The sequence below is a fragment of the Phyllostomus discolor genome, chromosome 2 (genome assembly GCF_004126475.2).
Source record: "Phyllostomus discolor isolate MPI-MPIP mPhyDis1 chromosome 2, mPhyDis1.pri.v3, whole genome shotgun sequence".
Lineage (NCBI taxonomy): Eukaryota > Metazoa > Chordata > Mammalia > Chiroptera > Phyllostomidae > Phyllostomus > Phyllostomus discolor.
In genome coordinates, this window is record NC_040904.2 from 164,584,151 (window position 1) to 164,846,533 (window position 262,383).

The window sequence follows — 262,383 nt, forward strand, 5'->3', positions numbered from 1 at the left end:
TGAAATAGATAATACACTGGAAGGAATAAACAGTAGATTATAGATGAAGCAAAGGATCAAATCAGTGATTTGGAAGACAAGGTAGAAAAAACACCCAAGCAGAGCAGGAAAAAAAATTTTTAAATGAGGAGAGCTTAAGAAACATTTTGGACAATATGAAGTGTAACAGCATCTGCATCATGGGAATACCAGAGAAGACAACAGGCAAGGAATTGAGAACCTATTTGAAGAAACAGTGACTGAAAACTTCCCTAATCTAGTGAAGGAAAAAGACATACAAGTCCAGGGAGCTCAGAGAGTCCTAAACAAGTTGGACATAGAGAGGTTGACAACAAGACACATAATTAAAATGACTAGGCTTAAAGACAAGGAAAGAATCCTAAAAGCCACAAAAGAAAGACAGGTAGTTACCTACAAGGGAGCACCAATTAGATTGTTATCTGATTTCTCAACAGAAACTTCTCAGGTCAAAAGGGAAGGACATGAAATATTCAAGGTGTTGAAAAAAGCAAGGATCCACAACCAAGACTACTTTACCCAGCAAGGCTATCATTTAAAATTGAAGGAGAAAGAAGGAGCTTCACAGACAAGATAAAGCTAAAGGAGTTTGTTAACACCAAACAAGTACTGCAACAAATGTTAAAGGGCTTGCTTTAAGACACAGAAGGAAAAGAGAAAGAAAAGAACAGAAGAAAATAGTCTAACAATAAATGGCACTAAATACGTATCTATCAATAATCACCTTAAATGTAAATGATGCCCTGGCTGGTTTGGCACAGTGGATTGAGCGCTGACATACAAACCAAAAGGTCACTGGTTCAATTCCCAGTCAGGACACATGCTTGGATTATGGGCTGGGTCTGCAGTTGGGGGAGTACAAGAGGTAACCAATCAATGTATCTCTCGCACATCAGTGATTCTCTCCCTCTCTTTTTCCTTCCTTGCTCCCCTCCCTAAAAATAAATAAATAAAATTTAAATATGTAAATGGCTCAAATGCGCCAACCAAAAGACATAAGGTAGCTGAATGGATAAGAAAACGAGACCCATATATATGCTACCTCCAAGAGATCCATCTCAGATAGAAAGATACACACAGGCTAAAAGTAAAGGGATGGAAACAGATAGTTCATACGAATGGAAAGGAAAAAAGCTGGAGTAGCAGTACTTATATCCAACAAAATAGACTTTAAAACAAAGACTATAACAAGAGACAAAGAAAAACACTATATAATGATAAAGGGAACAATCTAAAAAGAGGATATAACTCTAGTAAACATTTATGCACCCAACATAGGAGCACCTAAATATGTGAAGAAAATATTGATGGACATAAAGGAAGAGATCGACAGAAATACAGTCATAGTCAGTGACTTTAATACCCATTGACTTCAATGGATAGACCTCCAGACAGAAAATCGACAAGGAGACAGCAGCCCTGAATGATACAGTAGATCAAATGGATTTAATTGATATCTTCCGAGCATTTCATCCCAAAGCACAAGAATATACATACTTTTCAAGTGTGCATGGAACATTTTCTAGGATAGACTATGTTAGGACACAAAATAAGTGTCAACAAATTTAAGAAGATGGGAATCATATTAAGCATCTTCTCTGACCACAATGCTATGAAACTAGAAATCAATCACAAGAACACTGAAAACAACGCATATATGGAAGCTAAGTAGCATGTTATTAAACATTGAATGGGTCAACAAGATCAAGGAAGAAATAAAGATACCTTGTAACAAATGAAAATGAGGACACAACAATCCAAAATCTGTGGGACACTGGGAAAGCAATCCTAAGAGGAAAATGCATTGTGTTACAGGCCTATTGAAAAAAAAAGGAAAAAGAAAAAAAAGACAACCAACAGAATGGGAGAACACATTTGCCAATACATTTGATAAGGGGTTAATATCCCAAATTTATAAAGAACTTACAAAACTCAACACCAAAAAAACAAACAACCCAATTTAAAAAATGGGCAAAGGACCTGAAAAGACACTTTTCCAAAGAGGACATACAAATAGCCAATACACATGATAAGATGCTCAACATCACTAATTATCAGAGAAATGCAAATTAAAATGACAAAGAGATGTCATCTTACACCTGTCAGAATGGCTATCATCAATAAATCAACAAACAAGTGCTAGCAAAGATGTGGAGAAAGGGGAATACTTTTGCACTGTTGGTGGGAATGCAGGTTGGTGCAGCCACTGTGGAAAGTGGTATGAAGATACCTCAAAAAATTAAAAATGGATCTGCCTTTTGACCCAGTGATCCCAGTTCTGGGAATATATCTGAAGGAGCCCAAAACACTAATTCAAAAGAACATAAGCACCCCTATGTTCATGCAGCATTATTTACAATTGCCAAGGTATGGAAGCAGCCCAAGTGTCCACAAGTAGATGAGTGGATAAAACAACTATTTACACAATGGAATACTACTCAGATATAAAAAAAAAGAAAATTTTCAACAGTATCAATGAACCTGTACAACATTATGCTAAGTGAAATAAGCCAGTCAGAGAAAGACAAATGCCATATGATTTTACACATGGGTGGAATCTAATGAACAAACTGAACTAACAAAGTGAGGACAGACTCACAGATGGAGAGCAGGATGACAGCTAGTGGGGGGTGGTAAGGGGGCGGAGGGATTGAACAAAAAGTTAAAAGGACTCATGGACATGGACAATAGTGTGGTGATTGCTGCAGGGAGGAGGGTATAAGGGTACTAAATGGTAATGGAAAAAATACAATAAAGATTAAATCCAAAAATATAAAATAAATTAAAGAAAATAAATAAAAAAGAATACATCCACATGTCACTCCTTCCAGTAGCCATTCTTGGCCTGGGGAAGGCAGGAAACAAGGAGTGAGTTTCTTACACAACAGGAAATGAGAAGTGGACAGCAGGGAAGATGGCTCAGGGTGGGATCCACCAATTGTAGCTGCCACCAGGCTGCACACAGTTGGGTTGTGCACAAGGGCCAGCTGGGGTTCTCAGGGAGGGGGAAAGGCTGGGGACTCAGGTGTTTCCTCAAGCCCTGCCAACTTAACACTTCTTACAGCTGCTGCTACAGGCTCCCATCCCACCGTATCTGGTGTCACAGGTACAGGTGGCAGAGAGGTCCCCACAAACAACACCACCCTGGGAGCTGCTCATACTGGCACAGGGACAATAATGATAATTCAGAACCTTTGGTGGGAGTGGGGAGCTGGTCCCAAGCCACCCCCAGACCTGGAAGATTAGCTTCACATGGGAAGTTGAGGGGAGGCTGGGGATGGTTACCAGGGCAGGTACCTGGGGTGACCAATGGGCAATAGAAGGGAAATAATAGTAACAACAATAATAGCAGCAGCTAGAATTTGTTGACAACTTACTTTTCACCAGGAATTCTACTAATGCTTTACATACACACCTCACTTTATCCTCACCACCCCCTGAGCAAGTTTTGTGCTTTATTCTAGATACAAAGGAATTTGAGGTTCACAGAGGTTGTGGGATTTTTACACCCAGATTGTAAGCGGTAGAGTCCAGGCTTGAACCTAATTGTGTCTGATTCCAGAAACACCCTTGACCACTACACCATTAAGAAGGAAGAATGATTTCCAAAACGGTCACTGTGATGTTCAAGATGTCTCATAATTATGCCTTGGATTACCAAAACTAGATGTACACATACACACTTTCACACACATCCACTCCATATACTATCTCCATGTCTCATTGGCTCACACACCTCTGGTCGTGGGTCTCTCCAGGTCAAGCACCTCCAGTGCTCAGCCTGACATTCCAAGCCTGCCCTGTTCATCCACCATATCAACCATCTAGCCCCAGCCTGCCTCCTTTCCCCCTGCCCTCATTCATCCCCTATTATTCAGCTAAAGTGGACTGTCAGCTGTCCCTTTCACATCTGTAGCCTCTGTTGCTTTGTGTCTTTGCTTATATCATTCCCCCTCCCTCTCTCATCTCAGTATATCCAATTCTTCACCATTCTTCAGGCCCAATCAAACTGTCTTATTCTCAAGGACCCTGCCCTGACCTCTGGACCCAAGCCCCCTGGCATGATGTTCCTCCATTAGAGCCAGACACTCTGCAGCTTTGTATTAAGGCCCTCTGTGCCTGCCTGCCCTGCCTAGGGAATGCAATCTCCTCCTTCATGCTCTCAGCCAGGCTCCTACTGAGTGCTCAGCAGGTGTTTGCTCCCTGCCTTGAATTGACTCCTGGGGCCCCGTAGGAGGGAGTGGGGGTTAAGAGGAAACCTGACACCCAAGACAGAGCATTTGCTTTTCATCAATAGACTGGTGGACTGGAGTTAAAAGGGGTAAGGGAATTATTTCTAGAAGAGCTGGCCAAGAATGGAGCAGCCCTCCCCTCCCTCAAGGAAGTGTAACTACCAACCCTCTCTGTGGGGAAATCTCTTCTTGATTGTGTCTGATCTCTCATACTTCAGCCAATCTCTCTCGCTTGGGTTCCAAGAATAATAAAGAGGACACCAGGGAGTATGTTTCCCTGAGGCTAGGTCAGAGACTAGTACTAACACTTTGGGGGACACTGTATTCTAGCTGTCAAACCTTTCAATTTCCTCCCCTCTGGAGGATTATCACAAATCAACCTGCAGCCCTCTGGTCTCTCTGGATTTTAATGCATTTAATTATCTATGTGGACAAAAGCTGATTAGTAACCTCCTCATCGATGGTGATAGCACAGAAAGTCTGATCCATCTACCCACCAAAACCCAGAAAGAGGTCCAAGCAAGCATCATGTAAGTGCCTCCATAAGACTAATTGAAGTCCTCCATGCTTCAGGGTAGGTTCATTTCCTCTCATGAGGGGGGCACCAAAGAGGGACGTCTCCATCACTACTAGCATTCCCTGGAGTAACTTGGAGTAGGAATACATAATCCTAAAGCCACAGGTCACACAGCTGGCAACTCCAGTTGCAGCTGGAAGTAGAAGCATAAGACACTCTGGAGCTGGGCTCCATCATCTACAGAGGACAGAACTAAGGTTGGGCTGAAACTCCCACAAAACCAAGTCTGGATCAAAGGGATCTGGGCTCTCAGGAGTGTTGGAAAGACAGCAAAGGGGGCAGTGGGGCACTCCCTGGAAATGGTATGCCAGGCAGCCCAAAGCCAGGCACGGCTGGCCATCACCACCTCTGGGATTCCAGGATTTAATCACCCTTTGCACAATAATAACTCATATTTTAAAACAAAGGAAGCTAAGGATGGTTTACATGCTTCTTTTTAATACTGACTGCTGAGTTCACACTTTGGTTACCTCTGTCTACAACTAGACACATAATTAACTTTCATTATGACAGGCTCAGCCTTCAAGACTTGGTGGCCATGACCAAGCACCAGTTGAAGGGAAGGCTTTAGATCCCACTGATTTCTCTAAGGGCCCAAAGTGCAGCAGTCTGGGCTCCTGCCCCCTAGAGGAACCCAACCCTCCTCAGCCCCCAAAGACTTAGACCCTGAGAGGGGCCGGTGTGGGGGAGGGCTGGGAGCCACCTGTCAGATTCTGACTCTGCCTCCCTATGGAGCCTTCTATGTGTGACCTTAAACAGGTCACTGGACCACTCTGAGTTCACCTTCATAACCAAGTAAACCTCAGAAGGATGTCTGGAGGTTAGATGAAATAATGCATTTTAAAGCCCTCACACACTGTAGGCACTCCATAAATGCAACTCCCTCCCCTCCACCTAGCAGAGTGGAGAGGGGTACAGGACAGGGTGCAATGTTACACGGAGAGGAGCTATAAGCTGAGTTCTGATAAAGAGAATAGAGAGTTTTTCTCAAAGAGAGGCAGGATGAATGTCAAATTATAATGGTAGAATGAACAGAACAAACAAATAAGCAAACAATTGTGGAGCTCTTATTAAGTGTTAGGTAGGGCCCTAAATGCTGTCCCGTCCATTACCTCATTAGGTCTCCCTAACAGCGCTCAGGTGAGTACTGTTATCCCTATTCTGCACTTGAGGAAATAGTCACCTTGCACGATCATGACAACAAAATGCAGGACTGACTTCAGAGACCCCTGCCCTCCAACACACACAAACACGCACGTCCCCGCACCATGTGGAGAAGCACAAATAACTAAGAGGAAGGCTTTGCAACCTAAAGGGTGGTTTGGCGGGCCTGGGTGCCAAGGAGGGGCCGGGTATGGCCAGCTGCCCAGTTGCCCAGCTCGGGCGTGGAGCCACAGACCCAGCACTACGCGCGGGCCTAGCCCGGCGGAGGGGTGTAGGGGGCCGGTCCTGGGCGCACCCGGCAGGGCCGCAGAGCTGACCAGACACTTCCCGGCCCCATAAAGCGCGGGGAGGGGCGGGGGGCGGGTAGCAAACGCGGTTTTATGGAGGCGGCCGGGCAGATGGCCGGCTCGCTTTGATTCCGGGCGGGAAGGGGAGCAAGGGCCGACTTCCAAGCTAGTAAACACGTTGGCTGCTCGCTCCCTCCCAGGCCGGCAGGCAGTGATATAAGGCACCACGCGGACTTCGAGGCCCAGCGCCCGCCACTGCCACCCCGCCGCGCCATGTCCTTCCTGTCCTCCCGCCTCGGAGCCCCGAGTGGGGTCGGCGCCTTCAGCTGCGCCTCTGCCTGCGGGCCCCGGCCCGGCCGCTGCTGCATCACAGCCGCCCCCTACCGCGGCGTCTCCTGCTACCGCGGCCTCAGCGGGGGCTTTGGCAGCCAGAGCCTCTGCGGGGGCTTCCGCTCTGGCTCCTGTGGCCGCAGCTTCGGATACCGCTCTGGCGGCGTGTGCGGGCCCAGCCCGCCCTGCATCACCACCGTGTCAGTCAACGAGAGTCTCCTCACGCCCCTCAACCTGGAGATTGACCCCAATGCGCAGTGCGTGAAGCATGAGGAGAAGGAGCAGATCAAGTGTCTCAACAGCAGGTTCGCTGCCTTCATTGACAAGGTGGGTGTCCTTGATCAGCCCTTTCCTAAATCTTCAGTTGCTGGGCGGGGCACTGAAGAGGAGTCAGGCGCAGGAGGGACATGGTCCGGGTGGGTTCCCAGTAGGTGGAGGAGATGACACAAATCCAGAGTACAGGCAGACACTGAGACATGTGTATTGGGCCAGGCTCTTGACTTGATAGCACTGTTATACACAACCTCTGTGGCAGGCAGGGTCGCCACAGACAAGGTGGGTGTTCTTGAGCCCACCCTTCCAGGGCCTGGAAGTCCCGGGAGGACCTGGGAATTCCCAGGCAGGCAGCCGCTCTAGAAATAGGAACAAGAAGTGCTGGTATTTTGTGTGGTAGTTTTAAGTGATACATTCTCTTCTCACGAATGTTTCAATCCTTTAGGGTAATGGAGAAAATCCCATCGGGTGCTAATATGTCTTTAACATCCCTCTAACACGTTCTGCTCTCCCACTCTTAATAAAGAGAGCAAGCCTCGGGTTCAGAGCTGTCTGGGGCAAGAGTTTCAAGAACAATTGGTTTTATGGTTTCCTTTTACAAGTGCATAGTGAAAATGGTTTTACAGCTCCGATGGAAATATAAAGTTACTCCTCCAACCCCATTTAAGTGTGAATGTTCAGCAAATCCACTTATAGATAAGTCATGAATAAAATAATACAAGGGGATGGCAAAATTTTGAAGTCAGCCTGTGAAGGGTTCATATTTGAGAATGGCTGCCACCCCCAGTCCAGCCCTAGGGTGTAAACAGAACAGAAAGGGGACGGGGCAAGGGGCCTGCCCAAGGGCCCACCGAGAGTGGGTGGCAGAGCAGGACTCCAAGCCTGGGCTCTCTCCAGCTCCCCAGGCCCCAGGAGCTGAAAGTACCAAAACTTAGGGTCAAGTGCCCCCCTCCCCTCCATCGGGAGCTGCTCCACCTCAGCAGACACTGCACCCGGAGAGTGCTGGCACTCACACCTGGGAGAGGTAGCCAGGAATGGAGTTTGGAAAAGCTCCTGGCCTAGGAGCAGGAGGCCTGGGCTCCATGCCCAGATTCTCCGCTGATTTGCTGTGTGATGCTGGGTAGCGGTGTCCCCTCTTGGCCCCAGTGTTCTCCACACCAGAGCTGTGTGTGGTGCAGTGTGGGAGCTGACCATGACTTTGAAAGGGAAGATGAGAGACCAAGCAGCCATGAGACTCCCCACCATGCTGGAGCCCCATCAGCTAAGACCACCTAAAATGATCCCTTATAATAGCAGCAGTCCTGGTTCCCTATCTCTGGAGGTTTGTTCCAACCAGGGAATTCCCAGCTGCACTCTATCGAGTTGGACGAAAGGATGCCAGGACAAAAGGCAAGGTAACGTCTCAACTCCAGCAAAATATGTGAGAGACAGGAAACTGGAGGCCAGGGGCCTGGTCGTGTTTGCAGATGTCCTTTCTGGCCAGCACAGTGTACGCAGGGTTGCCATCACAACTCTCCGGGCTGAATGACTTCCAGTAATGGCCTGCATGCTTCATTTCCCCATAGTTCTCGCCCTCAAATCTTCCCCATTCACATTATCTGCCCAGCTTCCAGAGCCGTCTGAGTGTCCAACATGAAGTTTTGGCCAATTAAGACCAGAAGCCACCCTCCCCTGTTCCCCCCCAGGCCTCAGCCACTCTGCTTGGTGACAGCCTTCCCTTCTGACCTCCGCAGCTAGAAAGCCCTTCCCACCTTGACCATCCATTCAAACTACTGCTCACCCTGCCCCAGCCCGGCCACTGAGGACAGAGATGAAGGAGCCATAGGCCCTGCCCTGGGAAAGTTCAGAGTAAAAAGCTTTCATCCTAGTTTATCCTCCCACCCCTGCTCTAAATTCCCTTCCATCAGGAAGTCTTTCCTAACTAGGACTACCTTCCACCCCCACCTGCCACCTCAGCCCAACTGTACCCCAGCACAGCATGTATGCCCCTCAGTTTCTCACTCATCCCATCCAGGCCCACCAGAGCAGACCCTCACCAGGCCTGAACAAGCAGCCGTGAGAAAAGGGCTCTGACGGTGTGTCCTCAGGCCAGGGGAGCCCAGCAGGGTCCCTGTACTGTCCACCCCTGGCCTCTGCACAACTTGCTTCCTGTTCTATCTAGACTCTGCCTGCTCTCTGAGGAGGGCTGGGGATGTTGACTCCTCCCACCAACTGTTCTCCCACCTCCACACCAGGTGCGCTTCCTGGAGCAGCAGAACAAGCTGCTGGAGACCAAGTGGCAGTTCTACCAGAACCGCAAGTGCTGTGAGAGCAACCTGGAGCCGCTGTTTGAGGGCTACGTCGAGACGCTGAGAAGGGAGGCCGAGTGTGTGGAGGCCGACAGCGGGAGGCTGGCCTCAGAGCTCAACCATGTGCAGGAGGTGATGGAGGGCTACAAGAAGAAGTGAGTGCATCGGGAAGGAGGTTTTGGAGAAGAGAAATGGGGTTAATTCAGAGCAGGGTAGATTTGGATTGGACCACAAGAGGAACTTTCTAAGAGGAAGAAAACAGTGGCAGGAAGTTTGTGGGGAAAATTTTTTTCTGGAATGGGCATTTAAACATTCGAGAGTCTAAGCTGCCCCAGTTACCTCGTTATTATGTGTTTATTTCATTAATCCATCAAACATTTGTTGAACATCTACTCTACGCTTCAGGTGTTGTGTTAGGCCCTGCGGCAGGGGAAGGGTAAGAAAGTAATGAGGAGGGGTCGGGGGGATACCAGAACTAGGGCATCGTTCCTGCCCCGCCTTGGAGTTGCAGTCCAGAAGCAGAGAGAAAGCCTGGGAAACATGCAAGGTGCCCCCCCAGCCCACATCATGTGTAAGAATTTCTGAATCAGGAAGAGCATTGGGTGATGTGGGTTGTTTTGAGTGCCAAGAAGAAAGAGATGAACAAGGTTCATCCTAATCCAATACTCTTTGATTCTATAACCACCTCCAAATGATCCACTTCCTAGAGTGTGTTTGTCTGGGCCTTAATTCTCTTTTATGCTCTCCAAATCCCAGTCTATTGAACTGTTAGCCACAGAACCTGTGCTCTTTGTCCCCAGGTATGAAGAGGAGGTGGCACTAAGGGCCACTGCTGAGAATGAGTTTGTAGCCCTAAAGAAGGTGAGTGACCCCAGAATACTTATACTGCAACTCAGAACCCCGGGCAGAGGCAGGAGGGAGCTCTCTGCAATTCAGAGAGGCTGAGCGCCTCCCCCAGAATCCCATACCCCAACCTTGCCTCTGTTCTTTGTCCCAAATGCCCCAGTGGTCCCGGTGGCCCCGGACACCAGAGCACACTGCCTGCTTCAAGCAGGCTGGCTTCTCGTCTATCCGAGGCAACTCCCATCTGGCTGATGGCTTCCCACCTCCTGCTGCCTGTGCCTGGCAGAGAGTAGGCACTCAAAAAATACTTATGCATAAACAGGGCCGTTGTGCCTCGCCTTTTAGACCCAACTTGGTCCACGTGCTGTCACGTGGACTCTCACCAGGTCACGTGGACTCCAACCGCCTCCAGGTGAGGAAATAGGCTCAGAGGCCAGGGCTCTTGCCCTGTGGCACTGTGGCTTGAACAGAGCAGAACTGATCCCTGAGACCTCTTCTCTGAACACCGATCTAGATTTCTTTCTGCAAGATTCCAGAGCAGAGAGGGGTGGGGCATCATTAGAATTCACACACCTTACACTGGACCTTGAGCTTCAGTGATGGTACAAGATGTGGATTCTAGAGGCATCACCCCAACGAGTACCAGAGGATGTGCCTGGATGCCTCGGCGTCTCCCTCCCTGACCCAGACCTGCTCCTGACCCCTCTCACTGCAGCAAGGACTTTACCAACGCCACGATACCAGGCACTGGGGCGACCAGCGGAGGAGGGTCTCCAGGGAGTTTGCCTCCCTGGTGGGAGGAGCTCTGTGCTGTCCCCGCAGCGAGACTCCTGTGCCACTCTCTGTCCTCTAGGACGTGGACTGCGCCTACCTGCGCAAGTCGGACCTGCAGGCCAATGCGGAGGCCCTGACCCAGGAGATTGACTTCCTGCGGCGACTGTACGAGGAGGTGAGAGGGGCCACAGAGCAGTGGAGCAGCAAGGAGGATATGAATTAGACAGTGGGAAGCACTTGCTGCCACTTGGCTTTTGAATCCCCTGGGTTGGGGGAGTGCAGAGCAGAGTTGAGATACCTGAGGCAGGTTAAATGTCACAAGATGAAGAAGTCTAGCTTGATGTCTTATCTGCCATGGCCCAGACAAGCTAGTGTCCCTGGTTTGTGTGGTGACAATGACCACAAACTGGTAAATTCTGGTGGTGCACCCCAAGGATCCAGACAGGGGGGCCCTGGCAGAAGCCAGGCACAGGCCTCAGACATGGGCTCCTCTCAGCCTGGGACTCTGGGTCTGAGGTACACGGAGAGACCCCCGGGTGGAGTGGCAGACCTCACCTTGGAGGCTGGGGCTTCAGACAGTGAGTCTGGGGAAGAAGCAGAGGAAGGGATCAGGGAGGGAGTGGGCTGCTGAGAGCAGGGTTCTGGTCAAAGAATCTCTTACACTCCCTTGCCCCCACAGGAGATCCGTGTCCTGCACGCCCACATCTCAGACACCTCGGTCGTCGTCAAGATGGACAACAGCAGGGACCTAAACATGGACTGTGTCATTGCCGAGATCAAGGCTCAGTATGACGACATTGCCAGCCGCAGCCGGGCCGAGGCCGAGTCCTGGTACCGCAGCAAGGTGAGTGCCCAGCATCCCAGCAGGAGGGATGCTAAAAGGGCCAGAGAAGGGCATACAGTTGTCAGGATGGGGTGGCAGATGAACAAACTGCAGGGCTCAGTGGAATGACATGTCCATGTCCCATGAGCATCTCTTCTTCCCCCCAGTGTGAGGAGATGAAGGCCACAGTGATCCGTCACGGGGAGACCTTGCGCCGCACCAAGGAGGAGATCAATGAGCTGAACCGCATGATCCAGAGGCTGACAGCTGAGGTCGAGAACGCCAAGTGCCAGGTACAGGTCCTCTGTGCCCTAGATCACCAGAGAGGCTGGGGGCCTAGCCAGGGTCCCACAGGCAATGTGGACCTCACCATTCATTCTCTGGACCATTTACGTGACTAGGGTTGAGAGTTGTGGTCACTCAGGGAGACCTAGGCGATGAAGGTGAGAGGCCTGTTCCTGATATAATCCCAATAGGGTTCAAGAGACTGGGCACACCCAGGAAATAGGTTGAGAGACCTGGGGACCATAACCCTCCTTGTTCTCTTCTGGGTCCCAGAACACCAAGCTGGAGACTGCAGTGACCCAGGCGGAGCAGCAGGGCGAGACGGCCGTCAGCGATGCCCGCTGCAAGCTGGCTGAGCTGGAGGCTGCCCTGCAGAAGGCCAAGCAGGACATGGCCTGCCTGCTGAAGGAGTACCAGGAGGTGATGAACTCCAAGCTGGGCCTGGACATCGAGATCGCCACCTACAGGCGCCTGCTGGAGGGCGAGGAGCAGAGGTGGGGACCACACCTATGGGAACGGTGTCTCCTCAATCTTTCCAAACTGTGCTTAGAGCCAGGAATGTGTGTGCATGTTATTTTCATCTAACTCACATCAGGATAACTTGGAGGAGAGAATTTGCAAGCTTTGCACTACCCCAATTAATTTTTATCTCTTTTCTGTCCCCACAAGATTATGTGAAGGCATCGGTGCTGTAAATGTCTGTAAGTAATCTCTACTATGGGTTCCAAAGTAAGGGCAAACTTTTTCTCAAAGAGCTAGATGGTAAATATTTTAGACTGTGGATCATGCAGTCTGTCAAGTAAATTCTGTCATTGTAAGGTTAAAGTAGCCACAGCCATAAGCAATACGTAACAAATAGATCTGGCTGGGTTCCAGTAAAACTTTATTTACAAATATACAACCACAGTTTGAAGATGCTGGAACGAAGGAGTGGAATGTGGCAGTGAATGATTATAACTTTAATAGCTATTTCTGCCTATAGGGAAGGCCTGGGCTAACAGTTTATCAAGGATGATCTTTGAGGTTAGACTGTGGGAAGGACTGCTCAGGTAGGAGGGGGAGCCAGGAATAAAAATTAAGGGGAGGAGCTCTGAACAAGAGAAGTGGGCTCTGGTCAGCAGGCAGGAGCCGCTGCCCCCACTTCTGCCCGCATGGGGACTAAGCCCTGCCCTCCCTACCCCTCCCCACAGGTGTCAGCAGCTCCCGGGGCGGGGTCGTTTGCGGGGACCTCTGCGTGTCAGGCTCCCGGCCTGTGACCGGCAGCGCCTGCAGTGCCCCCTGCAGCGGGAACCTGGCGGTGAGCACTGGCCTGTGCTCGCCCTGCGGACAGAGTTGCCCCAGCAGCCGCATGGTGCGGTTCGCGTAGTGCCTCCGACCCTGTGCAGACACAGTTCAGAGCTCTGCAAGGGAAAGGGCCGCAACTCCAGCAGCCAGCTGGCCAGCCAGCCCGAGGCTGCGAAGGTGTCTGGGCTTCAGACAGACGAGCCTTGGGAACCAGTCCACCTGACCTACCCACACTGCTGCCTTAATTTCTGGCTGCTCATCCGCCACTCCCTCTTCCTGTCTCTTCATTTCTTCCAAGGAGGTGGGGCTCTCTGTGCTGGCACATCTTGGCAGCTCTTCCCCACCCCCAAGAGTCTGAACAACTGACTTTCTTGAAACCTTGGGCTATAGTCCAGTCCTGACTGGGCTGCTCTGGACTTGGACTTGGGCTCCTGTGGCTTCTAAGGGCTGGCCCCAGGGCCCTACTGGTGTGTGAGTGCTTTTAGGGCTGTGCCTCTTCTGCCCTCTAAAAACCCACGCACAGCCCTGACCAGTGTGGTTCAGTTGTCCTGTAACCAAAGAGTTGCGGGTTTGATTCCAGGTCAGGATATATACCTGGATGCAGGTTCGCCCCCCATCCAGGTGCATAGGATCCCCAGTCCAGGTACATGCAGGAGGTAACCAATCCATGTTCCTCCCTCACATCAATGTTTCTGTTTCTCTCTCTCTCTCTCTCACATCACCGCCCCCCACCAGCCCTTCCTCTTTCCCTTCCTCTCTCTCTAAAAGCAATGGGGTGGGGGGGATGTCCTCCGGTGAGGAATAAATGAATAAATAAATAAACCCACACTCAATAACAGGTTGTGTCCCCCAGGGGACAACTTTCTTCAGCTGCCTGGGCTTCCTCTCCCTTTCCCGGCACTTGGTCTCCATGTTTCCAGTGAAGCTCAGGGGTCATATATAAGGCCCCAGAGATGCTCCCTGTGCGCACGAGTGCTTACTCCTGTGATTCCGGCCCTGTTTTCACCCCCTACTGGAGGCCACAGAGGAGCTGTTCTCGGCCAGAGACAGAGAGGGCTGTCTCTGAGGCACCCTCCCCATGGTGCCTCACTTCCACATCCTGAAGGGTGCAGGGGCACGACTGGCAGCCCCAAAACCCAGGAACACGGAAGGAGCTGGAAGGGCAACAGGGAGGAGCCTTAGCCAAAAGGGGGGAGGCCTGGCTCTCCTGACACCTTGTGTGGGGACCCCATCACTTGGGCTGCTGGGACACCAAGTGGGCTACTTCCTTCCCTCCCCCACACCACCCCCACTTCAACGTGTGAGAATTCCTGACCATGGATCAAACATACAGACTCCTCCCACCCTTAGAAACCAACACTCCCTGGACAAACCCCACCCCCCACACACATACCACCACCACTCCCTGAGGGGCTCGGACACAGGGACCTCCCCCCGCCTCCCCAGCACCCACCACGGGCTGCTGTCCATCCTGGGTGGACATCACCAAGCACAGACCACAGAAACACCGCACAGTTACACAGACCCCAGGTCAGAGACCTGACACATGGGTGCCCCATTCAGCCCAGACTTAACACAGACATACCCTCAGGAGCCCAGATATACAGACCGTCCCTCAGCCCGGGGACCTAGGGCAGAGCCACTACCAGGGACCCAGACTCCATCCCGCTCCCAAACACACTTGGACCTCCCCTCACTGCCACCACCCCCACGGAATCCCAGACCCAGAAAGCCCCCTCCAGGGCCTCAAAACCCACACTGTCCAGGGCCCCACGGCCTGGCAGACGAAGCACCAGGGAGGGCTGAGAGTGGCTCCTCTGCACTGACTGGTCCACCCAGAAACCGGGGCCTGAGGAATGTACTCTGATAGCCCCGCCCCCGCAGCAGGGGAGGACTCCATTGCCCACTTCCTGGCAGAGCCAGAACTTCCCTGGGGTGTCGCTGGGCTTCTTCAAAAGACTTGGAACTGCCCCAGCCCTGGGAGTGCACCAGGGCTTCACACCCAAAAGGGGCCAAGTTCCTTACAGCAGCACCCCCAGTCTTCTGCACAAGAGACTTCCAGGTATAGGGAACAGACCCGCCCTCTCCAGGGCTCCTCCCTCCCCACCCCTTCTCTGCCCAGCCACATGAAGCCAGGGTGCCAGGTGCTGGCCATGGGCTCACCCAGGACTCAGAAACAGACTGTTTATTGAAGCTATTCTGACATCATTTTTCAGACTGTCTCACAGCCTTGGGACCATGGATGGGACCAGGATGGGAGGGAATCTTCTTGGACTCTGGGGGAAGGGATGTCGGTCTCCGCATATGTGGGGCTCAGTTGAGGACGCTCCTGTGAGTGGCAGATGTGGTCTTCATGGAGTAGGCCTTGTTGGCTCCACTGGAGAATCTCAGGGCATTGCTGCCCATGGTTCCCCCAAAGGCCAGCCCACTGCCACCACCGGTCCCCCCGTAGGTCAGTCTGCTGCCACCACCACCAGTGGTGTTCACCACAGCTGAGAAAGAAGAAAGGACGACTGTCAGCATGGGCCCACCACCGAGGCCCCATCCCTGCCCTCCACCCCACCATCCTGCTGTGGTTGCCCTGCCCTCTGCCCCCACCATCACCTCTCTCTCCCACCACCCGCCATGGGCCAGCCCGGAAGGAGCCTCTGATGGTGGGGGCAGGGCATTCCCCTGCCTGACCCTGCCTTCTTTCAAGACTTCCCTGGGCCCTTGAGTCTGGCTGACTGGGAGCTACCGGGCACCTGCTGGAAGCTATTGAAGAAAAAGAAGCTCCAGGTCCCCAGGAGACTGGACCGGTATGCCATCCTATAAACCCCACCCAGTCTGGTGACCACAAGGGGTGGGCCAAAGCCAAGGACTTACAGATGTTCAGGGTTCCCACTCCGTCTCCGATCAGCCTGGGGTAGAGGACAGACATGTGAGAGCAGCTCTCTCCTCAGCACTGGAGGAGGCACTCCCAGGCACCCCTCCAGCCAGGCCCCAAGCAGGACTGGTGTTCCTTCCAGTGCCCCCACACTACCAGCCTTCCTTCAGCCTTGCTGCAAAATGAGCAAGGAGGAATGGCAGCCAGGGTTCACTTAGGCCCTCCCACCTGCTGGCTACATGACCTTGGGAACCTCTTAGTGCCTCCATTTCCTCACCTATAAATAGGGCCAAACTCAGTACCAGCCTCACAGGGTCATTTGTGAGGATTAAATGACATAATTCACCTAAAGCTCTGGGCACACAGGATTCAGTAAATGGTAGCTGCTCTTACTATTACATCGACAGCTGCCTCCCCCAACCAGGTCCTAAGATCCTCAAAGTGAGCTGTAGCTTACCGATTACTATATCTCCAGTCCCTGCATGAGGTCTGGCATGTAGTGATTAATGTGTGTTAAAATAATTAGTGTATTGTTGACTGAGTGAATGCAGTTCCATCAGGGACTGAGGAGGGAATGGGGAGGTAGGTGGACTGGCTTTAAGCAGCCTATGGGGCTGAAACACGTCTTGCACTGGAAATTAAAAATTTACCCAAGACAGCTGGGTGTGTTTGCTTTGTGACACACAGCCCCATTGTCACCAAGCCCTTGGCCTTGAGGATGAGTGTAGGGGAGAGGACACCTCACATTTGTGGAGGTAGTGAGGGAGCCACCTGGTCTCAGCAGCCCCAAGTCCAGGGGGCCGAGCAAAGGCCAAGGGCAAGAGATGGGTATACTAGGAGGCTTCCAGGCCTCTTGTTCAAATGCCCCTGCAAGTGCTGGGAGTTGCTGGCAGCTGGGGGCAACGATTCCATTCAAGGATTCAATCCCTAAAGACCTCGAAAGGAGGGAACCTGAATGTCTCAGGCTCCAGTGATTTGTGTGATTTTTCTTTTCTGATCCTAAATAAATATTCATTTTTGTGCCTAACTTTATATTTGTAACTTTGTATTCCTAACAAAGGCCCCCAAATTGGATGAGTTTCTAAATCCTAGACCTGCCCCTGGGAAGGGCAGAGGGACTGAGGAATGAATAAGGTGACTATCTCCATGTCCCCTAAGCAGCAGAGACAGGACAGCCTCGTCTAAGGGAACCAGGACCTAAGCCCCAATGACAGCAACATGGTCTGAGGTTAGGCTTCAGGAGGAATGTCTCTGCTTGCTTCAGCCCCCTCATTTACCAACAGGAGAAAGTGAATCAGGCCCCACTCTAAGGGTCCTCCAGCTCTGATTCTAGGAGGAAAAGAGGCCCAGGGTATGCATTCCCAAGAAAATGAGGCTCCCACACCCACAGTGGAGAAAGGTGCAGAGAGAAGCACCTTGGCTGGGACAGTTGGGCTCATGCACTCCCCTATGCCCCAGATCAGCTGCTCTCTCTTCCCAGAAGCCTTTGGTGTTCGATTCCTCTTCCACAAAGACTAGGAAGCCGACCTTCCTCTTCCTGTCCACCGCTCCTTCCAGACTGACCTCAGCATTCATGCACCCTGCCCCCTTGCTCTCTTGTTCTCCGACTCCTTCCTCTCCACTCCATTCATCACCCATCTCTGTCCCCAGCCTTTCGGGATAATGCTCAGAAAAGAAAAAGCACTTTGTAACCTCAGCACTTTATATGTCCAAGCTACTGGTCTCTGAGTGCTTCCTTTGCAGATGTTTCGTCTCCTCTACCCCTCTGCAAGCTTCCTGAGGGCAGAAACATGTCTTACATATTACCTACTTCTGTTGGGTTCCAACAAGCCAAGCCATGATGAGACCTACTTCCAGGCTTCTGCCCATGCTGTTCCCTCTCACCCTCACCAAATCCTAACCTTCCCCCAAGGCCCACTCTAAAGCCATCTATTGGCTGATTTAATCAACCAACCCATCAAAGTGAGAATGAAAGCACAATTTCATCAACATGGCTTCTCTGTCTTTCATGAAGAATTCCCTGAGACTAACCCATCCCAGCCTCCTCTCAGGCTGCACAAATATCTCTGGGGACAGGGAGAAATTAACCTCCTCCACATTCAGTCAATACCATGTGACTTAGCACTTTGTACAGTGAGAAGAAGCCTGGAGTAAAGGAAGATGCTTGAACCAGAAATCAGAAGAGCTTGACGGCGCACCAGCCTTGTCCCTTCAATTAATAAAACTGAACCACAGTTTCCTCTCTGTATTAACACCACCTGACCTGTTTACCTGAATGTGTTCTAAGGATCAAAGATGATCCTGCTAATGGCCACACAAATGAAATTACTACTTCAACTTTACGCTGAGCTTTACACCACGTGGTCTTTCCTTCTAGGTCATCTTATCAAGGGCAAAGAAGTAAACATCAGCGTACCCTCCCCAAACTTCCCACCTCCAGGGCCCTGCAGAAGAGGGCACACAGGAAATGCTTGTTGATGGATGAATGTCAAGCCCCAGGCCCCACTGAGCCTTAAAAGGATCCCTTTCTCAGTTTCTCACCGGCTCTCCTCGCCCTCCAGCAGCTTGCGGTAGGTGGCAATCTCCACGTCCAGGGCCAGCTTGACATTCAGGAGCTCTTGGTACTCACGCAGCTGCCGAGCCATGTCCTGCCTGGCTCGCTGCAGGGCAGCCTCCAGCTCCTCCTGTTTGGCACGTGCATCCTTGAGGGCTAGCTCCCCCTGGTCTTCAGCCTCAGCAATGGCGGCCTCCAGCTTGGCACGCTGTGGGCAATAGAGCAGCTGTGAGGCAGGGGCCAGTCTCACCAGTCACCGTCTTCCTGCCTCCCCATCCTGCGGTGAGCACTTGGGCAACATGCTTACAAGGCTTCTTTGGCACCAGCCTACTTCCCCAAGCACGAAAGGATCCCAAGGGTTAAAAACATGGGTTCTGAACCTATGCACCCCAATGTTCATAGCAGCACAATTTATAATAGCCAAGTGCTGGAAACAGCCTAAGTGCCCATCAGTAAATGAGTGGATCAAAAAACTGTGGTACATTTACACAGTGGAATACTACACAGCAGAAAGAAAGAAGGAGCTCCTACCCTTCACCACAGCATGGATAGAACTGGAGAGCATTCTGCTAAGTGAAGTAAGCCAGGTGGTGAAAGACAAATACCATATGATCTCACCTCTCAGTGGAACTTAATCAACAAAACAAACAAACAAATGAGCAAAATAGTTCCAGAGACATTGAAATGAAGAACAAACTGACCAGAGAGAAGTGAGGAGGGAGATAATGAGGGAAAGAAGGGGAAGGATCATCAAGGAACATGTATACAGAACCCATGGACAAGGACAAATGGGAGGGTAGGACTGAATGTGGGAGGTGGGGGTGGGTAGGGTGGGGAGAGTAGTGGGACAAAATGGGGACAACTGTAATTGAACAACAATTAAAAAAACGGTTCTGATACCCAATGCCTAGGTTCCAGTTCTGTCTCTGACACTTACCAACTATGTGATCTTAGATAAATCAACCCTTCTAAGCCAAAGTATCCTCTTTTTATTTTTTCCCCTCACCTGAGGGCATTTTTTATTGCTTTTAGAGAGAGAGGAAGAGAGAAAGTAAGGAAGAAAGAAAAACATCGATTGGTTGCTTTCAGCATGTGCCCAGACCGGGGGTGAAACACTCCCAGACCAAGGATCAAACCCACAACCTAGGTATGTGCCCTGTCGGGGAATCAAACCCACAGCCCCTCGGTTCCAGGACAACGCTCCAACCAACCATGCCATTCCAGCCAGAGCCAAAGTCTCCTCTTCTCTATAAAAGCAATAATCATAGTGTCTACCTCACACAGATATTGCGAGAATTAAATGAGGTAATACACAATTCCTTGGCACAGTGTCCAGCACGCAGTAAGCACTTAATAATAAATGCTATTATGATGTGCAAATGCCCAGCTCCCCAGCCCCCATGAGAGCACCTCCAAAGTCACTGGATCCTAGTTAAGTTCCCAAATTTCAGGCAGTTGATAAGAATCAAAACCACCTTCAAAACAGGTACCAGTTTGGCCAGACTTGGAGCAGAGACACTACTTGGAACCCCCAGGCCCAAAATGCATGATCAGCAGCCCCCAGGGTTTGGAAGGAGTAATCAGATTCACGATGGACCTGAACAATGACTGCCACTTCCTGCCCGGCCTCTGCCTTCCCTCTGTGTGTAGCCCCACCCCCACCCCACCCCCACACCACCAGGAGCTTATCTAGTGCTGGGCCTCCTCTTGTCAACTCAGAGGACGACCATCCCCACATCCTACCCCAGTCTCCTCCTTCCTTCTCACCCACAGTTCCTTGCCCTCAGATCCTCCCCCCGCAGCTTATGCACTCAGCCTCTCTGTCCATCCCCCCAACCCTCCTCAGGTGGCCCTCTGGTGCTCTCTGCCCCTCAAGCACCTAGCAGTGCCCTCCCTGTTCTACTGGTGCCCCTTGGCCAAGCCCATCCCACTGTCTCTGGGCCCCTCAATGGTGGCAGACACCCCAAGTCTGGGGCCTGGTTCTGTCCTGTTGTGTGAGAGGATACCCGGATGTGACAGAAACTGCAGGGTTTTGGGCACCTGCCATTCATTATGCTGAGTCTCTCCACTGGCCTGGAGGCTGGCTTGCTTCCCTGGTGACTCATGGCCCCACGTCTGTGCCAGGAGGCAGCCTTTGCCCTCACATCAACAGGCCTTCAGGGGTTCAAGGGGAGGACATTTCTGGGCAAACCACTCCCACATCCCATCCTCCCAGCTCACCTGGAAGTTAGGTCTCTGGAGCTGCCACACTGGTCACCTTCCCTCCCTCCCCATTGCAGACACCTGCTTAGGTTTAGCTGCCCCTCCCCGCCCGGGCCCCCACCCGTGCCTCCACCAGAGCTTAGGAGACCCTTCCCTCATCAACACCCCCCCCATCCGCTACGCAGCATGTGCTCCCATCAGTCTGTTGTCGGAGACCTGTGCCCTCACCATGTGCCAGGTGCAGGGAAGGGAGGAGCAGTGAACCAGACAAATGGGGCCCCTCCTCTAAGGCATTTTTTATATTCCAGTGTGGGGCACAGTCAAAATACTTAATAAGACAGAACATTTCAGACAGTGATAGGTGCTTTAGGGAACTTCAGACAGACTGCTGATAGATTCGCTCAGTGGTTGAAAAAGCTATCTCTTAGATCTTTTGTCCTAAACCCCGGGGGATAGGAAAGGGGCAGCCACATACAGAGCTGGGAGAACCACATTCCAGGTAGAGGGAACACCAAGTGCAAAGGCCCTGAAGCATGCAGATGCCTGGCAAATGCAAGGTACAGGAAGTGGGCTGGTGTGGCCAGAGCACAGCGTGTGAGGGAATGGTGGAAAGTGAGGTCAGGACTGGCACAGGCACTTGTGAGCCGTAGTAAGAGTTTCTGTTGGCCACCATACCCCTGTTCCCTACAAGTGTGAGCTCCCAGGTATACCACATTGCACCCAAAGCTAAGTGCAAGGAGAGAGCTCAGTACCAATTTGGTAACAAGGTGTTTTTTTTCTGGTCAGCCAGCCTGAGGCTTCTTCCATAGGCTGTATGCTCAGCTAGGACTCCTCTCCTCCCTTTGGCCTGAGCCAAAACCTGGCCAAGAACATTCTGTCCTGAAGCTCTCACAAGTGGGTCTGAGCTGCACCAGCCTGTGCCTGGTGGAGCAGGGGTGAGGGGGGGTGAGGGGAGGGGCTTGGGAGAGGGCAGGGCTGACACCCACGCCCCCAGCCTCCTGCTCCTGATTGTCAGCTGGCTACCCTGCCCATGCTCTAAGAAACAGGGAGAGGCAAGGAGGAGGGCTTGTGCTCACCTGGTTCTTGATGTTGTCGATCTCAGCCTGCAGCCTCTGGATGGCCCGGTTCATCTCCGCAATCTCATTCCGGGTGTTCCGGAGATCATCCCCATGCTTCCCAGCCTGGGCCTGGAGGATCTCAAACTGGAACAGCCACACAGAGAGGTATGGCAGCCATGATCACAGGGGACTTGTCCCTCTCTCCACCCAAGGAAGGCCCAAGGTTCTGGCTGACCAGCCCGCTCAGTTTGTCTTCCCAGGGAGAGACAGTCTGACTCCCAGCAACCTTCACCCCATGGTCAGAGGCCAGACATGGGACAATGGGGTGGCTCAGGGGCTCAGTTTCCTCCCAGCTGGGACAGAGAGGACAAGGATGGCTCCCGGAGCCCCTCACCATTGATCCCAGGGCTCTTCCCATTCCTACCACACCCTAGTGCTAGAGAACCCCTGGAAGTCTGAGACCCTCACCTATCAAGCACACCCTCCTCAGCATCACCCACTGCACAGGTGAGGAGAGCGAGTCCCAGGGAATGACAGCACTGCCCAAGGACCACACAGCAAATCTGAGCCCAGGTCTCCTGTTGGCATACCTGTGTTCTCACCTGTGCACCACGGATGACTCCCTGTAAGCTGCTTTAAACCCTGCCTCAGGCTCCCTCCCCCAGCAGCCCCACCCACTCCCTTAGCACCTGCAGTCATCTGTGCCGCCTCCACACAGTGCCTGGTCTGCGGCCCTCGGACCCTGCTTTCCCATCTACTAGCTGTGTGGAGTTAGGCAAATCACTGAACCTCTCTGACCCTCAGTCTTCTCAACTACATATAAAATGGGGGTAATACAGTGCCTACCTAGTAGGGCTGTTATGTGGGTTAAATGAGTCAGTAAAAGTAAAACATATGAAACACTGCCTAGCACTATGAGTACTTGCCATTACTTTAAGCACTATGAGTACTTTAGCCATTATAATTATTAAACCATATCCACTTCCTCTGCCCTGCACCCCCACGAGGGAAGGGCCCTGTCCTTTGCTTCCTCTTTTTCCCCAGGACACCAGAGAATACCACAAACTTAAACACCAGTGCCTGCCAGACCAGTGGGACCAGACCCTAAAGGCTTGAGACAGGGTTAGGAGTAAGGAAAACTGCCACCAAGGACCCTGCAGGAGGAGGGAATGTGGCACACCTTGGTCTGGTACCAGGACTCGGCCTCGGCCCGGCTGCGGTTGGCGATGTCCTCGTACTGGGCCTTGACCTCGGCGATGATGCTGTCCAGGTCCAGGGAGCGGCTGTTGTCCATGGAGAGGACCACAGATGTGTCGGAGATCTGGGACTGCAGCTCTGACAACTCCTATAGGGACCAGACAGAACCTGAGGACTTGGGGCAGGACCCACCCTTGTTCCCAGGCCCATCCTGGGATTCCCCACACACCAGGGAAAGAAAAAGGGAGAAGAGGCCAGAGTGGGTGTGAGTCACCAGGCAGGGAGGGGCCACAGACCAGCACCTGCTAAACGGTCCATCCCACCGGGGCTCCCCAAAGAGCCCAGGAGCAGCTTCTCAAATAAGAGTCTGGTGGGACTGCAGCAGGTAGAAAAGTGAGAGGGCGTGGGAGCTGCGGTGGCCCCACTGTGAGGTGTTGCCCAGGGGCATGAGCTCTACTGTGAAGGGGGCCGCTGGGGGTGAGTAAAGTAAGTCCTATTCTACCCAATAATGAAACACTCTGCAGGCTTTAAATCAGATGATATGGCTGTATTTGTGGTCAGGGAAGTATACCCATGACATTCCATTACATGGAAAGAGTATGGTTCTATTTTCACTAAAATATATGTTTCTTTATCTCTGTATATATACACACAGAAAAAAATCTGAAAAGGTAGATGATAAGAGAGGATGTAGGTGACTTATTTTTAATTTTACGCTTTACTTAATTTTCTGGATTTTTTGCAATGAGTATACATTTTATCATGAGAAAAAACATATACACATATGCACACAGACACACAAATATATATGGCATGCGACAGACATGTGAAGACCTGCACTGAGATTAGAAATGCCCAGAGAAGGCCTCGAGGATCCAGCCCCTTGGAAATTCACTCTGAGAGGTTACTGGAGGCGGAATATTCAGACACGGACAGGACTGAACTGAGAAATGAGAACTGTACATAGTGCCACGTGTAATTATGTCCCAGACCAGTCCCGCCAGATGACTGGCCACCCTGTCTTCTTCCTAAGGCTAGAGCCTCACACTGATGGGAGTGAAAAGGACATTAAGTCCTGTGAGGGAAAGAGCTGGAAGCCCAGGGCAGGGCAAGGGTGAGCGGCAGAGAATGAGATGGGGGGGTGGACAGACAGAGTAGCCCCCTGGTGAGCAGCCTCCCGCCCAGTCCCTCTGGGTGGAAACTCTCAGGCTCTCCGGTCTTACCTGCCCCAGGCTACCTAGCCTGCCCCACCCAGCCCACCACGGAACTCCGGCACAGCCTGGGACCCCTTGACATTCTCCTGGCTCCTTCAGTGCCTCCCTATCACACTTCCAGACAAGTGGTCATTCCACATCTATAAAAGGCCAATCCTGACAGACCCCGCCACCTTGCTCTAACAAGGCCAGCTCTCCTGCACTGCCCGCCATCAAGGGCTCCTGAGTCCAGAAAGGATAAAGAGCAGGATGAAGGCAACCCCCACACAGTGAGCACACACCCAGACTAGCTCAGAGGCAGGGGGTGGACCAGAAGGCTCCCTGGTTAGGACACTTGGGACAGGACGAGCCTCCCAGCCCTGAGGTCCTCACCATCTCATAGAAGCTCCTGAGGAAGTTGATCTCCTCATTCAGGCCATTCGCCTTGGCCTCCAGCTCCACCTTGTTCATGTAGGTGGCATCCACATCCTGGAGGGGCGGGGTGGGGGGTGAGGAGTACACAGACCATTTAGCAGGGATGGGAGTAAGCCAGCACCGTCCAACCTCAGGGCCAAACGCCACTGCCCTACCAAGAAACACACAATTTCTCCAGGCTGCCTGATGTGCCCATGGCAGGAAGTTTCCTCTACTCAACCCTCCCAGGCTGCAACACAGGCGTCATCTCCAGGAAGCCCCAGGACCAGAGGCACCCTCTCCGTGCCTGTAGCCCAGAGCACCCCAAAGCCCCAACCCCAGCACTTCACCAGTTCTTAAAGGCTTTGATGGTCTGGACACACCCCTGGCTCTGCCACCTGCTACTAGCTATATAACCTTGAACAAATCACTTTGATTCTGTGAGCTTCAACTTCTGATCAGGCAAATAAGAGGGCATAAAACCATTCAGACTCCAGGGCACCACTCTCAGATGAGTATTTCACTTGCAGCATGGCTGATTCTGGCATAGGCGGGCCACAGATAACACTGCAGGTCCAGACGATGTCTGGATACTTTCCAGCCACACTTTCCTTTGGTTGAGTCCTATGGATAGTGCCCACTTGCACCCATCCCTGAATCTCCAAGGGCCAGCACTTCAGGGGCAGGCTGCATTTATGTGGATGGTCCTGGAAAATGCAGCTGCTCGGTGAATGTGCACTGAATCAGAATTTTAAATCAAGCTCCTAATTTCAAGACCTTCCAACTTCAGCTTTTACATCTCCCGGGACGGGACTTACTCTGCCTCCAGGGAACCTATTCCATTCATTCAGCAAATATTTCAGGCCTGCCGAGTGCTACCTTGTCTGTAATGAAATGTTTGGACTATGACTGAACATGTCCTTATTTGGAGTTGGAATCTCCCTTTCTAACCTTTATCCTTTGGTATTAATTCTAACCCCTCCAAGCCCAGAAACAAGTCTAGCAACTAACCAGGCACAAACAAATGCACACAAACACACAAGTGCGCACACACAAGACAGGCTCCACTATAAGGGCCTGACTGCCAGATCTCGCCTCCTGCAAACCCATCACTCCCTTCTCGTAGTCCCCCAGGCCAGACCTTGGCCACAGGACCCTGTGGGCTGCTCAGGTCAGAGGGCCATGTGATGCCCTGTGCATTCAGACAACATCCCCGACTCTCCTATCTGTCCCTCTCACCTTTTTCAGCAACACAAACTCGTTCTCAGCAGCCATGCGCCGGTTAATTTCCTCTTCATACCTGCAGCGGAGGAGGCGGGCACGGCGTCAGTGCAGCTTTGTCTCCGTCCCCGCTCGGATGCAGGTGTGAAAATCCACGCTGCATCACCCTCACCTTCTCCTTAATGACACGTCTGGAAAAATGGGTGTCAGCTACGAAACCCAACATCCCTGACTTTTTGATTGCTATGGCTTTGAGTCTTGCCGTGGGATGGGGGTGGGAGAGCAGAGGGCATGTGAATTCAAGGACAAAGGCTGCATGCTCTGGGAGAAAGCGAAGAATAAAAGCCATGCCTACAGACCACTTCATGTGGGGCCTGCCCTGTTCTGAGCTTCCTGCACATTAGCTCATTCAATCCTCACAACAATCTTACGACAGTGGTGCGGTGACTAGCAGGCCAGCAGACAGAGGCACAGAGAGGCAGAGTAATCTGTCCAGTCACTAAGCTGCTGCGTGGCAAAGCCCAGACCTGAGACCTGGAAGTCTGGCTCTAAACCCACTCCTTAACCACTATCTAATCCTACCCCCTGAGGGGGAAGAAGGGGCCTGAAGGGGAGGAACCCTGTGGAATCAAGGAGGGGTGCATACATTCCTGGAATACCCAGGCCCCAACTGCTGGTCTGGTCCCATCGCCCCTCCCGTTCCTCTTTCTCCCGAGGAGCCAGCCCCAACCACAGGAGGACACCAGTGAAGCAGGGCACAGAGCAAGAGAGCAGGTGGGCTTAACCCAGGATTTATTTGGAAACTTAAATGAAAAGGTGTCAGAAACAGAAACTCAGCAGTGCCCAAGAGCTGCTGGGGAGTAACTGTGGCAGGAAGAGGACAACTGGGCAGACAGAGGCCCTCCAGGATTCCAAACTCTCAAGGTCCCTCTCCCTGGAGTCCTGTAGAATAGTTATAGAAATATCCTCAAGGCTGTCTGTCCACCGCTGCCTCAGTGATGTGCCACAGGGCCCAGAGAGTGTGCAGATGGGAGTTTCCGGGCAGCTGCACGCAGGGCCCTCCCTGTGCCTCCTTCAGCCCAGCCCAGTGCTCAGCCTGGCTCCACAGGGAAGCTCTGCAGGCTTCGGGGTGGGGAGAGCATGAGTGCCCACATCTGTGAAGGCACAGAAGGGGCTCGCTGGCTACGCAGGCCTTCCCTGCCCAGCACCTGTCCCATTCCACCTGCCGTGAGATTTATCCTGTTGGCTGTTGCCCCAGGGCAGTAGGGGGTGGCCACTCTCCACGGAGGCCTTTGTTTGTTCTGCCTCCAGTCAGTGCCAGTGTCCCTGCTCTGGCTTAGTCACGCACCTGCAGGCAGAGCGCAGAACTCACTCACTACCCCCCTGCCGAGGGTGCAGGCATGCCAGGGTGGGGACCAGCCCTAGCCTAAAGCTTTGGTTTCTATTTAGTGACAAAAGAAAACTCATTGTGTATCTCAAAGGCCTGTCCTCAAAACCCCAGCTTTCCTGGGCCCTGTACCCCCGGCCCCTTCTCACAGCCTCCTCCTCGTTCCTGCCCCCAGCACACGCCCCATCAGCCTCTGCACCCCCTTCTCCTGGCTCACAATGGTCATTTCCTCTCCTTGCTTCTCTCCAGCCCAAGTTGGTTCCATGTCTCCTCCTGGAAACCAGGGGCCCAAATCTCAAGTCCCAGCTCTTCCAGTGATCTGCTATGTGAGCTGAGCCAGTCCCTGAACCTCTCTTGTCTCTAATTCCTCACCTGAACAAAATGAAGTTGTTCTAGAATAGTTTATGGGAGTCTCACAACTTCTGAAGTACATCTATGATACCTTCTGCCCTACCCTCTTTCGGGGTCTGGGTCAGGCACCCAAAAGGAACGGGTCAGGTCAGGGCTGGGCAGAGATATGTTACTGGGAGTAACTCAGGAGAAAAGAGCAGAAAGACTTGGAAGTACCCCCAGGGACAAGGGCACTAGGGCTGGCAGGGAATGTGTTAGTCAAGACCCTTCATGGGTTGGTGTACTAAGCAGCTTCATCCCCTAACCCAGTGGGGACTTGCAGAGGGCCAGCTGATTGGCCCAATACAAGGGACAGATTGAACCCCTCCCATTCCCGCTCCCCACAGGTCACAGCGGGAGGCAGTACTTATTCTTGAAGTCTTCCACCACGTCCTGTGTGTTCTGAAGCTCCATCTCCAAGCGGCTGCCATCCATCTGCAAGGCCTCAAGCTGTCTGCGCAGGTCAGCAATACGGGCTTCAAAGATGCCTGGGAGGCGGCTGCTCTTGACTGACTTCTGCTCCTGCAGCAGAGCCCACTTGGTCTCCAGCAGCTTGTTCTGCTGCTCCAGAAACCGCACCTGCAAGGGAAATGGAGGAGGAAACTCCTGAGCGGCAGACCCTGCTGCCCACAGTGAGGGTGGGAGGGTCTCCAGCCACCCAGCAGAACCCATGCTCCCACTGGCCATTCCTCCAACCTTGGCCCCCAGCTCTTGGCCCTCTCCTCCAGGAAAATAACCCTGGATAAGCCTCTTCTCCAGGACTCTCTGTCTCAAGTGTCTTAGAGGGTGACCCAGGGGTCAGGTGTACCTGGTTCAACAGTGTGCCCTGGCGCTGTGCTCTAAGGTCTCCTCCCTCCTACACTCCCCCGGCGTTACCAGGGATCTCCACCTCCCTCCCTGAAGGGGTTCCCTTTCCTCCTGTGTCCTGGGCCTGACCAGCCTCCTGCCTTCAGGCTGGGACCCCTCTGTCCTCCCTCAGTATCCTTTCTCCCCTTCTTTCCTCCAGTGAGGCGTCAGGACAGGGCGCTACAATCCAGTCAGTGTAAAATGAGCACCTATTTTGTGCTCAGTCCTGGAGCCCAAAAAGTCCCTAAGAAGCACCCTGTGTGACTGTGGGTGGGAAGCAAGCCTCCTCAGAACCAGCAACTCAGGGAGGCGGGCCCTGGGGGTTGCAGACAGTGAGACAGAGGAAAAGAACTCAGGTCTGAGAGGCATCAGCAGAACCGGAAGGACATGTATGGTCAGCATGGTGAAAAAGAAGAGGACATTGGAGGCCGGGGAAGTGGGGGGAGGTGGATACACTAAGGCAGGAGAGAGAAGGTCTGGTCTACACCTGAGGGAGGAGGCCCTGCAGCGGGACCCAGTGGGGCTAGCCTTTCTTTCCGGGGTCCAGCCCCACTTTGCCCCCCAGTCCAGCCTGCCTCCTCCCTCCCAACACCCACTCTCATTCCCCACTCTCACCCCTCTGGAACCCAAACAGCCAGGAAAAACACCTCCCAAATGTCCCTTCCCCTCACTGCCCCCAGATGGGCTGTCTCCAAAGGCAGTTATAACCTCGCTCAGTTCCAAACACCAAGTGGAAGCAGCGGGACCAGGTAGGGTGGGGCGGGTGTGACCGCGAGCCTCCCTGCTTCCCTCCAGCCCTTTATTTTTAGCATCTGCCTGGAGGTAGAGAGTGAGGGTGAGGAGGGCCTCCTCAGCCGGGAAGGGGGTTTCACCCCTACCTCACCTCTGAATCCACAAAGACCCCTCACAGAGAAAGGGGCCCAGAAAGAGAGGAACTCCTGGCCCTGGCCTCTGGAGCTCCCCATGTTGGTGAATAGAAAGACTGATTGTCCCAGCCCCTAGCTCAGTAGCCGCTTGACCTGGAGCGTGGCGTGGCTCCAGGCAGGTTGCAGCCGGCTCACCTTGTCGATGAAGGAGGCGAACTTGTCGTTGAGGGTCTTGATCTGCTCACGCTCCTCCTGGCGCGCCTGCTGGATGGAGGGGTCGATATGCATCTGCAGCGGGGTCAGCAGGCTCTGATTGATGGTGACCTGTTGGATGCCGGGGCCCACCGGATCCCCGTAGGCGGAGTGCACGGCCACGCGCGGCCGCAAGGTGCCCAGGCCATAGAGGCTGCCGCCGCGGGAGACGCCGGGGCGCACGGAGCTCAGGCGCACCTGGGCACCGCGTCCCGGGAACGTGGCGGAGCGCGAGCTGAAGACCTGGGAGCTGAAGCGGGTGGACATGCTGGCTGCACCGGGGCGGACCTAGCAGTGGGCGAGAGGGAGCCGAATTCGCTGACCTTCGGAGCACCTGGCCGCTTTTATCTGCTAGGCTCCGGCCGATCGCCTTACACAGGTAGGGGCGGGGCTGGCCGCCTGCCACCTTTCTCTTGCCGCGCGCCCCCCCCACCGCCGCCCCTCCCAGGGCTGTGCTTCCGCCCTCCGCGCCGCCCACCCGGCCAAGCCCAAGCTTTCCGTCCAAACCCAAACAGTCCAGAGTGGCAAGGAGGGCTGGGGGTCCCCCAGAGCGGTAGGAAAGAACGGCCTGAGCCCGACTCAGTCGGGGAAGCTTCCTACAGGGGGCTTGGGGAGTGGGCGAGGATGTCTGGATTCCTGAGGCCGGAGCGGAGGGATCAAGCGGTGAAAAACTGGCGGAAGAGGTGAACAAAAAAGCCCGAGTCCAAGAGTCCACTCCCACCCACACCCCCCACCCCGCCAGACTACTGAAAGCCAGAAAAGCGCTACCCGACAGCCTCCCTCCAAGTGCAGCTCCCCCTTGAGACATCAGCCCAGTTCTTGCGTTGTCTGACCCCGGGGTGTGCCCGGCCTAGCTGGTTCCCCCGCCGCCTGCCCCTGCGCCTCGGTTATGTAGAGAGCGTAGGCCGAGCGGGGTGTGAGCCCCCTTCCCACCGCTCTCCTCCTCACTCTCACTCCGGTAGGCGTGTGAAGCCCAGACGCAGGTGGGAATGGTCACCCTGCCCACCGTGTGCCTCCGTAGAGGAAGGGCACACGGCGTGTACTCGGGACACTTTGAGGATGTCTGTTCACTTCTGCGGGATTTCTCTGCACGCACAGCCTGCACGTGTGCCGTTGTGCCCCTCTGCTAACTCCTCACACAAGTGGGCGTATGCTTTTGGCGGAGGAGTGTCTGCGGACGCCCCGCTGCACCGTTGGTGCCCCAGTCTGAGTGTGTGCTTCATCTGCCCTCAAATGCTCCTCCCCACCCCCTACCCCTGCCATTTTTCTGTTTAACAGTTCCCAGCCGTTTCAAACCCAGCCCCAGGTGGGCATAAACGCTGGGCTAGAGCAGAGAGCACTGGACACAGACACGGCTGAGCTCGAGCCTCCAGCCACGCCTGCCAGGCCCGCCTCACCGCCCCATAGCCGTTTTCTCCAGACCCAGCTCAGAACTGAGGGAGGAATAGCCCTGAGGAGGCCTTGGAAAAGACAGCTGACAAGCCTGTGGTCACCTTTAGCCTCCTGCTAGCCCCAGCCAATGAGCTGGCCAGGTTGTTACCTCAGAACAAGCCTTTTTCAGGCCTTGAGCAACATTTCCCCATTCCAGGGCCTGCCCAGCCCCTCCCTGCAGCATTCCTGGTGGCTCCAGTCCTTGACCTTCTCTTTCCTTCTCTGCATTCACAGGCCAGCACCGTGAGCCCACTCTGCACGCCTTAAGTGCCCTCTGAAGGGCTTTACAAGAAGCTGTTAACACAGAGAGACCGAGGATCGGAATTCCTCTTGTGCAAGAACACACAGTCCAATGGTTCATCCAACTCGGGCTCCCACCCTGGCCCACGCCTCTGCTGACCTCGCTGAGCCCACCTTAGGAGAATCTTGGCAAAATCCAGAGCAGAGTTAATCCCACACAGCCTTTGGCCTCCCTAAAAGATCCCCTCCCCTCTCTGTAATGTTCTGCACACACACACACACACACACCCCTCCACTAAGCACACCCTCACTTGGACGCCTGGCTTTCCCCCTGGCTCTGGACCCAGCTATGAAGCACCAAGCAGCCCAGATCCTCAGCCCTGCCTGGCTTTGCTATACCCACTAAACCTGCCTGGACACCAGGTCGCACAGTCCCCACAGGTGGGACTGGCTACAGCTCTCTGCAGAGGAGGGGAAACACTGTTTTGGGGTCCCTCCTGCATCTCAGAGCCATTACTCATTGTCTATCCCCTAATATACAGCCTCTGATTCTTAAAAGGAAAAAAAAAGACATGATTTGTTTGTATTATCTTGGAATTCAAATGCTTGTTATGATTGCAAAATCATAACAAAAACCTGAGGAAAAGAAGGGAGAAATAAAATGGAGCCATTACACTCAAGCGGCTAGATTATTAAAATCAAGTAGGTTGAGGCATGAGGAAATTATTCGGTTCTTCTTTAACCAGCTCAAGAACCTAATCTTTTGAACTTTCAATTGTGTGCCAGTGCCTGGATATACCTAAATTCCATAGATAAACCTCTGAAAAACCTGAAGAATGTTCATGTGCTGGAGATGTATATCTCTCTGATAGATAGCCATTTGTCACGCTAAAGAAAAAACTCATCCAGATGCCCTGGCATCGATCACTCAGGCCAGGGGTCATCTGGAAGCTTACCGCCCAATGCCAATCCGCTGGCTAACAACACAGGACAGACTTTTCCAACCATGGGCTTTTTACTATAAAAGCTCCCCAACTTTCCTTTCTCTCCTGGAATACATTGGGTATTGCCTAGTTTACAATTTGCAACCTTAAGACCCATGAATAAACTTTTGTCATTTATTTCTAGCCAAAGCCTGTGACTCTTTTGAGCTTGTTCTACAAGGCATTTAACATTTCTGCAAGAAATGTAACACTTAAAAAGTCAGTGATGAAAGACAAAGAGGCAACATACGACAGCCAACAAGCTACTCTCCTAAGCAGATGGATCCACAAGAAAAAGACGAACAACTGCAACAGAAAAGAGGTCAACAGGTGTGAAGAACAGGAGCTATTACCAGAGAAGGAAGCAACTCAGCGCCCGTCGGTAGATGAGTGGATGAAAAAGCTGTAGCTCATGTGCACAATGGAATATTACTCAGCCACAGAAAGAATGAACCTTACCATTTGCAACAGCATGGGTAGACCTGGATGCTAAGTGAAATAAGTCAGTCAGAGAAAGACAAATATCATATGATTCTACTTACATGCATAACCTAAAGAACAAAATAAATGAACCAACTGACTAGAACAGACTCCTAGATACAGAGAATAGGCTGATAGTTGCCAGAGGAGAGGGAGCTTGGGAGACTGGGTAAAAAGGGGAAAGGATTAAGAAGTACAAGTTGGTAGCTGTGGATGTAAAGTACAGCATAAGGAACACAGTCACTAATATGGTGATAACTGTGTGTGGTGCCCAGTGGGTACCTGAAATACCAGGGAGGCCACTTTGTAAACTACGTGATTATCTAACCACTGTGCTGTACACCTAACACTAATACAAAATGATATTGAGTGTCAACCATAATTAAAAAATAGTATTTAAACTTTAAAAAAGGAATATGAGATGTTGGTTACATAGTATGTACTTTACATGTGCCTGACAGCATTTTAAGCACTTAGTATCTATTTGCCCATTTAATTCCCACACTAACCCTGTGGTGTAGTGTGTCATTATCCTCACTTTAAGAGGGGAGACCAAGTCACAACAAATTAAAGTAGATGGCCCAAGTTCACAAAGTTAGCATGTACAAGAGCCAGGATTTTAACCTTGGCTGCTTGAGCCTCTCAAGTAGTTACAGAAAAAGGAAAAGAAAGGGAAAAAACCAATAGCAAATTTGGAAAAGATGTCCAACCCCACTGAAAGAAATACAACAAGAACAGCAATGAAAATCAGCGTCCACCGGGCAAATTGTCAGAGACTGAAAAGTCTGGTGACGGTGCTGACGCGTGTGTGGGCAGCAGGCAGGGTGTCCTTCGGTCATGGGGTCATCGATTGGCACCTCCTCTTAAGTGGAAAGGTCGCAGTAACTATCAACATTGGAGACATTTGTCCTTATCTAAACAAAATGAATACTCTTGTCCTTAACCAAGTTTAGGAACTTATCCTATAGATGTTCTCATCAAAGCGCACACCACGTGTGGTCTCCGCTGCCATCATTTTACATCAGTGAAAAACAGGAAACAGCGTGAATGCCCATCTACCAGAAACAATTAAGTCAACTGAGCTACAGGCATTCATGTAACGGCGGGGAACTGTAACCCACCCCACCATTTTTCTCACATTGTTTCTGCAAGTACTGACTCTGACTAATATAGCTTATCGATAAGCAGCATGTTTGTATCAGAATCCTAGTAACTAACTTCAAAACATACAGACTCAGACCTTCAGGCATCCCAGCTCCGGGGAATTTGAGACCTTCAACCAGGGACCCAGGACAACGTGAAGCCTCGATGACTAAACCAGGATGACGCACACCAGACCATCACCTGCCTTATCGGAATGGACTGTGCTCGCCTGCACGTAGGGAACTTTTCAACCACCTTCCTCAATCTCCTTGTTCTATTTCCCTTTCCCTCCTTACAAAACCTCTTCCTCCACTGAGAGGGGGAGGTAGGCTTTGAGAAATGAGACTCCCATCTTCCCAGATGGTCTTTGAGATGTGAGTCCCCATCTTCCTTCCAGGTGGCCAGCACCTGGAAATAAACCACTTTTCTTTATATCAGCACAAATATTGGCTGCCTCTCAAATATTGGCTTTTGCAGCGACAGGCAGCTGGAGCTGCATTAGGTTAAATTCAGAGAAATGCTTTTCATTGAAAAGAATAAAATCCCTTACATACTGATTGAGTTTTTACCTTTACATATTGATTGCATAAATCACTGTAATTTTTTAAAGTCCTACAAGGTTCATGCTATCCAATTACACCATGTCTACCCCCCTCCTCTGTAGCTGGTGCCTGTGACCCCCACGGTCACTCCCTGACCTCCTGGCCACTCTGTCACCCTCACCAGGAGCACTGGCACCTGGCTCTCGGTGCTCCTCTCCACCCTGGCACCCTCATTCTCCATGGAGATGACTTGCCCAGCATCTTAACCTGATCGCTCCTTAGCTCCTCAATCCCAGTGACTTTCGCTTCCATCCTTCTTCTTCAGTCTCTGTCCATGGCCACGCTCTACACCCTAAACTGCTTTATCTCTGGAGTCTTACACTCTGATCTCACACTACAGGATTGTTTGTAACTCTCTCACTCTCAGCAAATGTGTTCTTCAGCCACACCAGCAGCCTTGGTCCTCACCCTGACTACTCCATTTTCTCCCCGCCCATCACCTTCCTTCAGGCTTTCCTTCCAGCTCAGACCCCTCCCTTTCCGACCCCTTACCCTTCAGTCTCCCCTATCCAGAAACCACCCCCCCAGCTCTATTCAGCCCAAACAGTGCACTTCTCTGCTCCAGCTCCAAACTAGAGCATCAGTGAGGAAAACCGCTCCTGTAGATCAGGAGTTGCCACCAAATCAGATCCCTAGGCTCAGCAGCATCCTCTGTCCTGGTTGTCCCCACAAAGCTTCTCCACTCTCTTCCTATCCCCACCCTACTCTCTACACCTGCACTCTCAACAAGGTATCAGAGCTTGCTTCCTCACTGAGGAAGTCAAGGCCATCTGGCAAAAACTCCCTTACCTTCCTTCCCCCACCCAAACGTAACCTGCCCACCAGCCCCTTCCCCCTCCCTCCAGGCTCTGAGGATAGTCTCTCAGCACCTGTGCCCTGGACACCAGCCTCTCCCACCCCCTCAGCTGCAGTATTCCATTCTGCTCAGTAGTCACCACTTCCTAGTACTGTCACCCTCTCCTGCTCCCCCCTCCCCCACCCTCTGACAGCTGTCTCACTGGTCGGCATGAACTTTCATTGGAGCCGGTGGGGTAGAAGCCAGATGTCAGCAGGCTGAGGTTTGGATAATACACAGAGTACCAACTACAATTTCTCATCAAATTTGGCTGTAAAGGAAAGTGTGAAGCGAAGTTAGTCTAAATGGAAAGCAAGGAAAGGGTCATGGTAGGATAAAGAGATTTGAGCATGAGGTTGGGCAGCAGAAAAGGAGATAGACCAGAAGGAGAGATGTTAAATATGGGAGGGGGGGCAGGGCATAGCTAATTAATGGAGCAGGGAGGAGGGATCAGAGGTCGGGTCTAAGATCCAGGTGAGAGCAGCCCTGCTGCAGGGGAGAAGCACCTCTACCTTGATGGCAAGAAGGAGCGAAGGAAGGACAAGGATATTCAGAGGTGGGCCAGAAGTCTAGTTAGTCAGAGAGGGTCCTACAGGCTGTTAGAATAGCTATTTCTCATGGACAAAAACATTCTGTGGGGCTGTTCTGACCAAACTCTCCGCACCCTGTGCATCCCGTGGCCTCGGTCCGCACGCAGGCAGTGACCCCCTACCAGGGCCCAGCAGCGCCCGGACACCGCGCCGCCGCGGAGGATGAGGCGAGGGCTCTGCTTCGACTCAAGATTGACGCTTCCCAGCTGCACAGCCTTGCAGCGACTCGGATTCGTCTTCTGAAAAATGCGAAATTAATAGTCTGTCCCCTGGGATTTTTTAAGTATTGAAGAAGATAATGTTACAAAATACACTTAAAGACTCAGGAGATGGGAGTTGTTTCTGTGGTGGAAGTTGCTTTTGTGGCAGATGACCAGGAGAATGAATGAATGCAGTGCTCCTGCGATTCCTGTCTTCTCCTTGCTGGTAAGAGCCCGAGGAGACTGGTATCTGAGACGTCACCTCCCTCAACCTGTTCCTCATTTGATGACTTTGTGCTCCTGGGAGGTTTACAGCATCATATGCTACCCATGGTGGTTTCGCCACCCTCACCCCTCCCCTATTCCCCCATCCCCGAGGTTCTGGGCTCTCCTTCCTGCACACTGGCAGTCCTCTCTTTCTGGCATCTGCGTCCTGGTGCTTCCCCTGTACTTGCTGAGCTTTCTGGGCCTGTGGAGCTGGATCTGCAAAAAATGCTTCCTCTACTTCTTGGTGAGGTCCAGTGAGATGTACAACAAACACATAGCCAGCAAGAAGCACAAGCTCTTCAGCAACCTGCGGGACTTCGCTGGCCCCTCCGGGAAGCTCTCTCTGCTGGAGTTGGACTGTGGCACGGGGGCCAACTTCAAGTTCTATCCGCCTGGATGCATGGTGACCTGTGTTTACCCCAATCCCAACTTTGAGAAGTTCTTGATCAAGAGCATTGCTGAGAATCGACACTTGCAGTTCAAGCGCTTCGTGGTGGCCGCCGGGGAGAACATGCACCAGGTGACCAACAGCTCCATGGACACAGTGGTCTGCACCCTGGTCCCGTGCTCCGTGGAGAGCCAGGAGCAGATCCTCCAGGAGGGGTGCAGAGTGCGGAGGGGTGAGGTGGGGGGCAGGCTGAAGGGAGGTGGAAGGAACCCATCTTCACTGAATGGATACTTGTGGGTGTCATGCCCAGCTCCCACTTCACTCATTCCTTTATTTATTTATTATTCATAAAACAAACATTTAGGGGATGTTGACTAAGAGCAGCCACACAGTATTTCTGCTGTGAGAAGTCGGCTTCAGAGAGGTTAGGTGACCTGCACAAAGGCATGTTGCTCATGCAAAGGGCGGAGACAAAACTAAAATTCAGGTGCCTTAACTCCTAGGTCAAGAAGACCCAGGCCATTCCTCTGCTCTGGTGGCTTCCAACCTGGGGTCCAATTTCCTGAAGATGGGAACAGTGCGTCCCCCATAGGGCATGCCCGAGCATCTCTCTTCTCTACAAACAAAAGCTGGTAAGAACGCAGATAGCCATCTTTACTTCTGGCGTAATTCTTTAGTGTTTACTTTGGGGCCTCAGGAGTTAGCCACATACCACCACTGAGCCCTTTTGCCCAGTAACAGTCATCACTCCTTGTCTGTGGGGGGAGGGAGGAAAGAAAGGGAGAATTGGGGAAGAGTTTCCCCAGAGACAGTGCAGATGGCATCACCTTTGCATTTTTGAACACTGTTGTCTTTTTAGTGTTTCTTACTTCATTTTCTAGAATTATAAAGACAATTAATGCATCCTAACTGTTAAAAAAAGAGTTCAGACATTAAAGAAGAACAAAGAAGGAAAAAAAATGAAAATTCTCCCTTTACTTCCCTAAATCCCACCCCCCAGTGGGTGGGTCCATCCTTCCAGTATTTTTCTATTTTAAATTCATGTTTCCCTTCCTGGTATTTGGCAGTTTTTCCATCCATCTCAAATTTACTAATAATTACATTCATATTTCAAGTTATAGTTGAACCCATACTTCACTATCAACATATCAAAATTGTATAGTTACATGACCCCCCTCAACTCAGCACAGTCCTGTAGCACTTGCAGTCCCCATCCTTGTCCCCTCTGTCCTCCCAGCCACTCGGTCTCTCTCTCCATCCCACATCCTGGTTTGGTTGAAAGAACCTGTCATTTTAGTTTCAACCTATTACTAAGGATTTCACCCCTTGCCTTCTATCTCAAAAATCCTTCGCCATGTACAACCTAGTTTAAAAGTCAGTCTATCATCATCCATTTATTTACTATGCATTTCACCAGATCAATTGCTCTCCACTGTATTATATGCTGTTTGTCTTCCCCTATCTCGAGATACTTTTGGTTTTGTTTTTAAAATCTAATTTTCATTTGTCTAAACCTTGTTCTTGAATGGTTTCCTGAAAAATGGTACGTGGATCCCTGCAGATCTGAACATATCTGTCTTCTACCTCACACTTAACAACATTTTGGCCAAGTTTCTTGGATCCGAGTTCTTTCCTCCAGAAGCTGTGGACATCATTTCGTGCTCCGGGGGCTTTCCAAGATGCAGATGACACCTCCAGTGCCAGGCCGACTCCCTTTCCCTTGCAGGTAACCCGCTTTTGTTGTTGAGTGTTTTATGTCTAGAAGCTTTTAAGATTTTTATTTTTCTTCTTTGAAGTTCTAAAATTTCACCAAGAGACAACTAGGTATGTGTCTTGTCTTTATTATTAATCTTGCTAAGCATCTGAAGAATGCTTTTTATGTTAATGCTCAGGTCTTTCTTTAGCTCAGAGTTTTCTTCAATTGTTTCTTTTTTTGTTGGTTCTCCTCTGTTTGGTCTTTCCTTCTGTCTTCTCCTAGAACAACTATTATTCAGAAATAAGATCTCCTAGCTTTATCATCCTTGCTCTTAACTTTTTACTCACAATTTCAATTTCTTTATACTTTTATTTCATATTACAAGATAGTTCCTCCATTTGGACTTCTAAATGACTTCCTCTAACATCCAGCATTATTTATTCTTTTTTATCATTTTTTTCTTGTTGACAACAGTTGTCTCCATTTGAAAACAGTTGTCCCCATTTTCCCACCACCACTTTGCCTCCCCTCAGTATGAGGGGTGCCACCTCCCCCCACCCAATATTCTACTTTTAATTTCCTTTATTGAATTTTAAAATTGGGGATTTTTTTAATTGCCAAAACTTCTCTCTTATTCTTAGATCATTCCTTAGCAATATATTGTTGAATCACTATAGAAGTATTTTCTGTTGTTGTACATTATTTTTAGGTTCTATCTTATTTGTTGCATTAAATTTTCCTCAGTAAGAGGTACTTGTTCTCTTAGCACAAGAGGATGGTTCAGGCTGGTGTCTTCCCTTCAGGCTGGCAGCAAATGGGCTGGTAGACAGGTCTCTCTTGTCTGAAGAATGCGGAGAGCCTCTAGGTTCCTTGCCTACTCCAGGTATGAACAGATAAGGACAATTTTGTCCCAGCTCAGGACAACAGGGTGGATTCCCTGCAGGGCAGCCACTGTCAGGAGATATAGGGGACTTCTCTACAGACCTTTTGCAGAGGTCCGAGGCTGGGAACCTTTCCTTGGCCTGGATCCTGAGGGAGTGGATCTACCAGCTCACAGGGGCCCCAGGGAGCCTTGGCTCTACTAGACAAACAAGCTTCCCCCAGGCCTTCGATTTCAGTACTCGAAGCTTCTGATGCACCTGCTCTGGGCTCCAGCAAAGGCACCAAACTTCACCACCCACTCTGATTAGCTGATTAGCTTTTTCATCCTATTAGTTGAATATATCAGCAGAAAAAGGGGAAAAGAGTCACCCTGCTCCAGTTCAGCCACCATTTTCCCAATAGTCCACAGATATAGATAAGATGGATGAATGGATAGATAGATAGATTTTTATAAGTTATACATATTCATGTTTAAAGAAACAAACCACACGCTTATGGTGAAAAATAACAACTCTCAGGCACACAAAATTTCTACTCCCCAAAGGCAATTGCATTTAAGTTTTAAACTTTTATTTTTTTAAATTTATATATATATATATATATATATATATATATATATATATAATAGCATGTTTATACTGCTATTTCTTGTCTTTCAGGTTTAGGTGGTAATATTATGTTCCCACTCTGGAAAGTGAAAATTTACCTGTTTCACGACTACCCCATGGATACCACATTTCTCTCCTCCTTCCTCCTGATAGAATTACTTCTTTAATTGATATTCACAACTGAGCCATGTAGTATGGTTCACTTATTTTTGAACCATGCAATATACCTCTTTACTTCTGGTTTTCCCAGGGTAATAATGACTTATATACCTATATATAGACATGTAGATATAGATATAAATTCATAAGTCATCCCACACTATACTTCACTTTTCTAAATCACTCAGTATGGTCAAACATGTCAAATATTCTATCAAGTTCATTATCTGGAGCCATTTTTCCAAGGTCTCTCCCAGGCTCCCTTCTGGACTGGGTGCTCTCTAGACTGGCTACGTTGCTTTCATCTTGGAATCTCCTTTCACCACCTTCCAAGGAACTCCTTTCTTTTCTCTTTTATCCTGGACTCCCTGCTTCCTGCATTCTATCTCTTCTTCTTTCTTTGTTTACTCCTAGTTTTGGTAGAGCATATCCTGTGGTACCTTTCTGAGAAAGGTGATGCAAATATGTTGAGAAAATGCATGTCCAAGTATTCTTTATTCTCAAAGCAACTCATAATTTGCACAGTTATAGAATTCTGAGAAGGTATCTTCCCTGGCTGGTGTGGCTTAGTGGATTGAGCCTGTGAGCAAAAGGGTTACCAGTTCGATTCCAGTCAAGGTACGGGCCTGGGTTGTGGGCTGGGTCCCCAGTGGGGGGTGAGTGAGAGGCGACCACACATTGATGTTTCTCTCCCTCTCTTTCTCCCTCCCCTTCTATCTAAAATTAAATAAATAAAATCTTAAAAAAACATTTTTGAAGGTATCCACTGCCTTCTATCTGCCAAAGTCACTGCTGAGAAGCCTGAATCCATTCTGACTTTAGATTCTTCATGTGAATTTTTTTCCTCCTCTATATAAGTTTGTAAAATCTTCTCTGCCCCCCGTGACATGAATCAGTGATAACTGTTGAACATTTAGTGGGCCTACAAACTTTAATTACAGAAATTTTCTGGGATTATTTCTTTGAAAATATTAATAAGAGGGAGATTTTTTCTTTTAATATTTTCATCTCTCTACTTAGTCTCTGCTTCCCCCAGATTTTTTTTTCCTGTTTGTTGCCTGAGCTCCAGTTTTCACATTGGAGGCCCTTCTCAGATGACTATTGATCCACAGCTACTTTCTCACATTTCCAGGGCAGGGGGCGGGGGGACACTAAAAACTGCTTGGGGGCTCATGAGCGTGGGTAAGACACATCAATGCTGGACCCGCTGTGGCAAGCGACAGACAAGCTGTTGGCGTGGAAAAATGCCTTTGTCAGCATCTTGGGACGTTCCTTGCAGCTGGTCAGAAAAATCTTCCAAGTCTCTCCCTGAGATCTACAAGCTCGCCTTCTAACATTCTGGAAATAAATGAGAGAAGAAGGCCGGGGTCTCGGCATTAAGATTGTAAACCTTCTCTAACTTCCCATCTTTTCAGTAAGGTAACATGCCCTACTGCGCCTTGTTATAAAGGCCCTCTGTTTAACCATTTCCAGAGAATAAACCTCGAGTCCTCTGCTGAGGTGAGGCAGGACAGTATCTGTCTCTCTGAGTGGAAGAGGGAATTCCAAGGTTCAGTGTATGAGTAAATAGACTGCGACCAATCTTCCAGGGGGTTTTTTAATCATCTTTATTGAGGTACAAATTTCATACGATCAAATGCATCCACTTTAAGTATACAGTTGGATCTGTTTTGATAAATGTACACATTCCTGTAGCCACCACTGAAATAAAGATATAGAACATAGCCATTACCCCCAGAGTCCCTATGCCTCTTCATAATCAATCCCCCCAACCCTAGGCCCCAAGGAAGCACTCATCTAATTTCTGTCACTGTAGAATAGATTCATCTTTTCTAGAATTTCATGTAAATAAAAGTATACAGTAAGTACTCTTCAGTGTTTGGCTTATTTTATTTTTTATTCAACAGAATTTTTTTTTAGATTCATCCATGTTGTTGGTTGCATGTATCAACTTTCATGTCTTTTTACAAGTCAGTAGCATTTCATTATGTGAATATAGCACAATTTTTGCCTTGTATGGACATTTGAGTTGTTTCCAATTTTTGGCTATTATGAGTAATGAATATAGATGATACAAACACTCTTATACATGCATTTTTATGGACATATATTTTCATTTCTCAAATAAATACCTAGAAGTAGAGTTGCTGGGCCATAAGGAACTGCAAAATGGTCTTCCAAAGTAGTTAAGCGGCTTTACTTTTCTTCCAGCCATACGTGCACATTCTAGTTGCTCCATGTACTCACTAGCACTTGATGTTATCAATAATTTTTTAATTTTTTCGTTTATGATATTTGTTTATGATATATTTAGTTTGTGTGAATATTGTATTTCTTTTTTCTAATTTATTTTAATCATTGTTCAAATACAGTTTTCTCCTTTTTACTCCCAATCCAGCCCCCCTCCCACCCCTCCCCACTTCCCTCCCATTACCACCCTCCCCTTAGTTTTTGTCCATGTGTCCTTTAAGTTTGTTTCCGTGAACCCTTCCCACTGTCCCCTGAAATTCCCTCTACTCCCTTCTGTGGGCACTGTCAGCCTGACCTCTATTTCAGTGTCTTTGGTTATATTTTGCTTGTTTCCTTGTTTTGTTATTTAGGTTCCTGTTAAAGGTGAGATCATATGGTATTTGTCTTTCACTGCCTGGCTTGTTTTGCTTAGCATAATGTTTTCCAGCTCCATCCACACTGTTGCAAAGGGTAGGAGCTCCTTCTTTCTTTCTGCTGCATAGAATTCCATTGTGTAAATGTACCATAGTTTTTTGATCCATTCATTTACTGATGGGCGTCTTGGTTGCTTCCAGCATCTAGCTATTGTAAATTGTGCTGCTATGAACATTGGGATGCATAGGTTCTTTTGAATTGGTGTTTTAGTATTCTTAGGATAGAGTCCCAGCAGTGGAATCGCAGGGTCAAAAGGCAGATCCATTTTTAGTTTTCTGAGGAAGCCATACTGCTTTCCATAGTGATTGTACCAGTCTGCAGTCCCACCAGCAGTGCACTAGGGATCCCTTTTCTCCACAACCTCTCCAACACTTGTTGTTTGTTGCTTTGTTTATGATGGCCATTCTGTCTGGTGTGAAGTGGTATCTCATTGTGGTTTTAATTTACATCTCTCTGATAGCTAGAGATATTAAACATCATTTCATGTGTCTTTGGATTTTCTGTATGTCCTCCTTGGAGAAGTGTCTGTTCAAGTCCTTTGCCCAATGTTTAATTGGATTCCTTGTCTTCTTAGAGTGCAGTCTTGTAAGTTCTTTACATATTTTGGAGATTAAACCCTTGTCTGAGGTATCATTGGCAAATATGTTTTCCCATACAGTTGGTTCTCTTTTAATTTTGATACTGTTTTCTTTAGTTGTGCAGAAGCTTTTGATTTTGATGAGGTCCCATTTGTTTATTCTTTCCTTTATGTCCCTTGCTCTAGGGGACAAGTCAATAAAAAAGTTTCTGCGTGAAATATCTGAGATTTTCCTACCTACGTTCTCCTCTAGGACTTTAATGGTGTCACGTTTTATATTTAAGTCTTTTATCCACCTTGAATTTATTTTTGTATATGGTGTAAGTTGGTGCTCAAGTTTCATTTTTTTGCACATGGCTGTCCAGTTCTCCCAACACCATTTGTTGAAGAGGCTATTTTTACTCCATTTTATGTCGCTGCCTCCTTTGTCAAATATTAATTGACCATAGATACTTGGGCTTATTTCTGGGCTCTCTGTTCTGTTCCATTGGTCTATGTGCCTATTTTTATGCCAATACCAGGCTGTTTTGATTACAGTGGCCTTGTAGTATAGTTTAGTGCCGGGTATTGTGATCCCTCCTACTTTACTCTTCTTTCTCAAAATAGCAGCAGCTATTTGGGGTCATTTATAATTCCATATAAATTTTTGAAGTGTTTGTTCTATGTCTGTGAAATATGCCATTGGTACTTTAATAGGAATTGCATTGAATGTGTAAATTGCTTTGGATAGTATGGACATTTTGATGATATTAATTCTTCCAATCCATGAACACGGTATATGTTTCCATTTGTTTGTGTCTTCCTTGATTTCTTTCTTCAGTGTTGTGTAGTTTTCTGAATACAGGTCTTTTACCTCTTTGGTTAGGTTTATTCCTAGATATTTTATTTTTCTTTTTGCTATTTCAAATGGGATTTTTTCCTTGATCTCTGTTTCTGCTGTTTCATTGTTGGTGTACAGAAATGCCTTTGATTTCTGGATATTGACTTTGTATCCCGCTGTTTTGCCAAATTCATTTATTAGGTCAAGCAGTTTTTTGGTAGAGTCTATAGGATTTTCTATGTATACTATCATGTCATCTGCAAACAGTGACAGTTTTGTTTCCTCCTTTCCGATTTGGATGCCTTTTATTTCTTTTTCTTGTCTGATTGCTGTGGCTAAAACTTCCAGTACTATATTGAATAGAAGTGGTGAAAGTGGACAGCCTTCTCTCATTCCTGATCTTGGTGGAAAAGATTTTAATTTTTGGCCATTGAGTATGATGTTGGCTGTAGGTCTCTCATATATGGCCTTTATTATGTTGAGAAATGCTCCCTCTATTCCCACTTTGCCGAGTGTTTTTATCATGAATGGGTGCTGTACCTTATCAAATGCTTTTTCTGCATCAATTGATATGATCATGTGGTTTTTGTCTTTGCTTTTGTTTATGTGATGTATTACATTTACTGACTTGCGACTATTGAACCATCCTTGCATCCCTGGAATGAATCCCACTTGGTCATGGTGTATGATCTTTTTAATGTATTGTTGGATGCGGTTTGCCAGTATTTTGTTGAGGATTTTAGCGCCAATGTTCATCAGTGATATTGGCCTGAAGTTTTCTTTCTTTGTTGTGTCTTTATCTGGTTTTGGAATTAGGATGATGTTGGCCTCATAAAAAGAGTTTGGGAGACTCCCATCTTTTTGGATTTTTTGGAATAGTCTGTGAAGGATAGGGGTTAGCTCTTCCTTAAATGCTTTATAGAATTCTCCTGTGAAACCATCTGGTCCAGGGCTTTTGTGTGTTGGGAGTTTTTTGATTACTGCTTCAATTTCTTTTGTTGTTATTGGTCTGTTCAGGCTTTCTGCTTCTTTTTCATTGAGTTTTGGAAGATTATATTTTTCTAGAAATTTGTCCATTTCGTCTAGGTTTTCAAATATTTTGGCATACAGTTCTTTGTAGTAATTTCTTATAATCCTTTGTATTTCTGTGGTATCTGTTGTAATCTCTCCTCTTTCATTTCTGATTGTTTATTTGGGTCTTCTCTCTTTTTTTCTTGATGAGTCTGCTTAAAGGCTTGTCAATTTTGTTTATCTTTTCAAAGAACCAGCTCTTGGATTCATTGATCCTTAGAATTGTGCTTTTAGTCTTTATGTCATTTAATTCTGCTCTGATCTTGGTTATTTCCTTCCTTCTGCTTGCTCTGGGCTGCCTTTGTTGTTGTTCCTTGAGTTCTTGTAGACGTAGGGTTAGGTTGTTTGTTAAGATTTTATCAATAATTTTAATGGGGGTTTGGTGGATCTTATGGTGGTTTTAATTTTATTTCTCCAATAATTAATAACATTATACATATTTCCATGTACTTATTGGCCATTCATATATCTGATTCTGTGATGTGCACATCAAATACTTTACCCCTTTTTAAAGTGGGCTATTTGTCTTATTGAGTTGCAAGTGTTCTTTACATAGTATATTCTGCCTTCAAGTCCATTGTCAAACATATGACTGTTTTCTCCCAGTATAGCTGGTCTTTACATTTTCTAATGATGTCTTTGAAAAACAAAAGGCTTTATTTTGATTAAATCCAAGTTACCCAATTTTTTTCTTTTATGTTTCATGATTTTTGTGCCTTATCAAATGAACTTTAGCCCAAGACTGTAAAGATTGTCTCTTATGTTTTCTTCTAGAAGTTATACAGTGTTAACTCTTATGTTAAGGTCTATGATGCATTTCCAGTTAATTTTTGTGAAAAGCATTAAGTTCTTTCTCTTATGGATATCTCATTCTTCCAGGACCATTTGTTGAAAAGACTATTCTTTCTCCATGGAGCTGCCTTTTCACCTTTGTCAAAGATCAATTGACTGTAGATGTGCGGGCCTATCTCTAGACTTTATCATTCCATTGATCTATATGTCTATCCTTTGCCAATACTATATATTCTTGATTACTGTAGCTCTATATTTAGTCTTGGGATTAGGTGGCATAGTCCTCCAATATTAAACTCTGCTAGGGTGAGTCTAGAGTAGTCTTTACTTTGGACTAACTTAGCCCATTCACTAGGGCATGACCCTTCTGGGGCCTCTGCTGAATGCCCCAGTATTCACTAAGGACTCTCCTCTCTGACTAATTGTAATTTAAATGAGCTCTAAAAATTGTTCAGTTTACAACTCCCAGTCATTCTTTGTCTATCCTCAGTGTCTACACATTCGAGACTCATTATTCAACAATGGACTTCAGGAGAACCCATGAAAATCTCTGAAGCTCTCTCTGCATAGCTCCTTTCTTTCTCATAGCTGGCTTAACAACCAACTTTCTTAGGTCTAAGTTAGTGTATTAAAAAATCCACAGTTCCCCTTTGTGTCTCCTTTGCTACTCACACAGAACACTTCATTTCTGACACTTCTAGTCACAAATATGTAAGGGTTTTCTCCACCAGGTAATTCTGTGACACCAGCTGGTGTCACAGAATTAACTCAACTTAACTCAATTCTGACACTGTCCTACAGCTTAACTCAATTCTGACACTGTCTGCCTGGGGATACCATCAGATCCCACATGACGCAGACACCAGCCTGCAGTGTCCATGGCATCATGGGTGAGACATGAGACATTCACACAGACTACCAAGTCCTATGTGGAGGAAAAGGGCCAGCACGGCTACCCTCTCAAGTGGAGGATGCCTCAGAGTGGCCTGGCCACTCTCTCAAAGGAGAGCACCCCAATCCTCCCTTCACAGGATTTTTATTGGCTTTTAATTTGCCCAGGAATACAGGTAAAGTTTATTAATCATTGTCATGCAGTAAGGATCAAACAATAGATAACATACAAAGAACTCTGAGGGCCTATTCTGAGTCAGGGTCTGTTCACTAACAGGCCACAAAACTCTGGGAAGCAAATTCATTTCCTGCTCGGACCTTTATCATGTAATTAAGAGCATTCTTAGCGAAGCAGGTTTCACTGGAGTTTATGTATTCTTTCTCAGGCCTGATCACCCGGGGGAACCCGCCCTTTTCAGCACAGGGCTGCACCGCCCTCTGTCATTGTTTCAAGATTTAGTCAGGCAGAGGGAGCAAGACAGCCAAGAGATTAGAAGACTTCTCACAAGCAGAATGAGGACTCAGGCTTTGTCAAAGCCAAGGGGTGAGGGTTCATCCTCCCCTTTTGCTGTAGCCCCTAAGTCCTTTCTTGGAGGCCTCCCACGTGATCATGCCTGTCTTAGATCGTTCCCTCCTTGGGGAATCTTACCCATCATTGGCTAACTGATCAAACATTGGGGGCCAGTTATAGATGAAGTAAAGGAGCAGAAGCAGCACTTCTGCCAGGGAGGTAAGCTTTGTCTTCTTAGAGGCTTATGGCCTGAAGTTTGCTCACTCAGCCTTGGCCATGGGGGTGGGGGTTACAGCTCCTGAAACCAGGTAGGGTGGCTCCCAACACCCACAGGTTAAGGGCTCAATCCCACAAGACTGCCCCCACCCCACTACAGATGCCAATTGGAAGTCCAGATTGTCACCTGCATTTTTGACCAGTCGGTCATAAATCTGAGATTCCCACAACCCCCTTCTTAGGTTCTACTAATTTGCTAGAGGGACTCACAAAATTCAGGGAAACACTTATATTTGTCAGTTTATTAATGGATATGATAAAGGAGACAAATGAACAACCAGATGAAGAGATACTTAGAATGAGATTCCCAAGTGCAGGAGCTTTTGTCCCTGTGGAGTTGGGGTGCATCACCCTCCCACTGTGGATGTGTTCGCCAACCTGGAAGCTCTCTGAATCCCATGCTAATGGGAATTTGTGGAAGCTTCCTCACAAAGCTTATGATCAATTATTAACTCCATTACCAGCCCCTCTTCTCTTTGGAGGATGGAGGGCAGGGCTAAAAATTTCAAGTTTCTAATTATGACTTGGTCTTGCTGGTAACCAGACCCCATCCCAGAGCCTACCTAGAGTTGCCTCAATAGAACAAAAGATGGTCCTGGTGCTCTTATCATGAAGGAATTTACAAGGGTTTTAGGAGCCTTGTGCCAGGGACAGAGGCAAAGAAAAGTATTAGAAAAAGAGATGCTCTTAGTGCTTTTAGCATTAGGAATTTACAAGGGTTTTAAGAGTCCTGTGCCAGAAATGAGGGGTAGAGACCAATATATGTATTTTCTATTACTTTGCAGTTAGTTACAATTTGTTCTACTTTCTAACTTCCTGAAGCATTCTGTAATCATCTCCTTTGCTGTTTTCTTTGTCTTAGGTATAGTCAGTTCTTCTATAGCATATGCATTCCTGAAAATTACCATACTATGCAAAACCATGCAACAGAACCACAAGGCTTATGAGGAATGGGGTTGGGGACACAATACCCAAAACTTCATCAGTGAAGTGGTTCAGTTAGTAATTCAGTTGGTTGGGCATCCTCCCACAAAGCAAAAGGTCACTGGTTCAATTCCTAGTCATCGCACATGACTGAGTTGCATGTTCGGTCCCCAGTCAACTAATCAATGTTTCTCTCTCGTCAATGTTTCTCTCCCTCCCTTTCCCTTTCTCCAAAAATATAAATAAATAATTTTTTTAAAAAATTCATCAGTGACACAATAAAAAAAGATAGGACTCGAGTAAAAATAGTAGCACAGTTTTACACACATAACATTGCTAAGAAATACATAATAAGAAATGTCTAATCACTGTTGTACACATGAAACTAATATAATATTGTATGTCAACTATAATTTTTTTTAAAAAATACTAAGGCTTGGCTGGTGTGGCTCAGTAGACTGAGTGCTGGCTTGCAAACCAAAGGGTCACTGGTTTGATTCCCAATCAGGGCACATGCCTGGGTTGCTGACCAGGTCCCCAGTAGGGGGTGCACAAGAGGCAACCACACATGGATGTTTCTCTCCCTCTCTTTCTCCCTCCCTTCCTCTCTCTCTAAAAATAAATAAACAAAATAGTTTTAAAGATTATTAAAGAAGAAAAGAAATACATAACAACTATAGTAAATAAGGCATTTTACCTGGAAAAAAGACTTGAACTTTGTGGATGTGGGCATTGGAAGGGTTGCAACTTATGAGTTACTGTGATCTGGCGGGAAGCGGGGGTTACCAAAATCCCACAAGGGGTTTAACAGCAGATGTGGATGGGTGTGGGTAATGTTCAAGTTGCATGCATTTTGCATATTCCTACGTGCCTCGGTTAGAATTTCTGCGTGCCTTTATGTTCTGACCCGCATTAGGTGCTCACGAAATAATGTTTGTTAAATAGAGTTGAAATGAAAGTTGCTCTGTGGCCATCAAATGCATGGAACAGACAAAATATTTGTGCAGGTTTATGAGGACAGACTATTTTAAACAGATTCCAGTCTGCAGGAGATGTTCTTGACTTCCTGGAACGCACAGCTGCCAAATGCTCTGGCTGGCATTGCTCCAGTCAACAGTTCTTCAGCCCAGCTAGACACTTCCTCTTCGGGACCTGACAAGAGAGCCAGAATGTTCTGGGAAAGGCCGCTTCCTCTCAGACAACTTTGCGGCGACCACAGGCCGGCTGGCCAGGTTCCAGTGAGGAGACAATAGTCACAGCAGTTATTTGAACAGAGAATTCAAGGTAAAGACTCGTTAACCGGGTATAGAGTTGTTACCTGGGAAAGCAAAAGGGTAAAAAGAGAACCGTGAAATATCATGGAGCTGGTGGAATTAGCGGCTGTAACTAGGGCTGGGGGGACGACGTGAAGAGGTTAGAGCTGTCAGCACTTGGAAAGACGAGGAGGGGATGTGAAACGCAGGCCTCTGAGGAGGAGGCGCAGCGGGGCGGGCGGGCAGGTGGTGTCTCAGGGCCCCGCGGGGGCTGGGCCCCAGACCTCTGCGGGGGCGGTGCCGGCTGGCTGGCACACGGGAGGACCTCTGATTCCCCGAGTGCCGGGAAAACTGCCAAACGGATTCAGCGGCTGATACAGGAAGGCACTGCTGCTCTCCCGGAGAAGCCCCATTGCCGGGAGAAGCTCCCCAGAAGAGCGAGCCGGAAGGAAGCCCGCAGACTGCAAGCGCCTTGCGGGCCGCCCCCTCTGGCGCCCCCTGTCGGCAGATCCCAGCGAAGCCCGCTGGCAAAGCCGGCCCCGCACCGAAGAGGGGAACGCTGTGCGCGCTTGGAGCAGAGGAGCCTCAACAACTTAACCCTCACCCTAACAACTGGGAATCCCATCTGCCCCACGTCGCGTTTCTCCTGAGCTGACTGCACCAACCCACTGCCCGGGCGTTTGCCCCACATCGCCCCTCAGCCTTTCAGTGAAGGCCTCACCCCCACCGCCCCTAACCCAGTCGTGGGTTGAGTTCATTGACATGCCTTGGTGTTGGCTTTCTGACTGAATTTACACGATAAAAACAACTTCGTGCCTTCCATTCCTGCCATCATTCCTGGTATACAGCAGGCACCCCTTAGCCGTTTCTTGAATAAAACAGAACTAATTCAAATACATGTCAATTAAATCAAAGTAATTTTTTGACTATTAAAGTATGGGGGTGGGGGTAAATTTCTTTTTTATCCTCACCCTAGGACATTTCTTTCATTGCTTTTTTTAGAGAGAGAGGAAGGAAGAAACATTGATGTGAGAGAGAAGCATGGATGGGTTGCCTTCCATATGTGCCCGGACCAGGGCTCACAGCACAGGACGGGATCCTCTCATCCTAGGCACATGCCCTGACCTTTACGGGACAATGCTCCAGCCAACTGAGCTACACCACCGGGCTAAAGTGTCAGTTATTTTTTAAATAATACTACGCCAATGGTGTTTGAGTGTGGCGTTCAAATTAGGTCAACCCTTTGGAAAACAGTCCATGGGAAAACATCCATGAAGATGTTCATCGTGGCATTGTTTATAAGCAGAGAAGAGATATCTAGAGAGACACACCCATAGGTTCAGATATATAAAGAGAGGGAGCAGCCCACATATCCTACTACCACAGAGGAGTAGTTGAAGCAGTCCCAGTACGGTATGAAACATTCTGCTCCTGGCTTAAGAGTCAGAAAATCACTGACATGTCAAAAGCTAGGAGGATATCTACTGCCGAGATCTTGGTTTCCAAATACCATTCTCCATGAAAAGAAACTAAGTTTCCTTGGAGAAATGACTGATTCCAGGGCTGGGACAGAGAACTCAAACCATGAGCCAGGACCATCTTGTTCCAAAAGCCAGGCAGTGCTTCAAAAATGGAGGGGGTATATCAAACACAGAAGCCAATCTGAAAGGATGCCCCCTGGCCAATATGCCTGCATTTATAGTGAGTTATGGAAACAGTGTTGTATTAAGGGGAAAATACTTATCTTCAGGGAGAGTAGATAGCGAACCCGACTTTGGAGCCAGAGATACCTGGGCTCCCGTCCTAACTCTACCACTTACAAGAACTGCAACACTGAACAGCCTCCCTGTGATTCAGTTTCTTTCTCTCTAAAATCAGGAAAATGCCCACTTTACAATATTACATTAAGGACTAAATAAGAAAGAGAAAACAACCTATACAGAGCTGACATACTAGGTATTTCATAAGTAGTAGATGTTTTTATTTTGCCTCAAGTAAATGGGCAGGTTAAAAAGGTATAGCAACATTACAGCTATAATTTTATTTAAAAGAAAACAGGTTTACTTGAGGGGGAAACTGAAAGCAAATACGCTAAAGTACTAAACAAGGCTTGTATTCAAGTGGTAAGATTATAGATGACTTTTCTCTTTCTCTATCTTTCAAATATTAATCACATAGTTTTGTACTTTAGTAATGACAATGCATATGTCATTTTTAAGGACAAGTTTTGAGTGACAGCTCCCCCAAATCAGGAAATGATGTATTATTGGTCATTAAAAATGTCCGAAATGTTGCCTGCTTATCTGCCTGCCTTTCTTCCTGAATAACTCAGTCCCAAATCTATTCTATTGGGCCAAGGAAAGTGGGCATCCAGGCCAGGGCGCAGTGCAGGGTGGAGGGTGGCTTGTCCCAACACAGGAGAGGGCATTCGAACTGGGGCAGTGACTGCTGGGGAGACTGGTTCCACATCCAGGAATGGGGGAAGGGGAAACTAGAATGCACCATGTGGTGTGGGGACTGATTTTGAAAGTGTAAGGGTGGACTCATGGTCTTCAACATAGGCAGACAGATAGACAAAATACACAGATTTAAATTATGTGTGTTTACATTACACATTTATATATATTCCCTCTCTCCACTGATGTCTTAGATTCTATAAGATACCATATTTACTCAATAAATATACTATATATGTCCATTAAAATCTCACTTTTTCCATGTTGTTCACCATCTGAACAGGTTTTAGGATCACTGGTCTAGAATGCTAAAGCTTGAAGGCAACATTCTGTTTCTGGCTTAAGAATCATAAAATCACTGATATGTCAAAAGCTATGAGCATACTTAGTGTTGAAATCTTGGTTTCTAAATACCACTCTCTACTAAAAGAAATAAGTTTCCTTGGCAAAATGGCTAATTCCAGGGCTGGGACAGAGAAATCCCAAGATGAGTGAGGCCCATCTTCCTAATTCAGAAAATTAGGAAGTGCTTAAGGAATGGAGGGGTTGTGTCCAACACTGGAGCCAGCTTGGAGGGACTCCCCCTGGCCGAAGCTGGGGCAGTCTGTGCATCAGAATAAAACAGGAATCCCTGAGTCTATATAATATAAATGAATGAATGAATGAATGAATGAGAAGAAGATAAATGGAGGTTTCCCATACAGAAGATGCCAAGTAGTAAATATAGAAGTAATAATGGATTTGGCAACCACAGCAATAATTAAACCAAAAAACATCAGTGCGGATAGAACTAGTGGAGAAAGTTTTATGGGAATCCTATGATTTACGTGGTCTCAAAGTATTTTTCCACAAAGTGCATTTCCATTGCAAAGAGGAAAAATGTATTTCACGGCGGAGAAACCTGGCAGGCACCATCTCAAGTCAGCAGAATCAACACCCCCAGTGATGGGACAAATGGAAATGGTGCACTGCCTGCCAGGATACAGCAGGAAGATCACAGCATCCCCTCTGTGGTCTTCCTGCTAAAAACATACAACCTGAATCTAATCATGAGGAAACATCAGACTAACTCAAATTAAGGGACATACTACAAAACAACCAGTTTATCATCCCCAAAAGTGTCAAGGTCACGAAAATCAAGACTAAGGAATGGTTCCAGACTAAAGAAGACTAAGAAGACACCACAGCCAAATGAAATGGCACCGGATTCTGAACTGGATGCTTTGGCTAGAAAGGACACTATTGAGACAACTGGTAAAACCTGAATGGGGTCTGAGGATTAGATGGCAGTCATGGGTCAATATTCATCTCCCGATTCTGATGGCTATAATGTGGTTGAAAGAGAGAATGTCCTTGTTTGTAGGAAATACACATTAAAGTATTTGGGGACAAAAGGACATTAACTGGTTCTGAAAAAAGTTCTTTGTACTAGTATTGCCACTTTTCCATAAGTTAGGAAAGATTCAAAAGAAAATAAAGTCCAACAAGTTTGTTTCAGCTGTGGCCAAAAGCTCTGACTCTTTCTTGATCCCACTAAAAACAAAGGTGGCTGCCAATTTGGTCGGCCAAACCTGTTCATCCCGACAGTCAGGGACAGACTGCCAGGTGTGGGCCGGGCAAAGAGCTCTCTGTCCAGGGCAATCAGAGGCTGGGCCGGAGAGGGCTGGAATGGAGGCTTAGGGCCACGGCTTACATGGCTTACACCAGGAACCTCAGCACAGAGCACTTAGGAGGAGGCCAGAAGCTTATGGCCTCAGGGCCTTGGGGTAGGAAAAAAAGCAAACAAGGACTCTTTCCATGCCCCACTAGCACTAGGCTTCTGCCATCAGGCCCCAAGGCTCAGGGAGGAGAAGGGGGGAGAGGCAGGGGAGAGAGAAGAGCCTTTGATTTCTGGATTGTCATGTTGTCGATACATACATATGTATTTAACCCACAAAAAGGTCACCAAACTCTGTTGACCTTGGACTGCTTTGCCACTTCCCTGGCGTCATGTTCCAGCAGCAATGGGCAAGGCCCTTCTGGTGGAACCTGGACGGACTGCCCTGGAAGTTGGGTTTGGTTTTTCTCCACCTAGCCAAGCTGCTATTTCATTTTTTGCCTATTTTAACATATTTCATGCTTTCCCTGAGATAGTTCTGCAAATTCCAAGAATGGAAAAGAAATAAATGCTTGTTGACACATATCTTTCTATGCCACTATGAGCGGCTGCAAGGCAAAACCCTGCAGTCAACCTCATGTCACACTTCTCTACCCACTCCCTCCAGGCTCCTAGTAAGGTGCTCGGCAAGTGGTGTGTGTGTGTGTGTGTGTGTGTGTGTGTTTTGTTGACTTTTTCTGTGTGCTTGGTGGCAGAGATAAGCCCCGTCACCACATCACTTACCTCCACTTCTCTACCTGCAAAGGCCCTCTGAAGCATCTCATCCTAAATCACGTCACGTGTGTAAATGTCTAGAAAACTGTGTGTTTAGTTATCTGTCCTAAGAAATCAGTGAGTTCCTGGTTCCAGGGAAGCAATGAAGTGAGAAGCCAGGCTGTGGGAATATGTGTACTGTGGCTAAAACATTGACTATTGCAAAGCACAGAGACCCTCATCCCCCACCTTGGCCGACCCCAGGCATGGGCACTGTCTGTTGTGCTGAATGGTCACAATTTACAGCAATGGGGAAGGGCAGACTCCCTGCCCAGAGTCAGGGGTGTGGGGTAGTTCAGAGTAGGGATTTCCATATCTCCGATGTTTACCAAAGCCTGGGAAAAGCTCATCTGAGTCCTGATTGGAGATCACTGAGATTTAGATAAATAAAGAGAGGTTCTCAGGAACCAAGACGTGGCTCCGGGCCTGGCAAGCTGGATTCGGGAGCTCTGATGAAGATCAGGCTGGGCCCAGCCCCAGGGCTGGAGGTGCTGCCCTTGCAGCAGCTATGAAAGCAAGGCCTTGCAGGGCATCCCCTGGCCCTTTCCAGGGCACGCTCTCTGAAAAGCACCTAGATATCACAGAGCCTGTGTTAACAGCACCTTGAGCCCACAGACCTGGGGGCACTCCATTCAACCTCAGAGCCTTGTCTTCCCACCTCCTGAGATCTGGTTAGTGGAACAGGGTATCATGATAAGGTGGCAACCAGGCATATGTCTGCTCTTACCTGGGTCTACCATGTGACCCCATTGTGACCTCCCTCCTCCCTGACCTGGGTCTGACTCATGCTTCTAGAATAGAGCTTGATGATTCCTGCTTCCCAGAAGTAGCTAACTGATAGCCAGTCTAGGGGTAGCTCTGGAATGGGCTCAGAGCAGCCGTCAGACCTCAAGAAAGACTTACCTGTCGTTTCCTGAGCAACTACCATGTCAGGGACCAGGCACACCACCATATTTCATTGGTATAATGACCCTGTGGGGGATTTCTGCTCTTTTCTAGAAAGAAGGAAAGTGTTCAGAGAGAATCATGCAGAGGTAAATTCAAAGGCCAATCTCCTGGCATAAGTCCAGCCGCCTACTTACCCTCAGGGAACCCCCCAAGGCCAGACAGCACCACTTCTGGGAACCACCATTTGTTCATTTATGTCTCCAGAGTATGTATAGAGGGCCTCCTGCCCTCTGCTTTGTGGCTGCTCAGTCCTGGAGGGCAGCCTGCAGGAGGCCCACTCAGCTCTCCTGGAAGAGCCAGGCTTAGCTGGGAGAGGGAGCACCCAGATCCACCAAGGCAGAGACAGGCGTTCCCTGCCTGCTGGCATGTTGCTTCAATGTCTGGGGAGGGTTCTCTGGTTGGGACCAGGGCATCCGTTGCGCAGTGTGCCTCTGCACCCAGCTTCAGGGCAAGAGATGTGCGTGCTCGCCACCAGCTCTGGCCTCCAGTGGGTGGGCGGGCAGGTGAGGGAGGAAGCCTCTTCTCATGCCTGTGGTTTCAGGTGTCTGGCTGATGTCAGACCTGAGCAATGCATAGGCCTCACTGTGTCTGGGGCCTGACCGGGGGCAGAAGCATTTCTTTAAAAGCTTATAAATCACTAACTACTTCCACTTTCAGCCCAGCCCCACCCCTGGCCTAGAAAGACTCATTTCTACACGCACACAAAGCCAACTTCTCCCAGGCCCTCGGTGCTACTCACATGTGACTGTGGAGTTATAGACCCAAACGGTCACCCTCCTGGGGGTCTCCTACCTCCCGCCACTACAGTGAAAATACAAGTGCACACATGAGCCTGTCACAGGCAGTGAGAGCAGCCCCTCACCCCCTCACACACACAGTCACTGTTTTCGTGCTATTCCCAGGCTCACTGGTGTCCCCAGGTACAGATGAGCTCCTGCTTAGCAGAGCCCTCAAGCTCCTCCAGGTACCCACAGAGACACGTGCTTTCCACTATCACATGTGCTCTTGTGTGTGCACACTCACAGGTATACAAGGACTTAACACAGACGAAAGTCTGCAGAGCCCATATGCCATTCACACACTCACATGTGCACTCTACACTCACACAGATATACACTGGGGCACCTGGCAGAATGTACACACTCAAATCACACACCCACATCAGACATACATGCGCATGCATGACATACTATGCTCAAGTGTCTACACACCATTCACACACTCATTCACACCCCTCAACAAATAAGTGTGGCCTGCAGGGTACCTGGGGTGAGACTGTAAGCAGGGAGGCAGGGAGTTGACGGGAAGCTGTGATCCCCAGACTCACCTCTAGGGGCCGCTGTCCAGTCCGCAGTCCCTCCCCAGGCTCTGAAGAGTAGAGTCCTTCCACCACCTAAGGCAGTAGGTGGCACCGTGGGGCCTCCAGCTGGGGCCTGCCAGTCTTCAGGAGGAGACTGGCACAACCTGGGGGGGAGGTGTCGAGAAGACAGCCTGGACTCCCTGCCGTGAGTGGAATGACCTCCTGCTCCAAGGGGGGAGAACGAGTAGCTGGAACTCAGGGATGAGTCTGCGTGGGGGCCTAGTAAGAGAAAGGGAACTGGAGGGGAGATGTGGAGGGCGGGGACAGTGGGGGAAACAGAGAAGAGGGGGAAGGAATAGGGGAGAGGAGAAGAGAAAAATGGAGGGAGATGGAAAATATAGTGCCAACAATGAAAGGGAAACTGTAGAGGGGAGGAGGAAGGGAGCAGGGTGAGAGAGAGGATGCAGGGGGACAACGTGATGAGCCTGAGAGCACCTTTTCCAGTAACAGGAACCCATGGGCGAGGAGCATAGGGGTGGAAACCCTTTCCCCGTCCTGGGCTGGCTGGACCACCCTCCACCATGCCCCCAGTGACAGCAATCCCCTCAGCACCTTGGCCAGCCCCAACCTGCCACCTGCCAGACACCCACATGAGGACAACTTCCAACAAGACCCAGGTGGCAGTTACGCTGGGAGCAAGAAGCCACTGGGGTATGAGCATCTCTCTACCTCACTCTCTCAGCTCATGGGCCTGTTTCCTCCTTTTCAGGATTCTGTAGGATCTGAAGAGGAGCTGTAACATGCAAAGGTGTAGAGACTCACAGAGCTGGTTGAGTCCAGGGTTCTTACCCTTTCATGCCTAAGCTGTCACCCACCTTCCCTGTCCTCCCAGCCCTGGGGGCCTGGTCCCACTCTCACAGGAGTATGTGGTAAGCCTGGTGAGCTGGAAGGTTCTGAGGGAGCAGCCCAGATTACAGAGGAGATGAGGGGCCTTGGACCCAGGACCTTGTCCAGCAGCTCTTCACCCTGGATACACTCTGAAAACTCCATCCCTTCAGCCCCTCCCAGAGCACTCCCAGAGCTTGGCCATCAGGCCCACAGCCCCTCTGGGGCCATTTTGTAGCCAGCGGGATCCTGTTGGGCCACAGGCTCTGCCTCTCCTGGTTTCCGTGTTCCAGAACTCAGGCCCAGATGGAGGAGCAGTGATTGTCCCTTAATTGGACATGCCAAGCGGCAGGGAGAAAGGCATTGCACTCTCCAGGTTTCAGATGGGATCACTGAGGGCCTGTCTTGTCTGGGGACCCGGGGAGCAGACCAGACTTTGAGGCCTAAAGGGAGGAGGCATCAGAGTGAAGACCAGGGTAGGGCCCCTGGCCTGCTCCTCCTTCAGCACCACCCTGTGCCTCAGCCTGCCCCCTCCAGCAGAGCCCTGACTCAGGCCCACCCTGCACCCCACCTGCACGCTCACCTGGGCTCCAAACCCCCTCCCAGGGGAGTCTCAGCCCTTTCACTTTGCAGACCCACTTCAAATTTCAGCTGCAGAATCACACAGCCACTCCATAATCATCCCACTCCCTCTCCACCCCCCGAAGCATGTTATCCCCCCATCATCCCCTCCTCCCAAAACCTGCAGTCAGACCACCCGTCCTTCTGCATTCCTGCAGCGCGGCAGCCCCTGCATCTGACCTCGCTTCTCCCTGCTCAAAAACCCTTCAGTGGTCCCCACTTCCCCTCGAGACATAGTGCACACTCTTCACTATGGCATTGAAGACCCCTGCGTCCTTTTCTGGCATCATCTCCACCCACTCCCCTCTCACACAACATGCCCAGTGTCTGCTCTCCAACCAACTGCTTTCAGGGCCTGCAGGTCCCCATACAGTGGGCTGGGGTGCGGCCCTCAGAGCTCTTGTAACCCCCTGTGCTTGCCCCTCCAAGTGCCTGTCTGAATCCCCTCCCTCTGTGCAGGCAGAATCCAGTCCATCTTTGCCAAATGATTACCCTCAGCACCTGACATACTGCCCAGCACCTAGTAGGTGTTTTATAAATATCGTGTAATAATTATTAGAATCTAACTCCTCGATTGATGGTGTCTGTCTCCCCTCTCCACCAGTTCAAGCCAAGGAGACACGAGTCGGGGGGACGGTGGCTGGAGCTCAGTTTCCCCTAAGCCCTCCCTCCCTCCCTCCCTCCCTCACTTCCTCCCTGAGCTCTGTACCTGCCCCTCTTCATGGGGTTCACGAGCAGCAACAGGGCCACTGCAGTGCCTGAGGCCCAAAGGCTATCCCTGAAACAGTTAGCTAGAAGGTTGGGGACACACCTTGTCAGCACAGAGCTCCCTGCATGCCTTAGTCCCCTCAGACAATGCGGGGCCAAAATAAAGTCAAGAGGACTTGGACCCTCCTCCTGCAGCTCTCTGGGGCTTCTGCAGAGCCACCCAGAGACCCCAAAGCATGACGTTCCTCTCTTCTCAACAGCTTCTTCCCTTCCTGGAACAGCTAGAGCAGGGAGACAAGGCCTGCAAGGGCCCTGCCCTTGAAGAATCTCCAAGCTGGAACATGAGGAATGAACCTGTCACTCAGGGCCCAGACAGGCCCAGGGACAAAGCCAGAGAGGAGGCAGGCAGAGGGATAATGTGGGATGACAAGAGCAACCCAGTAATAATGACTACCCTCATTAAGCACTACTGAGTACAAGACTCCAAGCTAAGCAATTTAGAGACACTTTCTCAGTTCATCCTTCCCATAAGTCTATGGGGTAGATAAGATCTTTATTTTATAGGCTGAAAAGCGAAGCTCAGAGAGATCTAGCAATCTGTGCAGCATCACACTGCCAGCCAGTGGTAGAGTGAAATGCAAAGCCAGACCTGCCAGCTCCAAAGCCCAGGCCCGTTCCATCCTCGTTCTTGGCTACCCCAAACTCTAGGCCTCGGCAGGGGGAGGTATTCCTTCTCTTCCAAAAATGCCTCGAGGGCTCCCCATTGCCAATAGCATAACCTCTCCCGAAGGAGGCCCCCCACCACCTGGCCCCTGCCTGCCTTTCCATCATCACCCTCACTCACACCCACCACGCCTCAGATTTCAATCTTGCCATTTCCCAAGTCAAGCCCTCTGAGCTTTGGCTTCTGCTGCTCACTCAGTCTCTAACGCCTGTGCCATGTTACAGATGAGAAACACAAAGGATGAAGAATGTTAAGTAAGTAGCCCAAGGTCATGCAGCAATTGAACCCAGTTAGAACCCAGGTCATTAGAGCATCAAGTAATAAAGCATTAATTTGTGTTGGACAATTAGGGAATGGGAATTAGCAGTGCATGCTGTTAGGTGGAGCAGAAGAAGGTAGAGGAGAGGAACCAAGTAGGTTCTGGAGCAGAGGAGGGCCAGGCTAGGCTTCAAGGAGTGGCAGGGTCTGCAGAGGTGAACTTGAGAGGGGGAAGCATGAGAAAAGGACAGAGACCAGGGAAAGAAGTGAGGGGGAGAGAGGCTTGTCGACGTGACGGTGGGAGGCGATGTGCTGAGACGGAAGGAGCTGTGGAACTGGGGTCAGGAGGCACACAGTATCCCCAGAGCACTGTGCGATCTTGGGCAGAGACCTCTCCTCTCTGGGAGTGACTTGTCTGTCGACGAAGGGCATGAGCCTCTGGTCTCTGGGGTTTTCCTGCAGCCCTGACATCTTCGAATTCTGTGTGTGTTGCCACCTTGTCTTCAAACACAGGATCTGACCCCAGCCCCACTGACATGAGGCACAGGCTTGCCCACCAAGAGCAGTCAACATGGCACCTGACAGGGCTCACCTGAGGGCTGGCCCCAGTTACACACCAGGAGTCATCCACGCATCCTCGTCTCCATGCATCTCCCTCTAAGCATGTGGGACCCACTGCAGTGGGTCCAGTCCCGTGGGGGCAGGAGCGCAGCAGTGAAGGGGTCAAGGTGCAACTGTGGGCGCCCAGGGAAGGAGCTGAATACGCCCGCCCCTATCGAAAATCCTAGACCCAGCTCACCCCCAGGAAAGGGGAAGGGAATGGGGGTCCTTGAATATGGGGTAGAGGAAAAACATCCTGGGAGTAAAAGTGGGGATATGAAGACTAGAATGAGTGGTCTGCTGAATTGGAGGACTTTTGGGGAACAAGGAGGGTCCCCAGTCAAGACAGCACTGCACCCAAATAGAGACCATCAGCAGGAGAACCTGTGGGCACCTGTGGCTCAACAACACAGATGCTGCTGGAGGGCTCAGAGCCAGCTGGGGGCAGGAAGTGCATCACTAGAGACTGTGGACACACGTGTGTGTACCCACGTGTGCGCGTGCATGAAGACCCCCACATCAGGCTGTCCATCTCCCCACCTCCAGACAGAGCCCTTCAACCTGCCCTCCCTCTCCAGAGAACATCCCCTTCATGTGACCATGGCACGCAGCCCGGGAGGTCAGAAGGCCTTGCTGTCTCACTTTTCTCTCTTTTTGCTGCATTTCTGTCATGGTTGCTTCTTTTCTGACTCAAGATGTGCCAAACAGAAACAAACCCACCCTCCTCTGTATGACTGACTTCCACCCTCAGGAACATGAACTCACCTCTTAGCGTTTCTACCTGTCTAACCTCCAGCCCTTGCCCTCAAACCCCCGTCTTGTTCACCCTTGAATGCTAAGTGAAGAAGAGAGAAAGCCCTTAGGAGCTCACATGGCCTGCTGGTGGGCCACCTCCCTGGACCTCGAGATTTATGCCAGAGCTGGAGACTAGGGTGCTAGTACCAGCTTCCCCGCTTACTGGCTGCGAAACCTCAGCCTGAGTTTCCACGCTCTACAAGGTCATGGTGAAGATTACAAGGGAACTGCCTACAAAGAACTTAGCACAGAGCAGGACACAGAATAAGCCCTCAACGAGGAGTGCTACTCTTACTATTAGCATGTGTCCTTAATTTTAACTCCCCCTTCTCTTATCCCACCATCCCATCTCTTGGGTAGAAAGTCCTTCTTGAAGTCTAATCTCAAGCCTTTGTTCCATGACACTAGCCAGTGTTCCATCTTTGTTGGAGTCTGGGGACTGAGCTGGATGAGACCACACCGGCTGCTTGGAGAAGCCGCCTCCCTGGAAGGGGCCAGGAGGGAGATTAAAGAGGCGCCGGGCCCTGGGCTCTGCCATGCACCTGCCACGGCTCCAGCAGAGATCGGGGACCAGCCAACTTACCCCACCCCATGATCTCATGGCTGTGTTTGCCAGGTGCTGGCTCAGGGAGCAGGTGCTGACAGCAAGGTTTGGGCACGAAGCCCAAGAACAAGATTCGAGGGCCCACAGTGGAGCCTTCCCCACGGGGCTCGGACTCGACTTCCCTCTGGCTTCTACATATGGCCTTTGGCTAGTGGCCCACCAGCTAGGCAGGCTCTTGCTCCAAGGCCCCTTCTTGCTGCCCAACAGCCCTCCTCCCACTGTCCCTTCCTACCCAAAAGGACAATGAATGAGGGGAGGAGAGGCTTGCTTTTCTTCTCCAAGGGTCAGCCTCTGCCTTCTCTTTCCATGTCTCTCTGCTCCAAACGACTGGTCCTGAATGATGCCGTTGTTATAGGGCACAGAGAGTTCGTTGGGCGGGAAATGAATGGCCAAATACCGTCATTCCCAAGGCTGCTACAGGCACGCATCTAAATGCCACTTATAAAATGACTATGAATCCCCAAATAGATGACTCTGTCCAGTTTCGGGGCGTCCCTACAGACGAGGACAGACCAGGAGTCAATCCCAGTCCCAGTGTTTTCCTGTGTGTTGATCCTTAACCCCTCCTTCCCAAGGCCACCCCAGGATGCCCTCCCCAGGTGCTCCCCCTGAAAAAAAATCCACAGCTGGGGAAAAGGGAGCCCACACTCTATCCCACAGCTGGTTGGACAGGCTGCAGCTCCTGGAACTCAGCACAAGAGACCTGGTGGGAACTCCGGAGGTTCAGGCTTCGTGCTCCCAGGAATGAAGAGTCTTCTGTACCCAGGGGCTCAGTCAGAAGCTCTGCTGGACCCCAGGGGCTCTGTCTGCCTCCCGACTCAAAGGGGAAGCCCTCATCGTGGGCCTAGAGCTCCATCCCTCTCGTCCTGTCACATAAACTCTGTCCTCCAGCCCTCCAGGTCCTTCTCTGAAGGAAGCAGGGAGACTGAGGGCCCTTCCTGCTCAGGACCTCTGAGCATCCGAGGTTCTTTCCACCACCCAAGACCCAGGCCCAGCCTTGAAGCAGCCAAGCACAGGACAGGCCAACTCGGGGCCTGCCGTCCAGCCTGTCAGTACCCCAACCCTCTTCAAGGAGGGCTAGGGCCTTATTAACATTCCCTTCCATTTCCCCAAACCTCCAACTGCTCCCTCATCCCCACCCCCACACCCCTCCCTCATCCTTTTCCCCAGACACCCCATGGAGAAGACACCTGGATGGACCATAGGCCAAACTGGGCCAACCTCCCTGGAGAGGAGGACCTGACTCAAGGCCACATTTCCATGTCATTATCAAGTGACACCAAGAGGGCTAGGCAGGCGTGTGGCTGGACCATCCCCACCCAGGAGGCAGGGCAAATTCCCAGGGTACCAGGTCACAGAGCCAGGGCTCTGGGCCACGGCTCAGGAATGCTGCCGCTGGGACGCTAGGTGCCTGCTGCTTCCCTGCATGCACCACCCCCCCCCCAAGGAAACCTGTCCCTTCCCAATCCAGTCCACACCCCCTGCTCTGGAAAGCCTTCCCAGGGCAACCCCACCCAGCTCTTAACACCACTTACCCCAAGCCCCCTCAGCGCCTAGATCCAGAGTTTCCCTACATTCCTATGCCCTTGTTTACACGTTGTTTCGCAAATGTTCTCATAAAGCCACATCTTCCACGGTCATCACTCATTGTGAGAGTCCCCAGTGTTAATTAAACCCATTTTGCTGGAGAATTAGTCCCTGCCCTTAAGGAGTGACAAGGAAGACTCTGGAATCTAAGTCATATCTCTCTTCCTGCAATTTTTTCCCCTTGGTAATCAAGCAACTGAAGAAACTCCCAACAATGAGCAAGCTTCTCCTCAGGTTCTAGTTCTTGCCTTGGCTGCCAGGGAGGCCCCAGATGAGGATGTATCAGGGCAGGAGTCTTGGGGTGGGGGCAGGAGTCTCTGGGGAGTGCCCGGAAGAGGTGAGCTTCTCTTCGAGGTAAGCCTCTCCCTTTGGAGCACTGCAAGCCCTTTCTGAGACCAGGTTCCCTCTTCCCAGCCTCCAGAACCAGACTGAGTGCCAGTGCTGTGTCCCCACCAGCACCCTCGGCCTTGCTCTCAGACGCTACAGCAGGTGCTACGGCAGGATGCAGGGAGAGATGGACCTGGGGTGGAACCTCAGCTCTCACACTTCCTAATTGTGGACGTTGTTAGCTCTCTGGACCTTGATTCCCCCATCTGCGGAATGGGCACAATAAGAAAACCACTCAAAGAGGGTGGTAAAGACTGGAGTTGGTGTGTATAAATCAGCCTGCAGCAAGCACTGTTGCACCCCCACTTTGCAGAGTAGAACACTGCCAGTCACTTCAAGGTCACACAGCTAGTTCAGGGCTGTGTTCCTTAACCGGAAACCTTCAGTGAGTCCCTGCTGAACTAGGTGGAGTACTAGGCTTATCTGCTTATCTAGATAAACTTCTGGCAGGAGGAGGCAGGCCTGTTAGTGGGAAACACCGGTAGGATGGAGTAGGTTCAAAGCTATGAGAGACTAAACAAATTGCTGTGGACACATAGAAATGGGGGGCAGGCCCTCCCCAGTTCCTCCTTCTGGGGTAAAGAGGCAATTTTAACTTCATTTCAATAATAAAAGACATGCTCATGGGGTCATCCAATGAGGTTTCAGTGGTGGGACTCTGACAGGGTGGCTTGTCCTGAACTCTAAACTCCTGGGCTGCCCCAGCTGCCTTCACCCCGAGACGTGGCCCCAGACAGGAGCAGCCCAGGCAGCAGCCGCCCAGCCACGCCAGAGACAGGGGCAGGGCCCAGGCCCGGGCTCCCGCCCAGGAATGCCACCAGCCAGCTGACATTCCCAGCCCACACTGGAGGGCTGCAGGGGAGGGTGGGATTTAGGCTTCTCCCCACCCCCACGGACACCCCATCGGGAAATGTGTTGAGCTCGTCAACATCTCTCTAGGCACAGGCCCCAAGTGCGCTTGTGGCTCTAAATGATGGGGCAGAAGGCAGGTCATTAGGCAGGGGAGACTGTCATTAGTGCAGGTGATGCCACCGCCTTCCAGACAATGGCAAACAGTCATTAGTGGCCGTGTCACAGGGGTGAGGCAATGCTGGCGGGGTGCAGGGAGCCGCCACTCACCCGCCTTGGGCTGGCAGAAGATAACTTGCACTCACATGTTAACATACACACTCTCCCAAACTCACATGTTTACATGCTCAAATAGAAGTGTGAGTGGACACACACTTACATACAAGTGCATTCACACATGGGACATGAGTGGGCATGATCGTGCACTTATATGCTCACTTGTTCACACGTGGGGTGCAAATCAACATGCTCACACTCTCGCTTGTTTGCACTCACATGCAAGAGCATGAGGGGACATCTTTTCACACTTACACACTCCCACACAGAGGTGTGAGTAGGCCCTCACACATGTGTTAGCACACTCACACTGATGTGAGTAGGCACACGTCACCCAGGGGCACAAGAGACACATGGTCACATACTTACACAGCCACGCATTTATTCACACACAGGATGTGAGCAGACATACATACAGACGCACACCAGGGGCATGAGTAGTTACACATTCACACACTCACACACACACATACACATAGAGGTCTGAACAGACACACAACCCAAAGACACCCCACACGCCCCAGGGGAGCAGTGCCCCTGGGCCCTTCCACAGCCAGGTACCCAGACACTCGAGTCTCTCCCTGCCCTAAAGGGGACACACTCACTGTCGAGGGCCTCAGAGCAGAAACTCACTCTCAGCCGGCGCCTCCCAGCCACTCTCATCCTACGTCAGATCCAGCTCCCAGGAAAGAGAAACCGCTGAGCGCAGAAGCAGACAGCCTGTGCCTGCCCTAAGGGCAGGGACAGTGTTAGTTCAACACTGTAGCCCCCTCCACACCCCCAATCCTAATGGCTGACACTTGCCCTGCCTCCCTCAACACCCCCTCCTCAAGAAATGGGCTTCTGTAGGCATGTCTTAAGAAATCTTGAGCCCCCTAGTAGGGGAGAGACCAGGAAGGGGAAGCTGAGATTGGAGGAGGAGAGTACCTGAAATCTAGCCTTTGATCCAGTTTTGAATCCTCCCTCCCACCCTCCACTTTCAGTTCAGAAAATGTGGGCAGGGGACAGGAAGAGAGGCTGCCCAGACTGGTGGGTGGAGCACAGTCATCAGACAGATAAGGAAACGTATCAGACGCTGAGTCCTGGATTCAGATCCTACTTCCGCCTCTAGCTGGCCGTGTTCAGTTTCCTGTGACTGCTATAACAAATCATCATGATCTCAGCAGTGTAAGACAACACAGTTTCGTTATCTTACGGTTTGGACGTCAGAAGTCCAAAATGTTTATTCTCAATGGGCTAAAATCAAGGAGCCGGCAGGGGTGTGCTCCTTCCGAAGGTGCTAAAGGAAGATCATTCCCCCCTACCCCACCCCACAACAACACTTTTCCAGCTTCCAGAAGCCACCCATCTTCCTCGGCTCCCCTTCCATCTTCAAAGCCAGTCACAGTCAGTTGAGACTTTCTCACTTCGCCTCCTCTTCGCCTCCTCTTCCACATTTGAAGGACCCTCGTGATTACTTTGGACCCGCCCAGATAGTTCAGGATAATCTCTCCATCTCCAGGTCTTTAACTTAATCCCATGGGCCAAGTCCCTTTTGCCACATAAAGTAGCACATTCACAGGTTCTGGGGATTAGGACATGGACATTTTGGGAGTCCATTGTTCTGCCTAACACACTGCATGAACTTGGACAAGTCATTTAAGCTCCCAGGGTCTCAGCATGTTTAACTGCAACCTAGAAATAACTCCTACCACATCAGATTTTAAAAGCCACCTGAGCCTTGACCAGTTGGCTCAGTTGGTTGGAGCATCATCCCATACACCAAAGGTTGTGGTTCAATCCCTATTTGGGGTGTGTGCAGGAGGCAACAGGTTATTTCTCTCTCACATCAGTGTTTCTCTCTCCCTGCCTTCTTCTCTAAATCAATAAACATATCCTGGGGTGAAGATTAAAAAAATAAAAACTAGAAAGCCACCTGAACCTGGAGAACTGTGCCTCATACCGGGCGGGCAGGGGTGGGGGTCCTGGATCAAGAGTACTGCCTTCTCCATTTTTGGCTTTCCGAGGATAAAGGAGCCCCAAGTGGCAGGAGAAGCATGGCTGGGGACTGCATGGGCTTGGGCAGGGGCTGGCAGTTGAGGTCAGTGAGGATTGGGAGGGGGTGTCAGTGTCTGTGAGGGTCCCTGGATCAGGGCAGCAGAGAGCCACAGGCATGGCCATGGGCACACACTCCTGCAGTGACCTGGGATAAGGAAGCAGGGTGGGGCCAAGGGCTTGCTGCTCCTGCTTCTTCCTGCCTTCCTCTCCCTCATCTGCTGCCATCTGTTTGCAGCCCCTGGGGCCAGCGGGCGGGTGGAGCCCCAGACCCGGCTGCTATTACCCTGCTAAGTGCACACTGCACACCGATGACCCGGGAAGATAAACCCCACATAGAGGAATCGTTCTCTGGAAAACACTCATTAGTCCCCAGTCTCACCCAGCACTGCTTGCGTACTCAGGAGGCAACAATGGCGCCTCAGAGAGAGGAGCTGAGGTCATCAGATTCCTGCTGGGCGGTCCTGCTCCATCCAGTGCCCAGGCCAGGGGCCCAGCCCTGAGCCAGCTGCCCCTGCTCCTCACCCCACCCACCATCGCTACCCTCCCTGGCCCATCCCCACTCCCACTCTTCTCTCCTCTCCCAGCCCCTAGCTTCTCCCAACTTTCCCCCAAAACTCAGAGCTTAACTGTGGGCTCAGTCTCTAATCGATATGAGGAAGCCTGGACTGGCGGCTGCATTTGGAGATAGGAGGTCTGCATGGGAATCCCACGGCTCTTGAAAAATGGAGGTGCAGGGCGCCGGGCCTATAGAGCAGCACTGGGGGATAAAGCCGGGTCACGTGTGTGAGCACTTTTGTAAGCCTGGGTACTAATTTGGGTAATGGGGACACAAGGAAGGACTTCCTTCTCCTTTTCTCCCTAAGACACAGTGAGCAGGGCTGGCCCCAGATTAACCTTTCATGGGCTCCTTACAGACTCCCCTCATCTCGCTGCGAAAGGAAGAATGAGATAAAAGGACGGGGAGGGAGAGGACACAGCTACCTGCACATGGGCTGAGAGCATGAGGTTCCACCACTGAGCTCCTACTGTATGCCAGGCACCATGCTCAGTACCAGGGACACAAAAATGAATGAACCGTAAGCCACCATAGCTCAGGTTTTAGTTCCCAAGATCCATCCTGAGAGCCATGTGTGTGCCCTGTACCATCACAGAGGACCTTGGATGAGTGGGACCTGCCTGCGGTGGGGTGGTCTGTGGGCTGGGGGCCACCCACCTGGCTGTGGCTCCCCAGAGCTGGCTGGCCTATGTCAGCTGGCACAATGCCTAGCACCACCCTGGGCTGCTGCCATCCTGGCAGGCTCACAGAGGCTGGGTGCTGATCATCCAGCAGGGAGCAGAACATGGTTTCGGTCTATTATCAGGGCAGATAAAGGCAGTGGATGGAGCTTGGGGAGTGGTTTGGGCAGACAAATAAGAATCTCCGGATGCCCTACCACTCCCCTGTCCTGCCTTTGTCAGCCACCCCAGCCTTCCAGCCCCTCCTTGTTCCTCTCTGAAAGCAGCCCCAGAGAGGGGGCAGCTCCAAAGAGCTGTGTGCAGTGCCAGGAATGGGAGGCTGAGGAGACTGGAACCAGGGGCAGCTGGCCTGCAGGCGGAGGCTGGACAGAAAGAGACCCCGGAGTTCAGACAGCCCTGGACGGGGAGGCATGTGGGGAGCGCACCCAGTCACCACCTTTCCTCTTTCATCCTTGTGTTTGCCCCACAGCTCAGCACCCAGGAGAGATGCAGAAAGCATTTCCTGAGTGAAGGTACAAATGGCAGGGTAGGCAAGACTGGCCGGTTTCTCCAGGATTCCAGGCCTGGGGGCACTCAGAGGAAAGGAAATAGGGTCCCTAGTAGGGGAGGGTGGTAGAGGGAAGAGACCTTGACTGAAGGAGCCACGGGAACAAGTGCTTAATAATAAAGGGCACGCTATGCATTAACTCAACAAGTTTCTTGTGCACCTACTATGTGCCAGTGGAGACAGAGCAGTGAACAAAACAAAGTCCCTGCCACCACAGAGGCTGATTTTAAGAGCTCTCCTGCCCAAAGGACAGGTGAGGGGGCCACTTGGGAAAACCTCCTTCAGGGAAGGAGCAGGCGGAGTCCACTCAAAGGCTCAGAGGCTGAGCCTCAGAAGGCTCAGAGGCTGACGGGTGGGCGGCACATGTGGGTGGAGGGAGAAACACTGAGTGTCTGTCTCAGGGCTGAGAAACGAAGGTTGTTGGAGGGAACCTTCCTTACGGGTTGAGCAGCCAGGCACAGGGGGTGGAATGGGAAGTGGTCGGAAGCCACTGAGACCCCTGTTGCTGGGACCTGGTAGACGGAAGCAGATGAGAAGGTGCAGTGTGCCCAGGGGAGCCAAGGGGCCTGTGCGGCCCCCTGGTCCTGCCTGGGAGGCGCCGAGCCCCGGGAGAAGCAGGGCCCTCCTGTCAGTTTCCCTTTGTGCAATTCTTCTTCCTGCTCCTCTCCACCCAGAAGCAGGCCTGGCAAGCAGGCCGAAATGCCACTGGCATGAACCCAGCACCCACATAGCCAGGCACGGGCTGGGGTTCCCCCAGTAGGCTGGGCCTACTCTGCACCTGGATCAGGGAAACCAACCCCCATGTGCTTCGCCCACAGGTCCCGCAGCAAAGGAGAAGTCCTGGGGCCCTACGGCTCGGCGCCTGCCCAGCCCCAAATGCATGCCTGACCAGACCCTGGCCTGGTGGGGCTTCTGCGGCTTAAGGAGGCTTCCTTCTGCCTCTCTCTCTTTCAGGAGGGGCCATCAACCTTCTCCCCCGCCTAAAGCAGGGCCATGGCAGAAGACTGTCAGAATTCCCACCCTATGCTGAGCAGGAACTGAAGGAGAAATGCCAGGCCTCTGGGAGTCAACCAGCGGTGGTACTTGTGACACCCCAGGCTGAGGACCTAAGACCAACCGCAAGCCCATCCCAGTCAGCCCAGCTCAGCCTGGCACGTAAGCAGCCCAGTCCTGTGGGGCGGGCTCCAGCCCCGGCCCCAGGGGCGGGGGTGACTCGCCACCCCGACTTTCCTGCAACCCACCTGGGGTCTGTCCACCTATCCATCTGAAACTCCTGATGTTGTGCCCTGCGTTGCAACACAGTGGAACAAGTGCCCTGTGCAGAAAGGTGGCCTTTTAGTCATTTCAGGAAGAAACGGTCATCAATCATCTACTATGTGTCAGGCACTGTGTCAGGCACTGTGCCAGGCACTGAGACACGGAAGCAGCAAAAGCACCACCAGTCCCTGCACTCACATGAGAGGCAGAACGAGTAAACAACCCACAACAAATCATTACAAATTGGGCTAAGTGCTATGAAGGCCGGAAAGAGTAATTAGCCTGCGCTTACCTCTCCCTGGCTCCAGAGGCCTGCCCTCATTATAGAATATCCACGCCTGCCCAACCTCCCCAGCATGCAGCTGGCTGAGGAGCTTGGCTCACCTGGCACAGCAAGGGGGTTGGCAAAAGTTGGAGAAACCTTTGATGAGCTAAACTTGAAAACAGAAATTAAAAAAAAAAAAAGCATCAATCATCCAGGTGGCCGGTACAATCTAATACTACAAACCGCTGTGGCCCAGAGAAGCCAAGCGTTTGGCCCCAAACCACACAGCTGAGGAGTGGCAGAGCCCAGACCAGAAACCAGGTTTCCTGTCTCCAGGGCCAGAGCTCTACCATGGCCCTCTGCTGCCCTCCTGGTCAGTCTTGAAGCACTCCACAGCCTCCAGGAGTCTGCAGCCTCCTGGCCCCTCTCAGACACCTCCTTTGCAGATCGGCACTGTCCAACAGAACCACGTGCAGTGATGGAAGTGCCCCGAGCCTGCGCTGTCCAACACGGACACTTGGCATCACTCGGCAGCTTCAGGGGAATGGGGCCAGTTTGGGGGGTGGAAATTGGCAGCGGATGTGGAGAGAAGGCAGGTGTGGAGGAGCTGAGACACAGAGAGGAAGAAAGGCAACAGGTGCAAAAGGATCTTGTTTGATGTTCCAAGGAATCTTCTAGACTTTATCCCATAGTCTGAGGGGAGCTACTGAAGGACTTTATGCAAATTAATGAAATGACCGTGTTCTTCCCGGGCCCCCAAATCAGTCACTGCTCCTCTGAGCTCCGTAGCACCTCTGACGCAGCAGTGACACTGGCTGTCGTCACCGTCACCATCCACGCACACTCTCTCTCACCCCCACGGCTCTTACTGCTCCCGCAGCCTGAAGCACACTTCTCCCCCGTCCTGGGCAACTCTCCCTCTGCCTGCAAGCCTTTGCTCCCTGGCCCCACTGGGAAGACCTCGAAGACCCTTCCCCAGGCTCAGTGCCTCTCCCGGCCTCCATGCAGAGGAGGCTTCACGCTCACTGTTTTCATTTCTCTATTTTTGCTGTTAGTTTTCCCTTTCTTGGCCCTTGCCCATCCCAAATGTACTTTCAGCTCCCCTATCCCCAGCTCTGGGGCCCTCAGAAATGTTTTTCACACAGCAACATGTTGCCCAAAGACCCTCAGCCCTGGTCCTAGGCCATCCCATTCCCAGAACCTGGCCACTGGGCAGGGCCTCCCTCCTGCGGCCTCAGGACAGGCCTGCTCAACGGGACGGTCCAAAGAAAGGAGGCCCGAGTTCCCAGCCTCATCAGGGAGAGGGCTCCGACCCAGTGGGCATAGAGGTAGAGGTGCGTTTAGGAGAGAGGAGGGGAGATGGACGGGAACGTGAGCAGGCTCATCTGGGAAGGCTTCCTGGAGGAGTGGAGTGACCTTGTGATCATTCCCTGGAGTGAAGCTAAGATTCCTCCCTGCCCAGAGAGTTCCTGCCTATCTCTCCAAGAGTCACATCTTACCCCAGAGCCCCAGCCAGGCTGGGATGTGCTCACTGACACATTCACCCCACAACTATGCGTCGCTGTGCTGCGTTATTCCAGGCCTGCCGGCTCCACGGGCCAGGCTTCCAGCCAAAGGGAACCAGGCACAGAGGAGGTGCTGAAACTGTGACACAGGGATGCCATTCCCATAAGGCCATCGAGCCAGGCTCCCCGGGGCTGAGAGAGGAGCCCTGGGCCAGGACTCTGAGTGGGCAGGACACTCTGACAGGGACAGGAAGACAGGGAGGCCAGAGAGAAGAGGCGGATGAGGATGAGAGGGAGACAGGGCAGAGGTTGGGCAGGAGTGACATGAAGAGAGAAATGGAAGGCGGGAGGAAGCAGAGAAAATGAGGAAACGCCCCCCTACTTCGTTGAGGACCAATTTCAGGAGGCTTCTGGGCAGCGCAGCCCGAGCCCCTCCCTTCCTTATCTCTGGCCAGCCCTCACCCCTCTTCTGCCTTTTCTGTATCCTGAAAGATCCGCATTGTGTACTGTCACCAGTCACAGGGAAACCGAGGCACAGTGGGAGGACTCGAGGTGGAGGGAGGCGGACGGGGGTTTCTGTCCCTGACTATGTGAGGACCAACCAGGACAGGCCTCCAGAGTCCCAGAGGGCCACAAGGTGCAGGTCTGCAGCTGGAGTCACCCAAGCTCACACCCCACCCAAAGGCCCACACAGACTTGTTTGTGAGCACACTCGGGCAGAGTTTGGAGACTGCCCAGGCCCCTCAACATCCCCAAAGAGACTAACGATCTCACCCACCTCCATCTTCCCTCTCCCATCCCCGCCAGGCTTCCTGCTCCCCGAGCTGCTGCGCCATCTGGGCTCCATACCAAGGCCAGAAGAGGGTCAGGTCAGGTCCTCCCTGAGGGTGGAAAGGCAGGGACCTGGACAGTTGACCCCCAAGGATGCCAGTGCAGGAGTGAGGGGAGGTGTGGGTGGAGCTAGGGGAGGGGTGGGGAAGAGGTGCTTCGGTGGAGCTGTGTTTGTCTGGGGCCTTTCGGCTGCTCTTCCTGCTGGGCAGCCACACCATGGCAGCCAAAGACGTCCCTCTGGAAGCTCCCAAGAGAAACTGCAGGGCCAGCGAGGAAGCAGCGGGTGGGGCCCACATCCCACCCCTGGGCCAGAGCCCCTGGGAGTGTGACTTCCATGCTTCCAAGAGGCCAGGACCCCCCCCCACCCCCGCCCCCCACCGAGGAAGGCTGCCCAGGGTCCAGGCCCCTGCCTTCCACGATGGCCCTGCACTGCCAGCCTGGAAGCCGAGGACCAGCAATGCACTGTGACCTATCTACATTCAGAGGCTGACCAGAGGTCAGGGGGAGTCAGCAGACTGAAGTTGTGCAGAGGCACTTCGAGGAATTGGCCATCCAGCTTAGAAAAGTTAGGAAGTAGAACTGAGCCCCAGACAGTAAGAAGAGAGCTGCCTTCTCTACCCAGTGTCCTTTCCAGCGGCCACCGGGCCCAGAGGAAGACAAGGGGAAAGCTCATGGCTCCAGGTGTCTGGGCTTAAACCCGGCACTGACAGACTACATGACCTCAGACAGGCAATGAACCTTCTGAGGTTCCATGTCCTCCGCTGTAAATCAGGCTGGTGAGAATTAAAGCTTCCACCTCAAGTGGGGTGGCCAGGAGGATTAAGGAAGCTAATCCATGTAAAGCATTTGGGACATACCTGACCTGCCAGCTGTCACCACCAGTGAGGCCCGAATGCCATTGCCTGCCCTCCCGTTCACCCACAGAGTACGCGGCAGCTGGGGTGGGGGAGGGCAGGGTGCTGAGTTTGACCGAATGCCATTCAGATACCAGGTCAGGGACACCGGGGTGGGCCATGGAAGCGGGTGCCAAATGAGGCAGCAAGGGTCAGAAGTGGGAACCGACACCACTGCAGTGACCCAGTCACCCAGAAGGGCCTCGCCAGCCCGCCCCCAGCCTCAGAGCCAGGGATCCAGCCTCAGGATGGACTCATGGCCTAGGTGCAGGTTCCTGTGCCTCAGTGAGTCAAAACGGCACACTGTGTGAGAAAGTGGTCTGACCTGGGAGGCAGGAGGCCTGGAATGGGCAATGTGACCCAGCAGCGGCTCCATCTCCAGGCCCGGAGGGGGGCTGCCATCTCTTCTATCCCTGCCTGCCTGGCTCTGTCTTAGACACACTCTTCCTCTGCTGTGACCCCGCCACCTGGGGTGGTGTGCCAGGTCCGGGGAGGGCACACAGAGCCCGCCAGCCAGGGCGAGAGCGTCCAGGGACACCAGGCCAGGGAGGAAGGAAGAGGCAGGCCCAGGAGAGCTGGTACTGCATGGGAGTGGAAGCTGAGGCCTCTGGGACTCCAGGAAGGAGGGAGGGGGCGCTTTGGGTGGGCTGAGCCTTCTCCTGCCCCATCCTGGCTCTGTGGGAGCAAAGTGCTGTCTTTCTATTTTTACTTCATATTTAAAATGAAACAGCAGGGGGAGATGGAGAAGAGAGAAAGGAGGCATGGGAGGGGTGACAAGGGCACATTCTCATAGCCCTTGAGGCAGGGCTGCATTTGGTCATGGCTGTCTTCCCGGCCAGACTCAGCCCCCAGAAGGTGGGCACTGGTCTTAGCCACCATTCACTGAGGACTTGGTGGTAGCCCCTGCTATGCTCTCTGCCCATGCCACCTCCTATGAGGTTGATGGTTTCATCCCCACGTTACACATGAGGACAGAAATGAAGTAACCTGCTGGAGGTCAGGCCAGTCTTAAACCCACGTCTCACTTGTCCAAAGCCAAGGGCTCTTGGCCATGACCATCTATTTCTTCTCCAGTCTCTGAGACAGTAGGATGCACATAGTAGGTGCTTAATAAATGGTTGATCAAAGGAAGGAGGGGGGGAAGGAGAAAGGGAAGAAGAAGAGAAGATAAGCCAGGGAGACTCTTGGGCAACTGGAAAATATATAATAAAGGTGTTGTTTTCCAATGCTAGGCTGGAACGGTGCCTGGGACGGCAACCCTACACTCAGGAAGATTTGCCCTACACTTCGGAGCCCAGGGCATGCGCTTGCCTCATCTTTTCCAGAAGTATGTGGGCCCAGGTACGTCAGCCTTCAGGTATGCAGTGAGGTCTGCGGTGAGAGGCAAGAGGCGCGCGCCCTCTCGCTCTCTCCTCTCCTTCCTTGTTGAATCACCCCTTCCTCTCTCAGCCTTCCCACCCCCACCCAGCCAGCCCAAACTTGCCCCCTCCCTGGAGCCAGACCCTGCTGGGTTGGGGGCCTGTGAACAGCCCCTCGGCAAGGCAGATCCCCCCCCCCCGCCCGGAGGAGTGGTGCCGGGGGCGGGGCCAGAGCATCACGTCATCTAACAGGTTGGTCGGGCTGGGAGGCGTCCCGCCCTCCTGCAGCTAATGAGCACTGTACGACAGGTGTTTGCCCCTCAGTCCCCAGCCTGCCCTGCCTGCGACTGGAGCCAGCTGCCGACGCCACCCGCAAAAGTTTCCTCGCTCATCTCCGCACCCTCCGCGCCCCAGGCCCGGGGGCCGCGATGGCCTGCCGCTCCTGCGTCGTTGGCTTCAGCAGCCTTAGCAGCTGTGAGGTGACTCCAGCGGGCGGCCCCCGGCCTGGGACCTCGGAATGGGGCAGCTGCGGAGCCCCCGGGCCGGGCTTCAGCTCGCGCAGCCTCACGGGCTGCTGGTCGGCCGGCACCATCCCCAAGGTGACCGTGAACCCCAGCCTGCTGGTGCCCCTGGACCTGAAGGTGGACCCAGCCATTCAGCAGCAGAAGATCCAGGAAAAGGAGGAGATGAAGGTCCTCAACGATAAGTTTGCCTCCTTGATTGGCAAGGTAAGCAAAAGTGGGAAAGGGGGGCTCTGAAACCAAGGACCGGCGGGAGGCTCTTCTGCACTTCCGGAGCATCATGCCCCACCCCTGGGCCCAGCCAATCGGGAGCCGGCGTGGCTAGCTCTGCAAGCTAGCTCGGAGCAGAGATGTGGAGGGAGGTCCCTGAGCCGTGCTGGCAGAGGGGGAGAAAGAGACCCCAGGACGGCCTCTGAGGGATGTCTGGATAATATCGCGCTGTGTGGCCTCGGGTCACCCTCTCCTGGCATGGGCTGGAGAGGAGCTCCGGGTTTGGCCAAGAGGATGTCCGTCCTAGAAATGGCTGATGAAGGCATGGTCTGCAGTCCTGCTCCGAAGCAGATGGACAGTGGAGATGACCTCCCAAGGGTCCACTGTCCCGTCCAGGCCTCTGGCCCTGTTCAGCCTTCCCGGAGTAAGGAGCACCAGCCGAGCGAGACAAGGAGGCGTGTGTGCAGGAGGGGGCAGGCAGGGGCTTCCGGAAGGAAGTAGGCTGCTGAGTGGGGTGCAGCTGTGGAGTCGAGAGATAGGAATGCGGGAGATGGATGCTGCGAGTCAGAAACAGCTGGCTAGCCGCCCAGCCGGCCAGGCACCCACCTGAGTGGAGGGAGTGGGTCCCCAGAATTCTGACTTCCTAGACCCGGATGCCGGCGTGCTGGTCTGGGCACTCGCGTCTGCCTCCACCCCAGGGCAAGGGCTTCCAGAGCTTTGAGGAAGTCCTGTCCACTTCCCAAACCTGCTCCTCACTTAACTCCTTCAAGAAACCTCTCCTGACCAGCCCTCAGCTCTGCTCCCTCCTGCCCTGCCCAAGAAAAATAGTCACAGTACTAAGAGCGGCTGTTACTTAATTGCTTATTATGTGCCAGGCACTGTGCTGGGTGCTTCCCTATTTACCTCTCTTTCCTTCAACAATCTTAGGAAAGAAGTCACTTTATGCCCATTTTACTGATGTGGAAAACTCAACCTTCTTTCCCTCCACCCCCAGTAAACCAGAGCCCCAGCCCTCTGCCCTGACTCAGTTCTTGCCTGCACTTTGCCCTCCCTGCTTCTGGGTTCCTCTGCATGTTTCTTGTGTCCCCAGGAGGGGGGTGCTCCCAGAGAGGGGCAGAGGGAAGAAAGCAACACGTTTGGAGCATGCAATCATGCCTGGCTCTCTGTGGGAACTTTGCAGACCTGTGTCATTTAGCCTACACAGCAACGCCCCCAGGGGCTAGTTCCCCCACCAAGCACGTGAAGAGATTGCCCCCCAGAGAGATTAAGTGCCTTGCCCAAGGTCATCTAACCAGCAAGTCTACAGGCTGCATTTTTATGCAGGTCTGTGAGACACAAAGCCAGCAGTCTCTGAGATCAGAACCATTTCTTTCTCCCATTCATGTGCCCAGGCCAGCATTCCTGTGTGGCACCCATGCCTGGAGTGCCTGGGTGAGGGCTGTGAAGTCTCCCCTCCCCCAGCTCTGGCTGGCAGCAGAGCCCTGCACTGCTGGGCCGTTGGCTTTAGGAGAAGAGCCCACTGCCCTGAGGAGGCAGGTCCCTGCAGAACCACCTCCTCTCCAAAACCAGGTTAATCCCTTAAAAGGAATGCTTCATGAGCTATGTAATTTGGCTCAGATAGGTGGCTTTTTCCCTGAACACCAGGGCCGATATTACCCAGTGCCTCTGCCATGGGGACAGGAGGGTAAGTAGGCACAGGGAGGGGGCCTAAGCAGTTGGGGTCCTGTGCCCAGGGGCCAGGGCGATGCCCTCTAAGGTCTTTAGCAGAACTGGAGCCTCCCAACCCTCATGCGTGGGCCTTGAGACAGGTGCTCTTCGGGGCAGAGGAAGGGAGCCTTGGTGCCAGCCCTCTGGGGGACCTGACTGCTGGGCCTCTTCCCCAGGAGTCTCAGCTGACTCGTCAGCTCTTTGGAGAAGATTTGTTAGCTCGAGTCCCTCTCTCTCCCCTTGTAAAGGCCACGAGGACCCGAGTGGAAGCAGGTAGCAGTTAAGAGGGTGTAATCCAGAGCCAAATTACTGGGTTTGAATCCTGTCTCTACCTCTGACCAGCTGTGTAATCTCAGGCAAATCATTTAAACTCTGTGCCTCAGTGCACGTCAGTTTAATGGACTTGTCATAATCAAATGGGATAAAATCACTTACGGAAAATCACTTATAAAGGATTTATCATGTACCAGGTGTGTTCTGTTTGTTAAATTAAAAATACCATAAATGAGCCCAGCCCAGGGTGCTCTGGAGCCCAGTTAGCCTCTTCCTGGCGGGAGCCTGAGAAAAGGGAGGGAGGGGCCCTGCTGGAGGGAGGGGTGGAGGAGCTCTGTGGATAGGGGTGTAGCACAGGGCTTAAAATGGGTGTATGGGCCTGGGGTGAGGTGCCCTAACCAGTGCAGGGGTGGGGGATCTAGGCAAAGAGAAGGGACAGTCAAGAGCCCTCAGCTCCACAGCCCCTCCGTCCCTCTGAGGCCTGGGAGAAGTCAGAGCGCCGAGGAGGAGGAGGGTTGGTGGGAAGACGACCAGGAGCTGGCAAGAGGCCCTGGAGCAGTGCTGGCTCTGCCACTCGCAGGCTGTGTGTCCCTCTCTGCAGTCTACGTAACCCCCTGCTCCGAGGGTGGCCCTGAGCTCACGCCAGTGTAAAGACTGGTACAGTGGCAGCCATGAGAGGAGGGGGATGAGCAGAAGCTGCAGCAGGAGAGGAGGTAGAGGGAAGCTGGGAGAGAGGAACTCAACATCCAGCAGAGAGGCTGCTGGCTGGGAGGGGGTGCAGATGAGACAAGAGGAAGGACTGCCCGAAGTCAGCCCAAGTGGGCTCTCCAGAAGGAACTGAAGACAGGCTGGCGAAATGCCTGGAGTCAGAGAAATGGGCTCAATATCTTCCCCCAGGCCTGCGTGGCCTCTGGAAGTCACTGGAGCCGTCCCCCTGCCTGTCAGCAGGAAGTCGCAAACCAGCCCTTCCTGACAGAGACCTTGAGGCTCCCCACTCGAAGCCAACCTCTGGCTGAAGGCAGGGAATCTGACAAACTCCCCCCCCTGAGGACTAGGACCTGCCTGCCCCAGGAACACACCCCGTGCACCCCCCTGCCTAGAGTGTGGGCCCACAGGCTGGGGACCTGGGCTGTTCAGTTCCCTACAAAAAACACACCTGTCCCCAACATGGTCTGGGCCACCCAGTACTGTGGAGTTGAGTCACAGTGAGTTCTGTGCTTCTGGGCCAGTAGACCAGGGGTCTGCTCTCTGAGGCCCCTCTTAGAATTGCCAATGTGTGACCTAAGAGCAGGGGGGCTCAGCCAGAATGGGGAGGAAGGGGAATAATAGGTGAGTGCTCAGCAGCCTTGGGAGGATGGTGACAATTAACTTGGCACCTCCCTAGGTCTTTGTCCAAGAGGGAGGAGGCTTTCTGCAGGGAAAGTCTCGGGTGGGGGTTCAGTTTCATTCCCAAACACTGAGACAATAGGCAGCTCCCCCCAGGACAGTGGGGGAGGGGACTGCCTCATATCCCCCACAGCCAAAATGCCATCTGGCTGGAATGGCTGGCCAAATGCACTCCATCTCCCAGCAGGCTAGCGCTATAGCATAGGGGATTCAGGTTAGACTGTAGGGAAGACTTCCCGGTGTACAGGGGTTTTTCTGCTGCTTATGGGTGGAGGGAGGAGCCTCACATCTCTCTTCTCACCCCACCCTCAGTGTAAACACTGGCTCCTGCTTGTCAAAACGGAGTGAAGGTGGGGCGAGCAGATACCTCCCCCCCAAAAAACTCACACACACAAGTAAGACAGAAACCCTCTTGACTTCCATTCCTACTGAACCTGTTTGGCTGCAACTATCGCAGACTGCAGGCTTAGGTCAGCTTCCAGCTGAACTTACCCGTGCAAATGGGAGGTGAGCAGGGGCATGACAGCCCACAGTGGCCGTCATCCATCATTCCTTCTGGCGTCGTCACTGGGAATGTCAAGGAGGACTTCCCAAGGGCGTCAGAGTGTCTCAGGGAAAACTGGGGATATGGGCAGGGCAGAGAGAGAGAGAGAGAGGAGGGCCCACCTGGCCCCCTCACTCAGGAGGAACAGGGAATCCACGAAGGTCCAGAGTAGGCAGCCGCCATCAAATGGGTCTGTCTGGGAAGCTTGGCCACCAAGTGGCCATGTGACACTGGACAAGTCCCTTGACTGCCCTGGGCCTCCATCTCCTCCTCTGTAAGTGAAGGGCACAGATCGCCTGCTCCAAAAGGCTCCTCGCTGTGATTCTGGTCTTTCAAACTGCGATTCCGGGAGCTGGCGCCAGCGGCGGGCCAGAAGAGGCCCACCTACTCACCTGTGGTCATAGGGAGCATCCCTGGGCCGGTTATCACAGCACCCTCGTGACAGCGACAGCCCTCGCTGTCCAGAAGCCGGGTGCCAGCCATCCCTCAAGAGGAAGCCTAATCGCCTGCTGGTGGCTGGGATGGGAGCAAAGGATGGTGGGAGCCCCTGCCGCCGCCTGAGCAGGAGAGTGTGAAGGAGGCAGAGCTTGAGAGGAGCAACTGAGCCCAGAGGCCCCCAGTCTTCGCCCTCAAGGAAAAACTGGCCTAACTAGAGGCAGAAACCAGCAAACAAGGGCCGGCAATCCCAGGGCGCACAGCCACCCCGCAGGAGACAGCAGATGTTGCAGTGGGTGAAAGGTTCTAAACCCAAACTTGCTGGAGTCCGCACCTGCCAGTGTTGTGACCTTGGGCAACTTATTTAACCTCTATTGTGCCTTGGTTCCTCATCTGTAGAGTGCAGCTCATAACAATATCGTTGGGGGAGTTAACGAGTTATAAACACTTTAGGCTTCAGAACAGGCTTGACACCCAGAAGGAGCCACACAATCATCGGCTTTTGTTTCTATTCCAAAGCACATCCCAGGTTCTTCTCCCAACAGCCCTCGGAGGTGGGCAGGTGATGTCATCCCCAGCTTCTAGTTGGGGAAACTGAGTCTACTGGTCCACAGTTGCTGGGAAGATTAGCATTAAGTACTAACCAGGCCCTACCCTGCTGAGTTTCCAAAGCAAGATGAGACGGGGCTTGCCGAGGAGGGTGGCAGATGGGCCTGTGACACCTCACACTCCCTGGGGTCTCCCACCCAAGCCCCAGGAGGGCCCCAAGAGCCTGTCACCTTCACACCCTAGTTCCTCCTCCCCTTACCTAGTTGGCCCTGCTCCTCCCCTGGGAAACCTTTGCTAATTGGCTCCACCCCTCTTCGATGCCCTCCTTATCTCACTATCTTTGGTTTGAACAATCAGTAGTTGGAGAAGACATTTGAATGTGCTGAGTGACGGCCCTGGCAGCGTGCGCAGAGCAGATGAGCTGCCACGTCCCAGGGAAGCCCCCGTGGGGGCCCAACGGCTGCCCTGGGGCCTCCGGGCCTGAGCCTGGCCCTCTCACCGAAGCCTTCCTGCTCCCCCAGGTGCAGGCCCTGGAGCAGCGCAACCGGCTGCTGGAGACCCGCTGGAGCTTCCTGCAGGGCCAGGGCTCCATTGCCTTTGACCTTGGGCACCTCTACGAGAAGTATGAGGGCCGGCTGCAAGAGGAACTGCGCCAAGTGAGCCAAGAGCGGGGACAGCTAGAAGCCAACCTGCTGCAGATGCTGGAGAAAGTCGAGGAGTTTCGAGTCAGGTAGAGTGCACCCTACAGGGCCGTGGGCAGGGACTGTGGGTGGGGACCAGCCTGCGCTCAGGTGCAAGGTCCTGGCACAGTCAAGCCAGAAAAAAGAGGAAACTTCTTTAAGGAACATTTCTTTACTTCAGACATACTTTTTGGAGACCTATTATGTGTCAGGCAACATTCTAAATTTTGAGGAGATATAGCAGTGAATCCACACTTCCCTGACCCTGAAATAGTGACCCTTACAAGGAAGTTAGTCTTGTGGTTTCTGGCAGCTTGCTGGCCCCTGGGCACCACTGAAGCCACTGTCCCCTATCCCTCATCTTGTGTCCATAAACGCTCTTGTTCTTGCCTGCACATCCCACTAGCAATGCTAGAGCAACAGATGGGCCCCTGCTTTGGATACAGTTTGGGATTTCCCTCTTGACTGGGCTGGAAGGGAAGGCAGCAAGTGCAGGCGGAAGCCAGAGCAGTGGGTTTGTGTAGAATAAAGAAGCAATCCTCCGTGTGTGGTGCGCGCTGACCTCAGGGGGGTCCAGAGAGATGAGGGAGACAGCCGCAACCTGCAGGCTGCTTTCACAACTCCGAGGGGCAGGCTGGCAGGCAGAACCGCCCAGGGGTTCAAGACTCAGTCTTGGGTGTAGACTGAAAGGGATTTACTCCCACCCCATCCCACCCTAGCTTCGTGACCACGGTCAAGCGCCCTACCTGGGAAACCTCCGTTTCCCCCTGTGTGCAGAGGGAAGGATGCTGGCTGATACCAGCTGGGGCTGGGAGGAGGAGGAGGTCGAGAATTCAGCACAGCTGTAAATGGCCACTCTCGTCGCCCCCAGAAGTCCGATGTTCTCCGTGCACTGTGCCATCCTTGATGTATGCTTGCTGACTGAACTGGCCAGTCCAGAAAGGCAGACCGTACACTAAGGTGGCTCAGAGGAGACCAGACAGTGGACAGGGCATCACGGACAAGGAGGCTGGGCAGAGCACAGAGGCTGTGCCCCCACACCCCTCCTCAGGGCTGGTCTCCAGCCAAGGGGAGGGGAGGGCAGGTTGTGGCTGAACCCTCGCCCCCTCCTCCAGCCTTTGGGTCCTGCTCCGAACCCTGATGAACTGAGGTGAGCCCTGCTGTCTCCAGAGCAGCCAGCCAGGCAGGGCTGGAGGCTGGGGACCACCTGTCCAAGGGCCTGGGCTGGGACTTAGTCTGCCCACCGCCTCTCTGCACGACCCCCTCTGTTCAGGCCACATGCAGAGGGCATGGTCACATAGGACACTCTCCCCACTCTGGGTCCTCAGATTCTTCTTCTGTGGATCTGCCTGGAACTTTCCAGCCAACAGGCATGATCTGCAGCCCTGGCCCAGGCTGTTTCTCATGGCTGTTTCTCATGGCTGGGCCCCTCTCTGACCTGAGGCCACTCTACCCCAGCCCTGTCCTCCCAGGTCCTAGGGAAACACATAGGGCATCTGATTGCCCATCTGACCACAGTGAGGGAAATGGTGTTAGTGCACCAGAATCTGCTGCAACATCATTGCACTGATATCTAGCAGGTCTTTGGCCCTCTGAGGATCAGAGAATGACAGAGCGAGGGGAGGCCCTGCATCATCCTTCGGTGGGGAAGGAAACACAGTCCCAGAGAGGGCAGGGGCTTGTCCTCCGTCACACAGGCAAGCGTGCTGAAACCCATCCCTAATCTTTGTCATCCAGGGTGAGAGGCTGCTCCCATGAGCCCAGCCAGATCATATCCATGGAGATACTTTGTAACTGGAAGTTCTGTACAAACACTACTTGTTCTAATCTGGTTCAGCCCCCTCATTTGGCCTGCTGCCTGGTTCCATCTGCCACCTGATTTTACTATTTAGGCTCAGAGCTTCCCTTCCTCTCTCTGGTAGGGAACCCACCTGAGTTGGAGGAAGCACCCGGCCGGAGGGCTTCTGGGTCTGCAGGCCAGAGCCTGAAAAGCAGCAGCCTGGCTGTGCAAAGCCTGGGGGCCCAGGGAAGCCAGGAGGCGCCAGGCCAAGCCCTGAGGGGGAGGGGTGTGCCCTGCCTCTCCAAGGCCGATGAGATCAGCTTCACTCTTAGAAATAAACAAGTCAGGGAGACGGGGTGCTGTGGGTGTGATGAGCTGCAAAGGGCTGAGAACGGGTTTGGGAGCTGCCGGCTCTCAGATTGGGAGTGAAATGGGGGATGTGGCATCACCTAGGCATCTGTAAGGATGGAGACTCTCCAAAGCTTTGATGTAGCCAGGACCCCAAGCAGCAGCTAGCCAACCCTTCAGCTTACTGAGAATGAGGCAGAAGCCCAGCTGGGGGAACGGCTTGCCCAAGGCCACAGCAGTGACTCAGGTACACTGCACACAGTTGTGCAAGCTGTTCACTGCACAGAAGGATGAGAAAGGCAGTAAGGGGTGAGGAGGAGTCTCACACCTCAGAGGGACCCCGACTGGACAGCTCTGCCCAGGGTCCTGCCCCCAGACAGGCCGAACCCCGCCACTCAGAGGGGTGGCAGAAAGGGAGAGGTTTGACCACCAGGCTTGTGTGGGGAGGGCCAGTCAGTAAGGAGCTTCTTAGACTGGGGCTCCTCAGACCCCATACCCAGGGCAGGGCATTCCTCAGAGGACCCCACAACCCAGAGGGAAGCCAGTTCAAAGCAGCCTAGCCCAGAGGTTCATGGGGGATGTGCAGAAAACCACCCTCGCCTCCTGTCTCTGCAGTGAGGCCTCCCACGGCTCCGCTCTGACAATGCTGGGGGCCGAGGCGGAGGGGCTGGGGGCCGGGCCTGGTGCTGCAGAGAATGGAGCTTAGGTGGTAACAGTGGCAGTGGGTTGAGGGGGTGCCGAGCACCATTGTGAGCACTTCGTGTGTTTACATATTTCATCCTCACGACATCACTGTTACCATGACTGAGGTGCACATAATGGCTTATCCAACGTCACACGGCTGGTTAGCAAGGAAGCAGGACTGGAGCCCAGCTAGCCTGGATCTGTGGCCCATGCTTAACCAGCACACACACAAGCCTCAAGCCCTTCACTGGGTGTCCATTTCCTCATCTGTGAAATGGGACCAACAGGGCCTGCCTGGATGGGGCCTCTGAAGGTCATGGGAGAGGGTGCAGGCAAAGCCTCCTGGATGTTTCGTTCGCTCTGGCAAGTTCTAGACTGCGGAACAGTCTCCCTAGCCCAGCCCTCCACCCCGCCACCCTCGCCTGCACCCTCAGAGCCCCTGACAGGCTTTTGGAAGCCAAGGCAGTGACGAGAGAGAGTGCACACCCGGCACACTGAGTTTCAGAGACCCGAGCGCCCTGCGGGCTGTCGCCCCGGGATCTGCTCCCCTCGGGAAGGCAGGCGGCAGAAAAGGCCTGAGGGGTGGCGGGTCCAGCCAGGGGATGTGGGCGAAGGTGACGCTGCCCTGCTGTGAGGTCAGGGACTGGGGCAGGCAGGCGGCTGTAATTAGAGCCGCCAGTGATTCAGGTGTTCCCCGGAGAGGAGGGAAGGAGACAGGAAGCCACAGAATCCCTGCACCGCCGAGGCAGGCAAGGCTGAGAGGGGCAGTCAGTGGCCGGTGGACACCCACCTGCAGGGACAAGACATACATCTTGACTAGAGGAAGAGGGTGAGGTCAGGGGCCCGGGGGGCCCATCTCCCCACACAACTGTGCCCTTATTGCAACATGAGATGGACCTGAGGAAGGAGAAAGCACATCTGAGAAGAGGGGGAACTCACCTCAGTTGAGTACTGACTGCCCACGTCTGTCATTGCATCAGGAGTGGACACACACATGCACACAGGCACATACCTGGTAGCCCAGGGATTCACGGAAGGAGGCGTGGAGTTACCTGCCCAACCAAAACCACACTGGGCGTCTGTCGGACTGTGAAGTCCACACTCTTCCTGTCCTCCCTCCAGAGGGAACTTGAGGGGATGGTGTCCTACTGTCTGATAGAGGGAAGGAGGGTGGGGCTGCAGGGAGGGGAGAGGTGGGAGAGGCTGAAGGGTAGGCAGGATGCTGGGTGCAGACCTGACCAAAGGCACCATTTGTTAGAAACCGAGACACCCTGGGGGAGGAGACAAAAAACAGATGAGGGAACCAAGTAGCAGGGTGAAAAGGCTACACAATCAGGAGGGGCTTCCTGGAGGAGGTAGATGTGGAGCAGAGGAGGCAAGGGGACAGATGCCGCCGGGAGAGGACGGGGCCACTGGTCAGGAAGGAGAACAGGTTTGCCTGCTTCCCCAGAGCCAACACCAGGACATCTTGGGGGAGGGGGGCGTGTCATAGAAGAAGAGGGGCTCCATCCACCTGAAGGAAGAATCACTTTTTTCTAATTATCACAAGGCACCAAAAGGGACAGCAGAAGCCCTAAGTCCCATCCAAGGGGGTTAACCAAACCCCAAGCTCCCACCACATCCAGCTGAGCAGCCTTTCTCTCTCTGTTTCTCTCTGTCTCTCCCACCCACCTCGCCTCCCAGGTATGAAGATGAGATCTCCAAGCGCACAGACATGGAGTTTACCTTTGTCCAGCTGAAGAAGGTAGCCTGCCCCGCCTGCCCCAGGGGCCCCTTCCTCATGGACCCTTTGCCTGCCTTCCCTCAGGATCCCCAGGCAAAGCCCTTGGAGGCTTGGGTCCCAGGACCACAGAGAGATACCTGTCCCCGCCCTGCTCCCCTCCCAGGCTCTGAGCCAGGCCTCCTCTGGGAATCGCCCCTATCTCACCCAGGAAGCAAAGGCCCCCCACTTCGCTCCTGTCCTGGGACCCCTCGACTCCCCCTCCCCTCACTCACCACTGCTCCCACCCCCAGGACCTGGATGTTGAGTGTCTTCGACGGACCAAACTGGAGACCAAGTTGAAAAGCCTGCAGAGCTTCGTGGAGCTGATGAAAACCATCTACGAGCAGGTGAGGAGACAGGGCCCGTGTCCTGCTGGGCCAAGAACTGACCGACCCCTGGCCAATGGGTGCAGGGTGGGCAAGAGGTCCAGCGGGGTGTGGAACCTTCACAGGCACTGTTTCTGGTCTCGGTTGTGACAATTTCCTAAACCACATCTTGCAGTGCGTTGCTGCCAATAATCCAACATGTCCCCTCGTCACTTATTGCATGGAGCATGGGCAGGCAGGTTCCCAAAAGGCCTCTCTCTCAGGGGGAACCAATGCCTTCGTTGTGCTGAAGTGCAGAGGGCACGTAGGGGACCAGGAGCATCTGGACAAGGGTCAGGAGGTGGCCTCAGAGCAGGGGACCAGGGTGCCTGAACAACCATTCTTGTTGAACTAAAAACGGTGCCTGCAGCCTAAATTGCAGGCACCCACAGTGCCAGCTCTGACAGTCAGGCACTTCACCCCTTCCCTGTTTGGGGCCAAGGCAGGGAAGACCTGCAGTCGGATTCTCTGAATCCCAGATGATACTAGCTTCTGCCAAACAAAAATGACCCCAGTAAATGCAGACAGAGGAGTGTCCAGACACATTCTCGTTTGTCCCTAAGTCCTTGGCGTCTCTCAGAGGGACTGCGGCCCAGCGGGGCCAGCGCACCGCCAGTGCGGTCAGCAGATGGGCCCTGCTGCCGGCTGCTGCACGCCACCCCTCCACTCCACCCTGCCTCTTGGGCATCCTCTGGGACATGTGTTCTCCTCTTTGCCCCTCCTGTTTCAAGGGTGAGGAGGTGATGCTTCAATGCAGCTATGAGTAGGCAGCACCATTGTTGGGGATGACTGACTCAGCAGCTTCTATACTGCAGACTGTGCGGGCCGGTGTGGCTCAGTCGGTTGGAGCATCGTCCCATAGACTGAAGGGTTGTGGGTTAGATTCCCGTCAGGGCAAGTAAGAGAAGGCAATCAAGTCAGTGTCTGTCTGTCTTTCTGTCTGTCTGTCTCTCTCCCCATTCCCCTCTCTCTCAAAGCAGTAAAAAATGTCCTTGGGTAAGGATTAAAAAAAAATTACATACTACTGTAGGCCCTGGCCAGGTAGCTCAGTTAGCTAGAGCCTTGTCCCAATCCACACACCAAGGCTACGGATTCGATCCCCAGTCATGGCACACACAAGATTCAACCAGTGAGTGACTCAACAAGTGGAACAACAAATCAGTGTTCCTCTCTCTCCCGTCCTCTCTCTCTCTAAAAATCAATTTTAGGATTTCAATGTAAGTGAGAAAATTATAAATATCAGGGGGAATGCTGCAAACCACTGGTGCCCAGCTACGGCAGTACAGCCGAGGTCAGCGCAGAGATGGGAGTCACCACCGCAATTGAAAAGCTCTGCTAAAATGGCTCTAGCGGCTGCTGACCACATCCCCGTGGCCTCATTCTGCGCAGAGGGTGCTTGGGCGTCACAGCTGCAGCAGGCCGCACTTCCTTCCAGCAGGCTCCGTCCCCAGTGGGGCTTCCGTGAGCCCCAGACCTGTTTCGGCCGCAGGAGGCTGCAGAGCAGAGAGAGCATCACAGCCCTTGGGGACGGCAGGCAGGCAGCCCTCTCAGGCCGACCGCCCTCCTCAGCCACACCCAGCAGCTGCTCGTCCCCAGCAGAGCCCCCACAGCCAGGCCAGGCCCTGTGTGGCACCAATGATTGGCTTAAGAAGTGGGTTAAGGGTCCCTCTGCCCAAATTCACTGTGGGTGCAGCCCGGGCAAACACCAGCAGGACCAGTGTTGCTGAAGCTGCCCTCCACTCTGCTCTGCCATGTCTCAGCGAGCCCAGAGCCTGAACTCTGAGCCAGGAGAGAGGCCCTGCAAGTAAGGAGACAGAGCTAGAGGAAGGCCGGCATCACCAGCCACATGCCTGAGCCCTGCCTTAGTCATGGCCACAGAACTCCTCAGCTCCTGCTCCATTTAGAGTTTGTGACCCTTAGACCCCAGTCCTGACTCTACCTCTTTTACCATTTCTGTGACTCTGGGCAAGTTATTTCTCCACTCTGCGCCTCAGCTTCCTCACCAAATAGTAGCAGGCTCCTAGGGTCACGATGAGGACTAAACCTACTCATCCATGTAACAAACATTTACTACGTGCCTGCTAGTGCCGGACGCTGCTCTCACAGCAAGTGAGCAAGACAGCCATAGCCCCTGCTCTTGAGGGGTACAGCTTAGCTAAGGTGACAGGTCATAAGCAACTAAGGAAACATCTGAGCAAGATTATTTCGGAGGGTGAAAAGTGCAGGGCTGCAAAGAAACCGGGTGATGCAGTGGTGCTGGAGGGAAAGGCAAGCTTTACACCCTGAGGTCAGGGGCCGTCTCAGAGGAGGTGCAAGTGAGAGAAGGCCCAGGCTGAGAAGACCCAGCCCAGTGGGGATCTGAGGGGCTTCAGGCAGGAGGAAGAGCTGTGTGAAGCCCCTGAGGCAGAAGTGAGTTCATTGATGAAAAGGAAAAGAAGCAGCCATGGCTAGGGCAGGGCTGGCCGGGGCCGTGTAAGGCCTTGGACCCTACGCTAAGTGTGATGGGCAGCCCTGGTGGATGCGGGGAGGGGTGCTCAGAGGCAGTGGAGGGTTTGGCTTGTGCTCCTATGAGATGGCTGTGGAGAAGGGCCTGCCTGCTCAGGACCTGCGCAGGGCCTTAGAGCAGTTACTGCTGTTACGTGCAAGGTGCAAGGTGGTGTTGGGACTCGAGGGCTGCATTTCTCTCCACGCGCCACCGCAGACTGAGAAGGCAGTGCTGACTCTGCTAAAAAGATTCCCCACACCAGCAAGTCGCTAAGGCAGCACTGGTAGAAATATAATGTGAGCCACATACATCGTATATTTTAAGTAATTTTCTACATTCTTATATAATTTAGTAATACTTAATTTTTTTCTAGTGGCCATACTTTTTAGTGAAAGAAACAGGGAACATTCATTCTAATAACCATTTTTATTTAACCCAATAGATCTAAAATATGAGTATATATTCATACAAGTATATGAGCATATGTGATCAATATTTAAAAATTAAGGGGCTCTTTTATATTCTTTTTTCTCCTACTAAGTCCTCAAAACCCTGTGCATATTTTACACTCGCAGCCCACCTCAGTCCTGACCAGCCCCCCTTCAGGTTCTCGCGATTGCTTGTGGCTAGTGGCTGCCACGTCAGACAGGGCAGGCTAAGTGAAGGAGGGGCCAGCCACGCCACCGCAGGTGGGAGGGAAGCGTGACGGACGTGAGTAGCGCCAGGAGGGCTGGACACTCTGGGTTCAACTCTGGAGCAGACACCAGATCAGCAAAGCATGGACTACTCATGTGTAAGCCCACCTCCGCATCCCAGGAAACAGCTCTTTCCTCTCCCCAAACACACACACACACACACACACACACACACGGGCACACAGGCAGGGATAAGGCCTGAAAGCCTTTCCCAGGAGCCAAAGGCCATGGGCTGCTTGGAGCCTCATCTACATGCTGCAGCCTCCTGGGCAATTCCCCAGCCCCTCACTCACCTCCAGGAATACGGGCTGGGGACAGAAGCCTAGGCTGGCCGAGGTTCGCATTCTCCTTCAGCTTCCAAGATGCATTCCAGCTCCTGAATGCACTTGGGGCCCGGCTGCAGCCAGCCAGAACGCGGCCTGCCCCACCCACAAACTCTGGTTCCAGAGAGATTAGCTGCAAAATCCGAGGACAACCCCCTGCAGCCAGGCACACCTCCTGGGACACTGAGTGCTGCAGAGAGAACCCGCTGTGGCCGTGCGGACACTGCTTTGGTGCCTGCTCTCATGTCACCTTGGGGAGTCTCCTCCAGGGGTAGGCTGCGCTGCCCCTGGACACCTCCCCCCCCGGCTCCATCACCTTCGCAATTTACCACAGTAACCCTAGCTACTGTTTACTGAGGGCCTATGATATCCCCAGCACCCTGCTAATAAGTGCTTTCCAGGCATAATCTCATTTAATCCGAACAACGCTGTGAAGCAGGGATAATGATTAAGAGGACTTGGTCATTAGAGCAGCTTGGATTTGAACCCTGGCTCAGTAATTACGTGAACTCGAGCAGGTTCTTTTCTCTCTCCATGCCTCAGTTTCCCCCTCTATAGCAAAGGGAGAATAATAACACTTAGCTCACTGGTCTGTTGTGAGGATTTACTGTGTTGCTCTAACCCAAAGTCCTTAGAACTGTGTCTGGCACATGGTAGTATTTGTAAACCTTAGCTGTTTTCGGTTCTATAATTATGCCCATTTTACAGATGAAAAAACAAGGCCTGGCAAGGTTTAAAAACTTGGCCAGGGCTATCCAGCTTATAAAACAGGGTAGTACTCAGAGCCCAGGGCCATTACTACATTTTACCGAGCAGCACTAAGTGACCCCTCGGAGTCACCATCTATGCTGACCTGGGGGCCACAAGGAGGGGAAGGGTGGCACCCATGTGGCAGCCTCCCTGGTGACCTCCCCTGAGGCTCTGTTCCCCCAGAGAAGCTCTAAATTGTACTTCAGCTTAATTCTTGCCAACTCGGAGGTGCACAGCCTCCCAGGGGCCCATCGCATGGGGGCACCTCCACGCCACCCAGGGCAGCGCTGTTATGCCCCAGGGGCTGGCGTGTCTGAGCAGGTCTGCAGATGTTCTAAACCCTCCGTTCCCTGCTTCTGTTTACCAAGCTCCTGCTACCCTGCCTCCTTCCAGAAAGGGCCTTTGGCTGCTCTGTCAGCCGTCTTGCTGATCCTTACACGCTGGTGGGAAGCCCTCCTCCAGAGTGTTCTGACAGTGTCTCGGGCTTTTCCTGAGCTGTAAGGAATGCCACCCCCTAGGCCTGGGCTAGCAGTGCCAATGGAGGGCTTTATCTAGAATTCTGCATGCCCAGCATGCTGCCAGAGGAAACCCCAGAGCTCCATCTCTGAGACTGTCCACAGCCGAGCAGCTCTGGCCAGGAGATCAGTTCCGTGTGGGAAATGTCAACCTCCATCGGTGACCAGGGGCCACACAGGTGGGGCGTGGGCCAGCAGGCACCGTTAACCTTATTCAGACACGGGTCCAGCCCTCCCTTGCTTTTGCTCAGTGATTTCTGTTCATTTGAAGATCCACCAAAACCCCTTGTCAGGAGACCCCCAAGGGTCAGTTGGCCCCTGGACTCAGGGTCCTGCCAGCCTCAGGGCAGAGACAGGGTGCTCCCGGAGGGGCTGCAGGACACCTGCCACTGTCCGAGCTTCCCCTTCCAGGAGCCGGTCCTCATCAGCACCGACGTGAGTGGGCGGGGTTAGGCAGCGAGCAGGCAGGGGAGGGGTGGCTTTCCTCAACTGGCCTCCGCAGCTGCCCGCAAGGCTCTAGCTGACCCAGCTGGGCCCTGCAGTCTACGGCTACGGGGCTGCAAGCTGGAGGTGAGGAGTATCCCCTTCGGCAAGTACAGACTCCCCAGGCTCAGCTACAGTCTCTCTGAGCACAGAGGGTGTGTGAGTGGGGTGGCGAGCTGCCTCTCTAGAGCCCGGGCGGAAGGCGTGGCCAGCGGCTTTCACGCTTTGATCGTCTCTCCGAAAGACAGAGGAGCTCACTCTCCACTCACCCTGGGAATGAAAGGACTATGGGGGGCGGCCCCACCCCCACCAGCCCTGAGCCCTCCACGTCTGTGCCCGGCCAGGAGCTGAAGGACCTGGCAGCCCAAGTGAAGGACGTGTCGGTGACCGTGGGCATGGACAGGCGCTGCCACATCGACCTGAGCGGCATCGTGGAGGAGGTGAAGGCGCAGTACGACGCCATCGCGGCTCGCAGCCTGGAGGAGGCGGAGGAGTACTCGAGGAGGCAGGTTCGTGGCTGAGCACGCAGGGTGGGGCGCGGCAGTCAGGAGGGGCCGCACTAGTGATGGCTGGCGTCCCCTTCAAGTGTGTGCTGAGATACTGGAAAGGGGAATGGGGAAGTCCGGGGGCGGGAGATCACAGTAGTCAGTTCACGGGCAGACATGGAGAACTGGAGAGCTCAGCGTGATTCTGGGTACCGAGGGATGATGTGGGCTGGGAAAGCCCCTGGTCTGTATCCTCCAGGAACTCAGGACGGTGCTGCCACCCAGCAATGCTAGGCCAGGTGTGAGCACAGCTTGTGGGGCTCAGTCTGGGGCCGCCAGTAGGAGGATGGGGTGGGGTCAGCAGGGGGGGTCAGAGGGGGAGGCTGGCCTGCAGTGGTGGCTGCAGAGGAAGGGGGCTGGGCATGGGGGGAAAAAGAGCAGTGAGGGGCCAGAAACAAGGTGCCCAGAGGGACACAGTGAGCATTCCTGACCACTCTCCTCCACGCCCTCCAGCTGGAGGAGCGGGCCGCCTGCTCAGCCCAGTTTGGGAACAGCCTCCAGAGCAGCCGCAGTGAGATTGCTGACCTCAATGTGCGCATCCAGAAGCTCCGGTCCCAGATCCTCTCTGTCAAGAGTCACGTGAGTTCTGGAGGACCCACCTCCGGGGGGGGGAGCAGGGAAGAACAGAGGCACACAATTGTCTGTCTGTCCATCTCCCTCCCTCTCTCTCTCTCTCTCTCTCTCACACACACACACATGCTGAGTACATGCAAGAGGAAGTGACCTGACTAAGTGACCTAGACAGGTCACTTAGCACCTCTGTGCCTCAGTTTCCTCACCTGTCCTCCTGAGATGGCTGTGAGAATCACATGAGCTTGCTCTGTAAACTGGCCAGGGCTGTTGGAACAGTAGAGAGCCCTCACCACACACACCCAGAGCCCACCACCCCCTGCCAGCTCTGCAGAGAGAAGGGAGTGGAGGCCTAAGCTCCAGTTTCCAGCCAGGGTGAGCCTTCAGAGCAAGTGCTACCCAGTAAGGACAGCTGGGACAGGCTCCTCTGGTGACTTGGGGTACTTTCCTCTTTGGTGGCCTTTGGAAAGTGTCTCCTTAGATCTTTCTGAACTCCCTCTTGCTTCAGTGCAACCCATCAGCACACCCAGGAATGGCTTTCTTAACCCTCTATCCCCCCCACACACCCCCACCCAGAACAGAAGTGGGCTCCTGGCCCTGGCCCTCTCCCTTCATCCCACCCGTGCTCGCTGACCCATTCCCTCCGTCCTCCTGGCTGCAGTGCCTGAAACTGGAGGAGAACATCAAGGAGGTCGAGGAACAGGGTGAGCTGGCCTTCCAGGATGCCAAGGCCAAGCTGGCCCAACTGGAGGAGGCCCTGCAGCAGGCCAAGAAGGACATGGCAAAGCAGCTCCGAGAGTACCAGGAGCTCATGAACACTAAGCTGGCCCTGGACATTGAGATTGCCACCTACCGCAAGCTGGTGGAGGGCGAGGAGATCAGGTGAGGGGTGGAGACAGCGGGGTGGAGCTGGGGGAGAGGGAGAACTGGAGAACCAGCCCCACACAAAGCCGGCACCACCCCCAGCAAGACACTGTGAGCCTGGCAGGCCTGGGCTCCTGTCCTGGCTCAGTCACTTACAAACTGGGGCCTTGACCCACCTCCTTAATTTCTCAGTTTTTCTATCTGGAAAATAGGCTGATCATAAACATGTCCCACCTGGGGTGGGGAGGGTTAATATGATTCCACGTGCAAATGCCTGTCTCAAATAAGTGCTCAATAAATGTTAGCCATTTACACAGGGGAGAGGAGACAGAGGACAAGAGGACAAGCTGGCTAGCCAGCAAAGCAGCCCGGGGATGGAAATGATAACCAAGAATTGCCCTCTACCTGCCAGTCCCCAGGCCCCCAATCCTAGGGGAACATAAGCCTTCACACCCCACCATTTGCCTCCTTTCCCAGGATGGACATGCCTTCAGCCACCATGGTCAGCACTGTGCAGTCCAGATCCAGAGCCGGTGAGTCTCCTTGCCCACGGTGGGGAGGGAAACAAGGTATGGGGACCATGGCCCTAAAGGCATCATTTTAAGTGGCTCCCAAACCTCCAGCCCCTTCCCTCCCCGACCCCTTATGTTCCCTGTAGCTTCCTCCAAGTCCCGCCTTGCAAGAGCTCCCTCCCAGAAGAAGAAGAGCAGCAGAGGCCCCGTGATCAAAATCACCGAAATGTCAGAGAAGTTCCTCTTGCAAGAGTCAGAGGCCTCGGAGTAAGGCAGCTGGGCCCCAGGAGCCCCAGACCACGCTGCACTCCACTGCAGCAAGAGAGTCTTAAGCTAGACTCGAGAAGGCAGTTTGGAGCCTCCAGGTTGGGAGAGGAGGCAAACCTGATTCTGAACTGAGAAGGGCTCACAGCAGTGAGTGTTTTCTTGTGGGTGCCAGGAGTGGGACAGAACTGTCACCAGCTACTCAAGGTCACTCCACTCCATATCAGTATCTCACAGCTCTACCCTTCCAACCTTCTAGCCGGCTGTTTCCTGGCTGGATTAACTGGAAATGGGGTCAGTTTTATCTCCACCTTCTTGCTCCTCTGAGACTCCTCCCCAACAGAGGGCTCTGACCAAGGTCCCTTTGACCCTTTTGCCCAACCCTTGCCCTAAACTCACATCTCAAGCCTGGCCTTGCCTTGCCTCAGCCTCTGTACCGAGCTGGTGCCCTCACCCAGCCCCGGCCAGGGACCAGGCACTGGTGAGGACTGCTTCCCCCCACCTCCATGTCTGGAGGTCCTGGTGGGGGGCTGGGGGCTGGGTGCCCCTGGTTTTCCTGCACCAGCTGGGCTCCCCAGAGACCTGACAGTATTAGGGAGTAAGAGAAAGAGGCACCCTGGGCATTTGGGACCTGAGCTTGAACCTCTGAGGTCAGCCCAAACACACCTGTGCCCCTTCCCTCCTCCCGCGGGGTCCTCCAAGTAGGTCACAGTCAGAAATGGACAGGCTGCCCAAGCAGCTCCCAGCACTTTCTCCAGAAGCTATTCTTGCCGTGATGAGCTCCCTGGGAGAAGGCTGGACGGCAGCCTGAGACCAAGCAGGAGAACCAGATCCTCCCTCCCCCTCCCTGCCATCCTGGGGCTCACTACCCTGCCTGGGATCACAGCTCTCTGCACCCCCCTGCCCCGCCCAGGCGTTTCTCAGCCTGAAACCTGACTTTGCTGTACCAGGTCCCTAACCCCACCCCTGCCATGAAACCCTAGGCTCATTTCCCATGAATCCCTTCCCCCCATCAGGCCAAAAGCCTGGCCCTGCCCTCTCCTGCATTCATCAAGGAGCCCGAGCACACCCTATACCTGTGGGGTTACAGCTCTTCTTTCTCTGCCCCCTCCGCCCATCTCCTTCCCTGCCCATTGCCCTGCCTCCAGCGGCGCCACGATGAAGGCACAGTCCAGGAAGGTCTGGGAGACTCTGAGCCGGGAGGTCAGGCTGGGGAGCCCCAGTAACAGCCAAAGAGAGTCTGCATCCAACAAGATTTGGGGCTGGGAGGAGTCCCCCTCTTTTTTCCTCTCGGCTCTCACCTTTGGAGATTGGGGGGGGGGGGGATCTTGGCAGTTCTAGCCTCCCACTCCACAAGCCACCTCCTCTCTTTCCCTCTCTTCTTACTTCCTCTCCTCTTCTAGCCTGTCTTTTGATTCATTCATCTCCTTTTCCCAGAGACCTTGGCTCCTCCCAGGGTTCAAGGTCCTCCAGGCCTCTGGGGGGCGCTGAAGGGCTACTAACACTCTCAGGCTGGAGGGAACTCAGACATATACTCATCCCTGAAGTCCCTAAAGGGTGCTGATTGCTGCTTTTTCTCTGCCTATTTATTGGTTTCCAAGGGAGCAAATCCACAGTGGGGATACAGGATATATAAAATATATTTTTTCATAACTTATGTGGCTTTTAACTTATTGCTTCCCTTCCTGTCTCTGCATAATCAGTGCTATATACTATTTGAATAGATAACACATATCCCAGCCACCCCCCCCAACTGGCTGACTACCTTGGGGCGAAGCCCCTTTCTCCCTGCCAAGGGATGAATAAAATACTGAGATTTGTTCATGGATAAAGCTATGTGTCTATTTTTATCTCCCCTCTTGGGATTGATCAGTCACTGGTCAAACAGGTCGACTGCAGGACTCTGGGAATTCTCCAATTATGGGGAAGGGGACCAGAGACCTAGTTACACCTTCAGAACAATGCAACTTGGACACGAAAGGTCACCTGCCCCACCATCCTATGAAAGTGTTGACCTACGTTCCCAGTGTCTCCCGACATGTCCAGGTACCACGTGGCCACCTTAGCAAGCATATCGACAAGGGATTCCTCCTGGCAGTGGCAGGTTCTTTCTCCAGCACAACTTCGGGGGTTGGCACAGCCCAGAATATACTTTGATGGGTACAGGCCTAATCCTGCCAAATCAAATGCTAGATCAACAAAGAAGGATTGAGGACCTTCTCCTAGCCCAGCCCTGCTCTAGCATACCTGCAATTGTTCCCCACTCCTCTACCTCAGGAAGCTGGCAGTCAGCTCGAGAGAGAAGCTAACTACTTAAGATAGCCATTCTGGACTTCCTAGACAGGTGAAGAAGGTCAGAGAAGAGAGGGACTTACGCAGGGAAGCTGAGAATCAGAGCAGGCTTCCTGGAGGAAGTGGGGCTTTAAGTGAGTGCGAAGATAGATAGGGTGAAGGAAGAGCAGGTGTCCCAAAGACAGGAATCTTAGGGACAGAGAAGGGACTTTGAAGCATTGAGACAGACAGATAAGCCTCAGTTTCCTCATCTGTAAAAACTGAGGATCTGAAAATAGTTATGTTCACTCCTATCAGGAATGACACATCTCTTGCTTCCAGCACTCTGAACTGTAACAGCTGAGCAAATGTAAAGGATTATTGGTGATGTTATTGTTATTGCTCAGATATCATGGATTAAAGACAACCCACTGGTTGGAAGACCAAATACAGGCAAATGGGCCCTGGGTTGGCGCTCTCAAGACTCAGGAGAGGCAGGTGGCTAAACCCATCCCATCCGAGAGGGGCCTACAGCCAAGATCAACTCTCTACTCATTTTACCTTGGTTTTATATCCTATTTTCTAGTCTGGTTTCTGAATACTAATTTGAATTTCTGAATTTGAATCTGACTTTCATTGTCAAGCATATATAACACTTTGTTCTTTCCTTCTTTCTTTAAGTTTATTATTTTTATGGTTCACCTTCTTGAGTTGAATCTCTCATTTTCCAGCTTTCTTCTTTTTCAATATAGATTCTCTGAAGGCCGTAAATTTCCGTCTAAGTACTCTTTTTACTGCTTCCTATTGTTTTCATATGTAGCATTTTTATTAGCATTTAGTTACAGTGATTTTATTCCTTGACTCATAAGTTGCTTAGAACTAAGTTCTTAAAATGAACATGGGTCATCCGTGTCACAGACGTTTGCTGAGCGCCTGCCTGGTCTGTGCCTGGCCTGCCCTGGATGTGCTTAGGGACACGTTAAATTTGTCCCCCACTTATCTCTGTATCTTGGACTCCCTAACCCTCTACTTTAGTCCTACCTCAGTTGAGATAGCCCATCCCCAGAAGACTCTAAACTCCTTGGGGGCAGGATTGCATCCCATTATGTCTCCAGGGCCTTGAACAGTGCCTGGCCCTTGGAGGTTTTCAATAAATGTAAAAGGAAGAAAAGAATGAATGAAACATGTACCCCCCAACCCAGGTCTCCTAGTCTAAACGTCCCAATGAGGGCCTATCTCCTTGACCTTTGTATCCCCAGTATTAATGCAATGCCTGACACATTGAAGAAGCAGTTAGTGCATGCGAAGTAGAAGAGAGGGAGGGGGAGAGGAAGGGAGGGAGGGAGAGAAGGAAGGAAGGAAGGAAGGAAGGAAGGAAGGAAGGAAGGAAGGAAGGAAGGAAGGAAGGAAGGAAGGGAAACCACAATTTTCCTACCTAAACGAGGAAACTCTCCTGCCCTCTCCCGCTGGCAGTTCTCCGGAAGGAAGGCAGGCGTCTCAGTCCCCTCCTTGTGCAAGCTCCCTCCTCCCCCCTCCCTCCCACTCCCTCCCACTGGAGAGATCCAGTGAACACCTGGCCAAGGGCTCTACCCCTGCTCTGAGCACAATAGCAAAAATAAGCCCCTGCCTGGGTTTGGGGTTTTTCTCCTTGATCTCTGGTCCTGCTAACCACCTGTGAGACGGGCAGAACAGGTATCATTAGCTGAGGCCCAGAGAGGCCAAGCACTGTAACTTGGGTCACCCAGCAAGTAAGTGGACACATTTGGGTTCCACAGAACCATTTTTCCCCTGCAAACTGCCCGCAATAGGGACAGTAAAAATAACCACACCCAGGAGTCAGTGAGGTGGAGATTGAAGGCCTCACCTTCAAACACAAAGGGCAGTGGGGTTGAGCAGGCACCCAATAGCTGGTGCCCAGCCTACACCTCCCCCAAGCTCAGCGCGGAAGATCCAGGCTCAGAGATCTCGGGCAGGACTGGCAAGTCAGCGTCCTGGTAGCTCCAGAGCAACCTTCCTCTGAGGTGGTCCAGGGCCAGAGCCCAAGGCAGGCCCTGTGTGCTGGGGGTTGACTATACAATGTCCCCTCCTGTCCCTTCTCCTGGTCTATTTAGGCCTGAGGAAATACAGGGAGAAGGGAAGTGGTCCTTGTGTTTGGGAAGCTCTAAAGGCTAAGGGAGCCAAGCAGAGCCAAAGGCACCTAGGCAGAGCTTCAACACCTCAGCACTGGGGCCTGCAGATCAGCTGGGGGACTCAGGTCAAAAAGGGCTTGCTGGAGGAGGGGAGGGTGGTGGCTTGGAAAGAGAGGGTGTCAGGGCTGGCACAGAAGGGAGTGGAAATGGCCTGGGAAGGAGCAGGGAGCAGATGTGCTCCACCCCAGCCCAGGCAGAGGGCAGGCTGCAGTCACCAGACCGCAGCTGTGGAAGCCTGAGTTGAGAATGAGGAAACTTCAGGAACGTGTGTGGTACTGCGGGATAACCTCTAACCCCAACCAGGAGATAAGCCAACCCCGGTGTGCAGGGACCACATCTTATTCAACTGTGCACCCCAGCATCTAGCAGGGTGCCAAGTATGCAGTTGGTGCTTACTGAATGTTGGGTAAATGAAGACAGGCCTGAACGGTGGGGGCTGCAGCTACTGAGGGGTGAAAGTTGCACGTTTTGGGCACCTGCTCAGTGCTGCACCCTGTGCCAGACACCGTGGGAGAGGTAGGAGGAAATAAAGGGTACAATGGGGTCCTTGCCCTCGAGGGTTTGGGGCATCTGGCTCCTGGCCAGGATCCCACTCACAGTCCTCTGTTGAGCCAAAGTCCCCTCTGTTGTGGTGAGAAGCCACATGCTCTCTGTGGGACCTTGAGCAAGGTGTGTCCCCTCTCTGCAGCTGTTCCTTCAGCTGTAAAATAAAGGGGTTAGATGGGTGCTCTGACAGCTGCTGTCCCCACCCTGCACACCTCAGTTCCCTAGGCAACGCACCTGCCGGCTTGTAGCTGTGCGGTTTTAGGCAACCTCCAGGAGCTAGAGTACCTGCCTCAAAGATCTGTTGTGAAGCTTTAAAGAAACGATGCACAATTAAAAAAAAAAAATTACTGTGCTTGGCACAGGCTAAATGCTTAAAAATAACAATAGCAGCCAATATGCCCATTGTGAGAGCCTTTCCCCTATCCCAGTGAAGTGGTCACTCAAAGTGGTCATCTGCCCAAGCTCACCTGCATCCTGCCCCAATCCAACCCTCCAGGAGGGGCCAGAGCTCAGACTCCTTTTGGGGCAGCTGGGGATTAGAGAAGGGTAGGCAAGTGGCCGCAGGAGCTGACTACCCACATTCCCTCAGGGAAAGGTCAGTGCCAGCCAGGCCGGCCTGCACCGCCCCAACCCCTGCCCCCTGCCCCCTGCCCCCTGCCGGTGTCAGCGAGACCAGCACTTCTCAGGAGCCTGAGCCCACAGAGCTTTGCCTCCTCCACGGAGGACCCAGGATGCATTTTCAAATGCAAAACCCAGAACTCAGGTCCCCTCACTCTTAGCTTGGATATCAGTACTAAGCGCTCAGAGGCTCCCACGGATGAGACTTCAGGGCTGAACCCCCAGAGCTGGGACCACCCCTAAGCCCCAACTTCACCCCCTTCCACAGGGTCAGGCTTAGCACCTTCCACTGAGGGAGATGCCACAGCCCACAGGCCTCAGAGACCCTGACCCCACCTGGAGTACTCACCCTCCCACCAGCTCTGGCTCCTCATTTGCCAGGTCAGATGTCACCTTCTTAGAGACATGCCCATCTCAAAGTGCCCCCTACTACCTCCACGCTACCTTTTATTTCCTGCTTTATCATGACCTTGTCTTGCATTCATCACAGCATTCAGCACAGCCTGCTTTACCTTGCTGATGTTTCCGTCCCTAGTGTATCGGTTGGGATCCAGTTGGAAAAGAAAAACCAGTCTGTTTCAGACAGAGGGGATTCGATGCAAAGAACTGATGGTGTGGGTATTGAAAGCTGACAGACCCAGGCAGGCCTAGGAGGAATGGAAAATCACTGGGCTACAAAATGGGCACTGTAGGAAGCTGTCTGAAGACCCTGCCCAGGAAAAACAGGTGAAGATGAGGGTCTGGGGTCGGCCTATTCCGCCTAACGGGATGCAGCTTTAACTCAAGCTGGCACCCAGCAACCAGCTCTAGCCAACTAAACTCTGATACCCTTCGCTTAAAAACCCTGACCTAAGAACAACCAGATGAGGCCCAGCCTCCCTTGGCTGGCTCCCCAACCTCCCTGGGTTGGCTCCACTTTCCCACTAACAAACCCTGTTCTCCTCAGCTTGCTGCGTCTGTCCGGTTTCCTGAGCAACTTGGACCTAACGAAAGCATAAAGAACAAAGAGGGGATGCTGAGGTGTTCTAGAGACTAGCAAACACAGAAGCCAACCACTGGAGAGCTGAGAGAGGGGTCTTACCAAACCCCGGCGCCCAGGCAAGGGCCCCAGCAGGACAGTCCTTGGTCATGTGGGCAGGGGATTGGATGGAGTGAAATGTTTTCCCTCTAATAGGAAGAGTGAGGACTTAAAGGCTGGGAGGTTGTTCTGAGGAGGTGGCCAGGGATCTCGTGGGCTTCTAGTGGGCAGACTACACTTCCCTGTCATCAGCCCCCGTCTCCAAGACACACGCGACCTCAGGAGCAGCGCTCAGCATTCACTCCACAAATATTTACTGACATCACGATTCGCTAGGCGTGCTTCCAGCTCTGGGAATGTGGCGTGAACAAATCTGCCCACATCCCTGCTTCCACGGAGTCTAGTCTTGTGGGAAGACAGACGAGAAAGAAATGCATTGTACAAGATAAAGTCAGCCAGGTGGCAATAATACGAGATATTATGGAGAAAAATAAAGGAGGCGCAGGCGTAAGGGGTGTTGGGGGGTGTCAGGGAAAGCCTCGAAGAGAAGAGGACGTTTCAAGAAAACCCAGGAGGAGGTAATGAGAAGGCCGCACAGGTGCCTCGGGACAAGCCCTCAGGCTGAGGGGAACAGCAAAGGCAAAAGCTCTGCAAGGAGGCCAGTGCAGCTACCGTGGAGGGGGGAGGGGACAGTGGGAGGAGGAGCCTGGTCAGAGGTGGGGCCCAGACTGTGCCGGGCAAGGAGGGTCATTGTTGGACTCCAGCTTTGACTAAGATGGAGGGTATGGGGAGGCCAGTTACCGGATCTGACTCTAGGGGGAGCAGCAGAGGGCCAGGGCAAAACAGCGAGATCTGGAATTTTCCCAGCCCCACCTTTGACAAGAAATAAAAGATAGAAAGAGCCTTCTCTTCCAGTTTCTTTTACCCCGTAACTTCCATCTCAAAGAATCAAAGGGTGGGGAGTAGTTTTCATTTCAACAGGCCCTAGGACCCCCACCCACCTGTTAGAATGTTAGTTCCTTAAGACAGGCGTCACCCCAGACACCTGGAGACAGGCTTGCTCCTTACAGTGTCCCCAGTGCCTCACTAAGGGCTGGCACTTAGCAAGTGTTCATTAAATATACAGGTGGGCAAAAGTAGATTTTGGTTGTGAGTACTCAAAACACAGAGTTAATAAAGCTATTGTAACAATCATAACCAGCATGTCTTTCTCCACACAAACAACTGTGAACCTACGCTTGCCCACCCCTGTATTTGTTAAAGAAACTGCAGGTTTGCCAGTGAGGGAGGCTCTGGCAGCTCACAGTGACCTCCACGGCCACGTTTGTCATTGCGCCCGTTGGGCCCCTAGCAGACTTCGCCTAAATTTCAGGGGTGGCTGAGTGACTTGCCTAGGGTCACCCCAAGGCAGGCTGGACTCTGATTCCAGAACCCGGGCCCCTTCTCACGGTCACAAAGGTCCCGCACACCCGGTCAGGCCAGTGCGGCCCCTGCCACCTCCTTACAGCTCACCCAAAGCCCTCCAACAGCAGCCCAGCAGCTCCGGAGGAGGGAGCTGTTCTTTTGCGCCTGTCCCTCTGAGGGTCTGTGAGTCCATAAGCAGGGGTTGGGAATCTGTTTCTCTGTGTATCTGACTCTCTCGGTGCACAATATGTGCCCCCACCCCCAACCCCACCCACCAGTAGATCTATCTGTACCGGTGTTTCAACCCCACCCTCCAGCTCCCTATGGCGCCTGCCTGCCACGCTTCTCCCAGCCATCCGCGGACCCTGAGCGCCCCCTGCTGACTGCTGCTCCACCTGCACCTCCATGCCCAGCAGGAGCAGTAGAGCACCGTTGTAAAGGGGTGGTGCAATGGACAGCTCCTGGGGCTAGAATTTGGCCTCAGTCCTTCTCCCCCACACCCGTGAACCACAGAAGGCTCCCATCCTGAGCTGCTGTCCCCCATCTCTTCCCTCTGGGGTTGCAGAGGTACTGCCTGACACACATAGATGTGGGGGAAGAGCACAGACATGTCCTCCAGATCCTGGGACTTGCCTACAGGCCCCCTTTAGAAGTTCCCCACGTGGTGGGGACTGAGCCTTGAGAGAGGTGGGTAGAAGAGGTGGGAGCAGGACCAGGGCTCTCTGGACCAGTGCACAGTGGGTCCTCTTCCCCCCCCGGGGGCTGAAGAAAAAACCCAGGCCAGTACCTGACCCAGCCTTAATCCCTGTCATCCCATCTGCCTTTCTTTTGTTCAACTCCCATCCCTGCCAATCCCATCCCTCTCCAAAATGCCCTTCCTTCAAATCCTCAGAAGTTCCAGTGCCAGCTATAAGGCCATCACACATCCTGCCATGGCACTGATTCATGGGCTGAGCCAGGAGCCCGGGAAGGGGACAGAAATGGGGGAGCTGGAGAGCCAGCCCAGCCTTTGGAGGGGACCATGTACAGGCACATGGCTGTGTGCAGACATTCATGCACGCACACACACCACATGTGCACACAAACTCCTGTGCTTTGCAGGTGTGTACATGTGACACACATACACAAACATGCACACAATGTCTCACATGCTCACACATGAGCATTGATGCACACCCCCATTGGTGCACAGGTATCTCCACACCCACAAGCAGGCATCCCTAGACATGCAAACCAACGCAGGTCTGCCATGAAAGCTCACACCTACACATATATCCATCAGTTGATGCTCACACACACACACACCCACACACGCCTGGGGGCAACGCCACACTCTGAAGTCAGAGAGACCCCAGTTGGAACCCTCGCTTGGCTTTACCACTCACTTGCTCTGTGACCTTGGGTATGTGCAACTTTTCAGAGCCTCAGTTTATCTATAAACGTAGGTCATCAGAGTGCCTGTCGGCTGTCAGAATCAAAGGCACTAACGAGTGGGCCAGGCTTTGTGATGCACAGGGAGCGTTCAGCAAGTGTCAGCAAGCAGAAGCCCCACCGTCAGGCCTGCATGTGACTGTCCCCTGAGCCTGGAGGCCTAGCGGATGTGCGCACACGCAGGGGCTGCTCCGTGTGTTCCTGCTGTTTGCACAGGCTGCTTAGCTACAGCTGAACTGACGAGCTCGTGGGCCCGCCCACCCCAGCCTGTCGGCACAGGACCTGGCCAGGATTCCCGCATTCCTGCTGCCTTCCCTCTCCCTCTTAGCCACAGGCCTTGGGACACAAAATGGAGGATTTAGGGACACACTCACCCTCCAAGCCATCATAGGTTTGCCCTGCCTAGGTGGTGCTTTAGGGGCCCTCCTTGAATCTGGGGGAACCCAGGGGTCCTCCTAGGGGCTCTTCAGTGTCCCTGACAACCTCCTCCCCCACCCCATCTCCTCACAAGCCCAAGGCTGCTGAGACTATGTTCTTGGGGGGGGGGGGGGGAGCAGGCACAGCAGGCCCACTCTGCCCCGTCCCACACACATGCTCCCCTAGGGCCTCCTGGAGGAAGGAAGCTGGCCAGTATGCCTGGGGCCTCCTCACCCTAGGACCCTAAGTCCCCCAACAAAACCCTGCCACCCCAAGCCATCCCCACTGTGAACACCCTAGTTCCTAGGCCTGGAGGGAGAGGAGCTCCCTGTCCTGGTCCAGGGCAGAGCTGAACCTGGGCTGGTAAGGTAACTCTGAAGAGCTTCCCAGGGATCAGAGACAGCCATGTAGCAGATTGCCTCTTAGCCGTGTGTCTTTTGGTCACCAAGCTCCCAATCTGTCAGGCCCCAAAAAGAATGATCTTGGACTCTTCTCCTGCCCTTCCTCACCCCCCAGCATGCACCTGGAAGGAACTGCTGCCATACTTAGCAATGAGAGCCGCTTCTTTTTGTCCCCTGGAAACTAAACGGGCCCAAAGGCAGCTGGCACCATCACTTAGACCCTTCCCCCTCTAGGTCGCTCCAAAATAGGTCAGGGTCACCTCATACCCTGAGTATGGTGCTGGAGAGGATAGCACAGGAATCCCAGGGTGACATACCAACACATGAATGGAGCCTACGACCTCATTTTACAGATGGGGAAACTGAGGCTCAGGGCAAGGTCCACATGGTAGAGATGGGCTTTAGGCTGGGAGCTGGGCCTCCTGACCCCTCCCACCCTCTTTGGAGACTGCAGGGCTCTAGCCAATCTCTCGCTCTTATCTCTGCTCTATGTCCTGGGACTGCCCCCTAGCAGGATGGAAAGGGAAAATGAGGACAGACACACCAAAATCAGCCGATTTTCTGTTGGGAGGAGGGGCAAGCTGCAAGGCTTCTCCCTAGGGCCCCGCCTTGGGGTTGACAGGATTAGCATGGCCCAGACAAGGCCCCTTCTGGAATTTCTGGGGCCTGGACCATGACCAGAATGAGAGGGTCACTGATGTGGCCAACACGCTTGGGTTTGCCAATGGGGACCCTGAACATATTCTGAGACCCACACCCACCACTATGGCTTTGTAATTTTAAGCCAGCCCCAAATATGTGGGTGAAGAAATGGAGAAAGAGCACTGGATTGGGAGTCAGCGGTACTAGTTCTGCTTCTGCTTCTGCCGCTAACTCACTGGGGGGAAACTGAGGCTCAGTTTACCCATCTGTCAGGTGGAAATGGGGTTTGTGATCTCCCGGCCTCCCGCCATCCCATGTTGCCAGAAACTGCCCCTCCCAGTCTGAGTCTCCCCCTCCAAGCCAGGAGTGTGCCTCCGCACTCGGCTGTCTTAACTCTGCTGACCAAGGGCAGGGCCAGCAACGGGGAGGGGCCAAACCCTCTCCAGCCCTCTCCAGGCTCCTTCTCTTCCCCTCAGAGACAGCAGACAGGAGAGGCCAGGCCTGGCCTGTTGTTACCAGCACAGGCCAGCGCGTTTCCCTTCTCAGCCACCCTGCCTGCCCACCACCCCCCCCCAAACACACACACACACACACACATTCACTCCCAGTCTGAGGGCCACCACCAGCTGTGGGTGGGTGGGTAAGACAATGAGAACCCCCTTGTGAGCAGTTGCCCTGGCGGAGCTGCCAGTCTGACATGGGAGGTGGGCAGGGGACATCATTTAGCACTGCCCTGAGCCGCTGTCCATGAGCCTCTCCTATGGGCCAAAGCACAGCAAGAGGGGGTCGTCGCCCCCCGTTAGCAGATGAGAAAGCTGAGGTCCAGAGCCAGGACTCCAGTACAGTTCCTACTGCCTCCAGCGGGACCTGTGGGAGGCCACTGAAGCGGGGGCTAGGGACTTGTCACCCCCACCCTAAGCCACCCAACGACAGGGTAGGTGTGCGTCACGTTGCTGCCTGCGGAGGGTTCCCCTGACCAAAACTCTGAAATTCCGTGTCCATCCCAACAGCGCCCAACCAGGAGAGGCGCCAGGTGTGGCGCCAGGTCTCCGGGGCGGGGCTCGCAAGCCTCGGTTCCAGCAGCCCAGACACCTGGTGCCCGCCCTCCCGCAGGCCGGCGTGCCCCGGCAGGGAGGCTGCTCTGGGCCGCCCAAACCGGACGAGACGGGACGAGACGGGACGCGGGCGGCGCCGCCACATCTAAGCCCCACAACATTCCGGGGCGCCCCTCCCGGGGTAGGGGCGGAGGAGCCCCCCAAAGCCTGTCGGGCGCCGCCCCCTGCTGGCTGCTGCGGGCTGCTGCAGGTCCCAGAGAAGGCCACAGTCACAGTCCTCAGGCGTCTCCCAAGGTCCCACCACCCCCATCAGTCACTCCTCAAACACCTCCTGCCTGTGACTAGGGTGGGGGTGCTGCAGAAGGACAAGCCAGAGCCTTGTACAGGCCCTCCACCCTCTTTGACCTGCCAAAGCTCTGAGCCACACCCTCAAGACCCCCTAGACCACCCCAGCCAGGCCCTGTGCACAGCCTGAAGCCAGGCTGCAGAAGTAGCCCCCGTTTCTGGACTCCCCTTGCCTAAGGAGTGGGCAGAGCTGGAGCCTCCTCCTCTCCCTGGCTCTGAGTGGCTCGCACGCTCTCCAAGCCCGCCTGTCTTGCTACACTCGATGCCCACCTGCCTCCCGCCTACACCCCAGCCTGGCACATCCACCCAATTCTTGCCTGCCCACTCTAAGACCCCCAAAGTATCAACAGCAAAATGCTAATGCAACAGCAGACTACACTGCTCTTCCTGCTTTATGAACATTCACACACTTAACACCCCTGCCCAGAACAATCCCTGCCCAGCCCCTGCCACTCACACTCACACTCACACACGCCCCTTGTGCCTGTCAGTAACTCCACACTGCTGGGTCTGGGCTTCTATGGTTTCCCGTCTGGGCCCCCACCCCTGGCAACTGTGCTCCAGAACATCAGGCCCACTGCCTGTCCTTCCCACAGCCAGAGCCACCCACCCACCCATCACCCCCGCACCGGGCTGCGCCCAGCACATGGGCAGCTCTGTGGGCAGCAGGTGCTGGGGAAGGAGCAGGGACTCTAGTCCCAGCCACCACACACTGCTCTGTGGCCCAGGGTAGCACATGTCCCTCTCTAAGCCCCAGGTCTCTGAGTTAATTGGACGAGACTATTTTTAAGGCCATGTTTGACCTGTCTGTCTGGGGTGCAGAGAGGGCCTGGCTTGTTCATTCACAGTGTGCTCTCCTCTCTCTGGGGCACAGTTATCTTGTGTACAGTAAGTGCCCACTAAATACACGAATTAACCAGTGGCTCTTCACAGACCGTGACCCTGCTCTCAGCCCCGCTCTGAGCCTGGGACCCAGGAGGAAGCTCAGCCATTCTCTCTCTCAGGCCCTGCCTCCACACCCCCGGCTTCTAGAACTCCCTGATGGATCCTGGTCCAGGCCCAGAAAAGTCAGTGGCCTGGAGGAGGGGATGGTCTATGAACAGGCCCTCAGCCTTCTCCCCCTCTGACCCTCTCCAGGGCCCGGCACCAGCCTATAGGCCAGGAGCGGCAGACGGTCCAAGCTCACCGGTGTTCTGATGTCCCTATCAGAGCACTGTGGACCAAAAGTCCCTGTAGCTTGGACCTGCAGGGTCCATCCTGGAGCTTCCCATTTGCAAAGTCAGGAGGAGTCAACTGACCATGGTTTTCAGCATGTACCTGAAGGCCTGTCCTCAGCAAGCCCATAGCAGGCACATACTGAGCACCAAAATGTGCCAGGCACCACCCAAGGCACTGGGAACACAAGCTAGTGTGGGACACAGAGAAAATGCTGGAAAGCAGCTCAGACACAGAGTCAGGATAGACTCTGGGGCAGCAGACAGCACTTCCTGGAGACGGGAATATGTGCAAAGTGTGGGGGACAGGGAGGCTGGGGGGCCGGCAGGACAGAGCCAGCAGGTTGGGGAAGAGGCAAGAAGAAGGGTGTCTCCAGTGGGAATTCAGAACAAGGCCCCAGGTTCCCTCACACCCTAAGGGTGGAGGAGAGCATGAGGGAGCTTGCAGTCCTGACCTCCAGCTCACGGTGGCTGAGCGCTGAGCTGTCTGTGTCCTCCAGCGGACAGGACAGGAAGAGGGGGTCCAACACACAGTAAGAGAGACCAGAGTCAGGCACCAGACAGAACTTCATGCTGAAACTCCCTGAATTCCAGCTTGGCAAGAGCCCGAGGGGTCCTTGGGGCTTTCAGGAAGGGATGCCACCACAGGGGCTTCAAGCAAGGTCCTTTCTGCACTCAAGCAGGGGGGTGAGGGAAGGCTGCTCCACGCAGGGGAGGCTGGGAATGAAAGAGGACGACTCAGCCATTCTCTGTGTTTGGTCTTGTTTTCACACAGCAGAAGTTGCTTTGTCAGCTCCCTGGAAAATCTCTGTGAAAATCACTGTGCTGGGAGCAGGTAGGCCAGGGCTCCTGCACCAGAACAGAAGGCGGAGGGAGAGAGGCCCAGGGCTGGGCCCCTCCATCAGGCCAGGCTCAGTACCTGGCCCCCACCCTGTCCTCTCCCAGCTGGGTGGTCTGGGTGCGATCACCAGGTAGAGCCCAGCACCCCTCAGGCCCAGCCCCAGACAGATGGGCAGGGAGGGGGAGACACTCAGCCTGCCCCTAGGAAGCGGGGCAGACTGGGGTCAGGAGTCCTGGGCCCAGCTCGGGGCCTTAGTTCCCGAGCTCCACTGTAAATGGTCTAGGCTGGACTAGATGCCATGCAAAGACACTTCTGACTCCTATATCTCTAGGACTGACAGGGAAAAATGCCCCCTTCCTTCCCTGGGCCGCAAGGCAGAGCACAGCTGTCTCCAGGCCCACCTCTGCCCTACCAAGCTGTCAAACCTCTCTGTCAGACTCACTTGCTGATGTGTCCTGGTAGAAGGGCTATTGCAAGGGTCAAATTAAGTAATGTTTGAAAATGCTTTGGAAATGTACAGTCAGTGCTTTGATCTCCAGTTTGAAATTCCAATGGGGTGCATCTGGCACCCTCAGGATGACCACATAGGACAATGCAAAACACATGTGCCCGAGGGCCAAGGAGACAAAGCCAGGGTGCAGTGGGTGCTCCCGGGAAGGCCAGCTCCTCCAGGTGGGCAGCAGGCGGGAAAGGGATGTGGAGGTGTTCTCGGCAAGGAGACCAGTCTAAGGGGGGACATCCCATCTCTCAGAAGTAAGCAGGCCAAGCCAGGTGGCCCCACCTGGAGAACTGACCAGTAGAACTGTCCTGGGTCCCAGCTCCCTTGAAAGAGAGAGGGTGGGCAGGAATGGTGGGGCCCTTGCCTAGGCAGCCCAGTGGGGCGGGCAGGGAGGCTCCCAGGCTTGGGCCTGGGAAGGGTCTGCATTGCTGGGCTGCTCCATGGGGCTCGGATCCCCAGAAGAAATAACCATCCCCAGCCTACCCACCCCCTCATTGTACAGAAGAGGAAACCAAGGCTCGAAAGGTGCTCATTAGCCAAGATCACACAGCCACCAAGCTGCCTCTTGTGGCTGCCTCTTCTGCCACCCAGGTGGGGAGGGCCAGGCTTCCCCCATGCCAGATGCCCCCACCTGGGTCTGGGGTGGGCAGCAGGGACTCCATGAGATGATGGTGACTGGGGTGGGGGTGCTGGGCTCAGGGCCAGGGCTGGGATAGCACGGAAGCCACTGTTCTGCCTGGGCAGGGCGGGGAGGCCTGAAGGCAGGGAGGTAGCCTCGCCTCCCCACCTGGCAGACCGGCATTTGTTACCTTATAAGGTGCTTTCTCCTCTCCCTCAAACAGCTTCAGACAAAGAACCGGGTGGAGCTGTGGGTGGAGGCGCTGGGGCCACCTCTGGGAGCCGCACCCTACTCACCCACCCAGCTGCACCAGAGTAGCCCTACTCTGGGGACAAGAGGGTCAGAAGCAGCCCCTGGTCTGGCGGGGTACAGCCTACAGGTGGTCTTCGAAGACTCAAGCCTGGCCTGGGAACCAGGGCCCCTGGCTCCCCATCCTTGCCCTGTGGGAGGGATTACCCACTCCCCTCACTGAGCCCATGGGAGGTCCCTGGCAGGACACGGCCATCTCCAGGCCTGCCTCTGCCCTGCCATGCTATTAACCCTCGCTGTTAAGCTCACTGGCTGGCGTGTCCAGGTGGAGACCCACATGCCCTGAACCTGCACTGCTTTCATCAGACCCAGCTTACAGCCACTCTGGCTCTCCTGTCCCTTCACACTTACACATGACGTACATGTGTGCGCACACGTGTACATGCACACTTATACACTACATACCTTCGGATACTTATACAGGACATATTCACATACACACTCATACTTATACATACTCATACACATACATACATACTCATACATGCAACACGTGCGCTCATATATGGCACACAGTTGCACGCACACTTACACACAACATGCACATAGCTGCCTAGGTGGAAGGTCGGGTAGTCACATGGAAACCCACTTCCTGCCCTCCCCTGAGGGACAGTGAGGCCAGGTGGGCCAAGTCCGTCCCATCCTCACCGTGGCCGAGGGCCTAGCACCCAGGCCCGGGGACCGGGAGGGGCAACAGGGTTGCTCATTTGCCCCAACCTTGCAGGGCTCCTGCCTGACCCTGAGTGAGGGACGGCGTCCGTGGGTCCCCATGACGAGCTGGGCTGGGCTGAAGCAGAGGGCAGCAGGGGCCCGGCCGCCGTCCCTGGCGTTCCTGTGCCTGGCCCGGGCAGGCCCCAGTGAGTGCCCGAGATGAGACGGAGGGTCAAGGCCGGCTGGCCACTCATCAGCTGGGCGACTTAAGGCAACTCTTCCACCCCGAGTCCAGGCCCCTCGAGTGTAAAGTGGGGGCGATAGTCCCTCCTCTCAGAGCTGCTTCAGGGGTCCGCTGGGTTGGCGGTTTGGAGGGCAGCACACGGGGGCCCGCAAGTGTCCTGTGTGGGGCGGCTGGGAAGGGCCACTGGGCCCCTCGGGGTCTTGGCTGTGTCTGCAGGTGCCCCACCCCGTGCAGCGCCTCCAGACCCTAACAGGAGGGAGCTCTGGAGACACAGGGTCTTTGGTCACCAGGAACACTCGACAAGGACTCACAGACCCCCCCAAAAAAGGCACTGAGGACAGTGCCAGCACCCAACAGGCTCCTCAGCCCCCGGGTCGCCACGCCACGTCCTGACCCCAGTGCGTGGCTGTCTGTGCATGTGGTTGGAGGTGTCGGGGCGCCGCCAGGCTGGCTGGGCCACACCCCGGTGACTCAGGGCTGCGGCACGCACCCTCCATGGCCAGTGGGAGAACAAAGCCACCAGCTCAGGGCCTTGGCATCCAGCTTGAGTCACATGTGGACACACCTAACCAGGTGCCCCTATGCCTCCAAGCTGGGCCGACCCTAAGGGACCATGAGGGCACCCCCAGCCCCCTCCTGTAGTGGAGGAGTAGAGGCAGTGCCTCTCACTGAAAACCAGCAGAGTGCCTGGGGGCGGGTGGCTAAGAAACAGCAGCTGGACCCAGGGAAGCCAGGAGGTCTCGGGCCGAGCCCAGCACCACCAGCCCACCGCTGGGCTCCAGTCTCCAGCTCAGCCCAAGCAGCAGAGCACCAGCTCCTGCAGAACCACAGCCTGGGGACCACAGGGCTGGCTTCTGGGAGAAGCTAGACTCAGAGGGAGGGACACGGGGTCAGGGGAGAGGCCTGCCATGAGGGCAATGGACCTTGGTCAGTCTGGGTCAGGGACATGTTGTGTAAACAGCCCTGACCCTGAGCCCCCAAGTCTGGGTCTGAAATGTGTGGGAATCATGAGCATCAGGCCTTCCGGTTACCACTCTAGGGAGGAGCAGGCCCAGTTCCCGCCTGGGAGTGAGGTTCGTCAGGACAGAGGCTGGGGCTCACCCTGCTCAGAGCCCCCACCAGCAGTGGCTCCAAGAAGGAGCCGAGGTTCTGCGACAAGGGCCCAGAGTGAGAGAGGAAGCCCAGGGAGGAAGGCAGGTAGCGAGGGGGATGGGGGGACTGGACTGAGTTCACCGGCAAGGAGGGGCCCCACGCCCCAGGCTCTGTCCCATGTGTGGTGGGGCTCCTGCTTCATCTGACACCCAGGCTCTAGAAAGTCTGGGGCTCAGCTGCAGAATGCAGCCTCCTCAGGGGGCCCAGCCTGGGCTCAGAGGGTGGAGTAGGCCTCACCACCCCCTGGGACCCCAGGACCCAGTCTCTCCAACCAAGGCTGAGGGCATCCCACCAAGACAAGAGAAGACAGACCCAGCAGAGACGCCACAAGGCAGACAATCAGGTCCCCCAAACCCTCAGCCATTCCTGCCACTAACAGAGAGCCTGGTCCAACCTCACCCACCCCTGACCTGTGCCCAGGGTGCCCTGCCTGCCCCTCCACCCTGGAGCCCACCCCAGACCTGACACTGCACTAACCCCCACCCTGACCCGAATCTGAACCCCACCCAGCTCTACCCTAACTCAACCTTACTGTGCATCTGGGTGCTTCCCCGGGCCCCAGCCCTACCCCGCCCCACCGCCAGCTCTGACCTGCACGCACCCTCAGAGCAGACTCTGGCCCCAAGCTGCAGTGTCAGCCCTACTCCTGCCCCAAACCCACGACACCCCTCCAACCCCAGCCTTCCCGGGCCCTGCCTAATCCCTATCCCTAGTCCGTGTTCCAGGGGCACCCCACACCCTGCCTCTACCCTCACCACCAAACCCACCCTATGCGTCCCAGGCTCCCCACAAACCCACTTCTACCCCAAGTGCCCATGTTGTGCCCACCAGGTTTCCACCATCTGCCAGTCAGGGACCCCTGCTGGACCAGGCTGTGCCTGGGAGCTCGGGCTGGGCATGGGCTCAGCACAGGGGGCAGATCTCACATCCCCAGGCCGGGACTGAAGGTGGAAGGGCAGGGCCTTGGGTCAGGATGGGCCCCCTGGTGAGAGAGCAGCAGGTACTCTGCCAGCACCAGCAGCCCCTGCAGCCGAGGCTCCCGGGACCCTGTGCCAGGACTCACAGGGGAAGTCATTCAGACCCTGGGCCTGCCCCAGCCTGCCTGCCCTCCCAGCAGGTGGGGTGGGGTGCAGCTCAGAGCAGTCCAGATGCCCCCTGTGCCTACCCAGGTCAGGACCCCACTCCTCCACCCCAGACCCTGGGGTGCTTGCACCTCAGGGCGGGAGGGAATCAAACCCAGGCCCCTAGAACGTATGCCAGCATTCCCAGGGGGAGCCAGCATCCCTTCCCAGCACCCCCAGCCCCCTTCCCTGGTCTACAGGCCAGGCAGGAAGAGGAGGACCAGGGCTGGCTGGCTGGTGCTGGCCCTCCCCCGCCCTCCTTCCCCCAGTCCCAGCTGCATTCCCAACAAGCCTCGACCTGCCGCCCGGATAAACAAGCTCAGCACCCTCCTCCACCCTCCTCCCAGCTCCGGGGTGGCTGCAGCAGCTAGGTGGGACGATCCCTCCCCCGCCTCTAGCCTGAAGCCTTCATGCCACAGCTTCTGTCACAAGACTCCCTAGAACCCCTCTCAGGCAGGCCCAAGCACCCCAAACTCCTCAGGCCTGAGCAGCCTTCTCTCACCCCACCACCCTCCCACCTGAGGCCCAACACCTGCAGTGACAGGACAATCTTAAAGGGTTCCTTTCTTTAGCCAGCTGCCACTTTCTTGTGAGGGGCCGGGGACCATGGAGTGCGGCAGCCAGGAACTGCGGCCCCACCCCCTCTAACACAGTGGGCAAGGGCAGCTGGGAGAGTCTCACAGTCACATACCACCCATAGTGCTGGGCAGACTCCTCTGTCCCACCCTAGGCCTTAGCCAGGCCGGGGCTCACCCCAGAAGTCTGGGTAAGGACATGGGGCATCCAGAGGCCGTGGAAGCTAGGGAGAGGCAGGGGACTCAAGGACAGGTAAGGCAGGGCCAGGGCTTCCCCAGGGCTTCCCCAGACCTGGGCCCGGGAAGTCCTTCCAGTCATCTACCCCTGTTCCTTACAATGCAGTCCAAGGAGATAAGTAGGTTTTCCTCCTCTCCATCCCTCCACGCACCAGCCAGGTCCAGGCCCAAGACCCTATGGCCTGGGACCACTGCACCCCAGCCCACCCCCACCCCCTGCACTGGCATCCCTGGCTCTGGCCCTGCCCCTCCACTCCAGCCCCCATGCTGAGCAGGGGAACCCAGCCCTGCTGCTCCAGTGGCCCAGGCTTCCTGAAGCTCAGCTCCATCCAGGCACCACTGTCTCACCGCCTCAGACTCTTCTCCCAGTTGCCTCTGCCTGCAGATCCACTGCAGGCCTGGTCGCTAGCAGTCAAGGACCCACACAATTTGCCAACCCACTGGGCACCTGACCCGCACTGCCCCCTACCCATCCCCTGCCCTGGCCCCAGGGGCCCCTGATGCTCTCCAGAGAGGTTCCATACTTCCAGCCTCCGGGCTGAGCTGGGCTGCCTGTGGCCTCGAGAGCCTTCCCCTCCACTTCCAGGCAGGGAGGAATTCCCACCTACTCTTCAAGCACCAGCCCACATGGGGCCCCCACCTCCTCAGGAGATCTCTGCTAGCCCCCTCCCCCATCAGAGGGGAGGTCTCCTCCTCTGAAGCCCAGACCACTGTGCTCTGTCTCTGACGGCCTTTCCACCTCCCCCGTCCTACAGTCTGTGGCAGGTCCTCGCCCACCCCGCCCTGCCCCCTGCCCCGACCTCCAGGCTCCGAGGGCACAGACTATCTGGGCACAACTCTCGCCACCTGGCACAGTAGGCAGATGGGGCTATGGTTTCACCGTGGTCTTGCCTGACCCTTCCCTCCCTCCCCACCTGGCTGCAGGCCGCTTCCCACGTATAGCTCTAGCTCTCATGACAGCCTTGTGACATTGGTGTTACTGTCCCCATTTTACTGACAAGGACACTGAGGCTACAACAAGTGATTGCTCAAGTGGTGAAAAGGGAATTGCACCTCAAAGCCCACCCTCCAAAAAACTGGTGACTTGCCCTAAGTGGGTGTGGAGGTGGGGTTCCCTGGGGTAGGGCCAAGGCCAGACTCTCACCTAAGTCTTTGTAACCCTACTGCAGGGTCCCCAAGCCTGGGGTTAGGAGGGGAGTTCGTCCAGGACCCCAGGGCACCTTCACCACAACCCAAAAGGCAGGGGGACCGACGCCCACCCAGCCCCACACCCCTCGCCACACACACACACACACACACACACACACACACTCTCCAAGCCGCATGCGCATGGGCAAACCCAGCACTCACAACCTGACACAGCAGCCTGCACCGCTGTTGCACCCTCAGCCCCGCCTCCACGGGGCCTCTCAGTCCACACCCAGACCCGCCAGACCGGCTCGGGTCGGGTGGCGCAGGCCCAGAGAGGCTCCAGGGGTTCCCCGCCCCCACTCGGAGCAGGATGCAGGATTCTGTGGGGCAGGAGCGCCCCCAGCTGACCAGTGTGGGACAGGCAGGGCGCAGGGACCCAACCCAGGCCAGAAAGAAGCCCTGAGACCTCCGCCCATCTTGCCATTTCTTGATCTGCTTGAGCTCCCGGGTCCGAGGTGGAGAGGTGACCGAGGCGCAGAGGAGAGAGAAAGGCAGGCCTGGGACCACAGGAGCACGGACGCAGACGGGGAGGGGGAGCAGCAAAGCCAGGGACAGATGGTCTCGTCCTTTCAACTGGTGACAAACTAGGCCAGGCCTAGAGAAGAAGGGGTGAAACAGGCCCCTATCGGGCGGGCCCCTAGCGTCTGGCCGCGGGCGGACAGTGAGGCCGAGGCCAGAGCCATAGGTGAGCCAGGCCTGGGAAGGTGGCTAAGGACTTGTCATGGACACATTGGCCTTGAGGGGCGTGAACAGCATTGGGTGGGAGACCAGCAGGAGGAGGACGCTCACCCCCAAACATCTGGAGAGTCTGCGGACACTGCAGGGAAGCGAGAACATTCGTTACAAAGCTGTTCCCCTCTCTGGCTTCTGACCCCACCCTTAGACAAGTCTCTTCCCAAAATGGGCGTGATGTGGGTCCGAGGCGCCCCAGGTCTCTGCCTGCCGTGCACTTGTCACTACCCCGCCCCCATTCCCCGCCCCCCATCGGCCTCAGTCCCCCGAAGAACAAAACGAACGCTGAGGACACGGACCATGTGGGCTCCCACTTACTGAGCACAAGCTAAGCAGGAGGTACTGTGCCGAGGTGGCCTCACCAGCCTGCGGATGACCACTCTGACATCAGTGCCCAAATCAGAGAGGCTTCTGGCCCCCACCTGTGTGCAGCAGAGCCTGCCGCTGGCCCGGAAGCTGCCCCCAGTTCCTCCCGGGCGCCCTCGGGGGTGCTGCCCTGCACGTGGGCAGGAGTGCTGTTTTCATGGGCTGCCTGTCCTCCACCGGCTCCCCCCACCCACCTTTCCAGATCTGCCTGCGGGTCCCTCCTCAGGGAAGCTCTTCCCTACAGGCCCCAGCTGGGTGAGGAGCTCCTTCTCGGTGCTGACCCTTACTCGGCCCTTTAATGAATCCTTACAAGCACCTACTGCGTTCTGGACACTGTGGACACCACTGTGGGCAAGCCCCAGCACCCTGCTGTCACGGCAGTTGTACTCCAGTCCCGGGGAAGCACAGCAAACAAACACCTGTGACATGGTCAGGGCCACTTTGTGGGTGTGAAGGCCACACAGTCACCCAGGGCCCTGCACTCAGAGGGTCTCCACGCTCAGTTCAATGTTCTGTTGTCACTGTCTTAGAATTTTTAACAATGTTTTAGCAAGGTGCCTACATGTTCATTTTATATTGAGCCTACAAATTAGTCAGTCCTAAAAAATGGACTTAGGCTCTGATCGATGTGGCTCACTTGGTTAGGCATCCTCCAGCAAAGCAAAAGGTCACCGGTTCAATCCCTGGTCAAGGCACATGTCTGGGTTGTGGCTTTGGTCCCCAGTCAGGGTGGCAGGAGGGGCAAAGGATTGATGTTTCTCTCTCACACTGATGTTTCTCTCCCTCTCCTTCTCCCTCCCTTCCCCTCTCTCTAAAAATAAATAAATAAAATCTTTATTTTTAAAAAGTTTGTTAGATGGTAGTTCCTGTAGAGAAAAAAATCAAATAGGAAAGGGGGGTGGGAAGGATGAGAAGGAGGGATTATAAATTGAAATAGGAAGGCCAGGGAAGGCTCCCTTAGAAGGTGATGTTTCGTGAAGACCCAGCCAAAGACCATCAGGCCGAGGAGAGGCAAGAGCACAGGCCCTGACGGGGGTTGGGGGTGGGGGTGGGGGGGCACAGCTGGCGTGTGGCAGCAACGGCCAGCCAGAGGCCAGTGTGGCCAGAGGGGAGCAACGGAACGAGGGCTGGGGGCAGGGGAGGCAAACGGCAGAGGGGCTGGTCACGCGGGCCCTGCAGGCCAGGCCAGGGCTTGGCTTCATGAGAAAGAGACAAGACTCTGGACACACGTGACCGGGGAGCTGCTGTGACCTGACTTAAGGACTTACCTGGAACCTCCCTGCTGCTGAGTGGATAAGAGCCTGCAAGGGTGGGGGTGGAAGCAGCGGCCAGTTCCCACACTTCGCTGGACCCCTGTTACATTTCTGTCTCTGCAGGAGACAGGGTGGGCTGGGGTGGGAGGGAGAGGAGAGGCATCAGGGATGAGGCCCAGGGGTCTAGGCTGGGTAACCAGGTCGGCGGAGCAGCCATTCCACAGGCCAAGACAGGGACCACCGGAAGAGGGCAGTGCGGACAGGGTAGGTGGGGGGTGAGGGGTCCACGGGCTGCAACTTTTCACCCCAGAAGCTGGCGCCAGCCTGGTTCTGCCCCTGCCTCCCGAGCACAGCCCCGTAACCTCTGCCCCGGCTGCGGGAGGCTCAGGTCGACCCCAGCTCGAGTGCAATTCTGTTTTCTTCCCGACAAAGGGCCTTGGCCTCCGCGTTATCAGTGCGGACAGCCTGCTTCTCTCTACAAAGAACGTGGGGGGCAACGTGCACGGAAGATTTAACGTGAGACCGACGCAGAAAGAACGCACATGCTAGCCGCCCCCCCCAGAGCAGAGGTTGTGAAAGGCTGCTGAGCAGCAGCAGACGCTGTGATTCATAAGCCCCGAGGCAGCCAAGGTGGAACAGGAAATCTGATCTGTTACAATCTGCAGGAAGCAGATTATTTTCTCTGCGGGGACAAAGGTTTCCCTTTATAATAAACTCCGGTGAAAATCGCTCACATGGGTCTTGACATAGGAGCAAAATAAAAGTGCATTTCAGGTGGCTGCTGACTGCCGATGCCGAGGGCACTGCACTGAGCCACACTTGGGGGAGCAGGTCTTCAGGGAGAGAGGCGCCATGGTCCAAGGACGGACTGCCCCAGGGCCAAGCTAGGAGACCCAGCCGGGACCGCTCAACCCCCAACACCATGGCCTAAACACACTGCACTGGCCTTGGTCTGAGAGGAGCTGGGGGCTCCCTGAGGTCAGGGTCCAGTCCTTTCGGGTCTGTAACCTGGCTCCTAGCTCAGGGCCCTCAACAGCTGAGCTTCTTGGAAAGCTGGGTGGGTGGATGGCTGAAGTTTGTCCCCAAGTCCCCTTGCCTAGTATGGCAAGCACTGCCTCTGTCCCCTCATCTCTGCCCTCCCTGCCCGGAGAGGTAAGATAGCCCCGAAATTGTCCCCGGGCACAGGATGTGACTGGAGGTCATGGGTTCAGACTCCATGCCGCAGCACCCCTCTCCCGGCCTGGTCCCCTCCTGCTTGCCGGAACCCAGAGGTGGCCGTGGCAGGTCAGTTTAGACCACACTCACCTATGAACCTGCGGAGCAACAAGTCAGAAAAAGCCCGAGACTCAATTCTGTGGAGCTGCTATTCCAGCCCCAGAATGCTCCTGCCAGGATGCATGTGAGAGAAAACCGAGATTCCATCATTAAGCCACTGTTACTCTGCATCTCCAAGGCAGCAGGTGACTCGTTAGCCCAGCTCCTATCTCAGTGAACCCACGAACTACACGAAACACTGTTGCCTGTCCTCCCGGGCCCTGGGTTCTACCACCCGTCTCCCCCTGAGGCTATTCCATGATCAACAGCTCCAAGTAGGAGGTTGTCTGTTTCACAGGGGCCCGTCGATGCCCCTGAGGCTTTTCGCACGTGACCTCACCCTCACACAGGCCTGTGTTATAGGTGGGAAACTGAGGTGCAGAGGCATGCCAGAACACTCAGAGGGGGTATTAGTGGGGCCAGTCTCAAACTTCAGGTCTGCCTGCTCAGAGTCACTGCTCCTCTGATGGAAATGAGGATGGTTATTGACTCACTCAAGCAAATTCAGACCAATTATTCTGGTAGCACGGAAGGCCCACGTTTGGGGAACACGCCTTGGAAAGCCTGCCCAGGGTTTAAGCCCAGACCTCCCAGGTCTGGGTCATGGGTTGTGACCGTCACACGGCCACTCTTGCAAAGGTGCACCTGGGCTTTGCAACTCTGACGATGCCTTGTTCCCGCAACAGCCAACTGGGGGTGGGACTTGGCAGGGGCCCACTGAAGGGCCTCTGCATGGGCGGTGGCCCCAGGGTGCCGTTGGCCACCGCATCACTGCAAACCACCTGCAGCTTAGGGCACAGGCAGGACCCGGTGTGTTCTGTGCACAGAGCCTGCGGGTCAAGGGCTCGGGGCAGGACGTGGTAGGAATGGAGCCTGGACCCCAGCTGGGAGGGCTCCAACAGCCGGGGCTGACTCGGACATCTGGGGCTAGGATCGTCCCTCCAGCTCCTGCGCTCACAGATCCGGACCAGGTGATTCAAAAGCTGGCCTTGAGTGTGGGACCTCCGAGGGCCTCTTCATGTGGCTTCTCGCAGCGTGGAGGCTGGGTCCCGACAGGAAATGCCCAGAGAGAAACATTAGAAAAGCAGGATTCCCAGAGACCAAAGCCAATGGAAAGCTCTTTGTGACCTCACCTTAGAAGGCACATGGCTTTGTGTCCACCATATTCTATCGGGGGAGCAGTGACAGCCCACCCCTGAATTTCAAGAGGACAGGACGTAGGTCCCCTTTCAATGGAAAAAAGTATCAAAGACTTTGGGACCACACTTAAAATTGCCATATCCCGTGACACCCCCTGAGGATTATCTCCTCAGCCAGCTCACCTATATGATCTCAGGGTGTTCCAATGACAAAAAACAACTCCTCTCCTTCCACAGCAAATGCCTGAAATTCCCAGGGAGAGCTTTGGTATTTGATCCAGAAGGGACTTTTATTCTAAAACAGATCCTCCAACCTCAACCACCCTTGGGACTGTGCTATAGGCCTCGATGGGCTCACCAGGTCTTTCCAGGGGGCAGCTGTGGCTAAGAGAGGAGGAGGGAGCACCTGGGCAACTGTGTTTCACCAAAGGTCCATCCTGACTGGATGCCTGGGAAGGGGGAGGAAGGGGGAGAAGGGGGGCCTAAGGTCCTAGGGTAAAGGGCCAGTGTTGCCATCAAGTCAGAGGCTGGTCCTACAATCCTTGTTTCACCCAGTCTGCACTCTCCCTGCCCCATCCCACTGGCTCCTGAAAGCAGGACGCCCATCCAGCCCTGTACCTCTGAGGGTTCCTCCCCACCTCCCATCGTCACTGTGGGGTGGCCCTCTCTTTTAGAGTCAAGGGCCCCAAAGATCTGTTTAAGGAACAGATGTGACATTCTGTCTTCATTCATTCAAACCAGCCTTCTTTGCATGCCTACTGCACCAGCAGTGCAGAAAACAAACCATTCTAGCTTTAAAAGAGGGATTCGATACAAGGAATCAGGTGCCTACAAAACCATGGTTGGAGGCAGCAGGTGGCAGCTTGAGAGGCAGGAGGCAGGAGGTTTCCAACAGAACTGTTGGAGTCAAGGGCACACCACCACACCACCACATTGCCATCCCTGGATCAAGACTCTGTTGTTGAATTTGCCATCACCACGACTACTGTCTGTCACCCAGGGTGATCATGACCAGACACTGGGAGACAGAAGCCAGATACCACAACCACCTTCTCCAACCCTGCTGGTCAGCAGGAACAGCAACAGGAAGACAACCCCTACCATACCTCCATCTCCGGGGGCACCTAGCTGCAAGGGAGCCTGAGCAGTGTGGTATCAGGCATTCCGGCCTCTGGAAGACAAGAGGCACAACCAAGGAGGAGGGAATAGATGCTGAGAGCCAGCGCGCAGCGCCAGCATGGATGGCAAGGCAGGAGATTGCTGTCCCCTTCTCTGGGGCGGGGAGCAGAACTTCCTATTCTTTGGGTAAATCAGAAAATTGGGTCTCTTATCTCCCCATTATGTCCTCTGGTTTATTTTTCCTGCCATTGTTCTGCCACCTCTAGAGCCATCCATCACCCCCATGCACCTCATGACCTCAGTAAGCTGACATCCTCTCTGCTGGAAAGTGGGAGATAGGGTGACACTGTTTCCCTTTAAAACCATGTCCCTTAAATCTCCCACAAAGACAATTTTACTACATATGCAAATTTATTTGCTGAAGTGTTTGCATAAAAGGGAATTACCTCTTCTGAGAGGAAACCATTAAAGCCCCAATTTATTTGGACTTTCCATTTCGTTTCACTAAGGAATGCACCTAAACGTTTGGGTCTTTCCAGGGAAGGGACTCTCCCACAGAGAGCTCCCCGCTTCTGGCTGATCTCCAGCCTTCAGGCCGCCATCATACCCCCCACCTCCATCTCCTCCCCCTCCCTTGGGCATCTGCTCCTTTCTCAGGAAAGTCTCCCCTTCCTTCACAGCAGCCCTAAACACCACCCCAGGTCCCAGTGGGATGGAGCGGGAGGAGGCAATGCCTTGCTGCCCACCCTTACAAGTGCCAAGGGTGGGGCTGGGAGAAGGTGGGGTGCAGTCTCACAATGACCAGAATCCTCCCATTCAATTCCTTTTCAGGATTCCCCCAAAGAGAGCTTGAGACCCACCCATTTTTTCTTGGATGACTCCAGCCTAGATGAACACCTGTAGCATCTCCCAGGACAAGAATTTCAGACAAGTGAGATTTTGGGAAGATCATTTCTGCATTTGCAAGGTGCCTGTCCTGCTCTGGAAGCCATTCCTTCATCGTTGCCTGGTTCCCCAGGGCCTTGTGCAAGCAGGAGAGAAGGACTCTGGACTGGCTTATATTCTTTGACTCAGAGTGTCCCTGTGAAGAAATGAGGGGTCCTCCAACTCCCCTAGCACACTTTCACGGTGCCCTGGGAGCTTGTCTGAAGAAATGTAAGCTGAGACAGATGGCCCTCCTTCACTCCCACCCATTGCATAACTAAGAGTGTGCAGGTGGGGGTGCCATGACTGGTGTAGCTCAGTGGGTTGGGCATTGTCCTGCAAATCGAAAGGCCGAAGGTTCGTCTCCCAGTCAAAACACATGCCTGGGTTTCAGGCCAGGTCCCTAGGTCGGGGGCATGCAAGAGGCAACCAATCAATGTTTCTCTCTCACAGCAATGTTTTTCTCCCTCTCTTTCTCCCTCCCTCCCACTCTCTCTAAAAAATAAAAAGAATATGCAGGTGGGGAGTCAGCATACATGGGAGGGTGGGGGCTCTGACCAGCTCCCCTGGCACGGCCTTCCCAGACTCCTGTTCTAAGTAGCTGTGGACAGAGGCTGCCCCTCCCTGGGGCTGGGGAGAGAAAGAATGGGGTGCCTCTCCCATTTTTACCCACTCCTGATTGGGAGGGTGCTGCCGCCCTCTGGCTAACCACCAAGGGGACAGCTGCTGTGCCCAGGGGTCTCTCAGGTGCCTCCCCAGCAACCATGCCCCCTGTTCTTAGTAACATCCCTAGTTTTATTTTATAACTGCACATCTCCCCAAGCAACCCAAACTGGCTCCTCCCTGGGTCCCAGGGCAGGCATACGAGACCAGGCCCTTGCCCTGCCAGTTACACATTCAAGCTGGGAACATGACCCATCTGGGCCAAGGAGAGTTTTGCTGTGGGCTCCCTGGGAAGTTGCTTCCTCAGCCTCCTAGAAGAGCTTCCCAAAACCACCCTCCCTGCCCTCCCCCCCCCCCCCCCCCCCCCGCCGCCCGACCCGCCCCCCCACTGAGCTGGGAAGCTATAGCCCTAGATCAAGGTGCTGTACCCTTTCGTGCCACACGAGGGCGCCAGTCTCAGGCGGATGCTGCATCTCGCCTGCGTGGAGAGACACCAGGCTCCTCAGGCCTTTACCAACTGAGTCCAAGTCAAACCAGCCCTGATGTCCATCCTTCCTCTGCATTGGCCAGTCGATCAAGTTGATAAACCCCCTTTACAGCTAATTCAGTGAGCGAGGAGTATCCTTGCAAAAGAAAGCCTCCTGGTGCTTCTCAAGATTGTATTCCCTCCTTGGCCAATGTGGCTCAGGTGGCTAGAGCTTTGTCCCATAAACCAAAAGGTCTCAGGTTCTATTCCAGTCAGGGCACATGCCTATGTTGAGGTTTTGGTCCCTGGTCTGGGCAAGTGACCCTAGCCAGGTAGCTCAGCTGGTTAGAGTATCATCCCAATACACCAAGGTTGCAGGTTCAATTCCTGATCAGGGCACATACAAGAATCAACCAATGAATAAATCAAGAAGTGGCCTTGGCTGATGTGGCTCAGTGGATTGAGTGCCAGCCTGCAAACCAGTCACCAGTTGGATTCCCACTCAGGACACATGCCTGGGTTGCAGGCCAGGTCCCCAGTTGGGGGTGTGTGAGAGGCAACCACACATTGAGATTTCTCTCCCTCTTTCTCCCTCCCTTCCCCTCTTTCTACAAATAAATAAAATATAAGTCTTTAAAAGGTAGAACAACAAATCTCGACCCCTCCACTCTAATATCAATAAATTAAAAAAATAAAAGATTGTGTTTTTTAGCTACCCCCATCCTTACCTCTGGAGCAACCTCCTGGGCTCGACGGGGGCAATGCAGATGGGCGGGAAGCACAGCTAGACCTCGAAGGGAGGGAGACTGGCAAATAAATGATGGACACCGTGTTGAGTACTACAGTAAAGCAGTGCCAACAGTAACGTACACGGGACGCAGCCAGTGTGTGGGCCTGGGATGGGGCTCTACAAAACCCCACATGAGAGCAGTGCTCGAACTGAGCCTGGGGTTGTGCAGGTGCACAAGGGGCTCCAGGCTGCAGGGCCAGGGGTGGCCAGGAGAGAATCAACACACAAAGGGGACTGGGACGGCGGGGATGGAGGGTGCAAGTGGGGACAAGATGGGAGGTGCAGCTGCACACGTGAGGCCAGGTGGGGCAGAGGTGTGAAATAGGTCAAGAGGGACAGGGAAGAGCCAGAGGGACAGGGACAGCCAGGGAGGTTTCAGACATGAACACAGTCAACACAGAGCAACTCCGTGCAGCAGATTCTCCGCAGCGACACAAACATCCCAAATCTGCATCATCCGCTGTGAGAGCCAATGGCCATGGGAGTGCTTAGTGCTTGAAGTGTGGCTACTAATACCGAAGAGCTGAATTTTTAAGTTTTATTTAACTTTAATTAATGTAAGTAGCCACATGTGGTCGGTGGCTACCATGTTGGACGGCACAGCTCTAGTGGAAGGACCGGAAGGGAGAAGACCTGCGGGCAGGGACGCCCGTGCAGAGGCCCTGGAAGTCGTCCAGGTGAGAGGAGATAAGGGCCCGGAGACTGGGGCGAGGACAGGGAGGGGAGGGCAGGGGTGCTGGAGATTGTCAATAACTGGAACTGAGCCACCGGTCGTGGCAATGATCTGAATGTGCAGAGGAAAGGGAGGAGGGCACAGCAGGCTCCCAGGCTGGCCCGGTGGCTGGATGCTCACTGTGTCCTCACTGGGAACAGGGGCCAGGATGCACAGGCATGAGGAAACGGCAAGTTCAATTTCGGACATGTGGATTTGAGACGTGCCGGGACTCAGCATCCAGGTGGAGGCAGCCGGTGAGCAGTTCCAGTTCTGCATGTGGCTCTGGTGCTCGGGGGAGAACGAAAGCTGGAGACAGAGATGTTTCAGTCACCGGTAGTCACAAACCGGCAGCCATCGGTTAATTCTTCCAAAAGGGTTATTTACTTTTTTTTAAGAGACGGGAAGGGAGGGAGAGGGAGAGAAATATCAGGTGGCTACCTTCCACACACAATCCCACCAGGGACCAAACCCACAACCCAGGCATGTGCCCTGACCAGGAATTGAACTGGTGACTTTTTGGTTTGTGGGACAATGCCCAACCAACTGAGCCACACCGGCCAGGGCTTTTTTTTTTTAATCCTCACCTGAGAACATGCTTATTGATTTCAGAGGGGGAGGGGGAGAGAGAGGGAGAGAAACATCTATGTGAGAGAGAAGCATTGATCAGTTGTCTCTTGCAGGTGCCCCGACTGGGAACGGAACCCACAACCTTGGCATGTGCCCTGACCAGGAATCAGAACCCACAACCTTCTGGTTTATGGGACGATGCTCCAACCCACTGAGCCACACTGGCCAGGATGATCACTTACCTTTTAATAAGAAAACAGTTTCATAAAAAATCTGTTCATTTCCATTCTTCCAGTCCCGCCACAGAGCTCACCACAAAGCTCAGGACAGTCTCCAGCCACAACCACGACGGTCAGAGTCACAGCTCAGAAACTGAAGTTCAGAACGTATAGCATGATAAGGCATATACCAAAGCAAACTCAGGTTAGTCTAGTAAACATTACCAGTCTCCTGGCCAGCCCAGCCAGCTTCCCTGCAGAGCCGGCGTGTCGGGCCCTCCGGCTCCCTGTGCTGGGCCCCCAGTGTCCGTCCCCAGCCAGCAGCTCAGGCCACTGGCCCCAGGTCATCTTGGGCAACAAGGGCACCAGGCAGTCGCACAGATGGGTCAGACCGAAGCAAACAAGGCAGGTCTCTGAGGAACAGGCTTTCTGCGTGACGCTGCGTGACAGGGAGCCTGGCCCAGGCCTACCGGGTCACGAGGACCACCGACCACCATGAGCCCCAGGGAGACGGCTACGGCAAAACTGAAATCCTGGGGTCCCGCTTGCATCCTGTGCAAAATTCATGAACATATTTGGCCATGGCTCCTTGTAGAGGTTTGTTTCACATAAGTAGTTCCGAAATGTGTTTTTTAAAACACTCTTTGTGGGGGGTAGGGTGTGAATTTAAATTTAGTAATGTGACATTACAGTCCTGGGAAATAAAGTTAATTTTATACTGTTTTGACAAAGCAAGGAAAATGCACTATCTGAAGTGGTATAATCTAATTTTTCCCCAAATTTTTCTTCCCTTCCAAAGGAAGGATTTTAAACGACATTTCCCAAAGTATATTTATTAGAATCTTGGCCCCATGAGATGATCCTTTTTTAATTATTTTTTAAAAGGCGGGGTGAGGAGGAGGAGGAGGGGAAAAATAATTCTTTGATCAAATATGCGTAAAAACCCTCCATGCCTCCCTTACAGTCATTATAACATTGGCCTAGCAGTGCCTCTTCAAAGAGCTGGGGTGAAGAAGCCTGTCCAGCTCTGCCCACCACAACTTCCCCAAGTCTGTTGGGCCACAGAGTCGTTTTCACTGAAGTTCCTGGAGGCCGAAGGAGCATGAGCCCCTTTAAGAAACCCGGCCTCTGCCGCTGCGGAGCGGAGGTGGGACGTCACTGCTTCCTGCCAAGTGGTTTTGAAATATTCATCATTTCTCTCAAATGGCAAGGGACAAAATATTATTTCTACTTTTAATGCATTTCGCCTACAAGTCCTGGAACATTTGGTATCTGATAAAGACATTTTAAATAAAAAATATACATCCAACATCGGGAACCGACCTGCAACACACTGTTCCATTCACCGGCCCGGCCACCTGCACGCTGGAAGTGGCTGGTTGTGGACCCCCTGTCACCGCAGCCTCCGGAACGCCTTCCCAGGTGCAGAGCGTGCTCTTCAACCCGCCACCCAACGACCCAGGTCTGTCCCTCTCCATCCAGCTCCCACACTGGGAAGAAAATGTGCTGGTTTGGTTTTTTTTCTTTTTTTTTCTTTTTTTTTTTTTGCAAACCCATGAAGAGTGGTGTCTAAGGAACTGACAGTCTGAAAAGCATTTTGTGGTTCTTTGATTTCCTTGCAAATCTTCACTGGTGCCAACTCCAAAAGATGTACATGACACTCTCTGGAAACCCACCAACTTTCCCCTTAAATGTTGCTGCCATTTCTCTGAAGCCTCCATTTACACCAGCGGCAGAGCATATGATCCACTTCATGGGCCTCGGCTAGTTTCTAGCACATTTCGGGGAATTAACACATTTTTGCTTGAGAAAACAAAGGGGCTGTAATGCATTTACAGTTTTCCCTCCTCCCTACCCTGCAATCAGAAAAGTTTAAGAGATGATGTTATTCATTCAAAAATGTATTTCCTGACAGCCCCCCATGTGCAGTGAACAAAACCACAAAAATCCCTATCTTAATGGAGCTATCTGCCATTTGAGCAGATGGCTCAGGCAGAGAAGCTGCCAGCTAATATGGTGGCTCTTATCATGAAAACCAGCCCAAGAAGGAGGCAAGTCTACTTCAGCCGAACTGTTATTCTGCAAGGAAGGGGCACAAAGTCACGAAGGGAGAAGTGTTCACACGGACTGTCAAGTGCGAAGGAAGAGCGGCTGTCACGGGGTGAAGGCATCTAGACGGAGAGGGGAGGATGGGGGCCCAGGAGACGGAACAGAGCTCCAAGAGGTAGCAGGGACCATATTTGGTGATGGACTGGCTGTGGAAGGGAAGGAGAAAGGGGAATCCAGGACGGCTGCAAGGGCAGGGGAGGCACCACGCACCGAGAGCCAGAAGGTGGCAAGAGCGAAGATCATGCGCTGGGAACGAGGCCACCCTCAACACGCGCCTCCGTGCCCTGGCCCGGCCACCCTCCCTGCTGGTCATGAAGCTCCTGCCACACTAGCCTCCTGCCCTTCCCTCAGAGGTGCCGATCTCACATCCAGGGCCGGACCTTTTCACCCCCTGTCCCTCTGGCAGGAACACTGTGCCCCAGCCCTTCGCCTGGCTGGATCCTCCTCGGGGGTTGGGTATAGACTCAAATGCCACCTCCTGGGAGAGCTTCCCTGACCACCTCCACCTAACATTGCCCACAGGTCTCTGCCTCATTGCACTGTTTTATTTTCTTCCCAGCACCATCACTGTGTGCAATTACCCCATGTGGTTAGTCATCCACACGTGCATCAAATGTCCCTTCCCATCAGAGCATGGGCTCTGTGGGCAGGGAACCCTGTCTCTGTTGCCATGTACTCTCCAGCGCCCAGAACAGTGGCCGCCCAGAGTAGCTGCTTAGTAAACCCCTGCAGGAGAGACAGCAGGACTGATGGGCGCTCAGGGCCCAGGTGAGGCTGAGGCTGCTGGTTTTTCATTTCAGAGCTGCGGCACACAGGTGGTGATTTCAGTACCTGGAGAAGGGGGAGGACCCGGAGCAAGAAGGACAGGTAAGAGAGAGGCCTAGGACAGAGTCCTGAGGCCCTCTGCATGCTGGGAGAAGAAAGAAGGTGCTGGCCCAGGACCCTCAGAGAGGGGTGAGGTGGGGACAGGCAAAGCAAGATGTCCCAAGGGAGCGCAGCTGGGAGAAGGGCCTGGATTCAGCCAGGGAGGAGTCCAGAGCCCAGGCTCCCACACGCCGAGGTCCACATCACCTGAGGGTGGGGGCAGGGATGGGGGTTCCCAAAGTGGGTATTATCCTTTCCCCATTTTACTATTGAGGGGAGGATTTCCGTTCCCCAGTAAGTGGTGACTGCAGGGTGTGGTGGGCCCAGTGCTGTTCCAGAACCCAAAGGCTCAGCCTCTCCCTCCTCTCCAGTCTCCAAGCTTCGTGCCTTCTCAGGAGTGACACAGAAGGCACGGGGCTGGGGGCGGGGGGGGGGGGGGGGGGGGCTCGGCAGCGGTGTGAGTGTCTGGCTGTGAGTGTCCGGGAGGCAGCTGAGATACGTGCTGAAAAGAGGCTTCAGAGCAACCACCCAGGGGCTGATGACCTTGACCCGCCGATGCAGAGAGAAGCTGCTGGAGAGGACTGAGGAGTAAGCAGAAGCCGAGGACACGGGGTGGCAAGCGTGGGTAACTCTTCAGAGAAGTTTGGCTGCAAAGGCAGACACAGGGCAGTAAGCGGAGAAGTGCTGGGTGAGAAGAAGGCTATTTTAAGGTGGGAGAAACCTGAGTGTGTTTCGAAGCTGAAGCCAGCAGCCATTAAGAAAGAAGCCTGAAGGAAACCAGGAGGAAGAAGGCCGATGGGCACACAGAAGGGGGTGGGGTGGCGAGGGGGGACACGCATCCTCCCTGAGGGAAGAGGCTCCAGAGGACGTGTGTGCTTGCAGGTCTGGGACAGAAGTGGGGGGAGTCTTGTGTTCTGGGGCCTCTGGGGCCATGAGGAGCAGGAGGCGAGGGTATGTGAGCGGAGTACAGGGGAGAAAGGAGGGCAGGGATTGAGAGCCGGGGTGATGAGCAGTAACTCAGCATCGGCAGAAGGCTGGCCTGGCAAGGGGCCAGCAGGGCCTGGTGACCATTTTTGGCACCATCAGTCTGCCCTGGGGCTGGGGCTGGGACGTTCTTTGGGGGCACTCAGCAGCCCAAGTGCAAGCTCAAAGAACAGGGAGTTACAGCCCTCCAGGGCCAAGGCTCTACCTGGCGGGCTCCGTGGGAGCCGAGTCAGGAAATGGGCAGGAAAGGGACTGAGAAAGGCACCAGAGCCTAACCTGAAGGGCAAGGAAGCAGGGGCAGGAGGGGCTGAGGAACAGGGAAGAAGGAGACGGGGACGAGGCCAGGGGACCACCAGGGGACCACCAGGAAGACGTCTGAACGTGCAGCTGAGAAAATAGAGGGTCTGCCCGTAAAGCACAGCGCGTGAAGTCGGGGCTCAGAGACAGAGGAGACGAGGTCGAGGGTGCCAGTAGGGCTGCAGGATCAGCCCCTCCGCAGCATGCGACACTCACAGAAGTCGCCCGCTTCTTGGAAGGGAGGAACAGTGGCCTCGCAGTGGGATGAGGCTCCTTTGGGCGTGTGTGTGTTGTCTTCCTATTGTTTTACTTTGCCTAGGTGAGACGTGTGCATGGTAAAGCATTCACACAGTCCAAAGGCTTGTGCTATTTAAAAAAAATAACCCTCTTCTCGCTACAATGAGTCCATTGGCCCAGCAGGAACCATGCTCCCACTTTCTTCTGTATGGGGCTCCTGTATCCCCAGGCTGGGGGTAGCAGCACAGGCAGCTCAGGTGCTCTGTGGGGTCCTAAGGAGGCTGTCCCCACCTGGTCCTGTCTCCTAGGTCTTGGGCCACATGTCCCTTCCTAGCACCCCAAAACTACTGAGGGCACTGACACTCCTGGCAACACCCTCAGTTCCAAAATCTCTCCTTGCCTGCCTCCCACACCCCTCCCACCTCCTTGGTGCACCTCCTCCACCCCCTTGCCAGCTCCCCCTCTGCTCTGCCTGTAAGCGGTGGCCCCTGCATGCTCAGTCTCCTCCCTCGTGCTCCAACGACCCCATCCCATCCCAACGCGTTCCCACAGCTCCATTTTCCATCTGTAGCAGCACCACAGACCAGAACTCTCTCTGCTGAGTCCCAGCCCACACCTAACTGTCCACCTAGCAGCTGCCTTTGGATGTCCCTGACTGCCTCGAACTCAACTCACCAGAACTGGACTCATCAGCGCCCCCTGTGGCCTCCCATTTGCAGCAGCCAAGCAGGTTTGCTGCTACCCAGTGTCTATGCCCCCCAGGACTGAAACAGGCCTAGATCTGGTGAGAAGATACCCCCGCTCCTTTGGGCCCTGTGGTTTGGAGTCCTACCCCACCCCACCACCAGTCTGAGTACAGCAGTGACCTAGGCCGAGAACATTCCACACAGCTCGGTACTTCCGGGTTAGCACAGAGCCAAACGGGCCCAGGAGCGGGGGGTTTGATCCAGGGGTTTGGTCTGAATGAATTGGTCAGAGATGACCCCCCTTCCCTGATCGATTCGAGACCCCATAAAGTGAACATCCTGCCTTATGTGGGACTGATCACACGCACACTCTGTGTATATGGATCGCATTTCGTCCTAACAGAACCTGCCCCAGCCAGGCCCGGCTTCTCCCCCTCTGAAGGGGGGGGACAGAGCCCCAGAGGGCCAAGCACCTCGCTGTGGCCACGCAGCTAGTGAATTCGGGCCCAGCAGCAGGGCTCCACTGCCTCGCTCCGGCCACAAGACGGTCCACACGAGGCCGGGGCAGACGACCGACCAACCAGGCCACGGCAGGGAGGAGGCCCCGCCCTCATCCTCGGAGGCCCCACCCATGGCAGCCTGAGGACTGCCCCCTTGGCTTTTAAGCCACATGAGCCAATAAGTTCCCTTCTGCTCAAGCCATTTATCATGTGGGTTTCCTGTAAAATCAGACCAAAATACTGACTGATAACACACCACCGCAGAGGGTGGCAGGCACTGACCCCTCCGTGATCCAGACCAAGAGCCAGGGTGGTGTCCTCACGCCTCCCCTGCCCCGACCCCCACATCCACTAGTGACCGAAGCCTGAATCCCAAAGATTGCTCTGATCGGTCCCCTTCCTTCCCAGCCTGGTCCAGGCCACCACCATTTCTGCTAGTTTCTGACCACAGCCTCCTTGTTCTCTCTACCTCCAGCCTGCAAACTGAGCATAATTCCCTAAGATCCAGATCTACCATGGTCCCCCCTTGGGCAAATCCCCCAGGGTCAATTCCACCCCTCTCCAGGCTGCTACCTCTCTGGTCTCACCTCCCTTCACACTTGGCCCTAGCGACCCTGCTTCTAGGGTACCCGGCCCACACCCCCTGCACCTCTGCCCACACAGTCCTCCCTCCTCCTCCCCCTCCCCCACCCACGAACACCCATTCAGTGCCGGCCTCCTCAACGAGCGGGTCGTGCTGTGCTCTGGGGCCTGTGGACACCGACACCGGCACTTCTTATCATCTGTGCTAGCTGTAGTTTTGTGGGCGACAATCCTCACTGGACGGAGAGCCCTCGAGCGCCACAGCTCCGTCCCTCTCAGCCCCTCGTCCCCAGCCCCCAGCACGCGCCTGGCACAAAGCCGCCCTTCCATAAACACTCATGGAGCAGACGAAGAAATGAAGTGGTCCCAAAAGCAGGGTGGGAGACTCCCCTCGTCTTCTCTGGGAGCGGCCAGGTTGGGGGACAGTAATAACTTGACAGGATCGCTGTGGTGCAGAAAGCCTTTTATCTTACAGACAAGCGCATTGGGAGCTTCATCCTCAGGACACTGTTGCCTTCATTTTATTAGGAGACCGAGGTTCGGGAGGGTTACAGTCTAGGACTCACTGAGCACGGTTACAAAATCCACTCCGATTTTGAGGCACCAGCCGGGGCTGCCCTCTTCAGACCCCAGTGCACCTGGTAGAGGGAAACAGGGCTTCTGCCCACACTGGCCACAGGGGGGCAGCAGAGTGTTGGGTGAGAGTCGCTGTCTGCCTCACCTCCCACACCCTTAGAAAGAGCTAGACCTGAGGCTGGAAAAGCCCGCACGGGGAGAGACTTGGGGAGAGGGGCCCTGGCTGGGGCTGCTGTTTCAGTACCTGCCACAAACAGTTCAAACTGGAAGGGGGTGCGGGAGCACCACAGATGCCAGGAGCTGGAAACACAGTCTGTGTTCCACAAACTTGCATTACCAGCATGTTTGATAACAAGCCACAGAAACTGATGGGTCATCGCTGGGGCACCCAAGACTTCCAAATGGCTGACACTGACCCACAGCTCTCAGCAAGGACAGGTCACTGGTCTGTCAGATCACGGCCACCTTATACCAGAGACAGGACGTGTGCATGTCCTCAGAGGCCGGGCAGGCAGGGGTCACAGCCAGCCTGTGCTGCCCAGTGTCCAGGGTATGTGGCCGCTCCAGTGCCCAGGACACACAGTGGTGGCCCGAGGGCTTTCATTCCTGGCCTTGCAGCTTCACACCCATGAGGATGGCAGGCGGCCTAGCAGAGCGCTGAGAGTCAGCAGCTGAATGCAAGGGTCTTCAGGGGAGGTCTCACCACATCCGGGTTTCCCCCAGTCAGCTGTGCAGCATGCGAGGGTCCGGCGCGGTGGAGTCCAGCAGGCTGAGGGCGAACTCCCTGGAGAACAGACCACGCACGACTCAGGAATCTGTAAGAGGCAGCCGGCCTCATGTTTGCTGGAAAGGGAGCTGGGCTATGTGGAAGCCAAGGAATGAGCTGGACAAACCCCAACAGCCTTTTCCAGGTCAGGGCAAAACTCCGGGGCTGGAGGAAAGTTAGGGAAGGTCTCCACCCATCCCCTGGCCAGCCTTTCCCTGATGATGGTACAGACTGACAGAGCTTGCCGAGGGTCCGGATGCCCAGCCTTGCTCCATGGCACTCAGGTCTGCGCCTGTTCCCCCTCTTCTCGCTCCCAGCCATAGCCTGGGAGGTGGGGCGACAGCAGCACCCACTTCCCAATTTTCCAGATTCTTTTCCTCCCACTCAGTCTGACAGCCTTGACCAGGGTCAGGGCTTCAGCGCAAACAGCTCAGTATCTTTCCCCAAGAACACTGAGGTCCCCGCTCCTGACTCTACACCCCGACTCTCCAAGCCCTGAGCTAAAGGGACAGCAAAGGCAGAAAGTTGGGTGAAGAAAGCCTTTGCCTACCCGCTCCTTCTCCCCTCAGCCCTGCCTGGGTGCCACACATGCTGATGCTGGGACATAGCCCTGCCCTCCACTGAGTCTCTCTGGGCCGCTAAAACCACCCAGACTTGAACCCAAAGGCCAATCCAAAGTCATCACCCTTACTTCTGACCCTCTGCTCTGGCTACTGGGATTTTTCTCATGCACGCATAGTCCAGGTGACCCTGAGCCCATCCCCAACCTCAGGTTCGGACTAGGAAGCTGAGCCCAGCCAGCTGGGGAGCCACTGCAGCATCTAGAAGGCCGCCCCGGCAGCAAGAAGGTAACTGACGAGGCTGCCAGGAAGTAAGGACAGGAGGGAGGCAGTAACAGGAGAGGTTGGGGTTCTGGTTTCTTTGGGGGTTGCGGGGAGAAGCCATATTCTGCATCAGAGTCTCAAAAAGTAGTAGGAAATGGGGAGGCGGGGACAGAAAGAGGGGTGAGCTAAGGGGGGACTTTGCACTCAGGTGCCACCCCCCAACCCTGAGCTCAGAGTCAGGAGCCCGGGGCCCAGTTCCAGTTCTGTCCTTCACTTGGGCACATCGCTTTCTTCTCTCCGTGCTTCCCCACGTGTAAAATGAAGGGTTCACAGTGCCCATGGAGACTCCGCCACCCAGTGGGGGAAGTGGAGGGGCGCACAGGGCAAAAGGATGGAAAAGCAGCAGAAGGTACCAGGCTTCATCCAGGGTGGATGAACCTAGAGACAACAGAGAAGTCCCCACCGCTCCCCAGGACACAGCGGAGGGAGGTGGGGTGTGTCCCCAGGGGCCAGCCGGCTTCCTGGTGCCAGGGGCAGACACACACCCCCCTCACTGCCCCGGCCAGCCCTCTCTCTGGAGGGGTGAGGGTGGCGTCCTGAGGTGAGATGTCCACAGCTCAGCAAGGCCACAGTGGGATTAGCACCACACCCTGGGCCGCCTGGGTAGGGATCACACGTCATCAGCCCCACAGTTGCTTAGCAGCACCCTGCCTACACTGTCCCCTTGCCCCTCACTCACCAGCCCCTCCTCACATGCACGAACTCCTTTCTCAGAAGGAAGCCGGGACACCGCCTCTGCAAGCAGGAAGCAGGGGAGGGGGTGTTAGGAGGGGGAGGACAGAGGCACCCCCCCCACCCCGTGGGTAGCCACACCCACAGACCTGCCAGGACCCCGAAGATACAATGTTGAATGGTGGGGAGGGACAGTGAAGGCTCCTCTGCCCAAACCCTGTGGCTCTGCCCAAGGCGGCCTTGGCCTGGACTTACCCAGTCTTCAGGCCACCCAGGCCTTTCCCTCCAGATGGTTCCTGTCCTTGGAGGGACAGAGGCAGGAGAGCCCGATGGATGGCGACCCCACAGCTGGGAACCGTCAGCCCCAGCCTCCTGGAGAAAGTGCTACTGAGGCCCCCCAGCTGTTAGCGACCTCCACCCTCCACCACCCCCAAACACGCCACAAAGCTCCTAAGCTCCGCACTCTGGGACACCTCTGTCCACCCCCAGCCTGAGCAGGGGCTGGGGAGTCCCTCTTCCCCCTGCACACTTCCCCACCCCCCAGGGCCATCCAGACCCCTGGCTCGGCCCTCCCACCCCTGCTCAAGGTGAGGAATCTTAATCCTTCTCAAACCCTCTCCAGAGACAAGCTTGGGGTAGGGGGGGCAGGGAGGGAAGGAAGACGAAGCAGCCAAGGCCCAGATTGTCTGAGTTCCTGCCACCGTCTCTCCTCCACCTTCCAGGGGAACAGACAGTGACGGGCCTGGAGTCAGGGCAGGGGCGAAGTGGGTGCGGAGAAGACAGACTCCAGAGTGCACCTGGGCCCCTCCAGACGCCCTCTTCCGTGAGCCCTACCTCCCCCTCCCAGGCTGTGACCACCTGCTCTAGAAAAAACTCTTGCGTAGGGGCACCACTGCAGGAGAGATGATGGGGAAGGGGCAGCCCCTTCCCTCAGATCCCGGCACACGGGGTGGGGGGTGGGCGCAGCTGCGGGCCCCACCCCGGACTTCCAGAGGCAGGAACCAGAAGTGCCGAAGAGCTGACGTGACTGCACCCCCTCTGCCCCTTCTCACCTATGCAGCCCGTGGGCCTCAAGGGAAGGAAGCTGAGCCTTGGCTCCTCCGAGGGGCCCTTGGAGAGATCCTGGAGACGCCAGCACCCGCAGCAGCTTCCTCGCAGTCCCCCGCAGAGTTTGAGGGCGGCCGGACAGTCAGAGCCCTGGAGGCGCAGCCGGGTGCCTAGGAGTCCTCGCTGCCGGGCTCAGCCTCCGGGGATGCACGCAGCTCACGGGCCAGCAGAGCAGTCAGGCCCTGGGCCCGGAGGAGGAGGTCGCCTCCCAGGAACAGGACCCCGCAGAGCACGAGCAGCGCCAGCACGCCCAGCACCACTGCCTGCACCGGGAGCGGCCCTTCTGGGACCTCCGGCTGCACCCCCGACTGGTTGCAGCAGCTCAGCCAGGCGGCTCCGGCCGTGTGGCCCTGCGAGGCATTCATGCTTCAGCGCCAGCTGCCCAGATGTGCCCTGATGTGCGCGGGGGCCGTAAAGACAGTCAGATGTGTGGGGGCTGGGGCTGGCTGTGGGACCACAGACCACAGGGCGGACCACAAATATCGGGGAGGGGCCTAAGGGGCGGGCCCCAGGCACCCTAAGCCCCCACCCCTTGTGCAGACAGGCCCTTCCTAGACAAAGGGCTCCTCCAGTGGGATCACGGCCCAGACTTCTGGGCAGCCGCACATCTTCTAGTCCCAGAGGCCCACACACCTGTGCAAGCGAACCTGGCCCACCAGCGCCCACCAGCCAAACCCAGGAATCCTGTCCCCAAGGATCTTCCTCCCCCTTGGCAAAAGAAGTCGAGAGATGGCACCTTACTCAGAACCCCGAGAAGCTCTTCCAGATCCCATCCTAGGTGCTGGCTGGGGTTCTGCCAGCTTAGCAGGACACAGGACCAGCGAGCACCACTGCCTTTTCTGGGCTTTCTGCCCCTGGGCCAAAGCTCAGTGCTGCTAGATGGCCCAGGTGGCCACCGGGACAGGACATGAATGAGCAGCCCCTAAACCCTTCCTATCCTTTGGGAGCCTCCCGGGGCTGGACAAGCAGGCTACTGCCTCCTTGGCCCCACACAGGGAGAGATGACGGGAGGACCAGAGACTTCAAGGCATTCCTTTCCTTTCCTTCCCCCATTCCTTTGCTCAGACCCCAGAGGTCAAGGAGAGTTACAAACCAATGGGAAAGCTTTGAGTCACCAGAGCTTGGGTTCTGCCCTTGAGTGAAGTAGCTCCCTACCTCCAGGAAATCTCAATGCCAAAAGGACGGAGATGCTACTGTCCTGCCCACCACAAGGAGCTTGCTGGCAGCTGGTTATCCAACAGCCAGGCCAGCGTCGGAGAGTGGAGCAGCGTCTGGCCGCAGAAAAAGAGAAAGCTGGGATGGGGGAAGACCCTCCCGTCCAGGTCTCTTGAAAACTCCTACAGCGACCTTGAGCTCTTTAAAACCAAGGCACTGCCAGTGAACACCTGCATCATCCAAGCCCTCAGAAGAGATTAGCTGACAGCCAGCGGGGAGGAAAAGGCCCCCCAGACTACCGCAGGCTGAGCAGGGATCACACACCATTAAGGACTTGTGAGAAGGGGCCTTCTTCATCTCCAAACCCCCGAGAACCTCCCAAGTTCACTATTCTCCAGAAATCAAGGGCAGAACATCACGAAACCTGTCATGAAGTAGCACATGGCCAAAACCCACTTGGAGAAAAATGTGCAAACGCTTCCTGGCGATCCCGACTACCTCTCCTGCTGCAGGCCCATGGGCATGGTCCCTCCCCCACCCCAACCGTTTCTCCCTTGGCGCCCTCCCTGTGCACAGTGTACTTAGTCTGTTAATACTGGCCCAGATGCAAACAAAACCATTTTAGGACAGAAATCAATCAACACAAAGCACACACTGGAGTTCACTGGTTTGAGTATGCCGGTGTTGAAACGAGCGTGTTACCAGAGCACCGTCCTAACCACCAGCAGCGGCCAACGCCACCTGGAGGAAGCGGCACCAGACCCTCTCCAGCTGGCCCTCCCTCCTCAGTCCAGAAAGGAACCCCAGGTCAGGTGAGCGTTCTGGGGCGAGCTGGACTTGTGTGTGCTCTAAGGAGACGGGAGACGGCCTTCGGAGCCACCGTGCAGTAAGACCACAGAATGTACAGGGCAGAGATGTCACTGTCTCCTCAGGAAAGGAGGACAACACAGCCACGTCTGAAGGTGATGGGTCCTGACCTGTGTCCTCACTCGAGGGCCTGACCATGGTCACTCCTGGGAGGGTGACGTGATGTGAGCATCCAACGAAGTACAAAATCGGTCCGATTTCATCTTTCTGTAATCCTGTCCCCCCATTCCCCTCGTCGTGGAACAAGGCCCCAACACGCACCTGCCTCCTCACAAGTCTGCTGGGAAGTGTTAAGGTTTCAGGGAAGAACAAACGGGAGGCGAGGGAGAGATGGCTCGACCCAAGCTCACATTCTCAATTTTATTCACCATCCTAACGACGGAGCTTCTGTACAGCAGAGAAGGAAGGGGGACCCACCAGAGGGGGGGGGGGGGGGCAAGACAGTGTTGGCCTGACTTAACCGTCAGTGAAGGTCACGAGGCTGACCAGAGACTAGCAACCCCAAACCCAAGAAACCAGGGGACAGCCCTTCCAAGCATCATCGAGGACCTGGGTCAGGCTCCAGAGCCCACGGGCCTCACAGCACGATCCCCAGGAACCAAGGTCTGCGCGCCGTCCAGGAGCACCCAGGCCCCAGCGCGACCTAGAGGGCCAGGGTGTCTTTGATGAGCCTGCGCACGGTGGTGGTGACCGAGGTGCCCAGGGCGTCGGTGATCTGGAAGGAGATCTTGTAGAGGTAGGGCTGCACGTCCCGCAGGCCCGTGTCGAACACGTTGTCCACCTCCGACTGCGTGGGCATCTTGGGCAGGTACTCGTGCCGATTCATCACCTCCACGATGTTGATGATCTTCTCACAGAGCTTCTCCCCCACCTTCTCCCGGCAAATCTGCCGCTCCTGCTCTGTGGCCAGGGCGACCACATGCACCTTGACCGTCCACACTTCCCAGGGGATGCACTCGTCTGAGAAAGGCCAGCGAGACTTCTTCTTCTGGTAGAACTCCAAGGACATCTGCCCCAGCCCATCGCCACCTGAGTTGCGCAATGCATCCTGGGGAAGAAGGGGCAAGTACCAGATGAGCGGGCCAAGACAGGAGTTCTCACCCTGTGCGCACCTGCTGCCTACACCCCAGGGAACTGTGCTGCCCTAGCTCTGTCAGTCCCTCAGCGGGGGCAGGGCAGGGGAGGAGGAGGTAAGGATTCAGGCAAAGTGACACAGCAAACTGCCCACCTGACACTGAGTGGTTCGAGCAGAACAACAAAACCTGCCTCATTGCCCAACTCTTCCAGCTTTGTTCAGAGCTCCTGCTTAAGCACTCACTTGGGGCCAGGCACTCCCATACTCGCCCCTCCCGCTTCCACTCGCCCCCTCCACAACTCCGGGAGGCGGGAGTACTGAGGCCAGTGAGGTCAGGGTCAAGCGACCTTGCCGGAAGTCACAGGCCAGTGGGCGGCTGCGCCAGGGTCTGAGTCCACATTGTCTACTTTCAAAATCCTTGCTTTCCACCATTACATGCAGGGCCTTCCTTCTCCTTCCACAGCTCCACCCCTTTGGCCCCCATCCTTCCGAATGTACTCGAACGTCTCCTACTCCCCAGGTAAACCCTATTTGCCTTCTCCACCACCAGTGAAGCACAAGGCTTCCACTTCATTCGCTCAACGATGGCCTCAGCCCATGGCCTCTAAAGAAAGGGGGCGGGGGGGACCATAAAGCCCAGTGATCCTTGATTACAAAGAAAAAAGCCGAGGAACAGAAGAGGGAAGGGAGAGAAAAAGGACACACCAGACCTGGCTGCTTCTCCCTCTTCTCTCCTGAGAAGCAAATGGGACCACCGGGCCCAATAATTCTGTTCGTGCTCCCCCCGCACCCCAGGCAGCCAGAATCCTTTCCGTCTGAGTCATGGAGAGCCAACCAGAGGGTAAGGGTGCTTCCCTCAAGTCCCGACGGGACCACGCCACACCTTACCTTGAACTCCCCGACAACCTTGCGCAGGGCACGGTCCAGCTCCTCCGAGGAGACTCGCACGTAGGTGAAGTCGATGAAGTCGCAGTCGACATCCTGGGTGCCCACCGTGCCAATGGAGTAGGTGCCCTCCTTCTTGTAGTGGAACTTGCCCGTGCTGCGGTGCAGGAGCACCGTGTGCAGCACGGCCAGCATGGCCTCCTCCACCTGCCGCCCCTCCACCGACACCTCCAGCACCTCCGAGCGGCAGTTCATCCTGCGGCCTGCGGCCCTCCACGGGGTGGGGGACAGGAGTAGAGACCAGGAAGCTTCACCCTGGTCCCAGGGGCTGCCCTGCAAGAGGAGCCAGGTCACAATGTTGCCACCTTCGGGATGATCTGCCTGTCACTTCCTCACTCCCCTCAGGCCCAGCGCAGCATGTGCCTCCACAGCCTCTCCCTGCATTTCAGCAGCACCCACTATCACAGATCTTAAGACTATCGGGAGCGGAGCCGGGCAGAGTTTCAAAGTGACCAAGCGTAACCACCTGCCAAGGCTTGAATTCACTGCGGCATTCACACAGCTCGCAGCACCGCTCGCTGTGCCACACCTGTCAGGCACCAGCCTCGAACCTCGAACGTGGCTCTGCGCTTGAGAGGCTGCCAAGATGGAGGAGCAACGGGTAGGTCAATGTCACCATAGCGGCGAGACCACACGGTGGGAGGGGGAAAAGGATGTCTGATTTCCTGGGACCTTGAATGACCAGGTTAAGGATCTGGACTCCACCCTAAGGGCTGTGCCAATATCAAAACCGGACGGACATTGGCAAGTTAACTCTGGAACAACCGAGGAGGAAAAAACAGTGTGACCACAGACACTGAAGTAACGCAGACATGAGCCAAGAAAGGCCGTCTCCTCCCCTAGTCCCTAGAGGGAACGCAGCCCTGCCAGCACCTTGCCTGGGACCCAGTGAAACTGACATGGAAGTTCCGCCCTCACACACCGGGCACCCAAACCCACAGCCATCGGCCCACGTGCTGGGAGCAGAGCTGCTGTGCCCACCGTTGCTCCGGGGCAGCCAGGCCTTGCAACTGCCAGTGCCCTAAAGGGTATTTCACAGCAAAGCCTTCAGACAGTAAAGACAGTAACTCAGGTCCTCTCACGGCAGATCATCCCCTTCAGACAGCTCTCCTGAAGGAAGCTGTTTCTTAGTGCTCCAAACCACTAGTCATAGTTTTGACATCGAGCCACACAGAATAAATCTCATCCCTTTTCCACAAACAGGCCTTTCAGATATCTGGAGGCAAGTCTCTTCGTCACCCCCTCACCTCTTCTACAGATTAAAGATCTTCATTCCCCATAAACCTGCCTGCTCAACATCCCACCCTCTCTCCTCCAGGCCCTGACAGCCCTTTCTCGGTTTATTTCAGTCTGCTCTATCCCCGGTAAACAGTGGTGCTCACTACTGAACACACAGGGCAGCAGTCAGAAATCAACCTGGCGCCGCCTCTCACGTGGCAATCAGCCCAGGGCCACCTGTACTGGCAGTCATCTGTCACAGGTGTTGCCCTGTCTTGTCTCTCCCACTGGGCGGACAGCTCCTGATGGGCAGGGCCTGCATCCTATTCATCACTGGGAACTCGGTACCCCGAACCCAGCACAAAGTCACCGCTCAATTCACCCTGACCCTGGAATTCCAGGTCCTTCCAAGGGCTGCTGGAGTGATTTTCCCTACACTCTGAGATCAAGGGTAAGCAGGGCTCTCCTGTTCTTTTCTGCCCTCTAGTTTAACTCCACCCAGCAGTTCCCCATCTAGAGAATCCCAGCTCTGGTCCAGCTCCCCTCTCTTCCACAACTTCCCCCTCTGGTGCCCCCACAAACCTTCAAACAGGCCATATACATCGCTTCGCTTCAGTCCCAAGCCCGAGCTCTTCCCTCAATCTCAGCACTATTTTAAGCTCCGCTTCTCCAGGAAATCAGTACTCCAGCCTCCTTCCCACAGCACCCACCTTGGGTCTCCGATGAGCTTGTCTGTCCTCTCGCCCTCACCCCTGCCTCCGGTGAGCAGCGAGTTCTCCAAATCAGGACCCGGAAAGAACAGTAACTCTGGACCCCCCAGACCCAGGTCTGTGGAGCACAAGGGCAGAGACTGACAGATGTCCTTTCAGAGCGAGACTGGGGCCCAGAGCACCCCCATACTCACCTCACGTGTACAGGCTGAAGCGGGATCACTCAGAGTCTGATCATCCCCTCTTCCTCTTCCTCCTCCTCACGCTCAGCTGCAATCCCCGCAGGTCTGCCCCAACCTCCGCACGGACGATCGAGCGCAAGAGGACTAAAAGCAAAAACAGAAAGCGTTCGGCTAGGCATCAAGAGACTTAGGCAGGATTTGGGAAAGACTTCTGGTCCGGGTCCCGTTTTCCCCACCGCCACTCCCCCAGAACCTCCATGATTCGGATACCAGGAGTGGAGCTGAATCCGCAGAGGGTCTGCCTCGGGTGCGGCGCTCGGCGACCCACCTGGCCCGGTTCGGGAGTTCGAGGCGCGCCCTCACTCCGGCCGGCTCGGGGAGCGCCCGCGCTTGCCCAGGAGAAGGGGGCAGCTGGTTAGAACGGTGCCCTTCCACCCCGAGCCCGCGCCCCGGACTCGCGGGGCACGCAACCGCGACCCCGGCGGCGCCCGACCACCTCTGAAGGAGGTGAAGCCGGCCCCGGAAATCCGTGCCCCGCCCCTGCTCGGCGGACGGTTCCACTTGCCCCAGCGACCACCGGCGGGGGGAGCACGGCTGACCGAGCCTTGACACGAGTGCAGCTTCCCGGACCGTTTTACATTCACACGAGCGGGCAAGATAGTCATATACTTCTCTGTAACTCGCATGCTATCTTGTTCTTGATTACCTCTCGAATTTTAAGATTTGATGGTGAGAAGTAACCCCCTCATTTGGACGACTCCACTCACTTCCACCACCGAGAACGTTGTTGTGTTTTGGCCGGAACTTCCGCCATAGAGATGAGAGGGGAGGAGAGGCCGATGAGCTCTGTGCTGCCTCCCGAGGATGAGAGGAGTCCTCCGCGGCGAGCCAGCCCCTGAGGCGGAGACATGGTCCCTAACTGTGACCTCAGAGACCTCCCCCAAAAGGGCACCGATCGCCCAAGATGAGGGGCATGCTACGTGGAGAGGTACCCTGGGGGTGAGCTCAGGCCAGTGTGCTGCATGACGCTGAGTGGATAGCAAAACTTGAGCTTTTCCAGTGCATAATAGCCAGGATCCCCGGTCCCCCAAAGAGGCTGGAGAAAGGGACTTCTCCTCACTGTGTTATCATCATACAATCCTTGCTGTACCTTGACCAGTCTGGGACAGTTCTTGTAAGGCTGGTAATTCTGCCATTGCCTTTGCAAGCGCCTCTGGATGTCACTCACCCTTTCCAATTTCCTCCTCTAACCCGGGAACTGTTGTAAGGGTTTCAAGAGATAATTCACATGGAAAACCTTTGTAGACTGTAAAGTGTTCTATGAACATGAGCGCATTTTTAGTGCAGTGTAACTTCGTGGGAGCATGTGCAGCTCTCCAAGTAGATTGTACGCCCAGGGAAGACATGGGTTTTTCAGTTCCTCTGTTACTGCCACTGGACCTGGTGTGTCCTGACCCCAGCAAGAGACGTTCCTAAGTTGTTTACTTGGGGATTGAGATGCTCATTTTTCTAACACACACTTTCTCTCCAAAAATAATAATACATATCATTTATTGAATGAAATGGAAAGGGCGTGATTCTAAGTATTTTGTATATGTTAATTAATTTAATCCTACGGAGATGAAGAAATAGATGCTGGGAGACGTTGTTACTTGGCTGAGGTCACTGGGTAAATGGCAGAGCCTGGAGTTCAAATGCAGGACTCCTTACCTCTGCAGTTCTCTTTCTGGTCTCTCCACTCTCCCCCTCTGGCACACCACCACACTCCAGTACATCGCCCCCAACACCTGCTCTCCAGTGGAGAAATGCCTTGATTAGTAGTAGAATTTGCCAGTTTTTCACTACAGCCAATTTTAAGCTATAAGCTATCACTGAATGCAGAGTCCAGAATGAATGAAGATTACATTCTGACCATCAGAGTTACAATTGGCTGTCGATTGTACCAGTCCTGGCTGGTACCAGGACCAGCTGGCTCCAGCATACCATTGTCACCTGCCTGCCCTTTAGGCTTCCTCCTCCCACCCAGTTTTTCCAAACCCCCCTACTCAACCCCCTCTTCTGGCTGACCTCCCCACTCCATCTATTCCCTCTCCCCTTCCCCCCCCCCATAGTTCTGTTGTCCCATGCAGCCTTGGGCCCTGGCTTGTCTCTGTCCCAGCTGTGGTTATCTCCCCCCAGGCAGCCTCAGAGTACCTGCAGAGCCTCAGAAAGCTGCCTGCCTTACAGACCAAGCAACCTTTTCCAGAGCCTGGCCTTACTTAACAAGGAGAGAATCAAGATAAAATATTAAGAGGGGAGGGTCTGTGAGGAGCTGAAGGATGGGGACCCTGGGAGGTTAGAACTCTGGGGTAGGGGGGACCAGAGCCTGATTCCCAGGGACTATAGTGAGTGAGGGGAGTGACTGACCTCTTTCTACCTCCAACACAGTCTGTGTGTCTCAGGGCCCTTTGCTGCCACCATCTCGACATCATCATCATCCATGACATCATCATCATCTATACCACCATTCACTGAGACTTCCCAGGCACCAGGCCAGCACCTCACATGCACCCTTGCATTGATTTCTGCAACCACCTTTGAAGGGAACTATTATGTCCCCCCAACTTACACAGAATGTGACTGAGGCTTGGGGATATGTAGTGACAGGCTTTAATGGCCGGTTTTATGTGCCGGCTTGCCTATACCACAGAACGCCCAGACATCTGGTCAGCTATTATTCTGAGTATGTCCGTAGGGTGTTTCTGGATGAGATGAACACTTGAATCCCTAGACTGAGTAAAGCAGATTGCTGCCCCTAGTGAGGGTGGGCCTCATGCAATCACCCCAAACAGAATAAAAGGCCTGACCCTGGCATGGGCACCTGGGCATCTCCTGCCTGACAGCTTCGAAGGTGGGGCATTGGTTTTTCCTGCCTTCAGACTTGAACTGAAATGTCTGCTCTTCTTGGTCTTGAGGCTCCCAGCGTTTGGAACTACACCTTCCGCTCCCCCGGGTCTCCAGCCTGCTGACCGCAGGTCTCAGGACTTGTCAGTCTCCATACTGGATACTGGCATACTGGCATGAGCCAATTCCACGTATCTCCTGTTTGGTTCTGTTTTCCCGGGGAACCCCAACTAATATACTGGCCGAGGCCACACAGCTACTCTTTCCTCATTCCGCCAGTCCTTTTACCCATTCTCGTCCCTACTCCAAAACGCACCCTGTCCACGGAGCCTTTCCTGCCTGAGGGTGAGGCCAAATCCTCTCACCTCTCTTATCTCAAGCTCAGATGTTGGCCAAGACTTGCCTCCTCTTACCTCCCCAAATCCTTATCGGGTAGTTCTCCTGGTGCCTCTGTCCTTGGGTCCTATACGCATGAGGGTGGTCCTGCCAGGGAAGGCAGGCCTTGGTCAAAATAAAGAGACTATGTGGAATGAATTCTCCCATCTTATGCCACTACCCCGATGGTCAAGATGTAATCATTCATTCATTCATTCGTTCATGCTGCACATATATAACTGTCCACATGCTAGTAGGCCTATGTCGTTCCAAGGTAGACAAGTCATGATGCTGGCCCTCTGGGAGTTCGGAGCCTTGCAGAGGAAACGGACCAGGAGACATCCCCAGGCAAGAGAACACAACAAGTGACGTGAAAGAAATGACAGCAGGTTATGCAGGGCCAGAGGGGGCCAGCATGGAGGCCGCTGCTGTCACTCCAGAGAGATGTCTGAGGCCTCGGTGGAAAATGAAGTGTTTGGAGTGAAGAGGAGCCGTGCTCTCAGCAAGCTGGGAGGGGACGGGGCACCAGAGGAAAGCCAGCACAGCTGCAGAGAACACAGGACGACAGCCTGTGGAGATGGGCAGGAAGGGGGTTCTGGAAGGTGATTCCAGAAGGAAGTAGGGCTACAGTGAATTATTCTGGGGAGTCTTCCCGGGGAAGAGAAAAGAAAAGAGTTGGGGGAAGAGGCCTCACTGAGGACCGAGGGTGGAAACTGAGGGTTCCGAGGCAGGAAAGGGGAGGGCTTCTCGGCCAGAGCCGAGCCACAGCCAGCAGGCAGATGGGCAATTGGCTGAGGCCCTCTGAGCCAGCCCTGCAGCAAAGGTCAGTGCAGGGACCTTGGAGGCCCTTTGGAGGGACCTTGAGACCTTGGGAGTAGGCAGCTGGCTGTGCATGATGAGTGTGACCTCGGATGTCCCCACCCATCCTAGTGCACGCCCCAAGGGAGAGCCGATCCCTGAAGCTGGCCCTGCAGGCCACCCCCAGCCATTCCAGAGCTGACCCCTGTGGCGTCACACGGATGACTCAGGCCCCAGCAACAACAATAAGTGGGACTGACGTCAGGCTGCGGGCTCCTGACGGTGACCAGCCTGGCTGGGTGGCCAGCACCCTGCCTGCTGACACTCTCACCAGGCTGGGTCTCAGGGGTGAGGAGGACCAGCTGTCCCCTTCAGACATCTGCCTCCTGGAACCCTGGGCAGGGGCCCCTCGTTCTCCCACCCTTCCTGGGATGTCACTCCCAGCCCTCCTCCTCCGAGGCAGAGGAAATGGCTGGGCGGGCGAGAGAGTGACAGAGAGCGTGAGAAAGAGACACCTCCCAGCCCAGCATCACCAGGCAGCCTCTAGACCTGGACTGGCACGTCCGCTGCCAGTTCCCCTGGGGGGCCGGGGGGGTCTGCCCTCCCACGTGGGGGAATGGAGGTGCACCTCTTCTTCTGGGAAGGTCTGTTTGTCCTTCTGGCCAAGTTGGGGTGGGGATGAGCCTTTATTTCTGTGTTAGTCCCACAGGGGTAAGAAGTCCTCTCTCCATCCTGCAAAGCCTGTGTGTCTGTTCCTTTGGGAGGCATGTGTGTGTCTGTTGTTCTTTGGGGCACAGGATTCTGTGTAACCGTTCTTGCAAAAGCAAAGGCCCATTCACCTACCCTTGTCCGAGAGTCTGTCTCCCTCTAGGGGCTGATTCTCTCCCTGGTATCTTGTGGAGCGGCGGACATCTCTGTCGATCCTCATGATATCCCAGTTACATGGGATGGGGTCCAGGTCCCCTGCTTGGGCTCCCCGGGTGGGGGCCCCTTCTCTCTGATGTGCCAGACTAGGCGGGTACCCCGCCCGCCTGGCTTGCAGCCGGACACTGCTCCCTGCTGACACAGAGTGCAGCAGGGCAGCTACCCCACCCCCAGCGCTCTGCCCCCTGGCCCAGCCGCCAGCCCCAGTCCCTTTGGCCACGCCTGAGTAGGGGCTGGACAGTGCCAGCTCCTGAATCAGACCTTGAGGAGATCTCAAGTGGCAGGAGCAGGGTTCACAGCAGGTAGAGCCAGGGTTGTGGGGAGGATGACTGGAGCATGAGCCCAAAGGCGAGGAGCGAGGGCACGTGGCAGAAGCCAAGGCCAGAGTCTCCAGGGCCCCATAGCCTCCAGGGCAGCTCTGAGTCCTGCTGGCATGTGCCCCCCCACCCCAGAGTGTCCCTGGCTGTGTGGGGAAGGAGATATTGGGGGTGGGGGAGGGGGCTTTTACTCAGCTCTGCACTAACTACTTCCTGTCCTCACCCCAGGGAGCTGGAGGTTTCAAAGTTCCATCAGCCAGATGCACCCCCTGCTGGAGCCAAGGCAGAGCCTGGGAGAAGCCTGAGCCTGGAGCTGGGGTGGAGGCAGAGGTTCCAGGCAGGGCCTGGCCGATCCAGAGAGGACAGAGCAGCTGCTGGCTGAGCGGTGGGGCTGTAAGGCCAGGCCTGGCCTGGGCTACAGGGCCGATGGACAGAGTCTCACCCCTTCAGCCTCGTCTTCTGAGAAAGCCCAGTGGCCCAGGGTCTCTGCGGCAGTCAAGGGCTTGGTGGTCTCTGCGGCAGTCAAGGGCTTGGTGGGCACTGCGGCTTGTCCAGGTCTAAGCTAAAACTTTCTGGGACTCACCAGGCCCAGCTCCACACGACGGGAACCTAGCACTGCCCCCAACGCACAGCTGCCTCTTGGCCACAAAAGAACATCACTAGCAACCTGCTGACTGTCCCCTCACAACAACCTTCAGCCCCTGACAGGTTCTCTCACGGGTTTCCTTCTGTAGCCACAAAGCTGTCTGCCACACAGCCCAACACACTGGACATCAGACCCGACCATGTGGCACCGTACAGCTCAAGTCCAGTGTGGAAGTCAGGTTGCCCATGACCTTCAGAAGCTTCTCAGCCTCCTCAAGGCCGACCCTCACCACCTCCCTCTATAACCAAGTCCTAGTGGCTGGAGCCCAGGTGTGGGGCCGCTTCCTCCATCCCAGGCCCCAGGGAAAGGCCATTAGGCACAGACGCCTGGGGTGCACAGCACCCACTCAGACCCTAGACCTCAAAGCCACCACCACCCCCTGCCTGCCTGTCACAGTGGCACCTTAGGGCTAAGGAGGGGGCCAGGGCCCCTAGGCACCGGGCCCAGCGTGGGTGGGATGGGGGGACACAGGAGGCAGGCTTCCTGGGTCTCCATGTGAAGACAAACAGCAGGCTTTGAGGCCTTGGAAAATCCCGCCTGGGATTCCAGGCCTTGCTAGCGTCACTGCCTTTTGACTATTGTCCCCGTCGGAAATGGGCCCAGCCCCCGGCCAGCCGGGACAGAGCGACCATTGTGAGGCCCCACCAGGCTCAATGCCCCCTTGTTTGCCCTCCCAGCCCCTAGCAAGGCTTGGAGGCCAGTTCTTCCAGTTACTCAGTAGAAAGAAAGGGCCTGTCTACAGGCTCCGGCCCTTGGGCGGGGTGGGGCGGGGCAGGGCGGGGCTGCAGAAATCAGCCCCCTGCCTTGTACCCCAGTAGCTGGAGTTCTGAAAAGGAGCCACCATTCCTGGAGTTTCCTTTATACCTGAGGCCCTGGGCAGGGAGACCTAGTGGCTAGATACACCTAACTCAGACACTTACAAGCCAAATGACCTTGGGAAAGTCATTTCCTTTCTCGGACATGAATTCTCCTCTTCTGTAAAAACAATAGCTATTATTATTGGGTGTTTGCTATGTGCTGGGCACTGTTTGAAACGCTGCATGCATTCATTCATGTAATCATTTTAGCAAGTTTATGGAATAGGCACAATTATTTTTCGCCATTTACAGATGAAGACACTGAGGCACAGAAAGGAGAAGCCACTTGCCCCAAATTCCACAGCTGTAGCCAAGATTTAAACCCAGGCAGTCTGGTTCCAGAGTCCTTTACCATCTGCCATGAGGTGAGGATAACCACACTTTCCTCACGGGACGATAGCGAGGGCTTGAAATAACCGATACATGAAAAGAACCCAGTGGGCAGTGGAACATAATGTGTGGTAGCCATCATCAGCACTGCGGGGCTGAGAGATCTCGAGGGGCCAAGATGCTCCACTGCCCACCCCATTCCCCAAGCCTGGCTCCTCCTCCGGCACCTGAGTGGTTCCTTCCCTTCCCCAGGAGCTGCCCTGTGCTCCACGTCTGTCTGTGCAGGGAAAAGGCAGGTCATGGAGGGGAACCCACAAAGGCAGCAGGACTCAGTCCAGGCACAGCTGGTGCGAGATTTCCCAGCAACCTCTGCTCCTAACCATGGAATCGCCACCAGACTTACCTCCCCCACAATCCCCCAAGCTGAGGAAAAACGACTTCTAGGAGAGCAGCCTGGAGTTGAAGGCAGGGCTGAGAACGGAGGCAGATCTCCTGACAACCCCACCCCCTGCCCAGCCAGGTGCTGCAACAGCAGCTCGCTCAGAAGCTCTGGGGAGGGGGCGGGGCGCAGCAGGGACTCGTGCTTGGAGGCCCACACACGGCAGTCAATGCGCACAGACCCCAGGGCTCTCCGCCTCCCCCCGACGTGGACCATTCAGGAGGCTTGGTGTTGGACTGTCTTCCCAGAACCCGAGCTAGGGCACGTGGCTGGGCCTCGTTGAGGACCCACAGGCTGGCTGGAGCCGTGGGGAAGGCCCTTGACTCTGTCCGACTCATGCGCAGAGCCCTCTCTTGCTTGACTTCCATCCTACTGGGGCGGCCCTCACCCAGTCGGAGGCCCAGGGGAGGCGGAGACTCACCCAGGAAGTGGCTCCTAAGCCAAGGACCCTATGGGTCGTAAGGAGCACACGTGAGGGGCACCGCCTTGGGGGCCTCAGGAAGGAAATTGTGCAGCTAGACAGGCACGGACAGCAGTGAGGGGCGGGATGCTGCACGGTTGCTCCCTCCGGCCCCAGGTGGGGGTCCATCAAGATTCACGTTTCTCAGAAGAGTGGCGCCCCCAACCACCTGCAGCCCTAGCACCCGGGTTCTTGGTAAAAGTTCAGATTCACGGACCCACCCCTCACCAAATTCAGGTCTTTGGTGGAGTCTGGAAATCTGCATTCTAAGCCAGCTTGACTAAGCAACTGATGAGCTCTGAGGTTGGAAACCTACCTGGGGGCAGGTAGAGACCTCAGAACAATCCTCTTGCCGAGAAGTCAAGGCCTGCCAGCAACCTGGGACCTGCTGCCAGGGTGCAGGGCACTCGGGGAGGAAGGCTGAAGATGAGGGTGCCCAGCGCAGGCTGAGCACCACACCCACACGCCCGGAATTCCAGCAGCACCCGAGGCAGGCTGTGCCTCTCCCTGATTTACAAATGTGGAAGCCAGATCAGACATCCTTGCCCCAGGTTAGGGCTGCGCTGCTCTCATCCCAGCCAGCCTCCACCGCAGGCCCGTCCACAGACAGGAGAGCGGCGGCTTTCTAGGGTCCGAATCCAGTCTGAGTGCTTCTGCCCAACAGGCTCGTGAAGCTGACGCCACTGTCATTCACCGGTCACAGACGGGTGAGCGGAGGCCTGTCCGCTCAGACTGGTAACACACGAGGCTTATCTGGGCGCCGCTGTCTCTCGCGTTGCCATGGAGTTGGGGGAGTGGCTTGTCGGAGATACGATCCCAGTTTTAGCTACATGTCTATTTTTTATTCAATATATTAAATATATTAATCAGAAAAGTCACATACTATAAATCCAGGAAAATACACAAATATAAATGTCAGAATCTGTCACGTGTCTTCCTCCTAGAGCGAGGTTATGTACATGTGGAAGGAGGCGGCAGAGAGAGCCAGTGTGGAAGAGGCTGGGAAAGGCTGGTGGGGGCCCATCCCTCCCTCTCGACTGCCCCCCCTCAACCTCTTCCTTCCTGTATTTACAGCAACATTTGGCTTATTTACAGCATGGCAGTGTGTGTTAAAAATGGTTTATCTTACAAAAACACGAAGGCCAGGGCTGGGATGGGGGGTTAAGACAAATAGTAGGGGTCTCCCCCAAGAATGCATCCCCCTCCCACAGGGGATGACCTCCCAAAGCAAGTGAGGAGGCGGGTCAGTCTGCAGCTGCAGCCCAGGCAGGGGGTAGTGCTCCGGGAGTCTGAGGACCGTGGGCTCAAGGCACATGGGGTGGCGTGGGAGTGCGCGTACACAGGCCGCGTGTTCCTGGGCTGGGTCAGAAGGGCAGCGTCTCCATAAAGATCTTGTCGACAATGGGCGGAGGGGGCACCAAGTCCTCCAGCTTGAGGTAGAAGATGCGCTGCAGGCCCTGCGTGCACAGGGTCCGCAGCTCGGGCAGCTTGCCCAGCAGGCGGGACAGGCGGCTGGCCGGCTGGCACTCGCCTGCCACGGCTGAAACGTGCTCCTTCAGGCAGCTGGCGATGCGGTTCTGCAGCTCCTCCACCCGCCGAGGCTCCTGCAGCCCGTGCCGGTCTGTGAGGAAGGCAGAGGATCGACCACCCATCCGAGGACCAGACCTCCCCGAGACCTGGCCTCGCCCGCCTCCGGAACTCCTCCGGCACTTTGCAAAAGCACTCTCGCACACAGGAGCCCATCAGAAGTCTAGGAAGGCATTATCCTCATCTTCCCAGGGAGAAACTGAGGCCCAGAGAGGTTAAATGACTTGCCCAAGGTTAAAAAAAAGAGCAAAAATCCTAGCCGAGTTTTCTGACGAGGCCAGTGGTTGGTTTGTTTTCCCCCCAAACTGTCCCGAGGAGCCCTGGAGCTGAGCGGTGGTGTCCTGGAGGCCACCTTCAGGGAGAGCTGGCCTCAAACCCACCACTCCCTCCTCTGCCCAGAGAGCCTCAGGGTCTGTCCTATATAGCTGGGTCCCCTGTGAAATTTAAGTAAAAATGGGAAAGGGGAAAATTCAGGTGCTTTACAAAATAAAACAGAGAGTTCTTAAAACCTCCACATTTAACGCCCAGAGCCCACCCTGCATAATTATATTTACATAAAGCGCCCAGCAGGCAGGCACAGTTACCCATGCTGTTGGAAGTCAGGACACCCCTGGGGGAGCCGGTGACTGGGAGGGACACGAGGAGGGCTTCTGGGGCACCGGTCATGCCTGCGTCTGACCCAGGTGCTGGTTACGTGAGGGTGCTTAGCTTGTGCAAATTTATCCTTTGAGCAATTACACAACATAATTCAGTAAGACTTTAAAAAGAAACCACAACCTAGGCCACACATGACACCTACACAGTCTGGACCTTGGGTCAACTGGGATCATTCACAAACTGGCCTGGGCCTTGCGGTCCGATGCAGCTGGGCCCGAACCCCAGTTCTGCCCGGCAGGGTTGGTTTCAGCAAATGCTTGCCCCTTTCTGCATCTAGTCACCCTAACTTCACAATGTGGGGGCCGAGGAGTGTCAGACTCCAGTCTGCCCAGGGCCCTCGAGTCCTTCCCAACCCCCGGGACTGGCCCCTCACCTGTGATGAGGACAAGCGCGGACAGGCAGGCGAAGGCAGGCACGTCGACGGCCAGGCCGTGCAGGGACCGAGAGAAGGCCAGAATGCTGTCGATCCAGTCGCCGAAGCCTCGTGTGCACTGCAGCCGGTGCAGCACCAGGCCAGAGCAGAAGATGAGCTTTCCCTCGGCTGGCTTCGACCTGGTGGGGGAGCAGACAGATGGCGGTCAGGGGGGCTCCCGAGCAGGGCAGCGGGGGAGGGGCTGGGCGGAGGGTGGGCAGCTCACCGGTAGGCCAGGCGGAGGATGAAGAGCTCCAGGAAGGCCGACTCCAGCAGCAGGTCCCGGTCGCTTGCGCACAGCTCAGCGAAGCCGGGGATCTTCTCGGCCCACTTGCGGATGACCTCCAGGGACCCCGAGAGCAGGTCGTAGAACTGCCGCACGTCCCCAGCATCCTCCTTCCCAAAGTGGGGCAGTGCCAGCTCCTGGAACTGGGGGGCAGCCCGGGGGGTGGGGTCAGGGCATAGGGCCCTGGACAAGGCCCACCATGCACAGCCACATCACGCTCAGAGGCCAGACCCCGGGGGTGAGAGAGGACCTGAGATGCTGTCCACCTCGTGCCTGCGGTTCCAAATACCCACAGTGGGGGCTGCTGGAAGGAGCTCATTTTCCTGACTGGGCACCCACCCCAGGGGGTGCATCTTCCCATCTGGTCAGCCCACGGGGGCTCCTCTTTTCTCAGCCTGTCCAGCTGGGGAGGGGCCTTTCCTAAGGTGCACAGGCCCTGGGTGTGGGCTGGCAGGGCTCACCTTGGAGTAATCCAGTTTGGCTGTGCTGGGCCCCGAGTCCAGGTGTGCCCGGACCAGGGAGGTGAGGAGATTGGCTGGGGAGACGTCTGGGGGCTGCCTGGGCTTTGAAGGGAGCCGCCCCCGACGTCCCTTTAGGCTGTCTGTCCGGACAACTGCGAAGAGATGGCAGGGGTGAGGAAGGGAGGAAGGGACGGAGGGACCCCAGAAAGGGCCTCTCAACCCAGCTGTGTGCAACACAGCAGGAAAGCTCCAACAACGTAGAGCCCCTGAGACCCAGGGGTACCCCACAGGGACCACTGCCCACACAGAAGGCAGGTGGACGGGGGGAGGGGTAGAAATATGGTCCAGGCATGCCCCCCACTGCGGCCCACCAGGACGGATGCCACCACCGCCCCATCAGGCCTGCCTCTGTCCCAGCCACCCACCTTCCTTCACCATGCCCACAGCCAGGCACTTCTGGAAGCGGCAGAACTGGCAGCGGTTTCGCCGCCTCTTATCCACAGGGCAGTCCTTGTTAGCCAGGCAGATGTACTTGGCATTTTTCTGCACTGTGCGCTGGAGGGGGGACAACACGGAACAGGCTGTCAGAGCGTGGGGAGGGGGGAGCCCAGGGGAGGGGACCATCCAGATCCTGCTGCCATCACAGACAAAAGCGCTCTCTGTTCACAGCTATTTTTCTAACATTTGGGTGGCAGGGGAGGGAGCGGTGGAAGGGTGGGGGAAGAAAACGTCTTGGGGACATTGGGGGAGGTTCTGCATCAGGAGGAAGACCCCTGGGACACCAGATTAGGGGCCATGGGCTCCCTGGCAGCCCAGGCACCTATACTTCTTATGTGCCTGCATCCACCTGTCCCTCCCTTGGGGCAGACGAGACAGGGCCCAGGAGGGGTGGGGGCGGGAGCGCGGACGGGAAGCTAAGCAAGCACCCAGAGTGGGGACAAATCCAGAGCCTGTTCCCAAGTCCACCCCCAGCCCTCAAGCACCAAGCCCTCTTCCCAGCTCCTTTCATCTCATGCCAGGAACACGAGCGCCTGGGCCCCTTCCCACCAGGACCTCGAGTGGGGGAAGGACGGCCAGAGGAAACCCCGAGACTGGCCACTGGGACAGACCCCCTGGTACCCCTGCAGCCCACACCCTCTGCCCATCGCTCACACCTCCCTCCACTGCACTGTGGTCACACAGCCGTGAGTGCCCTAGTACATACACTAAAGGTCCCAGCCCCATGCCACCTCCTGGGGCTCCGCACAGCAGGGCTGCACCTCCCTGGAAGGCAGGACTAGTTTCGAGAACCCAGGGGAGGCTACCACAGACCCCGCTGGAGGGGGAGACCAGCCCATCCCCACTCCTCATGAAAAGCCACACCCAGGGCAGCCCAATACCTTGAAGAAGCCCTTGCAACCCTCACAGGTGCGGACGCCGTAATGCTGGCACGAAGCATTGTCACCACACACGGCACAGCGGCCCTCACTTCCGCCTGGAGCCCCACTCCGGGACTTAGCTGAGGTCACAGGCATGTTCAGCATCCCTGGGCCATCAAGGCGTGGAGAGGTGGGCACCAGGCCTGGGAAGGCCGTGGGCATGGAATAGCTATCTCCCTCCACCAGCTGGTGGGTGGCCTGAGAGGGGAACAGCTTCAGAGGGCTCTGAGCCAGGCTGGGGCTGGGGTTGGGGCCGGTGGTGGGGCTGAAGGAAAAGAAGGCTGGCGGCTGAGGCGGGGCAGGAGCCTTGGGCAGCTGCTCTGTCCATGCCCGCAGGCTTTCGTAAGTCTGGCTGGGTGAGAAGGGGCCAAAGGAGCCGTCCCAGGGAGAGAGCTGGGGCGGCTGAAGGCCGGGTGTGGGTGGAGACGGGGCCGAGCAGGGGCTGCCGTAGTAATCAGAGCCGCTGGAGGACAGGGTCTCATCTAGGGGGCCGCTCAGGGTTCCGGGGTAGCAGCCGTACACCTGGAAGTCCTCGAACTTGAAGGAAGCAGAGGCAGGGGAGGTGGCTGAGGATGATGATGTGGAGGAGGCTGAGGAGGAGGCTGAGGAGGATGGCTGGGCTGTTCCCGGCAGCTGGTACAGGAAGGTGTCAAACTCCCCTGTGTAGCCGTCCATGAAGGTGCTGAAGCTGGGCAGGGCAGTGGGGGCAGTGGGAGCCGCTTCGGGGCTGGCCAGGTCCATGGCGGGCTTGCTGAGTTCGGAGGTCAGGGGGTCACTTGCCAGGTGGTCATGGGGTCCCGGGCTTGGTGCTGGTGTCCCATATTGGGCTTGGATACAGGGCATCTCTGGAGAGGGAAGACAGCAAGGGGTTGGCAGGGGTCAGGGAATCAGTGAGGAAGGCCTGGAGCCTGACCTCTAAGTCCAGACCCCCGAGTAGCCAGGTGGCAAGGATGCCAACCAGACCTGGGATCCCGAGGTTTCAGGGTCACAGTCCACCACAGAGCCCAGGAATCCTAACCCCCAGCCACAGTACCATCTCAACCTCTTGTCACAAAACACCGCTGGGCAAAGGCCCAGTGAGAGTGGGCTCAGTTAGAAGGCCGGCCACACCCAGTCAGTCTGGGAACCCTAGGACCTAGGAAGGCACCCAGCCAGCATTTCTCTGCTGGAAGGGGGTGGGAGAAGCTGTGTTCCTCCAGCCCCTGTCCAGTGCCCCTGTCCTCCCTCACCGGGCAAGGCACGGGTGAGGGCTGGGAGAAGGGTGGGTGGGAGAAGCAGCCAGGCTCAGCCCTAGCCCAGTCCCCAGGAACAGATATGCCATCTCTCCAACCTGACACTCATGGGAACATTACCAGGCACCACCTAGTCTCTGCAAAGCCCCCCTCTCTCCCTCCACGGCACTGAGGAAGAAGGACATCCTGCAATGGAAGACGAGCTGGGAGTGAAGGCCTCACTGTCTAAGAAACTGGCCTAAGCAGCGATGAACCTGCCTCTTCTCCCTAGCCCCACCCTGCATACTGAGCAAAGCCTGAAGATCCCACAAACACCCTGGTCCTGCCATCTGGGGGACAGTATCCATTCTGTCCTTGCATGGGACGCTCCCAGGGGCAAAGAGGAAGAGGGCCCAGGCCTCCTCACCCCGTCCCCAGCTCCCCAGTGGACTGGGCAGCCTGGCTCCAGACCTCAAAAGGCCAGATGCTGAGAAGAGCCTGAGGGGAGGCCGGAGGGAGGAGAGTACAGCCCTTTGGACGTCCAGGAGAATGGACAGTCCCCAGGAGGAATTTCTCTGTGGCCCCCAAAGCATTTTTCTCTGTAATATTTATAGGAGAACTCTTGGAGTACACCAGAGGACTTGCAGTGGCTCTGCAGGGAGAAGGAGCCTGCTGGTGGGAGGGCGGCGACATCCTGCCACTGCCTGGGTCCCTCCACTAAAGTGTGCTCGGAAAAATTCAGGAGCTCCAACAAAGGGGGCTACACTCCCCACCCAAGGAGCCTGAAGGAGCAGAACTAGCATCATCTGGGAATGAGGGAACCCTTAAGTTCCCAGACTGGTCACAAACTAACAGAGAAGAAGCTCCAGAACAACATCCCCTCCCATCTCCGTGCCTGGGGTCTGCACGGCCCTAGCCTCACCAGTCAGGGAGGGGTGGTGGGTAAGAAAGCAAGCTGGAACAGAGCACCACAATCAATGCGGACAGTGGGAAGGGGCAAGGGCTGCCACCACCTCCTGGCCAAGAGTCCAAGGAGTCCTCTGGTTCTAGCCTTTCTCCCACCTCCATGGGCCCCTAGCTGGGTTAGCACCACCCCTGACGTAACACTCCCCCAACCAGCCCAGAAAACAGAGCCCCTGGAAGCTCTGGCCCCACCCACCCAGTGGCACCTATCCCCAGGCACACAGCACCGGTGAGAGAGAAGGGTGGCCACCTCTGCCTGCACTAGGAGAGCCTGGACAGGGATGGGTTTGAGGTGGAGGAAAGGCAGCTGCCACGGAGGGCTGGGCGTTCCAGCTTTATTCAAATCCTGTTTCTCCACTTGGACATCCCACATCCGGATCAACCCCCACCAACCTTCCCTCCACCCCCATGCAGGTACTTAATGGCACAAGATACGGACCCACATGGGGGTGGGGACGACTGCGCAGTCCCACAGGGAGGAGGAAGAGGCGGGGTTGAAGGAGGGAGGGGGAGAATCCGGCTTCAGGCAGGTCCTGGCAACAATGTGGCTTGCACCTGTTATGCTGAAGCCGCCTCAGGCTTCACCCTACTTGTATGATCCAACAAGCACTATGGGGGGAGACCGGTGACTATATGGGGGTCAAGGAGTGGGGGGTGCCCTCCAGGTAGTACCACAACAGAGACTCCAACGTTAGCAACTGTCATCCAGGATCCCCAAGGACCAGGGTTTCCACCTCTCTCTTCTCTCTCTCACACACACAGAGGATCCAAACTACAGCTACAACGATCTTCCTTGTGCTTCCAGAGATCCTGCTCCTGCCCCAAGAAGACTCTCTTATTCCAGCATGCAGCAGCGATTCCCCCACGGTTCAGCCACCAATGCTGGCTATTTCCACGGGGAACCAAGAGGTCTCCTAACACACAGTCCAGGCAGAAACTTCAGGCTGGATCCCTGCAAACTAAGCTACAGCCTCTAAAGTGTAAAGAAAACTACTAGCGGCATGAGGAAGGGGCTGACAAGCTGGCAGGGAGGAGACCCTTTTGGAAATCCAATCCTGGAAGGAGTCAGATGGATCCCAGCAGCTGAACGTCTATGTACCTTTCCCCCCAGCGTACTGAGAATCCCATCAGCACCCAAGTCCAGGGTGCCGTGTGCCCAGCTGGGCACCCTGAGAGACTGAACTACAGCCAGCTTTCTACAGAACAAGTCTCGATTCCTGGCGCCAACCCTAACCCCCTGAGGCTTCCACCTTGCACAGACACTCCCCCCTACCCTGTTACCCCGCGATGAGTAGATTCTAATCCAATCTGGGTCCTCATCCCGTTCCAACCGCTCCCCACTCCAACGCCAGAGCTGCATCCTACAGCCGCTCTCCTGCATGAAGACCCTACAACATCCTTTCTATCCGCGCGTACACCCATCTCCTTCATGCAAAAACCCCTAAAAAACCAGAACAGCTCTGATGAGCTGCACGATCCCCGCGGGGATACCTACCCGGCCGGCTCCTGCTCCCCCTGCCCTGGACCAGCACCCCGAGTTGCAGCCTGATCCCGAGTGCGCTTCAGAAGTCCTTCACACTCCCTCAACTTTCGCAGCCTCCGCCACTGGGGCTCCCCGGCTGAGCCGACCCTCTTCTTAAGCGCTCCGTGACGCACGGAGAGGGGCGGGGGCGCTTCTGACGCACGGCCGGCGAGCCCTGGCCATACAAGGGCGAGGGGGGCGGTGCGGTTCCGGCAGGAGGCGGCGCGGGCCGGGGAGCCCGAGGGGGCGGAGCCAGAAGCGGGCCTGGAATGTCTCCGCGGGTGACGCACGCGGGGTTCCATTGACGCAAGGAGCCCGGACTGTTTGATCTATAAATAGTCCCCTCGCGCCCACTGCGCAGGCTAAAAATAGCAGCTCGTGGACTCCCGAGGCTCCCCTAGCCCGACTCAGGACCCGGCCCGGGGTCCCCAGGTCCGAAATAACCCGCCAGGGAGGGCCACAGCCCGAGGAGAGGGCGCTCTAGAGCCGCGGCCGCAGGGCTTCCCCGACGAGGATCGCCTCATCCTCCAGCTGCTCCCCGGAGCCACGACCGTCCACACCCGCTCCCTCTGGCTCCCTTGACCTGCTCGGCCTTGCACCCTCCCAAGCCCTTCCTGAATGCCTGGGACTGGGGCGGGCTCAGGGACGCACCTGAGGCACCTGCACCCCCACCTCAGCCCCATGCACTTGATCAGTCTTTCCCACCAGGGTCTCCCCAGCAAGTTCTCAGGGTGCCCCAAGGCTCAGTCTGAGCCTTATTCTCTCCCCCCACTTTCCTATGCAAAGTACCTTCCAGAGGGCAGGGGTTTGCCAGGCCGAAGACGGGCGGGCCAGTGGGCTCTACTCCACCCGCGGAACTTCATTTTTCACCAGTCCCCTCCACAGTCCCTTCCAGGTTGAGTGAACTCTGGTGGGAAATTACCGAATTTCAGAACCGGGTGGAGCCTGAGAAGTCTTTCAGCATTTGTGAAGACTCTTCCCCATTTTATAAATAAACAGGTTCAGAAATAATGGCACTTGCTCAAGGTCACACAGGAAAGTGGTGGCCCACGGTGGGGGGGGGGGGGCAGTGATGAAACCCAGGGCCACTGCCTGTATCGCTGGGAGGTCTTTTCCCGCTTTCCCCTGTCCCCAGTAAGGGAGCACCCACACTCCCACCTCACCTCCAACACCTGTGTAAAAAGTAGTTCTGACCTGCCCTGTAGGAGCAGGACGGGCCTTCCAAGGCTATATCAGGACACAGACCAGGCTGCAGCCACCTGGAACCTTCCTGGGTCTGGCTGTCACCCCTCCACCCCCATTCTGCCCCTAGCCTGGGGAGGACCCACTCCCCACACCCCCACCCCTTCGCTAGGTAAGAAAGGAAGGGAGGGTAATGTTCCTAAGAAGAGAACCATCCCCCTACACGTGGGCGCAAGTGCAGGCACACACACACAGGGGACCCACGCAGCCCCCTTCTCCCCTGCAAGTCAACATGACCAGCGTCTGCTTCCCCTGAGCCCAAACTCACCCACCTCAGTCTCACCTCATCTGGTCATCCTACAGCAATCCCCTCTACCCTTGTGGCGTTTCCTGCACCTCACATCCACCCTCATCTCCCATCACAGACTCCACCTGCCCTTATCTTCAGTGCCCCCCACCCTCGTTCTGCCCATTCAAGGATCCTGCCAGCACCTCCAACTCCATCTGTTCCAGACAGCACCTGTCATCTCTGCACTTCCTCCTGTTACCCAGTGTCTGCTCCCAATGCCCCACATGTAACTTTTCATTTTTTTTCCTGAAATTCTATTTTAGAACATCTTTTGGATCCCCCATTCCTACTGCCAGCCACAGCCCATGCCTCCCTGGTACCTGAAGGCAACGGCAGCAGACCCACGGAGTGAGGCCGGTGACCTCCCCTTTTCCATGCCCTCACCCACTAAGAAAACTGCCCCTTAACCAGCTTGTCTCCACTTTCCAAACCCCACTGTCCACCGAGGATGGAGCAGTCTTCAGGTAATGCCGATCTCACTCAGAGATCTGGTCAGGACCCGCCAGAACTCCCCCACTGCACTCTCCACGTGGACCAGTCTTCAGAGATCTCTGGCTTTTCCCAAGCCATCTTCCGGAGATCCTTGAGGGCCACCTGGGTAAAGGGGAAGCATGGGCAAGATAATGCCAAGGCGACCCATCCAGGATCCCCATCCAGGATCCCCACCCCAAACTTAAGTGGAAGTTTGTTTTTATTTTTCGTCTTGGGTTTTTGCAAAGATTTTGCTTAGGGGAAAAAAGGATCCAGTGTAAAAAAAAAAAAAAAGCTTGAACCACCAATATACTTCCTGTTCTCCCATTTTGCAGATTAGGACACAAGGGCTCCCAGAGGAGCTGCACCCTGCTCAGGCCCACAGAGCAAGTCTGGGCTGATGAAACTAGGCTTGCCACCCAGCCCCCCATCCCACCCAGGGATGCACCCCTCCACCCAACAGGGCCTTCCTCAAAAGATAAAAATAATTTTAACATGTCAGCAAAAGATGATTCGCCAGATCAGCATTCTTCTCTCCATCCCCCACCACACAAACAGGTGCGTTAGCTGTGGCGTGACCTGTGTGCGCTCAAGCCCGGCCTTACCAGTTCTCTGAGAGCTGAGCCAGCCTGGAGCCCTAGCACCTGCCTTTCCTCCCCAACTTTCCATCTGTAAAAAGCAGCACAGGCCATCCCTCCTTGCCCTGGGGAGGCCCACCCAGGATCCCCAGGGAACTCAAATGTGCTGAGGAGCTGTCCAGAGCCCTGGCCTAAATCTCCGCATCTCAGCACTAGCCTCCAAATCTGTGTCTGCAGCCCAGGCCCCCCCTTCCCTGGCTGTTGCCAGGTTGGAGGCTGCGGCGGTCTTGCTGTTGCAAAGGCACAGGGGAGGGGAGGCAAGCGCACCTGCCACTTGGCCATGCTTGTGGAGGTGGAGGATGCTGGAAGGACTGAATACACTACACTCTGAAAACAGGAAAAAAAGGCAGAGTCCCTCTGTGGGAGCACACCCAGGGCCACCCATTAGGCACCTATGTGGACAGTCTATCCTAAGACAGTGGAGAGAGAGGTGAGAGGGGTCTGGGGGCCCTGGGCCTTATCCCTGCTGGCCAATGCCCTCCAGGGAGGGTGGGCTGGAGCTCTGACCAGGGATGGCATCCAGCAAAGCAGGACTGCGGGGAAAGGCATACTTGATGCAGACCTCGGGAGGCCTAGAGTGTCTGCTGGTTCCAGACAGGACCCTTCCCCCTTTAAGAAGTCTAGTCTTCAAGAGCAAAATAGCTCCCGGGAGTGGGGGCTGGGTGGGGGACAGGTAATGATGAAGCAGGTAATGATGGGAGAGGTATCTAAAACTAGAGGGGAGAACTAGAAGGTAAGGAAGGGCCGTGATAACACAGGAAGCGCAGGGATGGAAGAGGTCAAGTTGAAGACCAGACAGCCACCCATGTTGAGCTCCCATGGCAAGCCTGGCCCACCCACCTACCCTCGTAACCCTCCCCCCTCCCTCCCCCCATCTACAGGCCTTGGGCTAACCCTTCCCAGCACCCTCTGGGCATATCTCTCCTCTTCCTTCTAACCCGGCTGATCCCCCAAGACCTCAGCTCACATGCCAACCTCCGGGACGAGCCTAACTTCATAATAAGCACATCCTCACCGGGAGTTGGGGGCATGGGGAATACCAGTCAAGGGTCAGCCCAGGGCACTTCACATGGATTCTTCCACTTAACCCACTCCCCAGCCTTCCGGGATTGAATTCTGGACCCCACTTTACAAATGAAGAGATGGAGGCTTGGGAGCAGGACTCAAGGTCAGCTCCCCCAACTCTCAGCTCTGTGCCAGACCCAGGGCCCCCGTCGTTCTTCCAAGGGCACTGCAGAACCAGGTGCACAGCACGGCCTGTAAGTGGGAAACAGCAGCGGCCGTGAGGGGTCTTTGGAAGGACTGGCAGCGCTCCGGTCCACGCTCTGCAGACGGCCACCCGTGTGTGCTCACTCTGGAAAAGTCGCCCAACTACCCTCTAAAATATCACACCAACCATTCACACACTTTTCCGTATATCTGTTATACTTTCAAAATATACATTTAATTAAAAAATAGCCACACCTCAATGACAGCGATATATATATGTGCAAATGGTGCAGATGCCGCTGGAATTTACTGAGTACAAACTCATTCAAACGTGTGTTCCTGAAATCACAGAGAAACAGTGGCTGTTTCTCATTATTTACTTGCTCCCTCCATACATACTCAGTACACAACTCTGAGTGAGGAGAGGCCATACTATCTGACATTAGAAAAGGGTCTTCACACGCTATGTTTTCTGTCAACGTACTGTGTTTTCTGAACAACTCAGTCAGCCCTTGCCCCTCCTAGTCACATCTTACGGGTCCTTCCCATGTGTCCGACCACATCCCGCCCCCACCAATGTGTGAAGGTGAGGGCAAAACCCTGTCTCTCTCACCACCTTAGCAGGGGGACCCCTCATGCATCCTCAACAGTAAGTAGCCCAGGGCCACCCCAACTGTTCCCCAGCCAAGAGGGAGGGTGTGGACCTGGGTGAATAGGGCATGGAGGAAGTGGAACTGCACAGCCCCTTTCCCACAACGTCCCCGGGCCTCGGGCCGGCCCCCTCCACTGCTGGGCAGAGAGGGCAGGAACTTGCCCTACTTTCACCAAGACCATCCCCACCCACAGGCCTCCACACCCTTCCCTGGGGTGGGCAGAGGGAGTGAGCTTTGCATCCTCTCTCTGAGAAGTGGCCAGGGAGCTTCCCCTTCTCAGCCCCAGGACCTACCACCTGCGCTGACCTGGCCACTTCCTTTTCCTGCCCTGGCAGTGGGCACAGGGATCTGTGCTGGGGGTGGGGACATGCTGCCTACTGCCCCAAGGGGCTTCCCAGGGACAGCTCTGAGAACTGAGGGTACAGGGCGAGGTCCAGGCCACTGGCTCTGACCTCCGGGCCCTGGCCCAGGCCCTGCCACGACCACGCCTCTCTCCCCAGCCCCAGGCAGGGGCACTAGACAGAGGAGCTCTCAGAAGCATCTGTGACCAGGAGCCAGCAAACCTGGTGTGCAACCTAGGGCCAGTCCCTTGCCTTCTCCAAGGCTGTTTCCTCATCTGTCCAATGCAGACAATGTCACAGGTCCCAGTGCTGTGAGAATTCGATCTGCTGCCCTGACTGATATGGCTTGGTGGGCTGGGCATTGTCCTGCAAACAAGGGGTCACAGGTTGATTCCCAATCAGGGCACATGCCTGGCTTACGGGCCAGGTTCCTGGCTGAGGGCGTGTAGGAGACAGCTGGCTGATCCATGTTTCTCTCGTACTTCGATGTACTCTCCCTCTCTTTCTCCTTCCCTTCCCCTCTCTCTAAAAGTAAATAAATAAAATCGCCCCCCCCCAAAAAAAAAGAATTCAATCTGCTAACAGAAGCGGGAGGCTCCACAGTGAAATGGAGCACTGGTGGGGGGCGGGGACCCTGGGGACCCACAGCAGGATCCTAGGACGTGCAGGGAAAGCAGGCACCAGCTAAGGAGCCAGTGGCCGCCTTCTTCAAGAACCAGAGGAAAAGAGCAACCCCATCTCCATCTCCCCCTCTCCAGGGCTTCAGGGAAAGGAAGTGAGAGTGTGCCCACAGATGTGGCTCCACCCAGCACCAGAAAATTCCAGACTCCGTGTGCAGCAAGTGTTCAATTAACACCCTGAAGGAAGCCAGTTAATTAAGGAGGGCAGGCCTCTCTCCACAGAAGTCACTTCAGTTCAGTGATTTCTCGACCCCCACTCCCTTCTCAGGCCAGAAGAATTAACTAACACACAGCACAAAGGAATAAGGCTAGACTTCAGGAAGAACGGCCAGAGCTGGGAACCCAGACGAGACCACGGAGTTCCTCTGGGAAAGGTCTGCCCACACCTCGTTTGCTCCCTCCTCCAACCCCCTTCTCTGCCCAACCATCTGCTCAGCTCCCCGCCAGCTCCTCTCCCCTCCACCCCCCCTCCCCGCCCCCAGGGTCTCCCACTGCTGCCACCCTGCAGGACATCAACGCCCACCAAATTCCCCTGCCCCTGCCCAGGGTCTCCACCCAGCCACCTTGGGCAAAATTTCAAATTCCAAAATAAAAACCCTGTGATAATGAGCCCCAGCCGGAAAGACTGATGCATTTTCCTATTGTTAAAGTATTTTTAGTCACAGGCTCTGGATTCGTTTAGAGACTCACGTTCAGAAAGGGAAAAAGTTTTTTTTTTCAAGAACTGAAAAGGAGTGCACAGGAGCCTCCCACGTAAGGAGCTGCCGCTTATTCCAGGCCAGGCCCAAGCCCCTGGCCCGGGGCCTGGGGAGCATGTTTGTGGCGGGCTGGCTGGCAGACCTGCCAGGCCTCACTCCAGCTCTGCTTCTCAGGCACCAGAACCAGCTGGGAAGCCGGGCAAGAAGAGCAGGACCCGGCTGGAGGGCTCAGGGAAGCCGAGCCCAGGGGTCTGCCTCCTAGTCCCAACCAGCTGGGGGACCCGGGGACCCTCCTCCAGAACCTATGCTGAAGTGCCCTGATGGACACCCGGCTCACTCCAGTGTCCCTCCCCAGCCTGGGCACACCAGTGCCTCACCCATGCCCGGCCAACAGAAGAGGAGGCTCGAGACCCTTTTGGAAATCCCCGAGGGAGCAGAGAGAGGGCATCACACCTCTGGTTCTCGATCACGAAGTGCTCCCAGATCCCACTCCCATCATGCAACTGTCGTCAAGCCCCTACCTCTGGTTCCTCAGGATGTTGGCCACCCTTCTCCCTCCTCCTCCCCCACTCCTCTCAAGGTTAGAGAAACCACAAAGAAGACAGTCACAATGGAAAAAGGTCCCAATAGTCCAGCTCTTACGCCTCAGTTTCCCCATTCTTAAGACTCACCAGCTTCCTCCTCACAATCTGCTTTGGCTCATAGACCCCGGACAGCTGCACCAAGGGAGAATCCCAGGACTGGATGCAGGCTCTTCCCGGCAGCCTTGGGGAGCTCCGAGGGAAGAGACGTGACTGCCCAGTCAGCCTGTCCTGCCCAGCCGAGGCCGCACACCAGCTGAACAGGCTCAGGACAGGCAGCTCTCCCCAAGCCAGCATGTCCTGCTCTGTTTATATAGCAGAAATCAGAGCCGGCCTCTGGGGACAGGGGGAGCTGCCTCAGGGCCCTCTTGGCTAAAGCCTGACTTTGGCCCAGGTCAGCAAGAGCCCAAAATAGTCAACTGACGGGAGCCCTGGATGTGCGTGATGCTGGACCCATGCCCAGGCCTGGCAGACAGGTGCCACGTCACAAGACCAGCAGCCCTTGCACTCACGGGGCCCCAGCTGGCAGCCCCTCGGGGTGGCCTTGGCAGTGTATCTGGCATGAGTTCCATCCAATCACCCAGACAACAAGGTGAACACAAAAAATTCTGCCAGAGGGGCTGCTGTGGACCCAGAAGGAAGGCTGGGAGCTCAGGACTCGGGTTCGAGCTGCGGGCAGAGGTGGGGGCGACGGAGAGAAGGCGCCTGGCCCACTGCTGCCCTCTTCACTCACGTGCTCCCCGAGTCATGATCTCCGGCTGACCGGGGACACCTGCCTCTCCCACTTACAGTGATTCCTCTTCCTGGCCCCAGCCCAAGGCTGGTGGCACAGAGCCCGCCGCCAGCGTGAGGCCAGGTGCACACCCAGGACAGCCCCTGGGAGAGGAGGCCCTGCTTCCCGGGCTTTCTCTCTTCCCATCCAGGCTTGGGCTGGACATCCACCCTCCCCCTCCCAGCCCCTTCTCTGGGGCGCTCTGCACCCTGAACGCCAGCTCCCCAGGGGCAACAGTGTTGGGGGGGCTAGGGGAGATACTGAGCAGCTGTGGCTCCACCAAAGATCTCTCAAGGCCAGAGGAGGGAGGGCAACTGCTCAGAAACAGCCCTCTGTTCTGGGGACGGCACAGGGTCCCTGTCTGGGGTGCCAGCTGGACTCCAGCCCCTCAGGTAAACATGGTAACCAGGACGATGGCGTCCTGGGCCCCTCCCAGCATCTCAGGTCCCCAGAGGAAGGGCTGGTGGAAACCCCATCCCTACCTCTCACTCGCAGATCAGCCGTGCCTTCTCGGGACAGGACGCAGGCTCAGACAAGAAGGTGTGTCCTCCCCAGCAGATCAGGCCGCTGTGCTTGCCTGGAATCCAGGAGACCTGGTCTAAACTTGGCTCTGCACGTCCTCACTGTAGGGCATTGAAAAGTCACTTCTACCCTCTGTAACTCAGTTTCTTCGCCCATAAGGAGGGGAGGTGAGCTAGACGGCCAAGGAAACCTCTGGCCATGTCCAGAAGACTGGTATTTTCCCTCGCAGGAATGCCCCATGAATAGTGGAGGGTCTCTCCCGGCCCTTGGTTAGCAAGACCCTCCTCATCACAAAGGCACCTCTGCACACCAGACCTCACAGGACCTTCAGGGCTGCCATAGTGGGGAGGGGGCGTCAGCACCCTTTCCGGGAGGAATGGGGTAATCCCCACCTTCCCTGCATGCACTCCCCTGGTGCAGTGTCTGTACCCTAGAAACAAGCCAGGTTCCCATCCCCTGCTATGCTCCCAGCCTGGCCTTGAACTACCCAACCCTGCCCCATTAGCCTCCTGAAACTAGGCACATGTTGCCTTGGGAGCAGCTTTCACCCCCACCCCCCACCATCACCCTTGTCACCAACCCAGGGAGCCCCTCCTCCACCTGTCCTGCTAAGCAAATGAGGCTTCCCCCTTCCCCACCCCCACCTGACCCCCACCACCATGCTGAGCAGCGCACCTCGCTTGCCGCCTCTGTAGGGATTCCCCTTCACCCCCCAAACCACATCCACTGCAGGCAGCTCCACACCCACCTCTGCCCCCCACCCCAGCTGCGAGGGGCCCCAGGGTGTACAAAGGACGACGGCAGAGCACTTACCACCCTAGATGAATGGCCAGACCTTGGAAAACACTCAAGCCATCCTCTGGGCCTTCGGGGCCTGGCAAAAGAAGCCGGGACACCAGGGAGGGGCCAGGACTGGCTTCTGTCCATCGTGGAGGCCTGCAGAAGGGGAGTCAGTGTGACTGAGGAGAAACCAGCCAGCAGGGACATTCCCTGGAGACAGCACAAGCCGTAAACACAGCTGTGGGAACAGAGGCAGGACCCAGGCTACCGGGGGAGACAAGCTAGCCCAAGGCGGGGCATCACAGCCTGGGTCCCATGGCCCCGACAAACACTCTTGGGGATGTGGGTTGTGGCCAGGAGACACTGACAGCATCTGGGGCATCTCAGGGCCATGGAGACACATGGACACACCCAGCCCCCCGGCCTTGTACCCTACTCTGGGGTGAGGGCGCCTCAGTCCAGCTTTCAGCCCCTGATGTGCACAAAGGAACATCTTGTACGCAGAGAAAAGAGAACTACTGTGAAGAGAGAGCGGAACACCCTTCTTTCCTGACCCCCAAGGTGGCCCCCAAAGCCTCAGAGGCCCCACAGGGCAGGGGCTCCCGTACCCCTTCTCCTGGCAGCCCAGCCTTCTAACCAGAGCATTGGGGACTCTCGAGAACATTCTGTGAAGGGACTCCAGTCCCAAAACGGGACGGCCCAGCTCAGAGTAGAGAACTTAAAAGCAGGATGTGCTAGATCCCAGAGTGCCTAGGTTCAAGTCCTGGCCTCGTCACCTGTAACCCTGGGCAATTTACAGAACCTCTTTCCTCTACCTCACTTCCCTGATCTGTGAAAATGACAGCCTATAACTGACATCTCTAAAATTTACAACCACAGGGTTTCCATCAGGCTTGAAACGAGTTATGCATACCGGGCTTAGAACAGTGCTGGACACACAGATGTGACGTCAGTGTGAAGAGAAATTAAATGTGGACACATCAAACCTAACTCCAGGCCCTGGTTCCAAGCCGCTCTGGGCACCTGGCCTCTCCTTCTGGAGCCAACCGTGTGCGCACCCCTCCAGCCTCTTCAAGCCCTCCCCACTGACCCCACTGGCACAAAGCCCCCTTCAGCCAGGGCACCTCAGTCCCACATGTCTCCTCCCCCTTTCCCACCCTTATTCAGCCCTCTCCTCTCTTGACTGGGCCCCAGAGGGCAGGACCGGCCAAGGCCTGGCCTGCTCCAGTTATCAGGCTGCCTTCAGGCCATGGTGAGGCCTGGGAAAAGAGAAGTAGATGTGGCCATGATAGGAGGCAGAGGGAGTAAGGAGGAGGGCCCCAGAGGGTGGGTGATGGGGTTCCTCCGCCCTCCTGACTTCTGCCCCAGCGTCCTCAGCAAAGGGAGCTCCTCGGGCCCAGAGCGCACAGGCTCTCCTCCTACAGAGCCGAAGCTCCCCCATTCCTGAGAGTGTAATGGGAGGGGAGAGGGGAGGCCGAGGGAAAAGAGGAAGGGAGGGCATCCTGGAGCGTCTGGAGGCTTTCCAACCCCAACAGAAGGCAAAGTCAGACTGCAACCCTGCCCCAGCCCACAGGCTACACCTGCTTCCAGGAGTGGCATCATCATCTCCCGCACCTCAGAAACAGGGCTGCAGTCAGGCCCTGGGCCCCCTTCCCTTCTCTCACTGCCGCCCCACAGCTGAGGAGGAAGGGTGCGGAGGGACAAACTCTTCCTACCGGTCAGGCCCCACCTGAGTGCCCAGGTCATCCCCACCTTTGTATGAGAACAGGGGCCAGAGTCGGGGACCCAGTGGTGCCCAGGAAGTGGCTCCTAACATCTTAGGGCGGGTAGCTGACCCCTGCTCCTATCACAGATCAAAGTCCTCTCTTCCACAGTCATTCCATAAATATTTACTGGGAGCCTAACGTGAGCCTAGCAGTGAGCCATGAATAGTAGGAGACCCAACAAGGAGCAAGCCAAGTCCCTGGGCCCCACAAGGCTACAGTGGGGAATGAATCAAGGTCAATTACAATCAGCACTGTGCAGAGGGCAAACCAATGGCTCGAGTGAGCTTGGAGGAGGAAAGAGTGATACCCCCCAAATGGGGTGGGAGCATCAGGCCAGACACCAGTACCCAGCTCCTGCTCCCCATCCTCACTGTATCCAGCTACGTGGGCTTTCTGTCCCCACGTGGGGTCTGTGCGCTGGCTGTCCCTCTGTCAGGAAGTCATTGCCCTGGATGTCTGCATAACTAACTCCTGTCATCAGTCAGGTTTCCATTCTCATTTCCTTGGAGAGCCTCCACCCTCACCCTACCACACTGACCTATTTTTATTACCTCCACAGGACCGATGCTGTTCACTTGTCCACTTGTTTCTCTCAATTACTGCAGTGTGCGGTCTCTGAAACAGAGTTCAGCACCAGCAGGTGCTTAGTAAGTATTCGTGGAATGGGGGGACGGGGACTCATACATATCTGCACTGGAACCGGTCTGGGAGGAGGATCAGCAAGCCGCTTGGAAGCAGGTGGGAAGGACATTGTAGCTAAGGAGCTGTCCCTTCCATTTGGGGGCAGATTAAAAATCTGCAGATTCTTTCCTATGCTGAGTCACAAACCTGACTCTAAGAGCCTGCAGCTCTGGGTCCCAGCTGCTTCTCCTTCCTAAAGTATTTGGGTCTTTTCTTAGCTAAACTCCCCCTTGCAACAGGACATGACTGCAGACCCTCTGGAGCCCTGCTGGCCTCCTAGGCAAAAGTTCTGCATTGGCCAACGTCCTGACCCAGAAGTGGGCATATTACTATAACACACTATAACAACAGCAACAGATATGTATGTTGAAGACCATTTGCTAGATTCATTACTAAGCACTTTACATGCATTTTTTCATTTCAGCTTCAAAACACCATGAAAAAGGGATGATTATTATGAACATTTTACCAATAAGGAAACTAAGGCACAGAAATGTTAAGCCCCTTGCCCAAGGCCACATAGGTAGGAAGTAGCAAAGCTGGAATTAGAACCCAGGGAGCGCAACCAGGAGGCCCAGGGCCAGGCATTCTGCTTCCCCCTTGGATCTGTTCAGTGGGCAAGGGTCTCTGCAGAGAGCAGTTTGACAGCCAACCCCAGAGAGCAAGTGGGAAGCTCCAGGTCCCGGGCTGCTGGGCGTCTCAGCCAGGCTCTAGTCCTGAATTCCTGACCTAATTTTCTTAACTTCAGCACAGGCCTGAACATTTACTATCAGTCACATTCATCTTGCTAGTCTTGGTTCATCCTTCTGCCCGGTTGCCATCATCTGGAATCTTGATTTTATCTTACTGTACAGTTGTCATTCCTCTCCACTCTACATCATTACCAGGAACCAGCTGGCCTTCAAGTCTTCCTCCAAGTCACTGATCTAACCATTCATTTGGAGTGGGTCTAGGACAAGCAAAGCCCTGTGCTCACCACTGAGACCCCTGTCCCGGCTGTTGTCAGCCCCGGAATCTATAAGCACCCTTTAGGGTGGAGCTGCTGTGAACCCACCTACCTCTGCCTAGCCGTTATTTTCCCAGTATTCCCCTAAAATTAGCCCCAAACCCAAATTAATACATAACTGTAAAGCATTGTAAATGACACCTCTGCAGCATGTCTAATCCCAGGTCTGCTCCTGACTCGAGACCCTTTCTGGCCTTTGGTTTCTCCACGCGGTCCCACGAAGGAGTTGCAACGGGCAATCCTAGTCTGTCCCAGCGACGTCCTGGCAACCGAGCTCCCGAACTCCTGGAACCCGTTCCCCGAAGCCAGAGGGGAAAAGGAAGGAATTTCTCCGGCCTGGCCACCTCCAGCACCCCTCGCGGGCCAAACCCCACCCTTGGCGATCCAGGGAGAGAAAGCGTTGGCTGCCGCAGCTGGGAGCTGAGTCGGAGCTAGCAGGTTCCGCTGGCAATCCAGTCCCTACCCTCACGCTCCCCGGCTTCCAAGCAGGACTCCCGGCGTAGCCCCAGCCCACCCCAGCGCATCCTCAAGACTCTCTTCCCAGGCCTCTCGAGGACCAAATGACCTCCTCTCCACCGGGCCCCCTCACCTGGCCTGGCGAGCTCGGCTCGCATCTCCACCCCACGCCTTCCGGGCTCGCACACCAGCCGGCTGGGTGGCAGCTCCGAACCGCAGGGGTGCACATGCCCAAGGGTCGCGGACGCCACGCGAGGCCCCAAGCAGTTCCGCCGCCGCCTGGAGCTTCAGCCGCCGCGCCCCACCCCGCGCCCCCAGGAAGCCCCCCACCCTAAAGTTCCGGCCTCAGAGGCGTCCTCACCCCACTCCACCCCGCCCCGCGCCCCCGCGGCCGCCGGCGCCTCTGTCCCAGCCCGGGGTGCGCCTCCCCCGGCAGGCGGGCAGGGACCGTGACGCGCGCTCATTGACGTCTCCGGAATCCCGGCTGCGGCGGCCGACGCAGCCTCATCAATGGGGCTAAAAATAGAGGCGCCCGGAATAGTCGCGAACGCCCCGCCTCGCGTCCCCCCATCCCCAACACGCGCGCTGAACACCCGGTTACATAATCCGCCCCGCCGCATGCTGGGCTCGGGGGTGCTGTTTTTCAGGCGAGGGTTCTGTGCTCTTGCTAACACCATCTGAGGCAGCAAACTTGTAGCTAACGTATAAATTTACCCGGGGCTTCCCCCGAGGAAGAGGTGGAAAAAGTGAGGCCCAGAGAGGCTTAGCAGCAGCATAAAATCACACAGCAATTAAGCTGGCTTGAGAGGACAGGGAAACGACTCTCTGAGGCCTGGGCACCCTCATAACATTGCTTGGCCTGCATGCCACCCCAAGGGCAATGAACCTAGCTAGCAGGGTGCCCAGGGAGGTGGGTAAGCCCTAGGACCCAGGGCAATCAGCCAGAAGGCAATTTCTTACATAAAGAAATGGACTTCTTGAGAGGGTAAAATTTCTTCTGAAGAGAAGAATTCCCAGAGAATAGAGTGTGCAGGCAGGGTTAAGATCCCCAGGGGATTGGGATTCACTGATCTGGCTGCTCCCTTAATGCTGCATGACCTAGGGCAAGTCTCTTCCCACTCTGAGACTAGTTTCCTTAGCTCAAAATGGGGATGATAATATTCTGGTTTGGGGGAGAATTGAACAGCTATAGAGGTGCCTTGTACACAGTAGGCACTCATAATCCCCACCTATCTCCTCTGACTTCCTCAATGGGCAGGAGTACTTAGTGCAAGAAATACCCAGAGGCTCACCCTGGTGGGTGGGAAGCCCCGAGCAGCCCACCCTCATCTGACCATGGTCTCCCAGCACAGGCCTCACCAGTAAGGACCTTCTAACAGTGGGAGTGCTTAGAAGGTTTCTCTCTCTCGCCTGACTGGAACACTCTGGAAATGGGAGAACCATTTTGCTCGGAGCAAATCTTTGTCCAGCAACCTCCCACTTAGCAGTGGCTGGTTCAGGAAGGCCAGGTCAAAGCTGGAGCAGGGGGCTGGGGTCTGGCTGAGTGGGGTTGAGGTTACCATGTCTGCTCCTGTACTGCTAGGCAGACAGGGCCTTGGGAAACACCCATTCAGCAGGACCCAGTCCTGTGCTCTGCTTCACCAGCCACCAGCGCCTGCTCATTTGGGGAACCATCTTAAATTATGAGCATGCCATCCAATCCCCAGCACCCAGCAAGTCCCACGCAGCAAAGAATCTCTTCTGCATTCAAAACTCTCCAAAAGAGGTCCCACATCTCCACTCAGCCCTCATTCCAGGGGCCACATTCCTCTCCCCTCCCCCTGCCAACTCCCAGAAATCCTTTTTCTAGACCTGTCCTAACCTCCTGCTACAAATCTGAAGCCTCTTTCCCTCATTCTCCATAACAATCCCAAGAATCTCTGGTTTGTCTCCAAATCATCTCTCAGGACCTTTTACATTTTTCTTCCATATCCAAGGATTAGGTCAAAATAGAGATAAAGAAACAGAGGCTTGAAAAATGGCAAGGGCGCCCTGGCCCAGCAGTTCAGTTGGTTGGAGCGTCATCCCATACACCAAAAGGTCATGGGTTTGAGTCCCAGTCAGGGAACATACCTAGGCTGCAGGTTCAATCCAGGCCGAGGTGCCGCGTCATCCCATACACCAAAAGGTCATGGGTTTGAGTCCCAGTCAGGGAACACACCTAGGCTGCAGGTTCAATCCAGGCCGAGGTGCCGCGTCATCCCATACACCAAAAGGTCATGGGTTTGAGTCCCAGTCAGGGAACACACCTAGGCTGCAGGTTCAATCCAGGCCGAGGTGCCTACGGGAGGCAACCAATAGATGTTTCTCTCTCACACTGATGTTGCTCTCTCCCAATATCTGTCTGTCTCTGTTTCTCTTTCACAATAAAAATTTAAAAAAAAACAACCACAAACCAAACTCCCTCCCCCCATAGCCTCATGTGAGGATTAAAAAGCAAAAATGACAAGAGGAGGGGAGCCATAAGACTGGCTTTTTCCTCCCATCACCCTCCTCTCCTTTCTACCCCGGGAGTTCCTACCCCCACCTCTTCTTTTTCTTTTTCCAGAAATCTAACTTTTGAAATCAATTTTTAAAATATTTGCCTGTGTAGGAGAAATACATTTATTTGGACAGGAAGGGTTTTTAAAAAAGGCTTAGTTACTAGTTTTTCCATGAAGGTTTCCAGCCCACAGAGGTCTCTCCCTTCTATAAATACTTTAGCACAACTTGGCTTTATTATATACTCTCCGGTTTTATAATCAAGTAAAATATTTATGAAAATATGTGACACTAAAACACACCTGTGTGGCTCACGACGGCAGTGTGAGGTGGTGGGAGTGGCGGGCCCAAGAAGCCTGGGACCGACACTGGTTCCACTATTAGCGCCTATGTGAGTGACTTCAGGGAAGTTACCTTCTCTGAGCTTCAGCTTCTTCATTTGAAACACAAGGATGGTAACACAACCATCTCACAGGGCTGTCGTGAAGAAGGCATCTGTGCTGGCAGAGATAAAGAATGGCGGCAAGGAATCTGGCACATGGTAGCAGACCTGCCATTTGCATACAGGCCTTGAGGGGAGGGCAGGCTGGGGGACTCATCTGAAAGCTGCACCTGAAAAGCACTCACTGGGGCTTTATTCAGCTGGTATTTGGGGGCTCGAGGAGCTGCACAGGTGATGGAGGCAATGTCACCTTTTAGTGTCACTACACATGTCCAGTACATTTCAGTCCCCTTGTTGTCTCCTTGCCTCAAATTGCTCAGCTAGTCAGTGGTCAAACCAGAACCACAGTCCAGGTTTTCTGACTTCCAGATGAGTGCTCTAGTTTCTATCTGCCATCTTATTCCTTCATACCATAGCCCCTTCTCTTTCTACACAAATTCCAGTAACTACCACATAGCCCCTATTGCCCATAGGAAAACTGAGGAAGGAAAAGGTCAACTATTTGCATGGCTCAGGAGCTAGGACTAGAGGGCAAAACAGATGTCCTGGCCAGGGAAGTCCCACATTCTGGAAAATTCCTTCCTAAGGGAGGGCAAGATCATGTCACAGAAAGCTGGTTCCTACACTGATGGGGAGGCAGGACACAGAGCAAGTTATAACATATTGCCAACAGATCCAAGAAGAAGCCTCCCAGAGGCCTTGAGCTGGCATTGGGGTGGAACCTGGAGGGGTGATCCAGGAGGCCTCCCTGGAAGAAGAGAACATGGGGCACAGTGTGAAGGGAGATATTAGATCAGGCAAGTCAGAGAGAAGGGACAGCATCACTCAAAGGAAAAAGGTTGACCTTAAAGTTCATAGGACTAGGGTGGGGGCAAGGTTTAGATCCTGAGGGTGGTTAAGCTCCCAGACCCAGGTCAATCAGCCAGACCCTTAGTGGTCTTTCCCATATGCCCCTCCATCTCATAGAAATAGAAGCACTCCACCTAACTTCACCCAGTCAGGGAGATACCATTCCACCTCACCTCCCCCTGGCCCACTGTGGGCAGGGTGAAAGCATGTGAAAGGGGTTTTCCAGCCCAACTGGGCCCAGAAAGGGCTCCCCTGCCCAGGCTCTGGCCCTGAGTGAGGAGAGCCACAGTGGACGGGATTCCCTTAGAGGTTCCGTTTCTTGTCTTGAGGATGGAGAAGTATCTATCTGGCTGGGGTACCTCCACCCCTCCCCAGGTTTAGGAGCAATTAAAGGGGAAAAACTGGGGGCACAAAGACAAGGCTTTCCTGGGGCTGTCCCAGGGATGGAGAGCCTTCGAGGGACACCATGGGGATGGAGTTACCTGCTCTGAATTATATATAGGATGAGGAGGCCCAATTGGGGGCTTTTTTTGAATTGCCTCCACGTTTGCTCTTTCCTGGTTGCCATGGAAGGCCGGCAGGGCCAGCGTGAAAAAGTGGCCAGGGTCACCAGGCTGGAATTAAAGCCAATATATCCTCTAATCCAAGCCAGGCTCTTTAATAATAACAAACAGAAATCTTCTGTAACTATTTTTTTTATTACAAAATCAAACACGTTCGTTGTAAACAAATGCAAACCGTTAGAGAACTACGTGATTTACGAAGTGAGAGGCCGGTAATCCATTCCCAGCGGAGTGGAGTTTGGTAATCTGGTGTCGGCTTCCACTTCTGTCCACGCCTCCAGATATCGGATCTGGCGCCGCGGGCCCTCCTCGAGGAGCCGGGACCGGAACGCCAGGCCGGAAGTAAAAGGGCCAGGGCCCGCCGCTGCGCCGAGGCCGTGGTCGGGCCTCACGTCGCACTCCCGGGGGCGGCCGCTCTGCCCCGCGCCAGGCCCCGCTGGGCCGGCTGGAGCCGGGGGAAGCCGCTACGTCACAGGGCTGACCGGAGGAAGCCCACGCTGGGTCCAGCCAGGATTCCATTACATCACCCCAAGACACCAGGGCAAACACTGCGGCAAACCATTGGCCGCCCTTCCAACCAGTAGCACGAGAGTATGCAAATCAGCCATGGAGCGTTCTCTCCCTTTGGGCCTGATGTACGCAAATAGAAGTCTCAGTGAACCTGGGCGCTTTGGATGCAGACGGAAAGGGGCCCGAAATCCGTAGGCGGCTGGTTTGGGATTTGCCATCCCAAATCTGGTCCAGCCAGCCCTGAAAGGAATGGAGTGTAATAAAGGGTCAGCGCCCTTAATTCTCCAGTTGTCTTTCCAGTTAGACGCTGCTTTTTGGAGATTCAGGTTAACCTAACAAATGGTGCAAAAAATATTTTGGTCAATTTAGAAAGGAAAAGGAAGACATAAGAAATAAAGAGATACAGAAAGCTGGAACGTACTTTGGAGAACACCTAGGCCAGCCCTCTCGCGGGGGACACAGCAAAGAACACATCAGGCACAGCCCCTCGCCCAAGTGTACAGCCCATTAGGGGAGACTAATGTTAAATCATCTTGCAAATAAGTAATAGTACCTTAAAGAGAAAACGAAATGCAGCATGCCAATGAGATATTTAACGTGGAGCTGTCATTCAAAGGGTGGGTGGTGAATAAGGGAAGCTTCTCCCAGGAAGTAATTTTTCAACTGAGGAATATTTGTCAGGTGGAGAATGGGGGAAAATGGCATGAGTTCCAGGGAGAGGAGACAATATAAGGGGAAGCCCAGAGTGGGACAGAGCTTGGTTCATTCAACAGCAGAACAGGTGAATGAGTGGCCGCAGTGAAGACAGAGAGGAGTGCCTGGGCCAGCCCTGCGGGGTCCTGTGCTGGGCACTATCCTTGCTTTGTTTCTTTTTCCTTCTTTGAATAGCCCTACAGGGTATGTTCAGTACTGAGGGAACTGAGGCTCCAAGAGGTTAAATAATGTGCCCCATGTCACACAGCTAAGAAAGCAGAATGTGGATATGTATCCAGGTCGATGTGGCCCCAAAGCCTATGCATTGAACCATTAGTATGTATTGCCTCCCAGAGTGGAGTCTGAGGTTCAGAGAGGTGAAGTTATTTACCCCAAATTCCATGGTTTGCAACAGAGTTGGGATGCCCAGAGAGGTCTCAAGATTTTTCACTGGGCTGTGAAAGGGAGCGCTCATAATGGCAGGGCAGGAGGGGGGGGTGAGAGACAGGAAGGGTGGGGAGAGAAAGGGTCCTCTCTGTGCAAACGTCAGGGTTTGCTAGAACTGAGGTTCTAGCCCAGAGCTTGAGGTTTTCTGACATGGAGAGAGGTAGAAGTTTTTAAGTATCTGTCCCTAGTGGGCTGCTGCCGGCCAGCAGGCCCCCGCCTTCCAAGCTGTAGGGTTTGGCCTGCCCAGGCAGCTTGGATTAGCTGGATCTTTTGTGCTGTCCCAGTTGCCAAGCAACACCATCCCTCCTGCGCTCACTGTCGGGAACAGCTCTGGTTACTGGTGACAACTCCCCAGGGAACACCTGGAGAGATCTGGAGGCTGGAGGCAGAGAGGCTAAGCCCTTCTCCTTACAGGTTCACCTGGCAGTGGAGCGGGTATCCCCTAGCTCTCTGGTGTGCCTTTGGGAACCTGTCTCCCCTGTGCCTCCACTGTGGGCTCAGAAGTGCAGGACCCACAGGCACACAAGGAAGGTGGCACAGGCATGGGCAGCACGTCGGCACAGGCAGGGCCTTTGAATGAGTCTGGCTACAGGAAATTGGTGGAAATTCCTGCCTCTGCATCTGAGCCCCAAGAATAGCAGAAGCACGTGTGTGTGTGTGTGTGTGTGTGTGGCCATCCAATCCATCACTGAATAGGCAATGTTGTCAGGAAGGTGGACAACTCACCCACCTTCCATCGCTCCCTTGAGAAAAGTCCTACACTTCTGCACCTGAAAATGGGAAATGCCTCCTTGTTGTGGAGTCATGGGGTAGAGAAGTCCTAACTCCCTGGCTGTGCCTAGCCCACTGACGGACTTAGGGAGAAATAATTGAGTGGTTTAACTGTTAGATAATTTAAAGCATTAGAGCAATACTTTTATCATTTTAAGGAGGGTTTTTTTTTTAAAGGACTAGGTATCTTAAAGGCATAGAATTGGAATGCCCATGATCATAATTTGTAACATATCATCACCATATGCTGGGAGAACAGCCTCCCATGCCCCAGTGGTCTGCAAAAGTCTGTTCAAGTTGCTCTCAGATATAGGGGTGTGTGCGCCTGGTATCTAGAGGGGGCATCAGAGTGTGCGGGCACCCCCTTGGATCCAGGGGCCATGAGTGCAGTGACTGAGTAAGCAGCAACATGAGAGGTGTGGGCATGCGAGTGGGGTGCAGCCCTGTAGTAATGAAGCCTGCAGTCTCCAGCAGCCCCTGTCCCATCCCCAGTTCCTCAGGCTCCTCATGCTTTCTGTGGGATCCTTAGCAGAAGACACCAAGGAGTGGAGCTCCTGGCTCTTCTTGGTGCAGGCTGCAGAAATCCCAGCGCACTTTCTCTGGGCAAGTCTTGGGCTCCCAGAACCTAGGGAGGCTGCCATGGGCGTGGTGTGGCTGCGAGCTGCCTCAACCACTCAGGCTTGTGAGTGGGATAGTCCCTCAGACACTCACACCATAAATGTCCAGACACAGAGTCACTTTGGAACTGTCCTCTGCAGGCCAGGCAGCGCCTGCTCCCAGGGAAGGCTGGGTAATCTGAGCTGCTGGCAGGCCCTCAGGTCACTTCAGACACAGTCAGCTGATGCTCCTGGGGCCATTCATCATGCCCCCAGCCCAGCCCAGCCCTGCCATGGCTATTTCCAGTCTCCGGGTATGAAGCAGATTATATAACAGGCTGGAAGCCAGGGGCTGGACTATCTTCTCAGTAGGGGCACTGTGGCAAGGGATGGGGCATCTCCCACCCCCCACTGTCAGGCCAGCCTCTCGGAGCCCCATTCTCCCTGTGGAGATGTGGGGTGGGGGAGCTACACAGCTGGTGGAATCCCTGTGGACTGCCTGATGTCTGCCAGCACACTTTTCACCCCCTCTCTCCCAACCTGGCCCAGAAGGTGGTGCAGCCTCCTTCCTCCCAGGAATTTGAAGCCACCAAGTAGCTTCTTCTTTACCCACTCAGCCCTGAACAGCCCCTGTTCTTTCTCTCTCCCGTGACCCTCAGAGGAAGAGGCGGGTGCGTTTGCTGCTGGCCCCACTGAGAGAACCCCGTACCCATCTCTGCAGCCCCTTTCTGACTCTGGTGGGGCCCGAAAGTTTTCACTGGGTGGTTAAGCAGGGCTCAAATACACTTTTTCACATTTTGGCTTTGTAAACTTGTTGGGCTTCAGTTTGCGTCTGGGAAATAGAACAATATCTTCTTCTCAGTACAGTTGTGGCCATGAGGGCTAAGGAGCTCATTCCAGGAGACACAACGCTCAGGTCTGAGTCTCAGCCCCACCCGTGTGGTGTGGGCAGGCCACTGAAGCTCTCTAGGCCTCAGTTTCCTCCTGAGCAGATGTAGACAGGGATACCACCCAGCTCCCAGAGCCACGAGGATCCCGTGAGGCTCTATGCATAAGTCACTTACACAGCGCCTGGCACAGGTCGGTACCATCTAAGTGTTGGCTATAATTAGACAATGTTTGGAGATCACGTTCCTCAGCCTTGGCTCCTAATAAGCTCTTGGTGAGAGGTAGATGTTATTTTTAGCTTCTTCTTTCTCCTTCGCCATCTTCATCCTCTTCATAAACCCACCTTTATTCAGCTGTGCAGTTCCTTGTAAGTGCCCTCTAATCGCTCCTCTTTTGTTGCTAATCTGCTGCCACCACCAATAAAGACCTGTATAAATTATATTTGCCTGGTGTTCACCTTCACAAAATATTTCACAGGCACTCCCGTCTGGGCCTCACAGCAAACCTGTGACAGCAGTGCAGCTCGTGTCATCGCCCTCATTTTGCCGCCGAGCAGGGACACGGTGTGATCTGTCCAGAAGCATCAGCTGCTAAAGGGTGTGCCCAGAAGAGCGGTCAGGGTATTCCGACCTCCGCCACGGGAGCACGTGGCCTCGAGGATGTGGCCAGGGCATGCCAGCTCTGCGTTGCCAGGGCAGATTAGCGCAGGGGGCCCTCCCGCTTCCGGTCCCAGCCAGACTGCTGAGCGCCCACAGAGAGGGAGGAAAAAGGCCTTCGGGATTTATAAATATCTCCCATCCTAGCCCCAGCCCAGAGACCCCTAAATGCTGTGTGGTGGTGCCCTCTACTGGACAGAAGTGGCCTCCACTGGACTGCCGCCTCTGAAGGAAGAAAAGGGAGGGCAGCCTCTGTTCACATTCACACAAAAAATCTCTCCAGGGCCTGCTATGTGCCAGGAGGTCTTCTAGGAACCATAGAGGACAGGGGGAAACCTCACAAAAACCCTACTCTCCATGCTGATACATTGGGCAGGGATGGGGGTGCTGAGTACAGATAAAAATGTAGAATATGAGGCCATGTAACGAGAAGTGCTATGAAGAAAAATAGAGCAGGTGAGTGGCTAAAAAATGACAGAGATTGTTAATTATAGAGAAACGTGGGTGGGATCCTAGGGAAGTGAGGAAAAGGATCCTATCTGGGGACAAGGCCAGCAAGGCAGAGGGTGAGCTGGAGGTGCTGAGAAGGGGAAACTCTGGGTGCACTGAAGGGACAATGAGACCCATGTGGCTGAGTGCAGGGCTGGGAAGAGAGTGAGCTCAGAAATGGGTACGGCTCCCTTTCTTTCTCTGGAGGTGCAAGAAAAAATTCTCCTCCCCCCTTTTAAGTTATTCTGCTAGGCTAATAATCATTCTTAACACGAGATAGATTAACAGGAGAAAACTTTCAGAAATTCATTTATGGACACATATGCCGGGGGTGCCATGAGACTGGAAGATGCACTGGGCAATTAAGGTTTATATGACATTTTGGACAAAGAAGACAGGGAGCGGGGTCTAGGATTTTAACAGAAAGCAGATAATTTACAAGTAGATGAGAAAGAGCAAACAGTTGGTAAACAAGTCCTCCTGGGTCACCCAGAAGCAATGGGATGCCGAGGAGAGTCCAACACACAGGTATCTGCCACATGTAGCTCATATATGATGCTAGGGTACTGCTCCCTTCCTTCAAGCAGGTTTTTCTATCTGAATCTCTTTAGGCAGGTTGAGGGTTGGGGGTTGGTGGTGTCAGAATTCTTTATGTCTTTTGTCTCTTTTTCTTTTCTTTCTTTATTTTTTATTTTGCTGTTGTTTTATTACAGTCTTCCCAATTTTCCCCCCATTGCTCTCCACTGCCCCGCCACCCCTTGTCTCCCACAGTTAATCCCCATTCTGTTGTCCACGTCCATGGGTCCTTTACACATGTTCTTTGACTCAGCCCTTCCCCTTCTTTCCACCCTTCTCCCCTGCTACTCCCTCTGGTTCCTTGTTTCTGTGTCTCTGGTTCTATTTTGCCCATTTTGTTGATCAGATTCCTGTTATGGGTTAGCATAATGCTCTCCAGTTCCATCCATGCTGTCACAAAGGGTAGGAGCTCCTTCTTTCTTTCTGCTGCATAGTATTTCATTGTGTAAATGTACCACAGTTTTTTGATCCATTCACTTATTGATGGTCACTTAGTCTGTTTTCAGCACTTGGTTACTGTAAATAACACTGCTCTGAACATAGAGGTGCTGGACTGAAAACCAAAGGATTGCCAATTCGATTCCCAGTCAGGGCACATGCCTGGGTTGCAGGCCAGGTCGCCAGTCGGGGGGTTGGGGGTGAGAGGCAACCACACGTTGATGTTTCTTTTCCTCTCTTTCCCCCTCCCTTCCCTTCTCTCTAAAAGTAAATAAATAAAATCTTAAAAAAATATATGGAACGCTTCACGAATTTGCGTGTCATCCTTGTGCAGGGGCCATGCTAATCTTCTATGTATCAGTCTAATTTTAGTATATGTTCTGCCAAGCAAGCACTGTTTCTTTTTCTTTTTAAATTCATTATTTTTATTTTTCAATTACAGTTGACATACATTATATTAGTTTCAGAATTACAACATAGCGATTAGACATTTATATAAACTCACAAGGTGATCACTCCACTATGTGTAGTATCCACCTGACACCATCTTTTGTTTCTTAATAACCAGTTTAAAATCAATACCTCAAAAGGCATCATTTTAGGATGGAAAAACTTTGGGCCCCTTTATTACTGTTATGGCGCATGTGAGAGGGAGAGTAGGCACACACTCCAGCACCACACAGCTGTGAGCGTCCTGCTCCAAACACAAACACGTTAACGTCGACTAACAAGTGCTGAGCTGGCTGTGTCTGAGGGTTAGCCACAGCCTGATAAACTGGTATTCCTGGCATTATTGCCACTTTGCAGATGAGGAACAGGCTGAGAAAGGTAGAGGTTATGCAGTTTGCCCAACGATGGGAATATAAAGTCACAGAGCAGGGACTTCAATCTGGGTTTGTCTGACTCCAGAATCCAGGTTTTTAATCACTAATCATGCACTTGGAGAAAAAAGCGGGGCAGTACAGAAGACAGCATGCAGAGTATGGCAAAACATCAAACCGTGTTGCCCTCCAAGGATGGATGAATGATGCCCTCTTTCCACTGTGGGCCAGGCAGGGACGGGGGAAAGATTATTAACCCCCTGAAGGCAGGAGAGAACGCCCTTGGCATTTACCACAATCACACCCTCTACCCGGATACTCCCTCTGGGTTTACCAACTGTCTTCTTTTACTGTCTTGCACTTAGTCTTCACAGCTGCTATTTCACAGGGTAGGAACCCAAGCCTGGGGGGGGGGGGGGGGGATGAGGACTCAGATACTTTGTAGCATAGCTGGGACCAGGACCCACATCTATATATTCCATGTCCTCCAGGATTCAGGTCAAAGAAAGAAGACGGATAGCAGCCCAAGAGGGACAAGGGAGGTCTGAAACCGGGCAGTCAAGGGGGCAGGGCGAGGACGCGAGGAAGAAGAAGTGAAGCAGTACCCAAGCCTTCCCAGAAGAGGGCGACGCCTCCCCGAAGTTCCGCAAAACTGCTGGGGCCACAGCCCGGGCGTGGACCGGCCCCTCCCGAGACCCAGGGAGCCGGGAGGAGCGTGGGGGTTTTGTTGCCTGGATTCTGAAGATGTGGGGGTGTGGAGATGCTGTGGGGCAAGGGAGGGAGGAAGAACCCTCAGGGGTGGTTGCCCAGTGGGTTCCGTGTAGGTATCTGTGATGGGGTCAAGTGTGCTAGGGCGGCTGGGAGAGTGAGGTGTGAGCTAAGCTGGAGGTGCCGGTAAGCGTGGGCAAGGAGAAGGTCCTGGCGTGGGCGAGGGACGGGGTGCAGAATGTCTGTGGGACTTCCTGAAGCGGCAAGATTTGCTGCTTGGGAGAGGCAGTTACTCACTCGGGCTTTGCCAACTGTTTCCCTTCCAGCTTCCAAACACCACCCAGAGTCCCCATTGCCACCCCCGCCCCCGCCCCAGCTAATAGCAGCTGTGCCCCCAGACTGGAAACTGCCTCTGCAATTTCAGCCCTCAGCCTCATGCTGGGCGGAGGTGGGGAGGAGGGTCCCCAGCTGACTCCATCCAGCTCCCGCCACCACCACCCCCATCCCACTCAACCAAGCCCAGAACTCCAAGATCAGTCCTGCAGCCCCTTGGCAGCTCATGGGGCTGCTCTCCACCAGGCACCACCACCAACCAGTCTGACGTCTCCTTCCTGACCCCCAACTATTGGTCTAGACTTGAACCCCTTCTCAGCCCCAACCTCTTCTCCCCTCCCCTCACCCCTGAGCATTGGCTACACCCCGCAAGTCCTGGACACCTGGGTTGTGTCCCAACCCCTGCCTCTAACAGACATGTCTAATGGGACCTCTTTGCCCCCCAGAACTTCCAGGCTGTGGGGGTGATGGCCACCACACACACCAAAACTTACACCCACGGTGACGCCCAAAGTGGCTCTCTGCAGTGGGAGACACCGGTCCTCAGCCACCGGAGGATGACAAGGAGACAACCTTGGAGGGGCCTGAGTTCTGGCAGTGTTTGGAGTGCCAGGGTTCTAGGAGGAGGGAGCCCAGAGCTCTCCAGAATCGTCTTCATTCAACATCCAGTCCATAAATCCTTACTGAGCATCTGGGGTGTTTTTAAAAATACCAATGCTCCAATGCACCTCAGAACTCCGGAATCCATCCTCAGGGGAGGGACAGCCCTACCTACTGTTAAATGAGCCCCCAGCAGTTTGTTGCAATAGCTGCTTATCACCGGTCTTGCATTCACTTCACCAGAGACCGCCTTCCTCAGTCAGAGTGAGAGTAGAGGGAGCTACAGGTGGGGCCTGGGAGGTCTGTCACTCTGACAGGGTGGGGAGGGGCACGGCGGTGCTCAGTGGACCTGGCCCGCTCTGAGGGGAGCTGTTAAGTGACTCTGTGGGGTAGCAGCAAGGAATGAGGCCCAGAGGGGCAGTATTTGCATAATTTTTACTTTTTGCGTAGAATTATTTGTTCTCTACTGAAAGGCTAAACTCCCAGAACAGAATATTCACCGTGGTTGGGGTGGGGGGGTCTCCCCTAGAGCACAATTTTTTTGTCTTAGAGTTTTGTATGTGTGCTTCTTCCCCTCTCCCCATACCCCAGGCCATGAGCCTTTAGACCACGTGGGCTTCCGACAGAGAAGGTGTGTTGGTTGAAATAAGTTTCGTTTGATAACTGAAGCTCTGGACTCACTGTTAATCTATTCAGACACACTGCCTTCCGTCCGTGTTGTTCGCCTGCCCACTTGATGCCAAGCTTGGCGAGGGTCAGAGAGGTTAAGATGGGTTGTCGGGTCTGGAGGAGACTCCACTTTCTGCACGTGGGGCAGGGCTGGGGAAGGGCAGAAGAGGCAGGCTCTAGGAGGGAGAGCTGCTTTCCCAGCACCCAACTGCTGCTGGACTCTGGTCTGTAAGGTCAGAGCTGAGGTGCAGTGTCCCAAGGTCACCACCAGGGGCCAGGTGTACCTGCTCCACTCTCCAATGAATGTCTCAGTTCCTGGCTACTTTATTCTATTGAGGAAGCCTCATTGGTCCCCTGTCCTCTCCACAGCCCCAGGTTCCTCTCTCTCTCCCTCTCTCTCTCTCTTTCTCCTCTCTCTCTCTCTCTCCCTCCCTCCCTCTCACTTCTTGTAGCCCTTTACTTCCTCTTTAGGTCATCCAATATAGACATCATTGCGGGACCAGGCAGCCTCCCAAAAACACAGCCTGACATTTCTCTTGACCCTTGGGGAGCCCCACAACCTCCAAGTTCCCCATCTTCATGAGTGACTGACTGGTGAGCAGAGAGTGCCTTCTATTGTCTCACCTCTCCTCCTGCTGCCATTCAGCTCAAGGTCTCTAGTTCTGTATATGAGCAAAACCAGAGTATGAGGTTCCCTCCTCACAGGGTTCCTTATGGGGGTCAACAAAGCTTGTGGCCAAGGTCAAGCCTCTTGTTTGGTCCCCGGAACCTGGTCCCAAGAGGTCCCCGCTTTGATGGGCACGCTCTTGCAGGACGGCACTCACACTGCGGAACCCTGTCCCCTCTGACCCCACCCCCTCCTCCTTCTGCTGTCTAGCCCATCACAGACCCTGCTCCTTCAGGTCCCACCTTCCATATACAATCTGTGCTCCCACCTTCCCCCCAAAAGGGAGTCCCACAGCTTTAAAGATTCAGCTCCTCTAAAGAGTCCTTTCCCACCTTGACCCTATCCTCACACTCCTTCCTCCAGGAAGCCTTCCCACTCTGCAATCCAAGCTCTAGGGACAAACAGATATGAGAGGACGCTGGCTCTGCCAGGTGCCGGCTACCTTAACCTCTCTAACCTCAGTTTCTGCATCTGTGAAACAGGGACACAATTCACGGCTCTCAGATATGCTGTGAGGCCTAAGTGAGGTGATGGGTGTGGAAGTGCTGACTTAGCACAGCGCTGGGTGCACAGCAGGTGCTGAGGGAGATACTCCCCTGACCTTCCCTTAAGGGAAGCCACCCCCACTGTTCCCCAGCTCTGGCCTGCTGATGGGAACCTTTGCGCACTGGCTGCTTCTGTTCTTCCCCAACACTCCTGGGCAAAGGGGAAAGAATCGGGGCCTCAGGAAAGAGCAGCCGCCGTGCCGAGGAGATGGGGCAGCCTCTGGGCTGTGTGGGGGGCTCAGACCAGAATTGCACCTGCAGGGCTGTGTCCTCCCGTTTCCATGCCCAAGGCCTGGAGTGGTGTCTACTCTCCTCCTCCTCTCTGGAATTATCAGGGGCCCCTTCTGTCCTAGGGATGGGGAAGGGCTCTCCAGAGTCCTCTGAGGCTCTGAGAGGACCAGAAGGCCAGTCAGAGGTGAAGGAGGGGAGGCAGGGCAGGAGGAATAACGACCACACAGTATTGTGAGTGCTTGCTCCTTTCCTACCCACCCCCACCCCTCCACCAAACACGATCCCTGGATTAATTTTTAGCATCGCAGCTCGCACATTAGTCACTCCCTGTCACCCACCTACACGGCAGGAGGCTGCTGTGCTGGTGCCATCATCCCATCAGCTGAGAGGTGGGATCCAGCCCCACCCTGGGTACCCCCTCTCTCTCCTCTGGGTGCACACGGCTAGTGGCTAGCCAGGAGCCCCCTTTGGCCTGGGCAAGGGGTGCTGACTTCACTCCCGAGACAAGCTGCATGGGGGCGGGGTGGGGGGAGAACCAGCTGGTAGGAAAGTGGCTGGGCATCTATTCCGGGAGGAGAAAGCCAGGGAGGCCCTTACAGTCCCCACCCCCAATAAGCTACCAGTTATGCTCAGGCATCTGGTCTGCTGAGAGCCCTGGGCTCTGGGAGCAGAGATGTGGGCCCCTCCCCTAGACCTGAGCCCCTGGGAGTGGCTTTGTCATCACAGCAGAGCAGCTGTTCAAACAGGGAGCTTAGGGAAGCTCCATTTTCTTAATCAAATGGCCTCCCTCCCCTGGACCAGGGAGGGTAGGGCAGCCAGGTGCAGGTGTCTTCTCTGGCGTTGACACCCAGCCCCCAAGGGATTGTGTGAGAGGGGCCCACAGAGGCCAACTCCAGATGGGGCAGGGGAAGGGCTGAGAGGTGGGGAAGGGGGGGGGGCAATGGCCACCACTATACAGGGCTGGCCCCAAAGAGACATTCCCATTTATTGATTGTCTGCTGTGTGCCAGGCTGTTAGGCCCTGGAGGTACAAGGTAAACAAGGAGGTTTCCTGCCTTAGGAAGGCACAATGCAGATGCAGAAGTCAGGCAAATTACCAATCAGTTGTAAGTGCTATAAAGAAAGAAAAATGGAGTGAGGGCTCAAGAAGAATGATAATGGGGCCAGGGAATGGCTTCTGATCAGATCAGGGAAACTTGTCTGAGGAGGTGACGTTTAAGCTGAGACCTGAGGAGGGAGGAATCAGCCTTGGAAAGAAGAATATTCCGGGCAGAGAAAACAGCACGGGCAAGGCCAAGGGCAGGGAAGAGCTTGGCATGTTTGAGGAATAGGACTAGAAAGAACAGTGCGGCTTACACATGATAACGTGACTTGGAAGGAGGAACCTTCTGAGCTTGAAGAGAGGCAGGGACCAGATACCGGAGGTCTTCACGCATCAGGGCTCCCGATGCGAAACTGCTGGGTCTGGGGGGCTGCTGCAACCCAGAGGAAGGGATGCCTTTTGTAAGTCATCTGTCCACACAGACACCATGCTATGGGTAAGCTATGGAAAACAGTTCAGATCTCATTCTTTTGTTCCAGGGGGAGTCATAATGGGTTTTAAGCAGAGGAGGGTTGCGATCTGATTGCCTTTTTAGAAGGCTCACCCTGACTGCTTGCTGTGTGTAGGGATGGCCTGTGGGGAAGGGAGGAGGCAGGGAGCCCGCTGGGGAGGAAGTGCAGTGGTGCAGGAGGGAGCGTTAGCCTGGCGGGGGAGGCTGCTGCTAAGACCTCTCACGGCCACCCCTTGCATGCCCGTCGCTGTCAGGAAGGAGTTCTGGCACACGAGTCTCAAGTCTCGGGCCCAGTTCTGCCACTTTTTTGTTTTTTAATTTTTAAAAATTGATTTGAGAGAGAGAAACATCGATTTGTTGATCCACTCATTTATGCACTCAATGGTAGATCCTTGTATGTGCCCTGACCGGGGATCAGACCCGCAACCTTGGTGTATGGGACGACGCTCTGACCGACCGAGCTGCCTGGCCAAGGCTGCCATTCACTTTCTGCGTGACGCTAAACGGGTCACTTAGAGGTGCTCTGAGCACACACTATATTTATTCATGTTCTACTACACACTGGTTTTAGGCAAGAAATGAGGCAGTGAATAAGACAGAAAGGGTGCCCTGACCGGTGTGGCTCAGTTGGTTGGGTGTTGTCTCAGAAAGCAAAAGGTCTTTGGTTCCATTCCCAGCCAGGGCACATGCCTGGGCTGTGGGTTCAGTCCCAGCCAGGGTGCGCACGAGAGGCAACCCATGGATGTTTCTGTTTCTGTCCCTCTCATTATCCCTCCCTTCTCTTCTCTCTGAAAGTAAATAAATCTTTGAAAAAAAAGAAAAAAGAGAAAAGTTCCCTAAGCCCTGCTGCGAAAGGAGACCACATCCTCATGGGGAGGGGCCAGGTGAGACACAAAGCCCACAAAAATCCAGAGTTTCAGATGCTGATGAGTAGTATGACGGAAATAAGCCAGGGCACCCACCATCACTGCGAAGGGTGGGGCTGTATTCCGGACTGGGCGGCAGGGCCTTTGGGAGCAGAGTTGAAGATGGAAGGAGCCGGCAATGGGAGGAGCAGGTGCCGAGGCTCCTGAGGGGCGTGGATCTGAAGTGTGCCTGGTACAACGAGGTGGCCAGGGCATGGACAGGGAAGGGAGGACAAGGAAATGAGGCAGGCAGGGGCCAGCTAGAAGTCTTATCTGGGGGTACTGGGAAACCGCTAAGGAGTGATCAGTGACTGGGCCTGTCACAAGTTGGCTGGGTGACAGCTAAGGTCTCCTCTGCAGGAGACCCCAGCCCCTGGGAAGAGGGGGTGCCAAGCACAGTCATTTACACAAGGACAGTGAGGACTGTAGATGAGACCTGGCCGCCACCTGCCGTGGGTATCTGGGGAGGGAGACCCAAGATGCGCTGAGACAAGAGGCCCATGTTCGGAGGAGGGCGTGGGGCCTCCAGTTCAGGCCCATACACGTACGTTAAGAACCCCCGGAGGCGATTTCCCTGGCTGCAGGCTCCAAGTAAATAAGATGTAAAATACAGCTTTTGTGTGTGTGTGCACACGCACCTGTGTGTTGGGGGCAGGGGTGTGGGGGAGGCGGAGCCACCGAGCCCAGTACGCCCCCTCAGGCAGTCACCACGCTGACACAGGTGCAAAAACCATCAATTTTATACAGTTGTGGTTCAGAAGCAACAATATGCGAAATGGTGGAACAGCCTGTGCTGCCCCCACCCCACCCCAACATGCCCATTTCTGTCCCCCAAAGGGCAGAGAACCCAGGACCCCTGCCCAGCGGGACCCAACTTACAGGCCCCTGGGAGGGGCCAAGCCCTTAAGAATCAAGACAGGAGTGAGGGGGACCAGCACCGTAGGCCCCCTGGGGGGCCCACTGGTTAGATGGACCTGTTTGGGTGTGTGGGTGTGTGTATACACGGTGGGGGAACTACCCGCAATAGGGCCAGTTCTCTCCAAGGCCAAGGAGAGCGAGTAAAGCTGAGGAGAGGGCTTCGCGGGACAGGGTCACCACCCCCTTGAAGGAGTTTTCCTGCACAGGCCACAAGGCACCAATGACCAGATGTAGGACGGCACACCCCATGTTTGGTCCCCCAACCTCTCCCAACCCCGAGCTTGCCTGGTTCTCCCCTGTGCCAACTCCCACTATGGTTTAGGGAGGAGGAGTAAAGGGGTCTGTGGCCTGGGTTTACTGCTGGGCAGAGACAAACCAGGAACCTAGCAGGCCCGTTGGGCTGGCAAGGACCCTCTCCCACTGCTTCGGGCTCCTGGGGTCCCTTTCCGGGGCCTGGCGCCAGCCTGACCTCCCAACCCCCCTCTCTTTTTGCACTAGCTGGAATGAATAAATAAATAAATACCTCCCCTCCCCGCCTGCCCCTCCCTTACAGCTGGCTCTCCTCCTCCTCCAGGGAGCGGTTGAGTCCGGGGATGAATTTGAGCAGCCGCCGGCGGAAGCTGCGATACTTGGCTTTGCGCAGGCCGGGGCCACAAAGGGCTTGCTCGCGGGCCTCAGTCCAGAGCGCGCCTGGCGCGCCCCCGCCGCCGCCGCCCCCAGGGCCCGCGCACCGCACGCTGGCGCTGCGGCTCAGCCCTGCCCGCAGTCCGCAGGTCAGGGTCTCAGCTGGGCCCAGGCCCGGCGCGCGGATTGGGGGTGGCGGGGGAGCAGGCGGCTCAGCGCCCTCGAAGAAGCACGTGTGGTAGATGGCATCATCGGGGTCACCCCCAGCCTGCCGTGCGCCCCCACGGGGCGCCCCAGGTGCAGCCAGCAGGGGCCCGAAGGGCAGTGAACCTGGGAGCAGACCGGCTCCGTACAGGCAGGAGCGCACTGACTCCAGAGTGTCATAGATGCTTGGGTCCTTCACCACGAGGCCTGCCGGGACAGGAGACAAGAGGGTGGGCCGTCAAAGGGCACAGTGGGAGACCTCGGCGACTTCCTAGTAACCATCTGTGTGGCCCTGGGCAAGTCACAACCCTGAGCCCCACCTCCCTGTCTGTAAAACAGATATGCACTCAAATCCTTATGAGGGCCAGTTACGCCATGAGCCATGGAAGAGATCTGAGACGTGCTCTTTGAGCCTTGGTGTTCCCATCTGTATCATGGAGATGATACTATCTAATACTTACCTTCAGAGAACTACTGAGGATAAACTAAAAATGTGTGTGCATCAGCCCAGGGTGGCATGGTACCCAGAGTAGTAGCTCAACAAAACTCTTCACTTTGGAGGGGGGGGCAGTAACCCAGCGTTCTGAGGGGAAGCATGGCTGAGGGCGTGAGGGCATCAGTAGGGGCATGAGTTACCTTTCACACCCAGTGTACTCACCATGGACCAGCCGCTGTTCCTGCACCATCAGGGACCTATATTCTCCCCACTTCTCATAGAGGGTTTGCTGTAAGAGACACCACCCGCCTCACCGTCAGGAGCCAGCCAGAAACTAGCAGGGGGTGGGTGCAGACTGAGCGAGCAGGGGGCGCACAGAGGAAAACTCGAAGTTAAAAGGAAGTTCGGACAGATACATGACCCCCTGAGAAAGACTGGGGCCTGCAGGGCAGGGGCTCAGGAAGAGGAGGGTAGAAGCTGACGGCCTCTGGGCTGCTTTACCTTGAGGTACTGCAGACGAGCCTCCAGCTCCGCCTTCCGAATTGACGTTCCATACAGAGTTTCCAGCCTGAGGAGGTCGGGGAGTCAGAGGCTGAGTGCGCCCCCCAGAGGAAACACCAAGACAGGCCGAGCTCAGGAGTCACGAGGGCCCTGGCACCTACACATACCTGAGAACGTTGCCAGATGCCTTAATGATGTCGACGATCTCGCGATGCCGGATGCCTTCCACATTCAGGCCGTTGACACTGGCGATGGTGTCCCCTGCCGGGAAGACAGGGGGTCAGCATCTGCTCCATGGGCCATTACAGAATTCAAGCCCCATACCTTAGCCAGAAAGGGCAGGGGTAATAACAACCACTGAATACTCCTGAACTGCCCCCTCCCCCCTCCTCACTGTTATCTGGAGACCTTGTCCAGGCCCAGCACCCCAGCCCAGGGACCAGGGCCCTCATAAGCCAGCACCTTCACTCCACCTTCAGGAAGCCCTGTCCCCAAAGGCTGAGTACCCTGCCCCACACCCCGCCACCTTGGGCCACCCCCAGGGTTGGTTATTCCAGTCTAGCCACAAGCTGTCATGAGATCCAGGCAAGACAGGAAGGGGGCAGGGTGAGCAGCACCAAGCTAAGAACTAGCCCTGGCCCCAGGCCTGAGAGCTTCCCATGACCCACGCCACTGCAGAGCCTCCTGGCCTCAGGTAGGACAAGCCACCATCTCTGAGGGTTCATCTCCCATCTGTAACAAGGGGGTGTGAATCCCTGCTGCGCCTGCCTCGCCTGCCCTGGGGAGCGGGAGGGAGAGTTGGTATGAAACTACTTTGCAAAGTTGCAATATATACCACTTGGCTACCAGGGGTTGCTGGTAAGTGGACAAAGGAAGAAAATGGTAGTAGAATGTGGGTGGGGGCGAATTCGTGAGGTTTCAGGCTGCCCCTCCCTGGAACTTGGGATTCTGGATTTGGCCCATCCTAAGGGTCTCCTACTGGAGGTATGATTTCCTAGTTAGAAGATGTGACACAGGTACCCCAGAGTTGGGCCAAGTCGGGGGCAGGATAGGCCCCGATCCCCAAGATCAGGAAGATCTAATGGAATGTTACTCCCTCCCCAGCTCCCGCCCATGCTGGAGTGCCAGATTGCCAGGAGGAGGAGGAACAGCAACAGCAACATCCGGCATTTTCCAGGCCCTGACTCTGTGTCCAGGGAACCCCCTCACCATGCTGTACCGTGAGGACGAGTTACTGTGCCCTTTACCCACGGCACTGCTTAAGGTCACACAGTAAATGGCAAATTTGCCTGAATCCAAAGGCTGGAATCTAGCCGTTCTCTTTTCTGGCCTTCTAAGAAATGGGACAAAGAAGGGGAATCGACTGTAGAAGAGGTTTCTCACCCACTCTGCTTGGGAGTAAGGTTATACCCCCTTCCCAGAGCCCCGTGTCCTGAGCTCAGGCCCCACCTGGTGTGAGCCCAGCCCGCTGGGCAGGGCTTGACTCATGAACCCGGCAGACAAAAGTCACCATCTCCACACGCTGCTCCTCCTGATGGTGAAGGCCATACGTCTGTAACAGACAAGGGGACCCTCAGCCCTGGGTTGGCGGGGGTCCATGCATCCCTCAGACTGGCCTCCCAACCCCTCACTTGCTCTGTACCCAGCTTCTCCCACCTGGATCTCAAAGCCGAAGGTCTGGTTTTCCTCCTTCTCCAAAGTCAGCACTTTCCTGCAGGAGACACAGGGGGCCATCTCACCAAGACTGTTAGAATCCAGAGGGGAGCGTGGCAGTCCCAGAGCGTGGTCCTCCACTGATGCTGGAGTCTGCTCCAGAACACCCAGTCAGGGCTCACTGTCTCCAGCAACAACTCGCTCCCATCACAGGTTACTGAAATGTCCCTCCCCACACCCAGCTGAAATCAGCTTTATCCAGCTGCAGGGAATCAATCCAGCCTCCAGTAGGGGGAGGCACTGGGAATGTCCAGCCCCTAGAGTGGGTGGACTAGCTGAATTTTTCAGCCAGTCCCTCCTTCCTAGGGAGCCCCAGAGCACCACTTACTGAGTAGCTGAGGCTCCAAATTCGGCCCCAGCCTGGAGCCTCCTCCGATCCACAGCCTTGGGGAGAGGGCTGGCCCCACCCCCAGGAGGCCGGTCACGAGGCTGAGCCCAGACCACAGCTGCTCCTCCCAGCTGCAGTGGGGCCAGCCCACCAGATGTGAGGGCTGGGGGGAGGGGAGCCTCAAAGCTGCCCCTTCCCGCACTGAAGGCCTGCCCACTGGACACAATGGTCTGGAGCCACTCCAGGTCCTCGCCTGCTGGGGGAGCCCAGAGTTTCCTCTGCCTACCCCCACCCCCTTCCTTCCCTCCCAGCCAGAGGCAGAGTTAAAGCAGCAGCCAAAGGCCCCTTCATGTCTCATAACCTCAGAGAGGCCCTGAGACCCAGGTCCCCAGCTCTCAGGCTGACCCAGATACTCCCCAAATGCTGGGTAACTCCCAGCCCCAACCTTGAGTTCCTCCCCACTTTGAACCCTCTGTGTGTGCTGGGGCCAGCAGCAGGGTGACTCAGAATTCTGTGTCTACCCCACTGCTCTCCGGTTTTCTGGAAAGGTTGGCAAACTTTTTCTGCAAAGGGTCAGGTAGTAAGTATTTTAGGCCCGAATGGCCTGTTCGGGCCCATTCGGCCTCTATCATATATGGCTCTTCGTTTTTAACAACCCTTTAGAAATAGAGAAACAACTCTTAGTTCAAGCGCTGAACAGGCCAATCTGGCCAGCTGGCTGTAGCCTGCTGATCCATTTTAGAAGAAGCCAGGCCCAAATCAGGATGGGACACGGCAGAGTTGGGCTTGAGATCAGCACCTGTGTCTGCCCTCACCTCAGATCCTTCCTGAGGGCTGCCACAGGATGGCACTGAGATTCTGGAAGCAGGGGCAGCCAGACTCCAGCAGCTGGACACTGCTTGTCTATGGTCTGGGCCCTTGGGGGCTTGCTGCAGCTGGGAGGGCATAGGACCCTGAGGATTTCTCTTACTCCCTCCACCTCCCAGGTCCAGATCTGCCAGGGAGGGGTAATGTGCAGGGACTGGGGGTAGACTGAGGAGCACCTGATGACTCAAAAGTCCCTACCTCCTTTCTCTGCCACCCCTTCACACAGCCCACACCCCCACCGGCACCTCAGGCCTAGTGAGGGAGCCACGCTGGAAAGGTGGGAGAATGACCACACCCCCTCCCCGGCTGGGCCGAGATGCTATGTCATGAGGCCCCCACCCTCACTCAGGCACCTCACCCTTTGGACCAGGGCAGGGGCTGGGGTGGTGGTGACTTACCGCTGCTGTTCAGGACTCTGGCTGAGATTCTTCCAGCGGAATCCTGAGCCCTGGGCAGGAAGATGGAGAGTTAGGAAGGAGCAGGTGAGACCAGGGTTATCCTTGAGCAGATGCTGAGAGCCCTATGCTGGGAGGTCCCTCACCTGGTCCCCAGCCCTGGACCCTGGACTCTCTGTGGTCTGGTCCCAGTTCCAAAACTGCTTTGGTGCTAGTGAAACTACTCACTTCGGTAGTAGTGCCGCCAACGGAGTCACTCCGTGGCTCTCCTCCTAGGCTTTACCCCCGGTGACTGGAACTGCAGGGACATAACAGTCCTCCTGGGGTCCAGAGGCATGGACCACTCAGTCCACGCTGGGAGTCAGGGGTTCCATTAAACTGGATAGACTAGTCTTCACCCCCAGGGTGCATGTCTGCAAAAGCTCAGGCCTCCTAGACTCCTGAAAAGCCAAGCCGAGGCAGGGGCTCCTCCCAGACATTCTCAAAGAGGGGCAGGGGCCCCGGGGATGGCCTATCAAGGCACCGCAGAGGCCCCCTGCTAGTCAGGTCTCTCCTCATCTCTCAGTCACAGACAGTAGCTTGGGGAAGCGGGGGTCACGGGCCCAGGACTGGAGGGCCAGGAATCCCAGCCTGACTGTGCGAAGGCAGGGGACAGAGGGGCCAACTACTTCCTCCACAGTCTAGGCTGTTTCAGGGACCAGCTGTGCCCAGCCCCGCCTGGATCTCTCAACATTGCCATATGTTTGCTGCTTTCTGGGGCAAAAACTCTTAGATCTCAAACATGTCCTAAAGTCTCACTACACTAAGGAGGGTGATTGGGAGTTCTTTTTATTTTGTGTTTCTCTGGAGGGGGGAATGACAGAGCTGAGGGTTCCTGCCTCTTTAGGGCCCTTGAGAAACTCAAGTAGTCTCCCTCCCTAAATGATTGGCCCTTGGAAGAAGCCCTGTCCCAGATCGGCCCTCGCCCATGTGCCCCAAAGAGCCCAGGGCCTTCCCATTGGTGCCCTTGTGAACCTTCCTCCCAGGCTTCCCCAAGGCTAGGAAGATAAGGGGGCCCTCTTTTTCCAGCACAAACAACTGGCCTCAGGGGTGAGGACAGTTCCCAAATGGGCCAGGGAGGAAGGACCCGGCAGCACAGAGAGAGAGACCCCTTTGTCTTTCCACCCTATTTTCATAAAATGCAAATTCTCAACAAGCTGTTCATTGTGTGGGGGGGAGCCAAGGGCCAGAGAAGGAGGAGGGGGACAGAGCGAGGAAAGGCCGCCAGCTCCCTTTCCTTAACCTGGGTCCCGGCCCCCCCTTCCGAGAGCACGGGTTTCCCTCAGGCCAGAGGAAGAACCGGCGGAGGAGGGGAGACTCAGAGGGCGGGTGCGGCCCGCATCCTTCCTGCCCCGCGGGCGCCCTGCGACCCCTCCTACCGCGTCCGGTCCCAGCCGACGTCCAGGGAGCAGTGACCTCGCACCACACACCTCAGACGCAGGGCCAGGCGGCAGGCCCCGAGCCTAGGCATCCAGGCGTCCCCTCGGAGGGGCGAACGCTCTCTCGGACTGGCTGCATCCACTGCCCTCCCTCTCCACCCGGGACGCTCGGACCAAGCGAGCAGCGGGACCGGCTCTCCCTCCGCCTCCCAGTTCCAACCGAAGGAGCCGGGGCAAGGGGTTCTTGAGGTCTCGAGATACCTGGGCGCGGGGAGGCGGGGCGCGGGGCGCACAGGCCAGATGGACGAGGAGAGAGGGTGCTGGGGGGTCAGGAGGGAAAGGAGCGAGACGGGGCGGCGGCGCGTGGGGAGAGGAATGGAGAGCCCCCAGATCTGGCGGCGTGGAGGTGGGGGCCTGGGGGCCGGAGGCTGGCGCCTTCCACGGAGAGGGCGGAGGGAACTGAGCTGGTTCTGAATGTAGCCGTGGGGGTCCGAGGGCTGGGCAAGATTGTGGGGAACTCTGACCACGAGCAGAATGTTGTGGAGGTCAGCGGGGGAGGGGGGCGATTGGGGTTCAGCCTGCACAGATGGGGGATGTTGCGAGGTTGAGCGGGTCTGGAGAAAGGGGCACTAGGGGTGAGGGTCGGGGGGGGGGGGGCACCGAGAGCCGGTGTCGCGGGAGTTGGAAGAGTGGAGGACGCACCTTTCGGCGGGGCAGGGTACCCCCGGACACGGCGAGGGCGCGATACAGCTCGGCGGGGTGATAGTCCTCCAGCGCAGCGTACAGCTCGTCCCCGGGGGGCCCCGGGCTGGCGGCTGCGGCAGGGGGGCCGGAGGCCGAGGTCCGGGCTGGAACGACTTCGGAGTCGGGAGCCCGGGTGGCGGCTGACGCCTCCTCCTTCGGTTGCAGTTTCCTGAGTCGGCGGAGGGTCATGGCTCCGGCGCCCCGCGCGGCGGGGCTGGCAGCAGCTCGGGGATGCCAGCCAGGCGGGTGGCTAGTCTCCTCCCTTTATAGGATCCGCTGGGCAGACCGGGGGTGCGGACGGGGAGCGGCCTCCGTTGGCCTCGCCCCCAGGACCGCAGGCCCCGCCTCCGGGGGGGGGGCGCTGCCCGGTGCCCGACTCCCACCCAGGCTAGGGAAGGTTTCAATCGGGGGAAACCTAGTCGTCGCAGAGGGGGTTGGGAACCGAGGCACCCCGGGGCGGGGCCAGTGATACCTGGGGGCGGGCAGGCTGGAGGTGGTGTGTGAAGGGGCTTGTGTATGAGATATAAAAATTTGGGGATGGATAGCTTTGGAGACTCGTGGAACATCTGGTGGTGGATGGACAGTGAGGGACCATCGCGAGGAGGTTTGGAGACCCAGGAGAAGATTCTACGAGACCCTCGGGGCTGCAGGAGACTTCAGGCAAGATGAGAAGCAGCATGGCTGTGAAGAGGGAGGGGTGTGGTACCTGGGGAAGAGATGCCCCTGAGGGGAGGAGTGAGAGGGCCCAGGTTTCCCCTTTACACAGCTGCCCCAGCAGAAGTGAAAGAGGCTCCCCCTTTTCCCAAGTCAAGGAGAAAGAGAAGGGTGGAAACCCAGAAGACAGAGGGCTTAATTCTGGCCTGTCCCCTTGTAGGGGAAGGAGTGCTCCCTCCCGAGCAAACCTCTCCTCAGCTCTCCGTTTCAGAGCTCCCAGCAGACAGATCCTTACTACGGAGCTGACTCATGGGGAAGGGGATGTGCGTGATCAGAGCAGGTGCTGAGGGTTGGCGGCGTGCTCAGCTGCTTTCTGACACTCTGAGGGGCCATCCCCCTGGGAGAGGTGGGGATGGCCCAGCTGAAGTCTCTGTCGTCAGTGGTGGCTGAATAAGAAGTGAGAGGAGGAAGTGGAAGGCCCCGCCTGGCATATGACTAGCAGGTACCCACCACGGCACTAGCACCACATCAGCCACCAAACAAAAGCTAAGGCCAGGGATGCACTGTCCCTGACTGTCCCTCCCATCTTCCCAAATCTGCTAGCCTTTCCAGCTCACACTCACTCAGCATTTATCCCGTGTGGGGCACACTGTTCTGTATGTGCTCTCACATACACGAATTAACTCATTTGGTTCCAATAACAACCCTTCAAAATAGGTATCATTATCATCCCTGACAGATGAGGAAACTGAGGCCCAGGGAGGTTAAGTAACTTGCTCTAGGTTATTCACTGGCAGAGCTGAGATCTGAACCCAGGCAGCTTGATTCCAGGGCCTGCAATCTAACACGGTGTGATGCTGTTCTTCATTCTTTCTACATTTACCCTGCTCCGCACCAGGTCCTGGCTAGGCTCAGGGGTTACAGAAGCCAGGTGCCTGCACAGGTGCTGCGTTGCACACCTGGCATGAGGAGTACAGAGGGGCAGGTAGCCACATCCACTTGGGTTAGCCGGGAAAGGCTGACTCCTCTGTCATTCACGAGTCTATCTCCTTGCTTCCTCATCTCCTTGACTTTCTGCATCTGTCTCTCCCCTACCCCCAGGCGCCTGGGGCCCCCACCCTGCAGGAGGTGTGGGTGGAGGGGGTGCTTCTCCATCCCTCAGTGATTACGCAGGTCCAGATGGCAAGATGCGTGTTGGATGAGGGGCAGGGGTGTACTGGAGACTGCCGGGAGTGAACAGCCAAGTCCCTTAGTGTCTTCCTCTCCCTCCTCCCACCTCTCCCCCTTGGCACCACCAAGTGGCCATCAGCTGAGGGGCTGAGGGGGTGTCGGTGGGGAAACATGGGACTATTGTGAAGCATTAGCACAGATGGACCCCTGGACCGTCTGCTGCCTGGGCCCGACAGACGGCATCTGTGCTGGGGGTGGGGTAGGGGTGGGGAGGCGAGCAAAGGCAGGAGAGGCAATGGTTCTGTTCTCTGCACTCCTGTGCTTATGCCTGAAAGAACCCACAAAAGAGCATCTTGTGCGTCTTCCGGGAAGGGCCATCAGCATACCTACCCCAAAGGGCTACCTAACTGACACCCCCCTGCCTGAAACCTGGAGAGGTGGACGCCGTGGGTATACAGCACCTGTGTGTAAGGTGGCCCTGCTGAGACATTCCTCTGTCAGCTGAAGTGGAGCAGAGACTTCCCCTCGGCATGCAGGTCAGGCGGCCTCCCCACCTCCAGGTGAGAGACCACCACCAGAGGAGGTCACGCACGTTCCCTCCTGCCAGGCAGGGAGCCCTGGAGAACCCCAGAGGAAGGCTGGGCCCAGCAAGGCAGTTTCTGTCAGTCCCAGTGCATGATCCCCCAGAATCCTGGAATTTCAGAGGTGGGAAGGGTGTTATGGTCTGGAAGGATGCGGTGAAGCCCTCTCTTAACAGAGGAGACACACGGAGCCAGGAAGGGACAGACGGTGGCAGGGGGGCACTACAGCCCCTACATCCCAGGGCTCCTGCCTCCAGAGGCTGTTTGATTCAGCTGCCAGCAGCTCAGAGACTGGTGCCTGCTTCTTCCCCATGAACTCCCCCGTTTCTCCAGGGAGGTGATGGGAGCCCAGGATGTCCCACCACGGGGCTGTGATGCCCTCTGGTGGTCATGAGTCTCTTGGTGGAAAACCTTCTAATCAGACTGAAGGGCTGGTGCCAGGATTCCATCTGGAAGTGGATGGATCCCCCACAACTCCTGGGGGGTGGGTGGGTAGGGGGAGCACGCTGCACACTGCCAGCAACTTCATACCAGGGCACACCTTCTCCTCTCTCCTCTCTCTGGGAATCCTCCTTGAAAAAGCCCCATTGCTCCAGCTCCTCAGACATCTGTGCTCAATCTGTGCTTCATTCCCAAGAGCAAGTCCCTGGCTCTCAGCACGAGCTCCTCAAGTTTGGTTTCCTTTTGCCCCAGCTGCCCTGGCTCCCAGCTCTCAGGAGGGGGCTTGGCTTGTGCTGGGGGCAGACACAGCAGGGGCTCGGCTAATGGACAAGGCCAAGGTAAGACCCCCTTCTCTTAAGCCTTTGCCCAGACACTTAACAGCCCACAGCCCCCATGGAGGAACTGGGGAGAGCTGGATTTTGCCCCCAACAACCTGTTCAAGCTCTAGGGAAGTTGGGGCCCTGGGGGGTGAGCTCCAGACGCTCCGGCCCCTGTGGAGTCTCGCTCAACATCAGAGCTCTAGTAGTCATTTCACCCCAGAGCTGGGAGGGATGGCCAGTCTGCAGCTTGGGCTCCGCTTTGGGTGCTGCCGCTGCTCCTCAGTGGGGGAGGTGGGGAGCACCGGCCTGGGGCTCAGCTGGCTCTCCGGTCAGGAATGAGGGGCTGGGCCCCCAGCTGCACGACCCTGGGGGAGGCGTGGACAGCCGGCGGGCAGCTGACGGGCAGGGAGCGGCTGTTCTTCTGAACGACTGCTGCTGCTCAGGCCCCCACAGGGTTGTGTCCGGGGGTGGTGCTGGGGCTGGGGGCGCCTGGCAGCAGGGAGGAGACCCGTTACAGCTCGGACTTGATTCCAGGGGGTCTGGGAGCAGGGCCCGGCAGACGTGACAGTTTATCTCTATCAGGTATGGCTGAGTCTTGTCCCACCCAGAGGCCAGGGACCACCTTGCCTCTGGGTCTGGGGGTGGCAACGTGTCTCCAGCTTGAACAGGGCAGTCTGGTCGAAGGAAGGGAGGGTTACCTCTCCAGCTGTCCTTACAGTGCCACTCCTAGGGCAGAGGGCATGCACTGTTTTACCCTGCTTCATTGCAGAGCAGGTATAGCTAGGACAGAAAGCCACAGTTCTCGGGGCCTCACGTGTGCGCCCTCTTGGGGATTCACCCCTGGTCCCCTCTCCCAGGGGACAGTGCTATGCACCAGGCTGATTCTTTTGTTTACTGTGAACTGGCCGGCGCCCCTCTCCCTCGCTGTCTGCATTTGCTTGCACCCCAAACCTGTCCCTTCTACCAGCAGTCTCCCTGTCCCCCAGCTGCCCCTGCCGCCACCACTGCCACTGCCCGCTGAAGTCAGCACTGCGATCATCCCCGAACAAGTATACGATCCTATCACTCCCTTGGTGAAAACCTGGCTTTAAATAGCCTATTCCCTACATGAGGAATGACGGAGAGGTTTTAGGGGACAGCTCCACATAAGCATGCTGTTGAGAAACACTTGGAGGCCAAGTCTAGACTCAAGAGGAAAAACCGCTGGCAGAGGAGCACCTGCCACAGGGATGCACCGGCACAGGTGGACCCCAGGGTGAAGTCTTGACTTCTGAGCACACGACAGCTCCGGCAGACTCCCTTCCTCCAGCCGCGCTGACCCTCCGTGGTTTCTGAGTGGTGACACACTCCTTCCCGCTAAACCCCCTCCCCTTCGCAATCAGCAGGCCAGTGTCTGCTCCGAATCAGGCGAGATGTCGCCTCTCTTGACCCACTGTCATCTGTCCTACGTTCCCAGAGCCTTCTGTGTCCGCCCTCTCACACCACTCACTTCAACCCACCGCAGTCACCTATTCACCAGTCTGCGGCACCGGCTAGGGCACCCCTGGGGCAGGCACCGGTCCTCTATTTCCCCAGGCACCTCCTCCGTGCCCCCGCCACACAGTACGTATTGCTCTGTGACGGAACTTTGCCAAGTCTGCCTTTTTGTTCTCTCTGTACAAACCCTCTGTGTCCAGAAGAGCAGGGGCCAGACTGTTCATTCTGCCCACTGCTCGACACTCTAAGGTTGCTCAACAAACGCTTATTTGATGATAATCTATTTAGAGTCTAGTCTATCCAATCCCTACCCCATTAGCCCCATTCTTGGCTTTCAAGTCCCACTCCCAGACTGAACCAGGGCTACCTGCCCTGTTCCTTAAATCCCCCTCGACTGACCATGGGAAGCCCACTGACTTTCAGGTGGGAATGATGCCCATTGTTTGGTCAAATGCCAATCTGGAGGTTACTGTAAGGCAGGGGTGTTAAACTCATTTTCACCGAGGTCCACATCAGCCTCCCGGTCGCCCTCAAAGGGTTGAATGTAACTTTAGGATTGTGTAAATGTAACCGCTCCTTAACTAGGGGCAAGGAGCTCGGTGCTGCTGCCTGGTAGAAACAAGGTGCCTAGCCGGGCAAAACAAGGTGGAGGGCCGGATTCTGCCTGCAGGCCTTACTCTGCCACCTGTGCTGTAAAGGTTCGTTTTAGGTGTGATTAGCATTTAAACCAGTGGTTTCAGCAAAGCAGATTACCTTCTGAATGTGGACCGGCTCTCTCCAGCCAGCAGAAAGCCCTTACAGGCCGCGGTCTGGAGCAGGAGAGGAAGGGGGAGGAATCCTCCTCCAGACGGCCTTCCTTCAGACGCAAGGCCGCAATATCAGTGCCTGGCTGGTGCTCTCGCTTGTCGGCCTGATTTCAGACTTGCCAACCCCCATAATCACGAGTCCATTTCTTAAAATATCTCTCTACCCGTCGTATTGGCTCTCTTTCTCTGGAGAACCTTAACACACCGTTCCTGGCTGGATCCGAAGCTCTCCTCCTGCCACCCTCTCTGTGCACCCCTCACGTGTCCCTGGGTGTCTCTCGATGCTGCCACCGGACAACTGATTTTGTCTTGATTGTACTGAACAAGCACGATTTCCAGACTGCAATGATCAGAAGACGCGGCCCGGAGGAACAGACCTAAAATGTGTAATAAAAGCCCAGGCACACACCGGTCAAATGAACTCAGGTCTCCTGTATTGGGCCCTATAAAGGTGAGACCCTGTTAGTAACCTTCAGGGGCACATGAAGAGGTGCCAGAGTGGCTGGCATTCTGATTTCCAGAATGAAGCTGAACCTGCAGCCCACAGCCTAGTGAAAAACCGTAGGCCCATGCCTGCAAGACGACTGTCTTTTGAAGTCGGTGAGATTAGCTACAGGCCACTTCCCCTGTCCTCAGACTGACAGGTGCATCCAAGAGCTGTGGCCGCCGTCGTGCCTTGCCACTCCGGCAAGCTACCTCGGCTTCTGCTGTTACCTTCATGCATCAAAGAGTCATGACCAGGGTCCAAGGACAATTAGCAGCTAATCTGGGTAATGGCGATATGACAAACTTAAAGCCAACTTCTACAGGTAGACTACTTGATTTGCTCCAGCCCAACAGTCCTCCGATGGGACAGTAATGGAGAAGTCTGGAGAATAATCAGAATTTTCAATCATTCGGAGGCTGGAGCCAAGGGCCGGTTCTATGGTGAAATTTAACAGGGTAAACATGATGTCCTACACTTGAGTTCAACTTCGCTGATACAGGAGGGAGGAAGGAGAAGGTGCCTGACTTTACTCAACCCGAGACTGGAGAGGCAGCCATGGGATGGGGCTTGCGGGTGTCCAGCACAGTCTGGGACCCGCGGGCTAGTCTGTGCTGTCAGTTGATGCCGAGGTGAAATGTCACCCGCTGCCCTGGCCCCAGGCTCCGGCAGGTTCAGTGGAGGACAGCCGGCAGCGGGGAGGAGCACACGGAACCACGGGGGCTAGACGGCACGGCGGCGGAGGGCTGCCTTCTGCAGTCAGCGCAAACCCCGGGTCCTTCCCGCCCCTCGAGCCACGATTATCTGATCTGTTGACCATTTACTTGAGTTCTCGAACCCTGCTTCCGAATCCATAGAAAGACATCCGTGTGCCCACCTCAAACACCGTTTTAGGATTAAAGCACTTACTGTACATAGAGCAAACGGGCACACTGCTTAGCACACAGTCAGTTTTCAGTAGCTGCTCATATTAACTGCAGAAATTCTCAGCTTTACCAAATTCATGATAACACGACAGCTGCCTTCAAGTATTTCCAAGGACCTTATATGGAAGAGAAAAGGCTGCTCTGAACCGCCTCTGGGTAGAAGTCACACGGAGGTTGCCTGGTTCTACGTAAGAGCTTTCCACACGCAGACGCCTGCAGGTGGAAGTCGTGTTCTGAGCGTTACAGCGGAGGCTCGGGGCCACGTGGCCCGCCCCGCGCGGCAGGGACGCTGTGGGAGCTGAGTGCCTGATGGGCGGCGACTAGGCCACCTCCAGGGTGCCGCCTACACACATGAAACCCTGTGACTCCAGGACTTCCATCCGCTTCCCCCAGCCTCGATGGAGACATTCCAGCCGCCCGCACGCTGAAAATGCCGGAGGAACCAGTGGAGACTCCCACCGCAGAGCCACTAAACGCCCCCAAATTCACATCTGCGCTCCAATTTAGGAGGGGGAGAAAGCACTGAGGCTGTCTGCAAGACTGGGTGGCTTTCGACTAAACAGGATCGAGACTCTCTTTTGTCTAAAGAGAAAAACGCTACAAGACAAAACAAATATAAAGCGGAAAGGTATTCGGTGTCTTCTGTGCCTTCACACGCCAGGCCCTCCTCCCGCCACAAAACACAGAGGGACCATCTAAGGGAGGCCCGGGGAGAACCAACCAGCCCCTGTCCCCGCTGGGACTTGCTGTGCCCAGTGCTGCATCCGGCCCCAGCCAGGTGGGAGGGCGGAAGCACTACCTGAGAACATCTGCCCGTGCTCAGCTTCCCCACCGGCAGCTGGGCGCGGGCCACAGGTGGGAAACAGACAGCACCAGAACAGCTCTGTGAATAAAACTTTAATAATGTACAGCAGAAATCGGACAGGCTCATTCTTATATTAAAACAAAAGATTTCCTATATTACAACTTATTTACATTTGCATACTGAAGAGGTAAAGTGTCTAAGTGGCTAATTTACAGTCCTTTCTAATAAAATGTACAAAAACAAACAGAAGTACCGAGAATGCCGTTCAGGGGCCTTGATGGCGACAGAAGAACGGGCTTGGACTTGGTCTGTGAATCCAGAATCCAGAGGTGCAGGTAGCCCTAAGGATCAGGGGTAGCCCCAGGGGGCCAAACGCCGCGGCTGCGGGCTGTAGTGTCTCCCCAACTCACTAACTCCTAACCCGTAGTGTTAACAGCAGTGGGGGTGAGGGTGGGGGCTTCCCCAAAACTGCTCAGTCTTCCCCAAGGGTGGAGGGGATGGACCACACGACACGTGTGGTGAGGACAGACGAGCCACTGAGGGAGTAGGCTAGTGGCTTGGGCGTCCCTGGGTTGAGGAGTGTTGGCAGATCCTAGAGGCTGGTTGTGGCAGGCACAGGAGTCTCAGTCCCACTGCCACTTCAAACCCGCCAGGGTCTGCTGCAGGGTGGAGAGGTGAGGGATCAGCAGGGGTAGGGAAAGGAGGTCCCCCATTGACACAATTGATATATTCAAGGGCAATTAGTCAACAGCTAGTAAATTGGCCCAAACAGTTAGGGGAAGATCTCCTTTAACTCGAGGAAAGAGACAATACATGAGGAAAATAAATAAAGGCCGGGGGCATCAGGGAGACATGTAAGCAGGGAGAGGGCTCTCCCTGTCCTCCACAAGCTTTGGCAGAGAATCACTGGGCTGGAGGCAGGGGTGCTGCGGGGCTGCATCCACACGATGCTCCCCGGCGGGCAGGAAGGAAGCTCTGAATGAGTGCATGACTGGGCTCTCATGCCCACCACAGGTCTCTTTGGTGTGGGGGGCATGCTTGCCCTTTGGTGGTCTTCTGTAAGAACAATCATTCCAGGCTTAAAAGGCTCTCAAAAGCAACTACTATATGAAAACTTCTGGTCTCAAAACAGGCACCCACTAACTTGGATCAGGTCCTTCTTCAGTGCTCCAAAAACAGGACCCACGCCTGATTCACAGCTACATTCCCAGCACCTAGCACAGTGCCTGGCACCCAGCAGGCACTCACCATTCGCTGAGTAAACGCCTGGAGGAGGAGAAGGTGCAGCCAGCTGGACCGTGCACAAAAGGCTCGGGCCCCAGCCCAGAAACCACTCCTGGACCTGGGGGTGGGGCAGGGCACAGTGCAGGAGAGACGAACCCCAGCGCGGGCGGCAACTATCCCCACAGAGCGGGAACAGGCTCAGGTACGAGGACAGACATTTCCAGTGTGATTGAGCTATGTGCATTTGACTGAACCATTTTTTTTTCTGGTGGTTTTTTTGTAGGGATTTCTTTAAAAACAAATAGATTGAGAGGTAATCATCACATAGAGATGGTTTTCGTTTTATAAAAACTTAATATCAAAAAAAGTTAAAATCCAGACCCTCCCAATAAAATTAAAAAACAAACAACAACAAAAAAAACCCACTCCAGTTAAAAGTTATGGCTTCAAAGTTATTATATACCTAAGATACGCTGACCAAACCACCACCCACAACCGTGCTCCTAGACGGCGTTAGATACTTACTACTCTCAGGTTAAACAGGATTCGGCTCAGGCTGCTCCCTTCAGTAGGGCCCCTGAAGTGGGTGTAAGCCTCTAATCTTCCCTCCACCACGATCAGATAACCCAGTAGAAGACCCATGCAGATGCCTCCCTCCCACCCCGAACTCCCTCCCCACTTCTTGTCCCCGCTTCCCTTCCCCACCCTAAACCCACCACCACCAAAAATATACACTGCTGTTTCCAGAATCTGGGACATGAAAGACAGATGTGACATTCCAATCTGAGTCCCCAGATCTGGGCTTCGAATTCCTTGGCCCTTCCTTGATGCTGCGGAGGACGATGCCCTGGGCTGGCTCATTTCCCACGGTTGCAGCTGACCACAGCACCCGAGACTCACACCAAGATGCTGTCCCTGTCCACCCCACCCCTCCCTCACATTTGGACCCAAAAGCCTCGCCTGCCATGGACAACTGGGCCAGCTTTGGTTCCACAGTCTGAACTGGAGGAGGAGAGTGGGGCTGACACAGGGCAGGAGAGGAGGGCCACCACGGCTCAGGGTTCTGGGGAAGGGCGGGAGGGAGACCCCTGGGAAGGGCACCAGGAAACGAGACGCTGCTCACTACTGAACAGAGGCACCAGCACGCAGAGACGGCATGACAAACACCCAGACCTGCACATGCACAGAAAGCTCAAGCAGGGGAGTACGCACCTACAGACACAGACACAGACACACACACACACACACACACACACACACGTGTAAGGGCATGGCACGGACCAGGCACAACAGGGGACGCACCTCGGCACATGCACACACGGCTGGACAGACAGGCGGCAGGTTCCGGCTCCCCTGGCAATCCCTCCAGATGTCCGCACGAGGGTGGAGCATGGGCCTGGAGCTGCCTGCCACGGGGCTGCGCTTCTGGCTCCTCTGGGCCACCTCCACGTGCTGGGGTCGGCGGGAAACCGTCAGTGCTGCTCAGCACTGGCAACACTCAGCGTCACCTGGGCCCTCCCAGGCCACCCGTCACCACTCCTGGCTCTACACCAGGTGCACCGGGTTTGGCGGGCGGGGCTTCCACTCCAACCAGTTTGATTGTGGCACCGAGTTCTCCACGCCTTTCGCTCTCAGAGTCTCCATGCCACTAGGAGGTAAATATAAAAGGTGTCTGTGTCTCAAACCCAACGTGGGAGTGAGTGGGTCTCCTGGGCTCTGTCCCTCTTCCGGACCAGAGCTTCTGGCCACAGAGGGCTGGGCAGAAACGAGAGGTAGGCCTCCATCGTACGCTCGACACGGCAGCTCTGTGTAGTCCTCGCTGCCCAGAGTTGCATGTAGGGGAGGAAAGCAGGGTTAGATCTTCACATCTTCCTGCACGCTAAGCTGGGAGAGGGTCTTCTTAATGCGCAGAGCAGTCAGGCGGGCCGCGCCATTGGCGTACCAACACTCTCGCATCATCTTCCCCATCACTCGTAGCGCCTGCAGAGACCCAGAGGCCATCAGTGCGACCCCGCCCATCCGGTGGAAGCCTTTCTGCCCCAGGGGTCCTCCTCATTTCTCAGTGCAACGTGTCAGAATCCCCCCTCCCGCTCTGACCAAGGGGAACACTCTGCAAACCTCCCTCTCCCCGCAGGCTGCCCTTCTTTGGGGCAGTGGGGGGAGGTTCCGCAGGCAGACTGAGCGAGCTGCAGCCTGGAGGCGGGAGACTTGCTCTGCAGGCACTCGCAGCCACTCCCCAGCATCCGGGGAATCTCGAAAGAAATACTGGCAACAGCCTGAAATCTGAACATCGTTTCTGTTGGGTTTGAGAATCCATTCTCATGACTGTACACTAACTGTTCTTTTAAAAAGTAGCATATAAACCAGGGACAAATCTTGAGACAGGAAAGAGGCTAGGAAAATTCCTTGGCAAGTGGAATAGGGAAACTGAGGCAGAGAGCTGAGCACACAGGCTGAGTGATTTACAGCCAGACACGGAAGTCCACCTCTTCAGAAATAACATCTAGGCCTCAGCTGTGTTCCAGCTCCAGGCCCAGAAAAGCAGCAAAACCAGGCCAGCGACGCCAGGACCAGCTGCTATGACAAACGACCTCCTGCCTGTGCTGACCAGTCCGTGGGGACCACAGCCCTAAAAGGGCACACCTGCAATAGCTGATGGACATTCTGTTCAAACCCCAAGCTCCCACCCTTTAAAACCCTCAAGAACAAGGGCCAGCGTGCTCGCCCTCCCAGAGCACACCCTCGCCTTCCTGGCCCCCACGGGCACACATCTCCCAGACTCTCCAGGGGCCCCGTGAGACTTGCAGCCAAGGGAGCTGTGGGCAGCAGCAGCTCATCCTGGGCTAACCCTGACCTTGTCTCCGAGGCCCCTATTTCTCGGACCTTCCAGTGAGCTGACAGTGGCCCCACCTGGGCCCACCCACCCCTGTCTCTGTGACTGGACTTTTCAGTGAGCTCACGCAGTGCAGGCACCTGGGCTCCTTCCTCTCCTGCAGCGTTCCCAGAGAGCTGGAGCAGCCCCCTAGTCAGACTCCTTCTATCCTAGGCTTGTCGCTCCTTCTATCCTAGGCCTGTCCTTGTGTCACGGTCCCCAGCTTTGATCAACACAACCTTGAAACCACCCGGACTCATGCTGTGAAGGCTTCCCCACACGAAGTCAAGAACCAGGCGCCACCGGCAGGCCCGGGGTAGGCCCACTCAGGGCCGGGGCCCCAGTCCAGAAACAATCTCACGGTTCACATGCAGGGGTGGGGGTGGGGGGCGGTGCACAGGCAGGACGGCAGCCCCTGAGAGCAACCCTGTCTGAGGCACTGCCACTGCCTGGGCGACACAGGCGACCACCCGCCAGGCCAGGGGGTGACACGGAAGGTCACCCACAGACGGCCCTGGTTACTGAGGGCTCAACGTTCCCTCAGTGCTGCCTGAAGCCAGCGGTTTCCAAGACTCCTTTGAGCAGCGGACCGGCTTCCCTAAGCAGAGTCCCGCCGCACCAACAGCACTGAGTGAACAGAGAGTGGCTCGGGGCAGCAGAAACAGCTCTTCTGGCCTCACACCCACCCTCCGAGGCAAACCCGACCCCGGGTTCCAAGGGAGTTTTGGAAAATGCAGCTCTATTAGGAGGCGAGAGAGCATCCCCTAAGCTGTGAGCTAATTTTGTCCGTCAGCGAGGAAATGCCCTCTAGTGGTAACACTCCCTAAAAGCAGAACCATGAGGGAAAAAGAGGCCCAAGCGCACTCAACTGGAAAAACCCATCCCCCTGCAGACGCCAAGGCCTCAGAACTCCACGTTTATTAGTTATCTGTATCATAAACCTTCCTCATTTCAACTCTCCACCAAATGCCCCTCCTCCCTCCATCTGCCGCCTCTCCCACATTCAAACCCTGCAAGTCCTCCTCCCTTCTGTGGAGCTCTGAGGCCACCTCCCTCAAGCCCGTCTCCTCCGGTAAGTCCCGCCCCTCGCTCTCCCGCCCCCTTCAGGGGCCTCTCCTTCGCTGGGCCACAGGCCTGGGCTGGGGTGGCTCCAGAGCCACTTTTCTGGTTGGATGGGTCTAAAGGCGCCCTTGAGGTTTAAGCTTCCATCTCTTTTTGATCACCTCTCTCACCTGTGTCCTGGGGGGCCATGTCATCTTCTTCTAGGCTGACCCTACAGTGCCCAGGACCCAGGACTGTGGCCCCTCAGTGTTTAGTATATAGCAGCACAGTGGCACACCATAACTGACACGCTCGGGGGAGGGGGAGCACGGGGGTAGGGGGGGGCATTGTCAGGTAAGGTGGAGAAAGCCCAAAGGTGGGAAAGCAGGAGGAGAGAGGGGAGAGTCCTACCTCGTAACTCTGCCACCAGTTGGGGATGTTGGGACGCAGCTTCTGATCACATACGACCTTTCGCATTTCCTCAATGGAAGGGTCAGAGGGCACTAAGTCGTAATATGGCAGCTGATATTCTTCATGGACTCCTGGAAAAAAAAAAAAAGAAACATCCACTGGAGTTACCATGAGAAGGAACAGACTACTCCAAAGCCAGCAAGAACAGCCACACTGCGGTCTGCAAACACCATGTCCCACTAGGAGGGAGCAGGGCTCCTTGGGGAGCGTGGCTGAGCCAGGAACACCTTGTTCACACCAAACGCCAAGGAAACCGTATTAAAGACCACTGAGGTCAAGTCGAAAGGCACCACACTGAAAAGCTCCCAGCTAGCCGAAGAGGGGGACATTTATGCAACAGTGAGACTAATAACTTCAACAGAAACGAGTGTTTAAAATCCACCAGTTCAGCCCTGGCCAGTGCGGCTCAGCCGGCCAGAGCGTCGTCCTGGACAAGGAAAGGTCCCGGGTTGGACCCCCAGTTGGGGCGCACGCCGGAAGGCAAGGCAGCCTGTCCGTGTTCCTCCCCCTCCTCCTCTCCTCTCTCTCTAGAAACAATGAAAAAGTGTCCTTGGGTGAGGATTAAAAACTAAACAAATAAATAAAAATAAAATCCCCCAGTTCAAAAAAAAATCCACTAATTTATAATGATACTAAACAACAAAAAAGCCGCTAACCACTGTCAGCTTTGTAAGATGACAGATAACAAACTCACTACTTTGAAAAATGGTAAATACATGGAAATCAAGTATTCTTCCTGCCTTTCCTATTCAAACTACACATTTGGGTAACCAGAGAGACGATGAGGGGAAGTTTCCCCTCCAAGGAGAAACCTAGCTGGTGCCCGAAGACCGACAGTCAGAGCACCGTCGTCTTCAGCCCCCGAGGAGTCTGGGTTTGGGCAGTGACCGCTGGCGGTGTTCACGCCGCAGCACGGCAACCGGCATTATGTGCTGTGTGACAGTTTTGGGAAAAATACACATACTATTCTACTTGTTAACTGTAACTATCACAGGAAATTCACAGGAACAGTAGAACATGTGAACTCCAGGAAGAGGAGACAGGAAAGTTTACAGGGCAAGTGACTGGATCCCCCAGTTAAAAAGACGGGGCGGGGGGGGGGGGGGGAGTGGAGGTGAAGCCTGCAGGTTACAAGAGACGTCAGAGGCGCTTCAGTCAATCACAACGAATGAACATTATTTCTACTCTGATTTTGAACAAACTATTTAAAAAGGAAATTAGGAGAAACTCAGGGAAATCTCACCACCAATTGATGTTAAATAATATGAAGAACTAATGTTCATTTTTTAAAATGAAATAAGAGTATTGTATTTTTTAAGTCCTTATCTTTTAGCACTACAAACTGGTATTTTCCATAATAGAAGCATTCATTAAAAAATCCAATGTAGGGGGGGTGGGATGGGAGTGAAAGGCAGAAAACTGTACTTGAACAACAATTAAAATGTTTTTAAAAATCCAATATAACCTCCTCAAGGCCTTTTCCAGGAAAACCCTGCTGTCCTGAGCTGGAGGACAGACTTTTAAACAGAGCTGGACTGGGCAGCTACCTAGGGGTAGCTGAGAGCTTAAGCTCTGGCCTCAGTCCGACAGAGCCGGAACCCTAGTTCACCAGCTGCGTGACCGTGGACGAGCCACTACCCTCTCTGCGACGGACTCTCTTCATCTGCAAGATGGTGGCAGCAACGGCGCCTGCTTTGTCCTTTGTAGTACAGATCGAGTTTATACATAACAAGTGGTGAATGTGAGCATTATTATTATATACTAAGCCCCAGTTTCTGGAAAGTATGAGGAAGAACAAATTAACTTACTCAGTTTAAGACCTGTGTGGCCAGATTTTTCCTGATCTGTTTTCTGTACATAGGATCAAAATTTAAGTTGTACAATTCTATGAATAATATCCGGGTACCTCTTCCCTAACTTGGATCTTACCCAACATATTATAGATGGAAAAAGACAGTTGTACAGAAAGGGGTTAGGCTGGAAGACTCACCTGTTCTTTTTTTTTATCTTCACCTGAGCACATTTTTTTCATTGCTTTTAGGAACAGGGAAACTTCTATGTGAGAGAGATGAATCAGCTGGTTGCCTCCTGTACACACCCAGGATGGGGACAGGCACCAAGGCTGGGAATCGTACATGACTGAGCCGGGACGGGGGATCGAACCTACAACCTACGTATGTACCCTGACTGGGAATCGAACCTGCAACCGGTTATGGGACAACCCTCCAACCAACTGAGGTACACCAGCCAGGGCACCTGGTTCTTTTTAATTCATTTCATTTCCATTGATTTGGAATTTCTTACATGAGAGATAAATGGCTAAGGGCAGGATTCTAGTGGTTTGTGGGGTTCTTTAAATATTACATATAGCATTTCTAGTTTTTAAAAAATATTTATTTATTTATTTTAAAGATTTTTTTATTTATTTATTTTTAGAGAGGGAAGGAAGGGACGGAGAGAGAGAGGGAGAGAGAGAGAGAGAGAGACAGAGAGAGAGAGAGAGAGAGAGAGAGAAACATCAATGTGTGGATGCTGGGGGCCGTGGCCTGCAACCCAGGCATGTGTCCTGACTGGGAATCGAACCTGCGACACTTTGGTCTGCAGCCCGTGCTCAATCCACTGAGCTACGCCAGCCAGGGCTGTATTTCTAGTTTTTTTAAAAGCGTTTGTAATTTTCTTTAAAGATTTTACTTATTTGCTTTTAGAGAGAGGGGAAGGGAAGGAGAAAGAGAGGGAGAGAAACATCAGTGTGTGGTTGCCTCTCATGTGCCCCCTACTGGGGACCTTGCCTGCAACCCAGGCATGTGCCCTGACTGGGAATTGAACTGGAGACCTTTTGGTTTGCAGGTCAGCACTCAGTCCACTGAGCCACACCAGCCAGGACTCTAGTGGTTCTTAAACTTGACCTCGTAGCAGAATTCTTGAAAGTCATTGTAAAATACTGATATACTCAGCTGATGATAAAAATGTTCTCTGCTAAATTGGATACTACTATTTTACTGGATTCTCACATGAGTGAGCAAGCAGTTCCAAGTTCCAAAGATTTAAGAAAAAAATATGAGAGAAAACTCGTTTTGAGAAAAGTCTACACACTGGTAAGCTATCTCCTACAAGTTGAGAAATTACCACTAAGAATTTGTCAAGGAAACCCACGCTCCCCAGGACTGCAGCTCGCAGCCCGAGAGCCAGTGCATTAGCACACGGTGCCTCCAAAACACAGGAGAACCCTGCATTAGGTCCCACAATATTTCTGCCTAGGACTCTCCCAACCTCCAATGACCAATAAAAACAATGTGCTTAAGAAAAAAAAGAAGCGGCCTCTGGATTTATTACCGCAATGTAAAACGCTATTTTAGTAGCCGGTCCAAAGAGCAAACACACCCTTAGCACCGCTGCCTCCAAGGTTCCCTCACATTCGATGAGAACTCCGAGGCTGGCGGAAGGACTCTGTCACAAGACATCCTGACAGGGTGTAAAAAGAGAGGAGGCAGCAGAACACCAGCACCCTCGGGTGGTCCAGCACCCTCGACTGGGAGGCAGGAGCAAGAGAAGGCAGGAAAGGGTCGTACCTCCAGAATTGCATCTTCGAGCAATCTCCCAATATACCAGCCCGAGGGCATAGATATCGGCACATTTAAAGGAGTCAAAGTGCTTCATGTTAATGGTTTCATCAAGTACTTCAGGGGCCATGTATCTGCAATAGCAAAGGAAACACGATCATGTGTAAAAAAGATGACTTCTCTCCTTCAATCAAAGCATCGACTCAGGGGCCATCTGCATGTAGGCAAGCATCACCCCAAAAAAGCCCCTTGGGGAGGAGGGACTAAACAACCTTTTTACTGCAAACTCCCATGTGTTTTGGATTTGAATCTGAATTCTTCAGCATATGTTTGGTGAGTGGCATGGGCTCCTCGAGTTTGTGCCTTTACTTTTCAGCCATCGAGACTGACTTATGGCATGTTTTGATTTATTGGCAGAGGCACTCGTACCATGGGTCACAGGGCAATAATAATACAGAATATCCAGCAGCTACTGGGGTCTTGGACTTTATTAAATACAGTCACAGTGATGGGGTGAGCTTAAATTTCATTCTGCACTTTTTAAAAATCTTACCTGATTATAGATATATGAAAATTAATTCTAGATAGTCATCAAAGTCCCTCTCAGCTAAAGAGCACTACTCGATCCGTCCCCCTACACAAACACACAAGTAATACAAAATAGGCACCGCCCCAGGCCTCACATTTTGGGGCCTGGGTCATTCACTCATTCAGCTCAAAAGGAAGGGGAAAAGCCGCAGAGAAATTTAGTGAAATTCACAGAGATTCAGCAGGTAAACAGGCCTCCTCTCCCTTCCTATTAAAAGACAGTTCTGCCCTGGTTGGTGTGGCTCAGTGGACTGAGTGCTGGCCTGCAAACCAAGAAGTTGTTAGTTTGATTCCCAGTCAGGGCACAGGCCTGAGTTGCAGGCCAGGTCCCCAGTCAGGGGTGTGCAAGAGGCAACCTATTGATGTATCACTCGCACATCGATTTTTCTCCCTCTCTTTCTCCCTTCCTCTCCCTCTCTCTAAAAATAAATAAAATCTTTTTTTTAATTCCATTTCCAATTCATATACTCGATCTGCAATCTTAATTCCTTACTCCTTACTTCACTTCTGCATGAAGCGGGAAGCAGGCCCATAATCATTAGGGTGCCCCCATCTCCACCCTAGATTACCTCTGCTCCAGCTCAACAAACCTGCTCTCTAAACCCAGAGCAAAACACGCTCCCTAGCTCCTCAGGGGTCTCTGCAAAAGCCACCCCTTTGGAGAGCGACATGTCCCTCTTCCCCAGACAAGCCTGATGCCCACCAGCCTCCCAGGTCTTGCTCCAGATTCTCGTCTCCACTGCCTCCCCTGCCCGATACTGCCAACACCTACATGTACACAGTTCGGGGAGCCGTGCTCCTGGCACCTGTTATCTGCTGGATGTAACCATGTAGCTCTCCAGTGTGGGGAGTGGGTGTTCCAATTTCAATCATCTGAGAGCCAGGCCCACACCTCCCCTTCGTGCCCCTCCTCCTGCCCGGCGGGCTGCTCAGCACAGGTGCAGGGCGAGGGCAGGGCCCCGGGCCTTCCTACCGTTTGGTGCCCACCCTCTGGTTTGGGGCGATGTCAATTGTGTCGGTGACTGCGTCGTGTCGGACGGCCAGCCCCAGGTCTGCGATGGCGCACATGCCGTTTTTCTTCACTAGGATGTTCTTCGACTTTAAGTCTCGATGAGCAATTCCAGGCTTCCCTGGCAGAGAGAAAAACGGGTCTTTAAAGAAAGGTAGTAAAAATATTACAAGCAAGAGTCTGCAGCCACAGTGAAAGGAAGGTTGCATGGATTCAAGTCCTGGCTTTTCCTCCTCCTAACCCAGGAACCCTGGGAAGGTGGCTTAACCCTTTGTTTTCTCATCCATGAAACAAGACTGTCACCAGTACTCACTTCATGGAAATGTCGTGAGGACTAAATGCATTAATGTAAGTAAGTAATGAGCTTCGAAGGGCACGGGTATTAGCTAATGTTACTATTAAAACTACTACTTGCCTTCCCTGAACTAATATGCTCAGTAGTGAAGTGCTGAGAAATTTAAACAGAAACTGCTGTGTTGGGTAGATTCTTAGAATCAAACAAAACCACCAATTAACTAATAAGGACTGCTAACACCACCACAGAGGCTAGGAACGGGACCAGACTTGAATGGCATGTTTTCTGCCAGCGAGCGCTGCTGCCCTGGCCGATCGGGCACCAGGGAACACACCCTGCCGCGGTGACAAGACCCAGCGTTCCCCACGGGCTGACGTTTCAGCCAATGAGCAGGGATGCTCCCGTCTTCTCCAGGAAAACCTGCCCAGGCTGGTCTGACCCACCAAGCCGTCTTTAGAGGCCAGCTGCCCCCAACAACAAAAGTATGAAATTATTAAACTGCTGCTCCCATCGCACGAGTTTGCTGACTCTTCCTAGTGCCACGTGCCCTGTGGGCCTCTGAGGTGGTTCCTCAACAAACAGCGACCGACAGCAATGCCCGGCCACAGAATGAACGCTTCCACCAAGTCCCAGAGGGAGTTCGGGAGACAGGCGGCAAGAACCCCCTGGAGATCCTCTTGTTTTCAGTCAAGTAAGGTTCCAACCTCCCTCCTTTAGTTTAGACTACAGCTCCTGAGGTCCAGCTCCGACTTTACCAGTAAGAACGAGTTCTGGGAGCTACCTCAGGACGGTGCAGGGCTCCAAAGCCTCCCCGCCTTCACTGCTCCTCGGCTGGGTCCACTCACCTTGGGTGCCCACGATCTCCATGTGCAGGTGGGCCAGCCCGCTGGCAGCAGACAGGGCCAGCTTGATCATCCCCTCGATCGTCACTGTGTACCGGTTAAGATAATCGAACAGGGAGCCATGCTCATGATAGTCGGAGACGAGCCACAGCTGAGTCCAGGTGCCATTATCTGCAGAGGACCACAGAGGTTAGGGCAGGAAAGACGGAGTATGTGCACTCCAGTGAGACTCCTGCTTCCCACTCTCGCCGCCACACCTCCTAAGGCCAACTCTACGCCTGCTTCATCCACAGGTGTCTACAAGTTTTAGGGTCCAGGAAGGACAGAAGAACGGCATTTCCTTCTCAGACCTGCTCCTTTATTTCTTGTAGGCAGCTACTGGACACTGCACAGCATTCCATCATGACACCGAACGGAAGTGTGCAGCATCCAGGAGAGGAAGCGTGTGCTCGGGAGTGACAGGTAACACCTGCAGCAAGGCTTCTGATCCTGACGACACCCACTCACCCACACGCCAGTGACCACGGCCGGCTGCACCCTCCACCGCCCAAGAGGGAGGCTACGCGGGCCCTGCTCTGTGCTCCCAAAGCCTTTTCTAAAAGATTAAATTTACTAGGGTTACCTCGGTTAATAAAATTACACAGGTTTCAGGTATACAATCCCGTAACACATCATCCGTACATTGTTGCATATGCTCACCACCCCAAGCCAAGTCTCCTTCCAGCACCATTTATCCTCCCCTACCCTCTTCCACCTCCCCCACCCCTGTTCTCCAAAGACCCTCTGAGCAGAGCCTAGCCCGGCCCGGCACCTGTCTCACTTGCAGCACCTCTACCCTAAGTCCATTGCTCTTACCAGGCTATGAGCCTTCTCTGAGAGTAGGAAAGAGTTCCTTTGTGCACTGTTGTGTTCCAGGCCAAAACCACTTTTCAGTGCTCGACGAGCACACATCAAGTGTTCCAGAGAGGGCATCTCACCCTCGGGAGAGCAATGGAAGGTTGAGAGCGCACGCTCTCATATGTGATGTGTCTGGTGTGTGCGCACGTGCAAGCGCATGCAAGCAGTGAGGAGGAAGAGGGGAGGGAGGAAACCAGCCCTGGCCCGTAGCTCATGTGACCAGAGCGTTGTCTGACACACCGAGGTTGTGGGTTCCATCTCTGGGCAAAGAACATATAAGGAGCAACCAACGAATGCCTAAATAAGTGGAACAACAAATCAATGTTTCTCTCTCCCTTAAAAAAATCAACAAAAAATTATTAAAAAAGGAAAACCAAAGGCTGATAATCTAATTGAGTTATGTTGCTGTCAACAGGAAAACTGAAAATTGAATTGAGACCCAAATTCCAAGCCAGGGCTGGTTCCAGGACGTTAGACTACACAGGGAGGGGCAAAAGTACGTTCACAGTTGTTCGTATGGAAAACAATACAATGATTAATAAATAAGAATACAAGAATAAACTGTTTCACATACTCACAACTGTAAACCTACTTTCGTCCCACCTTGTACATACCGTGTTAAGACAGCAAGATGGAAGGAGTCTGACTTTTCTCCTCCCCTGGCCCTTGTGTGGGTTCCGACAGCCAGATCCCTACCCACGCAGCTGCCAGACTCCACGAAGGGAGCGGCTTCTGGGGAGGCGCCAACCTTGGCCTCTCGGATTATAAACCAGGGGCCCGCCCAACACACCGCTCTTGCACTCCAACCAGCCCCGAAGTCTGGAGAACACTACCCACAAGTTAAAAGGGAAGACGTCTTTAGATCCTTTAAAATATAGGTAAGGCTTAAATTTTATTGAAAGATAATGTTGTTTTAAAAAGGAGCAGCTTATTCAGAAGGAATGAAAAATGCTCTCTTCCCCTTCCTCCCTTGTGCACCGAGTCCAAGGCTCTTCAGACTGGGGCGGTGGAGGTCACTGCAGCCCCCACTGCAAAGTGCGAACAAGCAGCCTGCTGCCGCTTCAGGAAGGAAATATAAACACTGAGCATCTTCGCAGGCTCTGCAGACACTAACTTCTAGAAATCACTGTGCTACAAGGGCGAACTATGTCACAACTGCCAGACAGACCACCCCCTCACGGCCTTTGACTCCCAGTGCACGACCTGCCCACATGTCGGCTGTCCCCCTTCCTGGGGGCTGTGAGGGCAGGGACTGCATTTTGTTCTTCTGCATGATGACCCAAGAAGCTGGCAGAGGTCCTAGCCCATAGCCATCAACAGGCATTATTGAACGAACGAATGAATGAATGAATGAAATGTCAGTTGCCACCCACTATCTCGTAACAAAATACAATCCTCTCAAAAAGACCCTTGGAACCTGGCCTCCGTGACCTCGCCCGTCTTTTGCTGTAACAGAGCTGCCCCACGTTTCCTGCCAGTTCCCAAACACACTTCACCTCTGCACGCATGTCTGCAGTGAACCTCCCACTGGTTTTTCTTCCTGACCAGCTAACTGATACCTTCGCCTCAGTCAAGCTCAGGTGTGGCCTGGCCTCCCTGGCCCTCCTCTCATTCCCAACTGCTCACTAGAAGAGTGTGTTGCCTGATCACATCCCAAATCTTTACTTTGTCTCTTTGCTAGCGAGTGAAGTCTGGAAAAATGAGAAAGTCCTGGCCATGTGGGAGAGACTCAAAAATGAAAGCAAAACCAGGAGCGAGAAGGAGGAGGAAATGAAGGAACTCAGGTACAAGCGGACCCGAGGCTGAGCCTGCAGCCACAAGGCAGCAGCCGGAGCAGGCGGGTCCTGGCCCCGAGGCACCCACTCCACCACGAGAGTGTGCCGCAGCTGCCGAGTCACAGAACGTGCATTCCGTGCTCTGCTGGGGCCGTCCTTTCCTGGCAGGGGCTGAGGCCACAATTCTTCACGCTGGTTGTTTTCAAGGTAAACTTATGGGGTCCCTCGGGGACTAACCTGGAGGTGGGTTTGGGAGCATCTTGGAATCGAAAGTGAGCAGACAGGGCAAGAGTTGTATCTTGTTTATCTGCTTAATAACTGTTTTTTACTTGCTTAGTGACCTGGGTTTTTGAATAAGCTTGTTGTAGAGGAAAAGTTTGAAAACTATCACTTTATTTAGATTCTCTTTCTGTGGCTACCAACTGCGAAGGCACACAGAGCCGTGCTGCCCCAGGCGCCCCTCTGTCTGGGACACCGTTGGCTTCGGAGCGCCCCGCGCACAGATCCAGCCCTCACCTTTGTTGTCGGCGGCAATAAACCCAAGGATGTTCTCGTGGCGCAGCATGACCGTCTGGTATATCTCTGCTTCCCGGAACCAGGACCGCTCCTCACGAGAAGAGAAAATCTTCACAGCCACGTCACCACCCCTCCAGCGGCCGCGCCACACTTCTCCAAACCGGCCCTTGCCGATAATCTCCTGTAAAACGATGGTTCGGGCCACTGTGCGCTGGACAAAAAGGGGTAACCCTGTAGGCCAGAGTGGAAAGAAAGCTGACACTTGTAAACCTGCTCAACTTCGTCCCTCCCACTCTCGTTGCCACCTGGGAAAAGCCCTTACCACAGCACCCCAGCCTACACTGGCTGACCGTGGAGTGCTGTGGCTGCCCTGCACCGTGTCGGGGTCATCCGCCTCACGGCTGAGCCAAGCAGTGACAGAGAGTGAGCATGGAAAGGGAAGTGCACAGGACGAGCTGTTGCTGATCTAAGCAATTGATCATCTCAGCGTGGAGGACAGGTCTGAACAGAAATGCTTGACCAGATTTACCAACTCTGCAACCGGCCTGCTGCAGGCTAATCCACCCACACCTGGCTGCTACTGATGAAGAGGAAGGAGGGCAGAAAAGATGAAGGCACGGCTTGAACCCTGGGCATGCCTTCTGGCTGCTCTGCTCATTCACCACTAGAGGGCAGTGCTGTGTGGCCCATGGCACCCAAACTGTGGTCAGGGCAGGAAAGGATCTGCCCTCTCTCTCCAGAGACTCACTCAGCATCTCCCTATCTAACCAATCATCCTAACATAGTGACTGGTGCCTAACTCACTTCCTGTCCCGGACCAGATTAAGAAATGTTGTTACTCCCTAACTCCTGTGGATGTTAACTCCCAGTTACAGCATGCATAGCATGCATTCAGCACCATGCTAAGGGCTTTACAGTAACTATCTCACTTCCTCACAACCACCTGTAAGGTAGGTATTGTTACCATCCCCACTTCGCAGCTGAGAAAACTAAGGCCCAAAGGGAGAAGGTCCAGTAACTCACTCAAATCCATATAAGCAGTAAGCAGCAATACAGGGATTAAAATCTAGAACTGTCTGACTCCAAATTCCTGCTTTTTAACTGTATAGAACCACCAAAATATTTCTCAAATTAGACCCCTCCTCCCCACCCTCTCTGAGCTAGTCCTAGTTCTGGCTCTTCTTTACAACACTTCCCAATGGCCATTCTGCCTCCCACCTCACCCTGGTGCTGCCCCACACCCCGAGCGCGGCCCTGCCGCACCCCGCCCTCTACCAGGAGGTTGGTAAATGAATGAATTTATCCTCCACTGCCAGAACTCCCTCCACAGGAAAACATGAGTACTTCTTTTCCCACATGAAAACTTCAAGAAGATGCCTCTCATCCTGCCAGAAAAAGCTCAGCGCCTAAGATCTTTTCCTCCTGGGTCAGCCCGCTGCTCCCACCCCCGAGTGGCCACGCCACGCCACGCCGGCCTCATCATTCCCTAAACACGTGGTGAACTCACACCTTTTTGCCCTTCGGCTCAGGTTTTCCTGGACCAGGAATGCTCCCTGCCCTCCCAATTCTCTTGCAACTTTGAACTTGGTCTTCAAACCTCTCCGAACACGTCCTCCTCTGGGAGACCCTTCCCAAAAATCCCCCCCTTCCATCCGATCTTGGCTTGGCCTCTTCCTCGTCTTCACTCACCCCGTATCACCCAGCGGGTATTCAACATGTATTTGTTCCCGTGAGCCAAAAGTCATGTAAGCAGCAAAGACTTACTCACTTTAAATCCACGGCACTAAAACTCCAACATCTTGGAAGCTCTGCATATTGCAACTTAAGAATGGACTAAACCACCCAGAGAGAAACAGTTATCAATCGTTTTACCCCAGCCGACCAAGACAACGCCACGCCCCCTCCAGAGCCTCGGCTGGACTTGGAGGCTGAGCTCCCTCCTGCAACAGCAGGCAGGTCGCAGGGTCAGCCAGGCAGTTCTAACCACTGCCCCACCTCGTTCATCAAACAACAAGCCATATACTTTCCCTCTTCCTACAAGAGCTTTATAAATCTACCCATCATTAAGCTCCCTACTGCAGAGCTTAATAAAGGTAAAACCACTAAAATTCAAGACCTGTCACAGCTCAAAGTATTCCTGTGCTCAAGGAGGAACGTCTGGCTGTGAGTGACGGCATCATTTCCCCACAAGCTAGTCTGGTCACGTGGCAAAAAAGTTATATAAACACAAAATTCTCACAAATATGATTCTATTTGTTTTAGCAAGAATGGTAACAATAACCTCTGTGGATGATTTTTTTTCACAAGTGCAGAAGACCACCCTCACTAAAATAAATGAGACAGGAACGACCCAATTACCTTTATCCTAGTCTAGTCTCGCAACCAGGCCCAACGTTGGGTTCAGTCCCCTCACCTGGGAAAGCTCGGTCACCGACAGGCAGCACAAGAAATGGCGCTGACACCACGCTGCCCTTGCTTAACCCCCACCACAACCCCTGAGCGACCGGTACAAGTCAATGATTCACCAAACCCCTGCTCTCAGCTTCACTCAGTGCCCTTAAACTCCCCTGGCGGTCGCTCAGAGATCAGTGATTAGCTGTCACACCTCACAGGAACGCGGCACACTCCTGTTTCTCAAAAGCAGCCCTTGAACTGAGCACTCCACCACTCAGGTGGAACCAGATGAATTTTAGTAGCTGGATGGTTCCAGAACTTGAAGAGAGGCAGGGTTTCTGGAAGGGAGAGTTTTACACTTGACCTCTGGAATCCCAGGGAGTGAGGGATTTTCTGTGACCCTCATTATCTGATGTTACTTGCACGTCAGACTCCAGAAGTACGGGGAAGTGTGAAATGGAATGACTCAACACTGCTAGAAACAAGCGTAAGGTCCAGCCTTCTCCACAAACGCTCTACCCCACTGGGCAGCGGGGACGAAGGCCAACGACAGCCACAGCACCCGAGGAAGTCAGTACCTGAGCCAGACCCCGACGTGGAGAGATCGTACACGAGGTCCTGGAGCGTCTTGTCTTTGGAGAGGCACATCTCACAGGAGGGATCTTCCATGTCCAGCCTCTGACGGTTGTGATAAACACGCTGGTGATAGTTAATGACCAGGAAAACGATGATGATGATGAGAAACAGGAGGAACACTGGGCCGGCAATAATGCCGACTAGCTCCACGGGGCCCCACATGGAGGGGTGCTCGGGCTCCTTGAGGTGACCTGGGTCGTGTGAGAGAAGAGAGGGAAAGAACAAAGGGTAAAGACAGGGCAAGCATCGGCTTCATTCAATCTAACCCCCCCCCCCCACATGAAATGCCCTTTCCCTCTCCACATGCTCCAGGTACTCCTGACCTCTCTGGCCTTACGGGGCTGGTGTGCCTGCCCAGATGCTCTCCCATGCGGACCTCCCTAGTTAAGGAGCCCTTTACAGCAGTCCAACCCAAAACCTGCTCTGCAATTTCATGGTGCTTTTCCCATGTCAGCACCCCAGACAGATGCCAGGACCTACTTTTCAACGTGTAACAGCTCCTTTTAAGCTCTGCTCCCGTCTGCTCCTACTCCCCTGATCGCCCCGGTAACACCCTCTCAGTGGCAGACCTGCAGAGGGTGGGATCGAATACTTTCCAGCCTTGACCACTGTCCTTTTTGCTCATGTGAACCCTCCTTCCCATTTTGGCCCCACCCCCACCCCCGACGGCTCTGGGGCTGCCTCCTTCAGGATCAGCCCCACACCCTCCCCTGGGACTCCTGCCTGGCTCTCCCACTCCCCAACAGCTGCGCACCATCCAAACTGCAGCTCTCACCTCTGGGACCAACCCGACAACAACCTGCCACCCTCATCCTCTGATGCACAAACCTGACATGGGAGGAATCCCATCCTGTCACCTCAGGGAGCTTCAAAAAGGCACCTTTACCTATCCTCAAACAAAGGGATTGGGGAAGCGCAGAGAAGGACGAAATGAGAGGGGTGCCCTACCTCCGAGACGAGCCAATAGTCCAACAAGGGTGTCCACTCACCACTGGGAACCCTCAGGTCGATCTTGTTGCAGAAGTCGGTGTAGCAGCAGTGGGTGTTGCGCAGATCCTCGGAGCTCAGGCAGTAGAAGGGCTTCCCAGCGGGGACCAGCTCCACTTTGGGGATGCAAGTGCGCACGTGGTGCTCCATGCCGTCCAGGTTGAAGATGGACACCATGCAGGCCCCATCGGTCTCACACGTGTAGTTGGCCTGCAGGCAGCTGGTGCACGTACACAGCAGAGCTGCAGGAAATTTGGGGGCAGACGCTGACATCAACGATCAGGCCTCACCCTAGGCCATTTTCCAGACTTAGAGGATCGTTCCTTAGCACACCTGACGTTCCGAAATAAGGAGCTTTTACAGGGCTAGGTCAAAAAGACGACATCATCGGAGGGGACACAACCCTTCCACCTGTTCACTCAGCTCACAAGCAGGCTTTCTGGCCCTACTGTCTTCCCCTAGGTGCGCTGCTTTATGCCTGCGAGACAGAGAAACTGCCTTTGAGCTTTGCCTTACACTTAATACAAATTATTTTGTGGCTGGGAAAGACATTTTCCCTCAGATTTAGATGCTTGGGTGTGAGAACATACCCTTGGGAGATGCAGGCCCCGCCCTCAATACCCCCCCCCCCACCTCCACCCCAAACCACCGAGGGCTCCGTGGAGCTATCGTGGCCCCATCTCCCTCCGCCAGCACGGGGCACGCCCACGGTTTCCTGGACGCAGTCTGTGCGCACCCTGTCACGCACTCCTTTGAGGCTATGCTCTTTTTCCCGGCTAATTCTTACAGGTCCTTTAAACTTGAGCTTACACGTCGCTTCCTTTGACAAGCTTCCCCTGACGATCCAGCATCCTCTTCTTTTAGTCCATGGTAGGTGCCCCTCTCATAAGGGGCATAAACAGTATCCTCCAAAGAGGTTAACATTAGCAGCTACCTCATGAAGTTACTGTAAGGATTAAATGAGCTAATGCATAAAAAGGGCTCAATAAGTTTAACCTGTTCTGAAAGGTCCATGGGTATCACTTTAAAAGTACTTTTTATATATGTATACACACATTTCTTTTTCAAACAGGCAGATTATGTGATCATCTCTGGGACTGGTGAGTTTTGCAGGGTGTGTGGTACACGTAAGTGCAGACTATTGACAGGAAATCACTGCAAATGAACTTGGTGCCTCTGAAAGCCAGTTCGGCAGCCTGGGAGTCTGAAATCCTTTATTTATCCACCTCACAAGAATAGCACAGACGGCAGCAGTTGGTTCTCCCCAACGCTGTCTCCCATGAGCCTAACCTAGCCCTGACCTCTTGGGACGGGCAGGAGTGGGGCTTCAGCCGCTACAATACTTAGGCTGGGGCTCACAGAGCTGAAAGCAGCTCTCGCCCCACCCCCATCAGGGGACAGAGGTGGGAGGGACCACCCAGGCCCCCGACTGCACAGTACGTGAATACCATTTGGATACCAAGTGGAAGACATTCAAACAAGGGCCCCTGAGAAGACCTGTATGACCAGTTCCACGAAAACCGGCCTACATGACGGTCCCCTTCAGGCTGTGAACCATCTACCCTCGTCTCTTCCTCCGACACACTGCAAGGCATCTCTTGGCTTTTCAAATCCAAAGACAGATGCTAAGTACCTCAGGGTCCAACCCCTCCCTCTCGGGCCTTCTGGCAAGGATGCAGTGCCTGGCCGCCCCAGCCCAGGAGACAAAGGAGAGGAGACAGAGGAGAGGCCGCACTGACAGGTGAGCGGGCAGCCCCGATCTCCACCACGTGGCCTGTGGTTATTTTTTTCACAGCGTCTGATCAGATCCCTTTCTTCTGGGAGAAATTCCAAAACATGCAGCTACCTGCTGAGGGTTTGGGGAAGGCTACACTTTAAGGGCAGGAAGTCTACAGCAGGCACTCTTCAGGTCCCAAATCACAGAAGGAGTTTTTAAAGTAAATTCCTCCTGGATTTCAATTCCAACCCTTTCAGACACAAGAAAGACTAAGGAACCTCCTCAATAACTATTTGTTCCCTCTCTTACCCTCCTCTCGCTCACCAAGTTACTTCTGTGACCTTCCAAACACTCGATCCGAACCTCTGCACTCACGCTGGAGTCCTGCCTGTTACCTGGAAAGCTAATGCCTGCGCCGTGTCAGCGGGGCCGTGCAAGCACCACAGGGGTTCCCCGTGGGGCGCGCACCCCTCCGTACATGTATGTGCCAGGGTGTCAGGCGGAGGGAACAGCATCGGGCCTGTCGGGAAGCACGCGGGGAACGTGCACGACTCCACAAGGGCTCCTCTGCGCGCAGCGGGACAGCGCAGCGGGACGCGTGGGCGGCGCAGGTCAGAGCACAACTCGCAGGCAGGAGAGCCAGGGGTCTGCGATTCCAGATACTTATTCTCTTTTCATTGGTTCGAGGCCCCTTTCACAGTGACTCATCCTGGAGAACGAACACACCCACACGTGGCTCATTATTTTTGGGAAGTACTTAGACAATCTTGGTGTAAGACAGGAAAGAGCAAAAGTGGTGAAATCTACGCGGGACAGGACGAGAGCGGAACTGGGAGCGGGGCCAGTGGGTCTGTGACCAGGAACTGAGCAAGTCCTCGTCTGTCCGGGCCGTGGCTGCCCACCCAGAGCGCGCTGTTTACCTCACAGAAGCGGCATAAAGGTTACCCGGACATCCCCTAAGTGCTGTGCGTGCACAGAGAAAGACTCCCTCTGCACCCCTCTGCACATCCATGTATGTTACAGTGAATGAGAAGTCTGAAAAAGACCTGTTTTTAAGATAACCATCACTACTGCCCACACCCCTGAAGAGGTGTCGGTTACGGCCATTAGAGCCGCACAGGGTGTCACGCAGGAAGCAGGTCAGAAAGACCCGAGGCTCGAATGCCACCTCTAATATCAATTACGTGACTTGAGCAAGTTAGGAAACTCATGCACCCCGGTTTCCTGATCTGTGAGGTGGGCCTGGTAATAATTATGTGACAGGACTATGTAAGAATTAAATGAAATAAAAGGTGCTTAGCAAATAGATGCTCAATAAATTTTGATCCCTACTCTCAATGTAAAACTCAAACACACACACTTAACATGTGTCTCTTTAACCACTAATTAGAAAGTAGCAAGTTTCAGCAAGAAACTGCCGCTGGAGCCTCAGCACTACCCATGCATGACTGGTCGCGTGGCACTGGGCAGGTCACTTAACCTCCCTGAACCCCATTTTTCCTCATGATTAACCGGGAAGAAGGAACTGAACCAGATGACCTCCAAAATCCTCCAGATGAAATTCAAACCCAGTTTATTTCTAAATTCACACTGTTCGCATCACTGGTCCAACACTGGGAAGCTCTGCTTTAAATTTTACATATCTTTTCCCGAACTTTAAAAACAGACATGGCTAGTCTTCTGTAAATACTCACTTTTCACCGAAACAAAATAAGTGACAATAAAATTATACAAACATCTGAATGCACTACAGATTTACAAGTATACTAAATCACAAACCTAATTTTGACATCTTTGAAAAGCCAAATCTGTATTAATGGTAACAGCCCTTTGTAATGTTTCACACTTACTCACCAAGTGAAATCAGTCTACACACGTGTATATAAACAGCACATACCTCACAGTCACGCAGCAGAACGAACAACCAGGAAAACCAATCGCAGAAGAGTAACAAAATCATTCCACACACAAACAAGTTCAAGAGTGGTCGGAACGAGAATCCTGCTAGCACAGCAAGCGCTGTTATTAACAAGCTAGTCAAACCTGAACTGAAGACAAAACTGCCCTGGCAGCATATGAACGTGGTTCCAAAACACGATTAGAAGGTGGTCTGTGGTAGGAAGGAAATGCAAACTGGATCCGTGAGAAAAGTTGTGTTTTGAGGAAGGCCGACAAGTCCCAACTTGGGCAGACGCCGTCTGGCTGCGTGCCGCGGAGGCGCCGACACAGCCAGGTCCCGGCGAGGTGGCCTCAGTGCGGGCAGGACACCGGCTGGTCCCCTCGCTCACCCACCGCAGACCCGGGAGGACCCTCGGTGAGGCTGCGGCTCCCTGGGGATTCCCAAGGATCACCTACGAGCTAGACTTGCGCCGCTCGGCCCAACACTAGGCCTACACCCCCACGGCCAGGGACACGGTGCGAGAGCACGGGGGCGCACGGGGCGGGGGCAATGGTGAAGGGTGCGAGGCACACTGCAACACACGCACGTCTGTTCCGGCAGAGAAAGGCTCACGAATGTTCCGAAACACTTTAAAGCTTCAGTAGTTATGATTTTTAGCTTATATTAAGTGTTCCTTGGAGATAATAAGTCCCATCAATTAAGTTCTTGTGGGGAGCACTGTGTAGGCACACTAACCTCGCCACTTCCAACTTCACCGGGCAGCCTCCCCCGTCTGACGTGCCCAACGTTCGGTGTCCAAATTGGCGCCGCTGCCTTTACTCTTCCTGATTTCACACGCTGCTCACAAACTCCCGCTCAGCCCTCATCCTTCCAGATGACAGCATCCATCAGACAGAACAAACTGATAAGAATAGCCTATTACAACCCATGATTATTGTACTTTATTCTTCCCTGGACCTTATCCAACCCCCCTACAACTTCCTTAGAACAAAGACTACAACTCTATACGCCGCTGTGATCCTGAATACCCAAAGTGATTGTGAAAACAAAACAAAACATCAATTCCCAGTCAGGGTACATGCCTGGGTTGCAGGCCATGACCCCCAGCAACCGCACATTGATGTTTCTCTCTCTCTATCTCCCTCCCTTCCCTCTCTAAAAATAAATAAATAAACTCTTTTTTTTAAAAAAAGAAGTGAGGTTAACACAGAATTTAAAAAAAACAAAACAAAACAAAAAACGAGGGTGAAGGACTCACACTTTCTGATTTCAAAACTTACTAGTGGAGTTAAATATAGGCATAAAAATCAATGGAATAGACTTACCAGTCCCGAAACAAACATATATATCCACAATCAACTGATCTTTGAGAAGCGTCTAGGACCTTCAGGGGCAAGACCAGTCTTCAACAAATGAGGCTGGACAACTGGCTGTCCACATGCAAGACAATAAAATCGAACCCTTATTTCCCACCATATACAAAACTAACTCAAAATGAATCAAAAATCTAAATAATAAGAGCTAAAACTTATATCCTAAAACTTAAAAAAAACAAAGACAATAGGGACAAATCTTCATGACCTTGAATTTGGTAATGGTCTCTTAGATATCACACCAAAAACACACGCAACAAAACCCCCCAATATATGGGCCTTCCTCAAAATTAAAAAATTTTTGTGCACCAAAGGAGAATATCAAGAGTGAAAAGAACCTACAGAATGAGAAAAAATATTTGTAAATTATATCTCTAATAATGGTCTAGTCTACAGAACATATAAAGGACTCTTACAACTCAACAACAACAACAAAAATTGAAAAATGGGCAAAGGACCTGAACAGACATTTCTCCAAAGAAAATACACAAATGGCCAACAAGCACATGAAAGGATATTCATTCAACATGATCTCAAATGCAAACAAATTTCAAACTCAAATGCAAATGCAAACAATGAGATACCACTCTACACCCAGGAGGAAGGTCGTGAGGAAGTGAAAAGGAAAGAAGCTGGGACCCTCAAACACTGCCGAGTGGTCGGTGCGGAAAACGGAGCAATGGTTCCTTGGTGCGTTCAACACTGGCTTCCCCAGTAACCCAGCAACGCTGCTCCTCGGTATGCATCCAAAGGGCTCAAAACAAGTGTTCACACAGCAGCTTGGACGGCAATGTTCATTAACAGCAGTTATGCACCATAATCAAAGGGTGGACACAACCTAAATGCCCATCAAACAATGAGTGGATGAATAAAATGTGGTATATTCATACAATGGAGTATTATTCAGCCATAAAAATGAATAAGTTGATATATATTGCAATATGGATAAACTTAAAAAACATCACGCTAAGTGAAAGAAATAACGCCTTGTCTGATTCCACACGTATTAAGTATTCAGAAGGCACACTAGCGGCTCTCACGGGCGGGGAGGGGGCAACTGCTGGGTGGGGCGTCTGGTTCCCCGTTGGGGTAGGGAGACAGTTCTGAAACGAGAGAGTGCTCGTGGTTCGCCTAACATTACAGAGGTCCTTAACACCGCTGAACTGCACACTTTAAAATGATGAACACTGAAACGGTCAATTTTCTATTGTATGTATTATACCACATTTTTAAACAACATAAATCTCTGCAAAACAATATACATAAAATAATCTCAATTATAAAACAAACACGCCAAAACCCCAGCACATGAGACTGGAGGTCCACCATTCTTCAGACCGTGCTCCTCCCCCACCCCGAGGCTGGCGGAGACCTTCAAGAGCCTCTGCACCCCCAGGGAGGGGGCAGTGTCCTCTCCTTCACCATTTTCTCACTGGTGTCCAGCACAGTGCCCAGCAAACTGCGTTGTGCTTAACAAGTCTTATTCAGTAAATCACAGACTCACAACTGGAGAGGGAACGGGGCTCTGCCAGAGTGGCTCAGCTCTTACCAGCTCTATGTATGTTTCTACATCATCGTCTGTAAAAGGGTGCCCCTGCTTTAGCCCCGGCTGGTCAGTGGACTTAGTGCCAGCCTGCGAACCAAAGGGTCGCTGGTTCTATTCCAGGTTGATTCCAGGCAGGGCACAGGCCTGGGTTGCCCAGTGGGGGTGGTGCATGAGAGGCAACCACACATTGATGTTTCTCTCCCTCCCTCTCTCCTTTCCCCTCTCTCTAAAAATAAGTAAATAAAATCATTTTTTTAAAAAAGGATTCCACTGCTTTAAAAAGAAAAAAAAGTTGTCTAGTAATTACTGATCCAGACAACAGCCGATGTATTTATAAAAACCCTGAACTAGGGCCCTGGCTGGCGTAGCTCAGTGGATTGAGCGCAGGCTGCGAACCAGTGTCGCAGGTTCGATTCCCAGTCAGGACACATGCCTGGGTTGCAGGCCACGGCCCCCAGCAACCGCACATTCATATCTCTCTCTCTTTCTCCCTCCCTTCCCTCTCTAAAAATAAATAAATAAAAATCTAAAAAAAAAAAAAGATCAAATTCCTGTCACCTTCCTTTAAAAAAATAAATAAATAAAAAATTTTCAAAAAACCCTGAACTAGAAAACAGAGGTGCCCGGCACTGCACTGCCACAAAGCAGAGGTAACGTCCGGCTCCCCAGGAGGGGGGGTTGGGGGCAGAAACGAGGCACTGACCCTGGACGGCAGCCAGAGCCTCCTAACCAACCATGGGGAAGATCTCGCAGCAGAACAGTAAAGTGCTCAGAGGTCACTGGTAAAAAGACCCGAGTTACACCTTCGCCTTTCACCATCATCAAAATACATGAACACAAAACAAAAACTCTCGAGTTCCCAAGAGCCACAATAAATCAAATTTTTCATGTGTGGCTGGTGGTACCTAAAAAAAACCCAAAAAAGGTACTGGTAAGAGCAGTTATGAAAAGAAATGTAACTGACTTAATAAAGGAAGCTATTTGTATGAGGAGGGAAAAAACCCACAGATTTAACAATACCACACTTGATAAGTTTTGGGTGTTTAATTCCGATCCGGGAAAAGGTCTCGGAATGTAGTTTGCATGCGAGAAAGGTGTTTGAAGGCAAGCTCCACACTGTATCTATTCTACAAACCGCCTTTCTGACATTTCTACTTGGAGACAAACCCAACCCTGGAGAGCTGTCTAAACAAGTTCACCCCTAGCCTTCGGTCTAGAGAATGAAAGCTTTGTTCTCACTCAAAAGAGACGTTTGATGTTTATGCTAAAGAGACCTGTCATTGCAACTTAATTTATGACTAACTGTAAATACCTGAACATCCAGCAAGGGCCCACCTGCTGTCCAGAATGTCAAGGTCAAACCCGAATGAGTGGCATCATGACGATGAGGAGTGTCCAATGTCCCTGGGACCTAAGTGCACAGACTCAGCCACCATATTTAGACCGTCCACCAGTAACTTGGTATTTCTCTTTTACTAACAGTCTATATGAACATGCCAAAAACATTGTTTTCTTTCTTCATTGTATGTAAATAGGCATATTTGCAGCTCATTAGGGCAGGGGAGGACATTTACCGGTGATGTTTTGTATCTGCTTCCTGACCTATTTACTACACCATGGATGAGCGGGGCAGAGACGGTGCAGAGCAGTTTGAGTGAGAAGAGGGACAGGAATGGCAGCTTCAGGCGTCTGGGACAATGAAGGAGGAAAAAAATTCAGCCAGGGCTGAGCCAAAAAACTAATGAGGCTGAGAACGAGTTAATTTGGGTGGAACAAAATGGGCAGGGGGCAGAATACACAGAGATGAAAGAGGTGAGCTAGGGAGAGAGGCTGTGATGCTCCAAGTAGCTCACAAATGTCTGTAGTGTTTCTGAGTCACTGGGCAAAAAACTGTATGTGCAGGAGATAATAAATTATAGTAGGACAGAGTTGGAATTATTTACCTAGAATTTGGCTGAGGAGGACAGAGATGAAGGCATTCAATTAAACACATTTATTAAATACTTAAAATATGCAGGGCTCTGTGACAGGACAAAGTCGTAGAGAGAAGAACAAGCCAATCCTAGCGTCAATCTTTAGGAGCTAAGGAGCAGGGGAATGGGAGGAGCAGGCCACTAAAAACCAGCGTGAAGCTCTCCGCGACCAGTGAGGACCATGGAGAAAAGCAGAGAGGACGGACTCACTGACTGGAGGAAGACAGGAAGACAAAGGTCTCACACTGGAGTATGCTGGATTTGGCCAAGGAGAGAAGGCCAAGGTGAAGAGAAGCACAAGGGATTTTGGGTCCACAGTGAATGGACATATGCAACAGTGTCAGGGTCCCGGCCAGAGACGGGCTGCCAGGGAGGCTAACCCACACTGGCCGGCTCATGAAGCAAGGCTAAGGGGTCCAGGGTTGATCCTGGAGGCCACGTAAAAGCAGTGGCACCATCAGATGCAGAAGCCCTGTTTTCCCAAGTTAAACCCAACACCAGCATGGAGGAAAAGCGAGAGTCTGCAGGCAGAGGCTGGTTGGAAAATTACCTGAACAGGCATCACCGTATATAGTTGAGTGCAGTGTCAAGAGCACGTGCTTTGGAGTGAGACAGACCTCTGGCCCCCTGCTTAACCTCTCCCTGCCCCAGTTTTCCCCTCTGTAAAATGGGGACACATGTGCCTCAGAGAACAGCTGTATGGAGGCGAAGATGCAGCGCAGTGCTTGGCTTAGCACTTGAGTACATCGTGAACATTTGGTCAGCCAGAAGCTTCTGTTACTCCTGCCATCCCAGTCAAGAAGAGTATGTACTCTCTGTAGTTTCGTGGTTGCTCTAACAAACAGAAGAAAAGTCAACTTGTGTATAAACTTCTAAAGGGCAAAGACAGACTCTTTCCTCAGTATCCCTCTCATTCAGCTTGTCTTGGACATCAAATCTGACACAGTCTTACCCACTACAAGTGTAGAATGTAATACACAGACGTACACTAGAATAATAAATGAAGATTCGGGGCAAGGCAGGTCCACCACAAATGCTTACTTAAGAACAATACAATAATTAATAAACAATGATTTGAGAAGAAACTGTGTTCCATGTACTCACAGGGGTCAGACTCCCAACCTGTGTGTGTGCGCGCGCGTGCAATTCAGATTCTTCAACTTAAACAATCATCTGAAAAATCTACATCCAGAGCACCCAGAGCTCCCTCCCTCCTCCAGGCACTCACAGATATCTAAGAAAGGGTGACAAGCAGTGGAAAAAGCCACCTGCGGTCAAAGCACTTTTCACACACAAGGCCCAGCGAGAGGATGGCTGGGTCCTGGGGCTCAAGGACCCTCCAGCCTACCATGGGAGAGCTCTCTCATTCCCCTCTCCTGCCAGCTGTCTCCTCCCAGCGCCACGTGACCCAGCACGCACACACACATTTTCAGAGCAGCACCTATTACTGCCACACAGTTTCTGCAGGTCAGAGTCCAGGCACAGCACGACAGGGTAGGCCAGGTCGGCTCCCTCACCTTGGGCCGGGACTTCTTTCAAGCTCACTGGTTGTTGGCAACCCCACTGCCTGTGAACACAGGGCTGAGGTGCCCATTCCCCCCTCATTGACAGCCCAGGATCACTATCAGCTCCCAGAGGGGGCCTGCCTGCAGTGCCCGGCCACGTGGCCCCACGGGCAGCTCACACAGTTGTCTACTTTCTTGCGAGCCAGTGGGAGCATCTCTGCCTGCCTTCCTCTTCTGCAGTCAGCTGAGAAAACTCTCTGCTTTCCAAGGGCCAGCTCGGTTAGGTTCTGTCCACCATAACAGTCTCTCTATTTGAAAATCAACTGATTCGGCACCTTAATTACACCTACAAAATCCCTCCACAATGGGACCTAGATTCACATGGGACTGAGTAACCGGAAGAGGGGGTGCACACCAAAGGCTGGGAATCTTGGGAGGACGGGGTAAACGATGGGCTGTGGTTGGCAGAATCACCTTATATTTATCTCTTTATTATCTATCTCACCTGCCAGAAGGTGGCCTTCATGAAGAAAGGCATCTTTGCATCCCTTTGCTGGCCGTAAACAACAGTGTTTAGAATATGGTAGGTGCTCAATCAGCGTGTTAGAGAAATCTTTCAATCGCCACAGTTCTCTCGCTCCCTCTCTACATGTACACGTGTGTGTGTGTGTGTGTTTAGCTTATTTCTAGGCTGCAAATGGGACTTCTAACTGTATATATTAAAATCCTGTTTTGGTGAAACCATTAGGAGTCCTTGGAATTCCATGCCATAATTTTCTTTCTGCCACAATTATCTGAACAGCTTTAACAAAATGCAGTTAATCCTCATCAGTCATCGATTCCATACTTGTGTATCTGCCTACTTGCTAAAATTTATTTGCAAACCCAGTACCAACATTCTCAGTGCTCTCATGGTCACTCATGGACACGCGCCACGTGCTGGCAAGTGTGACGCACGCACGCGTGCGGACACCGGTGCCCATGGGCCGACTGAGGTGCAGCAGGACAGTGCTCTGCTTGCGTGCTCAGCTCTGACCGTGTGTGTGCACCCTTTCCATGGTCTGTTTGGTGCCATACGTTTCGTGTTTTTGTGTTTTTTTGTTGTTGGTGGTGGTGATTTCAGTTTGAAGTTGCCCCCAAGAGCAGTGCTGAAATGCTAAAAACACTGAGGTGCCTTACAGAGAAAAGACATGTACCAGACAGCGCTGTTCAGGCCTGCATCATGGCGCTACTGGCCTCAAGCTCAGTGTCAAGCAGTCGACAACATACACCACACAAGGCGTCTTTAAGCAGAACCACACGGAAGACAAGGTTAGGTGCTGGTCAGCTGATGAGATGAGAACACTGGGACCGGCGGCTCACAGGAGCCTAACCCTGTGCTTCCCCGGGAGCAGGGGTTCGGTGTCCACCGATTCAGGGCTGGCGCTGACTTTGGGGAACACAACTCCTACGAACGACGAGGTGACTGACTGTAACAGCCCCATTTACAGACGAAAGAATGAAGTTGAGACAGATGTGAAATGGCAGTTCCTAGCACACTCCAGCACATCATTTTTTTTTCTTTCATTCTTTCTTTCTTTTTTTAAAGACTATTTGTTTATTTTCAGAGGGAGTAGAAGGGAGGGAGAAAAAGAGGGAGAGAAACATCAATGTGTGAGAGATACACTGACTGGATGCCTCTCACACGCCCCCAACTGGTGACCTGGCCCACAACCCAGGCATGTGCCCTGACTGGGAATCAAAGCAGCGACCTTTGGGTTTGCAGGCCGGCACTCAATCCACCGAGCCACACCAGCCAGGGCCGCATCATCATTTTCTTCACAGCACTTGTGACTGATAATTGTGTTTACTTATTTATTTTCAGTCTCAGCCACTCCAATTTTAAGTTCCACTACAGTCAGAGAATTAGGGATCTCTGTCCATCTTGTCCTCTGTTACTTCCCCATGCCAAGAACTACTTCAGATACATACCCACCTGAATGAATAAAAAGTTCTCCTATATGTAATTGTGTTAACATTAGGGTTGACTGATGCCATACAGGGAAAAGCAGTTACTTTTATTATGTTAAGTTCAATATATTAAGCCAGACAAATACTGGCTTAAGTTTAAGTGGAGAGAGAAGAAAACCGAAAGAACCCCACAGCTGCCTGAAGCAGCACTGCCTGAGAGCCAGAGAGCAGGCGAGATCACCTGGGATGGAAACTTCACAGCTAAACCCAGGCAGCTCTGCAGAGGAAGGGAGAGAAAGATATACTCTGCAGCAGTAGTTTTGCCTGGTGTTACATTTATCCACGACAGAGAAGCCAGCAGGCAGAGCGAACCGACGAGGGCAGAGACGGTGCCTCTGGAGCCCGAGTTCTGGTTAAATTTGTGTGAGACAGAGAGAAGTAGAAAAAGTGAGAGAGAACACTGAGGTGAGCAAAAACCAAGAGCAGGTATTCAAGCCTGGCCAGGAGGCACTGCCTGCAGAGTGAGAGCGTGCAAGTTAGACTGCAGGGGACTGTCAGGTCTGAGCAGCTGATCCCTAAAAGGTCTCGGCAAAACCAGTCTGGGCGGAACTGAGGGGCCAGCAGCGGGGCTGGTGAGAGAGGGGCCTGGAGGATTTCCCCTGTGTAAACACAGAGAGGGGAATGAGATAAGACCCCCTTAGTTCAACCCCTACTCTAAGAGACAAATAGCACAAGAATTCGAGACACAGAGGCGGGATTCCAGAACTACTGTTCACTGCTGCTCTGAGCAAAAACTGAACAGTAAACAATAAGGATTTCAAAATTAAAACAAAAGAGCCACTTCAGTATTCTAATTTAACCTTCAAAAACACAGAACATCTAAAGCGCCATGAACCGAGAATTCCATTCCACCTCAACACCCTGTACTCCTGAGTTATTATGAGAACAGACTGCAACGCAATTCAACTCATGCTCCGAAATGCAACAAGCGGCTTCAGCAGGACACGCCGAAGGCAGCAGCACGTCTCCTCTCCTCTGTTTTCTGACTCATATTTCGGCAGCAAGGTTACAATTAGCTCACCAGTGCAGAATAAACCTATTTATAACACAGCAGTCCACCTGAAAGACACAATCAACTAAAAAGGTTTTCAGGGGAAAGTGAAGCGCCGCTTCTTCCCATGCTGCCTGCAGGTTCCCAAGGTCCTTTCTGATGAAGTCCTCGGCCTCACCTTCCTGTGTTCACAGCCCCATCCCGGCCACTTCGCTCAGCCTCCATGATCTTATGTAACATTTACATACTGCCATAAACCTACCCAGAGTTGTGTAAGAATTAAAACGTTGCCAAACCAATAAAGCCTAAAGCAGGTCACTCCCTCCAGCCTGCCTTTGATTAGCACAGGTATGCTGCCCGGTCTAGATGTCAGAGCCCGTCAAAAGACAGAAATTAACCTGAGGAAATCAGACACATCTACAAAAGTGCACAAATAAGAAGAATTTAACCACACGGTGACACCTGGTGCTTCTATCAATCCCAAGTCAGTATGTTATCCTGCCCGTAAGATAAAAAGTAACCCAACGTTGCTTATTCACTGAAGTCAGAAACTGTGTCTAAAAATACCTCCCAGCCAACTGGCTATCAGTTAAGTCAGTCTCACAAATGTCCCAATCAGAGTGACATGAATTATTTCCTTACTTTACAGAGGAAACACTGAGGCAGTCACAGTAAGATTAAGTGACTTAAGGACAACCTGTACGGGAACGAAATTCTGGGGCTGGAAACCAGTCTCCTCCCTCCATGTGGCTCTAACCTTTAACCAGAGTAGCCATTTTATTACGTTTCAATCACATCTGTTCCAGGAGCTCTTTTAACAAAACTAATCAGAGACTCTCTTTCCTCTCCAAGAGTTCTCTTTCACTGTACTTCACAACTATGTCCACTGAACAAAATTACAAGACTTGGCTTGAAATAAGATTTTCAGTCTGTTCACAGAAATTCAAAATGTTCCTATCAGAACCTCAAATGTCACCTTTGTTGCTTTTGCCTTAAGAAATGAATGTCTTCTGCCACTAACTAATTCAATTTTACATTTTTAAATACTAATGTGAAAATTCCAAAGCTCAGCTGTAAAGCATGGCACACCTATCAAGTGAATGCCGTTTATAACCTAAAAGTCATTCTCCTTATCACTGGCCTGTTACTAAGTCAAAGTTAATTCACTGATTAATAGAAACACCAACCCTTGCTGCCCTCATGTCACGGCCAAGTACCAGGCATCAGGGCTGCCCAGCTCTGCCACTCCCCCAGCCCTCCCAGGGAAGCCACACAGAGTGCAGGGGAGGAAGGCAATCAACTTCTTGTTATCCTCAGCCTCTAGGTTCCCAGAACTGACGTTTTACTTTAAGCCTTTTGCAACAGTGGTCTCTGTAGCATGCGCTACTGGCAACTAGATGTGTCCCGGAAAAAACTGCAGTGTCTGGCCAAGAAGTTTAAAGGCCTTCGAGAATGTTTGCTGGACACACAACCTAATTTCCAGTTTACCAAAAAAAGAAACTAATTCCCTATTATGACCACCCATTTCACCCCAACAAACATCCATTTTAGGATGGTTACCAAAACAAAAAAAAAAAATGAACTCTGCCCCATTCAGAGCCAGTCGGATTATCAATTAAACATTCTTAACTAGGCTCACAAGATCAGCCCCACAGACACCACACCACATTAACAGGGAAACGGCTGTTGTCCTGCACACAGTAGGGACAGGATAAAAATTCCTATGAAAGCGATTTAAAGACTTACTCAGACACGTATCAAATGACAAACCTGAAGGCCAAGTCTCCCTATTTACTACCCACTAGAGAAACAACAGTATGCTACACTTTCCAAAAACATGGCCCACAGTAAGGCCCAGCAAACATCATTCAGGAAAACCATGATCTTACCACAGATGTCAGGCTGTGCTCACACGCTTCACCGTGGTGATCGGAACCAAGGCACATCAGCCGTGCTCAGAGCAGCAGGACCCCGCAACACACACGAGGTGCTTAACAGAAGCATTAGCCAGCGAACAAAGACCCCACTGCACAGGCTACACCACTGGAAATAAATATCGAAGCTGAAGATAATGAACTTGTCTTTGAAACGTCAAAGTGGGATGATGTCTTTTTTTTTCTTTGATTGCCTGGTTTACTAAAGGAGACAGCCCACCTGAGAACCATTGTTTCTCATGGAGAGGAGAGCCAGAGAACACACCTGACCTCCCATTGCTGGGAGGCCAGGGGCTGCTGAGAAGTCAGAGCAGCAGGCTTTGCAATACATCAGAGCACATACAATCCTGACAGTCTCTCCCAGATCCATCTGTGGGTCAATAATCACTCCAATACAACTGCCAAATATAACCTTCATCTGCTACCCCAATGCCAAAACACACTGGAGATAACTCTTTTAAATTAAATATTTTAGGGTTTCATCTGCTCTTCTCAGCCCACAAGGCCTGATAAATAACACACCCAGTTAAGGGTACCACTGAAAGGTACCCACCTATATAGTGGGAAGGGTGGGGGTGGTATGGGCAGCAGAGGCTGTGGGGGTTGGAAGGTGAGGGGTGGGGGAGGGGTGGGGAGTGTGTGTGGGGGAAGGGCAAGTAAAAGGGGTGGTGTGGGAAGGTAAATAAGTACTGACCAAGGGCCAGGGAGCCGGTCCAGTGGTGGGATCTTTAAATAATCCTGGGGGTTGGAGCCTGGTTCTAGGATTTCACCTGAAAGGCATCCACGAAGTGAGCAACTGAATGGGCCCCCTGGGGTGGGGTGGGGGAGGCAAGATGGAAAGCAAATACACCTAGATGCAGATTAACCATTCTGAAACTAGGTTTCCTAGGGTTAGAGGGATTCCAAAGGCAAACTCCAAAACGGTTGAGGGGCCTGTTCGTCCCACTTCCTCCAAAGAGCTTCCACACTGCATGTGTATTGGCGGGGGGCGGCGGGGGGGGGATGCCCCACCAAACTCAAGGGACTGGGTGAAGGGGAAATGTGACTCCCTTTCCCAGAACATGAGGGAGGAAGGAGAGGGAGGGGAAGAGACGCCCCAAGTGCAGAATTTGAAGGAAAGGTTAGAGACCCCTTTGCCTATCATCTGAGATGCGCAAGGACTCTCAGCATCAGGATACCTCGGAAAGCAAAGACCTCATCACCCCAGCCCCACGATCTTGGCGGGAGAAAAGGCATCCCCCAGGAGCATCTGGAGGGAGGGAATGAAGACCCCCGCCCCTGGGCAAGCGAAGGGGCAGAAACATGATCTCCACATTTTGGGAAAGAAGCCCGCACTCCCGTCTACGGAACATCAGGGTGCTGGGAGCGCGACCCCCAAGAGCTCCCCGAATTCAGCTCCGCCTGGAAGAGGGCTCGGGTCCCCAGGGGCCCGGCGTGAGCTCGGTCGCGGCTGGGCGGCAAAGCCTACGGGGATCAGGAGAAGCCACTGAGGGTCACCCCGACCCCTCCGCGCCCCCCGCCCGGCCATGTTGTGCGCGTGGGGAGGGGGCGCGCTGTAGCCCCGGCGCCGCGGAACGAGGCCTCGCCCTCGCCCGGCCCTCTCCATCCTGGCCTCCGCCCCCCGTCCCGGGACTCACCCTGGATACCCCGGGGCCCGGACCCGCCGCTGCCGGCGAGCAGAAGGACGACTAGGGGGAAGAAGGAGGAGGCTCCGGCCGACTCCGCCATAGTAACCACCACCGCCGCCGCCGCCGCCGCCGCCGCCGCCGCCGCAGCCCAGCAGCGCCCAGCGCGCGCGCGCGCGCCCCCGGCGCCTCCCCTCCTCCCGGGCCCGGCTCCCGCCTCCCGCTCCTCCGCCCGGCGCCCGCACGTGCGCTCCCGGCAGAGCCGGCGCCGCGGCCGCCGCGCGCGCCCCCGAAGGGCGGGGCCGGGTGCGCGCGGGCGCCCGCCTTAAAGGGGAGTGTCCCTGTTAAAGGGGTAGGAGGGGTGCGCCGTGCGCCCCTTGGCCCCCTTCGCAGGTGGGTGAGAACGCGGCGCGGAGGAGGCCAAGCAGAACGCGCATCCTCCGCCCTTCCCTGCATCCCACCCAGGGCAGGTTATCTTATCAGTACCGGCCCCCTCCCCGCATGGAATGTTCTAAGAGTCCCATGTGTTTTCTGGTTCCCTTCATTCCTACTGCCTATCCTCTAGCCCCATCGAGTCCCAGCGGGATCGCTGCAACCGTCTGCTACCTGGTCTCCCCACTGGAATCCTCTGAACGCCCAGCAACCTGTATGCCCCTTTTCAGAACATACGAAGGCTTTTTAAAAAAATTGATTTAAGGGAGAGAGAGAAAAATATATCAACTTGTTCCATTTATTTATGCATTAATTGGTTGATTATTGTCTGTGCCCTGATCAGGGATGGAACCTATAATGTCGGGGTTTGGGACTAGCTCTAACCAACTGAGCTACCTGGCAAGGCCTGTTTAATGACAGTGCTCAATCTCTGTAAGGGTGCTAGTGAGGCGCCCCCATTCTGCTCCTAGGTAGAACCCTTTTGGTAAACAATTGGGCATTATGTATCAAATACCCTAAAATATTCTTACCCACTGACCTGGAATTATCCCGTCTTCAAGAAGTAATAGAGAACAAATGTTTACAAAAAGTTTTAATTGTCGTATGTTTATCGTTGTAAAAAGCTACAAATGTAAGTAGGCAATAATAGAAGACAAAAAACTTATGGCCCACCCACATGATGGAGTATTATTTCATAATTAAAAATTATGTTTATAAAAAGTAATGAAGTTAGAAAATGTTAAATGAATGATAATAATAATAAATGAGATCATGGTAAATGGAAAAGCAAAACACAAAACTGTTTACAGTGTTATTCTAATTTTGTTGATACTACATATATGTATGGAAAAAAGACCAAAGGAAATTCCCCAATATTATCAGTAGTTATTGCCAGGATAATTTTGTATTTTCTAATTATTTTACAAATAAACAAGTGTTACTTTCAATTTTAAGGGAATGCTTATAAATGACAAAATCACCTATATCTTTCTAAAAAGAATTCACTTTCTTTAACTTGAGAAAAGAGATTGAAATTTTGAAAATGGCAAGGTTCTGGATCTGAATTCTCCTTTTCTTACTAACTGGCTGTGAAAACATGGGCAAGTTTTTTAACTTCTCTAAGCCCAGCTTTACTGTTGGAGATCCAGGGGTGGAGATGACCAAAGGGTAAAAGGAGGAGCTTCTCAAATGGAGTCTTCACGGAGCAAATTGTCACCAACCTGAAGAATGCCTAGCCTCACCAGAAAAAAAAAAACAAAAACAGATTGCTGACACACTCCACACACACACACACACACACACACACATGTGCAAAGTCATGCAGAGACGCTGTCTACAAATGGGTCAGTGTAGCTAGATGAGTAAACACCTTATTTTTACACTGCTCTCCCTCACCCCCACCCCCAATGGGTAGCTCCCTTCTCTAGTCAATTAAACTGGTCTCCCAAACTCTGTACCCACCCCCCCCCCCTCAGGGCTCCCAGCTGTGGTGGGCACAGCACTAGGTGACTATGATAGTTTCTTAGGACTGCTGTAATGTCACAAATTGGGTGGCTTAAAATAACAGAAATGTATTCTCTCATAGTTCTGGAGGCTAGAAATCTGAAACCAGGGTGTCAGCAGACCCATGTTCTCTCTCCAAAGTCTCTAGGGAAGAATCATTCCTTGTCTCTTCTAGTTTCTGGCAGTTCCCAGAATCCTTGGTGTTCCTTGGCTTGTGGAAGCATAACTTCAACCTCTGCCTTCATCTTCACATGGTCCTCTTCCTTCTGTGTCTGTATCTCTGTCCAAATTTCCCTGCTTACAAGGACACCCGTCACTGAATTAGGGCCCACCCTAACCCAGTATGAGTCCACGTAACTTCAACTCAATTACATATGCAAATATCCTAGTTTCCCATGAGATCATATTCACGGGTTCTGGATGGACGTAAATTTGGGGGATGCTATTCGACACAGTGCATTCACTGACCCTGTAGTCAGGAAGGGAAAGCTGTGCCCTCAAGAGCACATCTCCAAGGCCCAGGGGAAGGGACTAGTCTTTCCTAAACCTTATTCAGTGCTGCCACTGTGGCTGCAAGACCAAGAGTCCCAGAGGGGACCTGGGGTAGCTTTACTCCTAGAGAGTAAGGTCAACCACGTACCTGAATACACGGCTCAGGGAACCAGACCGCTGGGCCCACAGATCGAATGCCACCCCAGTCAGCAAACTTGCTAGCATCTGACTTAAGATATTTTTCCTCCCCAAACCTCGATTCACTTACCTGTGAAATGGAGCCGATAATAGTTCCATCTCACAGAGATGTTGTGAGGATGGATAAAGATACTGTATGTAAAGCACCTAGCATAGTGTCTGACACAGAGGAGGTGATATAAAAAGAATAGCTATTCTTATTACGATGATTTGACCTTTACTACAATCCTGTGAAGTGGCTGAGGCATGTCGGGGTGTGCCCAGTTTATGGGTGAGGCAACTGAGACCGCGGCAAGGTAAGCGACTTGCCCAGGCTCACATATAATTAAGTGTTGAAGCCACAGCCTGCTGTTCCCATACTTATTCAGCATTGAAATGTCTCATGCTTCTACAGGGACTGGTCTTCAAGATCCAGCTACCAGTGGGAAATTAGACTTGATAGGGTGGGGGAGGGAGGTTAGTTATATCCTTCCCACCCTATTCCTGAGAGTTTGAAGCATCTGCTCAAGTCAGAGCTTTCCTAGGTGATGCATCTACCTTTAGGTCCCAAGCTGCATGAGGACAGACTGACCGATCTACCTGTGCTCCCTGTGGCAGCCTGGCTCTCCTACCATCCCTGAAGGCCTCAGCAAAGTGTCCACTTCTGTAAGCCTCTTTACTCTTAGGGCTGGACCCATATCCCAATCCATGTACTCCTCTTTAGCACTGTTCTGTCATGAGACTCCCAGGAGCTGTGAGGACTCACTTTTCCAGGAGAAAGCCTTACTCTCCAGGCCCCACTGACCAGACCACCTGGTCTTACAGCTGTCGTCTTGCATGCAGCACATCAAGACTCCCCGCCTCCTGGGTGATTCGTCGCGGTTTGCCTTGGTGAACAAGGAGCAATGTCATTAATCCCAAGAAGGCAATAGCTCATCTTGAGTCATTCATTCTAGAATCACTTGTTAATACCGGCAGCATCCCAGGACAACATATAAACATCGATAGGTCATGGTCCTTGCCCTCAGGGAACTTATAATCTAATAGAGACAAGCATGGAAAATAAAGCAACAATATGTTATACATGCTATATCATACACCTGTGAAGGGTCAGTGAGGGCAGTTATGAGGCATGGATGATTCACCTCTGCAGGGACAGGCTGAGGAGGCAGGAAGGATTTCAGAAACAGGCCAGGCTATAGCTGACTCTTGGAAGATCAAAGAATATTTCCTAGATAGACAGGCTTTCATGAGGCAAGGGAAGGCAGCAGATTATTCCTGGCACAGGGAGCAGTATGAGCAAGAAGCTGAGATGAAATTGACTGGCATTGAGGGGAGTCATGAGCAGCATGGTGGCACACTCAGGGAGCACAGAGTGAAGTGGGCTGATGGCAGAGCTGAAAGGTAGTGTTGGAGGGACCGACAGACATCAAAGCATACTCAGAAGTGGACTTTTCTCAGGGTTCTAAGCAAGGAGGTAAATTAATTGTGTTTTAGAAAGACAACTTCACTGAACCAAATGAACTTGCACTTTGTACAGATGGTTGGAGGAAGATGAGACTGGTGGTAAGGAAACTAAAGAGGCAATTCCAGTAGTCCAGACAAAACAGGAGGAGGACCTGACCCTAGGCAGCAGCAGTAGAGATGGGAAAGAGAAATAGATGCAAGAGATTTTAGCCCTGGCCAGGTAGCTCAGTTGATTAGAGCATTGTCCTGATACACCAAGATTGCAGGTTCGATCCTCAGTCAGGACGCATACAAGAATCAATCAATGAATGCAAAAATAAGTGGAACAACAAATCAACCTTTCTCTCTCAAATCAATCAATTTTAAAAAAAAGTTTTAAAGAGATAGAAACTACAAGATTGATTGGATGTGGGAAGTGAGGAGGAAGTGGGGTGGCCCCAAATGATTTCAGGGTAATTTGACTTGGCAGACCAGCTGCTTGGTGGCTACATCTAGCAGATTAGCAAGAGCAGGTCTGGGAGAAAGACAATGAGCTCCCCTGGGCCTACTGCGTTTGGAGGACTCCTGAAGGTGCTTGGAGCCATGGAGATATGGATTTGGAAGTCAGCAGCATATAATGGCTATCCAAACAGAGAATCCTAGAATTATAGCAGCAATACCACAGGAAAGAGCAGACGGAGAAGGAAGTCAGAGAAATAGGAGAACACTTGGAAATAATAGAAACGTGGAAACCAAGGCAGGAGAGGATTTCAAGAGGTCAGTAGTATCCAATGTGAAGAAGGGTTCAAGTAAGATGAGGAGCAAAGAGTGTCCAGGATTTGATAATGGGAAGCCTACCGGCCATGTTTGCCCGAGTAGGTTCACTGCAAGGTGGAGTGGAGGCCTGTCTTCAGGGCACTACCAGTGAACAGGAGGTAAAGGCTTAGAAAGATTGAACATCCTCTGTTCTTTAAGAGAACTTGACCATGATGGAAAGGGAGATTTGGATTTCCTTCAGAATGACGGACCAGGTTCCCTGAGTTGAGCAAAGCTGCTGACGAAACAACTCAAAATGCTTGACAAACTAGCAAGAAAGTGAACACTCAGGTCAAAACTAAGGAACAAAGACAGGAGAGCCGAGCACAAAAGCGGGCTTTTCCTGTGAGAACATCGGTATCCCAGGTGAACTTTAACTTTAGTTTTCTAAGGTGAGCTGGACACAGAGGACAGGACACAAAACCTAGGCCTGCCCAAGGTGGGCAGTCTAACAAGTGACCATCCACACAAAGCCACGACCCACAAGGGCAATCATGCCCTCATTCGACCTATGAACTAGGAACACTCTCCCTGAGGGGGCTGCGAGCAGAATCGCCAGGCTTGAATCTTAGCTCTGAGTGAGAATGGGGGGAAATCTCCCTTGGGGATTCATAACCCCAAGCTGGCCTTTATGATTTAATTTCGTGCCACATTCTCCCTCCCTGGGTGGTCTGAAAAACCATCTTATTTAGGTTCAAGTGGTCCTGGCTGCTAGCACTCCCTGGTAGGACCCGGAAGAAAGAAGAGCAGATCTGCTCCAGAGGAACCCATCTTCAACTCAGGCTAGAAGAAATTCTCACAGACAAAATTCCAAGAAATATGATCTACATAGTCACTCTGACGGGTGTGGCTCAGTTGATCGGGCATCATCCTGCAAAACAAAAGCCACTGGTTCAATTCCCGGACAGGGCACATGCCTGAGTTATGGGTTTGATCCCGGTTGCGGAGCGTATGAGAGACAACCAATTGATGTCTGTCTCCCCCTCTTGCTCCCTCCCTGTCCCTTTCTCCCAAAAAATAAATAAAAATTTTTTTTTCAGTTTTATAACTTTATTTGACAATCAGCAGTTAGTTCTCATTCACATTAGCTGTTGGTAGATTTTTGAAAGTGGTGACAGGTAGGTAGGTCAGCAACCGGCATACAGAGCTCATTTGGTGAACCTCCGTCCTCATCACATGTTCTGGACAACCGCACCCAGATACGGTGGGGACATTCCTTACTCCTTTGGCCCACACGGCTTTGTTGAGCCTGGTGTCAAGGCGCGCATCCGGAGTTCCCATCTCCCTCACGGCAAATTGCTGGATCTGAGTGCCCGAGGGGCACACTCCTTGAAACCCACTGCATGGATGCGCTCGTGGATGTGGGTGATGTGCTGTCCAGTCACTACCTCGTTTATGGCAGAACGGCCCTTCTTCTCACCACCCTTCTTTGCGGGAGCCATTATGCCAGGCCCAGGTTGGAAAGCTAAAAATCATTTTTTAAAAAAGAAATGTGCCCTGGCTGGCGTAGCTCAGTGGATTGAGCACGGGCTGGAAACCAAAGTGTCCCAGGTTCGATTCCCAGCCAGGGTACATTCCTGGGTTGCAGGCCATGACCCCCAGCAACCGCACATTGATGTCTCTCTCTCTCTCTCTCTCCCTCCCTCCCTCCCTTCCCTCTCTAAAAATAAATAAATAAAATCTTAAAAAAAAAAAGAAATGTAATCTACATAGTTAAATCCAAAACCAAAAAATAACAGTTTAGAATTGTATACTCATAGAAAATGTCTTTCAAAAGATCTTTACTAAAATGTGTAAGCTCTGTATGAGCTCCTGTGTATTTTGCTCATTGTTAGATGTTCACTAATAGAAGAACAACAGTATATAACTTCCAGGATGAGAGAAGGAAGGAAATATAATGAGATATAAATAATCCAAAAGGAAGCAAGAAAGGAAGGAAAAAAGATAATATTAAGTTGGAATAAATAGAAAGCACAAAATAAGATAGTGAAAATAAGTTCGAATACACCCATGATTGTAATAAATATAAATAAGCTAAATAATCCAATTTAAAAATGCAGTTCCAGACTGGACAACAGAAAGAGAGAAAAGGGAATTTCCAGAAGGACACCAAACAAGATCCTTTGTCTTGCTGTTTCAGAAGGAAGGAGAGACTGCAACTCAAATCATTATTAAGGAGCCAAGAGTTGCTTAAAGATACAGGAAGAAGGAGGAGTGAGTGGGGCACCAGAACCCAGGAAGGACGAGGGCACAGGATCACGACCCAAAGGCACAGGGGAGAGTATCACCCTCCTAGAGGCTGGAGGCAAGAGCAGAACAAAGAAGTCTATAGGCATGAGAGGGTCACTTGGCTGTTCTCCGTCAAGTTGCAGTCATGGCCATCTGTTTTGGTACAGTATAGTCAGGGGCAGGATGGCACGTATGGCAGATGTGCTCTAAGAGAGAGGCGAGAATCTGTAAAACCACTGTGGAGGGCGGGAGTGGTGTCCAGAGACACAGACAAGTGGGAGAGGATCACCCAAATGGCACTAGGCCAGGGCTGCAGAACAGAGAGTGGCAGTCATAACATGCCTCTTCCTTTGATGGTACAATTTCCCCCTGGAAATGGTCAGCAGCTTAGGGTGGGACTGGAAGAAGGGATATTTGGAGGCTGGAGGGGTAAGTAATGGGGTTTGGGGGCTGGTGGGAGAACAGAGGGGCCAGGGAGTTCACCAAAGCAGAGGAGGGCCACTTAGGCAACAAAAGGAAGTCGAAGTTGACAGCGCCTGGTGGCTGAGGTTGGGAGGCTGGCTAGAGGGACTGCTACAGGCGCAAGGGGCCCAAAGGCCCTAGTCAGTGTCAGGGACCTGATGTGGTAGCAGCATGCAGTCTGCGCTCAGTAGTTCCACAGTTTGGTGCTGAGATGATTCTTCTCGAAGAAAACCCTCCCTAGGCTTTTCTCACTTTCTGCTCCAGAGGCCATGCCGTGATTTTAGAGGCAAGCCTTCCTTCTTTTCTTTAACCGTCACCCTGACTGTGTTCTACCCCAGTGCCTCCTTGGTAAACAGGCCCCGTGCCCTCAGCCTCCATGACTCACACCAGTTTCTATCCAGGCATGCCCAGTGGCCCATGGGGCGGCTCTCCCGGTCATTCTTTTGTTGCAGACCTCTGAGCTTTTGCCCGTCTGGCGCTCCTCTTTTCCATGCTCTCAGTGAGGCCACAGCCCGAGCCTCATCCCTCACATTTCTGGTGCTACTAGTGCTACAACCACCCTACGCCCTGGCCACACCTCCCCGCAGTCACCAGGCACATCCCTGCATACCTATGTTCTGAGAAGGTCCCTTTCATTTTGTCATCTGACTTCTTGAGAACACACAGACTCCTATTGCCTCATAGCACCCAGCCAAATGCACAGCAATCTAAATCTGGAGCAGGCCTTGGTCGGATCCCGCCATTTTGCAGATGGAGAAACTGAATCCAGAGAAGATAAGTGACTTGTTCAGGACAGAATCCAAACTGGCAGCCAAGACCTTTACGTGATATCCATCCAGACTGACTTCCCCCTGCACATAAAAATGGTGGCCGGAAACCGACTATCTACTGTCCTAAGCGCTTCAGGTGTTTTTTTTCAGTTTTATAACTTTATTTGACAATCAGCAGTTAGTTGAATAATGTGGATTATTTAACCTTCACAACAAGCCCACGAGAGAAGTACTACTATTTACCCTTTGTAGTGATGAGGAATTGAGGCGTAAGAAGATCAAAAAACTTGCCCAAGGTCACCTGGCTAATCCTAGTCCTGACAGCTCCCCTAGTGTACTAGCGCTTGTGCTCTCTCTCTCTCCCCCTCCCTCCCCGCTCTTATACACACACACACATACATCAAGTACTCATTCATAGTCCTCCCCTGCCTACAGAGTATCTACACCCTCCTTTACATCCAATGACAAGAGTCTATTGCTCTCACCTGCCTACACCCCCTCTCCTAGGTGAGTGCACAGTCTGCCCTCTGGCCACAGATGATTGCACTAGGGTTGGGCATCTGAACCAAGGGAAAGCAATAAATAAACTACTCAGTTGCTCTTTCATGAGCATTTGAACTAACGAGGCATAGAAACCAAGTTACTTAGATGGTGGTGGGTGCTGTGGAGGAGTGCCTGGAAGCCATGCTGGGTGGGCCATGTGGCAGCAGGGCGAACCAGGAAAGGGGAGGGAGCAGAGGCAGGGAGAAGGAGGGGAAAGGGGGGGGAGGAGAAAGAGAGAGGGAGATTACCCAGGTGTGCCTGCCAGGACTCGCGTGTATACACACGCCCTCCAGCCCCAACCACTGTAATAGTCAAATTGTCCTCAACACATATCCAGCCTCATGTCTGGACAGGTCCCGTGAGATCTGGCTGTGTTTCCCACTATTGGTTTCTTTGAGATTCCCACGCATCTTTTCAGGAAATCCTCTTCCACTCCCTCTGCTGTGAGTGTGCTTGACTTGTAGACGAGGAGCCCTGCTAGAACACCCGCTCAGGGAACTCTACCCATCCTTCAGCACAGGCTCAGGGTCTGACTTCTCCAGGAACACCCCCCCAGACCTGCCCCACATCTTGGGTGTGTTCCTCTCTCCTTCCCCAGACAGATCACACACCCCACTGCATCCATTTCCCTCCTGACATTCAATGAACACTTGTTGATGGATAGAATCTTCCAACTTTGGGGCACCTGGTTCCAAAATTGCCATCTGAAGTTGGACTATATTGCTATCATTTTATGTTCTAGCAAATCCACGTGTCCACCCATCATTTCTTTATCCTGGGAACAGGTACTGAATGTCCATGTGCCAGACACTGGGCCGGGCCCTGGAAATGGTTCAGATGAAGTTCTCAGGTCTTACCCTCTGAGAGTTTTCTCCTGCCTGTTCCTCCATCCCCTTCCTCATACCAAGTGCCCACCCCTGTCTCCCACCTATCCTCACACTCACACGGCCCCCCGTGCAGCGGGACTCCCTGGAGTTCTCTCTCTGCCCTCCACTCTCCTTCCTTTTCGATCATTCTATGGTGCAGGAATTGACACTATAGTCTGAGTGTCTGTGTCTTTATGCTATTTTAAGACCCCAGCACTTTGCAAAAACCTAGTGGAGAATACTGCCAAAGTGGGGGGCGCAGGGGGGGACTGAGCAACCTGAGCCTGGGGCCGACGGGGTGTCTGGGAGCCAGGTTATTGGAGCCAGCTGCAGAGCCACTGGAACCGGGCTGTTAACCGCCATTTGCCTGATCCGGTCTGGCCCGATCCGATCTGGCCGCTACCTTCTCTTTTCAGGGCCCAGCCCTCACTTCCCCCATGGTTTGCTTAGGAGTTTGCACACCAGGCAGCATGTAAAATTGTTGTGTTTCTGGAAACACACGCGCACAGAGAAGCCTTGAAATTCTTCTTGGAACAGGTCCAGGGGTTTATTTATGAAATTCCCAGGGGGTGGGAGAGACAGAAGTCTGGACTTTGCAGACTGAGTGCTGTGCCGTCGTCTTATCAACATAACCACCAGCCCTAGTGTGCACTTTCTAAACACCCACCGTGCCCGGGGCCGGCGGGGGCGGGGCGTGCACAGGTGCTCGCTCACCGCTCTGGCCAGCAGGGATGCCCGCCCGTCCCAGCCAGAGGAATGACAAACAGGCACTGACTCTGCGACCACTGGTCCCCCGCTCTTCCTCCCACCAGCCCGCACTCCTCACTTTCTGGCTCTCCTTTTTCTGGGTCTGCAGCCTCTCTCCCCGTCGCCGGCTCCACTTTGGAGGCCATGCTGTCCTGCAGATGGATATCTGCGTCCTCTAAAGAAAGGCGTCCTGGCCGGCTGCTACCCCAGTGAGGACCTGGGAGCTGGCTGTAGCATGCTAAATCTTCGTCTCTGATCCTCTCCGGCTGGGCGTGGAATGGAACTGGGGTTTGTGCTGAGGCGTGGTGGGGTCTGCCGGCTGCGGGACAAAGTCGGGGTGGGCAGGCCTCTTAGGCCGGTTTCGGGTACTAAGGCTGGACCGTGGGCCCTTCCGAGAGGACTGGATGGAAGCAGTCAGGCTGATGGGGTTGGGGAGAGGACCGGGACTCGGCTTCCTTCACTCTGCCCTCGGTCTGAGAGGGAACTTGGCAGAACCTGAGGCTTCTGTCGTTTCCCTTGTCTTTGCTGAGGTGGGAAGGGGTGAATCTAAACGTGGCTTCCCTTCCCCATGTGCGCCCTGCCTTTGGAGGGGAGGCATAGTGTCGATATCTGTGCCATGACCGATCTTAAGCAAATGTGTTTTCCTGCGAGACCTTAGAGGTGAGCTCTCAGTCCAAAACACGGAATGGCCTGCCAGTGACGACACAGGAAGACAGACAGGGAGCCAGGAGGCCACTGCGCTTACCGCAGGGACGGTAAGACCTCTAAAAATCAAAGGCCACCATCCAGAAAATGATCAAATCAGAGGACAAGTAATTAAATATATTCAATAAGAAACGGGCGCTGGAAGAATGGGGACAGGGTCCTTTAGGGATGACAGAAACGTCCCTACCTTAAGCAGCCTAGGCTCCAAGCTCTGAAATTTAGGCTCCCCACTCTGTTTAGGGAAAAAAATGCCAAAAGTTCCAGCGGCCCCACGGACCTCTGGAAGTTTCTCCCTCCCTTGGTCAGCCGGAGCCTGGTTACACAGAATGAGTTGGGGTGGGGAGATGTGCCTTCTAGCTGCCGCTCCCAGGTAAGCAAGCAGGTGTGGGCAGACTCACCTGCCTGGAAAGCCTGTTGTGAGGAGGCGGGCCCATTCCTGGCTGGGAGGAGCACAGCCTCAGTCGGCAGGGGCTTGTGTGCTCGCATGTGCGAATGTGTGCCTGTGTGCAAGCATCTGTGGGTGTGTGGGGCAGGGGGTGGCACAGTGCTAAAGGCACAGAAACACCCCCACCACATACCCCGAAAGCTGTGCTAAGCCGTCATGACCTGCCTCCCCATGTGAACACGCCAAGGTCCAGCTCTGTTTCCAGGCACCTTCGCAGAAGAAAGACCATGGGCTTTGGGTTCAGGCACATCTAGGTTCAAATCCCAGCTCTGTGACTTACTGGCTGTGTGATTTGGACCCCAACCTCTCTGACCTTTGGGATCCTCATCTTTATAGATAATTACAATAATAATTACAATACTAATTTTTATCTTGCAGAATTTTTGTGAAGATAGAATGAAACCATCCTCTATCCATTGCCAAAGGCTGCAGACAGGAAAGGAATGCTTTCCTAGAGGTGTGTAATGCAGACTGCCAGTTTTTAACCTCACCATACCAGTCTCCGCTCTTGTAAAGCAGGCAGAATAGTGGTCCTACCTCATAGTTTTGTCGTGGGGATCAAACAAGTCAATACAAACACAACACATTTGATGGGGCCTGGCTGTGGTAAGTGCTCAAAACATGTCAGCTGCTGTTCTGCAGATCACCCAGCTCGGAGCCTGCACTCACACCTCCGCCGTCTTTTGTCTCAGGACCAGCCCCTGTCCCAGCTTGCCCTGCCTGTGGCTCCTGGCCAGTTTTTTTTTCTTTCTTTCTTTCTTTTTTTTTTTAACAGTAAAATCTGGTTTTTCCCCAAGCTGGTCCTTCCCAGGCGTGCTGTTGTCATGGGAACCTCCAAGGGCCGCCTGGATTTGGGGGAGGAAAGGGGTTGTGGATTAAAGCCAAGGAATCCCAGCAGTGGGCCAGCCACCATGCTAACCCCCAGAACAGATGCAGACAGTGGGGCCAGAGGGAGGAGTTTGGGGGGGGGGTTGCTCCTGTCCTGCCTTGCCACCACCCAGCTCTACCATCTCTTCAGAAACAGAATCTGGTATACTGAACACCATTGTTTCCTTGTGGGGCTGAACAAATGCATGGCTTACAATAAGAATTTATAATTGATTTATTACTCCTTTATACTCTTTTTTAAATCCTCACCCGAGGGTATATTTATTGATTTTAGAGCAAGAGGAAGGAAGAGAGAAAGGAGAGAGAAACATCTATCAGTTGCCTCCTCTTTGTTCCCAGACTGGGGATTGAACCTGCCACCTAGGTATGTGCCCTGACCTGGGAATCGAACCTGCAACATTTTGGTGCACGGGACAATGCTCCAACCAACTGAGCCACCCGGCCAGCACTCCTCTTTACATTTGAGATGAAGTTCAGGATTCCAGAGTAGGTATAATTAGCCTCACTAAGATGAGGAAACTGAGGCCTCAGAACACTTAAATGACTTGCCAAAGTCATTTAACCAGTGAAATGTGAACCCCACACCTGAAACCCAAGGCCTGTGATCTTTCCATTAGCCCCAAATGCCTGGGCTGTAGGGGTGTCTGCCTTGCAGCGTGCAGGGGAGGCAGGGAAGAGGGCCAAGAGCTGGTCCCCATGACCCAGTGCACACCACTGCCCTCTCCTCTGTGTGGCGATTCTGAGAGGGCCAAAGAACCACTCTGCTCTTCGCCACCACTAAAATCCCACTCTTGGAAATCAAGGCAGCCTTTTTTAAAGAGCAAAATAACAATATATCAACCTTAAAGCATTTCTGAAATTGGACCTCATAATTTCACTCCCAGAAGTTACCCCAAGCATATCCATGCACTTCCTGACCCCACAGCCCCAGCTGCAGGAGCTCACCCTAAAGAAACCCTGTAAGCAAACACGTGCACAGAGACATGAGTCAGAGACGTCACCTCGGTTTCAGCAGAGATAGCGAAATATTGGCGACAACTGAATATTAAAAAATAGAGAATTGTTCATGCAAAGTACATCTATATAAAGGGTGGTAGAAAAGTTTTTAATGACACAAAAAGAAGTTAATGATATACATTTGAAGTGGGGAAAAAGCATGTTATAAAATATGTATAGTATAACCTAATATTTACATTTAAATTATGCATAAAAAGAGATGAAAGGACATTTTTTCATTTATTTTTATTTTTTAAAGATTTTTAAAATTTATTTATTTTTAGAGAGAGGGGAAGGGAGAGTGAAAGAGAGGGAGAGAAACATCAACATGTGAGAGACACATCGGTTGGTTGCCTCTTGCATACCCCCAATTGGGGACTTGGCCCACGACCCAGGCATGTGCCCTGACTGGGAATCAAACCAATGACCTTTCAGTTCTCGGGCTGGCACTCAATCCACTGAGCCACACCAGCCAGGGCTGTTTACCTTATTTTTAGAAAGAGAGGAAGGGGGAGGAAGAGAGGGACAGAAATGATCTGTTGCCTCTCATATGCTCCCCGACCAGGACCAAACCTGCAACCCAGGCATGTGCCCTGAATGGGAATTGAACTGGTGACCTTTTGCTTTGCGGGACAATGCCCAACCAACTGAGCCACATCAGTCCGGGGCATACCTCATTTCTTACCTTCACAGTAACCCTGTAAGATAGGTAAAGTACTTAGAACGTTGTTGGTTCCGAGTAATACAAATTAAGTATAGCTACTGAAGAAACATAAATTTATCTTCTCACTTGAAGGATGCAGAGGTTTCTGCCAAGTTCAGGGCAGCTGGTCTCAGTCGGTCACTGGACACCGGATGTCCGACGTGCAAGACCCTCTGTTCCTACCCGCTCTTCCTCTCTGGGCCTCCGTTTCATCTGGGCACCTGCTTCACCTCCAATGACGCGGACCAGCCTTCCCTGCTGCCCTTCCACACGGGGATGAACACGCAGCTCCTGTCAGCTGCTAGGAGTCCCCGCAGCCCTGCCGTGCAGGCAGGGCTCCGGTATGACTCCTGGGCCCCAAATCCTAATTCAGGAGGTCGAGACTGAGGGTCCGGCTTGGACCAGGTGTCCTCTGCCCCAGTTACCTGTCAGGAGTGGGTCGTGTTTGTAAGAATAAAGCTGCTAGGAACTGCCACCGTCCCTGAACAGATAGGGAAGAAGGGGAAATTCCCGGAAAAGTACGGGAGAGTGGCTAGATGGAGGTGAGTTATGGAGTTGAAAAGAAAAATCAATACACGCCAGACACAGCAGGCATTATAATTCTTCTTTCTATGCATGAGAACACTGGGACTCAGAGAGGTTGGCCAACAGGCTTAAAGTCATACCTTCAGCTGGAATTCAAACCCAGGCCCGCCTGTCTTCAAAGTCCACTCCGTCACACCTCCACACCCGCTTTCTCTAATGCAAGGGAGTTGGACAACAGTGTTCTAGAGAGAGACGGGGTGCACAAAGGCCCAGAGACAAAAATCAACGTAGGGTCTCAGGAGCTGACAGGACGGAGTCAAGCGTGGTTGGAACACGAAGAGGAAGGAGGGCTGTGGAGAGAGATGTGGCCAGCAGTATGGGCCTGGTCGGGTTAAGCAACACGGCCTGTTGATAAGGAGTTTGGAATTTCACCTGTGGGCAGTGACATGCGGTGGAGAGCATTATGGAATATTGACCTGTCTCTTAGAGGCACTTCTCCAGCTTCGGTGTGAAGAATGAATGGGAGAGGCTAGAGGGATGCTGGAGAGTAGGAGGGGGTTCCACTAACCTAAGTGAGAGAGGCTGGTAGCTGGGGCCAGGGTAAGGATGGAGAGAAGTGACAGAGAGATAATTTGGAGGTAGAATAGACAAGACTTCATGTTTGGTTGATTGATTGATGAAGAGGTGATAGGGAGGTAAGTCATCAATGAATCTCATATGTTTGCTTGGATAGTAATGCCACTCTCTGAACATCAAAGATGGAGCGGATTTGAGATGACAGATAACATTCATCAGACATGATGAATATGGGGTGCCCGGGAGACATCCAAGGTGCCCTCCAGAAGCAGCTGGGTCTCGAGGTCTGGAGCTCAGGAGGGAGATGTGGGCTGGAGACAGAGATGGGAAAGTCATCAGTGAGCGTCAAAGGCAAGGTGCGATGAGCTCACCCAGGAGGTGTACGCAGCTGGGGAAGAGAGCCCGGGACAGGGTGCCGGGAACACCGGCGTTTGCAGAAGAGGCAAAGGAAAAGCCTATGCAGAAGTCTGAGGGGGTGCCTCCCAGAAAGGTGGAGGAAGACCAGCAGTGGGCACAGCCCCCCCCGAAAGCCATGGGCAGGAGTGGCCAGCAAGCAAATGTTGCCCTGAGATCCAGTTAGAGAAGGAAGGACTGGATTCCCCAACAAGAAGGCCAGTGGCAACCTCCAAGAGATCAGTTTCCATGGCAGAGCCAGAAGGTGGTGGGCTGAGGAGTGAGTGGGAGGCCAGGAAGCAGAGACTTTTCCAGTGAATGTGACCATGAAGGGGAGGGGAAAGAGATGAAGCTGGCTGGAAGGGGTGCAGAGCTTTTGTTGGCAGCACGTGTGTGCCCTCATGGGCGGGACCTGGTAGAGAAGGGCAAGTTCAGGATGCATTCGGAAGAGTGAAGGGTCATTAAGACTGAGGAACCTGAAAGCGGGACCTGAGGAGGGACAGATGTGGATACGGGTGAGTTCATATGTGTCAGCAGTTAAGAGCATCCTGGGGCTTCTGCTCTTGATGAAGCAAAAGGCAAAACCCGTGGAGGTCTGAGAGTCCCAACCCTTACGTCGACAGCTGTGACAAATCTGTTTTTGCCTCAATATAATGCGACCAAATTCTCAAATTCTGAAATACAATGCAAGTGCGAATCTGGAAACATTGTGGAAAGACCAGTCTGAGTTAGTGAATATTGTTTAAAAAAAATAAAGAAAGAAAGGAAGCCCTGGCTGGTGTAGCTCAGTGGATTAAGCATGGGCTGGGAACCAAAGTGTTCCCAGGTTCGATTCCCAGCCAGGGTACATGCCTGGGTTGCAGGCCATAACCCCCAGCAACCACACATTGATGTTTCTCTCTCTCTCTCTATCTCCCTCCCTTCCCTCTCTAAAAATGAATAAATAAAATCTTTAAAAAAAGAAAAAAGAAAGAAAGGAGTAATTTTATTCATTTCAGGTACACACAGTAACACAAAATATTACCTAGTGGTTGAGAAAGAATCACTTGTAATTAGCATAAAAATTATTTGGAATGTCAATTAGTTTTTCCGAAGTACTTGACTATGCTTAAAAACAGTACTTGAGTATTTTAAGAATTCCCCTTGTGGGGTACAAACCACATTATAGCTCCTTTCAGGCCTTGTGAAGTCTGCTTAAATGCAGTTAAATTTTTTTTTCTGGAAAAGATACCGGCAACATCAGAAAACAGTTTCTGGCAAAGGTAAGATTGTGCAACTGTGCAAGCCCGGGCACTTTCCAAAGGCCGTTTCCACCAGAGAGCAGATCTGATTGCTGGAGATTGTTACTAAGGGAACAGTGGGGCGTGAATATAAATTTCATTTCACAAAAGACCTAAGTAAAGTATTGATCCAAAGGTTTCAGTCAGTGTGTCTGGGAGGAGGGGCCTCTCCCAAGGTGAAACACACACGTGGGCACGTAGGGGTTCGTAGGCCGCCAGCGGCTTTCCCCTGGCCCTGCAAACCTGTCCTTTTCAGCTGCTGCCCTGATGAGGAGACCAGTGAGGTTAGAGAGCCAGGGGCCGGAGAGAGGTGTCGCCTTTCTCTCCTCTTACCAGGCGGAAGGACAAAGTGACGGTATTGACACCAAGCCAGCCTGGAGCTCTGCACAGTTGAAGCCCTGAACACTGCCAGTGAGGACAGTTTCTTCTTCTTCTTCTTCTTCTTCTTCTTCTTCTTATTATTATTATTATTATTATTATTATTATTATTATTATTATTACAGCAATTCTGGCCAGGCCCTTTGCCCAACATGAGCACAATTCCTCACAACCACCTCATGTCTCATCCCCACTTCGGGGTGAGGAAGCCGGGCATTCTGTGCTATTTCATGCCTCAGATCCTGAGCCGGGGAGTGGCTGAGTGAGAACTCTAACTCTGCAGCCTTGGCCTTTGTTTTCTCTCCCACAGTATGGGCCTCAGGTCAATCACGTGGTCACGGGTTATCACCAAGGGCCTGAGCAAGCCGGCAAGGTCTTTCTCAGATTATTTCTTACCTTTTTCTCCAATCCCCTTCCCAGTCTCCACCCACCTTACCCCTGCACCCTACACGCACTCCGGTGAGCTTGCTTGGGTTCTCAAATGCATGCACATCCTTAAGAAGAATGTAGTGCTGTTTTGAATATGTATGCATTCTATTATTGGTGTGTGTGTGTGTGTGTGTGTGTGTGTGTGTGGTAAGAACAGTTGACACAAGGCCTACCCTCAGCATATTTTGCAATACACAATTAGTATTTTAACTGCAGGCTCTGTGCTGTACAATAGACCTCTAGGATTTACTCATCTAGTAGAACTGACACTTTTGCCCTTTGATGAATACCACCCCATGTCCACCTCCCACCAGCCCTGGCTCCGCCACTCTACTCTCTGCTTCAACGAGGTGGACTGTTGTGGGTTCCTCATGGAAGTGGTGTCGTGTAGAATTTGTCCTTCTGTATTTGGCTTATTTCACTCAGCACGATGTCCTTCAGGTTCATCTACGTCGTCACAGACTTCCTTCCTTTAAAATGCAAATATTAAAATCAATTGATGGCTGAGTAATATTCCGTTGTATGTCTACACCACATTTTTTTTACCCATGTGCCTGTTGACGGACATTCTGTTTGCTTCCATGTCTTGGCCACGGCGAATCAGGTTGCAGTGAACATGGGGGTAGAGACACTTCTTGGGGATCCTGATTTCAATTCCTCTAAATAGATACCCAGCAGTGGGATTGCTGTGCCGTATAGTAGTTCTATTATGTGCCCTAAATTTATATAAAAGGGATTGTGCTATAAGCCTCATTCTCTTTTCGCCAGCCAATTCTATATTTTTAAGCCCTATCCAGGCTGCTGTGTGTATATCTGGCCCATCACTCCCGATGACCTAGCATTCTGCAATACTTGTCCACGATGTCTTACTTCTCCAATCCCCCAGGCATGGACGCCAGCACTGGCTCCAGCTCTCCGCTCTCTCGAGCAGCGCCGTGTTGAACTTCCTCATGCTTGTCCCCTGGCGGACTTGTCTGTGAAATGTCTCTGAGGCACAGTCCCAGAAAGGGTACCATGAGGTCAAATGGCAAAGGTTTACTCACTTCCACTGAGTCATGCTAAAAAGGCTGTATCAGTTCATGTTTCTGCACAGACTGCACGGGGTTCCCATTTCTGCACATCCTTGCCAATACTTGGCATTGCTCACCTTCCTAATTTTGCCATTTTGGTGAATATTCGTTGCTATATCATTCAGATGTACATTTCTCGGATTAGTGAGTTTGAGCATTCTTCTCTATACTTGTTGGTCATTTGGGCTTCTTCTTGTGTGTGTGTGAATTGACTCCATGTCTTTTGCCCATTTTTTATTGGGTCTCATTGATTTGCAGGAGTTTCTCACATGTTGTAGATATTAATGCCTTGACAGTTTTAAGGATTGCAGATATCCCCTTTTGGTCTACCATCTAGTTATGAATTTTATTAATTCATTAATGTTAAATTTATTTATGGTGTGTAGTTAAACAGTACACTTATATCATTATGTCCATGTGTTTCTTTGTTTTGCAGTTTGTTTTAAGGGCCTTGTTTAAGTCTTTCCCCGCCGTCAGGTCACAAGGGTGTTCTCTTATACTTTCTTTTATTAACCTTACAGTTTTCCTTTCGCATTTTGGTTCTTAATCCATTTGAGTCTGTCCTTATATGTGATGTAAGGCAGAGAGAGACCCAACTGCATTTTTCCTCAAAACAGTGATCCAGTGTTCTTAACACTATCAAACCTGGCCTTAAAAAAACTAATATTTAGGCAGCCTTATTGAGATATAATTCACATACCATACAATTTGCCTATTTAATGTGGCTTTTAGTGTATTCAGAGTTGCATAACCATTATCACAGTCAACTGAGAACACTGTCCTCAACCCCCAAAGCCCTCCCACACCCTTCAGCCATCGTCGTCACTAGCTTGTGGTGCCACCTGTATCGCATTTCGGCTTTCAGGTGTCCATAGATCTGTTTCTGAGCTCTTATGATGTCCCCCTTGTCCGTGTGTCTGTTTGTCCATTCACCTGCTATTATTCTATTTCTTTTGCTATTGCCTGTCTTACGTCTTATCACCTGCTGGGACAAGTCTGTACACTTCCTACTTCTTCAGAATTGACTGAGCCAAATTCACAAATCCTTTGACCCCAGAATTCCACATTTTAGAGTTTATCCCACAGATACACTTGAATTAAGCAAAATTTTGCACATACAAGTCTAGTCATTGCTGCATTTTTTGTAATAGCCCCAAACTAGAAACTTCCAAAAATAGGGGAAGGGTTTAATCATGGGACGTTCAAATGGTGGAATACTAGGCTCTTGTTAAAAAGGAAGAAAGCAAGAACTTTCTACCTGCTGATTTGGAAAGATCTCCAAGATATATTATAAGTGGAAAAGGTAAGGTGTAGAGTAGTGTACAGACTAGGCTACTTTCATACAAAAGGTGGGACGGACAAGGGTCCATATTCAAATTTGCTCAGATACACACAAAATCTGAAGGGACAAAAGCATAGGAAATTAAGACTAGTGTTTCTTTGGGGGTCAGGGAACTCGGGCAGACAGGAAACAAGGATGGGAAGGAGACATTTCACTCCCTACCTTTGAAACTTTTTTTCCCCCTTAAACAACAAACGTTTATTCGTCGCTGCTGTGGAGGTAGAGAGTCCGGGATTGGCACCACTATGGTCCAGGATCCAGGCAAAGGCATGCGTCCAGGTCATGGGTGGCCGCCTTCTCATCGGTGCCCTCGCGTGGTGGAGAGACTCTCTTTCTCTTCTCGTAAGGACACTGGTCCCATTACGTGCTCTGCCCACAGACCTGATTACCTCCCGGGGGCTCCCACTTCCACATACCACCACATTACGTTTCAACATGTGAATTTTGAGGAGACAGAGAGCCATTTACTTTTGAATTATGTGAAGGTATACCCTATCACGAAGTAACCTAAAATAAGGAAAAATTGACTTAGTTCCTCATGAATTTATATTCTTTCATATAAAATTGAGAATAAATGTGTTGAATTACTAAAAAAAAATATCCAACTGGAACCTTGACTAGGATGAAGCCCTTTGCTCTTCACTACTCTGCTCCTCCCATCAAGTGCCAGCAGCGCGGCGACGGGGACGAGGGCCTCGAGCCGGGAGCAGGCCCTGCCCGGGCGGTGGCCAGGACGGAGACAGCTAGGAATCCAGGAGAACGTGCCCAAGTTGTACATGACGATCAGTTCTCTTTTCAGCAGTGGCCGTTTAGAACCACCTATTCCACTTCTGAAGGATTTAATTAAGGAATTAATCTTTGGGGAAGGAATTCCTTCCTGTTTTATTAAGGAATCCATCTTTGGGGAGGCGGTAAAAAGGAGCGCTGGGTATACACCGTCAAAGCGCCTCTGTGTGAGTGATGGCAGCTGCGTCTGAAGTGCCAGTGAGGCGAAGTCTCATCACCCACCTGCTGGCAGGTTATCTCAACTGCAGGCTGAGCGCCTGAGGGGAGCTGAGCTGCCTGTGTCCAGCTGAGCTTCCAACTGCAAACCCAAGAAGGGCAGTCAGACGTGCTTTGCAAATGTTTGCTTTGTTTACTTTTCAAAACATCAGTCCAGTTCTTGTCCTGAAGAATCATAGATTCCAAATTAGTAAAGTCAAAATTAATGAGATTTTCCAGCAATGAGCCTGAGATGAAAATGACGGAAAATTCACTAATTATAGACTGTGCAGCCACCTAATCAGGACTTGGATCCAGGCCTCTGGCCGTGGGGGGTGGGGGGGTGCGAGCAGGGGGAGAAGAGAGGTTGTAGATGAAACCTGTGCCTGGGTGTCCTTCCTTCCTCTTGCCACTGCCCTTTCCCCTGGACTCCATGGCCTCACGGCACCCACTGCTTCCTGCCTCTGAGCTCCTAACTCTGCCTCCGCCACCTGGTTCAAGCCAGGCACTACTTCTAAGGGCTTTGTAAGGCTAAATTCCTGGAAACTACAAAATAAGGCCCAAGTGGAGGTGGGGGGCATGTTTCTCCTTGGTTCTGGGAAGCAGTAGGGGAGGGGTGCTAGGAGAAGGAAGAGGGCAGAAAAGGCAGACAAAATGCCCATTATACCCAAGCCCGTCAATTTCCTTTTTTCATCTTTTTATCAGTGTTTGTGACTGAGCTTCTTATCAAC

The 262,383-nt window shown here is 53.6% G+C and overlaps 9 protein-coding genes and 1 non-coding gene across 26 annotated transcripts; 3 read left to right on the forward strand and 7 right to left on the reverse strand.

The window, feature by feature from the left end:
• The first annotated feature begins 6,320 nt into the window (after positions 1-6,320).
• LOC114513061 (keratin, type II cuticular Hb1-like) lies at positions 6,321-13,864 on the forward strand. Its single transcript, XM_028532163.2, has 9 exons — positions 6,321-6,935; positions 9,116-9,324; positions 9,970-10,030; positions 10,866-10,961; positions 11,466-11,630; positions 11,777-11,902; positions 12,168-12,388; positions 12,564-12,595; positions 13,085-13,864. The coding sequence occupies exons 1-9, from the start codon at positions 6,552-6,554 to the stop codon at positions 13,258-13,260; spliced, it is 1,470 nt and encodes a 489-aa protein (XP_028387964.1). The 5' UTR covers positions 6,321-6,551; the 3' UTR covers positions 13,261-13,864.
• Positions 13,865-15,316: 1,452 nt separating this feature from the next.
• Positions 15,317-30,015, reverse strand: KRT7 (keratin 7). 3 transcript variants are annotated; one of them, XM_028532164.2, is made up of 9 exons: positions 29,568-30,012; positions 28,028-28,239; positions 25,902-25,962; positions 24,642-24,737; positions 23,039-23,203; positions 21,877-22,002; positions 18,586-18,806; positions 16,044-16,078; positions 15,317-15,670 (listed from the first exon to the last, which is right to left on the reverse strand). In XM_028532164.2, exons 1-9 carry the CDS (start codon positions 29,889-29,891, stop codon positions 15,492-15,494), a joined length of 1,419 nt encoding a protein of 472 aa, XP_028387965.1. In that variant the 5' UTR covers positions 29,892-30,012; the 3' UTR covers positions 15,317-15,491. The 3 variants fall into 3 exon arrangements, with proteins under 3 accessions (XP_028387965.1, XP_035874867.1, XP_035874868.1); XM_036018975.1 differs by lacking the exons at positions 15,317-15,670; positions 16,044-16,078 and adding exons at positions 18,056-18,088; positions 18,243-18,246 and having other exon boundaries at positions 29,568-30,013; XM_036018974.1 differs by lacking the exons at positions 15,317-15,670; positions 16,044-16,078 and adding an exon at positions 16,085-16,219 and having other exon boundaries at positions 29,568-30,015.
• Positions 30,016-34,261: 4,246 nt separating this feature from the next.
• Positions 34,262-37,375, forward strand: LOC114513027 (methyltransferase-like protein 7A). The gene is made up of 3 exons (XM_028532132.2): positions 34,262-34,275; positions 36,507-37,015; positions 37,287-37,375. The coding sequence occupies exons 1-3, from the start codon at positions 34,262-34,264 to the stop codon at positions 37,373-37,375; spliced, it is 612 nt and encodes a 203-aa protein (XP_028387933.2).
• A 32,752-nt stretch (positions 37,376-70,127) lies between these two features.
• On the forward strand, positions 70,128-96,322 carry KRT80 (keratin 80). Of its 3 annotated transcripts, XM_036018978.1 has the most exons (11): positions 70,128-70,290; positions 75,119-75,227; positions 75,569-75,972; positions 81,391-81,599; positions 86,045-86,105; positions 86,375-86,470; positions 92,084-92,248; positions 92,738-92,863; positions 93,516-93,736; positions 94,196-94,251; positions 94,377-94,515. In XM_036018978.1, exons 2-11 carry the CDS (start codon positions 75,188-75,190, stop codon positions 94,499-94,501), a joined length of 1,503 nt encoding a protein of 500 aa, XP_035874871.1. In that variant the 5' UTR covers positions 70,128-70,290; positions 75,119-75,187; the 3' UTR covers positions 94,502-94,515. The 3 variants fall into 3 exon arrangements, with proteins under 3 accessions (XP_035874871.1, XP_028388931.1, XP_028388932.1); XM_028533130.2 differs by lacking the exons at positions 70,128-70,290; positions 75,119-75,227 and having other exon boundaries at positions 75,367-75,972; positions 94,377-96,264; XM_028533131.2 differs by lacking the exons at positions 70,128-70,290; positions 75,119-75,227 and having other exon boundaries at positions 75,500-75,972; positions 94,342-96,322.
• A 39,605-nt stretch (positions 96,323-135,927) lies between these two features.
• Positions 135,928-137,515, reverse strand: SMIM41 (small integral membrane protein 41). The gene has a single exon (XM_036018981.1). It carries the CDS (start codon positions 136,377-136,379, stop codon positions 136,125-136,127), a length of 255 nt encoding a protein of 84 aa, XP_035874874.1. The 5' UTR covers positions 136,380-137,515; the 3' UTR covers positions 135,928-136,124.
• An 856-nt stretch (positions 137,516-138,371) lies between these two features.
• On the reverse strand, positions 138,372-142,981 carry ATG101 (autophagy related 101). 4 transcript variants are annotated; one of them, XM_036018979.1, is made up of 5 exons: positions 142,495-142,697; positions 142,179-142,310; positions 141,985-142,102; positions 140,000-140,329; positions 138,372-139,084 (listed from the first exon to the last, which is right to left on the reverse strand). In XM_036018979.1, exons 4-5 carry the CDS (start codon positions 140,249-140,251, stop codon positions 138,680-138,682), a joined length of 657 nt encoding a protein of 218 aa, XP_035874872.1. In that variant the 5' UTR covers positions 140,252-140,329; positions 141,985-142,102; positions 142,179-142,310; positions 142,495-142,697; the 3' UTR covers positions 138,372-138,679. The 4 variants fall into 4 exon arrangements, with proteins under 4 accessions (XP_035874872.1, XP_035874873.1, XP_028388968.1 ...); XM_036018980.1 differs by lacking the exons at positions 141,985-142,102; positions 142,495-142,697 and adding an exon at positions 142,873-142,981; XM_028533167.2 differs by lacking the exon at positions 141,985-142,102 and having other exon boundaries at positions 142,495-142,703.
• Positions 142,982-151,015: 8,034 nt separating this feature from the next.
• On the reverse strand, positions 151,016-171,792 carry NR4A1 (nuclear receptor subfamily 4 group A member 1). 7 transcript variants are annotated; one of them, XM_036018983.1, is made up of 8 exons: positions 171,631-171,792; positions 167,622-167,744; positions 154,978-155,861; positions 154,024-154,153; positions 153,599-153,750; positions 153,078-153,280; positions 152,813-152,991; positions 151,016-151,816 (listed from the first exon to the last, which is right to left on the reverse strand). In XM_036018983.1, the coding sequence occupies exons 3-8, from the start codon at positions 155,857-155,859 to the stop codon at positions 151,560-151,562; spliced, it is 1,803 nt and encodes a 600-aa protein (XP_035874876.1). In that variant the 5' UTR covers positions 155,860-155,861; positions 167,622-167,744; positions 171,631-171,792; the 3' UTR covers positions 151,016-151,559. The 7 variants fall into 7 exon arrangements, with proteins under 7 accessions (XP_035874876.1, XP_028388297.1, XP_028388296.1 ...); XM_028532496.2 differs by lacking the exons at positions 167,622-167,744; positions 171,631-171,792 and adding an exon at positions 165,605-165,807; XM_028532495.2 differs by lacking the exons at positions 167,622-167,744; positions 171,631-171,792 and adding an exon at positions 159,502-159,619.
• Positions 171,793-182,224: 10,432 nt separating this feature from the next.
• On the reverse strand, positions 182,225-182,330 carry LOC114514195. The gene has a single exon (XR_003685933.1). It is a non-coding gene; the product is annotated as a U6 spliceosomal RNA (small nuclear RNA).
• A 7,358-nt stretch (positions 182,331-189,688) lies between these two features.
• On the reverse strand, positions 189,689-197,738 carry TAMALIN (trafficking regulator and scaffold protein tamalin). 4 transcript variants are annotated; one of them, XM_036018989.1, is made up of 9 exons: positions 197,587-197,738; positions 197,073-197,283; positions 194,956-195,005; positions 193,306-193,360; positions 193,099-193,201; positions 191,817-191,910; positions 191,650-191,716; positions 191,371-191,437; positions 189,689-190,919 (listed from the first exon to the last, which is right to left on the reverse strand). In XM_036018989.1, the coding sequence occupies exons 5-9, from the start codon at positions 193,160-193,162 to the stop codon at positions 190,432-190,434; spliced, it is 780 nt and encodes a 259-aa protein (XP_035874882.1). In that variant the 5' UTR covers positions 193,163-193,201; positions 193,306-193,360; positions 194,956-195,005; positions 197,073-197,283; positions 197,587-197,738; the 3' UTR covers positions 189,689-190,431. The 4 variants fall into 4 exon arrangements, with proteins under 4 accessions (XP_035874882.1, XP_035874880.1, XP_028388467.1 ...); XM_036018987.1 differs by lacking the exon at positions 197,587-197,738 and adding an exon at positions 195,099-195,586 and having other exon boundaries at positions 197,073-197,119; XM_028532666.2 differs by lacking the exon at positions 197,587-197,738 and having other exon boundaries at positions 197,073-197,580.
• A 7,116-nt stretch (positions 197,739-204,854) lies between these two features.
• On the reverse strand, positions 204,855-240,625 carry ACVR1B (activin A receptor type 1B). The gene is made up of 9 exons (XM_028531876.2): positions 240,471-240,625; positions 223,887-224,126; positions 222,840-223,088; positions 219,868-220,098; positions 216,683-216,850; positions 215,507-215,663; positions 213,955-214,079; positions 210,326-210,456; positions 204,855-207,981 (listed from the first exon to the last, which is right to left on the reverse strand). The coding sequence occupies exons 1-9, from the start codon at positions 240,559-240,561 to the stop codon at positions 207,856-207,858; spliced, it is 1,518 nt and encodes a 505-aa protein (XP_028387677.1). The 5' UTR covers positions 240,562-240,625; the 3' UTR covers positions 204,855-207,855.
• Between the last annotated feature and the right edge of the window lie 21,758 nt (positions 240,626-262,383).

Coding starts and splice junctions, on each gene's coding strand:
- LOC114513027 (XM_028532132.2), top strand. Junction 37,016..37,286: donor GGGGTGCAGAGTGCGGAGGG/GTGAGGTGGGGG, acceptor CTTAACTCCTAG/GTCAAGAAGACCCAGGCCAT.
- KRT7 (XM_028532164.2), bottom strand. CDS start 29,891: ATGTCCACCCGCTTCAGCTCCCAGGTCTTCAGCTCGCGCTCCGCCACG. Junction 18,807..21,876: donor TCGACAACATCAAGAACCAG/GTGAGCACAAGC, acceptor TATTGCCCACAG/CGTGCCAAGCTGGAGGCCGC. Junction 16,079..18,585: donor CTGGAGGGCGAGGAGAGCCG/GTGAGAAACTGA, acceptor CCTCTACCCCAG/GCTGATCGGAGACGGAGTGG.
- TAMALIN (XM_028532666.2), bottom strand. CDS start 197,303: ATGACCCTCCGCCGACTCAGGAAACTGCAACCGAAGGAGGAGGCGTCA. Junction 195,006..197,072: donor GTACCCTGCCCCGCCGAAAG/GTGCGTCCTCCA, acceptor CTTCCTGCCCAG/GGCTCAGGATTCCGCTGGAA. Junction 191,911..193,098: donor GCGGGCTGGGCTCACACCAG/GTGGGGCCTGAG, acceptor TCTTCCCGGCAG/GGGACACCATCGCCAGTGTC.
- SMIM41 (XM_036018981.1), bottom strand. CDS start 136,379: ATGAATGCCTCGCAGGGCCACACGGCCGGAGCCGCCTGGCTGAGCTGC.
- LOC114513061 (XM_028532163.2), top strand. CDS start 6,552: ATGTCCTTCCTGTCCTCCCGCCTCGGAGCCCCGAGTGGGGTCGGCGCC. Junction 6,936..9,115: donor TCGCTGCCTTCATTGACAAG/GTGGGTGTCCTT, acceptor CCTCCACACCAG/GTGCGCTTCCTGGAGCAGCA. Junction 10,031..10,865: donor AGTTTGTAGCCCTAAAGAAG/GTGAGTGACCCC, acceptor TCTGTCCTCTAG/GACGTGGACTGCGCCTACCT.
- KRT80 (XM_036018978.1), top strand. CDS start 75,188: ATGCGCTTGCCTCATCTTTTCCAGAAGTATGTGGGCCCAG. Junction 75,973..81,390: donor TTGCCTCCTTGATTGGCAAG/GTAAGCAAAAGT, acceptor CTGCTCCCCCAG/GTGCAGGCCCTGGAGCAGCG. Junction 93,737..94,195: donor GTGGAGGGCGAGGAGATCAG/GTGAGGGGTGGA, acceptor CTCCTTTCCCAG/GATGGACATGCCTTCAGCCA.
- ATG101 (XM_036018980.1), bottom strand. CDS start 140,251: ATGAACTGCCGCTCGGAGGTGCTGGAGGTGTCGGTGGAGGGGCGGCAG. Junction 139,085..139,999: donor AGGTTGTCGGGGAGTTCAAG/GTAAGGTGTGGC, acceptor CTTCTTCCCCAG/GATGCATTGCGCAACTCAGG.
- ACVR1B (XM_028531876.2), bottom strand. CDS start 240,561: ATGGCGGAGTCGGCCGGAGCCTCCTCCTTCTTCCCCCTAGTCGTCCTT. Junction 220,099..222,839: donor CACGTCGGGGTCTGGCTCAG/GTACTGACTTCC, acceptor TCTGGCCTACAG/GGTTACCCCTTTTTGTCCAG. Junction 215,664..216,682: donor GGAGATCGTGGGCACCCAAG/GTGAGTGGACCC, acceptor TCTCTCTGCCAG/GGAAGCCTGGAATTGCTCAT.
- NR4A1 (XM_036018983.1), bottom strand. CDS start 155,859: ATGCCCTGTATCCAAGCCCAATATGGGACACCAGCACCAAGCCCGGGA. Junction 153,281..153,598: donor CCAAACTGGATTACTCCAAG/GTGAGCCCTGCC, acceptor GCTGCCCCCCAG/TTCCAGGAGCTGGCACTGCC. Junction 151,817..152,812: donor CGCGCTTGTCCTCATCACAG/GTGAGGGGCCAG, acceptor CCTTCCTCACAG/ACCGGCACGGGCTGCAGGAG.